This window comes from Chelonia mydas, chromosome 5 (genome assembly GCF_015237465.2).
Source record: "Chelonia mydas isolate rCheMyd1 chromosome 5, rCheMyd1.pri.v2, whole genome shotgun sequence".
NCBI classification, from domain to species: Eukaryota; Metazoa; Chordata; order Testudines; family Cheloniidae; genus Chelonia; species Chelonia mydas.
In genome coordinates, this window is record NC_051245.2 from 86,461,182 (window position 1) to 86,749,539 (window position 288,358).

At 39.9% G+C, this 288,358-nt stretch overlaps 1 protein-coding gene and 2 long non-coding RNA genes across 13 annotated transcripts; 1 reads left to right on the top strand and 2 right to left on the bottom strand.

Moving 5' to 3' along the window:
• Nucleotides 1-3,169: 3,169 nt before the first annotated feature.
• LOC119566542 lies at nucleotides 3,170-12,055 on the bottom strand. Its single transcript, XR_005225724.2, has 2 exons — nucleotides 10,655-12,055; nucleotides 3,170-4,096 (listed from the first exon to the last, which is right to left on the bottom strand). It is a non-coding gene; the product is annotated as an uncharacterized LOC119566542 (long non-coding RNA).
• A 30,660-nt stretch (nucleotides 12,056-42,715) lies between these two features.
• On the bottom strand, nucleotides 42,716-200,646 carry ERCC6L2 (ERCC excision repair 6 like 2). Of its 11 annotated transcripts, none has more exons than XM_043546390.1 (22): nucleotides 200,548-200,646; nucleotides 185,998-186,173; nucleotides 152,361-152,460; nucleotides 149,333-149,443; nucleotides 144,807-145,222; nucleotides 136,787-136,906; nucleotides 129,311-129,504; nucleotides 124,721-124,882; nucleotides 123,213-123,420; nucleotides 121,545-121,685; nucleotides 118,254-118,367; nucleotides 116,012-116,131; nucleotides 101,536-101,607; nucleotides 99,809-99,954; nucleotides 92,311-92,406; nucleotides 90,989-91,088; nucleotides 86,597-86,749; nucleotides 84,809-84,889; nucleotides 81,999-83,226; nucleotides 79,411-79,565; nucleotides 58,519-58,703; nucleotides 42,716-50,775 (listed from the first exon to the last, which is right to left on the bottom strand). In XM_043546390.1, the coding sequence occupies exons 4-22, from the start codon at nucleotides 149,346-149,348 to the stop codon at nucleotides 49,809-49,811; spliced, it is 4,674 nt and encodes a 1,557-aa protein (XP_043402325.1). In that variant the 5' UTR covers nucleotides 149,349-149,443; nucleotides 152,361-152,460; nucleotides 185,998-186,173; nucleotides 200,548-200,646; the 3' UTR covers nucleotides 42,716-49,808. The 11 variants fall into 11 exon arrangements, with proteins under 11 accessions (XP_043402325.1, XP_043402331.1, XP_043402326.1 ...); XM_043546396.1 differs by lacking the exon at nucleotides 200,548-200,646 and adding an exon at nucleotides 186,822-186,925 and having other exon boundaries at nucleotides 129,311-129,459; XM_043546391.1 differs by lacking the exons at nucleotides 152,361-152,460; nucleotides 185,998-186,173; nucleotides 200,548-200,646 and adding exons at nucleotides 150,310-150,385; nucleotides 151,199-151,295.
• LOC122465791 lies at nucleotides 199,451-218,780 on the top strand. The gene is made up of 3 exons (XR_006290841.1): nucleotides 199,451-199,551; nucleotides 200,910-201,019; nucleotides 218,145-218,780. It is a non-coding gene; the product is annotated as an uncharacterized LOC122465791 (long non-coding RNA).
• Nucleotides 218,781-288,358: the final 69,578 nt, after the last annotated feature.

Genomic DNA, 288,358 nt, shown 5'->3' on the forward strand with positions numbered 1-288,358 from the left:
GCCCTGATGGCTCAGCCAACTTGAGTAAAAAGCACCACCACTCTCAAGTTAAGGGGTTTTATGTGTGGATGGGAATTGAGTTAGGAGCTCCACTTGAGTTATAACTCTACTCTGTAGTGAAGACAAGCCCTAAGACAACCTGGAAGCAGCTTTCTGTAGTAGTAGTAGTTCAGAGTGAATTTGAATAAAAATGTGGATACAGATGAAATTTGGCAATTTTGGATTCAGACAAGCAATTATATATTTGAAAAGAAAAAATATTGCTCATCTAGCTGGATAATTAGCAGCAGTTTATTCATCAAAGGCACAAAGCCAGATCTTGGGTGCAGCAAAGAGGGGAATAGCTGGCTCCCTGACTCCCTTCCTTAGATCTGGCACAGAATAGAACAGCTTGGGGGCTACTCTAATTTATTCAGCCGGCTATGGTCTTCTGCTTTACTCTAGCAGCAGGAAACATTCTTCTGAGGACTTTTATCCACTACTCTTTCTCCCCGCCCCCATCTCGTGAATGTGTGAAAAAATTGGGAGGTTGTTCTAAATTCCTGTTCTGTCCTCCTTCAAAAGTCTCCGCAAACCCACCTAAATTGTGGAAATGCTGCAGCTACAGTGACAACACAATGATCTCTGTTTGTCTACATGATACCAGGCCATATTGTTGTGTGCCCTGGTCCCACTAGTGCCTTTAAAGTGTAAACTCTTTGGGCAGGCATTGTGTCCTTTACTTCTCAAAGGAATGGGAGAATGATTTTTTGGTTAAGGCTACTGGCTTGGGACTCAGGAGATATGGGTTCCATCCTGACTTTTGCTATGACCCAGGGCAAGTCACAAAGGGCTAGATTATGCACCCCTTCTTCACATTCACATTGGGTGACTTCATTAGGACACTGTATGTAAATGCTCACCAATGTGAGAAATTGATACACAATCTAATCTTTAATCTTTCTGAGCCTCAGTTCCTGATACGTAAAATGGGGATAGTATGTCCCTACCACACAGAAGTCTTGGGAGGGTAAATTAATAATATTTGTGAAGGAACCATACATACTTAGACATATTACTTATTGTGACATGCCTCATACATTTACAGTGCTATATAAATAATGAATAATACTATCAGCAAGTTGATAATAAATTAAGCAAACTATATAAAATAGACTTCATATTACAGGGAAAAAAAGGTAAATTATTAGGTGTTAGAGTTGCAAACATTTTGTTTTATATGCTACTTCCAAGAACAAAAATATTATGGCCAAAAGAAAAAAAGGTGTCAGCCAATTGGCTCTCTGGATGGCTGTCCCTTCTTTTAGTAGTAATAGTACTGTCATGCTGTTTTACAAGGCAGTAATCCAGTCACCAAATGGAGAAACTATGAGACCAAAGCTCTCATGGGTTATGCCAACAAGGGGACTGAATTATGGCCTTGTAAAACAGCATGGCAGTACTATTGCTGCTCTTCTGCTATAGTTGTTTTAAAAATAGAATTTTAAATAATTTTAAAAAATATTCTCAGTAATTTGTCAAGTAAAAGAACCATCTAAACCAGTAGTATGGAGCAAAATAGGGCAGAATTTCTCCAGAATAACATAGTACAACCAGGAACAGGTTCCAATAAAATGACTCTCCACTCATCTGACTCCTGAGACAAACCCTAGCTCGTTAGATTTTTTCATTATATTTTCAGCCTTACTCATATCTGTAACTCATGGTTGCAGGCAAAACAGGAAACACAAGCTACTACGCTACTTTCATAATGTTTCAACCCCTGTTTTGAAGGACAAAATGGTTTGGATAGATTAGGGAAGGCTTAAAATAACCATCTTCAAGTCCTGTTTCAAACTAAAACGTATACTACCCAGCTTTTTGAAGTCTGCCCATCCTTCAATACAACAAATATGAAGAGGAGTCATTTTGTTTGAATTTGAAATACATGAAGATAATAACAAGGGCTTGAGTTGCAGAGCTCAGATCTGAACTTACCCTAAGTTCATGGTTTCTCAGATCAAATGATGTTAGTCATGGCTCTAATGTTTATTAGGAGAGAGAGAGAGACAATGTTTTTGGGTAGCGCTGATTGAAAATTTTCTGTTGAAACTGTTTTTGGATAAAAAATTGGGTTTTTGACCAAACAACCTTTTGTCACAGAAAGTGTCCTGCTTTCCATGGAAACCTGACTTTTCATTAAAAAGCTGAACACCTAAAAAACCAAAGCATTTAAGTCGAAAACTAAAATATTTCAATTTGGAAATGCTGCTCTGGTGCTATATGGGAGTTGTTATTTTGCTGCCTCATGCCTCCATTCTCCTCTATGGGCTAGGTTCCCCAGCCAGACTACATCTCCCACAATGCACTGCAGCTAGCGATTCTGATGAAGCACTGTTCTATGCTCAGCAAGAGGAGAAACTCTAATGTATCAGGGAAGATATAGCTCATCCAGGGAGCCTGGCCCATAGAGGAGAATGAGAGTATGAGACACCTGAACTACAACGTCCATGAGGCTCAGTGAAGTATTTTCAATTTTAACCTAAAGATTGTGGCCAAATTTCCCCCGGTCCTCCCTGACCACCACCATTTTTTTTTTACAAGAGAAAAGTAAAAAATTTATGCAGGAAGAAAAGTATTTTCCACTCAGCTCAGTTTTGGGGAAACTGTTAATATATCATAACTATTTAATTTGTAAGGACAGATCATGTTCAGCAACATGTCATTAACCAAAATTGAGCCCTCCTGGGACCAGGTCTTAAACTGAATAGCAGACAGATTTCACCTCTCAGTGGTGGCACTGTGCCAGTGAGAGCTGCTGTAGCTAGTGTGTCTACCCATCCATCTACCATCCATTTATATCACACCCATCATGGTGGTATCTGACTGCATCAGACAGTAATGCTCTGGGTGTACCAGGCAGAGTGGTCCTGTCACACCTTTGAAAAGTGGTGCATGCACTTCCTTCTTTGCTGGCCCCCTTCTGTTGACTTGATAGAGTTGGAGGATTGGACTCTTAACTTGCAAACCATTTAAAGTTCAACCACCATTAACCTGTGGATTTATTTCTGTCCATCACTAGACACTACGGATTCTTTTCAATAAGAGGTACTGATTACCAGTGCATCAGTTTACACTATGAAGACTGCTTCAGAGATTCAGAAGAACTAAGAAACTAACTGAAACTGTATAGGGTATAAGTCAGCACAGAATTTATTCATTAACCATTTAAAAAAAAAAACCTGAATGCTTCAGTTCTGAGAAAAGCAACAATAACTGCAAAATCCACATTTCAGTCACACCCATGATTTTCTGCTCTTCTAAGCAATGAGAAACAAACTGGCAAAAGGCTGACATTGAAGGGGATTGGAAGGCAGATTTAACATCTAAAATTTGTAAATATTCAGGAGAGGAAATCTAATCACATTTAATTCTGGGTTCATCTTGTTTGCTGCATCCGCTAAATTGAATTTCCAAATAAAATTACCAATATGCTTATGTGAGATCTTTTAAATACATCATTAGGTAAGGAACTTGGCAGGGTTTCAACTAAAATAAACAATATGCAGTGAATTGTGTTCATTTTAATAGCTTGAACATATCCATAGATGATGATAGGGAAAGCAAAGTCCAGATGTACAGGCCCTCAGCAATTCTCTTTAAAAACAAGGCATAATTAAGGTTTACTCACACTGTCCAAAAAAAGGGTAAGAGTGAACTAAGAACCAGGATTTTGTTCAAGGCCTCAGAGTAATTATATATTTTACATCTCTTTCAACGCAATGCTTTGCTTAAGCATGGGAATGCTCTAGCAGACTTGTAACAACATTTCCATACTGTACATTTATTGCAGCTACTCATTAAGTCAAATTGCTAGCACATGAAGTCATGTGGAAAAAGAAGTATTTAAGACATAACATTTGCAGGATGCAAACATGAGAAGTGAAGATTTTTTCATCAACTTTTGGTTCCCAGTCAAAGCAAAATTCCAGGGAACACGCAAAAGGGAGCGAGAGGGGGAAGATTAATATTAATTTGAAAATGATTTTGAATTCAATTTCTCAGCAAATTGCAGTTCTCCACTATGCCATTGTTCATCCAGGGACAGATACAGTTGCTTCAAAGCACATGAAATGAAAATGATAAAGGCCCATTAGTAACCAAAGCTGTGTTTTTTTTTAAAAAAGAAACAAATACGACTACAATCAATCTTTTACACTCACTGTAAAACTATAATTTGTTACCTCAGTAATGATATTTTTAGAGATTCAATATCATAATTTGACATAGTTTGCTACAAACTTATATTTTATAAGTATTTACAGATAATTTATTTTATCTGATGTGTAAAGAAAAAAAAAAACCTTACTAATGCTTTTTCCCTTCTAAGCTAGGCTTGCTTTTACAACAGCAAACAATTAAACTTTCTGCACCGTTAGACCTTTTTTACAGCAGCATATGTCCACTGATACCAATGGAGTTACACATATAACCAGAGAAACACCATGGCGAATCAGACCCTTTATCTGGAAAAAGTCACATGCAAGAAATATCACAAAAATAATTTACAGCCTGTAGAGAAAAAGTCAGATAAAGGGCTATTAAAATTACTGGTGCCTTAAATGACAAAAATAATAGAACCATCCAAACACACACACACACACATTATATATATACACACCCATATTGAGTAACTGTTTTGGCATAAGTTGGTTCCTTTATTACTTTAATTAATTTTGGAAGAGAAGTTAGATGACTGGGGAAATATTAGGAGACAGAATACAGAAGAGAAGAAAATGAAAGAAATGATCAGGGTGGAGAAGTTTGGGGAGTATCTGGAGATTGCTAAGGTGACCATGAGATCCTTGTTAATAGAACCGGTCCCTGGGCCCTGTAAAGGAGAATCTCAGCTTTTTGGGTTATTTTTAAATAAAGTACCTCTCCAGACCATTTTCTTGAGGAGATGGCAATCAGTTTACATGTTCAAGGCTAAGACTGAAAGGAATATGCAGCTGAGCTCCACTTCTGTTCTGCAGCAGGAAGCAGGGAGGCCCTTACATTTCCTACCTGCCTCTGTACAAACATACCCACACAATCGCTAAGTAAAATGAATCAGTAAAATTTTGGGTGTATCTCAAAGTATCATGGTGTTTGCGATCCCTGAATCCTTAGGCTGGGTCTATTCATGGTTGTGTGATCATGACAGTTTGGAATCTCTTACATTCAGGATGGAGATGGCAAAAACTGTTTGGCAACCTACTCCAAAATGACTATGGCCAGCTCTGCCTATTAAAAATGTTAATCCTCTCTGCTTGCATCTTTCACCAGTGCCTCCCGGTGTGCCTGGGGAAGCAACCAAGTAGTTCCAGAAGCCCCCCATCCCTCTCCAGTACTATCTGAGGAAAGAAGGGGCCAAGCTACTGCTGAGAAAAACAGGTGGACCTTGCAGCATGTCCTGAAGGTCAACAGATTCAAGACATTTTGGACCATCTTTGTTATTCACGGACTGCAATCCCAATGAATGCCCCATCAGCCCATTCGCAATCCAAAATACCTGCACAAAATCCGTTTGCCTGCCTTCCTCCCCTGCCCCCTTTAATTTATATGCTTTTCTTTCCAAGGACTTTTTTCATGTGAGCACCAAATTTCCTTATGCTGTTTTGAGCCTGTCTCTTTTCCTATCCACAACTTTCATGGCATCTCAGTGTGGTTTCTCTGTGCTAGGGCATATAAAAGCTTGAGATGTCTATTAGTCACATCTTCATTTTTGATTTCTTTTATTCCCCACTTCCAGACAGATAAGCATGATGCAGCCCGGCTGTCTTTCGGCCAGTGCCTCTCTTCCCAGCCTCAGCTTGGAATTTGAAGAAACGGTACTAGGAGGGCGCTTGAGACACAGTTGCCTCACCAACGACCAGCTAGTGGAGATCTACCTCACCACTCCGGGGTGATGTGCTCCATCTTTCCTTTCCAGAGCAATTGAGAGAGACCTTAAACAGTCAGGGGATACTTGTGTACTTCAGGAACCAAACAAAATCCCTTCCTCAACTGACTACATAAGCCCATCGCCAGAGGTGACCTGCTTCACAACCAAGCAAGCAGCCAGCCAGAAACCTGCCTACCAACACCACTGCTGCTGCTGTGAGGAACACCTGACACCTAGAACAGCCTTAATGAGATAATGAAAAGAGGGGAAATAGGTGGGTGAAGAGGTAACGGCGAGGTGTGGGAGTGGTGGCTGAATTGATGGAGTTGGGGGGATGGAGGGAGGGAAGGAAGAGTATGGAAACAACAGATTTTTTGCAGAGGACAGAGAAGCGTGGAACTGATGGAGTTAAAATGTTGGCAGCATAACACTAGTGGGGAACAACAGCTATTGCAGCACCGAAAGGAACAACCATCACCCATATGACTGGCACCTGAGGAGGGTGTTCAAATGTCTCCCTGTTCATCACATAGCAATCTGACTAAAACAGAGACCTGAAAGAAAGAGCTCTCACGCTTCCTAATGGATATTATTTAGTGTGTAGTACCACCACGGGGTGGGGGAGGGGAGGAGGGAAAGGCAACAGCAGCTGCAGTAGCATCTGAAGTAACAGTAAAGTGGGAGGGTGAACCACAGACCCTGGGATGATGAGTGCCCCTCTCCTGTATTTTATGAAGTCCCTTCTGAAGGGGCAAAGAAGAGACTGCACACAGAGAAGAAACCATCGTACTATGAGGACAGAAGTTAACAAGAAAAAAGCAGCCATTGGCCTAAGAGTCAGGACAGGATCTAGTGCATTGAATCAGTGACAACAGCTGGAAAACTACGTACAGTACAACAAAGAAGAAATAGCAATGTACAGTAAAATAAGGTTGTTCTCTACATCCATCTGAACCAAATGGAAGCAAAATAAACTGGCATCTGACATTTTAGGCAGCTCAGAGCTTTCAGATGGAGGTGGGAGGAGACACAAAATTAATCTACATTTTCAGAAAGTCCCATAATGCAGGGAAAGACAGAGTGATATTCTGCTTTCATTTAATTTTAATATGCGACTCCCCACTCCTCCCTCATCACTCAGAGCTCTACAGTCACTTCAGTAAAGTCACACACACTAAAAGATTTATGACTCAAAAAAGTTAAAATATTATTTTCCACACACATGCAGTTCCCCTCATCTTGAAAATCAAATGTCTATTTTTATTTAATTCAGCAGCTTATCACAACAGTGTGGGAATCAATGCGGCCTAGTGGACTGGGACTCAGGAGACCTGAGTTATAGTCCCAGCTGTGTCCCTGGCAGTTGGGTGACCATAAGCAAGTCACGTCACTGCCCTGTGGCTCAGTTTCCCCACCTGTAAAATGGGGATAATGACACTGACCTCCTTTGTAAATCAGTAGAGAACTACTGATAAAAAGCTCTATATAAAAGCTAGATATTATCATGGCTAATTATTTTTCAGGAGTAAATACTCCATGTTAGACAGCATTGCTACAAAGCAGCTATGTATCTATTATCCCTGTAATTCACAAGCACTGTGGATTTCAAATAAAAATTATTCTACAGTACTTTTTACTAGCTATTGAAGTGCATTAGTGTTCCTGCATCTTTGAACTATGTATAAGATTACAGCTATTCCTGTGAATTACTGGACGTCTTTATCTAAAGTGAGTTTTGATAACCTTTGAATTTTTTTAGCTTTAGGATTTAGTGATGGCCCAGAATAGCTCTTTCAGTGTCTCTGTCCCACCTCATTATTTGTGGGAAAGGACAATACATGTGTCCCACTTTCTGATCTGAGCAGCTTCATAAATCAGATCCCATATTAGATGGTGATGGTAAGCCAAATGGCAGCTGTTGTTGGAGGAGCTCAATAAGAATGAAAGCCTGTGATCTTTCCTGTCACTTAACAAGCCTAATTTTTATGGCTGTCATCATACTTGGAATGTCCGAGAGGAGATGCTATGAGACACTAAGAAATGAGGATCACAACAGGGAGAGGGAGCACAAGTGACTTTGTGAGCTTTTCTTGCTCCTGCAAAGACACTCTCTCTCTCTTCCCCGCCACCCCCCCCCCACCTCCCAAGGAAATTAGGTCTAGTGTTCTAATATGACATTTATGAAGAGCAAATTGATTTCCAAGTGCTTCATGATTAAACCACTCTAGGCTTGATCCTATAAGATGATGAATGCCCTCAATGTCTATGGACTTCACTGTGAATTGAAGTCACTCAGTGCCTCTGAGGAGTAAGTTTCTCATCAGGCAAACACCATAGAGTTATGTATAAACTCTCACTCTTCAGGAAAAAAGCCACCCATAGTGCCTATGGCTAGGAAGAAACATCTGCTATAAGCAAGAAGTTCCATAAATACCCACTGTGACCCTGGCAGACCAGGTGCCAGTTCATGCCAAGGCCCAGGGACTCACTGAACACTGACAAGTGCACAGCTGGAAACCAGTCTGTCGTGCCTGTGTGTTGATACAGTTAAAATAGACATTGCTATAAGAATATATTTAGACTTTATGGAATGCTTTTAGGATGCTACGTGTATTAGTCTTACTTATAATATCTGTATCGCATGGTATAAAGTTAGATTGAGTGTTTGCATTGTAAACTGCTGTGATTGTATAACTCACCAAACACGAAAAGAAACATTAGTTAAGGTAAAGTGCTCGTCCTGCACACAAGATGGCCCATTGAAGGTAAATGAGACGTTGTGTAGCATCAAAAGGACAGAGATCTTATTGACTGTGTTCCTCACTCCCCCCAGGAAGGGGAGGCCTTCCCAGGAACTTATCACTTCATCTTGGATTCTGGGGTGAAGGGGATAAAAATACCTGACCAGAAGGAATTGAGATCTCTTCATGCTGTCTGGATTCTGAGGGGCAAAGATTCCTAAACATAAGCAAGAGATCCCCATGCTGCTTGGCATGGCTCAGCCCTAAAGGGCACATAAAGCTGCTTTTATTAGAAGCTAATGTTACCTTTCGTAAATCTAAGCCTGTAACTTGTGCATATGTGTGTGTTTCCTGTTTTAATAACTCATTTATTTTCTTAGTAATTAAATCTTTAATTAGATTATTACAGGATTGGCTACAGGTGTTGTCTTGGTTTGAGATTAGAGTACAAATGACCAGGGTAAGTGACTGGTCCTTTGGGACAGGGAGTAACCTGAGTATTGTTGTGATTTTTAGTGTAAAGTGACCATCTATCACGTAGTCCAGCTTGCTTGGGCAGCAAAGATAGACTGGATTGCCCAAGGGAACTGTCTGTGACCCCATGGTAAGACTGTTGCAATACTTTAGGAGTTCACAGTTGTTACTGGTTTGATGAAATCGAATTATAAAACATACAACCAGTCTGGGGTTTCTGCCTTGCTTTTTGACAGTCTGCCCTGAAGGTCCTGAGCCACTCCAGACAGCATGAAACCCACTACAGTGTTTATTGTACTTTCCTCTGAAGTAACTGTTATTGGCTGCTATCTGAGACAGGATACCAGGACTAGGTGGACCAATAGCCTGATATAGTATGGAAATTCCTATGTACTATAAGGGGAATAGATAAATAATATATTTAAACAACACAATTAAAATGTAGCAACTAGAATGTGTTCAACTAAAAGCAATATTAAGAAAAGTTGTCTGAATTTTACTTTTTAACAGATTTAGTGTCAAATCATGGAGAGTTTACTCAGTTCTTAGGCAAAACTCTCACTGACTGTAACAAGAGTTTTGGACTAAATAAGGACAAAGGATCTCTGTAAGGGAATCTGACCTGAATTTGAAGAGTAGAAACTAGGCTTACACACAGAAGGGATAGATTTGCAAAATGTTCATTAGCTGAACAAAAGCTGCACTTGGAAACAGAGAACTGCCAGTCTTATGCTGAAGAACTTCAGAATCCTCACAAATGTAGAGAGGCAAGAGGGAATAAAGCAGCACAAAACCCCATGGAGGGTGTAAAAGTAACTTGGACCCAAGGATAAATAATTTATTAATAGTCCTAAGTAGTCACTGAGGAACTGGAGACATGTTGAATCTCACTCAGCATCCCCAGGAAAACAGAGTGTGCTGGAGGGCAAAGGATAGGGCTATATGACTGACCAATGCACAAGAGCCCAGGAGAAAGTCATACTTAGCATCTCATTTAGGAGTTTCATAAGGTGGTGCATGCTCATTTTTAGTACACTCCTCTTTTGGAGACACTCTGTATGACTGTCTCCTGCACTCTAGGATTGAGGTTAGCCATACGCCCCTGGTCTTTCACTGTGCAGTATTCCCAGAGACCCAAAGAAGACAGTCATATGATCTAAGCTACTATACTGTAAATGATACTTTATAGGAAGGTACCACAAGAAGCAAAATATTTAAAAATAAATAAATCAAGAGCTAATGTAAAACTTGAAATAAGAATGAAGCTTGCTTGTAATTAATGAAAAGATAAGGGTCCTGGAACTGGCCAATAATTATATTCTCTGTTATTGATTACTGGCTGAGAAATTATAAGAATGATAATGAGCATCAGATTAACTTTTGCCTTCGGGGTGAGACTGAAGAACTGCTCTCTCCTCCAATTACAAAATTAGTGTGAAAAATAACTTTTACAGAGAAGCGGGGAACAATTCTCTCTCTAGTTTTAGCTAGTGAGCACAATAAACAAAATAAAAACAAAAACCAGGCCCCATACCTCTTTGCATTACATCATTTGAGTACCAGATGTGGTTTAGTCTCTACTGGTGTGGTAGAAATGGAGACTGCAGAGGCACATTCCTCCAACTAGAATATCATAATCTGAAAAGCAGAACACAAAATATTGCAATCACCCTATCTCATCCCATCTCTTGACCTTCTTGCAATAGAAGAAGTCTTGCAATAGAATTCTGATGGTATATGAAGTCGACCTATTTCTTTGACTCCAAAGTAACCTGGTTCCAAGGTCGTGGTGTGGTGCTGGTGGTAGTGGTGGGCTGATCTCCTGGTTGGGGAGGAAAGTGAACGCTTTATTCTTTTAGAGTTATCAGGTGCCTCTTGATATATTTGCTCTCAAATGGCTCCTCTCCTTTCTCTGTGAGAAATCCCAGCAAGTGCTCTTCCACACCCAAAGGCTTGTAGGATGTCATGGATATGTATTCACTCCTCTGGGTGCAGTGAGAAGTTGTGTCACTGCCTGGCCTGTAATCTTGCATGCCTTAAATGCTCTGCTGCTATGGCTCACAGCCTGGGCACCAACACTCAGCAGCCAAGCATACAGTTCCTGGAGTATCTGTGTGCTGTGCAGCCTGGATTCAGCACTCTGTCCCCAGCAGCCTGCCTACTACACCACAACCCCTCCTTGGTCTCCACAAGCCTGGGTTACTACTTGCAGGGTGACTCGAACACACTCCCAACCCCAAATTTCCTCACAGGCATCTGCCATGAAGTGTCCAGCCCTCTACCAGAACATGAAGAGAAGTCAATAAGGTTTGTTGTGCCTTTGAAGAGATAAAAGCTCAGCTTATTACTTTAACTAGTGTTCATCACTTCAATTCAAACACAGCACTGGGTTGGTTTAGATTAAAAGTAAAACAAAATTTATTTATTCAAAAAGAGGTAGGTTAAAATTATTTCAAGTACAAACGATAAAGACAGCGAATGAAAGTAAAATATGCCTTCTAGTGGCTAAGGCTTAACAAGCTACTGTCTTTGTTCAATCTTTCTTCTTTATAGCCATGGCTGACCTTATTTCAGTCAAGAAGTTAGAAGGTCAAAGTATTGGCTTTCCTTGTCTTCCTAGGTGAAAGATCTCTGTCTAAGCAGGTTTTTCACCTATATTCAGTTCCCAGAGACTTTCTCAGCTTGCAAAAGCTCTGGCCCCTTTTGTCTGTTCAGTGATGGATGCCATGACGGCTTCTTCTCTCCCCTTATATCTTTCCAAACTGACTATTTTGTCCCCAGACTCAGATGACTTCATGCTGTTCTTCCCTGCCAGTGGGCGTCTGATCCCTCTGCTGATATGTACTGTGACAAAGTTCCTCCTCTACCTTGGTGGGTCTTGCGCTTATTGGCGGATTTGCTCACCTTGGAGCTTCACGGCAGCCCTCAGTTTGGCCATTTTTCTGAACCCACAGTCCAGGTCGACTCCTCCTGTGTCTGACCAGGAGTTGGGAGGATTTGGGGGGAACCCGGGCCTGCCCTCTACTCCAGGTTCCAGCCCAGGGCCCTGTGGAATGCAGCTGTCTAGAGTGCCTCCTGGAACAGCTGTGCGACAGCTACAACTCCCTGGGCTACTTCCCCATGGCCTCCTCCCAACACCTTCTTTATCTTCACCATAGGACCTTCCTCCTGGTGTCTGATAATGCTTGTACACCTCAGTCCTCCAACAGTCCGCGTTCTCACTCTCAGCTCCTAGTGCCTCTTGCTCCCAGCTCCTCACACGCACACCACAGACTGAAGTGAGCTCCTTTTTAAAACCCAGGTGCCCTGATTAGCCTGCCTTAATTGATTCTAGCAGCTTCTTGATTGGCTGCAGGTGTTCTAATCAGCCTGTCCTAATTGTGTCCAGAAGGTTCCTGATTGTTCTGGAACCTTCCCTGTTACTTTACCCAGGGAAAAGGGACCTACTTAGCCTGGGGCTAATATATCTGCCTTCTATTATTCTCCGGTAGGGCTTATTTATTTATTTATTTTATTTATTTATTTGGTGTCCAGGTCCTGTGGATCCCCCTCTTAGGCTGGGGGGAGGGAATCATTTAGCAGTGGGTGGGCTTTGCCCACCCACTTCCCAGATCCCAGTAGGGATTACTCTCCTGTAGCCATCTGGCCCGACCCTGTCACAGCATGTAAATGGGGTTTCCATTGTTTTAGGCCACACTTTGCTTAATTTCATTGGTGGCTTTTGCTAATGATAGTTGAGTCATTACCTCCTCCCCTTGTTAGCTTGAAGGCTTTGTTTATCTCTCATGTAAATGCACCATCATTGTCTCTGCCTGATGACCAGACTGGTCAGCCATGGAAGTACACATTCCATTGTCTAGGGCCGCCAGGGCTTATGCATTGCTTGCTTTTAAGAGCATAATTCTAGCACATCTATAACTCTTTGCACTCACATCGTACATACATCACAGGAATATTAATGATTAGTGAGTTATTAGTTTTCCAATAATATATATACACATACTCAAAGGTGGTATGTAAGTTGGGTATAGTGAGAACATCAGGCCTAACAAGAGCTGCTGACAAAGTAGTGGACCACCCATGGAACTCTGTGTTGCACATATGCAAAGCTGTTAGGATGGTTAGTGAGGAGACATGGATTATGGTACCTTCAGTAGTCAGATCATATTCTCTGTCTCCTTCTCCCATGGCTGGCTGCTGCAGCTGAGAGCTGAATGCGACTGGGTCTTCAATGTTGATTAACTGATTGAGGCCCATTCCAGACAAGACTGATAATAGTTGTTTGAGGAAGCACCTGGCAGAGTTGCCTATCCCTTTCTAAGGGAGTGTGCCTGCCATCTGTTAAACCTGTCTGCAATATGAGGATGCTCCTGCTAGATCCTTCAGTGATCCATGACACTCAGGTTGTAGCTGTGGTATACAGTGCTTTTCCAAGGGGAACACACAGTGTAACTGAGAATTCAACTATAAAATTCGTAATTCATGCTGTATTGGTTAGGGTGAATTTTGAAATGCAAATTTTGCAAACAATTTTTTTCCAGTGAATATTCAAACATTGAATAAAAGTTTTCCCTAAGGATTTGCTCTAGCTAAGCTTGAGCAGTCAATGTTTGCAGAAAGCAAATGCAAAACGATCATAAGACACTCTCAAACAGAAACTCAACTGGAATCTGAACAGATAGTAAGGGGGAAAAAATCTATCCCCTATTCTATCAGTTCTAATTAGTATATGTTCAAATTTTAAAATAAGGAAGTCCAGACATAGTTATACATGTATGCATATATTTTTATGTTTATACATGCAGTTACCACAGCTGAAAGTGCAAACTGGTCTCTATCTGGCACCTAAATATTATTTTTACATGCAGCTGCCTAATTTGCTAGGTAATTGCTGTAATTGTACATGCAAAAAATGCAGAAAGAAAGGAGAAAGAGAGACATACAAAGGATACAAGAATATAAGATTTTGTTAATATCCACTAATACTGAATGTTGAAATCAGCCAGGACAGGTGTGAGGAAAGTGATCGATAGCTGCAAGTTAGATCACAATGCAGAGTTCACAGGACATGCTGAAAAATAAATTCTCTTTGAGATCTGTTCAGCACAACTACTGTATCTAGAAAGTTGACAGAATTGATTACAGACACTAAAACCATGGTTAACTGAACCTCTCTGTAATTCAAAGGTTGATTATATCCTCAGTGGTTTACTGAGATCTGGGTTCGTGGAATTCAGAATGCACTCAAAATAAAGACAGACTGCTTCGCAAACCCAGCCAGCTAGAGAGGAGCTGACTAGCGCTGCCCATTAGTTTGGCTTCCTCAAGGCCATGTGGAGAAAGAAAAGAGCACAATCAAGTGGGGTTGTAGGCATCTGGTTTCTCCGGGCTAGAAGCTGCTAGTGTGCCTAACTGTGGTAGTATTTGTGATGTACACCAAATATTAGGGTGTGATGTAAGATTAACCTCTTTTTACTTGAACTCAGGAATCCAGAATTGGAAAGCCTCATGTGCCTTCACCCTACTTTTTTTTTTTTTTTTAAATAGTCCAGGATATATATTACTGAATTCTCTCTGTAAATCCTCATTCAAGGCCTGATCTGAAGCCAGTGCAGTCATTCCATTGTTTTTCCACAGGCTTTGGAACATGCATAAAGTGGCAGGATCAGAGGCCACAGAACTGGCCAGTTCATATCAATGGAGATTTTGAAGCATTTTTAGGTATTTTAAGAGGCTGCTTTGTAATTTCAGTGTTGCCATTCTCATGATTTTATTGAGAGTTTCATGATATTTGGTGTCTTTGTTGAGGCAGTAGTTCCTGGAATCATGACATTTCATGAGAATCTCAACTTTCATTAAAAAGCTCTACATGATTGTGGAGAAAAGCTTAAAAATGGGACCTGAAAGGCTCACATAGTGACACCAGAAGTCACATAGAAAGAACCCAACATTTATGATGTGTTTTTGAAAAAAAAAAAACCCTGCTTTTAAGACACTCCCATGCTTTTTTGAAGCTTGACCCATGATTTCTTAATGCCTGTGGCTGGCAGTACTATAATTTCCCCTTTTAATTTACATTCTCTGTAGTCATCTATAGTAATAGTAACAATTACTGCAGTTTTTCATTTAATTCTGAGTGTATTGGGCCTAAACTTGGATGACACTTATTGCCTTCTGTGATGTGATGTGCAGCCTCAACTCTTGTCGATGTCTTCTCAGGGTTAAATCTGCTCAGTATCTCACAGGAAGCACTTGTTACTCTAGGGCCCATTACTGCGACCTGTATTTGCTGTATAGGGGACACAAAGTATAGGAATCAAAAAGTTGTGAAAAATGGTGTCTCAAAGTGCATCTGTTTCAGTAACAGATTTCAAATTGATATAGTGCAAAAAGAAAAGAAAACTAGAAAATGGTTTGGAAATGTAATAAACTCCAGTAGCTGCCTTACAGCTGGATAATTTTGTTTAAAATACTTTAGATTTGTAAAAGACAAAAGTTATTTTAAGTGTCTTTGTGTGTTGTCAGACTCTCAGTGGAGTATAGGGTATCTAAAGATTAGGAGCAGCTGATAGTACTGCTGTTACTTGGGTGTATTATATTGTCACGGAAGATCTATAAAAGGTGCACAGGAAAAAGCAAAGTCTATTCTCTAGTTCAGTGGGTAGATCACAAGGGGGATGAAGAATTCAGGTCTTGTGCTTATTTCATTAATTGTGTGTCAGTATATGTTCAGAGTTCTTTATTCCCCAGCAACATAATGGGCCCAGTTCTGATCTTAGTTACACTGATATAAAGTCAGAGTAGCTTCTCTTAAAGTCCCCTAGTGTAAATCAAATAAAAATGAGGCCTTCTCTCTGACAATAATAGGGCCAATGTGGAAAAACAAGCTTATATTTATTCATAAAAACATCATCAAAATATGTAGGATTGCTCTGTGGTCATTTAATAAATGACATTTGATTTTGGTGCATTGTTGGGGTGCACTAGTCTTCTTAAGAAGGCACAATGCAATTTTCACTTCTACCTGAACAGTTGTTGGAAAGGACATCTGTTTCATGTTCCACCCTAGGATGTCACCTTGAAAGGAAAAATACTGTATGCAACTGCACTTCAATGTCAGTATAGGTAGATCTCAAGTCCTAATGTGGAATTTGAACCCAATAACCAGGTGTCCCAGAAATGAGAATGTTACCACCTGAACATACTCTCATGTTTAATGGGGTATTTCCTTTTTTTTTGCTGCGTAAGTGATACATTAACTAATCATCTGGCCATTTTGATCTATGGGTTTAGAACAGCCTTGCAGGGACAAACATAGCAGGAAGCTCTTTCAGTGAGTACATTAAAAATATGGGGATGTGTCTGAGTATGTAATGAAGAGACAGCACATCTGGCATGTGACATGTTACACACTGTCATAACAATGTAAGTTAAGATTCTCTGGAACAAAACAAGGTAACCTAACCTTTCCACACTCTTGCACCAGTTAAGAGGATTTCAGAGCTGTGGAGTATAAAATGTGCATACAACGGAGCAAGGAGACAAGGGAACTATGTTTCAAGATATTAATTAATTAGAAAAATATCAGAAGTGAAGACACACACATGAATATTATTATTGAAAAGAGGATTTTGCTAAAGAATTTTTATAAATGGAAAATGCATCAAGTTTAAGCCATGCTTAAAAACAACCATATGGGACAAGAGAGCAACAGCTGTGCTCAAATATTTTCTTGAGATGAACATTCATACTCATTCATTGCTGTATCAAAATAATATCTACATATATCAGTTTAGTTCACAACTGCTTTTGAAAGGGTCATTATTAACCCATTCTGAAGCCATTGTTAGTTGCAATTGTCATTGTTCGCTCTTCCATGGTGGCACAGAATACGGTATATCCCACTGAGTATGGTAAAATATACCTTTTCTGCCAGTAGAGAGGACATTGGTCCCTCAATACTGCCTAAAGAAGCAAAAAGAGGGGATTTGGGGTTTCCCAAAATTGTTCCAATATTTTTTCCACCTTGGAAAAAAGAAACATTTGAGAAAAAATGTTAAAATGAAATGTTCAAGCACATGGTCATAAGTACTGTATTTATGACTTGGAAAGACAATCTGAAATATGTCCTTGTGACAGGGCTCCACTCACCATGCTAGCACCTCCTGCTGGTCATCTTGGGGATCAACTCTGTAGGTCAGTACGCCCTCTCCAGGTGGTGTCTTGCCTGCTATCACTTCTTCTCCCACATCACTCCAAGGATGACAGTGTTCTCTTTGTGACACAGTCCTCCATCCATGCTACACTCTGCGCTCCCCCCTTCCGGGGAACAGTACTGCAGTCCAAATGTCCAACCACTTCCTCAGTGGCGAATGGCTGGAGGGAACCCAGGCCCGCCCTATTTCGGGTCCTGGCCCAGGGACCTTGTACATGGCACCCACATGCTGCGTTCCCTCCAACTTCTCAGTACATTTCCTGGGCCACTTCCCCACAGCCCCAGCACCTTCTTCATCCTTACCTCAGGGCCTCAGCAAGCCAATCTTGGCAGCCAGCCAGGAGCTCTTTCTCTCACTCCCCTGTTCCTGCCCAGCACCGCTCTGTCCAGGGTGCTAGCTTTCTACCACCTGCAAGGCAGCCAGTCCTCCCTCCTTGAGCTGCAGGGAGCAACTGACCCTGCTCAGCCCTGCAGCTCTTCTTATATGGGCCTGCCAGGGCCTGATTGGCTGCTCCTCACAGCCCCCATCTTAGTCACGCAGCCTCCATAGGGCTCCATTAATGCCCCATCACAGTCCTGCACTTACAATAATAAATTATACAGCACTATACATTGACATGGCATTTATAAACAAAGATATTTTCCCTGTCTTGAAGTCTAAATAAAACATACTAAACAGACGATGTGATGCAGGACCACAGTTCAGGAGAGGAATGGTGTTAAGAGGAATGATTATTAATGATAAGAAGGGAGTGAGCATTGCTTGAAGTGATGGATTTTAAGGAGGCATATAAAAGGGGAGGAAAAGGGTCTCTCTGTAGGTGAAGACAGGAGGATCATTCCAAATATAAGCCCCAAGGCCAGGAGACTTACAGCTGGAATTCTTTGCTCAAATTGTAGAGAAGAAGGTGAAAAGCCAGCTTTGGCCAGCTTTATTTACATGAATTATGTTGTTGCTTACCCATAATTCCACCTACTAAGCTTTGTTGCTTTTGTTGGAACTTGTTTATGTTTTGATTATTAATAAATTATTATTAAGGCTCCGTGTTTGTCATGGAAGTCACGGAAGTCACAGATTCTGTGACTTTCCATGACCTCCATGACTTCTGCAGCAACCTGTGTAGCTGGCCTGGGAGCCGACTGAGCAGCTCCGGCAGCCCCTGGGCCAGTCCCACCGGCTGCTGCTGGGGCAGTCTTGGGCTCCCCCACCCCACAGCAGCAGGTATAGGGACTGAGGTGCGGGTCAGTGCTTACCTTTGGGGGGAGCTCCCCAGAAGGGCGACAGGAACTCCTCTCCCTCAGCTCCTAGCTCCACATGCTGCCTCCGCCCGCAGGCACTGCCCCCACAGTTCCCACTGGATGCAGCTCCCAGCAAATGGGAGTTACAGAACCGGGGCTTGGGGCGGAGCAGAGGCAGCATGTGGAGCGAGGAGCTGGAGGTCACTGCTTCCCAGGAGCCAGGTAAAGACAGGGAACCTGCCCCATCCCCGCCAACCCTCCCCCCCAGCACCCATGGTGCCCCCAAGGCTGCAATCCCCCCCCGCACCGAGCACCTGCAGCGCCTACAGAACCACCCCCCTGAGCCACCCCACCCCCCTAAGTTTTAGTCAGGGGTATATAGTAAAAGTCATGGACAGGTCTCAGGCCATAAACTTTTGTTTACTGCCTGTGACCTGTTCATGGCTTTTACTAAAAATACCCATGACTAAAATGTAGCCTTAATTATTATTATACTTGTACTCATAAAAAGACACAGGAATTGTGTCCTCATACCCTAGAGTAAATGGGTCACCCTGAGTGTATGAGTTCACAAAAATCTCATTTAATTGAAAATCCAATTTTTTGTTGAAAAAAAGTTTCAGTAGAAACCTTTCCAGCAGCCCTACTGGGAGGACTGTAGGGAGCATATCAAATATAGGACTGTGACTGACACTGGAACTGATGAAGAATTGCCAATATCTCTTCACACTTCTATTTAGCTTTGATTGCACAGTAAATGTTTCTGTTAATATCTATATTAACTAGGGGTCACCAAATGAAATTAATAGGCAACAGGTTTAAAACAAATAAAAGGAAGTATTTCTTTACACAATGCACAGTAAACCTGTTGAACTCCTTGCCAGAGGATGTTGTGAAGGCCAAGACCATAACAGGGTTCAAAAAAGAATTAGATAAATTCATGGAAGATAGGTCCATCAATGGCTATTAGCCAGGATGCACAGGAATGGTGTCCCCAGCCTCTGTTTGCCAGAAGCTGGGAATGAGTGACAGCGGATGGATCACTTGATGATTACCTGTTCTGTTCATTCCCTCTGGGGCACCTGGCACTGGCCACTGTCAGAAGACAGGATACTGGGCTAGATGGACCTTTGGTCTGACAGTAGGGCCATTCTTATATTCTTATGTTATATGTCTAGGTTCTTTTCTCCAGCTTATCACCATAGTATCCAGCCACCTACTAAAACTAAATAAACCAAGAACCTTGCTACATTTTCCCCTTGTACCAAGAAAATTGCTGGAATGTGTGTGAGAGAGCTTCTCTTCCTCCATTTGTCTGCTTTTCTTTACTTGAAAGTCCAGTTGTCATAGAAAGGCTAAAGAACTGAGTTTTGCACTTTGTTCTGAAGGTGGTGAGGTCTGTGGTCATCCTCACCTCTTACAAGATCTTGGCAGCTAGCCCAAGACTGAGAAAGTGCTGTTCCCAAGTCTCACAAACTTGATCCTTGAGTCTGACAATACCATTGCTCCTGTGGAATGTAATAATTGAGAGAGGTCCAAGGGAAAGAGTCTTAATCCAATGCCATGGACAGCTCTAAAGATGAGGATGAGTACCTTGAAAACTTACCCAGTGGTTTTTTTTGTTAGTTTTTTTTGCAGGAAACCACCATAGCATGTGGAGCACTGGGATGCTGAGGCTGTCAAGCAGCCGATGTTGCTCTGGAGGAAGGCTGCTGCACGTTGGACCAGCTAGCGATTTTTGGAACAATCTTTCTGAAGTATTTTGACTCACAGCAATCCAGCCTAGAAGTCAATAAGACATGGTCCACTGTGACTAGGGCATCATGGAAGTAAAAGGGGGTAGGCAAAGATTTCTTTCCCAGCCAAAAGGTGGAAGGCAGTTTTTTTCCCCCTCAGTCACTGCTATTTGGCTATCAAGAAATAGTGACAATTCCAACAGAATTCCAAGGCTATGAAACGAGTTGACTATTTGCTGCTGAACTCCTTCAGTAGCTGTTCAAAATGCCTCCCTCTTCCCACCAACTTTGCTTCTGGACTTTCTCAGAGTTATTTTCAGCCAGCTGCCTTATATCCAACTTGCTGACCTCAGAACTCTGCATGCTCATTGGAGGCTTACCTCAAACCTCCAAGATTGTGAGTATGCAGACATGAGATGGAAATTTTAAGAGAATAGCTCACTCACTAGAATTCTATTTAAGCCAGAAATGTCATGGAAACAGCATTTCTTGTGGCGTTTCAGCATTCTACTACCAAAGCTGGAACTGCGAATGTAATGTAGAAATATGCTAAATCCTGATCCCAAGCTGAGTAACTGGGCTTGGTGCAGCAGTGTTTTATGGGGCTGTGGGAAAGGAATACTCCTCTCAGGCTGTGCCACAGTGGCAGCATTGATGCTCTGGGGCCATGGCTGTAACAAAGAGATTGCTATAGTCCTCATTCAGAACTGGTCAACAAATACAGTTTTGTTGAAATTATAACCTTTATGGGAATGTGTAAATTTCAACAATGTTTTCTTTGGCATAAAGTACAAAACTTATTTCGACTATCATTTCGAGTAATTTGCTTTTGACCTTTATATTACATAAAATGTTTATTATTACATTAATATATTATATTTTATGTATACATAATACAATATATTTGCTATATAAATATAACATACAAATTGAAATGAAATGAAGCAGTACAAAAATGGAAACTAAACATTTCAGCACTATCAAAACAATGGCTCCAATCCAAAGTTTTTCTGAACTGTTTCCTGGAAAATTTTGAAATGGTCTTTTTGTTCCAATTAAAAATGAAACGTTGGAAATTCCTGTGGAATGGAAATTCTGATTCCTGACCAGCCTGATCTTCTTTGCGCCTGTACCTTAGCTCCAGGGATCCCAAGAAAGTAGCTTCATGTGCCATCCAAGCTCCTATCCCACTGCACGTCTCTGTTCCACCTCTATGAGCCCTTCTGGGTGGGTTTGCATAGGAAACTGTTGTAGAGCAGCAGGCCATGTGCTCAGAAGATACAAAGCCTGACTTCCATGCATAGCAGAACTGCACTGCACTAGATTCACTGTGCCTGGAGCTCACTACAGCAGGATCTGCCCTATTTCTGATTAAGTTAGTGGAGATTATTAGTGGAGATTAGTGGAGATTACTATTTCTGATGAAGTTAGTGGAGATTATATATGCACATGGCAAAGAATAGGGTCAAAAGTGCAATGTGGACAAGACAAAAACTATGGTGTGATGCAAGGATCCTGGGAAAACGTGCAAGATTCCACTGAATGACATAGTTGTACAGCATGTGAGAAATTACTACTACTTAGGAAGCATCATTACAGAAGATAGAAGATCAGATACTGAAGTCAGCACCAGCATAGCAAGACTGAAAGACATTCCAGAAGTATAAACATCTGATGAGAAGAGACATAAATCTGAAGACTGAATTCTGACTCTTAAAAATTTATGTTTGGTCTGTGTGAAATTACAGTTGTGAAACACAGACATTGAAACAATTGATAATAAAGTAACTACAATCCTTTGAATGACGGTGTTATAGAAGACATGGCTTGACCAAGTAACCAATGACAAAGTATTGGACATGATTGGAACCCAGCTAACACTAGTCAGAGATCTTATGAAAAGAATCAATTTCCAGGGCACACTTTAAGAGTTTCAGCAAGCAATGGATATTTATGAGCATTGGAAGAGAAAGTTGATGGCAGAAGAACTCAAGGCAGAAAAAGAAGATCTTCGATGGATAATGTGGTATCCTGGGTGGATCAAAAGGACTATTCATCCACAGAGAAGTTAGCCAAGGATTGTACAGAATGGGATGCCGTGGTTGTAAACCTCCAGAAATGGAGATGCCAGATAAGAAGGAGGTGGTCTGTTGGATTACACTAACCACAATCTTTAACAGGAAATTGGGTGTATGTCTGGTGAGTGGAAAATAAAACATACCTGATCATTATCAATACACCCTGAAGCCTCAGTCTTTCCTTACAAAAAAGCTAGAGTCCCATGTATACATAGTGTATCACAATAGGGGTATGCAAAAAAGAAATAACTAAAAATAGATTAGGTTCAGATTTGTCTGACTTCTGAATGAAAATTCAGGTTGGTTTTTCTTTGTTCTGACCAGCTTGCCCAGTAATTACTGACAAGCACTTGTTTTTGCTGCCTCTATTTTTTTTTAAAAAAAATCCATACTTGGTGTAAAAAATTAAACAAATAAATAATGTAAATAAAATACACAAAAAAGATCAAATGGAAGATTGTGTAAAAGATAGTGGGACACAGTGGTTAAACACAGACAAGCCTCCAGATTCTGTAGTTAAACGCCCTTAGCAATTTCATAACAGCGCAGTGAGAGAAGCACCAAACTATGCAGCTATAACTGGAGCAGGTGACAGTGAACTGTCTTGATTACAGTACCCACACTTCAGACATTTGTGCCCTCTGCTCAGGGTCCTTAAGATCAGAGAGCTGCTGCTATCAACACTGACAGGAGGCATCCCGTTTCAGAGATGGATAGCTATGTTAAAAAAAAGGTTCTTTAAAGTTTATGATGGTGAGTATGTCACATAACATTTGGCTTTTGATGTGATCCAATGTAAATGCAGTGATCGTATTTACAAGATGTAATGGATAACATATTGCCTGTCATGAACTTCTCCTTTAAACTTTTCCTTAAAATGTATTCTTTCCCCCTTTCCTGATACCAGGCTGAAATGAATCCATGTCAACAATCTTCAATAGGTCTGACGTAGGCAGGGATTTTTTTTTTTAAATGCTAACTGTTTAGTAAAGTTCAGCTCTAAATTAGAGTTGATTGAAACTCAACACTTTTGCTTGGCTAGAGTTTGTGCAAATAATTTGTTTCCATTTCAGTCAAAGGTTCATACCATATGACTCACCTCTTAAATATAACATTTGAGAGTAATCAAAATCAAATTATGAACCTCATACCCATCACATTTACACCCGCTTTTCAATGATATAATTCCAACGACTTCTGTTGAGATAATCCTGATTTACACCAACTTGAGATCAAAGTCAAGTCCCACGTCAGAAGTGAGGAATTTAATTTAGGTCCTGAATACATAGACAAAAAAGGTGCATTTTGCAATTGATTTAGCACCACCGAGTTAAATTGACTGAAAACCCCCTCTAACATCAGCGTAGATACAATTTGGTACCTTTTAGATGAGTATGGGTAGGGCTACAACAAAACAAGTTCAAATGCTTAAAAAGCATTGATTGTGATTAAATTATTAAACTACTTATACTACATAATATGCAAGTAAACCACAAAGAAAAGCAGAGAGAGAGATGGTTCTGAGACTCTCAGATTGTGGAGGGAGGAAAATAAATTAGGCTGATTGGGATGGAAAACCCTTATAGATACATGCCCTATATACCACTTTTAAATGGCTCTGGAACTTACAGTGCTGAGGCACATTCTGACACGGATCTACAGAAACAGTATATTCAGAACTCCAGTGTTATGGCTGAATCACGTTCCTTTTTCGTGTCACACATACAGAAATACATGACTTTGTTACAGCTTACTCGAATCTTGAACTGGTGCTCATTCAGCCAAGAGGAAATAAAATTAGAGTTTGAAAGAAAAGCCTTGCCCAAGTGAGTTTTGCATGTGGCGGGGTTTTGTTGCAATTGTTTTGCACAAAGGCTTAACATGAAGGATTAATGTATCAAGTGCAGTAGTGGGAAGGATTCTGGAAGGTGGATGGGCACCAAGGTCTGCAGATGTTCAGATAATGAATGTTTGCAAAGCACTTTGAAGATGAAGCAGTGCATATAAATAGTAAGTTTCATTATTAGACATCAAGAGTAATAAAAAATAGATATTCTCTTTAGCGTGATGACATTTAAGAGCCCCTTTGCAATGGACCATGTCAACCTCTGAATTGATCTTTTCAAAGGAAGTATTTACCTGCACACTACTCATTTTAGTTAAAGTACAGACATTCGCTCAATAATTTCAGTTTCAAGCATTTCCAATGTGTTTGCCGAAGAAAGAAATGATTACATAGAAGATACAAGGAAGTTTGTAAAAAGCTACTATAAAGAGACTTACGTTCAATTGTGAGCACCACTGATTAGATCCATAAAAATGAATATGCAGTATTAGTCCTTACCTTAAACCATCTCAAACACAGCACGAAGGCAAGGGGAGTGGTACTTGAGCAGGGACGGGAAGGCAAAATAAAAGGAATTAAACAAACACTGCAGTTTTGAACAGCTAGATAAAAACCTCTGGAGGTTGCAAATCCCAAAGAACCCAATAGAAGCCATAGCCTCTTGTTTCACCACAGAATGCCATATTTGGTTTCGATGTCCTAGAAATCGGGGGCAAATAGAGGCAAAACACATGGAAAAAAGGAGCATGCACTAGAGAGCTAAGTTGTTTTTGTTATAAATAAATACATTTCTGTCTGATGAGTGAAAGGAGTACTGAGAGACTCTACCAATGAGAATGAAATGACATACAGACTGCAAAACTGCTTTTGTTACATGAAATAGTGACTAAAGGGGAAGTGCATGAGACTTATGGCCTTAAATGTGAACTTTTGTCCATTTCCTCATGGATCTTTTAGAGGCATACTGCATCTGAGTGGTCTTCCGCTCTTCCAGTGATGATGATGCATAATGACAATTTTGATGGAGAGCCCAGCCAATTAGGGATGGGAAAAACTTGTAGAACTTGAGGTTCTATGAACCCCTTGAATTGCTCTTAGAAGGCATACAGATTGATCACGACCTTTTCCTGTAACTTAAATATATAAGGGTGATACAATTTAAAAAACCCATAAAGAAAATATCACCCCCATTGGTCTAGTTAAAGGGAAGCTTGTGCTATTGATTAGGAATATAAGGTCTCCCCCAAAAGCTGGGCTCTAGGAATGGCAACCTTTCCACACTTTTACAAACAAACAAGCCACAAATGTAAAAAAGAAATTATTAAAGTTGCAAAGTCAAGCGGTCAGAAGTTAGGAAATGCCGGAATTAAGATTGCCTGCACAATCTTAATTCAGCCTCTTTGTGTATATATGTATTATAGTAAATTCTTTAATTACATGATCAAATACTATTTTTTCAATGGGACCTCTGCCTTATTCAGTGCACAAAATGGTTGGTGCTCAGTTAGTGATGTAACAATATTTTGTTTTCTCCTCATTGTTCAACATGCGGCCCCATGCCTTCTTTACTGTACACTATTGAAACCCTGGTACAGAAACAGAATTATTAATTTCCTCATCATGGGTGGTGGGTATCGTAGGCAGGGGTAGGCGGTACCTTCCCAAACAGCTTAGCATAGCCCCACCCATACTCTGCCCCCAGGCCAGGCCCCCTCCTGCGGTTCCCACAGCGCTCTGCCTTAGACGGCTCAGGCTAGCTGGCCTGCCTCCTGCTGAATGCACTGGGGCTGGCTGCACTGCCCGCTGGATGCACAGAGCACCAGGGCCAGAAGCGCTGCCACCCGGCGCACCAGGGCTGACCGCAGCGCCTGGCTACCTGCAGCACCAGAACTGGGGCCCCGCCCCCCTGGCCGCCCAGTGCTGGGACCAGAGGCTGAGGTGGGGGTGCTCTGGGCTCTGGTGGGAGGGGGAGGGCAGATGGGGAGGGGCTGGGCCTTGGGCATAAGGATAGGGGCCAGGGGGCTAGCCTCCCCCAATGGCCAGGTCACTAGCTGTCCATGTTCCTCATGATCTTTTCTATGGCGCTCATCACTATAGTCTCTGAGTACCTCACCCATATTAATTAATATATTTTGGCAACACCCTCGTGAGTTGAGGGGGTGGTATTATCCCCATTTTACATATCGGGAACTGAGCCACAGCTAGATAATGGCAATAAAAGCATCCGCTAATTTTGGGTGCCAATTTGAAGCAGCTAGGACCTGATTTTTCAGAGTACTTAGCATTATGTAGCACTTAATATGCTCAAAGCACTTCTCCCACTGACTTCAGTTACACCTATGAGGGCTCAGCACTTCTACAGATCAGACCCCAGGGTCTTTAGTCAGACACAGACACACAATCAGTGACCACTGGTGAAAAGTTTGGTTTAAGTGACTTGCATTTGTAACTTTTTTTTAAATGTCATTTTCATAGATTCATAGATTTTTAAAGCCAGAAGGGACGATTACACCAGATTGTCTGATCTCTTGTGTAACACAGGCTAGAGAATTTCACCAGTTACCCCGTACTGCATTTTACATTAGAGGGGTGTGATTTTTTTAGAAAGAATTCGGAAAAAGAAAGAAATCCACTGAAATGGTCTGGTGAAGAATTGATCAAAGAGTAGAAGAACACAGCCTCATTCAGTGCACATAATGAAGGAGGCTGTTGTCTGTAGGACCCCTGCCTCATTTGTTGCAGTAGTTGGAAGGTGTGTAATGAATGAGGCAGGAGATTGCAGGTAAGAAAAGGATGGTCTTATGGTTAGAGCAACTGGATGCTGTCTGTAAGAACTGGATTCTATCCCTTCTGGAGTGGGGAGCCACGTCCAGGGAGTTCCAGCACTTCCAAAATTTGGGTGCAAATTGGTTAAAAAACAAATAATGACTTTTGTAAAACCTTGGAACTTCTCTGTTGAAATTTTTTTTGGTAAAAACTGAAAACACAGGGCCTTAGAGATCTAGAAGCAAAGGCAATAGGCCTTTCAAAATGATCTTCCATCAGATTGCTCCTATTCTATATCAGGAAATGTCACAAGCTAACTTTTCAGGCAGAGATACATTGTAGTGTTCAGATGCTAGAAGCTTCTTGGGCTCATCAAATGTCTTGATCCAATGTGGGGACCAATACCCTATCTGTCCATTAAGTATCACTTTGTTTAGATGATGTTACATTGTCATGTCCAAAAGGGCAAATTTTTTTTTAGGCCAGAGTTTATAATTTTTTAAAATCTGCAGACACTTCATACTTTGCTAGTCTCGCTGAATCTCTCATAGCCACTCTCTATCAAATAATGCAGGACCCTCTTACTTCACAACATAAGAGATTTAACATATGCAGTTTAGAGTTATATATGTTACCTCCATTGTAACAACACTGAGGGGAACAAGAATTTCCCCTGTATATATATATTTTTAGTAGCACTGAGGTTTTCTGCATCTTCACTTCTTTAAGTGGTCTTTGATAAGGCTGCTGTGAAAGTGCAGAAACAGCAGCACCTTTATCAAGCTTCATTTAAGTGCTACGTCTTCCACTTGTAAAGAAATCTAAACAACACTGCAGTCATTGTTTTGCAAATTAAACAGTTGTAGAGATGCTATAACGTTCTCAGTGGACACCATGTTGTCACCTGCATGCTGATGAATCGGAAATTCTCTGGTTTTGCCCTCAGTAAGTAGTTCTACTGACTTAGATATTTTTTGCGTGCCCCAGTTTCTTGCTGTTTCTACAGGATTTGTCCTTGAACCAATAATCATTTGCATTGTGAGATGGTTTCCCACAATGAAAGCACCGAGCCTTTGAGCATTGCACTCGCTGTACTTTCTGTTTGACCCCAGTTTATTTGTTGCACAGATTACATGATGCAGTTGCAGCTCCCTGGCATCTTTGCTGCTGCCTCCATTAACAGAGCAATTTCTCGGGCACTTTTAAGGACCAAATCAGCCTCAGTCAATAGATGATTTTGAATTGCTTCATTTTGCATACCAATCCCTTAAGGTACGAACCAGTCCCTTAACGTACAATTTAAACTCCCCAGACTGGCAATGCTCTGTAAATTTTCTTAATTCAGCCACATATTCAGAAATTCCTCTATTTTCTTTTAAATTCTGTTTATAAAAGCAGAAATACTCTGCAATCACTGGTGAGGATAGGCAATTTTGTAGGATTTCCACAATTTGCACAACGTTTTGTCCACTAGTTTAATGGGAGCTGTTAGACTATGCAGCAGGTTATAAATTTTAGCTCCCATTTCACATAGTAAAACCATCACCCTTTTCTCATCAGTTATACTAGGAGTAGTTATATACCGTTCCAATCTGTTGATATAGGCAGGCCAGTCATCTACTGAGCTATCAAACAAGTTCATTTTCCCCAGACAGACATTTTTAACCCTTTTCCCCTTAAATGAGTAGTTTAGTCACAGTCCCAGCTAGTCCCCGAATCATTCTCTATTTCATTGTGTTCCTGGATTAGGATTTCATCCTTGTCACCAACTGTTGTCTTTTCCTCTCAACACAACAAAACGATGTGTTTACTAAATATACACAAACACACAAAGCTTAGCTACCTCTATATATGCTGCTCTGAGTGGTTTCTAAAACAGAAAACACACTGAGCACAACTAGAGGGCTCACAAACTATTTAAAGGGATACTACCCAATTCCTTTATACTGCAGTTTACGTTGTATCTCCCTCCGCCATACACACACCTGGAATTTCTTCTATGTACTCAGGAGTACCAATAAGTTTTCTCACACTAACAAAGTATATCATTATATTAAGATTCAGTATTCATTTGTTTTTAACATTTTGATAAAATATTTGCCAACAATACTTCCCAACATTTCAGTTGGCTAAAGTGAGGTGCAGTGTCTCTCAGGTTTGGCCCATCCACCTCTCCATAGATGGAGATGGAGGGTTGGATGGGCCTGTATACAGATTGAGGGGAAGATGGGTCAGACTTGAGCAATGATGTGACCCCGTGTGCCACGATTTAGTTTGGAGGTCTTCTCAAACTGGGGGCCCAGAGCAAACTGATCTTCCTCCGGAGTAAGAGATTATTGGGGTCAAAGCAAGACAGCCCCATGAAACCTGGGACTGTGGGGAGGAATGGCAGAATAATGGTACAAAAGTGTAATGAGAGGAAAATCCTTCCCTAAGAGACAGGGCAAGGGAACAGTGCTGGATTGTCTGGTTTTCCATGCAAGATTGGGATCTTAATCCCAATCCTGTTGAAGTCAATATGAGTTTTGACATTAACTTCAAATAGAACCTTAGATTATTATAGTGATTGTCTTAAATTGGAGTTCTGCTTGAGGAAGGATTGCAGGTTTGGGTTCAGAGGCCTACCCCAAGCTTTCTTGCACCATGTAATCCTTGCCATAAGAGTTTAAGTACTGCATAGGGCCTTGTGTGAGTCTTTTGCACATTGGTGACTATTGCCCTATGAGATGGGAGAGGTATTAGCAGGGATTCTCTCTAACATAATGAAAGCTTTTGACAATTGCTTCACTTCAAAGGAAAAAAGAGAGGCCAATACAAGCATACCCTGTGTTTATCATATCAGTAGGCAGAGGAATTACTAATTAGTTTTGGTTTGGGGCCAAATAAATGGGAACATGGGACCTTGCTTGAAGTGGAAGGGAACTGGCAAGTAGGAACAGAGTGTGAATGAAGATATCATCAGGAGATATGAACACTTCATTTGGGAGGGAATTGGCAGGAGAGAGTGGAGACAAGGGGGAAGGGAAGGAAAGGAGCTGGGGAACTGGAGGATGTGTACTGTTGGTTTTGGAAGAGGAATAACTAGGGCCTTTAAAAAATGTGCCAAGACACATGGCTATGTCATGAAATTTCAGAAAGGTACATTGACATTTTACGAATATGTACATTTAATATTAAACAAACCCATGAAGTTCCCAGGGCCCCACTACTCAGGGCGTTATTCTCTGCTACGTGCAGCAAATTTAAAACATGTAGTTAAGGTTTTTCTGGGGAAAAGCAGAAAGTGGGAGCCAAGGAGCGGGGTGAGGGAATGCAGCAAACTAGTTCAGCAAGCAGTGAGGCAGAGTAGGAAGAGAAAGGGGAGGCATACTGCTTGCTGAGAGATTTAAAACCACTGCTCCTTTTCACAGTGTAGTAATGCTTTCTACTGAGAATGAGAGTATTCAATAATGGTGTTCTAAGCATTAAAAGTTAATAAACATTACACATAAAATACATTGTTCTCTTTTCTGCACTTCTATTCATAGGGGATCTCCTGCCTCCCTGTAGGAACCTAGAGAATCTCCCTCCGTCTCACACACACTTCTTTGCCACTGCTGTGTCAGCAGAACTTCTCCCCTTTTCTGACTAAGGGGTGGCACTGATGGGATCCCAAGGAACTCCTATCCAGTCCTCCTCAGCCAGAAGGATGGTGTCCTCAAGATAAGGCCAACACAGAAAGGGAGTTACACAAATAAAGAAAATTATTCTCAAGGATTTACAAAGCATCCTTCTTTCAAAGAATTCACTAGGATTATAGGTAGAAAAGAGAAGCCTGGGGAGAGGGATATAAGAACAGAATGTTGTGCTTAAAGTTTATTTCCAGTTTGTACTCCAGAGTATTTACAGCTTGTCCCTCTAGAGGCCAGCAAAGCATCAGAAAACAGCTACAGTGAAATAGGACCTGATGCTGCCATAGGACCAACTCTTACAGAACTATTATGATTAAAGTTTGCTTCCAGCTTTCCAACGGCTGCCATACTATTATATTCAGGTTGACTTGTATTGCAATTAGAGTGGAAATAAACTAACAAAAAAACACCCCATGCCACAATGTTACCCTTATCAGAGGTCTACATTCCTTGAGTAGGTAGGATCAGATGTTAGAAGTAGACAGTACTAATTAAATCAGATATATTACTTCTTTCCTGTAGGAGGGATCTGCTGGTTTATGGTTAAGATTAGTATATATTTAGGAGAGACAGTGTTGTCTAGTGATTACAGCAGGAGACTACATTTCTGGGTTGTATTCCTGTGGCATTAATTTGTTGTCAATATACTTCTCTGTGCCTCAATTTTGCCATCTGCAAAATAGACATTATACTTACTTGCTTCACAAAAGGGATGGGAAGCTTAGCTAATAGAATTAATAGGTTTAGAACCTTAAATAAAGGATGTTATAAAAGTACAAAGTAATTAGTGATTTGGCACACAGTACATACATATATATACACACACATGTAACTGATCAATTAATTTTTAGGGAGATACATTTTCTATTCCTTTCTATCTTGTAATGCACTGGACTTAATTTTTTAATAGGTTTTACTGTATGGGTCAAATCCTCAGAAGTATGCCTGAATAAAGATCTCAGGACTTGCTCCTGTGTGTTTTGATTTGGTGCCAGGAAATATTATCCTTTTAATTAGCAGGTCTATTTCTTTGATAGTGTCCACGTGCCTCCATTGTAATTTCATTTATTCAATTTTTAGTACAGTACCACAGAATCAAGGATAAAGTGAACACACACAGAAGTAGAATTTTCCACAGTTTCTAAGGAGGAATATTTCTGAGACACTGTAGTCGTGTGGGTGGGCAGATAGATGGATAGACAGACAGACGGAAAAGGGAGTTTACTTCATGGGATTCCAATAATTGGTATGTGGTTTACATTCCATTCATCTGAAGGACTCTGAAGTTAATCAGAAACATGCTTGGGTTACTAAACTACCACTAATGTTCGAAAACATGCTCTACCTTCAGCCAATGCATTTTTCTCTCATGCATCTTTCCTCTGACACCCACAGCCTCCAAGGAGCACTGTGGTCATTTACCACCCTTAGCTCAGCTGCAGCTTTTATAATAGGAATTGCTTCAGAGACCTTTTCCAGGGAAAGGTTTTATAATTGCTAGTTTCAGAAGGTGAACCATCTTATATTGTGGTATTTGAAACTGGCTTTGATTTTATTAAGATAATTTATTTGGGGCCATACAACTCTGGAAAAGCCTTGTCTGGACAGAGTCATGGCGGTCTGGCAGTTGAGTCTGGCTCCTAGTGGCCAGACATTAAAGCAGACACCCAAAGAGTGAGGTCCCATATTCGGCCTCTGGACTTGCTGTGTGTTGAGTGTGTGCACAACTGAACCTGGAGAAAACACCTCATGCAGAGCCCATGACAGAGACAAATAACCCTTCAGCCTCACTCCGAGTGAGAGCGTGGACCACTCGGCAATCAATTCCGATGGTCCATTGGATGGGGAACCAGATAATGAGGAATGCATAGCATGGATATTGTACTAATTGGAATTCTGTTCTGGAACATCAATATCAGATACATTTGGGTTCTGTTTATTTTGCCTACCCCTGTAAACCCTATATGCCCCTATTAGTCCCCCAACTCTGCAACTCGCTTCCCATTTCCAGAGTTCTTTACACTTAACATGACTGAATTGCATGACCCACTATGACTTATCTTTTCTGGGCCTGAGCTCACTAATCTGTCCAAGCTCCACTTTCTGTGCTCCCCCATCACATGCAGAGTGCAAGACATTCCTGATTACAGGAGGCCCACAAGTGCTCACCATTTGAACTCCTCCATCAACCAGGCCCAACAGAGAGGAGGAGAGTTGTTAGGAGCCATACCAGAATTCCAGGGGCTCCCCAGAAAGGAAGGCTGGTCATGTGGTTAAAGTACAAGATTAGGACTCAGGAGAGCTGAGTTCAAGTCGAGGCTGTGCCAAGGACTTCCTGTGTGATCTGGGACACACCATTTAATCTCTCTGAATCTCAGTCCCTGTCTATAAAATGAGGGAAATAATATCTCCTTTCTCTCATTATTTGTCTGTGTATCTGGTCTATTTAGACTGTAAGATCATTGGGGGAGGAATTATTTCCTTGTATAGAAAACAGTATTATTTCCTTGGCTCAGCATCCAGAACAATGGGGCTCCGATTTTGGAGGTGTCCTTTAGCAGTTACTGTACTACAAATAATAAAGGTAAGAATATAGCAGTGTGGGAGCTGGGCAGGGTCCAAGTTTATTGTAAAGGGTTGGGGTGGTGGTTGAACTTACCCCTCCCCTGAAAAGCAATTTTTTTCTCCTATGTACCTCTATGGGACCACGTCCAAGACTCAAACAAAAGCTTTTTGTGGTCTAGAGCTATCAGGTCTAAATGGAGTCTTCCTTCTGGTCAAGTCCATCAGAACTGTACTAAGGCAAAACATAACATTCTCCAAGATTACCACTCTTATACTGTCCAGCTCAAGGAGAGACTGACCACACACAGAATGCCTTGTTCATGTGTATATTAATGAACTTTGTACTGGACTACCTTGCACAGGGAAATTCAGTTCTGATCTGTCAAACTCTGATCACCTCGAATGAGCTTTTTGCAAGTCTCATTCACTTGAATTAGCTTTTTTGCAAGTCTTATCATCTCAGGGAGATAATGGAGCTAGTCTGCTTCACTTATGTGTATTTTCAGCTCATACCATACGGGCCAAATTCTGTTCAGTTAAACCACCTCAAACCCTATTCTATTGAGTTCAATGATATTATGCTGGATTTACACCCATGCTATTGAAAGCAGAATTTGGTCTACATGACTTTATTGTGGGCTAAACCCATTTCCAGCTGGTTTCATGCAAACCTTGTTCAAAGCTTTCCTGTGCCATCCTGTCCATTGAGGTTTCTACCCCCACACAGCAGCTGGTTTGGTCTATTAGCATCCTGACTGAATTCTGGCTTTTGCTTCCATTAAGTATGCCATGATTTATTTTCAGTGCTGGGATTTAGCACACAGCCAGTATTTACTATACCTGCTCTTTGCCATTGGACACCCACAGCTTTTCAGGACAGCTCCATTTAATTATATTGAACATCAAAACATTTTTGATACAAGGAGTGCTTGGATATATCTTTTTTTGGACTGTAATTGCTTTCCACCACATCTGATTAAAGGATGGTGAATTCCTGAATAAACTACAGCTAGAGCACCACAGGGGACTCCTAACGGTACAGTCAGTTCATTTAATCATTCCCCGCGTTTTTTTCCTCTCAGCTATGATCAGACAGCACCTTTATATAGCAAGAACTATAAATGTAGCCTTTAAAGTTTAAGCAGTCAGACCTTAATTAACATTAGGGTTTTCCCCCTCTTCTTTCCCAGCCAGCCAAACTGTTCTAGTGTCAGTGAAGGTTATTATGTTTAAGCATTAAAAAATGCCTAGCTAAATAAGTTGGCTTATTTGCTTTTGCTGATAGTAGCAGTCCACCCACAGAGCCCTTTCAAATCTCTTCAGTGTTTTGGAAAGTGGATAAGGGACTTATTCAGTGACGCACAAGTTTTGCTTGAGCCAGGAATGAAGCGTGCATTTCATGAAATGAGAAATAACCTCAGACCACACACAGTGAAATAGCTGAACTCCAACTCTCTCTCTCTCTCGCTCTCGGACATACACACACACACATCCTCCTCCTAAAAAACAAGATGAAGACTGACATCTTTAAATCCTTTAAGCATTCTTCTATAACTAACAGCAGAGGGAGGTTTTCAGAGCTTAGGTGGCTCATTGTTAGCAACAAGATGATGAAAAAATGGATTACTACAGTATGTACATACCATGCTGAAGAGAAATCACAAAAGGCCTTCACCATCTAAACACAGCTTTTAAGAGGAGAAACTGCTAGTCCAAATGTAATTGTTAAAGCTACCTTTAGTGTGTGGGACAATGAGGGGAAGACAAAAATTTTTTCCCTCTGACAATCGTGTTGGTTCTATTGCAACCTGTTTAGTTAAAATAAAATCAATGAATACTTCAAAAATTATTTCCCAGAGTAATACAGTAAAATAAAACAGAACGATCGTACGTATATTACACACACAAAACTCACATCCCTTTCTCTTCAACGCATGGGACCTATGTGTTGTGTTTGGTGAAGATAGATTACACACACACACACACATACCAACCTTTTCCATAGCTGCTACTCCATATCTATAATTCCAGCTCCAGCGTTTAACAGTGGCCAATGTATGCCACTTATTTGTTGAGCAGGTCAAGTCCTGCTCCTGTCTTAGCTTACCCCCAACATATTCTTTGTGCTGGCCTATGCAAAGTGCTAGCTTCATAGTGTTCAGCAGGAGAGGAAGTCTCATGCATCAGAATTGTTTGCTTTGTCAGAGATCAGTAATAAGACCATCCCAAACTCAGCAAATGATATGTACGCTACCACATGGCACCATATATAATTATGCAAACATATAGAAGTGTATATAAATATATATACACACAAACCCAGATAATAAGTGCCAGGACCTCCATCTATAGTTAAGGTTGCTTAACACTTTCCATTATAAGATCCAGTTTTCTGTTGCTTATAACTTTGACAAACTCCAATCATTAACACAGAAATTTTCCATGGTTGGTTGAATTTTTCTGGGAAATTTCAGTGAAAACAGGTCAGCTGTTGCCAAATATGAAGTTAAAATAGAGCTACCTTGTTCTTGGCTTGATAAAATTTCATTCAACCATTTCACTGAGGACCTATAGTGCCTTGTAGGGAGGTGGTGTGGTTCCCCAGTGCCCCGGAGAGGGACGAGCTCCGCCAGACACCAGAGTGGGCAGAGCCAGAGCACTCCAAGCCCGCCCTCGAGAGAGTCAGAGGCCGGACAGGAAGTATAAGAGCCCAACCCCAGAGCTCACTCAGGAGGCAGCTGCTGGAGAGATCAGACGCCTCTGGCCCAACTTCCGCTGGGGAGACTCCAGCAACCAGTGGCAGACCTGGAGACTGGCCTGACCAGCCGACACTTGACACGGATCAGCTTGTGGGAGAGTTGCTGAGCTTACCGCTTGCCAGCTACCTTGAGGACCCAATGGTGATTGACCCCCCTGAGGACACCGCCTTAACCCAGGTACCTCTAGAGGGGGAGTTGGGAAGTAGCCCCGGGGCAGCCGACCCGAGTCTGGCTGCAGTACTGCCAGAACCCATGTCAGTGTGTTGCGGCCAGGATCCCCACTGACACAGCAGCGGGCCTTTGGGACACAGTGGAGTGGGTGGGCCTGCGTTTCCCCCCCGCACCAAACGCATTGGTGGCAGTCTCCCCCTCTCCCAGGCTGCTCTAAGCCTGAAGCCTGGGCTTGTTAACTGTTACTTGTGTTTGCTCTGCGCTGCCGGATGACTTGAGCCTGGACACCTGTGGCCCAACTGATTCCCCAGAGGCCAGTGCAAGGACTGAGGGAGGCGGTGTGAAAAGTTGCCCAAATTTGGCTAAGTTATAAGCCTCTAATAATTTCAGGCTGCACATGCTCAGTAGAAGGTTGTTAGAGGCTGGCAGCTAAATTCTCTGAAAATTCCATCTGTACTGATTGTTGTCTATCCCCACACAAATCTGCCATGCTGACCAGACTGCGCATAAACCATTCTCACAGAGCAAATGAGCATGCTCCTCCAATCCAGGGGCCGTGCAGGACTTTTCCAGAAACTTCTCCTCTTGGCAGCCAAGAGTTGCTGTGACACCAGAATTGAAAGCAGGGAAACACTCTGTTCCATGTCCCCAGTGCCCAGAGGTCTTTAGGTAACACAGAAAGAAGGCAGAAGAAATGGAAAAAGCCACCTGCCTAGCTTGAATACAAAAGGGTGAGACAGAGGCAGGATAGAGGGTACAGTCTGGGGCCAGGAGGAGCAAAGGAAGAGTGGGACAGGCTGGGGGTTAAGAGCAGAGGGGGACAAACAGGCTGGCAGAAACCAGGCAAAATGGTCTGTAGCCACTGGAGCACATACTTCTAGAACTTCGACTAGAACTCAGGATTCCTACATCTCAAATCTCAGGATCCCAGGTCTTCATCCAACCTTGATTTAAAAATATCCAGTGATGGAGAATCCACAACAGTCCATGGGTAAATTGGTCCAATGGGTAATTACCCTTCAGTTAAAAAGGTGCTTATTTCTAGCTTGACTTCTGCTTCCAGCCATTGGATCTTGTTATATCTCTGTCCGCCAGACTGACAAACCCACCATTATCGGTTTTCTGTAGGGATTCCATTATGCATTATAAACGTAAGTCCTCCATTATTCTTCTTTTTGATAAGCTAAATAGATCGAGCTCCTTGAATCTTTGACTGTACAGCACATTTTCCAATCCTTCAATCATTTTCATGACCCTTTTCTGAAACCTCTCAAATATCTGAACATCTTTCTTGAATTGTGTACATCAGTACACCGCAACTGGTTACAGTTTTCCACAGTAGCAGTGGCAGCAGTGCTAATACAGAGGTAATATAGCCTCTGCTAGTATTTGATAGTCCTTTGTATATACATCCAAGGATTGCATTTAGACCCTTTGGCCACAGTGTTGCACTGGAAACTAAAGTTCAACTGATTATCCACCATGACCCTCAGCTCCTTTTTAAAGTCACTGTTTCCTAGGGTACAGTCCCCCACTGTGTAAGTATGACCCACATTCTTGGTTCCTAGATTGACTCTACATTTGGCCTTATTGAAACACATGTTGTTTGCTTATGTCCAGCTTTCCAAGTAATCTACATTGCTCAGGAGCAGTGATCTGTCCTCTTCATTATTTACCATTCCCCAGTCTCCTAGTTATTTGCAAACTTTGTCAGTAATGATTTTGTGTTTTCTTCCAAGTCACTGATAAAAATGTTAAATGGTGTAGGGCCAAGAACTGATTCCTGCGCTTCCCCCACTAGAAATGGGGGATGATTCTCGATGATTCTCTGTTTATAATTACACTTTGAAACTTATCAATAGTTTTTAATCTATTTAATTTATGCTGAATAGATTTTGTATCATTGTAGTTTCTCAATCAAGATATCATGTGGCATCAAATCAAATGCCTTACAGAAGTTTATTAAACACTAATGCTTTTATCAAATTTGTAATCTCATCAAAAACACATTAAGTTAGTTTTACAGGATCTACTTTTCATAAACCCATGCTGATTGGCATTAATCAGATTATCCTCTAATTCTTTGAGTTCTACATCAGCTCTTCTATTATTTTGCCTGGGATCAATATCAGGTCAAGCCTCTATCTACCCAAGTCATCTAATTTACCCTTTTAAAATATTAACACAACATTCACTTTCTTGCGGTCCTCGGGAACTTGCCCAGCGTTCCAAGATTTATCAACACTAATAGTACAAAGAGCTCCTCAGCCTGTTCTTTTAAAACTCTTTGCTACAAGTTATCCGGATCTGCAGGTTTAAAAATGTCTGTAGCTGCTGTTTAACATTCTGCCGAGTGACTGCTGGAATGGAAAATATTTCATCATCACTTGGCATTTACCTAAATACAGAACAAAAATATTTCTTGAACACTTCTGCCTTTTCTGCATTACTACTGACAATTCTATCATTTCCAACCACCAGGAGTAACAGAAAGCACAAGTCCTCTCTGCAGTAACGCTTCCCTATGGTTTTTTCCCTTTCCCTTTCTTTTAAACACATATGAATACTCAAAGAATCTGCTTACAACATGGTTGCTCCCAAATCTGTTTACAAGAACGGGTTCAGTTTGCAAATGTCAAAGTCAGATTCAAGACTCACTGAATTTGTCAGACCACTCTGTTTATTAGCAAAGCGCTTTGCCAATGCACCCAGATATATGTGAGCCCCCTGCAAAAGCTCAAGCTAACTTATTTATACAGATAAGCCAAAGCCAATTTAACATAGGAGACAAAAGGAAGCAGAAACTGACAAATATACATACATATCTTATTTGCATACTAATGTTTACCAATCTCCTAGCTCAGTAGGAGCTCTAAGTTAATTAGTTTGAGGACCCATTGTGTCACACTCCTTAACGTTTCTCTTCCTGACAACTATATTTCAACAAACCTTTCAAGCAGCATTTCTTTAATGAATTATAATTTCAATATAATTCATTCTACTTTCACACAAATCATGGTTAAGATCCAGTCTACACTACAAATCAAGCTTAGAACATCATCACATTTCCCCCTCTTACATTCCTAACAGGGGTCAGTAACGACATTGTTGTAAACAGGCTCCCAGCACAACTGTACTTGTAGTGTAGGCAGGGTCAGATTTCTTATTAGTTCACCAGAGTCCTATTCTTCCCAATCAGGATACAAGTAACTATAAATCAATGAGGATTATTGGTATCTTTTGAAGGGGGAAGGGGAGAGAACCTGCATACCCCTGGTGAGCAAAGACAATTAGTTGAGAAATAAGTAACTGAAAACTTTTTACCTGAAAGCAATGATGAAAAGAGCCCTCCTCCTCGCAGTTGATTTCTATCAAGGGGATGAGGTGATAACCATATGAAACCATTCCTTTTACTGTGAAGCTATTACAGATTCCACATAATCAATACCTCAATTGCAATCATGCAGGAACGTACCAGTGGAAGCTGCCCACATTCCATTCTGCCATAATCCTGTAACACTAAACACTAAATCCCCAAATTGCTCTTTACTTCCAAACCTACCCAGAAGATAATCACAGATTTCCAAGAAGACAAAGGGTACCTAAAAGTAATAGTTTCGGTGAAGGTCAAGCGCTTCCTTTCCAGCCAGTTTAGATTCCAGCTTTTATATATACAAATCTTATTCATGACAAAAAAGGGCATATACATATCCTCAGTGCACTGGAACTAATATTATTTACAGCTTTATATAATGCCCGTAGGTATAATATGTCATAATCTAAGAGGAAAATACATACAGAGATAATCTTAGTTTAAGACATTTTCTTGTGGAGTAGGTTAATAGACAACTAATGCACTTCTACATATAAATGAGAGTTGGTGAATCAATGAATAAATTATTTGTATACAATCTATGAAAGTTTGGATTTATTTATGCATATGCCTACTTACAGAAACAAATGGGTCTGCATCCTCATTCCTTGATTGCTTCAGATAGCTCTGCTCATTAAAACAAGAGCTGGTTTGTGCCAATGAACTCTCCTGTTTGGGCCCTGATTGTGTAATTGACTGCATGCAGATACTCCCTTACACCCACATGGAGTGATAAGAATAATCTAAAAGGAATAAGGTGAGCTACCATGAACCAAATCTATCCACTCCTACCAGCAAGTACCTTATGTTTAATGGTATCGGTCTCTGTTAAACCTAATGGTGTTTATGTGGACGTCTGATCTCAATTGTTTTGATGCTATCAGAAACCAATGAGACCAACACCATCTCCACACCACATCCTGGTCTGATGTCCAACTGATTTATGTCTGAGCAATGAAGAATGTCAAATGGTACTTCAGTTGGCTTGCTACCATTTTATCGAACTCCCTACCTCCAGAAAGGGCTATAAGTAACAAGGTTGTTAAAGTCAAACACTTTTTTGAGTGGTTTCAGAGTAACAGCCGTGTTAGTCTGTATTCGCAAAAAGAAAAGGAGTACTTGTGGCACCTTAGAGACTAACCAATTTATTTGAGCATGAGCTTTCGTGAGCTACAGCTCACTTCTCTAAGGTGCCACAAGTACTCCTTTACTTTTTTGAGTAAGGACCACATCATTTTTAAGGTTTGCCAGCAGCTTGCTGGCCATTAGGGAAACTAGAACAATCAATAAAGGACCCACGCACTATGGATGTGGGGTGGAAGAAAAAAATCATCACTGATGAGCCACAAACTGGGGGAGTGGTAAATAATGAAGAGGACAGTATTGCATCCAGTTTTGGGCTCCCCACTACAGAAAGGATGTGGACAAACTGGAGAGAGTCCAGCGGAGGACAACAAAAATGATTAGGGGGCTGGGGCACATGACTTATGAGGAGAGGTTGAGGGAACTGGGCTTATTTAGATTGCAGAAGAGAAGAGTGAGGGAGGATTTGATAGCAGCCTTCAACTACCTGAAGGGGGGTTCCAAAGAAGATGGACCTAGGCTGTTCTCAGTGGTGGCAGATGACAAAACAAGGAGAAACGGTCTAGGTTGGATATTAGGAAAAACTATTTCACTAGGTGGGTGGTGAAGCACTGGAATGGGTTACCTAGGGAAGTGGTGAAATCTCCATCCTTAGAGGTTTTTAAGGCCCGCCTTGACAAAGCCCTGGCTGGGATGATTTAGTTGGGGCTGGTCCTGCTTAGAGCAGGGAGTTGGATTAGATCACTTCCTGAGGTCTCTTCCTACCCTAATCTTCTATGATTCTATGACAGGTCACTGATTCAGAGTGATCTGGATCACTTGGTAAGCTAGGTGCAAACAAACAATATGTGTTTTAGTATGGCGAAAAGTAAATGTATTTATCTTGAAGCAAAGAATGTAGACCACACTTACAGGATGCAGACTCTACCCAAGGAAGCAGTGACTGAAATAGATTCGGGGATCATAGTGGATAATCAGCTGACCACAAACGCCCAATGTGATGCTGTAGCCAAAAGAACCAACACGGCTGCTACTCTGAAACCTTCTGGCATTGGAATCTATGACTATGAGAGGAGAAATGCGGGGCCTGGGTCTGGGTCTGGGTCCATCTCACAGATTAATATTGCTTTCCATAAAGCCTGCATAAGTCAAAATCACAGGATATTCAAGTTTTCTTCTATTCCTCTGTTGAGGCTACTTTTGTTGTCCTGTGTAAGGGAAACCTCCTTCTTCAAGTGTCCCAATTGGTTATCATAATTCTAAGTGATTCAAAGCCTTCAAGATTGCATCTAAAACACCAGGGGATATAATAAAAATGGTAACAGAATGCAGTTTCAGAAAGGTGATGGAAATACATCAGACGCTTATGCCAATTTCTTGTAAAGCCTAAACATGGTACTATTTCATCATATTTGTTAAGTACAGCAGCTTCCTTGCTCCAGGTACTTAAGTCAGATTTCCCATTTTAGTTTTCAGATGGCATCCAGTTACAATAAGTGTATAATGGCTAACACAGAGACAAAGTGAAGCCTATAACAGCTTCCCATGACCTAAAGTGGAATCTGCTCCAGATCAAATTTAAGCTTATTTTCCAGTGGGCACTCATCCAGACCACAAAAACCACTACAGTTCACAGACTGCTGCTGTGTAGTGTCAGTGTCCAAGGTTTTAAAATTCATAACATTTACCCTTCACATAAAACAATTTATACACTATATTCAAAGCAAAATCCTGGTATTATTAAAACAGTGTTAATTTTGAGATTTCAAAACCTACAAGCATCAGAAAATTCAGGGTTAAGGTTCCCTTCGTAGCCCTATACCTGGGCCTCTTGTAGCTACACATTATGCTAAAGTCCTACATTACACGACCCCATAGCACTGAGCTGCATGACACACGCTTCAGCATAGAAGGCATTAGGATTGCTTATCATTCAGCAATTTTTCTACTCCTGGAGAAATAATTTTTCACTAGATTTAATTTCAGTCAGTATGTTTCGGAGTGTAAGATGATTAATTGTGGGTAAGAAAGAATTCCCTCACCCCATACATAGTGTATGCAACACTAGTAGGGGACGACACATGGACCAATGGTCAGATCCAGTATTTATTTATTACACACAAAGACATGGAATGCATACAGACATAGGCATACATGCATATTTGTTTTACATGCAAAAAAACCCAGCAAGAATCTTATACCATGTTTTCCATCTCCAATTTATGTAGTCCTATTAGGTTATATTAGCTTAGGTGCAGAGGCTCTAATACAGAATAGCATGGCAGGGTACTTACAATATGTATTTCAGATATGAATAAATAAGAAATTACAGTTTATATGACCTCTCATGGCATTTAACAATATAAGTGATCTAAAACATAGTCTATGTGCGTGACACATGTACAAAGGTGCAGGGTTATGGTTAAACACTATCTTAATTATGCATTCCTTGATTTTGAGAGCTTTATTTGCAGCCTTAGTATAGCATTAATGTAGAAAGCCATAGCTACCTGTTGTGGGTCATTTATATTCAGATCCTGTACTTGCTACTTCTTTTGGCTGAAACACCTGTGGGGCAGATTCTCATGAGCATACAGCCATCCTTACTGGCATAAAGGTCGGGGGAGCACACCAGTACCCTCCATCCCAGCACAGTGTCAGAATGCAGGTTGGGGACTGCAGGGACTTGTCTCAATGCACTCCTGGCAGTTCACATGGCCCCAAACTCCCTCCTCACTGGCCCACATAGTGGGACAAACAAGCAATAGGGCTTACACTAGGAATATGGTGTCCTCATGTGCATTAGAGAGCTCCAGAAGGCATTCTACATCTGTATACTAGTAGCTATTAAGGCAAAATGCTTGCCAGAGTTCCTTCAGGGCTGGTCCTGCTGTACACTGCCCCCCTTAATGCAGGCCAGTGTGCAGTAGGCATGATAGATACCTTTATATTTTACCTAGAACCTAATGAATGTGCCTTCTGGGTAATGGAACCATTAGTGCAAAGATTCACATATCTTCTTTGGGAAATAACAGGAATATAAATGAAAGAATAATTTTTCATTTTCTGTTTCTCATGATTTTAAGCGTACACCTGAATACATGTACATTAGTAACATTTCTAAATGTTCTTATATTAACACTACTGGCCGATCAAAAAGTTCATCTACAAGCATTTCAATACTTTAGATGTGATTTGTTTATTTCAAGAACTATGTTACTAGCATTCAGAAGATATTTAAAGCCTACATTTTGAGTGTTTACTTTAAATAAAAACAATATTTGGGGTACCACTATGTCCCTAGTGTGGTATAATATATACATGAAAGATGGTCATATACATTTGTCTTTAGATTATGAAGCATCACAGTCTGACATTTAATCATAATCCCCTGCAGTCATCTGCTCTGAATCATTTGAGCACAAATTATTAAAAAGGTAATTTGGGTGTTAGAGATTTGAAGCTATTTTGCATGTAAAGTAGTCGTCATTGAAGTCACAGAAACTGAATGTAATGATTTTATAAAAAGTTGTCAGGAAATGTATAGGGCTTTGTTCTGACTAGATCTATTTAAATACATAGCCCTCTAAGATGGATCTGAACTGTGCATAATATTTGGCCTACGGCATGTCAGACAGGCATACGGGCACATACTGCCATAAACAAGAATCTAGACAGGCTCAGGTTGCAAGAGGCAAGCTGCATACCCCGCCCCAATGCGGGCAGTTGCCCCAGATAGAGAGGATTTATTCTTAGGCAGCAGGTGGCAGTACCACATTACGCTCCCCCACAGCTATTCCACTCTATCCAGAGCTACACAGAAACCCCGCTGATGGAGACTAATGTGGTATGTATTGAATAAGTTTGTTTCACCACTGTCTTGACTCAACCCACTTTCTGGGCAGTGCCAGCTGGCGACAGCCCATCTAGCTGAGCTGGAGTTGTAGGTGGCTTGTGCACTGTACTTTCCCACCAAACAGATTTTCCACTGGCACAGCTTGATCTTGCTGGTTTATGCCATACTTAACATTAGTACCATATTATAACACCTCACAATGTGTTATGGGACTCACCAGTTGAGAAGTTCCTGAGGTGAAGGACAAAAACCCTTACTGCTAACATTTAACAAACTTCTGAAGTAAAACAGAACCCTGAAGTAGTTACAACACAGCTAAGTGCCAGGAAACTAGAACAGCAATATCCCAAACCAAAACAGAATTCCAAACAGAAAAAGGCTGGCAATATGCCACAGTAACAGCTATACCATTCTCACCAAGGTCACGTGTCATAACTGTCACAGTTCAGGGCAATTGCACTTGTATTCCCTCTCTGTAGTCCCTCAAGGACAGACACTCTTGGTTCCTGGCTCCTAAGCCATCACCTCTTTTGGGTGGAGATCCGTCTCTCCCCCTCCTGTCTGGGGATTTTCCAGGCTGTACAGTTTCCTGCCTACACTTTGTTATCCCCAGCAAACCACGCTGCCTAAACAGGCCAGTGTGTGTGCTTTGCTTTCTCTGTAAAGGCTATGAACAGCATAATTGCCAGCAGTTATGAGCTACCTCACAGCTCTTTATAAGCAAGAACATTTATTCTGAAGATGAAAGTATTACAGAGAAAACATATAAAAATAAAGTTTCCTATACTCGTGCTAAAGTTTCCTATACACATTTCCTACAAGATTACCAGAGGTCACTCATCAGTCTTACGGCGATTCAGTGGGACAAAGTGCTTCCAACCCTTCCCAGGAAAGACTGGGGACTCCCTTGTATAGAGGGTCCTGTCCACTTACTGGATCAGACAGAAGGCCCTGAGTCCTTAAACACAGGTGATCTACCCAAAAGTCCTTTGTCTGCTGTCTCTAGAGAATCCAGTTTGAACCAGCACATGAGAGCCTCTCCAGGTGGCAGCCCTTCTTTGGATGTGTTACAGCCTGAGTGAATTTTCCCAGTCACCCCACACTGTTCTTAGTTCCTGGAGGAGCTATCGTCACCCTCCCGCATGGAATTACATATCATCCCTGTCCCACAATGATATACACACTTAATATAGGAAGATCTCCCAAAGATATTGCAGAAAATTGCTCTGTCTAGCCATATCTGGGGATCAATCCAACACACGGAACAGAGAGAGCCAAACAAAATAATACCACCATCTAGCTCTTACATAGCACTTTTCATAAGTAGATCACAAAGGAGAACACTGGCTCAGTTTCTTGAGAACATCCAGAATTCTGTTGACAGTGCTTGTGCACAGAAGAAACACAAGTCTGCTTTGTGAACTATAATGACAACTATGAGGAGCAGCAAACATGCCACTGTATAAGTAGCTGTTTCCAGAAGAAGTAGCGGCTGTACAATCAGAAAGCCACAGTGGTTCAGAAATAATGGCTATCAATAGATATTAGGGCTGTTGATTAATCGCAGTTAACTCACACGATTAACTAAAAAAAAATAATCAAAATTAGATTAATTGCACTGTTAAACAATAGAATACCAACTGAAATTTATTAAATATTTTGGATGTTTTCTACATTTTCAAATATATATATTTCAATTACAACACAGAATACAAAGTGTATAGTGCTCACTTTATATTATTTTTTATTACAAATACCTGCACTGTAAAAATGATAAACAAAAGAAATAGTATTTTTCAATTCACCTCATACAAGTACTGTAGTGCAATCTCTTTATCATGAAAGTGCAACTTACAAATGTAGGTTTTTTGCTACATAGCTGCACTCAAAAACAAAACAATGTAAAACTTCAGCGCCTACAAGTCCACTCAGTCTACTTCTTGCTCAGCCAATTGCTAAGAGAAATAAGTTTGTTTACATTTACGGGAGATAATGCTGCCCACTTCTTCATTACAATGTCACCTGAAAGTGAGAACAGGCATTCACATGGAACTGTTGTAGCTGATGTTGCAAGATATTTATGTGCCAGATGCGCTAAAGATTCATACGCCTCTTCATGCTTTGGCCATCGTTCCAGAGGACATGCTTCTATGCTGATGACGCTTGTTAGAAGAATAATGCGTTAACTAAATTTGTGACTGAACTCCTTGGGAGAGACTTGTATGTCTCCTGCTCTGTTTTACCCACATTCTGGCCATATATTTCATGTTATAGCAGTCTCGGATGATGACCCAGCACATGTTCATTTTAAGAACACTTTCACTGCAAATTTAACAAAATGCAAAGAAGATACTTATGTGAAATTTCTAGAATAGCTACAGCACTCAACTCAAGATTTAAGAATCTGAAGTGCCTTCCAAGATCTGAGAAGGGTGAGGTGTGGAGCATGCTTTCAGAAGTCTTCAAAGAGCAACACTCTGATGCGGAAACTACAGAACCCAAACCACCAAAAAGTAAATCAACCTTCTGCTGGTGGCATCTGACTTATGATGATGAAAATGAACATTTTTCGGTCTACACTGCTTTGAATGGTTATCAAGCAGAATCTGTCATCAGCATGGACACATGTCCCCTGGAATGGTGGTTGAAGTATGAAGGGAATATGAATCTTTAGTGTACCTGGCATGTAAACATCTTGCGACCCCAGGTACAACAATGCCATGCAAACACCTGTTCTCACTTTAAGGTGACATTGTAAACAAGAAGCAGGCAGAATTATTTTCTGTAAATGTAAATAAACTTGTTTGTCTGAGTGATTGGCTGAACAAGTAGGACTGATTGGACTTGTAGACTCTAAAGTTTTACATTGTTTTATTTTTGAATGAAGGTTTTTTTTGTATATAATTCTAAATTTGTAAGTTCAACTTTCATGTAAGGAGATTTTACTACAGTACTTGTATTTGGTGAATTGAAAAATAATTATTTTGTTTTTTACAGTGCAAATATTTGTAATAAAAAAATAAAGTGAGCACTGTACATTTTGTATTGTGTTGTAATTGAAAGCAATATATTTGAAAATCTAGAAAACGTCAAAATATTTAAATAAATGTTATTCTATTATTAACATTGCAATTAAATGCGATTCATTTTTTTAATTGCTTGACAGCCCTAATAGATATCGCTAAAAGGCAAAATAATTCCAATTTTTGTCATCTACCTTAATCTCAATAGAAGACATTGTTTTCTTTTTCTTATAATTGGTTGTATTAGTTGATAGTTTTTTTTCTAGGTGGTATTATGTTTTGTTAGCATTTGATTTTCAAAATAAGCGAAGGTATAACAGCAGCAACTCCAATCCATATTACTGACCCATGTGACAGAGATAGTAAGCTTTTGTCATTCTTATCCGCGTGAGGTGGTTGAGTCAGGAAACAAAAACCTGCATGCCCATGTAATACAATTTATTACACAGGTAGATCTCTGTTTTAGAGATGGGAAAACTGAAGCGCAGAGATTCAGTGACTTGCCCAAGTTGTTACAGAATGTGTGGCAGAAACGAAAACAGAAATCACATCTGAATCCCACTTCTGTGTCTCTACTACAATATCATAATTCTTTCCAGGAGCCTCTGGACTATGTAATTCTTCAGCTCACCTGTTTATGCTTGAGTGCAATTAAACTGCTTTGTTAACAGCCATTTTGGATCAAGCTACTATACTATAGGCAGTGACTTCATTTCAACAGCCGAATTACTTCAACAGAAATGTAATTGTTCTACAGTAAAAGTAACCACAGCTGTGTTTTAAGCGTGAATATTAATACCAGTTTTTAGGGCCACATTTTTATAAATAGGTACAGGCAATTGCACATGCTGCAATATGCATACACAAATACAGTGATTATGAGTGCAATCACAGTAACTGCACATGCAAGTAACAAAGTACACATCTAACAAGTCATCTGCACATATAATTGCATGTCCCCTTTTCTAAATATCTTGTTCATGTTATACATAAATGTGTATAACTCAGTATTGTATATAAAACATTTATTCTTTTCAGACCACATTTCTTACAAAAATGTAAACCAAATTATTTTTTGGGTGGAAAGAACTATCTCCCCCGCCCCCCCTCTTATAAAATACCCATATTTGATCTAAGTTATTTTCCCATCAATTTATTTTCATATTAGATACTCAAATGTTAAAATAAACTAAGAGAAAACACTAAACCTGAGATATTGAAGATAACTGGATTTATCTTGAACTTCATTATGAAATGGGCTGAAAAAAACCCGAGTGAAGAGAAAGCATCCCTGCCTGTGGTATTAACTGAATATCTTAACTACCTGGAGACCATGGTGGCAATGAATATTTTTGTAATATGGGTACTTGCCCACCAGAGAAATACGAGGAATCATAAGCGAGGCCTCCAACTTATTATGCACAAGCCAATGACTAGTTTCAATAAATGACATGCAGGAGTGAAAGTCTCCAAATTCCATTATCTGAGTTATTCAGTCCTCAAAAATTCTCTAGTTATAATTTAAAACTTATATGCAAAGCTCTGATTAGAAATTATTATTATTATATTATTATTAATTATATCAGATTAATTATATCAAATTATTCTCTGATTTAAAAACAATCTTGTTTAACAGCAGTCTTATTTGAGATTGCTGGGATCCACCCAAGCAGCATCAGAGGGGCTGCTGGCAGAGTGACAGCCTGAGCCACCCATATTTCAACAAGAGGAAAAAATACCCAGAGCTCCATTTAACTTTAGGCACATCAGCATCCAAAAGAAAACAACTCAAGCGATTAAAAAGAGTGTAATTTAAAATTAGCGTGAGTTAAATCACAGTAGGATGTGATAGAGCTAATGTGTACCTATACTCATGGATTGCAATAGCTGTGAAGACAGCATGGATTAGTAAACCATAACTCATGCCCTGCGGTGTTGTACTATTGAAGTAACACCTATCTTGTTGTGTTTTATGCCTCCATGATCACAGCAGAATCCCTAGTATGAGTCCACTGAAGTCAAAACAAATATGGGCCCCCTTATGATTACAAACAAATTACAAGGCCAGGGTTTAAATGACACTAAGATCCTACATTTACATCACCAGTATTTCCGCCTTGCTTATTGCAGAGAAACATAGGGTAGAATATCTTACAGTATGCCCCAAGGCCAATGGTCACAGTAAGATATAATGGAATGCTGTCCCATAATGTATGCTACTAACACCAGTAAGTTTTCTTAAGCTGTATTTGTGTGACTGATGAATTTATTACCTGAGCTTTAAGATCAGTCTTTCATATTTAGACATCAAAAGGTGTGTGTGCCAGATGTAGACTCATCTGAATCACTTAGATTATATTTTTTCCATAAAAAATTATCATTTTGTTTCCAAAGAGAACTTTCATGAACCTCCTTCTTTTTTGTCAAAGCAATAGGAGGTGCTCTTTCACACAACTCCTCTATGACGGCCATGTCTGTGAGCTTTCTGAGACTCTCATCATTCTGCTCATTCAACACATCCCAGAAGTCTTTTGGTCGTTCTTTTGCTTTTTCTGCAGGCCTTGAAAGAGATGTTCTTGGCAGCTCCGTAGGCCTGTTTCCATTACTTTTGAAGAGGTCATTGAGAACAGAGGTGTCTCCTAGTAAGTCTACAAAAGAGTTTTTCTTGTAAGTCTGAGTTTCTCTTTCTCTGTTTTCTGACTGAGACAGGGATCTTTTTCTTGGAGATTCCATCCCCTCTGAGTCCTGCTGTCCTTTAGTGATATTTACAGAGAGCACATCTATTATTTCTGATTTACTGCTTACTGAGTCAGTTGCCATAAAATCTTTGAATGGTTGACTGTTTCTCCCACTGATGCTATTTTGGGTATTGACAGTGGACAATTGTTTATCTTTTGAATTAAGACACACAGCATCTTGTATGCAGAAATCATTGTGAAACTCTTTTGCTTCTCCTTTGTGTCTTTTTTGGCTACATATTCCTGCAGTCACACAGGGAGGATCTTCAGCTGAAGGACCAGACCTTGACTGTCCACATTTTACAATGGCCCTTCTCTTTCTACAATGACTTGTATACACCTCTTCTTCCTCACACCCATCTGAAACGTGTACTGGAACTTTGACTGGAAATAAGTCCTCTAACTCTGGACATTTTCCAGCATAAAAATCTCTCAACATTTTCTGTCGTACTCCTGATGTGGCTTTTGCAATACATTCTGCAAGTTCTTCAACTGAAGCCATGTTAAAGTGGGATACCATTTCTTCAAACTGTTTCCTATCACCATCAATAAAGAAAAACAAGATTATCTTGTCTTAATTTTTTTTTAAAAGACACAGAGTATAAAATAAAGATACAATCAATTCATTCAGTTTAATTAACTTATATAACACAAACCTAGACGAGAACTGAAAGTCATATCCTTATTGGTAACAGTACTAGTTCTGACTTCAATTGCAAGGAAAAGACCAAGAGCAAAATATTCAAAGTTGCCAAAGTGACACAGGGCTTGTCTACATCATGGTGGGGTAATGTGCTCTACATGGGCGTGCTTTCCAAAGGGCACTAACGTGTTGCTGATTAATAGGTCCCTGTAGACCCTGCTGATGTGCTTTAACATAGCACTGTTTGAAACAGCTGTAGGTGAAACTGCACTATGGAAACTTTAGCATGCACCAGCATGCTACAGGGTCTACAGGGACCAATTAATGCACAACCAATTAATGCACTTTAGAAATCACAAAATTGGAGAGCATATTTCCCCCACGTGCAGACAAGCCCTTAGGAGTCCAATTTTCAAAAGTGACTTAGGTACTCAGGAGCCTAAGCTTTATTGAAAGGCAATGGGACTGAGGCCCGGTCCTACATCTAAAATGTAGGTCGACCTAACTATATCATTCAGGGATATGAAAAATGCACACCCCTGAGAGATGTTGTTAAGACAGCCTAAGACCCAGTGTACACATCACGAGCTTGACGGAAGAATTCTTCTGAGAACTAGCTACTGTCTCTCAAGGGGGTGGATTTAGTACAGTGCTGGAAAAACTCCTGCCACTGTAGCAAGTGTCCACACCACACTGCTGCAGCTATGCCACTGTAGTGCTTGTCGTATAGACTTACTTTTAGGTGCCTAAGGGCCAGATTTTTAAAGGTATTTAGACATCAAAGATTCATATACGCACCTAGTGGCATTTTCAAAAGTGCCGAGCATCCACTGAACCAAAATCACTTAAAAAAAAAATTCACTTGAAAAGTTGAAGGCATAATTTATGGCATACCACCACGTGTCACATTAAACGTGGGAGTAAAATGTTCCTGGCAGGGTCTGAACATGTACAGATGAGAGTTCTAATACTACACAGCCACTGGTTCAGATATCAAGTGCTACAATAACACACTGCTTGGTCTTCCACCCAATTCCAGAACACAGAGTAATTTAAAATCTCAAATATTAAAAAGGTCTCTGACTAAACTGGACACATGCAATACATTTTCTATAGATCTGATCCTTGGAACTAAAGCTTGAAATTAGCTCAACTCCTTTGGGTGCAGATGGTAAGCAGCCATTTTTGCAGGCTTCTGAGAGAATGCAGCTCTGGGAACAGAGAGCAAGCTCAGATATAGAGGCCCATTAGGAACTTCTCACAACTCTTAAAATGATCAGCTGCAGCTCATGGGGAACCATTAGGCTACCCAGAAATTACTGAAATGTTCCTTTAGCAATGAGTTCCTTTCAATGCAAGTGTTTTGGGTTTTAACATTCACAGTTAATTTGAGAGAGGAAGTGGGATAAAATTTTGCTGGATACTGGTAAGGGTATAAATAGTTTATGGTTTGACATCTGCCTTACTTAAATTCCTCCTCTCATGAGAGGAAAGGAGCGAGAACTAAAACTAAATTATAATTTGATAAAATATACTGTATGGTGATAAAGCAAAACACTATGTCCAATGTTTGGGCAATTCATTAACAGAGACCTAAAAGTGAAAAGTATCCTAAATTGGATATTGATTTTTACTCATTTTAAGAACAACAGAAGGAGATAAACCCATTCATCCACTCAATAATTCATACTGAAATGCTATCTGGTCTGATGGAGGGGAGCTTGGGTGAAAGATCTTACCAAATTAGAACAAAAAACATCCATGCTATTAAAAGTATGTATTGAGAATATAAGACACAATCTTTATACTGAATTTTAAGACATAAAAATTGGTGTTATAAACAAAATCTTTTTTTCAAAATTAACTTATCTCAGAACATTGTGAACCTCTAAGGCCAGCCTATGTTTGTTTTGGATACAATACTTTAAACAACTTGATTTAAATGAACCCATAAGTACCAAAGGCCATGGAAACCTAAATCATGGTAATAATGGACACATTGCAAAGAATTAATCTAATATTTATGGACTGCTGAACTCTGAGCTTTCCTGGCTTCAGTAACAACTTGGTTATTAATGTCTTGTAAACAAGAAGTAATTTTTTTTTGGTAAGGAACTTCATATTCTCACCAACACTTGTCCATACCTTCACTCACACAGTTTTACCACCTTAGACAGTGGAGGAATACAGAAACTTTAAAATCTTGTATTTACAGAAATCATAAGGAAAAGTCATGGGATTCAATCTCCTCTGCAATCTAAGTGGCTGCTGATGACCAAGTTGTGTGCATCAGAATCATTAAAATAAAAAAAATATAACTTTTCAAGACAACAAGCTATTTTGGAACGAAAGCTACATGTGAAATATTTTAAGCTAAAATATCCTGCAGTAAAGTTAAAACATGTTATGAATTCAACAGAAAACTTCAGGCGAGCAGGTATTGACATGCCTTACGTAATTTGTGAGGCACAACAAAAAGCTGGGCGCATTCTATCTAGCAAGTTATATCTGCCGTGACTTATTGTTCTTATATGCTTTTTTTATTTCTAAAACAACAGTAGGGATTCTGAAGTAGGAAACTGTTACTGATAAAACAGTTCTCCTGATGTACTATAGTGCAAAATAGCAACAAGGATTTTTCTAAGCTTATCTAGTAATCTGTCTTGCTGATACCTATGAAAGATTCACAGGCATAATTTTCTTCCTTCCATCCCTCTACTGTTAGACAATAGACAGCTCAGGCTTGAGTGGTGGGAACAGTGAAAATGGTTTGAGTGGTAGCACACACACACAAAGTAGAGAGAGTTTACATGTCCTTTCTAAGGTTTATACTTAGCCTGGTTGAACACGTAATATTTTCCACAGACAGCAACACTGCATGCTTTTCACACGCTGCTCAAACAATGTGTATCAACCCTAAACTGGAAGGACCATCTTATGAATGACAAATAGTACAGTGCCCATACCCACCATTCAGTCTTCAGCCAATCTACTGAGACTGCCCACAAAGGTGCCAATCAGAGTATTTTTGGGATGTGAATACTTGTCTCCTTTGGCACTGCAAGGAGCTCAATGGGAGCTGTGGAGCTGGTGCTCGGGCCGGGGGCAGTGCGCGGAGATTCTCCTCCCAAGGGGCTGCAGGTACTTGCCGCCGGCTGCTTCCAGGAGTGGTGCGGAGCGAGGGTGGGCAGGAAGCCTGCCGTAGCCCTGCTGCACTGCAGGCGGTGGCTGGGGCATCCAGGGCCTTTTAAACCACCCGGGCCCCTGGGCAATTGCTCCCTTTACACCCCACGTTGGCAGGCCAGAGTGTGGTTCTAGCAAAGTGCAGAACTATCAAGAATGCCATCCTTCAGAATACATACTAAAACTAAGCTCCCTTTGCCCAGTCTTTGATGGCTATTCATGTTGAAGTTAGGGGTCCTGTGGGCAATTTTAAAAGAAAAATAGCACTTAACCCTGGCTTCTCAGCCAAATTTATCTCAACAACAAAAAACATCACACAGAATAGGTTCTTATGTCCTAGATTGTGAGGGAGTCATGAATGAGCATGTGGCCACTGCATTACCTATACCTAACTCATTGGTAAGTCAGTCACTTTGGTATACCTTTAGAAAGTTGAAATCTACAGCCATTTAAAACTGAAAACAATCTTCAAGAATATGATTGTACCAGACTAGGCCTTGAGTCTCAAACATATTGCTGTTGGTTCTTTTAAACTAGACACTTTCTATAAAAAGCAGCAGGTTTGTAAAGAGGTCATCTTTTCTCCTAGTTGAGTACTAAATGCAGCCAACACTCCCGTTTTCCCTTCCCCATCCCCACAGTTGGGCCTCTTTTCAATAAAAGCGTGAGAGTTTCCAGCATTTAGTGGCAGCATCTCACACAAGTCTGTTTGCAAACAGCTACTGTTTTCCCCAAGATTATTTCCAGCCATTCTCAGCTTTGGTAGAATATTTGGTTGCAAAATTTCATATTTTCATATTTCTGTCCAAAGATATTGGCACCATTCTAAATGGAAGGTTAAAACACAGGATTCAACAAGCCCTAAGAGGCCCCTGCTCTAATTTTATATGAAATAAGACTGTTTTGCTTATTAATCGTTTCTAAATCCATTTTCAAGGCTTTTAAAAATCTGAAGATTTATTATCACTATCAAGCTGGACTACATAAGCTTGACACTTCGCTTTAACTCTTTAAAAAAATACAGAGCTTTTCCAATCTAAATAGTTTATCCAAATATTCATCTGCTCCACTTTTTCCTCTCCCCTCTCACACCCATAAAACAATCAATTTTTAGAAGTACAAAACTAATACAAAGAGATTTAGTGAAAAAAATCTGTATTAAAAATATTCCTAAAAGTTATATACAAAATGTGCAGTGTATGTAAGTGCAAAGAATCCCACGGGTAGGGTGTATTTAAAAATTCACTATAAACTTATCAAATATATTTTAAAAATGTCAATCCACTTAGGCTCATTTTCAAATTATTGGGAAAGACCTTTAAACAATTCAGACCAAGCTTCCAATTTCAGATCAGGAGGGTGTTTTTGTTTTGTTTTAACTATGATGTAGATAATCTGCTATTTAGTTTGGACAGTGAACCAGTCTGTTTCTGTTAAAAAAAAGAAATTCATAGTTAACATATTTTGAACATCTACAACAGCATCTCTGTTTTAATATTACTAGTTATATGCCTCTTGGGCAGCTATCCCAGTAGCAGCTATCCAGACTCCAACATTTACAGATGAATGCTGCATACCTTCTTCAATGGAGAAAGCAGCTTGATTACAAGTACATCCTCAAACAATTTTACTGGCTCCCCACTTATTTCAGGATCCAATCTGATATTGACCTCCTTGTTTCTAAAATGCACTTGCTTCAGCTGATTTCATAAATTCTCTCTCTCAACTCCTTGCTTAGTTAGCAATGGCCTATACCTTTCTATTTCTGCATGCTCTTTGACCATTGTTACTATGAGAACTTTCTCCTTTGCAGTTCTTGACATCTGCTACAATGTTTCTCTTTCTCTGCATGATTATAATTTAAATGTTGCTAATTAGTATTAAATAGTGAGGAGGGACAGGGTGGAGTGGAGTGGGGGATGGACTGGAGGAGGGGTGGGGGAGAGAGAGAATGAACTAGAATGAGTCTTTTTCCAAACTGGGGGTTTGCAGGGGGAGAGCGATGTGGGAGGGTGGGGAAGCAGCAGCACAGAAAAATACCCTGTTTTGGAAAACTTGAATCTGTGTTTAAGAAAAACCCAACTTTTTAGTCCTTGTACCCTTCAGCTGAAAGAGACTAGATCTGGATAATACCAGTAGCCAGTCTCCAATCCACGCTATAAAATCTCATTTTATACAATTTAATAAATTAAGCTGCAGTATTGCACAGTGCACATACCATGAATCCTGCTAGGATGACATCTGCACAGATATGTAATGCATGACATGTTGATTCAACATGTTGAAATGGTTTGTGGGTGGTTCCATTTGAGCTCAGCCTCAAGACTGCTGGCTGTAAATTCCCATTTAAGTTTCAACAAGAATTGGAATATCAGATTTGTTTAAGAATCCAAAATTATGATTTTCAACAAGTCATTTATTTTATACATCCTGACTGGCAGTGAAATATCAGACTACTGTCAGGGTACATTTTCAAATTAGCAGGAAAAGAGAAATTCAAAGCCTTACCCCCTCAAGGAGAAGACTACACCTTCCTTCCCTCCCACACACTGGCACTTGCTGTTAAACACATTATAGATTCATCACTTGCCAAAATTCCATTTGTAAAATAAACACTGTTCAGATTTAAATTAAAAATTAAAAAAGAACTTCCTGTAGATGATAAAAAATCCTGAATGTATTTTCCCTTAAGTATGTTTTCAGAGCCAAGTCATAAACTACACCTGACAGACAGCAAATCACAACACCTTGCACATTCTTGAATGGTTTTAAATATTCACTTCCCTAGAACAGGTAATATGCATTTTCCAAAAATCAGAACATCAATCTCTTGTCAACACGACTGTTTGTTCCATAATGAATTTTTTTTAAAGAACTGTTTACCGTAGAGTTATAGTCCTAGTTAATAAGTAAAACCCTTAAACAGTTCATCTCTATTCTGGAAAAAGTGAAATTTAGGCTTTTCAGAGTTAAAGGACTGGTAAAACAATCATTTCAAAACAATTTTTGCTAGTAAAGACCATCTTTTCACATATCAACAAGTTACTACCCTCTTTCTGTCAATTTAAAAGCAGAGGCAAACCGTGTGTACTTTAAGTAAACAACTTGTATAAAATCTACGACCTAAGATTTCAAACCACTTCACAAATTCTGGATGCACTGCGAGTGTTTCCACAGGTAAGGAAGAGGAGAGCTTTGCACTTAAAGCAGGGATTCAGCTTTTTTGTAATGTATGAAGAATATATTGCATCCTCCTGAAGCACTTAGCCTGAGTTAAAAACTTCAAAGAAATCTAAATGCGTAGAAGTGCCCAAACAATCTTAACTCTACCTAGTAGTGACAGCATTAAAAATATGAAAAAAACCAAATACATTTTAAAAGTCAGTTTCTTCTAATCTGAGATACCAAGCACAAAATATGTATCAATCATAATTGCATAGCTGTTGCTTTCCCACTCTTTAACAGTGTTTGGATTACTTTTAAATTTAACCTTAACTCTTAATTTCATGGATTTATAATGCTTGTTTTGAGATTAATTACATCCAGGTATTTTTTTTAAATTTTAAATTTCCTGATAAGCACTTTCATCCTCAACTCACATTAATAGTTTTTATCTGAGAATATTCACTGAATCTCAGCACCTTTGTGAGAAAGGTAGGAGGGTATTGATCTGCTTTTTTCAGATTAAGGAAAATAATACAGTTGTGTATGGCAGACGCACTTGAGGGGCCACATCTGCAATCCTTAGTCAGAACACTCAGCAATTTAAATTTAAAAGTTTTGCCTAACAACTGGACCCATAAAAAACAAGATTCTAATTGGACGTACTGCACAGTCTCTAAACCAGTGGTTCTCAGCCTATTTACCACGGTGGGCCACCTATGCTGCTCACTACTTGTTATGTGGGCCACATCCACACAATATATATAATACCTGTATGGCCCTGAGGATGTCACATGGGCTGCAACTGTGTGCTGATTGGGCTTGGCTGCAGATTGAGAACCACTGCTCTAAACCAAAGCAAAATGGACCAAAATCCTTTCCGGGTGTAAATCTATTGACTTTACACAGTTACACTGGAATTATTTTGGCCCTCTAAATACAGTTGGAAGTCCTCAAATTACCTCAATTTGAAAATTATCAAAATTGTCAACTTTCACAATATTAATTGAAAACACAAAAACAACATGTGTGCCATTTTAAATAATTCATGTCTATATTTTAATTCAGCCAGTATGGCAAAAGTGTGCTGTATAAGCTACAGTATAAAGGCAAAGTTTCTAATTACTTCTGCTCTTGTAACAGAAAGTTATCAATAACCCAGCCCTGCCTTTTGCCCACCCATGTCTGACTAAAGTTTATTTGACAAAATGAAAAAAATTACACAACTTCCTAAAGTAAAGTTCTCTGTAATCTCTACTTCTTCCTCATCGTCCCACCTTACGAGTCTCACCTGCGAATGCTTTTGGGTGTCTCTCCAATCAAGAAGGTAGTTGGACCTACTCTGTGTACCTTTTTCTTCTTCTGGATTGCAGGATGTGCAATACAAAGGTGAGACTGCTTACTGTTGTCACTTATTTGCTGTTCTCTCTTAATATTCTTTTTTGCTGATATGGCTTCTTGGGTTTCCTTCTCTCTCTAACAAAAAGAGAAACAGAAAACATTATTTGTCCATATTTCATAGAAGAGGTTTTTTTTTAAATATGTAGCAGTTCTGTTCTGATCACTCTAATTTCACAATTAGCCATGGTCTAGCAGTTAGTATGCTAGCCTGGGACTCAGGAGACCCAACATCAATTCCCTGATGTGTCACAAACTTCCTGTGTGACTTTGAGCAAGTCACTGTATCTCAGTTCCCCACCTGTAAAACTGGGATAATAGCACTTCCCTACCTCACAAGAGTGTAGTGAGGATAAATACACTTTATCTTTCACTAAATGCTAGTACAATGCCTGGCACAATGGGGCCCCAATCTCAGTTGGAACCTGCATCAGAATACAAAGAACCTATTCACACATTAAAATTATTGTATTGACTCAAATACATCCTCATTTCTGTCTTGCTTCATTTCGCAAGATTACATGGGCCATCTGAATTTCCACTTAGTTTCTGTTTATTAATGTTTTTGTTACATGTATACTTGCCCTGTGCAGAATTTTCAGTTACTTAATACCCAAGTTTGATTTTCAATCTATGATATTTTCCTCAATCAATTTTTATTTGATGCGTGCCCATTTCCTAACTTCCATGGGACTGTTTACAGTGTTCTTAGACCCTAGGATCTCACATCTGTTCTCATTATATTACTTTGGCAAAATACAGACCCAATTTGCATGGACGGGGAGGCTTTGACAATGAAGATAAACAAATTAAGAGACCAAAGATTTAAACTTTTACTTTGGCAAGGTAAGTGCACAACTCCAATCATCATCAATGCTGCAGTGAACTCTTACATAGACTACCAAAACTGAAGTCAAGGCTCTAACTATGTTAAAAAAACAAGGTCTTCAGTTCTCAAAAGGAATTGTATAATATTACTCAGCAAACAGACAAATTATAAACAACATCTAATAAATTACAAATATTTTTAAAATCTTACTCTGTGTATATTTTAAAATATTTACATATTGTATAATTATTGTTTGAATACATATGGCTATAGAATTTTAATTTAAAATTTGTAATACATTTTAATAGAAAGCCTAAAGGTTAGCTTCAAAATAAATTATTTTGATGGGTCAGATATTTAAATGCAAAATATTTACAGTAGAAAGAATGCTCTCAGAAAATGTCTAGTATTCATCTTTCTTCCTCAGGGAATCAGGAGTTATATTAAAATTATATAATTTAAAATAATGCAAACAAACATAGCTGGTGTACAGTACTAGTCTAGTCATGTCAATGTCTTCCTTAAAAGTATTTTATAACTCCCTAATTTTTCATCCATTTATTTCCTTTCATTAGAGAACATGGAATAGATGAGGCAGCAATGCTTTGGTTTACACATCTGTTCAAACACAAAAGATTAAAAATCTCTCTCTTTGGGAAAAAGCCAAATCCTGTAAACACACTAAAAGTCATAAACTTGCTAGTCTTTGCAAAGACCCAGAATTACTGTAAAAACATACTGCTTACTGTAAATAAACTCTCACAAATGGCATCTGTAATTCTAAAAGGACAAAAACTTTTAAGTGTGTTTACAAAAGTTTGTGAAACTCTTATCCTGCCCAAATTAACTGGTCACGGTTTCTGCATGGAGGTAAAAAAAGTTACTGTAAACACCGTTTCCCAAGAGCTAATGCTAGTGGAAGCCTAAAGCAACTATGAATTACATTTGAATGTCTTAATTCAGTCTTCTGGACAAAAGCCAACTGGTGAAATGGACCCACCACCAACTTATGTTGATGCAGAACTACTGGCATTATTTGAATTTATGAAAATGTTCATGATTTTATTAAATTCAAACCCAAGTCTAAACCCGAATAACACTTTTCAAAAATGACAAACATGAACTTTTAGGCAAGAACAGAGGGTTATAGTGTAGCTTTTCTTAAGAAATCTTCAAACTCTCTCAGGGCCTTATCCAAAGACCATGGACTTCAATTATAGCTGAGATAAGGCCTAAATGCAGCAGTATGTTTTGCACGTAGGTAAGTGAAAATATTTCATGAATCATTTGACATAATTTGAAAAATTCTTTTGTTGTTTGTTTACTTTCAAATATCAATTTTTCATATTGTAATTACTGTTAAAATAGTCAAAAACTTCACAGGAACATTTTGGCTGCTCCTTTCTTCTTTTGTTTGTGCTTTGAATTGGATTTCTATGTATTACTCTCATCAAGCCTACTCTCATTTCCTCCTTTTTCACTCTCACATTGCTGATGTTCTTTCCAGTCCCCTCTCTTAATGGCTGTTTGGCTCCTTCTCTTACCCTCTGCTTCAAGCCTATTTCATGCCAGCAACTTCCTTTCAACAGCTGCCCTCTTCTTGTTCCTCAAGGGCCTTTCCGCTCCACCTTCAAACCCACATCATTTGTTATAAGTCCTTCTAGGCCAAATTCCATGCTGACATTACACCATTGGCCTCTTTCATTTGCATTATCTCATATATTGTATATATCTGAATTACACACCATTCCTGCAAAGACTGATTGAACTGCATGGGACTTGATACAATCATATCCTTTTATAGGATTGGACTTTCAGATTGCAAACTCCTTGGTACAGAGACCATCATGTTTGTAAAATGCCATGCTCACTTACAATACTCTATAGAATATTCTGACTTTGGAATAAGACATGTCTAAAAAACAGAAAAAAAAAAAAATCAGTGAGATGACCGAAAAATGCTACCACGGCTAAAACAGAATAAAAGAGGCAGTTAGAGACAAAAAGACATCAATTTAAAAACTGGAAGTCAAATCATAGTGAGGAAAACAGAAAGGAGCATAAACTCTGGCAAGACAAGTGTCAAAGTATAATTAGGCAGGCCAAAACATTTGAAGAGCAAGTAGCAAAATAAAAAACTAAGTAATTTTTTCGAAGCAGGAAGCCTGACAAATGATCTGCGGAGCCACTGGATGATCAAGGTGCTAAAGGAGCACTTATGGAAGACAAGGCTGTTGCAGAGAAGCAAAATGAATTTGTTGCATCTGTCTTCACTGCAGGGGATAAGAAGGAGATTCCCACACCTAAGCCATTCTTTTTAGAAGATGCATCCGAGGAACTGTCCCAGAATGAGGTGTCAATTGAAGAAGTTTTGGAACAAATTTATAAATTAAACAGTAATAAGTCACCAGGACCAGATGTTCTGAAGGAACTTAAATATGAAATTACAGAACTACTAACTGTGGCATGTAATCTATCACTTAAATCAGCCTCTGTACCAGCTGACTGGAGGATAGCTAATGCAATGATCATTTTAAAAAAAGGTTCCAGAGGCAAGCCTGTCAATTACAGGCCAGTATCAAGGAAATTGGTTGAAACTATAATAAAGAACAGAATGACCAGATACCTAGATGAATACAAGATGTGGGGGAAGAGTCAACATGGCTTTTGTAAAGGGAAATCATTCTTCACCAAATCTACTAGAATTCTTTGAGAGGGTCAACAAGCAAGTGGACCAAGGTGATCCAGTTGATATAGTGTACTTGGACTTTCAGAAAACCTTTGACAAGATCCCTCACCAAAGGCTCTTATAAGCAAAGTAAGCAGTCATGGGATAAAGAGGTTATATAATAAGAGGGAAGGTCCTCACATGGATCAGTAACTGGTTAAAAGATAGGAAACAAAAGGTAGAAATAAACAGTCAGTTTTCACACTGGAGAGAGGTAAATAGTGTCATCCCCTAAGGATCTGTACTGGGACTAGTGCTGTTCAACATATTCATAAATGATCTGGAAAAGGGGGTGGCAAAGTTTGCACACGACACAAAATTATTCAAGACAGTTAAGCCCAAAGCTGACTGAGAAGAATTATAAAGGGATCTCACAAAAATGGGCCACAAAATAGCAGATGAAATTCAATGATATGATAAATGCAAAATAACGCACATTGGAAAACATCATCCCATAGATACAAAATGATGGGGTCTAAATTAGCTGTCACCACTCAAGAATGAGATCTTGGAGTCATCGTGGACAGTTCTCTGAAGATATCTGCTCAATGTTCACCAGAAGTCAAAAAAACCTAATAATGTTAGGAACCATTAGGAAAAAGTGACAGATGCTAAGACAGAAAATATCATAATGCCATATAGAAGTCCATGGTTCACCCACATCTTGAATATTGCATGCAATTCTATTCGCCCCATCTCAAAAGCAGAGAGATTGGAATTGAAAAAGTACAGAGAAAGGCAACAAAAATGCATATGGAAGTTTCCATATGAGGAGAGATTAAAAAGACTGAGACAGTTCAGCTTGGAAAAGAGACAAAAAAGGAGGGATATGATAGAGGTCTATAAAATCATGAATGGTGTGGAGAAAGTGAACAGGGAAATGTTATTTATTTCACTTAACAGAAGAATCATGGGTCACCCAGTGAAATTAATAAGCAGCAGGTTTAAAACGAACATGAGGAAGTACTTCTCCAAACAATGCACAGTCGAGCTGTGGAACTTATTGCCAGGGGATGTTGTGAAGGACAAAAGTATAACGGGGTTCAAAAAAGGATTACATAAGTTCCTATTAGCTAAAATAGTCAGGGATGCAACTCCATGCTCTGGGTGTCCCCTAAAACCTCTGACTGCTAGAAGCTAGGAGTGGATGACAGGGGATGGATCACTTGATAAATTGCCTTGTTCTGTTCACTCCCCCTGAAGCATATGGCACCGGCCACTGTCAGTAGACAGGATACTGGGCTAGATGGACCACTAGTTTGTTCCAGTACGGCCATTCTTATGTAAGCCCATAGGAGAAAAATCTTTTAAATGGGCTAGCAAATTCTTATCTAGGCAAGCATATTTTATATCACTATATTAAAACCTTATAAAAACCAGTAGAACCATACCAATTCACATTAGTAAATGGGAGACACATTATGCATTACTTAATTCTGTGACCAAGTGAAGAAATGAACAAAACAATAAAAAAGGCAGAATCCTGTATCACAAGTCATATTTTGTGCATGTAGTTTAGTTCTGATTTTTTTAATACTACTGTATAATAAAACTAGTAAATATGCTGCTGGATATTTTGAAAGAGTAACAAAACTTTAGTGATAAGTCCTCACTTCCCAATCTTTTAGATCTTTGCTGAAAAGTGGGAAGACTACTGCTGACTTGTGCATGTGAATTTTGGGTAGTGTGGTGTAATGAAATGTGAAGTAGCATTCTATTGCATTAAACCAGAGAACCAGAAGCAAGAGTTAATAAGTATCTACAAACTTTCAAATGTTTTGCCATACTCAGCCTGGGTTCTTTTCCCCAGGATTAGGATTCCAGACAACACCTGGATATGAAGTAATGTGTTCAACCATTTTTTCCCAATTTATTTGAAAGAAAATGCATATGCTTAAAAATTCCAAATACATGATGATGTGCAAAATATTTTGAAACACATCTGAAGACAGAATGTGGAAACCCATGAGGATTTTGGTCAATCAATACACTATCATTCAGAGATATGATACTTCTATGTTAAAAAGTTTTCCTATGTACAGTTTACCACATTTTCTAATTAGTCTGCTTAAATGTATTTACTTTGTCTTTTGCTCTCAATCCAATACATACTTTTGAAAAAGAAAGCAACCAGCAGAATGGCAAATTGACACTCTTCTGATGAGGTCAATCAGTTCGGTGTTGCTGCAACATGTATTTGCAGGGCATGTAACTACATTACCAACCAAAAGGTTAAAGCTTCCCTTAAATAACTGATCATAGGCTTATTTGTCCTCCAACAAATTAATTGCACCTGTGCTAAATTATTTGAAACCCTCTCTTTTTTTATTACACTTCTCACATTTTCCTTCCTCTCAAACCAATATATTAGGGGATAGGTCCAGTGCCATGGCAAAGTAATGTTGCCTCTGTAGCACCGAAAGCAAGAAATTATTTACTTGCAATTGACTAGATTCAGTCTAGTCCATCACAGTTGTCCACGCTCTGTCAGAGGAAAATCTGCCAAATGTAATCTAAATTGAATCACTAAAGATTGACAATATATTTTCAAACAAAACCCTACAGAGTAAAGTCCAGTGTCAGAGATGAAAGCCCTTTATCTACCAATTCAAGTATCAGCCAATATTTTTGCATCCTATAAAGTTAACTTGACGAAATAAACCTTAAGGAACTGGAAAGTATCAGCCATGTGCTGAAAAAATGTGAGGGTTAAGGATAAGAAACTGAGTTTAGACAGACATCTCAAACTGAGAGCTGCTGTATGCACAATTAAATGCGATTGTGAGGCCCCAGTTAAATGTGGGGAAAGGTGCATATGGCAACTCAGTCATTCCTCCCTTCTCACCTTCCTCTTGTTTCACTATCTCTTCCATGACTGTGCAACAGTACCTGCTGTAAAGAGACTTCCCTGTGCTGCACCAGCAAAGAAAGACTGGGGAAGGTCAGGGAGAATTATTTTAAGTGCTCTACAACCTTTAGACTATGTCATTGATTAAAAATACTTCCTGAGAAAGCAGTTATTTTGACCTCTTCATATTCCACTTCTTCTGCACAGAGTATTCAAAACATAACATACATCAATTTTCCAAAGACCAAAACCTTGCTTATAAGTTTGAGAAGAAGACACATACATAGAAAATGAAGAATGAATAGAGAAAATTGTCTTTTGCAATAGGAAGATATAAGTGGATGTGTGTATGTGTTTTGAAAACTGTCAAAGGTCCAGCAAAAACGGCAACATCTGCATATTTCAAGTCCCACAGCCCTCACTCAATCCTTACGTTCACATGTATTTTCAGAAGGGAAGGGACAAATGTAAGAATGAGTGAAACTGGGGCATTAAATACAAAGATACAAAGGGGGTGACTTCATAGTCATTGCTTCCAGCTTGACATTCTATCTTCAATCCTCAACCAAACAGACATATTTTAGCAATGTGTGATAATCTAAATACCAAAGTCAATTTTAAAATATATAACAGGCCTATAGTAAACAATTATTTTCTGCGATCATATCCATGTTCTCTTTTGAAGGCATACAACTTTCATATACTTGCTTCCTGCAAGGGGCACGCTATTGTACACCAAGCAGGGCTGGCCCTACATCTTATGGAACCTCAGGCAAATAAGTGTGGGGCCAATTCAGCTCCCTCCTCACCTATGACTGAGTCAATCTGGCTGCAAAATGAATTGCTGCTATAGATTGCTAGTGCTGGAGTCAGAACAGACTACAAATGGGGGCATCAGGGATGGTACTCTACATGAACATGTGCTGTAGGGCCACATTAAGCTAAATGGGTGATTGTGCAATCGGAATTATTTCTAGATAGTTCCGAACCCTGTGGCAATTCCTCATTTCTCTAGGCTGCTTCAATGACAATGAATATCCTTCAAAAACGTGGGACTTCACGTTAAAGTACTTCAGCATAAATATACTATGTCTGAGGCTCTTTCTCTCTCTAAACACCTAAACGATCACCCTGCAGCAGTTTTCTTGCAACATACAGGCTTCCAGCCATCATTTCCACTGTGCTTTTTTCCCCCTTCATAGCCAGAGCAGTGTTATCTAGTTTCTTCCTTAAAGGATACATGAAATCACTGCCCCCAGATACGCAGGATGCATATCTTGTACAGTTTCATTATCTAATTATTTTCATTTCTAAAAACAAACAAAACTGTAACTATTCAAACTTCTAGGTGCACTGCCATCAGTCATACAAAATTATGAAATATAGTAGAGAAATCCAGTCGGACTGTCTCTTAACATCTACTCACAATAAAACAACAAGCAAATACCCATTCTGCCTCATGCCTAACCCCAATCCCTTCAAAAACTGACAGAACAGATGGAGCCTGCACCATGTCCTGAAGGTCCACAGACTTTGGACCACTGAATTTTCCAATGGGACTCATTCACAGTCCCAAATAGTCTGTTTACTTCCTTTTTTTCCTCTCCTTAAAAATTTCCTCTGCTTTTCTTTCCAATGGCTTTTCTCACATTACATATGAGTTGTTGCCACCTTTCATTATACTTTTTAAGAAACTTTCTTATCCACAGTTTTCACTGTATCTGGATATGTTTTCTGTATTTGCTAGAACATATGAAATCTGCAACTTTAGATTACTCTTGTTCACTTCATTTTTGGTTTCTTCTACCACCCACTTCCAGACAGATAAGCATGAAGAAAGGCTTTCTCTCTAAGAAACTCCACTACTCTGCAAGCAAGAAGCTGCTCAAAGAATAATGTAGTCAGCATCACTTTTTCTTATGGATCATATGTATTATCTAGTCCCTCTTCAACAAGATACCCATACAGCCAAGATCACAATATAGGTAGCTTCACCAAGAACCATGGAACAGCTACTGTTATACCATAATACACTTGCCTCACATCTGGTAGTCTGAAAGCAGAATTGTTCTTTTATCTACAGTTCATCAAATATGAAGATAATACTGTAATTACAAGTGTTAGTGTCTATCTAATCTAAGGTGTCTGTCACCACAATATTCAAGATACAAACGGTAAGGATTATGTTTAAAATGACTCCTGAAGTTATCATTGTCTTTAAGTAAGGGGGACTAAAATTACATGTTAAAAAAAAAGCTGCTAAAATTGTTTTCATCTGTTGTACTTGTAATACAGAATATTAGGAAGGTTCTTAATGTAATTACAAACCCCAATATTCGATTCCTCAACTTAATTTCTTCCAAAAGGAAACCAACTCCCTGCAATTTCACATCTATTATCAGACCTAATTCTGTGATAGACTTTTTGAAGTCAGTTAGAGCACTTGCTCACTAGTGTGAGCAAGGGGTTCTGAGTCTGTCCCCATATAATTAATATTTCATAATACCACAGAGTTCAATCAGCGGAATTCTTTTAATAGAAGTATATTCTTCACACTATGAAGAAGCCAACAGAACTCTAAATTACAATGTACTGAGGGACTAAATTACTTCCAAGACTTCCTTAAAGATTTAATGATAAAAAATAATAATAAAAAAAACCCAACAACAGTAAGGACCAGACCCCGGCCTTATTTCAGTCCCTCTGTGGTGCAAAGCAGTCAGAAAGCTGCCCTTACTGAGCTGATAAGGATTCCTTAGATGTCAAAGAGCTAGTATAACCAGCTTTGTGTCACCACCATTTGCCCCACACTGTAGAAGACATTTCAGGAAAATGGCTGAGGGTATGGATGGGGCTGGAATGCTTTGTTGCTCAAGTGATCCCCCAGCTAGTGTAACAGCCCCTTGGGAGCAATTATCAAATGGCACATATTGCAGCATCGCTGAGGCTATTCTAACTTTTGCTGGAACTTGAGCCAGCCTCTAGTTGCTGCAGGGACCAGTGAGGCACAAAGGTGATAAACTGTCACCTTTGCCCCCTTCTAACTGAGTGGGGAGATAGTGAGTGATGAAGAAATTTTGGTTGTTAACTGAGACATTCATATTTTTAACTCTTTGTTTGGGAACCGCGCTGAGAAAAACCAATGAAAGCAAGTGGCTCTCTGTGAAGGGACTGTGTTTGATTCCATGTCCCATAATATTAGCCCCAGTTCCTTTTTATATGGCTATGGTCCAGATATCAACAGATTCTGCCAACATCCAAGACAGGCATCACAATATCAGTCTATATACAGCCATACTCTCCATTTACACTAGACTAGTTTATACAGGGGCCAGCATTCCACTACTTTGTATTTTCATCAGTTAAAAAAATCACTACTCCTCAATTAGACTTACCTGTAACTGTCCAACAAGAATGCTCCCATCAACTACAGAGATGAAACATTCTTTAGTCCGGACAGGAACAGCCCAAACTAGTCCAGATGAGGCAGAAGTCCTCAGAGCAATACACAGCTTTTCTACTTCCTCGCCTTCCATGCAACACTCAACGCTCTGCCTTTCTGACATGTTCAACTTCAGATCAGCCATAGATTGAGACACCATTCCTGAAGTTGTGATCTCAAGCTTGGAACTGGGAAGTGCTGATAATAGGGTACCAGGTCAACCAAGGACAGATGTCTCTCTGCTCTGCACAATTTTCACTGCCTCTTCTCCAGTCAGATGGAGAGAACATATTTTCAGGGGCAGCAGCAATTTCTTTCCCCTGTTTAGCTGGTTAACAGGATTAATTCATTCAAGTGACATATCGCCTTAGTACATCAGAAAACCTAACCACAAATCAATCATCATAATCATTGTTGTTGTTGAAAAAGGGGAAGAACCACTAGCTTGTCTCAGAACTCAAGACCAGTTGGTAATTGCTTATTCTATTAGAAGCCAGAAGACCTCAAAACAACATTTCCTGATTATTGCAGATAGCCCAGAACAACATCTGCCCAACAGCTATAAGCTTTACAAAATTGTGTGTATAGGACATTAAAAACTATACTGAAAGGGTTAATTCCATAATACGTTGAAATAGTAACCTTAACGAAACAACATTACAGGTCAATCATTTGGGAACAATTATTTTAAAGCAGAATAGCCTTCCCTATCCTGAAAGAGCAGGATAATGGAATGTTATCTCCCCAATGTCTACTCACTGTAAACAACTTATCTTTCCTGGATGAATGAAAAAGCTGTATAAACATACTGCAATCAAATCTACTACAGCTGATGGAAATCCTTTGTTTAAGCAATCTAAAAAATGCCAATATACTACAAATACGATAAAGAGGAGTTCTTAATAACACAACTTTTGTATTTACCGTATTCTGAGCAGCACATAAACCTGCATTGGGTATACAAAGGGCACATTTTTTTCTAGACTGACAGCATGCTTAGTTCTCTCATTTACACCACACTGCAATAACATAAAGAGGGGTTTACCATTAATCCAGGTTTTACTACAAAGCATCCAGTTATTTCTCTGTCAAACACTGGCAAGAGTGCCAAGTGTCTGTCATCCAATTCAGGGGATTAAGTCTTCTTTTATAGTGTGATACTTGTACCAATTTATAAAAATACAGATATAGTTTCTTAGAGCTGGTCACACTCTATATTTTGGCCAGGATTCACGCCGCAGAGGTTGAATATGACAGCTGGCAGGAAGTTGAGGGGAGAATACATCCTCCCCCTTTTCAGTCACCACATTTCAGTTGCCATAGTAATTAATCCTCAATTGAATGGCTGTCTTTGTACATTTCTTTTCAGTAAAACTTTAAGTAAACTTAAGTTGAAAACATGCAGTTGACTGGAAGAAAAAAAAAAAAACAAAAAAACCCCCCACAACCCCAAAGCTCCATATAACCCACAGGTACAGTACAAGTTTTGTGACTAAAGCATTTCCATTTATTGAGAGCAAATTAGCTCTAATGTAGGATATTATCAGTTTTTCAAAATACTTAAATATGCCGTGCCCCTGTTTTTATAATTGTTTTGTGAAGTAAATTTTCCCCCTTCTTCAAATTCTTCTTCCCCCGCTTAAAAAAAAAATCCCTTCAGAAAAATAAAAGTAAAAATCAGCTTTAAAAGAGCTAAAGAAAGGCCATCCCAGACCCCTCTACTTTTGAATTTTCATGTAGACTGTTTTTGCCAATTAACACTGAAATTAATTAGGGAATTAATTATGGAATCCAGACATTCAATTCAGAATAGACTGGAAACAGTAGAAGAGGACATTTCATCTTGGCTCTGGGAGGCTTTTATTTCTTTTATGTTTAACTAAAAAAAAAAAAAGTTCACTAATAAGAGTCCAAAAAAGCAAAAGAATATTAAGGGAAATAAATCAAACATCCACCACTGAAAATCTGCTAGGCTGCTACAGTCTTTAGTCACCCTGTGCATAAGAGGAATGGAAATGCAAACTGTGCAAATATTTAGTGGGCATGTCAGCTCTGAAGAAATATGTGAACACCTATATTTTCTCCCTACTGTTTACCTCACTCCTGGAGGAATGTGTAAAAGCTTGGTTTTGTTATTTGCATAGCTGTCATGACTTTTGGTCCTTGTCTTTAGTAAGGCTGAAATCAGTGAGGCAAGGACTGACCTGGGTTCTTCATCTTTTCTAAAATGATGGCTACAGAAGAACACACTATCCAATCCACTGCTTCCTTTGCACTGAATATTTTTCCCCCTTCAGAAACTTTTTCCATTTGAATATGCTTCCTTTCCACCTGATATCACCCCCTGGCAGAGAATACAAGCACAGGTTTTCTTTGTAACATATGGTGACACATTGTTAATGTAGGTAAACTCCCCTTGTAATAATGTCAATATTTTAAGCAAGTCTGTGGTTGTTCATGCACTGACAACAGAAGTATGAATCATTTTTATGGAAACAAATGCTGAAGATGATGGGCCCTCTGGATCCTATTAAATTAGTTGAGGATGGGCAAAGCACAGTAAGGTGTGGAAAAATTAACAGGAAAACTATTTACTTCAAGAGGAACCTTCTTCATTCAGACCAGTTCTTTGGATGGGGAAACCTGCCTATCTTAAATTGCATCTATTGTTAAATAAATGACAGCTTATTTTGTGAAGATGCGAACATTGGAGCAAGGGGCAGCTGTGGATTTTTCTTTTGCTAGATGACCTTTGAACCCAGGAGACTGTGGATCAAGTCGTTAGAATCCTGAAGCCTGGTGAGATTTTCCCATCTATGCCTTGCATCATTGTGCTCTCAGGGAGCTGGGCACATTTTTGTCTCCACTATTGGGAGGAGAGGAGCAAAGCCAAAGCCTTTCCATAAACCTTAGTGATCTCTGTATTTTTAAAGCGCTTTGCTCAGGGGTATGGAACACTGAAGTTTTTGGGAAGTACACAGAATAACTGTGTACTTGAGATCTGTGGAAGTGGTTTTTAACATAAAGTTATCTTTTTGAAAGATGTAAGAGGTAAAGTTTTCTACTGATAGAGCATCAGATTCTACTGTTTGTTAATATGGCCAATCAAAAGACAACCTGGTAGGACATGAAAGAGAACCTACTAAGTTGAGTTTCCATATGGACAACTTCAGATATAAGGTATTTTTATTAGTATGTGTGTGACAGAAAATGATTTGTTTGTCCAATGAGTCCAATATGCTGGCTACAAACACACAATGAGATTTCAGGATATTTAATCACAGCCCCTGAACAGCAACATCCCAACCACGTCACACCTTAACCTTTAGGACACCCAGGCTTGCCTGTAATAAGGGGAAGCTTGATTCATCTCTTCAAGTGAGCTACTGTGGTGGAAGGTGTTTAGAGGTAAGGATCGTTGAGGTGACTGTCATAGTAATACCTTTTCCTTCAACTTCATCCTTCAAATACTTATGCTTTTAAGTTAAACAGGCTGGCCTGACATGCATCACTAGTCCATATTATACCATCAACAGTATCTTTTGATCTCCAGCAAGATCCGCTGCTCCACCACCATCTCCACTTAGGAGAATTATGTCTTCCTTTGCTAATTTGGAGTTATTAATGCCTAAATTGAAATTTCCCCTTGATCAAGGTCATCCAGATGAGCTGTATCCATAGGAACAGTTAACATAACATTTGCCCAGTTTATGAGAAGGCACCTCTGCTGTCCTTAAGTCTTTTCTCTTTGAGATGTACATCCTTCTTTTGACATTCTGGTTTGCTATTAATATATACATCGTAGATTATCTCAGGCTGCTGAGTCTCCTCTGTTATACAGAGGGATGCATTTTAATTGCCAAAATTCTTAAGTAAATACTTTTATTTCCGTATGTGTTTTATACTAGGTACTACTTGTAGCAGATATAGAGCAGTTTAAGCAAAACTATAAATATTGACATAACCACATTATTTAAAGCAAAACTGCAGTTTTTAAGGGAGACCACTGTACTCCTTGATTATGTTTCAAGGGTGAGCTGCTGTATGCTGAGGAACTTTGTTTATGATGGTTCCCTTGGTGTACAAAAATCACAGGTAACAGAAAAACAGTCTATCTATTGGAAACACCACACAACCTCCCTGTCTAGCTGTAGATTTCGGGTCCAATCTTGTTTGTTTGTGTAAGTTGCTGTTACTGCAGCTGAGATAGCTGGAAGATATTTTCAGATGGTATCATGCTAGTATAGATCCTCGTCGCTCTGAGCTTCAATGTGTGTTTATACTAAGTTCCTTTTCCTGTCTTGACAGGTCCCCATAACTACTGTGAGATGATGTGTACTTCTCCCAATCTTCTCAGACTTGCATCAGTGTGAGGGATGGTAAAAGGTGGTTAACAGAATCTTTAGTAGTGCCTAAGGTGTAATCCAACTACGATCAAAGAAACATTTACTGTTGTTTTCTTGCAGTAATCCAGAAATTAACATAATTTTCTACCACATCAAGGAGCACTGAGGGAGTCAAGTTCATTTCTAAGGATTGGAGGATTGACAATTACCATCTTGCCTCCTGCTTCTTCTACCTATTTTGGCTCATGCTCAGACTCTAGAGTACCTGCTGTCTTCTATGCTTTCAATTTTGGAATGGTCAATAAGAGATCCACTGTGTGTTATAGAGTCCAAAGTCCTTCCTGCCTCTATCTGATTACTAATTACTTGTTGGACTTGACCATTGCTCTGTCCAAAAGACATTCAAAATAGTTTGCCTTCTAAGACCTTAGTGTCCAAGAAACAGGATTTAGTTTGGCTTTAAAGATTTATATTTATACCAAGAAACATTGGATGAAGTATAGTCATTGCAAATCTGGATAAAGTTTATTCTCTATTTCTTTTTTAGGACAGGTAGTATATATTTAATTGTATTAGTTTTATTACTTTTAAAATTGGGAAAGAAGACTCAAATCTTCAAGCTGTTTTTTTTTTAATTTCAGATTTTAGTCTTTATATTAAGAATGTTATGACAGATTCTACATTTCAATAGTTTGATATGTTTTAGCCATTCATTATTGTAAATGTTGAGTACAGTTGCTCACTTTAAAAGGCTAAATCAAGCCTTCACGTTAAGTGTAGGTTAGAAAAAACAAGACAAAACAAAGAACAGCTTGGTGTATCTCAAACAAATAATAAGACTCAAGCTTGCTACAACCAAGCCCTTTCAAGTCTATTTACTATTCAGGAACTCATCTTCCTGAGCAGGTGGGATAACCCATAACCCCATCCGGCTGCTCAGGGCACAGCTCCTTCTCCCAAGCCACCCATCTCTCCACTAAGGGAACAGCCTTCATGGTTTCTGTAATTCACTCCAGCTGTAATCCAATCCACTTTCTGCTTTTTAATGTATGCATTAATCCCTTCTTTACTTCTCAGGTACGCAGGATTGATAAGCCCATTCACATTCAGAATATTTCTGATTATACAGTACATGAATGAAAAGTGTCTGTGTATACTCAGGTTTCAGAGTAGCAGCCGTGTTAGTCTGTATCTGCAAAAAGAAAAGGAGTACTTGTGGCACCTTAGAGACTAACAAATTTATTTGAGCATAAGCTTTCGTGAGCTACAGCTCACTTCATCAGATGCATTCAGTGGAATGCATCCACTGAATGTTTCCACTGAATGCATCTGATGAAGTGAGCTGTAGCTCACGAAAGCTTATGTTCAAATAAATTTGTTAGTCTCTAAGGTGCCACAAGTACTCCTTTTCTTTTTGTGTATACTAAGCTTTTCTTATTTCCTCTGTTGATTGATTTTTGCTGCAGTCATGTTTATCCAGTTACCATATTATTAGCTATAGTTTTTCCAGTTTGCATTTGGCTGAATTCTTGCTACAGAGCATTCATATAATAATTCATGTTTTGGGTTAATCAAAGAATGATATAATATAATCTGAAGAAAATTCCCAGCATAAATATTTTTTATTTTTTTTAATTTTTTTATATTTTTATTTAATATGTAAATATTTTTACAGCATATTGTCTTGACTCATAATTAGGGCTGTCAATTAATCTCAGTTAACTCACACAATTAACAAAAAAATTAATTGCAATTAAAAAAATTAATCACGATTAATCACAGTTTTAATCGCATTGTTAAACAATAGAATACCATTGAAATTTATTAAATATTTTTGGAGGTTTTTCTACATTTTCAAATATATTGATTTCAGTTACAACACAGAATACAAAATGTACAGTGCTAACTTTATATTAGTATTTTGATTACAAATATTTTCACTGTAAAAATGATAAACAAAAGAAACAGTATTTTTCAATTCACCTTATACAAATACTGTAGTATACTTTATCGGGAAAGTATAACTTAACAATGTAGATTTTTTTTGTTACATAACTGCATTCAAAAACAAAACAATGCAAAACTTTAGCGCCTACAAGTCCACTCCATCCTACTTCTCATTCAGCCAATCACTAAGGCAAACAAGTTTTTTTACATTTACGGAAGATAATGCTGCCATCTTCTTATTTACAGTGTCACCTGAAAGCGAGAACAGGTGTTAGCATGGCACTTTTGTATCCAGCACTGCAAGGCATTTATATGCCAGATATGCTAAACATTCATATGCCCCTTCATGCTTCGGCCACCATTCCAGAGGACATGCTTCCATGCTGATGACGCTCATTAGAAAAATAATCTGTTAATTAAATTTGTGACTGAACTCCTGGGGGGAGAACTGTATGTCCCCTGATCTATTTTACTTGCCTTCTGCCATATATTTCATGTTATAGTAGTCTCGGATGATGACCCAGCACGTTATTCATTTTAAGAACACTTTTGCTGCAGATTTGACAAAATGCAAAGAAGGTACCAATGTGAGATTTCTAAAGATAGCTACAGCACCCGACCCAAGCTTTAAGAATCTGAAGTGCCTTCCAAAATCTGAGAGGGACGAAGTGTGGAGCATGCTTTCAGAAGTCTTAAAAGAGCAACACTCCGATGCTGAAACTACAGAACCCGAACCACCAAAAAAGAAAATCAACCTTCTGCTGGCGGCATCTTACTCTAACGATGAAAACGAACATGCTTCGGTCTGCACTGCTTTGGACTGTTATCAAGCAGAACCTGTCATCAGCATGGACGCCTGTCCTCTGGAATGGTGGTTGAAGCATGAATCTTTAGCGGGCAGCATTATCTCCTGCAAATGTAAACAAACTTGTTCATCTGAGCAATTGGCTGAACAAGAAATAGGATTGAGTGGACTTATAGGCTCTCAAGTTTTACATTGTTTTATTTTTGAATGCAGGGTTTTTTGTACATAATTCTACATTTGTAAGTTCAACTTTCATGATAAAGAGATTGCACTACAGTACTTGCATTAGGTGAATTTAAAAATACTATTTCTTTTTACAGTGCAAATATTTGTAATCAAAATATATATAAAATGAGCACTGTACACTTTGTATTCTGTGTTATAATTGAAATCAATACATTTGAAAATATAGAAAACCTCCAAAAATATTTAAATAAATGGTACTCTATTATTGTTTAACAGTGCGATTAATCGCACAATTAATTGCGATTCATTTTTTTAATCACTTGACAGCCCTACTCATAAGGTATACTATTCTCCACCTTCAATTTAATTTTCTCAAGGGTGTCAGAAATAAAGAAATATCTCCAATCAAGCCTAGTTTTCCGCAAGCATTTTATTTCTTGCTCTAAAATTCAGCTACTTCAGTTGGCCATTCCCTTAGTGTGTCAGACATCTTTTAATATTTTTGTATCCCTTTCTTTCAGAGATATAACTCTATTTTCTATCATCTCTGAAATGTGTTTATAAATTTCAGCTTTACAAAGTTGGAAGTGTAACATTACACACATATTATAAAAAACATTAATTTAACATGAAGAAGTTGGCACGGAAAAGGGAATAGGAAGGGATATTTTGTTAATGCCCAGGAGAAGAGACTGATCCACTACAGGAAAGAAAATGAGATTATTCTGATGCTCAATCCTTCTCCAGAGATGCTTAGGGAAAAAAAATAAGATGAAACTGTAAAAATAAAACAAAAAAACCCTACCCCCCCAAAAAACAATAAAACCGGATCAGATATTTAAAAGGCCAGAGGTAAAATGTAACACACTGCAGATATTTTCATGCTATGTTGTATATGAGGGAGGCATCAGCTGAGAGGACTAAGACCTACAGGAGATCACAAAAATTCCCTATATTTAAAAAAAAACAGATTAAGGAGTGTGAACATAGAAATCGAAGAGAACATTAATGCATATGGAAACTTCTCGTAAACAGATGCCAAGACAGTTCTTCTGAAGAGCAGAGTCAAAGCTTTCATGAGGGCATTCAGTTGTTCTGTCAAAATCTTCTAACGGCAGGTCTTCACTACCCGCTGGATCGGCGCGTAGTGATCCATCTATCGGGGATCGATTTATCGCGTCTCATCTAGTCACGGTAAATCGATCCCCGAACGCACTCCCCGTCGACTCCGGAACTCCAGCTTGCGAAAGGCGGAAGCGGAGTTGACAGGGGAGCAACAGCTGTCGACCTGCCACCGTCCTCACGGCCAGGTAAGTCGACCTAAGATACGTCGACTTCAGTTACGCTATTTGTGTAGCTGAAGTTGTGTATCTTAGGTCGACCCCCCCCGCACCCAGTGTAGACCAGGGCTAACCTTGTTTTGAGAACTATGAGAATAAAATGAGCATACCAAAAACTCTACCAGGATTATACTTGAAACTCCCCATGACTCCACAAGATTTTTTCATTAAGAATTTTGTTTGGCTGATAGTACTTAAACCTGTTTTTAAGAACACCAGAGTAATTTGCATGTTTCTTTTCTTGACTATTCCTCATTTGATTCCTCACAATTTTCTTTGCAGTATTTGCCACGGCACCTTACAGTGTCCTAAACTGACTGAATACGTGAAAAATAAATGGCAAAAAGAGATGAACACCAGAGCAACCATAATTTGCTTTTCATACAAAGTCCTTGTATTAAAAATAAAGAAACAAGGAAAGGAGAAAACAGAAAAAATAGCAGCAGAGTTGTTCCTAAAAGTGGATCATTTTTCAAAGTTTTCTACAAGGCATCAGCAGCTCTTTAAGAAGAGCACGAGAAATTCAGAGCTCTGTATTTTAGAAGAGACAGACATCTAGCGATTACTGCTAAATTAATGCCTTTATGTCAGAGTAAAAACAGGAAATGAAGTCAACTGGCAGTTTTTCCCACCATTATTGATGTTTTCCTTCCTTTTTCGATCTCTTCAAGTTAATTGATGTTACTGTTGCTTCTGGTTTAAGAAACCAAATACCCTTGAAACGTATCGATTGACAGCTAATCAGAGAAATTAATTTGTTAACACCTGTGGGCATGAAAATTCTGAATTTGGGTGTAATGAGAAACAAATCATTTGAACAACAGAAAAGCCTTTAAAATCCCATAGCCTAATATCAGAGACACAGCAGGCGTTAGAGTCATTAAGCCCCAGTACTCTCCTCAAATTTTTCTTTCATTTGTCCTGCATTCTAGTGATGTTGTCAATCCTGGCTATTAGGGGCTGGGATCTTTCTGTGGTATTCTTGAGCATTTTTACCTGATGGTCTATTTAGGGGAGAGATTCAAATACAAATACTTTTACTATAGAAAAGATCTCACTTATTGCTCATTGGCTTATTTGATCTTCCCAGCATAATATTGCTTCAACACCCCTTGCTAATAGAACAATTATTTACACTACATCAATAGTGCTGGAAGCACACCTGTTAATGAGGAAATGCATGGGCATGACCTAATATATGTAGATCCAGACTAGAGTTTTTATCTTGAGTTAAATGATTGTTAGTTTATTCATGGTAGCTAAACACATCTGTGAAGACTAAACTGAATGTACCCCAAACATTTGCTTTAGGCTACAAACATTTGTGGTTCATCCTGGGGATCAGCCTAGGGGAACTACAAATGTTTGTAGTATGGAAAAAAATGACTGGGGAATGGTTAGATTCATCTTTACAAATAGATAAATTGATGGTGTCCATCTAAGTCCAAATTAAACATGAACCCCCAAACCAAAAACCTGGATGTGAACATTCCCACTTAAGTGTCTGAAATCTGGATCCAAATCAGAATGCCCCAGGCATTCAGGAATGCAGATTAAAACCAACAAACAATAGGTTTGAAACATAAACTTGAAGCTCTATCTGAGTTTAGACTCAGGCTTATCTCTATTCCAAATGTAATTTAACATGAAACGTAATGGCTGTAAAGCATAAAAACATACTCATCACTACAAATTAAGCAAATGTTAGAAATGCTCCCAACAGGCTTGCGTTCAATTTTCAACTTCAGACTTACATTAACAAAGACTACACTGACCCATAAAGTTGAATTAATCATAGTAGACGTTTTGACATAAACTCTTTCTGCAAACTTGTATTTGACTTTAAGTGATTCTAACTAAAACACTTTCCAGCCCTAGTGAGGGAGTCCTTTGGAATACCACGAAGGTTCAACCTTCTTTTCTGATTACTTGCTACTTTATTAATTAGACCAAAGAAACTGAAGATTCCAGGCCTCAAATCAAGTCCTATTACCAGAGAAAATGTGGCACAGGATTAGATTTCAGGTACCCAATCTCTGTTCTAAAACAGATAAGCATATTACTTCTGAGACAGTCTTACAGAAACCAGCAGAGGGTGCTATTCAACTCAGTTCCCAACACTTTCAAAGCTGACCAATACAGAAGTAGCCGCAGTATTTTATTTTATTAGGCCTCCACTTGAAACTCCTCCTCCTCTTCCCATCAGTGGCTTTGATCATTCATGGTGGCCATTAACAAAAAAACAAGTTTGAAGAAAGAGAATAAGGAGGATAAAAATAGAACAAAACAACATTTCCCAAATCCTCCTCTTTACCTTGGCACTGTAGACTGCTATATTAGCAGGGAGCTGGGAAAACTGCTTCAACTCAAACACATCTCGCACTGCCCAGTTACTCATCTGATTCTCAGCCTTGCTTGATCCAACCACATTCTGGTTTGAATGAATATAAGCCACTTCTTGAACACCATCTAATACATGAGAAGAAAGGTATAATCAAACACTTTTGGCCATTCCAAAATACTGCCTGGATATATCAGCTCTATTATAGAGATCTATTGAAATTTTAAAAGAAAAAATTAAAATAAAGTTAACGTGGAAATCCTACATTTTGTTAGCCTGCAACTTAGGCCTAGATTTTTAAAGGTATTTAGGCATTGTTGCACTCAGCGTTGCAATGGCTAACTGCTTTAGGAGCTTAAGTCTCATGTTCAAAAGGGATTTAGGAACCTAAATACCTTCAAAAATCTAGGGCTTTGTCCTTAAATCCTTCAGTTGTGCTAATATCCATTTAAATGTTGCAACCATTTTAGTAAATTCCCTTTTGCATACCGAGAAATGGCAAACTTTGCTCCATGGCACCCAAAGTTTTTAAAAGATGAATGCAATAATAACGCTCAAAGTTAAGGACTAATTGCCCCAACTACTCCATATTATACATACTACCAATATCACAGTACATATTTCAAATAATATTCAGTGATAAAATTACCAGTTACTGATAACAGGAAAACAATTAACATTATGGTGAGAACTCATTTACTCATTCCCAAATTAGAAAATGTTTCAGAGTAACAGCCGTGTTAGTCTGTATTCGCAAAAAGAAAAGGAGTACTTGTGGCACCTTAGAGACTAACCAATTTATTTGAGCATAAGCTTTCGTGAGCTACAGCTCACTTCATCGGATGCATACTGTGGAAAGTGTAGAAGATCTTTTTATATACACACAAAGCATGAAAAAATACCTCCTCCCACCCCACTCTTCTGCTGGTAAAAGCTTATCTAAAGTGACCACACTCCTTACAATGTGTATGATAATCAAGGTGGGCCATTTCCAGCACAAATCCAGGGTTTAACAAGAACGTCCCCTTGTTTTTTCCTACCCCCCGCCCCCTAAACGTTCTCATTAAACCCTGGATTTGTGCTGGAAATGGCCCACCTTGATTATCATACACATTGTAAGGAGAGTGATCACTTTAGATAAGCTATTACCAGCAGGAGAGTGGGGTGGAAGGAGGTATTTTTTTATGCTTTGTGTGTATATAAAAAGATCTTCTGCACTTTCCACAGTATGCATCCGATGAAGTGAGCTGTAGCTTACGAAAGCTTATGCTCAAATAAATTGGTTAGTCTCTAAGGTGCCACAAGTACTCCTTTTCAAATTAGAAAATGTAATTGTATCATACGTTAATGCTTCTTTTTGTAGTGATTGCAAATGTTTAGCAAAAATAGAATCACATGTAAACAGTCAATTCTGCTTATTAGCAACCCTTGGATTGCCAACAAAAAACTGCCATTATCTGGCAGTTGCCAATAAGAAGGGCACTTTTGTGGGGCTGCAGCCAGAGAGGGCGAGGAAGGATAGCTCAGTGGTTTGAGCATTGGCCTGCTAAACCCAGGGTTCTGAGTTCAATCCTTGAGGGGGCAATTTAGGGATCAGGGCAAAAATTGGGGATTGGTCCTGCTTTGAGCAGGGGGTTGGACGAGATGACCTCTTGAGGTCCCTTCCAACCCTGATATTCTATGATTATAAGGAAGTGTTGGGATGAGCTTTCTCTGGCTTTACCTCCCCAAACCTGCCAGGGGATAGGCAGCAATGGAGAGGGTGGCTGCAGCTTGGATGCTGGGGCTTTCCGAGGGGAGGGGAAGCTGCGGATAGGGCAGCATCAGGCGAACAGGGGTGCAGAGCTGCATAGTACCTCTCCTTGTGGGTTGGACTGGGAGGCTGCAGGGAGGGGAACAGCAGTGAGAGGTACCTTGCTGCTCCATGAGACCTCAGCACCCTCAACTCCCTGTGGAAAGCCTTGGCATCCAGGCTGCAGCCCCCAACTCCATACTGCTGCCCTGCCCACAGCCTCCCCTCCCAGCTTGCAGTGCCAGGACTCCAGCAGGGGTCCCCCATTGGGCAGGGCTGCAGGTGCAAGCAGGTTTGCAGGGCTGCAGCAAGGGAAGGCATCTCCCTGCATTTTCTTCCCATGCTGCAGCCGTACAAACCTGCCTGCCTACAGCTGGAGTCTTTATTCCAGAAAAACTCAATAAAGCATCATGCCGTTGCCAATCCTATTAACAATCTGAATCCCATTAACATTAATGTCAATGGCATGGAATTCGTTCCGAGCAAAATGTTGCTATTAATCGGAAGTTGTTAATATCCAGGTTGATATTAAGCAGCATCCACTGTATTGCAGAGTGGCCCTCAAAATCAGAAGAGACAAGGATAAAAATAATCAGTGAAATCAACAAGGCCTATAAAAAGGGAAGGACAATATTAAAGATCTCTTAATAAATCAGATATAAAGAAGGACAGAGTGACACCTTTAATATATCTGCAAAAAACTTCTCCATATTAAATTTGTACTACTACATTGTGCTGGACAAAAACTCATAATAAATTTTACAATCACCTAAAAAATTGTCCATTGATCCCACATTTTCTTCTTGATTGACACATGCTCTCTTACTGATAGAGGTCTTGTGCACATGAGAGTGACTGGGTGTCGAAACTGTAACTGAGGCACCTCTAACACGACAGGGTGATTTGGGGTCAAACTGAATTCTGCGTCTCTGTTTTTTGTGCCTGTGGTTTTGCTTACTTAACTGAATTTTCTTGACTGGTAAACCATCTTCAGAGGACGAAAATTCACCTATATTCTGTGAATCGGTTTCCTTTTCTCCATTGTTTGGCTTGTTTGCCTGCAGCACAGTTCTGGAAGAATTACAGAACTTCTTATTTCGATCACATTTTTGTTTCAACCTAAGAGCAGTGAAGGCTTTCTGGTTTCTTGATTTGGACCATAGGGGTATTTCAAGATCATCAGACTCATCACTTATGTCACTAGTGCCTCTCACATATGTTGTGGACTTTTGGGCATTTTTCCAAGTCTTTGTTTTGGTGAAGACTGACCCAGTATTATGGAACAGAGATTGTTTACAGGCCAAAGTGTCTCCTTTAGGTGTACGTTTAGTGGTCTTTTCTGTACCTGACCCTTCCAATTTTTCTGATACAGCCTTGTCTCTTTTAACACTTTTAGCAGGAGCAGTTTCTTGGGGAGTTGGAATTTGTGAAGGAAAGATGACATCATCACTCTCTTCTGAGCTGCCTTCAGTCTCCATGACTATGCCAATTTCCTTTGAAATGCACTGATCTATATTTTTATTTTCAATGTCCTTTTCTTCCTCAGATTCAGATGAAACAGGCCAATCTGGGGCTACAATCGCACAACGCATATCTTGTTTTTCACTTCTATTTGGTGACTCAGTGGTTCTCCGACGTCTCAAAATACTATTATGGCTTCTACTTTTCTGCAGACCAATGCACTTGACATCTACATTTGCTCTTTGGCCCACAGACCTGGCGTCTGAGCTTTCATGATCAGATGCACCATTACTATCAGTGACCTCAGTAGCTTTAGTTTCTCTCTCTAGCAGTTTAAGAAAACCACACTGCATTAAGGTAAGTTGTTTCTGTGAAACTAGCATGTCATTTGCACTGCAAAATCTACTTCTTTTTGTTCTTGAGCTTCCCACAAGTTCATCATCACTAAAGTCACTGTAAAAATCAAATTCCTCTTTCTCCAGTTGTTCCCTAGATTTGAGAGGAGCTTTATCGTCTTCACAACCTGGCTCTGCATGCTAAAAAAAAAAAAATACTGAAAATCATTGTCACAGAAGTTAACATTACAACAAAACAAAAAAGCTATTTAAAACAGATATACACTTGGAACAACAACTTCTAACTTTGACTCTCTAATACAGATAATGGGTTTTTACTAAATTATAAAACCCAATCTATACAAAAATAAGTACATATTCAATACACAGATATTAAGCAAGTAGGAAGCTTTGGTATGCAATACAATATTTAACCAAATAGCAGCACGTGTATGATGATTAAAAAACCCCCGCAATATTAGTAAACTGTGTTAAATGTTTGGGACAATAACACATGCTATCTACTGTTTGCTTGTTTGGGAACAACCTGCATTTATCCAGTAAACATACCATTACATTTACAGTTTGAACTCATTTTGGTGCGGCTTTCAAGTTGTTTAGGTTAAAAAGCAACTCAACAGTGCAAACCAAAACACTACATAATCAAATCATTTATAAGGAAAACACATAACAGGGTGGCCAACCTTTTAGGATTTGAGGTCCAACACTCCCATTTATAATGGTTTGAAGAACTGTGCGCACATAACCTTCTACTTTAGAATCACTTAAGGACTATTGTAGCCAAGCACAAAACTAAAGAAGTTCAGAAAACAGGAACAAGCCATTAAGATGGCCTGTAGGGGGGTTTATTGGATCTGCAATTATATGGAGCAAGCAGCCCAAACCCCTTGCACAGGGGATCTGACCACTATACCAGTTACTAGGCTACAGAATACTGACTATAGTTAATAGTTAGGGGTCTGATTGGCCAAACTGCCCAACCGGTTGGAAAAGTCAGCAGACTGGCTCTTAAGCCCAGCAGCAGCGTTCAGGGGCTATGCAAAGCATTTGCCCACAGTTGTGATAGCTCCTGTTTCAGCCCTGCTCCTGCCTTGGCCCCAGCCTTGCCTCTTTTCAGGTAACCCTGTCCTGACTTCAGTTCTAATTACGAGGCCAGTCTAACCACAGAGCACAACCAGTCTCTGACACACAAACACACGAACCAACTATTTGGGCTTTGTGCAAAGGAGTGAATTTTACTTCAAATTCTCTGTTCAAAGTACAGTGGGGGCAGCTCCTCAGCTGGTGTGAACAAACACTGAAATCACTGGGGCTAGGCTTACTTACATCAATTGAGGTTTGGGTCCAACAAATCATCTGTCAAATCAGTCATTCAGAATACAGTATTTCAACAACAGCTCAGTGAGCAACTGTCCCTCTACATCAACAGTATCCATTAACAAAATATACACACGCACAGCAGTCTGATGGTATTTAAGAAATACTGTAGAGGCATTATGATGGGATATTACCACAGACTAAACATAGTAACAGAAGTTTGCCTGATATTCATTATCTTCTTGAAAATTCTAATCGAAGGCAGCAAGAGACCATCATCCTGCAGCAATGTTCTCTTTCTGATATTATCCCTTACATACTGTATCTTTTAAAAATTTTTGTGTCTAATTTTTGTCAAAGATGTTTGCTCAACACACTAACTGGACCGAGAAGAAAAAATAGCACCCACATTCGATGATGTATGACATGCACAAAGACAACTCACCATTTCTAACCTGCATGATGATGGCTCCTCCTTTAGCCATGTAGTGGCTGTCATGACTCCTGCTTCCACTTGACCCTCCCTCTAAACAAGAAAAGATGCAAGACAGGAAAACTTTATAATAAAAATTACCAACACAATAAGGCAGCATGTGTGGTCTTCAAGATAAGGTGGGCAGACAGGGCAAAGCTTAATTTTTCCATATTTATCTGGAAGTGCACATGTTCAAAAGTAAAATGGCTACTCACACTTAAGGCCCAAATAAACTGCCACACTTTAGTTGATGGAAACACTCAATGGCAGTTAGATCAAGCCTCTAATGAGTAAGAAAACTGACATATTATACATGTTGAGTGGATCCTACACACATCCAAAATTTTACTATTTTTAAACATTTTTTTCAGAAAGACAGTATTTTCATCACTGAAGACTATTTAAAGCAAATACCAAGACATAATTGTTTTCCTGGCTGGGATGATTTGATTGGGGATTGGTCCTGCTTTGAGCAGGGGGTTGGACTAGATGACCCTTCCAACCTTGATATTCTATGATTCTATGATTCCTCCTAGTAAAAGAGATTTGAGCTGAAGTATCCCAAAGTGAAAAACAGGTATCTTTTCCAAAATATGGCTAGACGCATTTTGTTTATAAACTTTCTAGAAACATTCATCTTTGGCTGAGACTATGACTAAGAAGCTTTATCTCCAAAGTTCAATTACTAAGAATGATTGTGATGGGGTCATGGCTTTCGCAGTTTAAAAGAGTTCTTAACACAATGGGCCAACTTCAGAGGCAATGCATCCCATATTATAAAATTAGACTCCTTTATCCACACATAAGGGTAAAGAATTTTAAATCGGGGTATCTTACTCATCAAGAAGCCAAAGCAGGTATATGTGTGAAAGTGCACAGTGGCTTACATTACCTTACATAATCTTCTTACATCTTCATATGAAAGATTTTGGTTTTTTGCTACACTAACTTTTTAGTCCATAGCATGTGATTTATACCAGCTTAGCTCCTAACCTCCTTCTCAGACTCCACAAACCAGATTGCGGAGTGATATATAAGGGGTGGAGGTGTCAGATATGAGAAAGAAAAGTAGTTTCAGGGAATCTTATTTGGTAAAACATACATACTGGGGACATAAAGAGGTGCATGTTATGCATCCTTTACCTCACTCTACACCACCCTCTGAATCTGGCTCAATACACTGTTTGAGAACAACCAAATTTTAGATTTTAGAATGGTATGCCCCACTCAACCTTTTCAATGCTGCATTTTTAAAAAAATGTATGCATATGATACATAAATGCAATAATTCTATGATATGAAAAATGTCTATCCACCCGAACTAATAACCATTAAACAGAAGGTTAGCAAGATCAGAACACCTTCTTCATAGTAAAAAAGTATTTTAAATTTGATTTAAAGGACAAATACTGTATCTGATAAATGAAATACATCTGTGAACACAGATGAATAAATGCAGAAGTGTCCCAAAATCAATTGTGGTATTTTTATTAGGAACAGAAATGAATTTCATTGAGCTCTTGGCAAGTTTTAATAAGACTACATTTTCCATATTTTTGTTTATTTTAGAGGAATTATTTTGGTGTGGCTGAAAGTGAGAAAGTAACAGCCCTATATTAAGGCACAGTGTAGGCATTTGCTGTTTCAACTTTCACCATACTGCTTTGCATGGCACTACATTCATATTTATGGTAAAATGCTTCCAGAGGAAAAAATATGTAAAGCAAATATCCAAAAGTCATAAGGAAAGCTTCACACCTCCAGGATGTCTTTTGTAAGGCAGGACCCCTGGGTTCGAAGCTTGAAGAGGTTATGGATCCCAAAAAGCTCTCCTTGATGTTCCTTTGATCCTTGCACTGCCTCAAAATATCGCTTGGCATTTTCACTTCCAACTACCGCACAGTGAAGTTGCTAAAACAGAATAATGCAAGAGATTTCAGAAATGTTTGCTCCAATCATGTCAGAATTTCCTGGCATTCACAATATATATGCAGCTTTAGTTAAAGCAGGCAGAAATTCCTAAGGAAGGATATTTTCTTTTTATTTACCTGGCAGATGTTGCCATTGTGGTATAATATTAATCTGACTAGTTTTATTGAATAGGAAAGAAAAAAAAATGTTCTAAGCCTCCTACTTCATTGTTCTATGCCTAACACTGGAAACTTGCTAACTTATTCTTGAGTATCAGTACTTCACTGCATCATGACTGTTTACAAATAATTTATAACAAATATTTAAATTATTGTTATTCAGCCTTTAAAGTACACCAAGAGTGAAAAAGAATATGGTCACTGAATCATGAATATTGATCTGGAAAAATTTAAATTCTGATCCACTCTGATTAAGTGGAATGTACAAATGAATAATAAGAGCCACCACTGTGCTGGAAAAAGTTAAGTAAATAGTGCATCAGATAAAATTTAAATGTTCTTTAAATCAGGCAGGTTGAGCTGTTCTTCAACCGACGTCAAGTGTTCAGTACAAATATAGCAGACATCCTTTGCACGAACAGCAGGAAGAAATGATGGCTTTACTCGACCTGAAAAATTTTCCTGTAGCTCTGTCCCTAGGATGTTAGTAGCCTTTGAGGGCTACTTAATGGTAATTCTAGGATTATGCAGCTGCTTTCAAGGGAGAAGTATCCCTCTGAAATAGTCATCAGTCACAAAGGCAAACTATAGCTGGATGGAGCCCTAATTTTGCTAGGTGCAATGTACATTTTTCTCTAAAAATGTAGTAGCAATCATGATCATAGTTAAGGTTGCACCACAGATTTCAGATTAACTAGTTTATATTGTTTACTTAATTTTATATTTTTGTTCTACTTGTTTTATATTCTGAATCACTAATGGTTGTACATGGATCCCCTCTCCCCCAACTATTCCACTAATAAAAAACAATAAAAAAATGTGAAAGTAATTTCAAAATCAAACACATCCTTCAATAATTTCATCTTTAGACAACACAACACAAAGCATTACAAACAGACTGCTTTTCAAAAAATCAATTACTTACACATATTAAAATATTGACTAAATACAGAGTAGACAACTCAGTTTATATGTCTATTTGAAGATGCACTCGCACATATACAGAAAGCCACATGTTCAGGTGCTGTCATGTTTCTGTGTTCTCATTAATGGTCACAATATGTTTTTATACTCTTCATCAACACTTGCTGAAAATCTCAGGGAAATTGTGTGCCCAGTTAGGTACTCAACTGTCAATGCAATTCAAATCTAGATGTAAAAACCAGTCTTGGATTTCCAATATTTTGTCTGTAGACTAATTCTATGTAAAATATACTTGGCCAATTAGACAAAAAAATTTCAGCAAGTTCTGGATAACAGGTCAAAAATTTGAGCAGGTTTCTATCAATGCAGACATAAGATTTGTAGGTTCCTCACTTCCACATGCAAAAGCCTACACATGGGCAGACAAATCAGGTAACTGCACATGCAATTCACAGTTATGTACCAGTTTACCTGTTCATACAGATACACAGGTGTTTGCAGACCAATGTGTCTGCTGATTTTAAGCATGCATTAGTGGAGACCTAATGAAAATCTGAGCCTCAGATTTGCAAATTTTAACTGACCATTCTTATAGTTAAGAGACAGATGTTCAGTTATATGCATACAGCTGTATGCATACATATAAGCTCAGCTACATTAATAGGTACCTGATTGGTCAGAGTAGTGTATGGTCAGAGTAGTGTATGCAGCCTGTCCCCTCCAGTTATATAATCTATCTAATATATCAGTTTTTTGCATTCAGTAGTAACATGTATATATATGTACACAATTTCATGCACAGACCTGTGCAAGTCTGGCCCTAAACATTCCTGCTAAAATTAAATCGTTATGCTTTGTGAGAACTTTACAAAGCTGGTAGAAAGAATGCCTTATACTGTACTAATGTCTTTGTAAAGTCATCTCAAAATTTTGTACATAAACAGCACATAATTTTCTTCATGGTGCTTTCGATTAAAGTTTCCTAAACATGTATTTAATTAGGATGTGTGACAAAGTTCCTGCTCTACCTTGGTGGGTCTTGCGCTTACTGGCGGATTTGCTCGCCTTGGAGCTTCACGGAAGCCCTCAGCTTGGCCATTTTTCTGAACCCACAGTCCAGGTGGACTCCTCCTGTGTCTGACCAGGAGTTGGGAGGATTTGGGGAGAACCCGGGTCCGCCCTCTACTCCGGCTTCCAGCCCAGGGCCCTGTGGAACACAGTTGTCTTGAGTGCCTCCTGGAACAGCTGTGCGACAGCTACAACTTCCCTGGGCTACTTCCTCATGGCCTCCTCCCAACACCTTCTTTATCCTCACCACAGGACCTTCCTCCTGGTGTCTGATAATGCTTGTACACCTCAGTCCTCCAACAGTCCGCGTTCTCACTCTCAGCTCCTAGTGCCTCTTGCTCCCAGCTCCTCACACACACACCACAAACTGAAGTGAGCTCCTTTTTAAAACCCAGGTGCCCTGATTAGCCTGCCTTAATTGATTTTAGCAGCTTCTTGATTGGCTGCAGGTGTTCTAATCAGCCTGTCTTAATTGTCTCCAGAAGGTTCCTGATTGTTCTGGAACCTTCCCTGTTACCTTACCCAGGGAAAAGGGACCTACTTAGCCTGGGGCTAATATATCTGCCTTCTATTACTCTCCTATAGCCATCTGGCCCGACCCTGTCACAGATGTCAGATAATTACTGAAATGGAGAAAGGAATACATGATGTTTAAAAACATGTTTACTGATGTTTAAAAGGTTGTCAAAGTTGGTAGGTCTAAAAATTGACCTATTTTGACAGTGTTCTCCACTGAAAGGTCTTAGCTTCCAGATCTTTTCATCTGTTTATTTTTCAAATTGATCACCGTTGCCAGTAAGACGAAAACCCCTATACACAATAAAGCAATATGACATTGTGAAAGTCACAGTCAAGAAAATAGCATACACACATACTGATATTAACAGGGAATATAAAAGTTTTTCAGAAAGTTGTGTACGTTTGAGAAAAAAAACATGTTAAGACTTTCCAGAATAGAGCACAAAAAGCAGCAGATGTTAGTCCTTAAATAAATGTTAATTAATTATTGACGCTTTAAAAATACAGTGATTTCCTTTTAAAAATTAGATTACCGGTATATAGCAGAACTCTGCTAGTTCAGTCACAGTACATTTACCAGAACATTTTCAATTAAGTAAAAGTAAACACTGGGAAAAAAATGAAGTGAGGAACTAGTGACTTTCTGCTGCTGTCCTAGGGATGGACACAATCCACACATGTGACTTCATTCCTCAGACTTTCTATTCAGAAAGTGTCACATGATAGGCACAACCCCTACTCTTGCCCCGATGATCTCAATAAACTGTCCTGAAACAAGACTGGGACAAGCTGAACTAGGAGAAGGGAAAACCTTTCTTACAAATTCTCATGGCCCTGCCAGTCATCACAATCCATAGGAGGGAAGAGGAAGTCAGTGGGCTTCCTCAGAAGTATGATGTTATCAAGCAGCTATTACTGTCCAAGTTACTATACTGGCAATGGGGATTGCCCCACTTCAGCTTTCCTCCTCCTCCTCCCTCACTCAAAATGAGGAGCTGGAGAATCAAGGAGTTAACAGAAGAGCCTGGCTCTCACAAATAAGGTAGTGTTCAGAGTAATGGACACTTCTTAAGTCCATTTAGCCCAGCATTTCCCAAACTTTTGAAAAATAAGCCCCACCCTTCTGGAAAATGAAAATCAATCGCGCGCACCTTCAATCCCATCATGTGTTTAAATTTCAGTTTAATTTCTCGTACAGGCCCACCAATATTTAACTGAAATTTAAAACTTGCTCTTACATTTTTATTTTAAGGAATGACATTCAATATTGGCTGTCTCAGACCTTCATAAGAGATACTTAAATCTCCTTTCTCACATGCTTTGAGTGCTGAAATAAGTAACAACATTGGCATTTAAAGTACCATCACTGGCCTGAGTTAGCACCCACTGAAATAAATGGGGTAGTTCTTCCTTGTCAAGTGCATAAATTAACACTGCAAGTCATAAATCCAACATAGAGTCAACCTTGCTATAGGTCAGCTTTCACTCATTCAGACAGCTGGCTGAAAATAGTTGTTTTACATGTACCATGATACTGTGTGAACTTTACCTGTTTGTAAACCTGCCGTAAGTACATCATCTCCTCCACTGTCCCCAACGAGATCAATCTAAACACTTTCACATCTCTGCACTGGCCAATCCTATAGGCTCTGCAAAGACAGAGTAATTTTGAAGAATGCTAGGTTATTAGCCAACGAGTTCCTTTGGGGATAAGTAAAATCCTAATTCCAATAAAAGGGAAATATTGTAAATTTAAAATAGAACTTCCCTAAAAGACAAGTTTAGAAATTAAATATTTTTACTCAGCTCACATTTTCTCTCTCTAGGGCCCTCACTTCTCTTCTCCATAAATCTCTAAAACTACCAACAGATTATTTTCAGAAACCACAGAAGAGATTTACTGAATGTCAAGACATCAGAGAAATGTGACCTTCACAGAGGTGGTACCGTGAAAGTCTACTCTTGCAAGGACACACATTTCTGCAACATCATAACATTTTTCCATTTGTGGAGTGTGAAGGGGAGAAAGAGATGTCTTCCTGGAGGTATCTAAAAATAGACTCTCTATATTGTTAGAAATTACAAAATAATGGAGGAGCTTAAAAGCTAAAATATAAAATAGAATGGAACAAAGAATGTATTTTTACTCATCAAAACTCAATTGCTTTATACATTTTAAAGACTCCTTGGGGTGTTTCCTTAGTTATCTAAAAGTATTTTCATGAGCTGTATGTGAAATGCTATCCTACGTTCAGAATGTCTAGGAGAAAACACTTATAAAATAAGAATCCTGCACATGTCACCACAGCAAGCTATCAGACATTAAACTGAATGCTGAAATGGGACATCTCTACATTACAGAGGTTTCAAAATAAGAACACAACTATTTTTCTTCAGGGATTCTCTGTTTCTCAACATCACTCTTGAGCTGGATCACTAACTGTGTATTTTTTGTTTATATTCTCTACTTTTAAACAGGCTAGCAGTGATTGTTCCAGGTTCAGGAAAAATGCCATCAGGCTATATGTCCACTTATTTTTTTTAAACGAAACTATCATAACAGCAGCTTTGTCCTATGCCTCTCTCTTCCAATGATGTCACAACTTGAAAAGTAGCAAATAAAAAAAGTTACAATTCAGAGGTAAAGGAGCTGTGGAAATTCTCACTGACTTTTTAAACAGTATGCAGAGTACATTAATGCTAAAAAAAATTATTAACAGGCATTTCTAAATCTAGTCTGATGCGGCCAAAATCAGAGTGTGTCTAAGAATATCCTATTCTCTAGGAAAATTTGCATGAGAAAATCTATTTCCAAAATGAAAAAACAAAAAGAGCACTATGTCTACCTAAATTTTAAAATTGAGATTATACCTGTCAATGGCTTGAAGATCATTTGCTGGATTCCATGTTGGATCAAACAACAGAACGACATTGGCTCCAACAAAATTGAGACCCAATCCACCAGCCCTTTAACAAAAATGAGTTAGTTCTTAGACTGCAAGAAAAGGAGTTAGGTACCACCATTTTTTAACTCAAATTAAAAGATTTCTAACTCTGGATCTATTTAACCAAAATTAGGCTTACTAGTGGTAGGCTCACATTTTTTCTCATTCCAAACATAATTAAACAGCATTATACCAACGCTGGTAGCAATGGGCTGGCGCTTTATTTACAAAACACAATAATAGCATAATAAACTAACAATCATGATTATTGTAGAAAATCACAATACCTTAAATTGCAGGCAGACTCTATAACCTGCCCAACTACAAACAGCTGCTTTCACCTTGATAATAGAAGTGCTGCCCAACTACCTGCTGCATCCCCTTAACACTCAAAGTGAACAATATGAATCAAATCCTCAGCTGGTGTAAATCTACATAGCTCCATTTACTTCAGCAGATCTATGTCAATTCTAGCCATATGAGACAGCCAGAAGAGACTTTATGTAAAGAGAGACTTACTACAGAGTTTGCACCAGTTTTGTTTCTTGAATCACAGGGAGATGGATTTTGGCAGTACTTGCTACATGACTTACACCAAAACAAGGTATAGTTTGTAATGCCTCTCCCAGCTATTCTTTAGTGCAGCAGTCCTGGCAGGATAAACAAGTACTAGAGTGCAGTGGTGCCTGTTTCTGAATCAAACTATTGAGAGGGCTAAGTAAGAGCACAGAAAAGTGAATGATAAGAGAAAACATCACTCATTTGTGATGCAGTCCTTCTAGTTTCAGAGTAGTAGCTGTGTTAGTCTATATCCGCAAAAAGAAAAGGAGTACTTGTGGCACCTTAGAGACTAACAAATTTATTTGAGCATAAGCTTTCGTGAGCTACAGCTCACTTCATCGGATGCACAATATTTGTGAGGGTCATTATAAGAAAGTCCTATTACATATGTATATACTGGACTTTTGGGGAACAGTTAGGCTCAATGTGTTGGTTGCATCTTCCAGAACACCTTAACTACTCCAAAATGCTGTTCAGACAACAAAGGCCCCAATACAGCAAACCCATTAAGCACGTGCTTAATTTTAAGCAATTGAACAATTCCCCTACTGAAGCTAAAAGGATTACTCACTTTCTTAAAGTTGGACATATGCTTAAGCGGTTTACTGGAGTGGGGCCAAAGAGGGGAGTAGTCAAGTTGCAGGACTGGTTCTTGGAAATATCTTTAGTACCTGTTTAGCCACATTCCTCCTAATCCCCCCCAAAAAAGAGATGAAAATTTCTGGAAAAGTGTCTGGAAGCAAAATGCTTGTATCCAATGCGCTAGTATCCGAGAGATTGTTTGAGGTGGGCTTTAATTTCAAACATGCCATGTTTGATTTGGGGTTGTTTTTTTTTTCAGATCCAGAAAGCAAATTTGGCACATCCTGTGTATGATGTGAACAGACAGCTGGTAGTCAATAAGACTGGATGCAGCGGAAATGCTAAGGGGTTTCAAGAATCTCTCTCTAACAGTATCCCTTGCTGGGGATATAGATGGTAGATATAGAGTTTAAATAATTAGAAGTAGCACCAGTTAATCAAGTGAGAGTGAGGTAACATATGTATGTATGGCAGACTGGTCATCACAATTTGAGTGGATACCATTCTTAACTGATGAGTGTTTTTCTTGACGAGATCTATCCCCTCCATAAGGTTTATAGTGGTATCTTATGGTCAATGATGGTTTCTCCAAAGAATTTAGAAGAAAATGGCAGCAAGCCACTACATGTTCTCAATGAGACACTCCCAAAATATGGAAAAAGTTTATCCAAGTTTTTTTTAAAAGTGTATATTTTAAATAGTTTATTTTGGATTCCATTAAGCTAGTTTACGGTGGTTGGAAAGGGTTGAGTTACCCCCATTAATTCATTTCCTTATTAAGAAAAAAGAAATTGGTGGGAACCACCACCTTATGGTCTTAGTGAAATCCTTGTTAATATAAATAAAGTTGTGGCCTTTTCCTTCCAAATTTGGTGTAGTGCTCGGTTAATTAAATTTAGAAAAGGAGAGGATGTGGGAACTTGCCAACGTTAACGGAGGTTTCCGGAAGATGAGCATTCTCAAAGTTTGAAATACTGAATAAAAATCTGTTTGTTTGTTTTTTGTTTTGTTTTTTTTTGTTTTTTACAATCCTCCACTGTATTTTGGAATATTTCTTATTAGAGGGGATGGAATTCAGCTGCTCTTACCAAACCCTGCAGTCAGACCAAAATATAAGTCAACATGTTTTTCCAATTGGTTTCTAATAAAAAATCCAAATATTTGAAACCTGAAATATGAAGTATATTTCAGATTTCATTAGTGGAAATAACAGACTGAGTATGAGGAAAGACAAGACCAAACAGGAGGTTTAAAAAAAATTAAAGGGCCAAAAGTTTTATAAAATTATTAGGTATGCTACAATGTTTCAGAAGACAAGGCCTCCTATGACTCCTTCATAAACAGAATGTACCTAGAAATGAGTTGGTGCATTATAAATAAATAATTAAAAACGGGTAATATTCTAAGTGTCATTTAAGCAGGTAATGTTTAAATCACACTGAATTATAAGAGAACTCATGGCTCAGATGGTTCAGCCTGCTACATCACTTCTGTTAAGGAGTTTGCAACATTGCCTTATAATAAACCATTATTTTTCAAGAGTTCATGGTATTGTAGGACTGCACATTGGATCTGACTAATGGTCTATTTACTTTTGTATCCTGTCTCTGTGCTCAGTACCATAATCTTCAGAAGTTAGAAAACAACATGCCAGAGGGAAGTTTCTATGGAGGCAGTTAGTAATTAGTTCTATTCACAGAATTGTGTGATCCTAAACTTCATGTCTCAAAATCACTTTGTGGCTGGGAGTTCCACAAACAAGATTACATAGTACATAAAAAATTCTTTTGTAATTTTAAAATTTGTCATTGGATTTTAAATTTTAATTGGATGCTTCTTTTTACTTGAAAGGGCAAATACTGTAAGAGCACCTGACCAACCGAATAATTTTACACACTTCTATCTTGTGCGCTCTTATTTGTCTAATATCAAAAGTTTAATAGGAGAGATTTAAATATTAGAACTATTTACATCTTTAATGATTAGCCATCTCATTGCCTCTCTCTGGATTTTTTTCTTTCCCTCTTGCTACTTCCTTTTTGAGATGAGTGACCAGAATTGTACACAACCAGAACTGTACACACTACTGAAGGTAAGGACAAACCAACAATATATAATATAACATTATAATAGTTTCATTATTCTTCTCTGTCCCTTCCTTTATACAACCTAACATCTTTTTTTGCTTTTGAACTGCTGATGCACACTTTACAATATTTTCTTAAGTTTATATACACTTAATTTAGAAGCCACTAATGCGTGAGATTAGTTAAAATTCTTTCTAGTGCATATTACATTACAATTTATCTCATCTCCCATCATTGCCTAATTTTCTGGCTTCACATCTGGATTAATACTCCACTTAAATAAAGGGAATCTCATGGCTCTAATAGCTACTGTTTCAGGTCTGTGTGCAGACTCAGGAAGACATCATTGCACTGGTTCACATTAGAAAAGGTTATTTTCATTACCAAAAGGATAAGAAAATTGCATTTTAAAAGAAATTTTATTCTGAAAAAAATATTAGAAATACCAAAAATCTACAGAGAAGCCCAAAGTCTGCACTGGAACGCATACATTTGCATGTTGTGCGTTTCCAGTTGATCTACTGAACCTTTTCAGGCTTTGTAGGGATGCAAACAGAAGTTACAACCTTCTTGAGACATTGCTTTCAGATCTCATGGCACTTGCAAGCAGCACTGCTAAGACCACTGATAGACAAATCCTTCACTTCTATCTCCTTGGAATTTTCAACCTCTGCAGGAGGAAATTGATGGAGCAAGCATCACATATGCAGGACTCAAAGAGATAAAAAACCTGAAGATCATGACTGTTATATGATCCACTAGCCAATCATGTGTGAATTACATGAGGCTCTGTCCAATTCACAGCACTGCTTGCTAAATATGTGAGCTCTAAAATGTAGGTCTAAAGATTATCATGTCAACTTTACTTCAAAAGTTTATAAGATCTGAGAGTCTTCAAAAGAATGACTCAGGATGTTTTAGTTCAACCAGCCTGGCTGCAAACATGCTAAATTAAAATGCGGCCTTGCAGAATTTAAAGTAATGAGGCATGTCTGTAAGAACATGCAGAATACTGGAATTTATATTAACTATTTTTGGTATGTTTATATATCTAGGTATTTTACACGGCCCTCATTACTCTAGTATCTGAGGGCCTCCCATTACTAAAAAAATGACAATGGTCTCTCTCTTCCTTAGCTGTCATCAAGAAGCAGATTTAGGATTTTTTTTAAATGAATGGATTTCTGAGCACACGGAGATTAGCGTGGGAAAGACAAGGTAGAGCACTGGATTTAATATTTGGCTCTGAAGGAGGGGATATTAGCAGTTTTTATTTCTTGCAGCATGATATATTGGAACTTTGGAACAGCGCTGCCCAATGTCCAAGTGCTGTAGTTCCCTCCCCTTAAACGAAGTTGCATCACAGATATTACAAGCTCTGAAAGCTCTACCAGCTGAGTTTGTAACTCCTGCAAATCATAGCACTACTTCTCATGAGATTTACAACTTGAACTTGTTTGCTTCCAGAACCAGCAATAACTCTAAGCATTATGGACCATATTTATTCTTCTTCCAGGACAGATTCTTCTGCCAGCACAGGCTTAATGAAAGAGATATTTCTGTCATGGAGCTTTAAAAGTGACAACAGATAGGACATGGGAATATGTGCCATAAACCTTTTTCTTCCACAGAACGTGCAAGTGTCTGTCCTTGTAATCTTTAACAATCTATAGCTACTGGTCTCCAGAAATGTATAAGATCAGTAGGAATCATCCATATTACTTATAACTTGTCCAATAGATTTTTGAAAGTTAGAATATCCACAAGATTATGTTCAATACTAGTATCTAAAACAAATGTGAGGATTTAAGATCAAGTTGTTCTGGAGATATGCCTTTACAAATAAAGTTATATTTACTGAAAAGCTGTTTTTGAAAGCCCCTTTTCTCAAAACCGTATTATTCCATTAAAGTTTACGTTTCTAAAGGTACTTTTTGGCTAAAGGCTATGCAGGAGAAATTTCAGGCAGAATGGATTTATTTCTCCAGAACATAAGGTAGAATACAAATTTGGTAACTGTCACTGTTTTAAGAATGAAGTCATTATTACTGCTTCATCATTTAGTAATTGTATAGGCTGGTGCTTCTTCTTGAAGTTGTATATTGATTGTGCCACTGGAATAAAATGACAAAAAATAAAGCTACTGTATTGAGATGTCACCCTTTGTTAGATGCATTTTTTCAGCCAAAATAAAGCGTAAGTGGATTTGTCAGAAATTAACATTTGGCTCTTTGAAAGATGAGACTTTCAGAACATACAAGTTGACTGCACAGAGCAGTCAGCCAAAAACTTTGCAAGAAACTATGGACAGAAAAGTATGTCACAATTCTGTCAATTTATGATGTGTTTAGAAATAAATAAGATACTGAAAAGTTCCATCAACCAGATGACTGCACAAAAGATCTTGGTTTGGTGTGCCTAAACTCTGATTTAGAGGAGACCAGAAACCCTCGTGGAGTGCTACTAGGATATAGCACCTTCAGATTTCCAGAGAGTTACAAAAGACTCTTGTAGTCTCTTTGATTACTTTATCTCAGGAAAGAAGAAACACATTCATTTTTGTTGTACAATGTGTGTGTGTTGAACTACACTTTAAGAAATACAGAGAATACCATTTTGTTTCTCTTGGAACTTACACTATGCTGCATATTGTTCTAGGCATGTTTTTCACTAATTTACTCAGTGAAATGTAAGACATTGTATTCAGCTCTGTATAGATAGGATCATCATAAGTTAAGGTGGCTGGCATGAAGCAACACTGGCGGGCATGGCCTGCCTTACCACCTTTACTACTCAAAAGGGCAAGGGAGAAGAAACTACTAATGAAGCAAGACTCCATTTCCATTTAATTGAATTCTCTATGTCATAACACCGAATTTATGAGATTGTGGGGATGAAGCTAATCCTAAAGTGTTTAAAACAAATAAGGTTGACAGAACATTCACTATAAGTAGAAAGCCTTTCAGAACAGTACAGATACAGTAACTCCCAGAAGGGGTAGCTCCTGTAATAGATTGTTTTCATTTTAATTTTCTGTTCACCTAGAAGGACCAAAAACTGCTTATCATTTCTTATTCAAGAAGTCCCCTGAAATCACTGGCCAGATATTCTGATTCACTGAGGTTATGCTCAGCAAAGCAAGAGTACATCACTAGAGCCATGATTCTCTGCTTATATACCAGACCTGTGCAAGTTAGAGAAGCCTGAGGGCTGTCCTAATGAGTGCCAGCTGACAGTGGTCTTAAACGAGCTATGATGGTTGAGCACAGCCAGAATGTATCGTGCTCTGGCCTCTCCACATCTCTGCTCCCAACATGCACCCTGTGCTGGGACTGTGGAAGGAACAGCAAAGGAGACAGTTATACTGGCTCTATACCCACTGGAGTCTCCCAACAGCCAGGGATAAATAGGCAGTATCTGCTCCCTTTGCACTACTGCCTGGGAGTAGTAATCAGCTTAGCTAAAAGATAAAGGATTATGTAACTAAATCAGAAAGCCATGAATGGGTTGATATACTATTTTCATAATTTTTGGCTGAACACGTACATCTCATTGGCCTATTCCAGTAGAATTCACTATTCATCATAAACTGATGAAAAGATCCCTTTCAGGCATATAGAATGTGTAAGATTTTATTGCTTGTTTGAGATAAGTGCTTTAAGGGACAAGTGTTAGGAAACTGGGCTCAAACTGCACATATAAAAAGCATTCATAGATGTAAAATTTTACTGATAAAAATATGGCTTTCCGTATGGGTTCACTATGCACACATAAAATAACTCACATGCTATTGTTTTGCACACACAACTTAAGAGCCTAGTTTTTGAAAGTTTGTCTCTTAATGTGCACAGTAGAACAGAAATAAAGAATGCAGTGGTGCACTAGACTGTTAGGAACAATTTGTGGTTGCCCACTGCCCTTGGCTAGCCTGGGGATTTAAAACTATCACTCGCCAGGTTCAAATCTCAACAATCCCAGAAACGACAGGAGAGAGTGAAGAACAAAAATTAAGTGTTATGACCCATTTCTACTGTAGTAATCTTAACCCATAATGGATGCAGCTGACACCACAGTTTTGTAACAGCTGACAGTAACACCAGGCAAGATCAATCAAGTTAACGCACAGTAACTTTACTACAAGCCTCTAAATACGTAGCTGAAGGCAGACACACAGTACAAATTAAATTCTCTTACATTGTAGAAACAAGGCAAATGTTAACATCTTGCATGCTATTGAACTCTCTCACTATCCTGACCCGGTCCTCTGACTTTGTATTTCCATCAAGTCTTTGGTAATCTAGCCCAGATGCCATACAGTATTGTTCCAGCACATCTAGCAACTGATAAAAAAAGATGGGGAGATAAGGCATTATTAGTATCTTTTAAAATAAGCACCATAACAACCACAAAGATTAGGTACCCTGAATATCATTTCTAATAGCCCACAGACCATCTGAGAATATAAATGTCTCTCTCTATTGGTATTTAACATCCTTATCCGCTTATTCTCTATGACACAATTGGTTTTGTACTGTGGCATTTAAAACCTTAATCTTTCACAGGTTTTTTAATTGAAAGCAACAAAAGATATAAAATTAAAGCAGAGATCTTGAACTGTCATTTACAGTAATCATCTATGTTGGCATGCCAAGTATTTAGTTAGATAATCCTGAGTTATAGTTTGCATCATTTCAGAAACCACATTAGTCACTAACAAGAATACCACATTTAAGGCTTTGGCTTCACTGCATTGTTAGCTTGATGGATACTTGAGTATTGCTACTAACACATCTCCCAAAGCGTCTAGCTCAAGTTAAGTTGTGCGTTACTCTCAAGCTAGCTGGCCCATTGGAGGCTGTGGTTGATGCTTCAGTGATGCTGATGCTTGATGCCAACGCAGTGGGGACTCCACTACTCTGTGCTGCTAATACAAATATTCTGTGTAGCTCACAAGTTATGTTGCACGCGAGCTAGGCTAGTGAGTAGGGCCCTACCAAATTCACAGCCATGAAAAACGCATCATGGACTGTGAAATCTTGTCTTTTGTGTGCTTTTATCCTCTGCTATACAGATTTCACGGGGGGTGGGGGCCAGCGTTTCTCAAATTGGGAGTCCTGAGCCAAAAGGGAGTTGCTGGGGGATTGCAAGGTTATTTTGGGGGTGGGGTGGGGTGGGGTGGTATTGCCAACCTTACTTCTGCACTGCCTTCAGAGCTGGGTGGCCAGAGAGCAGCAGCTGGTGACTAGGTGTCCAGCTCTGAAGGAAAGTAAGGGTGGCAAAACCATACCATGCCACCCTTACTTTTGCGCTGTTGCCTTCAGAGCTGGGTTGCCAGAGAGTGGGAGCTACTGACTCGGGGTCCAGCTCTGCCTTCAGAGTTGGGCTCCTGGCCAGCAGCTGCCACTCTCCAGCTGCCCAGCTCTGAAGGCAGCACCGCCACCAGCAGCAGTGCATAAGTAAGGGTAGCAGTACTGCAAGCCCCCCTATAATAACGGTGCGAAGGCCCCCCCACCATTTTTGGGTCAGGACCCCTACAATTACAACACTGTGAAATTTCAGATTTAAACAGCTGAAATCATGAAAATTACTATTTTAAAAATCCTCTGACCATGAAATTGACCAAAATGGACCGTGAATTTGGTAAGGCCCTATTAATGAGTGGAGACAACTTCAGCTAAGACTCCAGTGAAGACAAGCCCAAAGAAGAAAGGCGATTACTACATTTGTCCTTGCCACTGTCCTTGAGATAACATAAGGTTTCAAGATGTTTTCTTTAGTACTGCACATTGTCCATATCAACACTATTTCCCATAGTGCATGTGAGAAAGAAAATGTGGTTGAAAGCTGCTGCTGTCCCCTGTGCTTTATGCCTCAGGACTTATTGCTGAGGTCAGTCATAATGCAAGTCATATAGAGCTCACCTTGGTGGAAAAGGAGAAGAGAAGAACTTTATCTTTGTTTTTTCTGAAGTGATTTAAAAGCTGTTGAAGGACCTGGAAATGAACCACAGAGCAGCAATTAACTGACTTCATCCCAAGTACACCTTATATATACACACACTTACATTTTCTAACTTTAAAAAGAGTAAGCTGTAGTTTTGGTCTGTATTTCATACTATTTTCTAAGGAAAACGGGCACTAATGAGAGGCTTTGCAAGCCTAATACAGTTTCCTAGTATCATAAATGTCACTACAATAAAAGGAGATTCTAAATAAACACATACACACATGCACACACACTGTTAATAAACTCCTTCTCTGAACACATTCTGAAAGGGCAGTTTTAAAGTATCACACTAACAGAAGTTAAGTTCTAAAGGAGCTATTTGTATCTTTCAAGTTGCCTTTTAACAGAAGTTAGTCTACAAAGCTGTAACAAATACTACCTATCTACTGTTCTACCCTGGGTTTGGGTTTTTTGTTTTTAATTAATGAATCCATACATTCACTCTGAACAGAGCTAACCTTATTTAGTTTGCTGCACTACCTCTGAGTTCAAAACTTTTTGGAACTTGTCTTCTTAAAATAATCAGTCAGATGTATGCCCCTCCCTACTCCCCCTCTTTTCTGTTGCTTTGTTTACTGTAGGCCTCAGCTTCCCAGACTCTGCACAGACCTTGAAATGCCAATAATCCGCCCACACACAATGTTCTTCTGGTAGGGAAGCAAATAATCCAGAGTCTTGCGTATAATAGTGATACAGTTATTTTCAAAAGAAGCATGTCCACATCTGGCAATGGCAGTTCAAGAGTACCATGCAGAAGCAATACACAAAGGGGAAAAGGAATTTTCTGCACCATGTCTGGAGCCTTCTCCCACAGGGCAATAAATATTTAAATTATTTTATTTATTCGGTGATAACTACTTAAACTGTTACATCTACACAAATTTCACTAAAAGTGTAACCGCTCAAATAATAGAGGAATGCTTGTATTAATTTTACAGTTCTGGATAAAATCTTGAACACAAAATACTAATATCACAGTCATAACATTTTCTGTATTGTAGTATCATTCAATTACTGGGTAAATAAGAGGCACAAATCATATAAAGTTGCATGTTTTCCATCTGTAACTATAATTTGTAAGTTGAACAATGGACAAAATGAGCTTTATTTTACTCAAAAAGTGTAAAATATACTGTGTTAAACGTTCTACATTTGTATTTCATGTAATTGCATTAAGAAAGGACAGAAAAATTAGCAGCATGTTTAAGCTGTAGGAGTTTGTCTCCTGTAATATTATTATTAGAGTAATAAATATGGTCACGTAATTAATTCCCTATAGGAGATAGTGCAAACAAATACACCCAGTTTGTTTAAATAAAGTGAATCAATGTCATGTCTGCTTGGATTTTACGTATTCTGGAATATAATAGCACTAACTCTGACAAACAAAGAAAATTAAATGGTTTTGTGCTGAAGAGAAACAAAGTATATGTTCCCACACTGGAATACTATCCTAAAAGGTAGGTGTTTTGCAAAACACAAACTGGGTGAGCATACTCAAGCAAAAACATAATGTTACAATTAAAATATGGTTTTTCAATATGGTGAGCATGGATTTAACTCCGACCAGGATTATTAGAAGTCCTGAAGTGAAATCACTTTACACCATATTGATATTTACCTCTTAGATTTCAACTACAATTTATATTGTGTACAGCCGTCAATGCCGCTTTTGATGTTTTAAAGATAGAATCACAGGATCATAGGACTGGAAGGGACCTCAAGAAGTCATCTAGTCCAGTCCCCTGCATTCATGGCAGGAATAAGTAAAATACCGGCTTTTATAATTCATCCCTCACCCTAAACTAGGCCTAATTTTTTGTTTATGTTTACATGGTACTCCCGCAGAGATACTTGCATTTTCCTACTTAAATAATGAAGAAAATAAGAAGCCAGTAAAATCAATCTCTTAATCAGACGTGTATACTCCCAGGAGACATATACTTACTAAACAGAAGCTTTCAAAACGTTGCAATTAATAAAAGTATTATAAAAGAAGTTCTAAAACTACATTTTATTTCTAACAGCCAGATATTTAATATAATTTTTTATTTAAAAGTCATATACACAGTGAATATTGGTAGACTACTGTTACCCAAAATTTGAGGAAAACTGAAGGAGTAATCGGACAAGTGAAGGTTTTGGCCCATGTGATTATGGGACAACTATTGCGTGACTCAGAGAGCTGTGTAACCATTTGGTTTCACCACTCCTGCTCCCCCTCCAAAAAGTCAATGATATTGTAGAATAATGCTCAAGAGCATGCAGTCTACAAGCACTGTACTTCAAAAGTGATGAGTCATTTGTCTTTTCATTACACAATTCTCACTTCACAACTGAGGTGTACTGGATTCTCACAACCATGCATATTGTCAAGCATTATTTCTTGCATGTTCAACTACACCAAATCTAAACAAATGCTTTTGTATTACATTTATTGACAAAACAGTCTGAAGTGAAAACAGAATGCTATTAAAAAGGGGAGGGGGAGGGAGACTATTAAACAACCACACATGCAAGCAAATACCTTCCACCTCTTGTTATTCTACTACAAGAAAATCTTTAATAGCTACATTTCTGCAAGTTTTATAACATTTGGTCAAATTTATTTCCCCACTGATATGTTAATTTTTGTTTCATTACTGAGTTTAAAAAAGTGTTTATAAAATATCTTCCAATTCTTAATTAATGGTGACCTCTCTCTGTGCATTTTTTAGGCTTCCCAAGAGACCAGAGATCCCCTGGATACCTTTTCTCTCATAATAAAAGCCCATCAGTATAGAAGATTTATAGTTCTTTTCAGAATGTAACACATAGGGGACAATCAGACAATAATCTGATCAAGAAGAAAGTTCACATTATTATTTGAAGCAGCCTTGTCAAAACAATTTATCTCAAAATACTGTACATTTGAGGTCTAGAAGAACAGGAAGTATAGGTCTAATTTGTTATGATTATTCAGTTCACAGACAAAAGCTATCACCCAGGATCACATATTCAGAAAATTTCTTGAACCTATTCAGAATAGAAAACAGGTTAGCTAATCTGTTCTCAAAAAGATTAACCTTCAATGAAGTCTCCACTATTTTAAAAATATAGTACACCAGACATTAAAAAGGCATCTTGGCATTAAAAAATTACTGTCAAACATTTTTAACTTAATGAACTTAACACGAATGTTATTTTTCAGTTATGCCAATCTGACCCACTACAGCAATGAAGTCAGATACAGTATTGATGCATTTGAAAGTGTTTTTTATTTTTAGAACTAAAATAGCAACATTTAAAATATTAAACTTGCAACGATAATAAAGTGAATTTCTATAATCCAGGTCAATTAAATTTTGTCATCTTCTACAGCAGAATTTCCAAGTTTGAAAGCTGAACCCTCACTTCTTGAAAATAAAACCAATCGCACAAGACCAACATATGCTATTAAAGGCCCACCCATCTTCATTTTTTATCCTCTATATATAGTCCCATCTCCCTCTTCCATTGGGATATGGATGGCATTACACCTTTTGGAAATGTTGTTCTACACTGAGATGCATTTCCTGAAGTGATATAAAATCTGAGGTCTCTTTAAGATAGGAAGTCGTTATTTTCCATTTAATCAGGTGTTTCATTCCACTGACCCTCAGATATACTTTTTTAAGCTTAGATATTGCATCCATGCGCTTAAGTGGTTTAAAATGAAAACAGTCATTAAGCAGGTTTCTGCAGTGACGTCAGATCATTACCATCAGAAACAACCAGGCATGATGGAGGACTGAATAACAGTAATCTACTGGGATCTCTTCAAAGCATGTTTTAGCAAAACCGCCCAATACAGTAGCAGTAAAACAAAACAAAGGAAAAATTCTATGAAGCAGTCAAGCAAAGGAAAAACTAACACAAGATCACTGTTTTTCCTATTTTCCCTCTAATGGCCAGAGGGGAAGAAAACTACTAGGTTTCAAGTGAATACTGCCAAAACGTGCTTGTACCCTATAGATCCAACTCCCCAGCTTGCCTTATGACACACTTTAAGAAAAGGGCACACTAAATATGCTTTATTTTACTAAGAAAAATTGAAGCCAAAAATGTAAGTTAAAACAGACAAAAATCACTCAAACTTTCTGACTGAGAGAACCAGTCAAAGTGAAGGGCAGATTTCCCACTCGGCAAAGGAATTATTTTCCAAGGGTAATCATAAAAAAAAAAAAAAAAAAAGAACTTTAAATGTAAGGATCCAAAGGAGCTTTTCAAGCTGATTATATCTTAAAGTAATGAATTCATGACTTTTATCTGTGAAAGTAATCTTAAAATTAGGATTTCTTCAGTCAGGTTCTAAAGAAGGAATATTTGATCCACATCTCTCAGAGATGTGTCATTTTTTTCAACATAAATGGAAGTTTCACCAGGTGCCAGACAGATAAGTGGATCATTCTTGTTATTAGTCATAAAATATATTCCACTCTCTTCTTTTAATGAGGTTCTTCACATTCAAGTGAGTTTACAAGAATATCTGCTTGTTTTGGAAGTCTGATTTCTGTAGTTACCTACTTTCTGAATAGAAAGATTCCTTCTTAAATTTCTTTTAAATTTTCACAGTAAATATTCTGGTTATTTGTTTTGCTCTGATGATATTGGAAACACCAGCTGCCTATCACCAACTCAAACCCAACATCACTATCACATCTCTGGAATAAATGATAAGGTCAAAAACTCCTGTATACTAGTGTTGTCTTTTGAGATTCTAATTATATGAATATTAGATCGTCTATTAATATTTGAAATCTTCAGTTCTGTTTACTCAAAAAGAAACAATGGCTTTTCAAACTAGCTACTTCTCTTTCAAATCAGTGTTGTGGTCCTCGGTTTCACAAATTCCTCATGGAACATTATACATTTTATTAAATGTATTTTATTTCATATTCATTACAATATTAGTAATTTAAGATCTTTAATGTAAAAGAATACTATGAGAACTTTTAATATCTGTAAGAATCATAGTTTTAATGGAACTGCCCTTCTCCTTAGCTTGAAGGGGATTAGAAAGCAAATCTAACTTTCATCGAAGGCTTGAAGTTTCTTAGTAGCCAAAATAAAAATCTTTCAAGTCCTTTCCAACCTATAAATCTTTAATTAGCCATCTTGTCCCGATCTCAGTCTTTTATGTTATGCAGTGTTCTTGGTACTTTGAAAAAAAGTAGTTTTCCTGCTGAAATGAAAGAGGGGCAGAGCATGTCACGATTCCAATATATTTTTAAAAATTAATTCTCCTTTCTTTACATTTTTACTCACATTAATGAAATCAAGTGTACACACAATGTTGAAGGCTACATTAATTGAAACCTAAATTTCTCATACTGTATGGACTCCAAACTGAAGACTAACATAGGATGTGCTAAAAGTTCATTTATGATTTGATCTTCACTTTTATTTTATTAAACTCAGTTTCTAAATAAATAAATGCCTTGTGGTCCAACCAAGATACAATTCACAGATAAATAAGCAATAAGACTCTCACTGAAATGGGTTTTCTACTGTTATGATGCATTAGTGGAGAAAAACAGGAATGAGAAAGTCAAGTAAACTAAGGATCATTCCATAAAAACAGTATTTTCAATAAATAATCTTTCCCTTTTACTATGTGTGCATGTGGATTTGTTACTCAAGAAAGTAAGGGACTTTCAGGAATGGACCACCTAGAAAGATGGCTTATGTAAACTTACACGCACAAACACACACACACTTATCACAATGCAACTCAATTCCACTTGGTGTGATAAATGGGAGGTTTCACAATGTTACAATGTGGTCAGATTGAAATATCAGTGATTAGAATGAGAACAGAATAATTTTTTATTTGCATCTTAAGTGAGTGTGAATTAAATTCCACACTTGAAAGCTAATACACAAATCCACTGCATAATCTAACCACCTATATTTAATTGGCTATTATATTACTACTTTCTTTTCAAGTATTGCCCAAAATTTATAATGACAAAATATTCATCCACAATATAAAGCTATTTTAGGGAAAAGGTTAGCAATCATTTGAGATGCTCAGATTATCATGTTAAAAACGGGAATTAGGGGGCTTGAAAACACAATGTGGTTATGCTCTAGGCTCTTCCTTCTGTAAACCTGGCTTCAAATCCTGAATTTGTTCATAAGTGAAAATAAATTCCATGACATCACCCCCATCCCCAGATTTTGGCACAACTAGGAGTCTCTGCTAAATAGAGGTTCAGGACTAAGAAATGTTACAAAACAGGTGTGAAGAATTGTGAGGGGAATATTATACAGGATCTACTTGCAGCATGTTCTGTTCCCTGCTATTAATCATTCTCTTCCAGAATTAGCATTCCAGACTATTGTCATTGCATTGTTTTATCATTAATATCATTTATCATTAATATTGCTAGGAGCACTAAAGTGTGACATACTTCCCTCATTCCCTCTAATATACAGTAATATACAGTACTATCCTATCTTGAAAGCATTGAGACTAGGCACTTCTCTTGCCATGCCAAACTGACATTCTAGAAACATGACAGGAGAAAAACCTGCTTTAAAAAGAGCAAAAAAGATTTAGACAGCTCAGCAACAGCAAAAATTACCTCATCTTATTTTGACACTCTTAAAAGCAAACATTTATAGTAGATCAAATTGGTTCACAGCCATACTTGAGAAAAGCAGCTACACCCACTACACATCTACTTCCATAGATAACAGAAAAGCCCAATATTTATTAAAACCAGAGTTCATGACTCCCAGGATTCTGAATGCTACCTAATTCACTAGGATCTATTCTTCCATTAACACTCAGCGCAAGAAAAGACCTCCTTAATATTTATGCCAAGGAGTGAATTAGTTTTTGCCCAGCACCTTTACTGAATACCTCAAACAAATCTACATAAATCCTATGTACAGTATTCAAAATATAATAATGATCTCTTTCAAGCTACTTTCCATTTCATCTGAACATTTAAACCTAAAGTTTTAGAATGAATGCTGTTCAGGACATACTGTTCTACTATGCTACTGCATATCTATATAGGCAAACTAATGTGAATTGAAAATTAGCTAAAAGATTGTAAAAGGAGAGGTTACTCATCCTGTGAAGTAACTAGTTTTTCGGGATGTGTCTTGCTACGGATGCTCCACTTGAAGTACACATGCACCACATGTGCCTTTGATCGGAGATCTTAGTTAACAGTGCCCATTCAGCTGCACACACACTCTACTCTGCCTCATGCTCTGCTCTGGCCACACAGAACTACACGGGCAAACCACCCTCAGTTTCTTCTCCATCACAAAGCTCCATAGCAGAGAACTCTGAAGCAAAAAGGAAAATGATGGAGCATCCATCAGGACACACATCTCAAAGAACTACAGTTAATGTACAGGCAGAATAACCTCTCCTTCTTTGAGTACTATTCCTATGGGTGCTCCACTTCAGCTAGAACTGAGCAGCACACTCTAAGGAGTGGGGGGGCTGCTGAATTGGATCCAAGATCAAAGACAGTAGAGTAGAGCCAAACACAGCATCAGAAGCTGAGTCATGAATTACTGCATAATGTTCAGAAAAGGAGGCCCAAGCTGAAGCTCCACAGATCTCAGCAATGGAAACATTCTTAAGAAAGGTTTCAGAGTAGGAGTACTTGTGGCACCTTAGAGACTAACCAATTTATTTGAAAGGCTACTGAAGCAGAAAGAGATCTTATTGAATGGATCAGTACTCTAGAAGGAGGTTTGAGACCATGAGACTGATAACAAAAAGGTAATGCAGCCTGAAATCCATCTAGAGAATCTTTGTTTGGAAACTGGATATCCCTTAGATCTGTCCGCAGTAGACACAAACAACCTGGAAGATTTTCTAACTGGCTTAGTCCTGTCCAAGTAAAAGGCTAATGCCCACCTGAGTGTATGTATTACCATATCCTTATTATTCAGGTGTGGTTTAGGGGAAAAAACTACAAGAGGAACAGACTGGCTGATGTGGAAGTCAAACAACACCTTCAGTAAGAATTTAGGATGTGGTCACAATATGGCCTTGTCCCCGAAGAATAACGTGAAGGGAGGATATGCCATCAGAGCCCCTATCTCCCCAGGTCTTCAAAATAACTAATGGCTACGATGAAGCCGTTTTCATAGATATGTCAAGTAGAGAAGAGGTCACTGTTGGCTCAAAGGGATGTCCCATAAGGCAGCTAAGCACCAAGTTGAGGTCCCAAACCAGAGCAGGATTTTTGACTTGTATAAAGAGATTCCCCAACCCCTTGAGAAACCTCACCATCATCAGATGTGCAAACACCGAAAAGCCCTCCACTGGGAAATGGAAAGCCATAATGGCTGCCAAATGTATCCTAATGGAACTCAAAGACAAACCTATTTTCTTCAGTTCCAGGATACAAACTAGTATATCAGCCTGAAAATGACACAGGTGAAAGGTCACACCACTGGCTGAATCTCATCCTCTTCTGTCGGTAAGCATTATGGGTACAGGTTTCAGAGTAACAGCCGTGTTAGTCTGTATTCGCAAAAAGAAAAGGAGGACTTGTGGCACCTTAGAGACTAACCAATTTATTTGAGCATGAGCTTTCGTGAGCTACAGCTCACTTCATCGGATGCATACTGTGGAAATTGCAGAAGACATTATATACACAGACACCATGAAACAATACCTCCTCCCACCCCACTCTCCTGCTGGTAATAGCTTATCTAAAGTGATCATCAAGTTGGGCCATTTCCAGCACAGTGTACCTTATTATGGGTACACTGCTTTCTACTACATAACAAATAAATACTCTTCTTATGTCCTCAGAACAAGCTGTTTCTAGTCCCGTTAACCATCAATCAGCCATGGTTTGAGCTGAAGAACCCTAAGGTTGGGGTGAAGAACTTGACCAGCAACCTCAGACAGAAGATGAGGGATGGTCTGGAGAGTGATTGGTTGACAAGCAGCCATTGGATGAGGTAAGGAAACGATGTCTGTCTTGGTCAGAACCACTACAATAACTCTGGCCTTGTCCTTCCTTATCTTGATCAACACCTTGGATATTAGAGGAGTTGGAGGAAATACATACAAATCCAACATCCAATGAAGGAAAAAGGCATTTCCCAAGAAATTGCGGCCCAGTCCTCCTCTCAAGCAGAACTGGAAGCACTTCCTGTTTCTGGACATGATGAACAGATCTATCCGCGAGATGCCCCAACACTTAAATATGTGATGGCTTACAATGGGATCTACCTCCCATTTGTGATTCTGAGAGAGTTCTCCAAGGAGGGCATCTGCCGTGATGTTCCGAATGCCTGGTAAGTAAGCTGCTGAGATTTTATATGCACCAATTCCAGGGTCTTGACTGCTTCAGCACAGAGGAAGGGTGATCTCACTCCCCTTTGACTGTCGATATAAAACATGCATGATATATTGTTGGTCACTATTTTCATATGTTTGCTCCGATCAATGGCATAAAATGGAGACTGGCATTCCTGACTGCTCTGAGTTCCAGGAAGTTGATGTGTAGAGTAGTCTTCCGAGATGACCACCTGTCCTGAGTTGCGTGAGTGTTGAGATGTGCCCCCACCCCAACTGGGATGCATCTGTTATTATCACCATTAAAGACATTGAGCAAAGGGGACTTCTGTTCAAATACTTTTCACCACTTGATGGACTTCTTCATGACAGAAGGAACCGAGAGTAGTTTGTTCAAGCTGTGTTTGCTTGGTGAATAAACAAGCCACCCCTAAAGGCAGTGCAGGTGCAACCTCATGTGGCTTATTACAAAAGTAACACCTGCCATATGTCCTAATAATTGGAGACAGTTTTTGACTGATGTCTGGGAATTGATTTGGACAGTAGTGACTAAATTCGATAGGGTTGTAAACCTGTGAGTAGGAAGGTAGGGTTTGGCCGCTACCGTATCAAGATAAGCTTCTATAAACTCCAATCTTTGCACCAGGGTCAAGGGGGACATCGAAATAACAATGGCCACTCAGAAGGTCAGAACGAGGTCTCACTTTAGGAGCATCCCTTTTACTGCCAATTGTCGAGATATGGGAACATAAGGATTTCTTTTCTGAGAAGGTAAGCTGCTATGACTGACAGAACCATCAAAAACACTATGTGAGCAAAAGACAGACCAAACAGAAGCAGTCTGTGTTGAAAGTAGTTTTGACACAGAGTAAAACATAGGAAATTTCTGTGGGAAGGATGAACTGCTAGATGGAAATATGCATCTTGTAGGTCAAGAGCAGAGAACCAATTCGCTGGGTCCAGTGATGTTATTATTGCTGCAAGTGTTACCATTTTGAATTGCTGTATCTTCATGAGCCAGTTTAGGAGCCTTAGATCTAGAACGGGTCTCTACCCACTGTTCTTTTCTGAAACCAGTAAGTACCTGGAATAAAACACCTTCCTGTGTGTTGTACAAGAACTAGTTCAATAGTACCTACGTTCAGGAAGAAGTCTATTTCCTGTTCTAGAAGATGCTTGTGAGAGGGAAAATGCCTGAAGAGGGACAGAGGGAATTGGAGGGAGGAGGGAGAGAAGTAAAGCAGATGGAGTATCCTGCTGATATGATCTCCAAAACCCATTTGTCCATAGCAATATGCTCAAAAGCTTGTCTGGAGTGAGGAAGGCAGTTCTCAAAGCAGCAAAGGCACATGAACCTTTGAATCTGGTAAGGAGTAAGGGAGAGAACTCAGAACATTGACTACTCCATCAAAATTTGTGTTTCGATGAAGGTTGAGAGATCGATGCCTGTACAGCAGACAGACTCTTCTTCTGGAACATCTGCCTCACTCGTTGGAGTTCATAAGGGCTCTAGAAGCAGGAGACAGGACAAGATTTCTGCATTGTCTGAGACTTACTAACTGTCCGTTTATGAGCAGCTGTGTAAATTCCTAGAGAAAGTAGAGTGGCCCTGGAATCTTTTAAAGTATGTACAGACTCAACGGTATTCTTCACAAACAATTTTAATCTGTTGAAGGGAAGGTCCTCAACTGTATTCTGGACCTCTCTTGGAAATCTTGAGAGTTGAAGCCAGGAGGCCTTTCTCATGACACCCACTGTAGAAACAGAGCGAGCAGCTGTTTCAGGGGCATCCAGAGAGGCCTTCAGAGATATTCTGGCAAGAAGGTGACCCTTTGTAATGGACTGCCTGAAACTGGTCCCTCTGCCCTGGTGGTAAATGCTCAACAAATGAATTGAGTAGTAGCTGTGATTATATTTCAATAGTTGGTGATCCTAAACTGCAGAGTCACAGATGAATATGATCTGCAACAAAATAAAACAAGACACTTCTGATCTTTGCCGTATGGCATTGATTTAACACAGTGCTGCCTTCTACGTTCATTTATAGCCTCGATAACTAGGGAGGAGTTGGGAGAGAGATGAGGAAATAGAAATTCCGAGTCTTTAGATTGGACATAAAATGTCTTATTTCAGCCCTTTTACAGGTGGGTAGAATTGTCACTGGGTTATACCAGATTACTTCTTGCAGGATCCAGCAAAGCCTCATTAATAGGTAGTAAAATTTGGGTAGATGACATTGTATGCACAATATCTAGCAGTTTATGTCGTGACGCCTTAATCTCCTCAAGTGGTATTTGTAATGGGTCTGCTATGCTTTTAACAAGGTCCTGGAACTGTCTGAAAATCATCAGCCAGGGATGGTGGAGGAGGCATGACTGCTTCATCTGGGGATGAAGAAGAGATATTGGTTAGCAGGGTGATCTCTGTCTGTTCTCACCTCCTGCTCCTCCAAAGTCTCTTCTTGTGGGTCAGGCCTTCCAGAGGAAGAGCAATGCGGGGATGGAGAGGAATTTTCTACTTCTGTGAGCAATGAGTGATACTAAGAGTCCTAGAGAATTGTTGGCGGTATGCTGCTCATGGATTCAGTACAGCCATTGAGGGGGTCAATATGGAATAGGTGGGGGCACCCATGAGTGCCATCAGACCATCAGGATGGAGCTTGAGGGTGTCTTTCTCAAATAGGTTCCATCTTCCTAGAAGTCTCCAGAAAAATATTTGTCTGATAGTGAGGAGTGGAGCCCTGAAGCAACATTTGAGAAGTCAATGAAAAATCCCCATTATCATCATCTTCAACATGACTTTGTAGAAATGGAGCACTGGTAGAAAAAGATGGTGATGCCATCAGTACTAGGTGAATATCTGGACACGTAGAGGTCTCTATCAAAGGGGTGTCAGGCATCTCACACTGTGACATCTCATGAAAATTTAACTCCTGTGGTACTGACCGAGGTGGCAGCCATGACTGTGGCAGAGGAACTGGACAGTACTGCAGGCTTTATGTGCTCCAAGGCGTGAGTCCACAAAATGACACTCTGATCTTCTGCAGTGCTGCAATGGTAGGTACCGAGAGCCTGGCTTATTCTATTGGTACTGATTTAGAAGAGGTAGTCTTCTTCTCCTTGTTGCCTCGATCCCCTGACAATGTTAATGAACTTCTGGAGCTGGAATCCTTACATTCTTTGGGGTTAGTGCTGCTTACAGTACCTGAGGACCCGCAGCGTTGTGGGTACTGAGTCAGGAACTGGAGGAGTGGCGGGGGGTAGAGGGGAGATACCAAAGTAGCAGCCTCAATCTGCGACCACAGTTTCTTTGACAGTTTCCCTACCTGGGAACCAAGCTCTGTTCTCTAATGACTTTTTGAGAGTATTCGAGTTTTCCTCTTAGAAGCACTAAGGGAAAGTTTTGTGGAAATGGTTTAAGAGCTCTATTTGCTCAGAGACAGGTGTATGGCAGGGCAGGGGTGTCTCCGTGGCTTGGGTCAGAAGCCAAATGGAGGGAGCTGTTCATCATGAGGAGATGCAATTTAATCTCCGAGTTCTTTCTGGTTCCTGATTTTAACGCCAGACAAAAATTACACTTCCCCCAAAAGTGAGACTCCCCAAAGCATGCAAATGGATGCACTGGGAGTGGCCCCTGGCACGAAGGATAGACTCCTGGCACGAAAGGCAACATTTAAAACTGAGAGAGACAGGCATACCCTTCTAGAAATCTAAAGTTCCCCACATGAGAAAAAACCTGAAAGGACAACGGTCCTTACTACTTTTAACTATTATTAACCAACACTACTACAACTAACTAAGCTAAGTGAAACCATGGGGGGAGAGAAACTACAGTGGAGGAAAGCTCAACTCAGACACACCTGAGGCTCCATCTCAGGCAAAATCATTGAGAAGGAACTGAGGGCAGTTCGCCCACACAGATGTGCTTTACCCATGGTAAAGAGCACAAGGCTGAGCAGAGCATATGCGCAGGTCGAACAGGCACTGCTACCTAAAATCTCCAATGCACAGGGCACCCCCACCCCTCTCCCGAAACGGAGCACCCGTAGTGACACTACCTGAAGAAAAACAAAAGGTAATAGATTACAATTATCAAGTCAGGAAGATATACCTAGAGGGGTACCCTCAGGATCAGTGTTAGAATTGATTTAAACATCTGAAAGAGGTATTAATCAGCATGCTAAAGAACTCCAGAGTTGATATTAAAATGAAAGGAGATGGGAACCCCAACAAGCCCAGAGAAATTAGAAACATATAGAAAACAAAATGAGATTCAACTTAGAAAAATTTAAGCAATCTGGAAAAAAAATAATCTGAAAACAATGATGCTCAAACAAAAGGAGAACCCTGGGAAGCAGTAATGCTGAAGAGAACTAAGGATGATAGTTAAAACAAATTTAATATGACTTTGCAGTATATATAGCTGCAAAAAGGCCAATGCATTTATGGATTGCACAGGCAAGTACATCAAGGGGAGGGTGGTAGTGGTCCTTCTCTATGTGACTCTAGTTAGATAAGACATCAGTCCAATTCTGGGCAATACATTTTCAGAAAGATTCCAAAAAAGAGTAACTCAAGCAACCAGGAGACTAAAAAAACTGACTGATGAGGAAAGGTCTTAAGAGCTAAATATATATAGCTAGGGTAAGAGAAGGCAATAGGCAGGAGACCTAAATGGATGTAAATCCATTATATTTAAAGACTGTACACTAGAAGTGGTGACATTATTTATGAAGATATAACTAGCAACTATAGTTATGAATAATGGAATGAAAAGTAAAAATTTAGACTCCTATTGGGGTGCAGGGAAGCTTCCTGACTACAGAGTCTCCCAAGAGAAGTACTGGATACACCATTGCAAAGAACCAGAATGGACAAAGCACTAGAAAATGTTTTAATCAGGAATAACCCTTCATTGCCAGGGAATAGTATGGTGATCTAGGTCTTTTAAATCTGTAACTTTCATGATCCAGGTACAAGGATTAGTTATAAAGTGGTTAGATAAATGGTAGATGCAGATTTTCTAACACATCTATACTACAATCTCCAAAATTATGTAACACTGTTTTTTCCAAATATGTTTACCTTCATTTTCCCACTGTACTTTGGATCAGAAATTGTTTCAAAGGCTGCATCTTTGCTCAGCTGTACAAAATCTGGAAACTCGGAAAATACCTGGTTGCATACCCTTTTGATATGTTCTTCCTGTAAAAAAAAAAAAAAAAGGGGTGGGGGGGGGGCAGAAAATGTGATCACCACAAACGAAAAATGGAGTTCAGTATTAGAGATAATTTGGTCCAGCATTAATCTGTGAAAGAGTGAAATAGGCTAAAAGAGCACATTCTTGATGATGCTGGAATTAGTAGTAAATTTATAAAAGTGCTCAGTACAAAAGCATCTGACAACAATAAGAAAAAAATTGAGGTTTTAGCTTAAAGGATAAGAGGCTACATGGTTAAATATGAGAATTCTAGTAACTAGAGTCTGCCCAAAACACAAAATAGTCCTCTCTCCCATATTAAGGAAAATAAAAGTGCATTGCCTCACTTGGAAAAATACCAATGGTGGACTTCGGCATATATTAAAGAGAGCATTGCAAAATTTTCATTCCCTAATGGAGAAGTTCCCAAACCTCTCAAGATTATGAGGATCATCAATTTTCTGATCTCAAGTACCACAATGGAAGATATGGCAGCAGACTGGCTCGCAAACCCTCTCCCCCCCCTTTCTTTTTAGACTTTATTATTTGTTTAGTACAAACAAAGCTGGAGCTGGTCAAAACACAAATATCCTGTCCCACAGAATTTACAATCTAAAGGACAGACAAGAAGACACTGAGAAATACAGAGGGAAGATTAAGAAAGGTTTTTAAATCAGTATTACTACAAGTATAACTTCACTTCTTGCTGGCTCCAAAGAAGAGTTGATTCCTTAGGAACAATATCAGTAAGGAGAGGGCAAACAGATTGGGAGGTCGATTTCATGGCGGGGGGGAGCAATGGGCAGGAATGGGAGGAGATGACAACAGAGCATTAAGACTGATCCTGAGATACTGAGTTCAATGAGAGTGAGGGTGCTAGGTAGCTTGCAGGGCCAGGCTCAAAAATACTGACTGATGGAACTAGAGCCCAAGTATCTTCGATTTTCTGGTTTGCTTACTGGCACTAATTGTCAACATTTTAAATCAGTCTTTTGTGTACAGATGTAATCAGACAGGTATCAACTGGTACACATACAGTAAATAATCATGGGAAATGAATTCACCATTAAATAATACAGCAATTCTAGCCTACTATATCATACCTGTAACTATTTCAAGCACTACAGCATACTGTAATTTCCATAAACCATTTGAACTCTTAATTTTTTGTCGTAACAAAGAACACTATTCTTCCAAAGCACGCCAGACAGAAACAATATTTGAAGTGACATTTAGGCACTTACTATGGTGATAGGTATAAGTATAAAGTCCTGGACAGCGAGGTGTAAAACTTTTCAAAGAGGGACCGCCTTCTTGAGGGGCCAGGATTAAGCCAGGAATTCTGCACTTTTATCCCCTTGAGGCCTCCAAATGAAGGTGATAACATCCCTTTCTTTTTTACTCATTTGTGGTCTTAGAGGTATATTGCAACACTTAAAAAAAAAAGTTTCTATGCTGCCTCTGTCTTCACTTGAGGAAAGAAGTAAAGTGAATTCCAAGAAAATATCTGTGTGCCAACATCAGTTTAGATTCACAAATTCCCCCTTGGCATTCTAACAATTCCAGCTGACATTGTGTTCTCCTTGCCCCTACTTTGATAAAAGTATTTCTTCTTGTGCTGTTCAAAGCAATTCAGCTCTCTCAAAAGAACAATTCTTTTGGGAAGCAAATGCCCTAAAACATTTTCTATTTTTACAAAGAAGCCAACCCTGGAGAAATTCTTTTGATAAAACAAATATGTTACAAGTAGTTGCCTCTGCCATTATTTGAACACTAAAATGTCTACTTATCTACTGTTCCCCCAACATCACCAGAATTTAATTTTTAAAAAATTACTTGTGACTAAATGAAAAATACTGCTACTGTTGAAAACTACTGAATAAGGGTTGTTCCTGCACTATAAAAGTCAATGGGAGTTTTGCCATTCGATTTTATGGGAGCAGGATCAGACACCAAGCACTAACCAAAATACTTCAATTCCTGCTAGCTAGACAAAAAGATGAGAGTAAATAAAGTTGAAAAGAAGTGGCCGTCACAATTATAGCTAGCTGCTACAATAAGACCTTTTCACTAAAAAGTTTCTCCCTTTGTTTCACGACTTTACTCTTCAGGCGGACCCAAACCAACCTGATGTTTGCTGGTGTTCTCTGTCTGTAGTAGAGCAGCATGATTAGCAACCTTCCGAAGGATTGTCAGGTAACTGAAATACAGTGCCCTCATTGTTTCACCATGGGCATTTGTCTGTAGAAACAAAACAAAAAAAGCAATAATGCTTCCTAAAAGTACAAACAACCTAGAAAAATGTGAATATCCTACAATTATAGATATTCTAACCACATTTATTGGCAACTGGCAGAATCAGCGTTCTAGATGAGAACTACCATTTTCAGCAGAAAGTGTATTTGCGATTTCCAAGTATTTTTTAAAACCTCTTCTACATAGATTAATATGGGAACCTTATTGATTTTGTTAAAAATGCAGCATGACAGAGAATACTTACAATTTTCCTGCATTTTGTAACAAATAGTATTAACAGAAAAGATTTCTTCAGAGCCGATGCCAGGCATAGGCAAACTAAGCAATTGCTTAGGGCCCTGAGCAGCTCAAGGGGGCCCCTTACTAATTATTGGTATGTGTTGTGTGTGTGGGGTTCCAAAAATACTCCTGCTAGCACCGCCTCTGCTTCAAGACAACAATGTTGTTTATATTTGTTCTTACATATTACAGAACATGTAATTTATAGAAAGTTAGGGTAACCAAGATGCCATGTAACATGTCATATGAAAAATAGAAATGGAAATGTTACAAACAATTTAAAATCAAATATAAATCACAGCTGTTTTAATGGCATCTTACCCAACAACAGCTAATAGTTTTCTTTCTGAAAAGAAACTCAACAATATTTTAAATAGATAAAATAATAATAAAATTATAAAAATATAATAATAAAAATATATAATTAAAATGACTAAATGTTTATGCAAGGTTTTCTACTGCATCAGCAATGACATCAGATAACTGTGTTTTCCTGGTTATGGCTGACTGACTTTAAACATGTGAATATGCCAAAAATAACAGTCAGTGCATATCACTGAAGTCATTAGTTGACAAATAATAAAAATGACAGCTTTAGCACTTGCACTCCATTTCCAATATTATTCTTAAATGCCTACCATAAAATTTTAACTAGTGCTCAATCATGTTTCCCCCTTCAACCTTTCAAATTGCTAGATTTCATGGGTAACTTCAGGAAGTTATTCTATAGCAATCTATTTTACACTTAAGCATCCAGGATGTGGCCAAGGGCTTCCAGTAATTTCAGGTGTCATTAGCGAACTGAATGAAATGGAGGGTCACTTCTCTCTACAAAACATCATGAGACATAGAAGCATGGAAACAGCTAATGTTAAAATTAGTGAAAAACCAGCAGCACACCTTCATAACGTAAAATCTATTAATAAAATAAACAATCCAAAAGCTGCCTTACTGTAAAAAGCATTTCAACAAGAGATAAAATAGATCGGGTTATCACACTGAAGCAAAGCTGAAAAACATTTATAATGTACATGAGGAATAAATACAGTATATAAAAGTGTGTCATTGGCCAGTATTATGTGCTCATTTTACTATTATTGTAAAGTGTGTATTTGAATAATGATTTTCCATTACAGGACAACTTCTGCAGAGTAAATACAAAGGTATGCTTATAATTTGAATTTATAGCTATTACTTAGAGCTGGAAGTGAGCTAATAGGTCCTTCAGTCCATCCCCCTGTCCATGTAGGTTGTTCCCGACTGTATCTTTTCTAATGTTTTACCACAGATCTAAGAAGGCTATTCCACAACCTAATACAGCTCAAGTAAAGAAGTTTTTCTTGATATCCAATCTAAATTTTTCCATTCTTAAAATTTGAATCAGTTGGTTGAGAGAAGCTGTCCATAACGCTCTCAATCCAGACTGTAACAGCTCTTAAAATATGGGTGTCAAGGGCAGAGCAAACTGAGCGACCTGGAGACACAGATATGCCTAGACAATAAAGGGTGATAGGGTACATGGAAGAAAACGTGAGAGACTGCAATAAGTTAAAAGTAACAGGGAAGTTGACAAAACAACAGAGTATTTAATGTAAAGATAGAATAGATGGAAATTTAGAAAAAAAATGCATTGCTTTAAATTGGAGAAGTAAAGACTGGGAAGAATACCAACCAGCCAAAAAGAGTGCAGTTTATTATTTTGAAAATTATAAAAAAGAATACATTCAAAGCAGACAAAAGACAAGAAGTCTTCAGTAATTGCTACTTCAGGGAACAGCAAGACCAGTGGAGCTTGAGGCAACTTCCATCACAGCACTTCCATCAATAGTTTACAGATGACCTGTGTCTCAATCAGTTTGATTTATTTTGTCTAGGTTTTTAAGTTAACAAGCTGCCTGAAGTAAAATGATTTTAAATGTAATCATCAGGACTCCCAGGACATTTTAAGGGACAAGGTTATGGGTTTGCTGAAGTAACCATCCAGGATGCAGTTCTTGAGTTTAAACTGACAAAAAGAATTCTTATCAAAGCCTCCTTCTGAATATTTTCTCCTTGCATGCAAAGTGCAATGGCTGTATTGAGTGGAAGATCACAAGGGGTCAGTAGGTACTGTTAAGTCCGAGTTAACTTGAAATTACACAGTTAAGTTAAACTATAACTAACTTTAGTTACTTCCCCATGACCTCCAATTAACTGACACTATATTTATAACTGGAGTTTAATTGCATTTTTTTCTTAAAGTTCAGTCTTTCAATAGTTTTCCTGTATGTACAGTATATTTTCCTTGTTTTGTTCTTTAAACTGATTTCCCTGTTTTTCAAAACAAATTTTTATTGTTTAATAGATTTTGTTGCCAGTGTATTTATATACATTTACCTTTTGTTCAACTTTCCCTTGTGAACTGTTACATACAGATTAAGACAGCCCCTTCTTAGCAGAAATAATCATTTGTGAATAGTGTCTACCGCTATCTCTTACCCTAATTAAAGACAGGGAATGTGAGAATCTCAGCCACCAACATGTCATAACTATCAGCAAATATTGGCTCTTTAATGGCAATGACCAAATAATGTACCTTTCATCCCCCACCTTGGATTATTAAACAAATATAAAAAGGGATCAAAGAATTTCTATTCTGCCCTCAACTGCTACAAAAGTTTTGAGAGCAAAGGTGAGAGACAGCCTGTGCGTCTAGAGGAACAGTGGTTTTGGGGAATGCTCCACTCTGCAACCCCTCTTTTGGTGATCTATTAGGAACAAGACCTGCAAAATAGGTAGGGCCAGTCATTCCCTGAAGCATATTCCTTCACATTGTCCAAACCAGCAGGGTGGAAAGATGCAAGTTACTGTACATCCTGAAATCTAGACTGTGAAAATACTTACTTTGTAACAACAATTCTTCCTTTTACGGCCACTGCTACAACTACAGGGCTCCCGTGCTCGCAATATTAAGCTTACATCTTCTGTTGCCAACACAGCCTGATATACTTGTTTCTGGAACTCTGTCAGGGAACAGTATACCGTCTGCCAAGATAGAACCCCAAAATACAATTGTATGCAGCGTACATGAAAAAACAACAAAGACCTCAATAAGAATATAACACAAAAATGCTAAAATACTAAAATTACAGGAAATGGAAAATAAACTGACAGATGTACAGGTAGTTAAAGGGTATTTTTCTGCTCCCAACAAAGAACTGGAGGCTGATGTGCTGGAAAAAAAGTGTGAAAATATGGTCAACAGGTAACTGTGGTAATTTTAATACAATTTTTTTTTTACCAATTCTATTAGCAGTATTAAAATCAAACTACATCAATCATTCTGCAGTTTTACTTCCACTTACATTTTCTTTAGGCTTTTTTTTTTTTTGGGGGGGGGGGGGGGGGGGAGGGGTATTGAGTGAGTGAGTGAACGGTTTAAAAGACCTAGCCATAAAGGTTCTTGCCCACTTAGTCAGAATGGTTTATTTGCCTTTTCCTTTCACCCCCCTTTGGTACTAACTATTGTAAAACACTTCTACAGTCAGGGAGATAAAAAACAGTCAAATCTAAGAGACCTATTGATACTGAGAGTCACAGGAATGGGGCGGGGGAGGGATCTGTACAGTGGTGTGTCCAAAACTCTTATCCCTCCTCCCAAAGACCACGGGTGGCATCTCCATGACATCTTTGGTCTTAACCAGCAGGAGACAGAAAATCCCAAGATCACTTCTGAACTCAGGCCACCCACATAGCAGCAGCACCATGCTGTGCTATAATAATACAACAGTAACTTGAACGTATACTCACATTAACAAGAGAATGAAAAGACATAAAACCTGCTAGATTTAGAAAAGCACCTGACTGACGTTTGTGTTAATCTTTTCTTTATAAGACACAGTTTGGATGACATTATTACAGGCTCTGTATGAAGGGCAAAACAAAATCTAGAAAAACAGCTGCAAGCTAATGTGTTTAATTTATTAAATGTATTTGTGCTTGCTGGCTAAATAAATTCTCATATTCATCAAAACGGCCTAGTCATGATGATTTAAAAAAGTATGAATTCTTAAATTATGTTTATGCCAGCACCAAAGAAACAGCCACAATTAGTCACAATTAACTTAAAAAAATAAAAACAATTTTAAAAATTATTAAAATGAATACCATAAAAGGGGAGGATTGAAAGTAATTGGCTTTTAACAAGTCTTAATTTATATATTATCAGACTCCACCTCCTGCGCACAGAAATGTGAAGCTGATATTAGCCATATAATTACAACTGTGCATATAAATTAAGCATCTGGATGTGTTAATGGTCAGTCAAATGTCTTGCTGGGCATTTCCATACCCAAATAACTCAATCTGAACATGCAATCATAGTAATTATGTGAACAAATGAAGTGTACTACTGCATGTGCATTTTTGCTCACAGCCCTGGACCTCTGAACTCTAGAAAAATCTGACCACAGAACCATGAACTACTAGATACACTATACAAAAAACACTACGATATATATAACAACCACCAAGATATATTTATTAGTATTTTGTAAAAATGGCCACTCTTACTCTGTCTTCCTTCTTTGGCAACTGATCACTAATAAAAGCCTTAGTACGTCGCAGGAAGAAGCCAGACATTTTTCTTGCTAGCTTCTGCATGGCCTTTCGACCTGTTGCTAGCTCTCTCTTAGTTGCGGTGTGCCTCTGGCCATGCTCCACTGGATCAGAAAATTCCTTCTTGAAATGTGTTCTGCTACCCAAAAGTCCAGGTACAGCCCTAAAAGAAATAAAAGAACAGCAGTCATTTGCTGAACGCGAACGCAGAATATCCTCTTCCATTGACTAAAAGCATGTGAAATACTCCTGACTAACAGTGACAGATCTTAAGTCAATCATCAGCAGTTAAATGAATAAATACGACTCATGTATATAATACAAATGTATCATTCTACTTCCAGACAGTCAGCCTTTCCATGTACTCACTGTCAGCCTAAGTTTAGGCACCTAAATCCCCATACAGGCTCTTCAGTAATAATGACACAATTTTCAGAGGAGTTCAGCATCTGCAGGTCCAATGGATGCTGACCAGTGTTATGAATCAGGTTACTATTATCTAGGAGCTTATTTTAAGGATTTATGCGCCTAAAGTTTAGGCACCCAGGTTTTAAAATGTTGACTTTGATTCTTTCTGCTTTAATTCCATCAGGTTATACAGATATCAAATAGTTTACTGAATCTGAATCTAAAGAAAACAACAAGAATTATTAAACCCATTAGGCATTTTCTGAGAAATACTCCCCATTGGGTAATCCATTCTAACACCATCTTAATGTTTTAGTTGCTTGGATTTTACATTAAGCTTTGCTACTAACTCATCCCCTTCCTGACATTTCACTTCAGCCCACAATTGCTCCGTATTTAAGATTTTTAAAATTGTAAGTAATAAAAGATTATTTTGTTTGCACTTTCTATTCCCTCATCTGGGGGTCTTTTTTCCTCTTTAAAGTTCTTTGGGGTAGGGACTGTCCCTTCCTATATATTTGCACAACACCTAGCACATTTTGGGCACTACTGAAATATTAATAGAAATCATCAGGAGGACACACAACACTCTTATCTACATCAATGTGAGTTGTGCATTTTAGACAAAGCAGGGAGCAGAGTGCCTGAGACTGGGAGCTAAATAATTATTCTTATCCTGTTACGTGTGGGGTGGAGTGGGGGCATCACAGGCCAGGGAAAGAAAGGAAGGACCACTGGAAAGAAGCTAGGAGGGGTAATAATAAGAGAAAAGAACTCCTCCCCTGCTTACCAGTACCCAAAAGAGTGAGGGGATGAGGACGCCCCCAAGTTTACCATATACAAGCTATCTAAGACTACTCTAAAAGATGGGTTATTCCAACAGCTTGGGGGCAGTGCCCTGGTGGGAAACCACATGTACTTCCAGCAGAAACAAGACAAAAGTGTGATGGAATTCCTACTATAGCACAGTTTCTGGACACTGCTGAGCCCCACACCATTACCACCCTGTCACTTCTCTGGATAAGTCTTAATTAAAATATTAACTTCTTACTTACCAGTCCATGACACACCACAATTCTTTCATGTTGTTCTGAAGAATGGTTCCAGTAAGACCTATACGAACACTGCATTTTAAAGCCTTCATAGTGTGGGTTATTTGAGCCTTTGGATTCTTGATTCTGTGTGCTTCATCTACAATGACAGCTGACCATTCTAGGCTGTGGATCAACAGGAAATACAGTTTCATGTAGCTGTCGCTTGCATTATCTCACAAACATGTACTTAGAATTAGCTGTGCTTCCTCACAATTGTTGACTAAAAGCAAGTGACTTAAAAGAAATGCCATCAACTTAAAAAAAATTCAAAGACAAGTCCAAACGTTACAAGTAACACTTAATATTATTGTAAGTGAAAAAAACATATCAGCTATTTTTTCAGCTAACTTTATGTATTTTACATCCTGTTGTGTGTACTCATTTCACTATAATCAATTTGTTCAGATCCCTCACACAGATAAATGCAAGAGAAATAATGTTTCAGGAAACAGAAAAATTTGGTTTGACTATCACATACAATGGGTCTTAGGTATAATATCTGAGATTTTTAAAATTCTCTTTAAAAAAATCCTCAGATTTCAAGATGGAAGTGTGCCTTAAACTGTAGTTTAAGAGGAATCTGGCTCCCTTTCTTGAGCATTAAATCAACTCTGCAATGAAAAATATGCATCAGAAAACTGTACTAATCAAGATTTTTAAGCTTGCATGAGGAGAATTTGATTACTTTCATCCATTATTCACCTGTAGTTTATATTTACTTTGTTATGACTAGAAATTAGGCTATTTCCAACCCGGCAGCTAGCTGAGCCACCCACTATAGCTAGAGCCCTATCAAATTCACAGCCATGAAAATCATGTTACGACTGTGAAATCTGGTCTCCCCCTGTGAAATCTGGTCTTTTGTTTGTTTTTACCCTATACTACACAGATTTCACAGGCATTTCTTAAACTGGGGGTCCTGACCCAAAAGGGTGTTGCGGGGGGGTCGCAAGGTTATTTTAGGGGGGTCGTGGTATTGTCACTCTTACTTCTGTGCTGCCTTCAGAGGCAACCTAGCCATGGGGCGCCCAGCTGCAGCAGTGCAGAAGTAAGGGTGGCAATACCATACCACTGCATCCTTACTTTTGTGCTGCTGCTGCTTCTGGCGGTGGCTCTGCCTTCAGAGCTGGGCTCCCAGCCAGCAGCCGCTGCTTTCCAGCTGCCCAGCCCTGAAGGCAGCGCTGCCGCCGGCAGCAGCACAGAAGTAAAGGTAGCAGTACCGCAACCCCCTCTACAATACCCTTGCAACGCCCCCCCCCCCTCCACACACAAAATTCCTTTTTCGGTCAGGACCCCTACAATTATAACAGCATGAACTTTCAGATTTAAATAGCTGAATCATGAAATTTATTACTTTTAAAATCCTATGTCCGTGAAATTGACCAAAATGGACCATGAATTTGGGAGGGACCCAACTATGGCATTGCTTTCGTAGGCTCCTGCCTTTCCTAAGGTTAGACTTATCTTAAAAAATTAATTTAGCGCACTGACAAGGCTTTGTGGCCAAAAATACGAACTATTGCCAGTCATGCTATACCTATTCTGTGAAAGAGAAAGACTGTCTGTCTCTAGGCTATTAATCCAGCAGCTTTTAATATCACTAACTCCACTTTTAAAAGATTTTTTTAAAAAGTTAATTAACAATTATAAAAAGGTAGCAGATTGAGAACCCTGCTTACTGAAATCTTCCATTTTCCCCACATAAGAGGTACAGCATGGGTAGCAGCAACAGGAAAAACATCCTTATCAATGAGTCTGAAATATGACTTGAAGGGATCAACTGTAGGGATGACACGATTGTTCATTCTTTTTGATATCTCTACTGCCAATGATATTGGGGGGTTGGAGGGATGTGGAAGGGAAAGCTGCATATCTAGCAGCAAGGGAATTATGGGCAACTGTTCCAAAAGGAATCTGAACAATATCAGCAGCCATTGCATGGTAACAACTTTTGGTCACTATCAGTCTGGAACACAATAAAACCCCATGACCTAAAGGTGAAATGATTCAGATCACATTGCTAATCCTGAGTCATCCAGCCCCCAGAGAGATTTATTTAAATTCAAATTTATAAAGCAGGTAGAAGATTAGTTCTGAAATAATGATATTTTGAGCAATTTCAAAATACATTAACTTCAAGTCTGATGTTCCTTTAATACAATCAAGCAGCTGCAAGTAGGAGCAGGCACATTTTAAAGTATCAAGGATTTTTTCCATTTTAAAAAAAAAATCTATTTTAGATTAACTTATTTTTAAGACTGAACCTTCATTCAGTACTATTGAAATACTCTAAATCAAGTAGCCCATGTCAGCCTCCTACATCTCAAAAATCTACTTTAAGAAAAGTCAGATACTCTCAAGAGAACATAAGAGATAAAACCATGGCTAGATGCAAAGTAGGAACAGGAATGAGCATATTTGAAAGTAACCAATTTCAACTAATCATTCCTTATGCTCACGCATGAAGAGATCTGAGTATAGGGATTACTCCTCCCTCTCACACAGATTCTCACATCTCTACTTCAAACCACAGTATTTTTAAACAAGACTAGGTTGACAGAGATAGATATAGGGATCTCTTCAGCTATGAGTCAATCTAAATTGTTATCAAGTCCTGAAGGTGAACCCAGCTGTTTAAACTACAAGACCATGTCAAGCTGTCAGCAAGTTTGTACTGTGAGTTCTCTAGTATTTAAACAGTCAATACTGACTTGCTCAATTGATTGTACTCAAGGTCATGAACTATAGCAGAGACAAATTGGAAAGCAGGAAGATCTCATATTCTATAAAGTCCTTCGGGGTATTAAGAAACATAAATATTACAATATCTCTCTTACTTAAAGTTTCCTGAATTAAAGGACCAACACAACCTGGCAAAAAAAAATGCACTGTGTCAACTATTTGCACTGTACACCAGAAGTTAATCTACTGTGAGGACTTGTTGGGGGATGTGTGTGTGTGGGGGGGAGGGGGATATGGAGCGTTCTATTCTAAACTAAATAAATACATATTAAATCATTTCCTATCATTACTTTTCCATGTAGGCAACTGCTGTATTGCCACAAAAATATTATATGATCATGAATGGGAGGTGAGGCTGTCTGTGGGATCACAGATGAGAGTAGGTTGTCCATGAGACAATTAAAGCATGGTCCACTAACAGTGGATACTGACCTCTGTCATGCAACAGGGATATGTAACCTAGATGCATACTCTACTACTAGTGATGACCCACAGCTTTGCCATTCCAGTTTATGGCAAGTATGGGGGGTGGGAGAGTATGTGCACTGTGCTGGGAAATCTTGTGTTGATTTATGAGAGAGGCGAATGAAGAGTGTTTGCTGCGGTGAGGAGCTATCTGTGTTTCGGGTTATTGTGTGTTCCGGGAGATTTGTGCTGAGTTGTGTCGAGGGGGTGTGCACTGGGAGACTGTGTTGAGCTGTATGGGTGGTGAATAACGGCTAGTTGAGTTCATTTGTGTGAGGGTATTGTGTTTGGGTGTTTTGCATTGTGCAATCTGTAAAGTTAAAATGGCTGACAACTTAAAAAATACATGTTCCCCAAAGTTTGTGCACAGAGCTGCTCCCTGTCGGGAGGGACCACCACCTCTTTGTTACCCCACACAGCTGTCACTCCCACCTCCTCTGATCAAGTGTCACATTCCAACCACCACAGAACCTTTGGACTCTAACATTCCACCTGGTTCTCATCAGGAATATGAGTGAGATTGGAGGAAATGTGTGTGTAGTGATGGGAGCTTTGTGCAGGTGGCAAGTGAGGGATGTGTCCGGCGGTGGGGGCTGTGTGTGTTTGGGGTTACTGTGTGGGCAGAGTTATGTTGGTGGTTTTGAAAAACTGCGGCAGTTGGGCCCAGTAATCAACCATCTGGACAGGCTCCCTCATACAACCAATAAAATTGTTGCATGCTAATTAGGTGTAGATATTAACTCTGATATGGCAATGGAATAGGACTCTCAGCCTGACTTTACATGGGTGTAATTCGTAAAGTCAAAATGGCTGAAAACTTAAAAACTGGACTGCAACAGACTGCAAATCACGCTCAAGATTCAACATTGTGATATTCTGAACAAAAAGAGCTCACAACCATACTTGAAGCTGTTTCCATCACTTCACATTGATTCTATACAAATCTTACACTTCAAAGTGACAATCCTGGAATCTTATTATACAAATGAAAAAATAAGTCTAGGGCAGGGATTCTCACGGTATCAAGCCTCTGCCATCCCATATATTTTAATGGTCATTTTGGGGGACAGAATGGGAGAGACAGAGACTAGTTTGCCTAACATTTCAACATTTAATACAGCTATCATTCAAATAACTACCTTCTTGGGGGTTACCCATTAGAAAGAGATTCTGTTTGGCAAGTTCACTGGATATAGATGTACTGTATCTCCTCATTCCACCTCCCAGTAAGGAGTTAGATTCACAGGATTTAAATAGTTGTCAAAAAAATTTAAAACCAAAACACTGTAGACTGTTACAAAAAACAGTGTTTGCACAAATGAACATTAGAAAATGTTACATTACCTGTTAAGTTCATCCAAACATAGGCGAAGTGTCTCATATGTTGTTAGAGCAATCTCACACTTTCCCTGCTTGATGCGACTCAGTTCATTGTCCTTTCTACTGCCATGTAAAATAGCGACTCTGAAATAGCCCCAAGTGTCCAACTCATCCTTCCAGTTATAAAGCACAGAAAGAGGGGCCACTATTAGGAAAGTCTAAAAACAAACAGCTGTCATTATACTGCTGCAGAATCCATGTCAAAAACATTTTATCAAGAGCTGTCATGCAAAAATCAAAATAATGAGCATTGTTTTAGTATTTAAAAGTTTGAATTTTATTTAATCATTTTCCATGAATGATATTTATTATTTGCTTAGCGTTATATGAACTGAACAGAGAAGAGAAGAATTAGAGGACAAACTCATAAAAGTAAATCAATCTAAGTTTATTTACAGTGTGTGGTCATCAGAGGAAACACACAGTAAAATGGTCCCCAGAAGGAGTACTGCTTCAAAGCAATAGTGGTACTTACTCAAGTTATACTGTAAAGCTTTACAAAAAAAAAAAAAATCTACTTCATATGGACAGAGAGAGTAAAACTGATGAAATGCAAGAACTGTAGAAAAATTATGACTGTAGATTGATAGAGAAAACACCAACCATCACTTTCTACTTCTATAGAATGTGCATCCACGGATCACAAAATGTTTTACAGATGGGAAAACAGAGACACAGGAGTTATTCAGTAACTTGTTTGATGTCACAAAGCTAGTTAATGGCATAGCCAAGAACAGAATACAGGTTTTTTCTCTTCCATCTACTTGCATATTCCATTAAACCACAGTCGTTCTTATGAATTGACACAAATGAAGAATCAAAAGACACCTGCAACTGAATTATGTAATTAGTCCATTAACTATATTTGCTACAACTAACCTCAAAAGGCCAATATTGATTCATATTTTATTTGTTTTTTAAAATGTATTTTAGGTATTAGAGATATTAACCTTTGCCGGAAAAATGCAGAACACTAAAATTGTTCGTGGTAGGTACAGTTAGCTGATTTCAACCTTTTTATAACATGTATTTTAGTTCAATGCATATATTCCCATACAGTAGATATTCTCTGGATTCAATTGTGAATTTTTGTTTAATAAAGTATTTCAAATTTACCTTTAAGACTCTGTGCTGTTTTGTATTTAGTAAGCGTTTGACTTAATTGAAGAATAAGAACATTGTATTAGCATGTGAACATGGCTTTTATAAAAAGAAACATATGATTTGTATATGCCATTGAATAGGACACAAGACTGGGAAACAAGAGACTAGGTTCTATTCCTGGCTGTGATACCTTGGAAAGTCACTTCACTTCTGTGCCTCAGTTTTCTCTCATCTGTACAATGGGAACAATACTAAATTAACCACAGTTGAGAACTGGTTTAAAATACACAGATAAAAAGCACTACATATAAATATTAAGTATTATTAATACCACCATAATCTTTTATAATCCTGGTCCCATTACAAATGCTCATTCAAAGGATTTTGGGACCAACTCATGCGCAAGATATTGAAAAGCTTCCATTTAGCACATTACTTTGGATAAGGGAACAAATCAGAACTTTACGAATAAAAGTATGTATCTTAGAATCCTATTTCAAGCAATAACACTTATTACTTGTTTACACCAACCAAAAGAGAAATAAGGATGACTTGCGTATTGTATACCATTGACACTTTTGTCATCATTTTTCTCTCTTTTTCTTTTCAGGGAACTGAACCACAAAGGAAACCACCTTTAGACAAGTTTCCACCTTGTCTAAACTACTGCATACAGTAGGTTTCCAAAACACTGATTCTTAAGCAATATACAAATTCATTGTGGCAAAAATTATCAAATAAGAAGTAACACTAAAAGAGGTAATTCAAAAATAACTTTACTTAGCCCTGGTCTACACTACAAGGTTAGGTCGAATTTAGCCATGTTAGGTCGATTTTATAAGCAATGCAGCTACACAACCAACCCTATTCTGTCGACCTAAAGGGTTCTTAAAATCGACTAATGTACTCCTCTCCGATGAGGGGAGTAGCGCTAAAATTGACCTTCTGGGGTCGAATTTGGAGTAGTGCAGATGCAGCATTGTGCACTTCTACAGCATTGGCCTCAGGGTGCTATCCCAGAGTGCTCCAATGTGACCGCTCTGAACAGTGCTTTCAGCTCCGATGCACTAGCCAGGTACACAGGAAAAGCCCTGGGAACTTTTGAATTTCATTTCCTGTTTGTTCAGTGTGGCAAGCTCAGCAGCACAAGGGACCATGCAGTCCCAGAATTGCAAACAAGTTCCAGCATGGAGTGAACGGGAGACACTGGATCTGATTGCTGTATGGGGAGAAGAATCTGTGCAGGCAGAACTCCAATCAGAAAGAAGAAATGCGAATATATATATGCCAAAATCGAACAGGGCATGGTGGAGAGAGGATACACCAGGGACACACAGCAGTGCCGCGTGAAAGTTAAGGAGCTCAGGCAAGCCTGCTACAAGATAAAGGAGGCAAAAAGGCGCTCTGGGTCAGAGCCCCATACATGCCACTTCTATGATCAGCTGCATGCCATTCTAGGGGGGACCCTACCAGTACCCCACGACTGTCTATGGACACCTGCAAGGGGGGAGTCTCACGCAACACGGAGGAGGATTTTGTGGATGAGGAAGAGGAGGAGGAGGAGGAGAATGCGCAGCAGGCAAGTGGAGAATCCGTTCTCCCCGGCAGCCAGGATCTTTTCATCACCCTGGAGCTAAGACCCTCCCAAGGCGGGTTCCCGGACACTGAAGGTGGAGACGGCATCTCTGGTGAGTGCACACTTGTAACTACAGCACAGGGGTTAAAAGCAATTGTGTTTAATATTTGATTTGCCCTGAAGAATTGGGATGAATTCGCGGCCAGTACAGCTACTGGAAAAGTCTGTTAACATGTCTGGGGATGGAGTGGGAATCCTCCAGGGGCATCTCTATGAAGCTCTCCTGGAGGTACTCTGAAAGCTTTTGCAGAAGGTTTCTGTGCGGGGGCTGCCTTATTTCATCCTTCATTGTAGGACACTTTACCACGCCAAGCCAGTAGCAAGTAGTCTAGAATCACTGCAGCACAAAAGCATGGCAGCGAATGGTCCTGGATTTTGGTCGCATTCATGCAACATTCGGTCTTTATCTTTCTGTGTCAGCTTCAGGAGAGTGATATCATTCATGGTCACCTAGTTGAAATATAGGAATTTTTGTAAAGGAACAGTAAAAGGACCCCGTTCATGCTGGGCTGTTTGCACTTGGCTAAAAGAGATCATCCGGAGAATAGCCACACAGTGGGGACAGGGGTGTGCTGCACATCCACCCCAAAACCACAGCCACTCCTTTTAAACAGCAAACCCAACCGGCATTGCTTGCTATGGGAAAGGAGGGTGCTGGTTTGAAACCATTCCCACATGTTATGAAGGCGGAAAAAGCCAACCCCGCGTACTCTTTGGCTTACTATGGCTGCCTGGAAACCAAATTCTGTTGCCCAGCTGTGTGTGATGTGTCACCATACCGGCAGGCACTCAATATAAAAGGCAAAATGTGACCTTGTACCTAAAGCACAGGTGCTGTCTGCTGTCAATGGCTTGGTTCACTGTGAAAGAGACTCCCTTCTGTTCTCAGAAACATATCTTCTTAAATTTTACTCTCCCTTTTTATCCCCCTTGCAGGTGCAAATGTTTCTATGCTCCCCGTATCAACTCCCTCCATGAGGTTATCGCAGATTAGAAGGCAGAAAAAAAACACACTCGTGATGACGTCTTCCGAGCTCGTGCAGTCCTCCCGCACTAATAGGCACAGCTGAATGCATGGAGGCGTTCGGTGGCAGAGGCCAGGGAAGCATTCAGTGAGCGTGAGATCAGAACATGCAGGAGGCTATGCTGAGGCTAATGGGGGAGCAAATGGACATGATCAGGCATCTGGTGGAGCTGCAGGAAAGGCAACAAGAGCACAGACCGCCGCTGCATCCATTGTATAACCACCTGCCCTCCTCGCCAAGTTCCATATCTTCCTCATCCAGACGCCCACGAACACAGAGTGGGGAGGATCCGGGCATCCAGCCACTCCACTCCAAAGGATGGCCCAAGCAACAGAAGGCTGTCATTCAAACAGCTTTGATTTGTAGTGTGGCTACAATAAGCAATGTGGCCTTGTCTTTCCCTCCTCCCCCACCCCACCAGGACTACCTTGTCAGTGATCTCTCTCTCTCTTTTTTTTTTTTAAATAAATAAAGAATGCATGGATTCAAAACAATAGGGACTTTATTTCTTTTGCCAGTTGTGGTCGACGGGGGAAGGGGAATTGGCTTACAGGGAAGTAAATTCAACAAAGGGGGTGGTTTTGCAACAAGGAGAAACACACACAACTGTCACACCGTAGCCTGGGCAGTCATGAAACTGTTTTTCAAAGCCTCTCTGATGCGCAGTGCGCCTAGCTGTGCTCTTAGAATCGCCCTGATGTCTGGCTGTTCAAAACTGGCCGCGAGACAATTTGCCTCAACCTCCCACCCCGCCAAAAACATCTCCCCCTTACTGTCAGAGATATTACGGAGCACACAGCAATAACAATGGGAACATTGGTTGCACTGAGGTCTAACCTAGTCAGCAAACAGCACCAGTGAGCTTTTCAACGTCCAAAGGCACATTCTACCACCTTTCTGCACTTGCTCAGCCTATAGTTGAACTGCTCTTTACTACTGTCCAGGCTGCCTGTGTACGGCTTCATGAGGCATGGGAGCAAGGGGTAGGCTGGGTCTCCAAGGATAACTATTGGCATTTCAACATCCCCAACAGTAATTTTCTGGTCTGGGAAGTAAGTCCCTTCTTGCACCTGTTCAAAGAGCCTGGAGTTCCTAAAGATGAGAGCGTCATGCACCTTTCCCAGCCATTTCATGTTGATGTCGGTGAAATGTCCCTTGTGATCCACCAGTGCTTGCAGCACCATTGAGAAGTACCCCTTGCGGTTTATGTACTGGTTGGCAAGGTGGTCCGGTGCCAAGACAGGGATATGCGTTCCGTCTATCGCCCCACCATAGGTAGGGAACCCCATTGCAGCAAAGCCATCCACTATGACCTGCACATTTCCCAGAGTCACTACCCTTGCTAGCAGAAGGTCACTGACTGCCTTGGCTACTTGGGTCACAGCAGCCCCCACGGTAGATTTGCCCACACCGAATTGATTCTCAACTGACCGGTAGCAGTCAGGCTTTGCAAGCTTCCACAGAGCTATCGCCACTTGGTTCTTAACTGTCAGGGCAGGTCTCATTTTGATATTCCTGCGCTTCACAGCCGGGGGAAAACAACTCACAAAGTTCCATGAAGGTGGCCTTACTCGTGCGAAAGTTTTGCAGCCACTGGGAATCAACCCATACCTGCAATACTATGTGGTCCCACCAGTCTGTTCTTGTTTGCCAGGCCCAGAATCAGAGTTCTACTGTATCAACCTGCCCCACTGCTGCCATGATGTCCCAATTGCCACATCCCATGCTTTCAGGAACTTCTGTGTCCATGTCCTCCTCACAATCATCCTTGTGCTGGCGTTTCCCAGCCAGGTTCTGCACATACTGCAGGATAATATGTGAGGTGTTTACAATGCTCACAACAGCAGCGCTGAGCTGAGCAGGCTCCATGCCTGCCGTGCTATGGTGTCTGCACGCTAACCCAGGAAAAAAGGTGCGAAACGATTGTTTGCCGTTGCTTTCAAGAAGGGAAGGAGGGGAAACTGACGACGTACACAAAACCACCCGTGACAATGTTTTTGCCCCATCAGGCATTGGGAGCTTAACCCAGAATGCCAGTGGGCAGCGGGGACTGTGGGATAGCTACCCCACAGTGCACCACTCTGTGAGTCGATGCTAGCCACAGTATTCAGGATGCACTCTGCCGACCTACTGCGCTTAGTGGGGACATACACAATCGACCATATAAAATCGCTTTCTAAAGATCGACTTCTATAAAATCGACCTAATTTCGTAGTGTAGACATACCCTTAGTTGAACATCTCTTCAGCTATATCATGGACAGGTGTAACTTGTAATATTAGTTATGTGTCTTAGAAGTTCTCTTTCTACAGACTTATTCCACTCTCTCAACTCATGAACTGTGAAACTGAAATTATTATCCATATAATAATTTGGATTGGCTACTCATTATGTTGGTTCCGTACACATTGATACACACAAAATATCAAAAGACACCTGCTACAGAATAATATATAAATTAGCATTATAAGTGCCATTACTTTAAAACAGTGGCAAACTTTCTGGTGCAGTCTTACAACATGAGTCCCATAAAATCAACTATATTAAGTTGCAGCTTATTTAGTCCTGAAAAGAAGACGGATCCACAAACCAACCATTAAAAATATTTAAGTGATAAGTATTTAAATAAAAGGTTAATGGTTTAAGATGGTTCCTGCAACTCAATCACCTCAATCAAATGAAAATCAGCTAGGTCTTTCAATGTAGGCATATGAAGGTGTGTCTTACATTTAAAATAAACTTTTAGATAATTTATCCATTTGCTAGCATTATAACAGATTATACAGGAAATCATATAGCCTCACTTCTAAAATCATCATGTGTCTACCATTCAACATTTTATAGCTTATAGAAACTTCACAGATACAATGTAATTTTGAACGACCAAAAGACCTATAAACTTGTAACAGTCATTATAAAGGGAACCAATAGCTATCCCTATGTTTAGGTTGCCTAGCTCTTTCTGTTACAAAAGATCCTTCCAATCTTTCTTGAGACACGCTAAAACCTCCATCATTTGTAGCAGGATTTTGAAATTCATCAGAGGGAAAGCCCTTAGGCTGGAGAAATACTTTTTCTTTGTCTCATGAAATTACACTCGGTTCTCCAGATATAAACCATTTTCCTTTTCTTGCTTCCATTGTTCATTGGTCTTAATTACATGTAGTTTTCCATAGGACACCTGCCTCATTCAGTGCACAGAAAGGACATACATGGAAGAGTTAAGGTTAGACTAGCATTTCCTAACTTTCGAGTGCTTGACTTTGCAACTTAAATAATGTTTTTTTAAGTATGCAATATACGATGTATTAAAGCATAACATTTAATTTTCCTTTTACGGACAATTGCTTCGCTACCTACTTAGACCATTAGCTTCATCCTGCTGAATTTTCCTACTGAATTTTCACATTTTGTATAGTTAAATAAATGCTAGACCTACATATTGCATTGTCTCGGTTTTAAAAAAACCGGGAGGTTGACTTGCATTATCAAAAATCCATGAACATCTGTATTTACACATGCAAACTATATAACACCCAAAACCTGGTTTATGCAAACATATTTTTTGCAGTGCAAGTAAGCTTTTATAAAAAAAAACAGCATCAACTTTTATGTTATCAAAAATAAGTGTTTTATGTTATCAAAGAAAAAGTCTATATCAATTAAAATTTTTACCTTTTTGGGGATATATGTTGGTTCTTTTTTCATGGTCCTCAATAAAAACTCTGGCATATTGTTTTCAATATCTTCACGTGTTCCCTTTTTGTGTAGTACTGCAGCCAGAAACGAAATGACCTAGAGAAAGAATGCAATTTACAGTGAATATGCAGAAAATGCAACAAAATATGAATATGTCCTTCAGACAACAGACATTCAGGGCACGATCCTGGAAGTGCTAAGCATCCTCAGTGTTTGTTGACTTCATCCTTGAAATATGACCTCAACTCCCCTTTTTCTGGAGAATCATCTACCCTTGGCCAGATTGTAAAAAAGGGTTTACAGGGCTAGAATGTTTGCTAATGGATGAAGAAAAAAACAGATCCCTGAAAAACACAGAAGATGTAGTGCACGAGGATAGGGAGAAACGATGGAAGGGGCATGCCTGGGAGCTTTCCAAAGAAGGGAGGAAATAGGGTCCTTTAATGGGAAAACAGAAGCAGCAAAGATGTGGTTAGTCCACCTGAAACTTCAGTCCAAAGTTTCCTCTGGGGAAGGGAAAGGAAGGGTTTTAAACTGATGGTTGCCCAATCCTATTAATATGTATTTCTTATGTATTTCATAGATAAGGCCAGAAGAGACCTCTATGATCTGCTAGTCTGACCTCCTGTATACACAGGCCACAGGACTTTCCTGAATTAATTACCACTTAAACTAGAGCATGTCTTTCAGAAAAACATTCAATCTTGATTAAAAAATTGCCAGTGACAAAGAATCCATCACAACTTGATAAATTGTTCCAGTGGTTAATTACCCTCAATGTTCAAAATGTGCACCTTATTTCCAGCTTACTTTTATCTAGCTTCAACTTCCAGCCCTTTGATCTTGTTATACCTTTCTCTGCTAGAGTGAAGAACACAATATCAAATTTTGGGGCCCCAGGTAAGTACTTATACACTACAATCAAATCACGCCTTAACCTTCTCTTTGTTAAACTGAATAGACTGACACAAGGAGCTCAATCACTATAACGGCATATTTTCAAATCTTTTAATCTCGCAGTTTTCAACCTTTTTTTTCATTTGCAGATCTCTAAAAAATTTTGAATGGAGGTATGGACCCCTCTGGAAATCTTAGAGATAGTCTGCGGACCCCCAGGGGGCCATGGACCACAGGTTGAAAACCACTGTTTATGGTAACAACCACCTTTCGTGGACCGCTTAGGCATAGACCATTGACCCCCAGAGGTCCACAGACCACAGATTAGGAACCACTTTGATCATTCCTGTGGCTCTTCTCTGAGCCCTCTCCAATTTAGCATCATCCTTCTTGAACTGTGAACATCTGAATTGGACATAGCATTCCAGTAGCAGTTGCACTAGTGTCAAATACAACGGTAATATAACCTGCCTACACCTACTTGATATTTCCTTGTTCATGCATCCAACGATTATATTAGTCCTTTGGGCCAGCATTGCACTGGCAGCTCACATTCAACTGACTATCCAAAATGACCCCAAAGTCTTTTTCAGAGTCACTGCTTCCCACGATAGAGTCCTTGCTCCTCCGATTCTCTGAGGCTAGCAACAGGATTAGCTTTCTCCATTGGATTCAGGGCCTGAAGTACAGCAAGGTCACCTTGTTAAGCCCCAATTGCAAAGCATTCTCTGCTGACTTCAGCTTATCTGTCAGCTTGGAATGTGGGTGGCTTGAGGTAATATGGTATATACACTGCAACATTCTATAGTACGCTAGGGGCTCATAGTTTGAGCTACACTTCAGTGGTCATCCAGAACAAACAGAACGCAAAATGCACAGCTATTGACAGACACAGTTTGGCCACAAGAGTCACATTTTTAAAAAAAGAAAAGGAGTACTTGTGGCACCTTAGAGACTAACAAATTTCGTGAAAGCTTATGCTCAAATAAATTTGTTAGTCTCTAAGGTGCCACAAGTACTCCTTTTCTTTTTGCGAATACGGACTAACACGGCTGCTACTCTGAAACCTGACATTTTTAAAAACCACCCGGGTATGGTGTCCCAGGGACTATGCAGCAGCAAGAAGCAACTGTTCTGCCACTGCAGTGCTCATCTTTTAGAAGTTCAGCAGTTCCTCTATTGCTCACGGCAGCAGCCAGCTCCCATCCCTTCCCTCTGCAGCTGCCTCACAGCTGTTCATAGCTGGACAGAGCTAAAGCTGTCAGCACCACTGAGAGAAGGAGGTAGCCAACAGGGAATGGTGGAGGGAGACAGCCAGCAAGGAATTCTGAACTGCGAGGAAAAAAACCTGCAAAGGATAGAGATGGGTGGGGCAGAAGAGGGGGAAGCCACCATGTGGGGCAGGAGAATGGAAAGCTGCCATAGGGGCCAGAGGAGGCAATCGAATTTTAGGCACAATTCTTCATATCAGGGGTAAGGCAGTTCTGGAAGTTTGCATGCATATCAGTGAATTTTAATAAGAAGTTTTTGGTGGCTGTGGACTTTTTTTTTTTTATCCTTTCAAGCATAAACTGAAATTCCCCAGAAAATAACAACAACCTCTAGTGGCTTCCAGACTCTTCATTTATTTGAAGAATTATTCCCATCAAACTTTCACATTTTGGCAACTATGGCAAAGGCCTGAAAAAGAACAATCTGCCAGAGAAATCTGCTGCTCCTTCAACTGAAGCAGGAAGCAAACTGGAGAATAGACAGCATAAGGAGGGGGAACTGAAGCCAAAAACATTTCACTTTTGTCTGAGACACCTCATAACCGATAGATATGGGAGACACAACCTCGAGAAACAATATAGTTTGAACTCCGTAAAATAAACATATATAAATTATTTTGTAAATCCATCCTGCTACAACAGATATGGCCATTTCTCAGAACGGTCTGTAATAACTATTTTACAGCACAACTACTTAGGTGGTCACAAGTTTAAGGAAATAATTAGGAAAAAATAAAGACTTCAAACTTTATTCACTCTTCAGGCCTTTAACTTCATTTTTAGCCTCTTTTCAAGGTGTGCTGGAAAAGGAAGAGAGATCTTGCTACTCACCACTATCCACCAGCACCACCCCTGCTTCCCTAAAAAATAATCAGTAAGTAAAATTACTTCTTCATACCTGGGGACACCACTAAGATAAGTTAAAACTAGGGTTGTCGATTAATCACAGTTAACTCACGCGATTAATTTAAAAAATTGTGATTAATTGCAGTTTCAATCACACTGCTAAACAGAATACCAATTGAAATTTATTAAATATTTTGCATGTTTTTCTACATTTTCAAATATATGGATTTCAATTACAACACAGAATACAAAGTGTACAGTGCTCACTTTATATTATTTTTATTACAAATATTTGCACTGTAAAAATGATAAAAGAAATAGTATTTTTCAATTCACCTCATACAAGCACTGTAGCGCAATCATGAAAGTACAACTTACAATTGTAGATTTTTTTTTTGTTATATAAGTATACTTAAAAACAAAACAATTTAACTTTAGAGCCTGCAAGTCCACGCAATCCTATTTCTTGTTCAGCCTATCGCTCAGACAAACAAGTCTGTTTACATTTATGGGAGATAATTTCACCTGAAACTGAGAACTGGTGTTGCCAAACATGGCACTGTTGTAGCCGGTGATGCAAGGTATTTACGTGCCAGATTTGCTAAACATTCATATGCCCCTTCATGCTTCAGCCACCATTCCAGAAGACATGCTTTCATGCTGATGATGCTCATTAAAAAAATAATGCACTAATTAAATTCATTACTGAACTCCTTGGGGAGAAATTGTATGTCTCCTGCGCTGTTTTACCCATATTCTGCCATATATTTCATGTTATAGCAGTACTGCATGATGACACAGCACATGTCGTCCGTTTTAAGAACACATTCACTGCAGATTTGACAAAACATAAAGAAGGTACCAATGTGAGATTTCTAAAGATAGCTACTGCACTCAACCCAAGGTTTAAGAATCTTCCAAAATCTGATAGGGACAAAGCGTGAAGCATGCATTCAGAAGTCTTAAAAGAGCAACACTCTGATGCGGAAGCTACAGAACACAAACCACCAAAAAAAAAAATCAACCTTCTGCTGGTGGCATCGGACTCCGATGATGAAAATGAACATGCATCAGGCCGCACTGGTTTGGATCATTATCGAGCAGAACCTGTCATCAGCATGGACGCATGTCCTCTGGAATGGTGGTTGAAGCATAAAGGGACATGTGAATGTTTAGAGCATCTGGCACGCAAATATCTTGCGACGCCAGCTACAACAGTGCCCTGTGAATGCCTATTCTCACTTTCAGGTGACATTGTAAACAAGAAACGGGCAGCATTATCGCCTGCAAATGTAAACAAACTCGTTTGTCTGAGCAACTGGTTGAACAAGAAGTAGGACTGAGTAAACTTATAGGCTCAAGTTTTACATTGTTTTATTTTTGAGTGCAGTTCTTTTTGTCAATAAGTCTACATTTGTAAGTTCAGCTTTCACCATAAAGAGATTTCACCTCATACAAGTACTGTAGTGCACTGAAAAATACTATTTCTTGTGTTTTTTACAGTCAAATATTTGTAATAAAAATATAAAATTAGCACTGTACACTTTGTAATCTGTGTTGAAATTGAAATCAATATATTTGAAAATGTAGAAATCAAAAAAATATTTAAATAAACGGTATTCTATTATTAACAGCATGATTAACTTTTTTAATCTCTTGATAGCCCTAGTTAAAACAATGTTCTTTTAACATTAAATGGACAAATGTAAGGAAATTTAAAATTAAGCCTGCACTTTGCCCATAAGCCACCCCACTGTGACTATGGTGTAACAGAAGGTAATTCTGCATGCCACATGGATTGAGGAAGTGGCTGCCTGAAATATGAATTTTTTTTAAAGTTTACATCAAACACACCAGCCCCATGTAGGATAATATGTTTGGGGAAGGTGAAGGAGGAGTTTAAACAGTAATTCTGAAATTCAAGACTTCATCAGGTTTAAACATTACACTCCTAAAACCAAAACCTGCAAACTGCTGCACATGGGCAGACCTCCATTCCCATGGAGTCCCATTGACTTCAACAGGGATCCGCCTAGAGCCCCATTGACTTCTGTGAAGATCTACAGAAGAGCAGAGGTACATCTATTCTGAGTAGTTTGCAGGATTGGAGCTTTAATATGCTAATTTAACCTCATGCAGTGCCTCCTTCATGTTCTTGTGGTATTAAAAACCAACAGTATTTTCCTAGAGTTAATAAAATACTCCATATTCAGACTCTGACTTTGAAAATAAAACTGAGCCCAACTGATTTAAATGAAATTTAGTTGAGAAATGAATTGTCATCTTGAGAATTTGTATGCAATGTTACAACTGAAAATGAGATTTTAGGCTGAATTACACACTTTTTGAAAAGGGAAGTTTAGAAAATGTCAGGAGTTTCTAAGTTACAGCAGCACTATAGGGAGTTGCTAAAATGAATTGTATTGAATAGAAGTTTAACAAATCATTTACAGAAACCAAGTTATCCATTATGGAACAAAGTTTAAATTAAGCCTCAAAGAAATCCCAAAAGAATAAAATCAACCAGAATAAGTGTTCCAATCTACAATCTAATCTCTGAATCGGTCATAGGATAGAATGGTACTTCATCCCTGAAATGACAGACCAAATTATGATTCTGGGAAAGTGCTTTTTTTTACAGGCATCTTTCCCCATGCTGACAATGAAACATTTACAGGCTCTTTCCTTACACGCTGTCAGTTAGCTATAGATACTATATACCAGGGTCTGGGAAACAGTGCAATAACATTTCCCACTGGCCAATGTGAAGAGGAAAAGGGAAATCAGACTTGTTTATAAAACATTTGCACGAGTGTTTTTGAACATCTCCTCATTATAATAAAAAAAAGTCTTCAGAAGTGGAAAAAAATCTCTCACTGTGTGCATTAGTATTTCCTAAAGGCATCCCAGCCATTTTCCAGAATCACACTGTAATTTGAGACAGGGATGGGAAGTTCAGCATGTAAACAAGCATGAGGAGGAGGAGATTTTTACAGCACTGTAAATTAGGTTTTCTGATATGTGTTACGTGGTTAATTAAAGTGACTGAATATACATAATACTTGTTTCAAAACAGTAATGTCTTCTACACAAATAAGTGAGACTCCTGCCTCTTTTGTACTTTCATATGCACTGCATAGCCCTTCCTGCAGCTCAAAGTGCAGAGTACAAAGACTGACTTTTTGGGGAGGGGAATATATAAGATACTCTTTTAATGATGCATTCTTCTTCAAAGTTGGTGTATCAGTTAGAAAGTTTATCACATTCCAATTCCAAACAATTACATAAAAATCAGTTGTTGCAACATGCTAAGCTTGATTGTCTCCCATCTACCCCTTCATAATAATTAACTATTCCATACAGTTATACAGCACAGCAAGCACGCCACTCGCTATCACCCAGCATCATCTATGTGCTCCATTCTTTCAGGCAAACTGCTTGATATTCAAACTTCTAGGAATCCTGCTCTCTAAAATAGTCTATGTTTGTATATCCAAAGGGATATTCTAGCACTTTATATGCAGAGGTAAAATTTTAAATTCAGCTTGATGAAAGTACTTTTCATTATAATTATCAATGACATTGCACTTTTAGAATTAGTTTCATTGTTTGGATGGTATTATAGAGCATTAGCTAAACAGGTTGATCAAGGTTAAGAAAAAAGTTTAAGAACTTTTTAGTTTATATTTTAAAAGTAAACACAAATATTATAGTGAACATGTGTTATTACTTGTATTCCTTCTCCTTTGAGAAGGATTTGTAGAGTGGGCAGAATGTCAAAGAATGTTACCAACATAATGTTGACACAAGTCAACTGAAATATGATACATTGCAGAAACCCAAAATGGTTATTTAAATATTAGTGGTATTGAAATTGACTGCCAAATATCCTTGGATATATGTTTTTTATTAGATTGTATGAGATACTTGCAGTTTAGAATACAAAAATACTTCTACATCTACTGTATTTGAGTGCATCTGATTAGTTCCTTTTGCTCTCAACCTCATTCTAACAATAAACCCAGGCACAACCAGGTGCAGCATTATGCAAACACAAGCAGTTCAGTTTTATTCAAACTGAGAATGTTACAGCACCAAGAGGAAGACGCACATTGTGTGGTACACCTATAAATACTCCCCCTAGAGAGACACTTTGCCAAAAGTACACTTAGTTTATTCTCCCTTTTTAAAGAGAAAAGGGTTATGATGTTACAGTGTGAGACAATGCTAAAGTGAGTAAGGAAAATTCTCAGTTAACGTTCCCAGAAGTGGGGGTGGGGAGAATTTTACACTGGAGTAGATGGATCAGTGGGGCTCTGGAAGGAATTAGACAATGGAGCAGTCCGTTGGGGGGAAGGGGTGGAGAGAGAAGAGGGCATCATATATTAGATACTTTAGGAATCAACCCACTAACTAAATAAAAGGAGTGGAGGGGTAAGAACCTCCTTCCCGATTAAAAATGTCTTAATTTTGACTGAATCATTCAACCCTGATGATCCAAAACAGATAAGAAAAAATGCTACTATATACTGTATCTTTTGCATTAACATTAGCTGTCATCTTTACTTATAGGAATAGTAGCCTAAATAAAACACTTACATTTCTGACTGGAAGACAACAATGGAATGAAATATCTCGGACTTTACGATATAAATCTGGCTAGGGTCTCCAAAGTTTGGAGTATACTTGAAGTACTTTTCAAGAGCAGCACAAAACTGTTACTGTCTAGACAATAAATGAAAAACAACTTCATCCACTCTGTGCATGTTAAAAGTGTAAAGCCCCATTTATAATCACTGTTATGATGCACAGAGAGTAATTATCAAAATACCTGAAATACAAAGACAAACATTGGGTCTCTAGCTAGATATACAATTACAGCTTCTTAAATAGGTGCCTTTTAAAAATCATTAACCCTTAAATGTAATCTATTTCATAAAGCATACTCATATCTGAACCAATAGTTTAAGATGACAAAATACCTGTATTGTTTTTCCAAGTCCCATGTCATCTCCAAGAATACATCCTCTTTTACGAGCATAGTGTCCATAGAGAAACTGAACCCCGTCCCTTTGATAATCACGCAGATACCTATTAATTGTATAAGGGATACAGTCCCCATCTACAGATAACTCAAAAGCAACCGCAGGAGATGGAAGCCTTTGGTCAGGGAAATAAGGCTTTTCCAAATCTTCATCATCAAATATTAAGCTATTCCGTGGATCTCTGGCTTTACAGAGTTTCGTTATTAATATGTTCTTTTCTTCAGACCCCAAAAATGATACAATTGCAAATGATTTCCCATTCTCGTCTGTTTCAACTGACTTTATTGTGGCTTCACAAAGTTTCCCACTTTCAGGAGATGGGGCAAGACACTTCTCTCCAGCATGCCACCTGTCTAAAAACAAAAACACCCAAAAAAAGATGAGGTTGCAAACTATGTGAAAAAAGTGCTATACTTATTACGCTTTTGTTAACACTGTTCGGAGAAAATAAATATAAATAAGGCCCTTCATTTTTGGTTTTTATTTATATATGTTTCTTGGAAATTTATCCTGTTTTCTCTAAAAATTTTACAAATGGGAGAAAATCTTGAAAAAACAAAAACAAAGGGCAGCAAGTGCTAGAGAGGGATGCCCAGTACTCATGGGGACAGTACTCACCATGTACCGCTTGAGGAAACCTTCTAGGCCCTACAGTGCTCAGGAGGTCTTGGCTGCCAGGACCTTGCTCCCTACCCTCTCTTTCTGTGCCCCTGACATAGAGGCAGCCAAGGGAGTGCTGAAGAGGTGGTCAGCAGAAGAGCAAAAGGCTGCACTCCGTGAATACTGGCCTCCCTGCCAGACAGAGTGCCCTCCTGACCCCGCTGGCCCTTCGGCATGGCCCCTCTGCTTCCCTTGCACAGACTCTGTTTGGCAGGGGAAGTGGATGGGGCTCTGTGCCCTGCGGCTGGCTGCTACAGCTGCAAGGTGGGGGAGCAAGAAGGGCAGGAAGCCTGGCCCCAACAGCCAAGACTACCGATACAGAGTTTCCCCTGCTTCCGATGGCGGACACTGTCCCATTCTGATCCCAGCCCTTCAACATGGCCCCATCCACTCTCACACTGAAGGAGAGGGCTCTTTCTGGCAGGGGCCAGTATTCACGGGGTGCAGTGTTCTGCTCCCTGCAGGCCTGTAACTGCAGTGGTCGGGCAGTCTCAGTTGCTGGGAGCCAGCTCCCTGCTCATCTCACTCCCCCACAGCACAGAGGAGGCAGAATGGTGCCATGCTGAAGGACCAGATCAGGGGTGGAGCACAAGGCTACACCACATGAGTACTGACACCCTTGCAAAGAAAGCACCCTCCTGACCCCACCTGCCGTTCAGCGCAGCCTTGGCCACTTGCCCTGTGAAAAATTACCAAGTCCCAAAAAAGCCAAAATTCAGGTGAGAACATGAGAACCCCCCAACTCCTGTAAAATCCTATATACTGGCTTTTTTCAAAAACTTGTGAATTTTTCAGGGGAAAAAAAAAATCAGTAAATACCAATAACGAAGGGTCTTACATATAACATAAGGTAGGAGGTTAGGATGAAAGTCACACTAGAATTATGTTTTTACTGGCTATTTAGCACTAAATAATGTAAATAACAACGAAACGTATATGAAAAAATATAAAGACTAAAGCCTCAATCCCACAAGTTGTTCCATGACGACTTCAGTGGAACTCCAAGCAGGTACTGGAGGGCCACTGATGTATAACAATCAACAGGTTTGGGATCAGACAGGATGGCATGGTTAGAAAGACATTCTGCTGAATATAATTTAGTCTGATCTATTGATAACAAGGAATCTACTCTTTACATTACTACTGTAGATATAATTATTTATTTCATAAATGAAAGTGTGTAAATCATCTTGCCTCTCAACATGAACTGTAATTGTAGCCATGTCAGTCCCAGGGTATTAGAGACACAAGGTGGGTGAGGTAATATCTTATTAGAGAACTTCTGTTGGTGAGAGAGGAAGCCCATCTCTCTTGCCAACAGAAGTTGGTACAATAAGAGAAATTACCTCACCCACCTTGTTTCTCAACATGAAGACAAGAGAAAAAGCAGCTCTTGTTTAAAATCAACACAAATATGCCTCAGCGCATGAATTTAAAAACATATAGCAGAGTGGTGTTGCCGACAGCTTTCTTTTCCTAGTCACGTTCTCAATGAATTTACACAAGGCCCATTTATACAACTGCATCTGTTCCACTTTCTACATTCAACATACAAACTCAATGTCGACAGAGCTATTCGACTTAGTTGAAAATTAGTTATTTCATTGTGAAGGGGTGTATCAGCACTGCACTAGTGCAGCAGGGGTTAATCCTTCTCTCTGGGCCGAGGAGGCCACGCCCCCTCGGCTCTGCTGGGCATGCTCCAGCTGGAGATAGGATATAAAAGGCAGCAGAGCAGCCCACTCTGGGCTGACCGCCAGTGAGGAAGGAGGTGTACTGCCTGCACTTCAGGATGTGGAGGCCAGCCAGATGGAGATGGACCCCAAAACATAGGCTCGGGATGCTGCAGAGAGGGGAGAGACCGTGGAAACCTGGAAAAATTAAACTGCAGAGAATTGGGTAGGAAGAAACCTAAGGCAACTTTGTGGGAAAGAGGTTGTAGAATTGTAGACAGGCTAGGGATATTTTGGTAGGATCCCTGCTGAGCTGGTAGTGGACAACCCAGCCACCGACAGGGCCCTGAGTTGGGACCTGGTGTGGAGGGTGGGCCTGGGTCCCCTTATCCTGGCCACGGCCCATCCTGGGGTGGTGGCCCAGCTCAGCAGCATATTGACGCTGACCAGCTAGGTTGCACTGCCCAGCTAGCCAGGGCCAGGCTTCTGACTAAGGCCACAGGGCCACAAGCCCTGAGACCAGGGGCAGCCCTACAGACTCAACTGTGGGGCTGTAATGCATCTGTCCCCCTTCCCCCAAAGGGTGATGGGGTATATCAGCCCCATGACCCTCATTTTTAGATTGCACGTACAGAGGTAACTTTTAAAATGTCTCTACTGTTAATTGAGGGTGGAAAGAGCAGAAGGAAACAGTATAGCAGGGCTTGAAGAATCCACTTCCAGTTTGGTAAGAAGAAGGCCTAAACCCACCAATTTCCATAGAATTCAAGCTTTTTTTAAAAGAAATATTTATCAATCATGATTGTAAAGAAAGCCTTACAAATCTGAGTTTGTGGACAGTCAGTTTCATTGCCTCACAGTACTCCAAAACAGTAGCAGTGAAATTAAGACTGATTAGTTTCATTGCTACTATGTAGATTTAGACAACGATGTTAAATTTCACTCTACTACTGCTATGAGTAGCAACAGAGACAGGCACATGAACTATCTGTGGGGAAGGAGCACCCAAAAAGTAGAGACTGGCAGTGAGATACAGCAATGAGGAGTAGGAATGTATCTTCCTGGGCACTTGTCCTCCTCCTGACTCCAATGCAAAGGTTCCAGAGAAATGAAAATATCCATCCATTTGCTTCTGCGCTCTTTTAAATAGGACCAGGAAGGGGTCCTGAGGGAGGGGAGAAACCTGTCCACTGGTCCCCTCTTAGGTTTCAATGCAAGAATCCATGGGAGCGGTAGTACTCTCCTACCCACACACTCTTGCTCTCTTCCCTGGCACCTATGAGATCTATATATTTTCAGGACAGTTCTTTTAAATGTATTAATTAGAAATAGATTACAAGTTTACTTAATTAAATGAAAAATTAACATAGAAGAATATATCCAATCTCTGAAAGATTAGAATCTTTGTTTCATCGTTACTGTTGCATACATGTGTTTGGAGTACCTAAGGAAGAGCATACAGGTAAACCCCCCCATAAAAAAAAGTATGAATCTTCATGCTAGTATGCAAAATTAGAAGTGAATCTAACCAACAAAGAAGTGAAACTGACTATATACAACATGCTGTTAAAAAGCCACAAAAAGGGGGGGAAATCCTGTAATCTTTCAATTACAGTAATCTTAGGTGTACCATGTATCTGAAGTGGGGTTTTTACCCATGAAAGGTTACGCTCAAATCTGTTCGTCTTTAAGGTGCCACTGGACTCCTTGTTGTTTTCATGTAACAAAAATAAATCTAAAATTTGCAGTTAAAAATGTGATTTGAGATGACACATTGTAGATTCACTCAAATCTGGTCCACACACAGTTTATGTATCAGTATACCTATTTGTCAGGAGTGTGGGGTTTTTGTTGTTTTTTAAATCAAAAAGTTATATTGGTACTTTCCCTAGTGGGCACAGTTATACCAATATCAAAGTGCTTATATCCTTTCCTGTATGAGAATAAGCTAGACCAATATAAGCACTTTTATATTTGGGGAGTAGTATCACTTTACTATACGAACAGAGAATTTATGCAACCCCTTACAGTACCTGTCACTTAACAGTGTTACATTTTACATCTTCAAAGCATTGTACAGATATTTATTAATCCACACTACCCTTAAAAGGTAAATAAGTAATAACTTACCTCTACTGTCACACATTTCAATTTATAACCACACATGCACTTGTGACATCCATGAATTAGAACATCCAGACATTCACGATAACAAAAGAAGTCAGTGAGTCCATCCATATGCTAACAGAGATGGAAGAAAAAGGAGCCAGTCACTCAACTTTGAAGGTATAACACCAATCAAGATGAGACTCGAGAGCCTGTTGTGATGTTTACTCCCTACATGCTCAATGGCCTATGCTTTGGATCCTAGTAAGCTGTCCCTGTGAACAAAATACATGGGCTGAAATGGACTTATGACATCCACTGACCAGGCAAGCATTTTCACCATGCTACTTAAAGAGTTTAACATCAATAAGTTAAAAGAAAAGGAGTACTTGTGGCACCTTAGAGACAAATAAATTTATTTGAGCATAAGCATCCGATGAAGTGAGCTGTAGCTCACGAAAGCTTATGCTCAAATAAATTTGTTCGTCTCTGAGGTGCCACAAGTACTCCTTTTCTTTTTGCGAATACAGAGTAACACGGCTGCTACTCTGAAACCTATCAATAAGTTAAATAATCAATGAACAACAATGTGCATGTCAATCAGCTGTTTTATCACCTTTTCCTATATGATACCAAATACCAGGGCATATCATTTACTAAAAACCTGTACTCTTGTTTTTTTTCTTATGCAATATCTTTCAATCATCTTTTAATATATACTCAAGCTCCCACTTGTTAACAAACAGAGGAAATAACTCATGTTATCCAACAGAGTATATACACCTCTTCTGGACAGACTATCAGACAAACAGGCAAATCAAACTAGGAATTATACATATAAAAATTTTCCAATTCACCTCTAATTGTTCTTACAAACCATATACCAGGTTTTAACTAGATTTTAATATAAAGACTACAGGGAACAAATGGCAAATAGAGACATTGAAGAAAACCAAATAAAGAGCTGGACACATAATCTCTTCATATTAACCAATACTTACCTAGTCTTTGCCCTCCATTAAAATTTAATTGAGGTAGTGTGATCAGTTTCAAAATAAATGTTGACAGTATTAAAATCTGGTGAAAATAAATACAGCCTGTGTCAAAATGGTATTTAAAATTTGAAGGGAAATCAATATAAAAGATCTGGGAATATCTCCCTTAATATACACACATTCGGGGGTCAAGTCTTGCACTCCTTGTGCACTCACAACTCCAAGTGCACAAATAATGCAGGACGGGGACCTTTTATTAAATTATTTCAGTATTTCCCCCAGTTAAGAACCCAATCCCACGCTTCTTCCCACTCCTCCCCATGACGCTTTATCACAAAATGAGACGTGTTTAGGAATTAACAAAATGTTCATTGACAGCATAACACCTCCTCAGTCCTCACCCCAATCCTGTAAAGTACATCGTGATTTCATTTACAGCTAAGTGGAGAGGTTCTGCATAAATCCCAAATTTCTGTCACTTTCTTGCAAAAGGGGGAGGGGAAGATAACATATTCCCTGCTACGAGTTGTGTTTCAGAGAATATTACAACACCTCTGGAACTGGAGAATTTAAGGGGCAGTTTCCTGCGGCTCCTATGGAACCGGGGAGTGGTTGGAATGGGCTGATAAGGAGGGGATGGTTCAAGGGGCAGCGTTTGCAAACCCCCCCCCCGCCCGTGCGGGGGTATGGCTGGCGCTGGTCAGCTGCAGCCCCCCATTCCCTTGTCCCCGCAGCGGGATCCCCCTGGGGGTGGCGGATGGGAGGGGGCTGCATGAGGACGGGGAGGGAGACTGCTCCGGGCACGGTCGCTCCCTGCTATGGGCGGGGGGCTGGACCCAGGGCAGCTCCCCGCTCGTGGGGGCAGGGGACAGACACCCCCCTCCCTGCTCCTTGCCTGGGCTTCACCCGCCTCGCACCGACCGGGGGCTGCGGCTGCCCCACTCCAGCCGGTGCCTCCGGGGGCAGGCTCTACAGCCAAATATCGCGAGATGAGAAGGCGGCTCTACGGGATTTTCTCTTAAAGGCGCCGCAGCCCCGGTAGAAGGGCTGTTGGCTTCAGGCGCCGATAACGTGATGTTTTCAATTCTCGCGCTATGCGCCCGGCTCTCCCTGGAAAGGTGGGGCGCGTGGTACTTCCGACGTAGGGTCGGGCTCCCTCCAGTCCGTCCCTGCCCCCTGCAGCCGGCCCAGCGAGCCCCGTCCAGGGGCTGTTAGGGACCCGTTACTAAGCGGCTCCTGCCCTGAGCAGCCAGGCGGACTCGGGCAGGGAGTAGCCACAGGCACCGTCACAGCCACCGCTTTGCTGGAGCGGGCCTGCGTAAATGTTAGGGTAGAGGCTAAAACGATTGTGCTGTACAAATGTTTTAACTCAGGTATTCCCATTGGTTCTGCATCTATTCAGCACCTGCTCTAATGGGCTCCTAGGCACTATAGTAATGCAAATTAATAAGAAGTGACTTGCCTAATGACACAACGCGGGTAAGCAGCAGAGGCAGCAATAGAACAGAGGTGAAATCCTGCCTGCACTGAAGTCAGTGGGAAAAATCTCATTGACTTCAATGGGATCAGGATTTCACCCCAGGTCTCCTAACTCCTATTCCAGTGAGCTGACCACTGGATGATTCTTACTTCAATCTCCTTGGCGTGGAAATTACACCATTTTAGACTCTCTTACTATTGCTACAATACGTAAGAAAGTCTGAGTGTAGGGCGGGCTGATTTATACCATTTTACACATACCTCTGAATTTGGTCCTAAAAATCTTCAATAAAATCCTAAAAGATAACTCTGAAAAAAAAATCAATACCTCTTCCTCCAATTTTTACAGTGATAAATGAAAGTGACATAATGTAGAGTTCCACGCATCCAAAAATCTCCAAACCCTCAAAAAAAACCCCAAATCTCATACCCATATCCAGGGAACAGAGAATTAAGCAAATGACTATCTTTGTTCCATCCACAAAACAACGCTGAGTTTATTAACGAAAATAATCAGTAGTTTCTTTCAAGAAAACTTTATAATTACAAGATAATACAATAGATAGAATGTCCTTTACCTGCTTAAATTAGTAAACTACATATATTAGACTGTCTACATTTCCTCCTGCCACGTCCTGACCTGGTTATTGACTAATGTGATCCTGCTGGCTTCAGTTTCTGAAAAACAGAGAATGTTGTTATACGCTGCTTTCTGTGGACTGCAACTCTTTCATTGACATCTCTATGTGTCATACACTTCTGTAAGTTAGAATCAGTTTGAGAAATAACACTGTCAACCTACTTGATGTCTCTTTTCTCCTGCACATGAATAACTGAAACCAGCTAAGTATATACAATATTATTCCCTTGAAATAATGTCTATGGGCCCAAAATAAATTAACCTTGGTTCTGTATTTGGCAACAAGATCAGACTTCTCCCTTCTCCCCCACATACTTTTTAGAGATCCTAGTGATAAGTATCCACTTAAATGTTAGCGTTGACTCAGAAAATATGTCTTCCTTTTTAATTTATTGGGCAGTGTTGCTTGCCAGTTCTTTTGGCCCGTATTCTTTGTTAAGCTTCCAATTTACCCAATTATTCTTTTTTTCTTCTTCTTCTACATCAATCTGTACTCCAGCCTGAAATACAGGAGGTCATTTGGGAATGGGGCAGAAGATAGCTGGTATGGTAGCTGGCTGTATAGTAATTGCACTTCCTCCCAATGCAACTACCATTTATAGAAGAATCAATAGTGAAAAGGGGATTTAAAAGCATATTTTTTAAGAAAATATTATGGAACTAAACAAGCAATTAAAATAATTACTTCACGGAATTTGAAATGCAGGTCTACTGTACTGGGCTAGCGAGAGTGGCCTCATAGGATCATTATAGTATTATGCAGAGGAAAGGTGGCATTACTGTAAGTCTCATCCAATATTACATGGGAAAAAATCCAGCTTTGTGAAGCAAGTCTAGTGTAACACAGCCCATATTTCCAATAAGCTGCTGTTTATCCCCAGTTAGAAGACTTCAGTGAACACAGTAGCACATCACTAATTCTCAACTCAATAACTGGCACACTTGCTTGCTTTAAAAAAAAACAAAACAAAAACATCCAAACAGACACCTGAAACACTTGCCTCATTTCTCAGCAAAGACTCATGTTCCTAGAACTTTGTTACTTTGACTAAATATATTACAGCACTTTAGTAATATACTCATGTATTATAAATAATGAAAATCACACTTGTCAAAATGTTGGCAGCGATTGTTTAAAAATTACATGTACTATGGTACAAATAACTTTTATTGTTTTAAAATATACAATCAATCATACACTTAAATACATTCATTCAAAAGGAACATGACAGGAAACATACCCTTATAAAACCTGAGCTGAAAACAGGACAGCATTTCAGATACAAAATTGACAGAATAAAACACTCCAGTGCCTCAAACCTAGCCTTGGATAAATGAATATCCGTCACCCACATAGTATCTTAGAAAATCAGCTACAGTATAGGCAGTACTTCTTCCAAGGATGCTTTCACATTAGATCATACTTGAAAACAACATGCATTTATATCAAAAAGTTTACTTAACCAGGATTTTTCCAGGTTTGATTTTTATGGAGATATTTGTGTTTTAATAAGAACTCTATCACAGCACAGCTGCTCTTGTACTTGACACTGTGGTGAATTCACTTTCTGCATAGATCACACCATATCTCTGGGATGTCACAAATTCAGCCTGGTGACTTCGCTATAGAATCAAATAAGAGAAGGGCACTGTGCTAAAGCTATTGCTTAAACACACTAACTTTGTTAATAAGTAAACAGGGGCCCCAATCCTGTAAGTACTCCAAAGGCCTGAGCCTGCTTCCATTTAAGTCAATGAAAAAACTGTCATTGTCTTAAAGAGGAGCAGAATTAGGGCCCAAATACAGAACTCCCATTGAAATCATTGGGATCAATTCTCCTTTACATCCAACCCCTCTCTTTTTCCAGGGCCCCCTTGCATTATGGTGGACGGCACAGGAGCTGGCTCTGCCAGATTTATTTCATGCAGGCGTTCCTCTCTGCCAGAGAAATTCTCTGTTGGCCATTTACAACCATGACCTGTCCCCTGTACCACCTGAATGATGCAAAAGGGCTGGAGCACAATAGAGACTCTGGCCCACTGAGAATAGGAATTTGCAATGCAAACCCCTTTTAGGATCAGGCCCATAATGAAAATATTTTGAAAAGCCAATGAGTGGATTTCCATTTGTTTGTACCTTTAAGTTTTCCCTCTTTCAGGAAATCTGCTCTTTTCAGCTCAAGCTAGAAATTATTTGCTATGCTGCCTAAAGTATCTCATACAGTATTTGCTGCGTGGAAAATGTTGTAAAAGGACTTCCAGTTTTCAGTTAAATATTTGAGTGCTGAAGAACTATTATCCAAATTCTGTACCTAAATATGAACTCTATTCATATTTAATTTTATTTTGGTTTAGGTTTCTTAAGACAACAGTACAAGTGTTACAGCCAAAGGGAGGAGAAGGGTAAGATAAGTGCTCTTTTACAGATGCATTCTACCAACAGAGATCATTTCACGTGTAACACGATGGCACTTCATGTCAACTCTTCTGAGTCAGAGAGAGGAGATCAACAGGAGAGAAGATCATTGCCATAAGGTTGGGTCCCAATGGCTGAACAGCCTTCCTTTCTGGAGGCACCTTAGAACAACAGAGTAGCTGCAGCATAGCGGAAAACCAGTTTTACCCAGAGTGTCTATAGGAGCAGGGGTTGGAGCAGTTGAAAATGCCAAGCAGAAAAGAAGGAACAAAGAAACAAGGTGTTAGGACTGGCTTTTTAAAAAATGGACTCTGGGAGGTTCAGGGAACAAAACAAAAAATTCACATACCCCCTCTACTTCCCCTCCTTCCCCCTCTCCCCCATAGTTGTAGTTAAGCCAACTTAACTCCTGATGTGGACACAGAAGAATTATTTCATCAACCTAGCCATCGACCTAGCTACCATTGCTTCAGGAGGTGAATTACCTACATTGACCAAAAAAACCAAAAAACCCTTCCATTGCTGTAGGAAGCATCTCTGCTACGATGCACCAGCAGCATAGCTGCGCTGCTGTAGCTGTGTTGCTGGAGTGCTCATAGTGTGGACATGGCCTCAGGCAGGAGAAGGAATCTCAGACCGCTGAAGGCACAGACCAAAACCCAAAGAACACTCTCCAGTGCTGAGGAAATTATGTACAAGTGTTCTTATTTTGCCTAGATCGAAGTATCTCCTGTGCTTTGTCTATAAATAAAAGAATGATTGCTTTAGAAATTCCTCTTCAAAGTCTGCGTCTTCCTTGCTTCAGCTGGCAAGTGTCTCTGCAGGGTTACACTATGAACTGGAGCATCAATGAGGGTGGACTTCTGGGAAGGCTATGGTTGGCATGTCAATACCGTTCCTGGGGGCTCAGGGCATCTAGACTATAAGCCCAATTCCCTGAAAGTGGAATCAGACAGAGTCTGTGCCTGGGGAAGAGAGCCTGAGAGGCCAGATCCTGTGACTGGTGCCTGCCCAGAGCCAGAGGAGCTTAAAAATCTCACAGATCCAATGTGTAGGTCCAAATACAGCTGCCTGGTAAGTATCTAAAAAGGGAGCTAGTCAGGATTGTAACAACCTCTATTTCAGTTTGAAATAAAAGCAAAATGACTGTTTTTCAGAAGTGCTGACCACCCACAAGTCCCATTCCAGTCACTGGGAACTACAGTGAAAATTAGGCATGGGTTGGCGCCATGAAAAGTGTCACTAAACTGGACTCAGAATTTAGTTGTGGGATCTAAATTAAACAAAGTGAACACCTCATATATCAGAAAGTCCTTTTGCCTCTCAAGTATACAGTTTGTCACGTGGGCATATTGTCATACACTTTCATAAGTGGGGAATGTATGTCCCAACTCCCAGGAAGCCTGTGGTAGAAACTCAGCCCTGGTATAAACACACAACTATATTATCTATTCTTCAAAAATTCAGAGGTCTGGCTACACCAGTTAAATAATCTTTTAAAGCCAAGTTGGGTCTAATTCACCCATTTGGCCCAGCACAAAAAATATATGCACAATAAGTAATATTTTTATCAAATACACACTTCCAACCTCACATGCATAATAAATAGCCCTGACAATCCATCTATAAAATCTTATTCTGTACAATTCCACAGTCCACAGCACTGAAAATACAAGTCTGGACACACTAGCTAGGCACCTCATGGGAGCTGTTTGGACAAGACTTCCATATAGAAAATATAACATTTCAGAAGTTTAAATTAATATTAATAAATCAGATATAGCTATCCATCATATTGTGTCAACTCATGCTCTCTCAACAAGGGACTAACCCACTCCTGGAGTCCAAATATTCCTAACCACTCAGAAGTCAGGATGGTATTATTATAATTACCGGTTGCTAAATTGTCCTTTAAAGTTAGTCTTACAGATGATGGTGTTGCCTAGCCTGACTAATCTTGAGAGACTGATTCCACAAGTGTTATGAAGTAGATACATTTCCCCAATGTGTCTGGTTAAAGGACTTGAGGAAAATCTGAAGTTTCATCCTTAAATAAATATTGTTCATAAATGGATCATGTCAGCAACACTCTGCTTTCATGGTTGCTCAGAGTGGGGACTGGGTAATGAGGCTTGTTGCTTCTATTACATTTGTAACAGATACTTGTGTAGAATGGTTCTATATGTTTCAAAAAGGCACACGAATACTCTGAAGACTGGTTGACCAGTCACAGTCTTACTCTGGACTCGTTAAACTGAATCAACATAATTATTCTTCAGAGAATCTTTTATTATGTGTTACTCACTTTACCTTACAAAAACAAAATGGTTTCAGAAATGGAACAGAGCTTTCCATCAGGAATAGTAGTCTTAAAAATGGTTTATGGAGATTACAGACGAGTTTGTTTTTTTAAGGACAAAAAAGGATTCCAGGCAACCAAAGACAAAGTTTTTGCTCCCTCTATTCTCAGCTATCCAGTTATTTTTTTTTTTTTTTACTGACACCAACACACATGAAAGGAAATAAAAAATAAAGTCACTGCAAAAAGAAAAGAAGAAAAAGTACTATCTGAAGAATTTGTGGTTATGTTAATTCTTCCCCTTTAATTAATGTCAAGGTGCCTATATTAGCTGGTAGAAAACACTGTTCAAAAGCTATCCCAAGATCAGATGAGATGCAAACATGGTCTGATACGGGAGGAGGAGACATGTTTTGATTCTCCTAGATACCTTCTTCACTCAAAATCACACAATCTTGAACAGACAACTAATTTGGTAGTGGTACCAGGTTTTTTATTTTATTTATTTATATTATGGCTAGCCATTCAAATAGATTGTAAAGGAGAATTCCAGCCAGAGAGGCATCACTATAATTGGATAACCCCACCAAAAGCTGCATTGTTTCTATGCAGGTCTGTTGCTATTTGGATTTTGCTGTAGTGAACACATATGCCGCCAAAAAGAGAATCATCAACCTCAAGATATTTTTCATTGCGTTTTTGTTTCTTTTCAAAAGTTTGCCTTGTTAGCTGTGCCAGCCATAATGTGCTTGGTGTGTGTGATTTTAAAATAAATCAGGATGTAAATGCTTTTCTCTCTCCATCTCCCACATATACACACTCTAATATATAGCCTCCTCTGATTTGACTTAAGTTTCTGATTGTTTAAATGCAAAGTCTGACTCAAACATTCTGACTAAAAATGTTTTATACAACTTATGTCTCCACTGTATTTCTTCACAGCCATTATGCACACATGTAACAAAATTCACGTAGCTTGGTTAAGTGTCTGCTCAGGAGAGACATGCTAACGGTCTACAAATATATTAAGGGTGTAAACACTAGAACTAGTCAAACAGTGGCTAGTCAAATAAATAATTCATCAACTGGGACCTGAAAAACCACCCAGGATGACTATGTGTTTATGGAGGAAGGGGGATAATTTTGTTCTTGTAGGGTTTATTTTGTTTTGTTTTTAGCAGGCTGAACTTTATTACTAGAATGATCAGACTTCGATGGAGTCAGAAACCACAGACTTCTGGGACCAGGTCAGAGATTATTTCTGATTAATCAGGTTGTTAGGGTAATTAATGTATCAAAGCAGTAATACAAACACTACACACAGGGATATTTTCCAGAAAAATGTGAAATGCATTTGAAAATACAACTTTTGATTAAAACTTGAACTTCTAAGCCTACTACCAATTTATGAAATGTGACACCAGAAGTAGGTGGATCCAATGTAATACTAAACTTGCCAATTGCTTTGCTTTTAAAGTCCTCAGTATAGGATCAGAATGAAGAAAAAAGGAAAATAAGAGAAATAATAGGACATGGGAGAGGCTAATCTTCCAAATAATCAAAGGAATTATTAAACCAATTACAGTAAAGGGAAATTTAGTTCAAAAACATATCAGAGTGACATTCTATTAGTTTTAATAAAAAATAAGTTGCGGGTTTCTTTTATTAAAGTTGATATTCCATACACATTCTCTTCATCAATCCATGAAAAAAGAATAGAATTATGGGAAATACAGCTATTTTAGTTTTCATTCAAAAAAAGGTGTCATCTATATACAGTCACTCAAACAACAAACACCCTTTGTTAGTTGACATTAAGGCTGTTCAGATGCAAATACCATTACACAATCACTAAAAGTTAAGAAAATCATCAGGTAATACCATCTTCATTCATATGCCTCAATTCCCAAGTACACCTCTACCCCAATATAACACGACCTGATATAACACAAATTTGGATAGAACGTGGTAAAGCAGTGCTCTGGGGGGCGGGGCTGCGTGCTCCGGCGGATCAGCCAGACACGCTGCTCTGAACGGTGTGTTAAGGCTGCTGGGCCAGGGCTGAGGGGTTGGATAAGGGGCAAAGGGTCTTGGGGGGCGGTCAAGGGACAGAGAGCAGGGGGGGTTGGATGATTTTGAGGTTCTGGGGGCAAGGCGGTCAGGGGACGGGGAGCAGGGGCAGGGGTTGTATGGGTCGGGGGTTCTGAGGGGCCAGTCAGGGGGTGGGAAGGGACTATTAATAACGGAAATGCCTGAGGCCAAAGCAAGTTCAATATAATGCGGTTTCACCTATAAAGCGGTAAGATTTTTTGGCTCCCGAGGACCACGTTTTATCGAGGTAGAGGTGTATACTATCCAAGCCAAATACACTCTCAGATTCCTCAAGGCCACAACAACCTACTTTGCACTTCCAGCATATAACCAACCATAATGCACCCTACCCCCTTACTCTAAATCAGATGGGCATGTACACACATGCAAAATCTCAATTTAAAACATTTTCTCTGCCAAAATAATTCAGTACTTATTAATTATATTTTCTACAATTACTTAGGTTTATAGATTTTAAGACCAGAAGGGACCATTATGATCACCTAATCTGACCAGCATAACACAGGCCAGAGAATTTACTCTGCATTCAATCCATACCTTCTTCTTGAGCTATTGAATAAAATTTAGAAGACATCTAGTCTTGATTTAAATACTTCAAGTGATAGAGAACTCCCTACATTCATACGTAGTTTATTCCAATGATTAATTGCCCTCAATGTAAAAAATGTGCATTTTATTTCTAGTCTGAATTTGTCCATAAAAGAGATGAGCAGAAAACAAAACCAAGATTTAATAATTCCAAACTTCAAATCTGAATCTGAGTGCATATTTTTCAATTTTAAACTATTGCAATTTACTATATTTATTTCTGCACATTATATACCAAGACAATATGATCAAGTGTACACATTTCATTTAAATTCTACACTCCTCTTTCAGATGTATGAAAAGAACTACCAAATATGTATTTTCCAGTGTATGTAGGTAATTATGTATGAATATACATTGTATATATTGTGACGGGGCAAGGCCAGATGGTTATGGAAAAGTAGTGGGAGATAGATATATTAGCTCCAGGCTAAACAAATCCCTGGTATCAGGATAAGTGAAATGGCAGCTGCTCCAGGTCAATTAAAACACCTGGGGCCAATTAAGAACTTTTCAGAAGGCAGGGAGAAGGCTAGGTTGATTGGAACACCTGAAGCCAATCAGGGGCTGGCTGAAACTAGTTAAAAGCCTCCCAGTTAGTCAGGTGGGTGTGTATGTCAGGAGCTGTGGGAGGAAGTTGTGCTGTTGGAGAGGCTGAGTAGTACACACCATATCAGGCACAAGGAAGGAGGCCCTGAGGTAAGGGTGAAGTGGAGCTTGAGGAAGTAAAGGCTGCTGTGGGGGAAGTAGCCCAGGGAATTGTACATGTTATGTTTCTAAAAGGTCAGCTACCATAGCTGATACTATTAGGGTCCCTGGGCTGGAGCCCGGAGTAGAAGGTGGGCCCGGGCTCCCCCGCACCACCACCACCTTTGCCCCCTGATTAATCACTGAGACTGGGAGACAGAGACTTTGCAAGGAAGGATAATTTCTCCTCACCTCCCTTGCTGGCTTATGATGAAAATGGCTCAGTAGACTGTGATCCTTGTCTCTAGAGAGAGAAGGGTTACGTGGAGGGTCACAGTGAACCTCTGAGGCTAGCAAAATCCGCCAGGAAACGCGGGACCCACGGAGGCAAGGACAGAGCTTTGTCACAATATTTACACCGAGAGAACAAGATATATAATAGTGAATGGTGGAATAGTGTATATATCCTTAATGTTTATAAGTCTTGGTGGAAGTCTATACCTTATTTTCTAGCAATAATCTCATCTCTTCCCAAATCCATTGTCTCAAAAATGGCACTTCAATTTCAGTGCTCTAGTGCAGTAGTTTTGGAGTTTGCAACATTTTCCAGCAAAGAATCACAGCTTACAACTCTTCTCCATTACAATATGTGCTAAGTATTTACGCTAAACAATCTGTTCCACCTTGCATTTTGCTGTTGCGCTAGGAGTACCACAACACTGAATACAGCATTTCACCATGTCATAAACTATAGTTTTGTGAATTTCTGTGTAGAAATAGCACATGTAGAGGTTACTAAGTGAATTATATTCCTCTAAAAGTTCATCCAAGTCCACCACAGTCATTTCACAAATACTTCACTTCAGACAATAATTTAACCAATGTCCCAAGTCTGTTAAACCACCAAGCATTCCAGGATTATGATCTTGAATATATTTGCTGTGATAATGTCTTTTTACTGGTGGATGCAATCCGTAAATTCAGGGCTAATAAGAGCAACATTAACCTTGTGAGGGGATGGTTTTAATTTTAAGGAACTAAACAAAAGTAATCAATGGAAAGAAATGATTTAAGTTAGATGACATGGTTTCCAGCTGCAGTATCCCTGCCTGCAGCTCTTGTAAGTCACTGTAATCATTTTACAGAATGTAAAGCCCTATAAAATGCCAAGAATATCCATAGTTAATTGATTTCAAAAGGAGAAAAGTTCAAAATATATGCAGAGTGTGTTAAAAAGGAAATGAAAGGAGGCAAGGCTGATTTTAAACTCGAAAGACAAGCTGGGTGAGGTAATATCTTTTATTGGACCAACTTCTGTTGGTGAGAAAGACAAGCTTTTGAGCCACACAGAGCTCTTCTTCAAATCGGAGAAAGATCCTCCGAGCATCACAATATGTGCTAACTACTTGTGCTAAACAATTTGTTCCACCTTGCATTTTGCTATGATGCTGGGAGTACCTTTCCCAGACCTTTGGGCCTCGAAAGCTTGTCTCTCTCACCAACAGAAGTAGGTCTAATAACAGATATTACTTCACTCACCTTGTCTTTCTAATACCCTGGGACAGACACTGCTATAACTAGTTCAAAATTATGGAGTGTAGCCAGACTGTTTCCAGTAATAGCCATTATAAAAGATGCTGTACTCTTGAAATAGAGTTGATGGGCTTAGTTCTGCCCTTATTTACACTGATGAAACTCCACTGATGGGCAGAATGGAATGCTGTTTATAGTAAACTATTACTATTATTTATTACTTCATAGAGTTGACAAACATGCTAAGCAAGGAGAAAGGAAGAGAGATCGTTGTGACAACAGATGACAGAATTTGAGACTACCATGATTAGTGGAATGGAAAGGGCAAAGGAAACTAAAAAATAGACTGGTTCAGAGATGTACAGTGGGCAGGAGCTGTGTGGTATAGGATTTTGAATGTGAGGAGGAGAAAAAATAAACTTTATGGGAAACCAGTGAAGGGACTCATATTTGGGATAGATTGGAAAGTAAGGGGAGTAGGCAGGGTAGTAATATATAAAGACATGAGAAGAGGAGATTGCAGTAACTGAGTAAGGAGATGAGGAAATGCATAAGCAATTTGTCTTCAAAAAGAGGTACATTTTTGAAATGTTGTGGAGAAAGAAGCAACCAGACCTCATTAAAGCCTGAATTGAGGGAGGAGAGAGAGAAATATCAAAGATGATCCTCAGGTTATAGACCAGGAAGACTGATGCTGTGGTTAAAGTACTGGAAGTGGGACTCTGCCAGAGAATTCCTGTATGATCCTGTATGATCTTAGAGCTTGATTTTTCAAAGGTGCTGAGCACCCACTATACCAGCTGAAGTCAGTAGGAGCAATGAGTGCTCAACATCTCTGATAAATTAGGCCTTCAGTCTCTCTAGATCTGATACAAAAGCATTTGAAGTCAATGGAAAGACTTCCATTGACTTTAACAGATTTTTGATCAGATCATTTGCACTCAGGTCCCCATCTACAAAAGGAAGATATACTTCCATACCTTTACAAAGTTCTTGTGAGGATAAATATTTGTGTATGAGGCATTTCGATCCCAGTACAACAGCAATGGAAGCCATACAAATAAATGGATATTATCAACCTTAATGGAAAATGGAGGTACTAGAGAGGGTTTAGGAAGGAAGAGTATAAGCTTGGGCTTTAATGTCTTCTATATAGTATGAATAGTATTTAGAGTTTAAATTCATGTGATGTGTGATTATATACCCTTTAATTAAGGTATAAAACTCTAAAAAGTCTTAACTAGGTGACTACAATATGGTAGTATAGTGAGGAGTAGCTGCCTCCCTCTGAACTGGAGAGCGAGGGAACATTACACTCCCCCTAGTGGGCAGACTAGACTCCAAGTAGAGCTGTGCCCTGCAGTCAGAGGATATGGGCAAGCATCCTGAGGACCTGTCCAGACCGCCATCAAAAGAATGCCCCGAGGAGCTGTGGGGACTGCCAGTGGCCAAGTATCCTGAGGAGACAGAGGAGCTTTGGACTATGGAGCCCTATACCCAGACTGTGGTAGGAAGTAGCCCAGGGGAACCAGACTTTAGTCTGGTTCTGCTGCTGGAGAGATAGTTGGCTTGTTTTGGGAGGATCCCCACTGACCCAGTGGCGGACCCATCCACCATTAGGTCTGAGACCAGTCCCCTACCACTGACCCCGTCTTTGGGGTGGTGGCCAAACCCCCACTTTTTGGCAGAAGGCCTGAGCTGTGTTGTGGGCTCACCCCAAGTCAGAAGGCTGTGGAGTCATACACTGCTCTGCCCTGCCCAGAGGGCCGGAGTGTCTCCTATAGACTGTTACTTGCTGTCTGCCTATAATGAGGTGGAGTGGCTTCCCTCCTCACTCGAGAGCAAGGGACCACTACAGGTGGCCTGATGGCATGCCTAGAAATGTCCGTTTTCTACTGAATCTGGGGCGTTCGTTGTGAAGTGCTTTACTATACAAATATGTCACTTCAAAACTAAGACTTTAGTTTTAAGTGTTTTGCAAAACTAAGCAGAATTTTAAGTACATGAGTAATCCCATCCTTATAAAGCAAGACACCTAAACACAGGCTTACGTTCTATTAGCTTCAATGAGATGTAGCACTGCTTTGCTGAATTAGGGCCTGAATTACTAAATCATACCAGAAAGCCCAAAGGAAGGCAGAGAGAATTCCACCTTCTTCCTAAAATGCTTTTATATTATATAGTCTTAATTCTTTGTATTAAAATAATGGAAGGAGGGCCAGTATTGGCTCTTATTCAATAATTGCTTGTTCTTACCACGTTATTATCCTGGTTTATGAATGTACCTATCATTTTCAATCAAGATCTAATTCTCCTCAATCACTGAGAAAGTTTGGAATCCCCCAGGGATTACCCCTCATCCTCAAAGACACAAGAGCAATTCCAAATTAACTTCCAAATACATTCATGTAAACTGTGTATCCTCTCTCAGAAATAATCATCCACTACATTCACATATAAACAGAACCTTTAAATATGCAACAGATGTTCCTTTTTTTGAAAGGCTCTTGAATTCATTGACAGACCTTTGGCTAAACTGATGAATTAATTTGTTCAGGGCAGATTTCATAAATCCTCTAATAATTCTTACCCTCACACATCTTGACTTGATTTTTGAGATCTACAGCATGTGTTTTAAATGTTTTAACCTTTACTACTTTAATCAGGTAACATTTATTTCAAGGTTGGATGATGATCGGTCTTTGAAAGATGGAGTTAACTAGGAAATAAAATCCAATTTGTCAGTTAAATAAACTCCCAAACCTGAATAATAATAATAAATGAATCTATATTATTGAATCTTTGAAATAGTTTGCAGCTTTGATGTCGCTCTCCCTCTCAAGAATTTACACTGAAATGTGTAAATTCTTGAGGGAGATAGATTGCTTAGTATTACTGAACCACATATGGATATGCAGATAGCATAGTTGCCACACTTATGTCTGACTGATTTAGCCTAGTGGTTCAAATCTAAGCCTTTAACTGTACAAATAGATTTATTTATGGTGTGTTAGACTTTTGTTTTATGTTAATAGGCTTACAAGCGATTTAATATGGTTGAAATCAAGCTGTAAAACAAGTTATATCTAATCCCCTTGCTTTTTTCTCAAGCATTTATTTTAACTCTATTAATGCATCAAATGTGAGTAGAAGACTACATTCACTAATTTAGGCTCTTGATGATTTGCACTATATCAAAGACTTTTATCAATCATAGAAACATAGGTTTGGAAGGGACCACAAGAGGTCAAGTCCAACCCCCTGCACTGAGGCAGGACCAAGTAAACCTAGATCACCCCTGACAGGAGTTTGTCCAACCTGTTCTTAAAAACCTCCAATGATGGGGATTCTACAACTTCCCTTGGAAGCCTGCTCCAGAGTTTAATGAGTATTTTCTTCTCAAGACTAAACATGCCAAGTTGTTTCAATCTTTCCTCGGGGGTCAGATTTTCTACACCTTTCACCCTTTGTTACTCTCCTCTGGACTCTCTCCAATTTATCCACATCTTTCCCAAAGTGTGGCTCCAGAATCGGACGTAGTAGTCCAGCTGAGGACTCACTGGTGCCAAATAGAGCGAGACAATTACCTCCCATGTCTTGCATACAAAACTTCCATTAATATACCCCAGAATAGTATTGGCCTTTTTTTCCCAACTATGAGTTGACTCATATTGAATTTGTGATCTGCTATAATCCCCAGATCATTTTTAGCAATACCGTCACCCAGTCCCATTTTGTTGTTGTGCATTTGATTTTTCCTTCCTAAGTGAAGAGCTTTGGCATGATTTGTTCTTGACAAATCCATGCTGGCTATTCCACGCAACCCTAATATGCTTTACGTGCTTACAAATTGAGTAATAATTTGTTCCAGTATCTTTCCAGGTATCAAAGTTAAGCTAACTGATCTATAATTCCCCACATCTTCATTATTCTCCTTTTTAAAGATAGGTATTATGTTTTCCCTTCTCCAGTCCTCTGGAACCTTACTCATTCTCCAGGAGTTCTTGAAGATAATAGCGAACAGTTCCGAGATTGCTTCAGCTACTTCCTTAAGTATCCCTAGGATGAACTGCATCAGGCCCTGCCAACTTGAATACATCTAACTTACCTAAATATTCTTTAACCTGTTCTTTCCCTATTTTAGCTTGTGTTCCTTGGCTCTTGTTAATATTAACTGTGTTGCGTATCTGATCACCATTAACATTTTTAGTGAAGGCTGAAGTAAAATAGGCATTAAACACCTTAACCTTCTTGATGTAATCAGTTATTATTTTACCTTTCCCCATTAATATATGCACATGAAATGGTTTCAAAATTGTTTTTGTTTTCCTGTACTAAACAACTGGCTTCCAGCACATTAAAGCTTTATATATTTTCTTGCCATAATGAGACACTCTGAGAGGTCTACAAGTTTACAGTCTTTAAACTGTAAAGAATGGATTACATTTATGCCATTTTTTATTCACCCTAAAATCATTGACTTGAGGAGAGATTAATTTTTCTGCCTTTTTTAAAATGTTTGTCAGTTGATGGAAGGGTTAAACTCAAAATGATCTATGTAAATTTCAGTGTCAACATTAACTATTTCCCTGCTACTCATTTTAATACCCACCAAAATGTGGGTCTCTCACATCTTCTCAGGTGCCAAAAGCCCCAACTGTATCCCTAGCTGTCAATAGCTCCAGCTTCTCCCTTGCAATGCTATGTAATACAATTGTCCATTTCCATATAAAATTATGCAGTATATGAACAATTCAAGGTGTAAGGGCAGTGTAAAACTGAATATAGTATTAAATTAAATAAGAAAAGATACTGTTCTCATATTCCGTTAATTTTAAAAAAATTCTTTGAAGCGGTCATAGCTTGTGTGCTATGGAATACAGAGTCTTACTACAGAATTTAGATCAGCTTTTCATGGAGTACATGGCACTCCATGGGGTCTTGAATAGAAGAGTTTCCTCAGGCCACACTGTAGCTCTCCAAGGACTGAATCCAACTTGTATTACCACTGAAGAGAGCCATTGTAACTCACTGGTGAGCAGTGGCTCTGGAACAATTTTTATAATGGAGATGCTGAACAAAACTGTAAATCCTGTATATGATGGAAGCCATGTATTTGTTTGCCATTATTACTTCACACCAGGAAGTGCTGCTACAATCCCAGCCTCCCTAGTTCCAGTGCCCCTGCTGGTGAGTAAATGCTACAGGTCCTCTGTGCCAATCCACACAGAATATGAGTGTTACAGCCTCAGTTATGCAGCTTTAGCTCAAGCTGTAACAGCTCATACCTTATCTCTGAAGGTCCACAGTTTATTCTATGGTATGTCACCCAAGATGGTGGCCATCATGTAAGGACTACTTATGTGAATTAGGATTGCAGGAGCCAGTCCCAAATTCATGGAAAATGCATGCATGAAAATCTGAGGTAAAAACTGGCTTTAGAATTAACCTGAAGTTTAGTCTAAATAAAATGTAACACTTTACAAGTTAATATATAGTTTGATATTGATAATAGTTATGCTATTAAAAAGATCTTTAGTATGAGCTAGCTGTGCGCATGTTTCTTGGATTATATCTGTCTGTTGAAGCTGCTCTTTATTAAATAAAACTCCATTCCTTGAGTGAGAAAAATAAAATTGCAAATTCAAGTCTCATTTAACTTTGAGTTGCTGAAGTTTATCACTACTGCATTTGCAAAAGATACTTGACTCTGGTCAATTTGCAAGGTAACATGGAAAACTAATTTGGGATGAATGAAAGGATACCCAGTGCATAATACATGCAATATAAAAATAAAGGAAAGGTCAGCACAGTTCAATGAATGTCACTAGTCTTTCAGCTATGAACTATCATTTAGCTCTCACCACAACAAATACAGTTAGTTGTGATCAGAGGTCTTTTAAAGGTTCTAAGCAAAATCAATCAGCCAAGTCCCTCTTGGACTGTAATCTGTATCATCTATCATATTTGGCATATTGGTCTTACTTTTTAAAAGGTCAAGAATTAAGGTTCTTAAGAAATGAAATGCTTTCACCTTATTCACCAGAGGGCAATTCCTGCACGTTAGGTCTAAAATTACAGTACACTGAAGGATCAGAGTGCATGACAATGTGCTGCCAAATTGCACTGGCAAAGCAAAAGATCTCACTACTTTGAATTCCTTCCCAATAGCTGAAATAAAAAAAGCTGCTCTAAAGGAAATGACAAAGGAATTCTAAAGACAAAAATAAACTCAAATTGGGTGGTTTTCATGACATTTTATCAACGATTTCCTTCCTTCTAGCTTGAGGAAGAAGATTTAGAGCTACAGGGGAACTGGAGGGCTCAGGCATGGACTCCAAGCTTCCAAAAAAGAGGAGGCAAAATAGATTGAAGCTGGGAATGTAGCCTTGTATTCATCTGCTGACTTGCAAAATAGTGTGTGTCCTTGCTTCCTATAGATGGAGCTAGAACGCAGTTTGTTCGGATTGGCTTTGTTTCACAGCAAAGGAAGAGAAGCCATCCAACAAAGGGCTTTCTTGTTAAAATACCTTACCTTGTGTTCTTAAATCTAGTTCAATTTTATTTTAATAAATACTTTCTATGGAAGTTTTATAATAAAAAGGTACAAGTGCTGCCAGTTCAAATTTTATTTTATACAGAAAAATGGCTTTTGGTGTTTGAGTTGCATTCTCTTCCCATTTAGCATTAACTCCTTTAGCCTAATCCTTCCCTCAGATATGTGATAACTAATCTGCAAAGAGGAGAAAACAGAGAATAAAGATCTATCAGACTCATAGGCTGAACAAGACATGTTCTGTTTCACTACTTACTCATTTTGTTTTTGTTGCATCCCTTCCCCCATCTTTGCTCTGCAGATTGTGTATTTAGATTATATGGTTTTCGGTCCAAGGCCCTTCTCTGCACATGTGGCTTTAGACAAATAGTGAGTAAATAATTTTAAGATGTCTTTGTTTCACTGGAGAAATAGCTAGCTGTAACTTGATTATCAGATTATTCACTTCTATTTTCTGAGAAAAATCAGTTAACTGTAACTGTTGAATTCTTCAAGTGCCTTACCTAAAAGTATTCAACATTTCTAGTCCTGTGTTCCGTCACCTACCCAACACTCATAGACAGTGGATAAGAGAAGACTACATCAGTTGGCACCATGGACAGAGACCACACAAAGACAACAGAAATCAAGAACCCAGTCCTGCAAAACTTTATTCTGATGAACAATACCAATGGCCTAAATTACTTAACTAGCTTAATTGAACTAGTTCAGGGTTCTAGCCAACGAAAGCTTATGCCCAAATAAATTTGTTAGTCTCCAAAGTGCCACAAGGCCTCCTTGTTGTTTTTGCTGATTCAGACTAATTCAGACTAACACAGCTACCACTCTGAAACCTAGTTCAGTGTGGTTACTTCTCCTCTAGAAAGTGACCCGAAGTCACCATCTCATTTCCACAGGATATTTATCAGCTTTTAGATGGTAATAACTTTTGTCACTACCAACTTGTGCCAGACAAATTGACCACTGAGCAGCGAAAGGCTCCTAATCATATTCCCACAATCATGAATGATCCAGCACCTCCAGACTGAGTCTACAACAGAGCACTGAAACAACAGCCAGCAGAAAAAGGACGCCATTGTCCAACAGACTGCAGCCTTATATGGCCCAATTTTACTTTTTTGTTCAAACTCCCCCTGCACTCTAAAAAGTGCTTTTATCTCCCTGCAGTGTCATGCTATGACCACACCCAAATAAATACATACAGCTTCCTCTCTCTGGATCCATAAGAATGGCCATACTGGGTCACACCAAAGGTCCATCCAGCCCAGTATCCTGTCGACCAACAGTGGCCAATGCCAGGTTCCCCAGAGGGAGTGCACTTAACAGGTAATGATCTAGTGATCTCTCTCCTGCCATCCATCTCCACCCTCTGACAAGTGAATGGTTTCCCTAGCCTCTTATCCATCCTGGATAATAGCCATTAATGGACTTAACCTCCATGAATTTATCCAGTTCTCTTTTAAACTCTGTTGTTGTCCTAGCCTTCAAAACCTCCTTGGGCAAGGAGTTCCACAGGTTGACTGTGCAGAGAACAAAATCCAAAAACATACTTTGTATGGAATTTGGGGGCTTGAATTTTAGATTTCCTACTCCAAAATGGAATGGACCTGGAATACATTTGCTGTCCCAAGAGCACATTATAATTCAAATGCAAGTTTCTGTGATTTCTGCACTGCACTTAATGATTTCCTACTGACCTTCTCTTGGTTTCTTTTCAAATCTTATATATATATATATATATATACACATACACATACACACACACACATTCTCATCTATTTTACACCAAAGCAACATTATTGATTTCAAGGGGTTTGAAACCATTGTAGTTGAAGGGCAGAATTTGGCCCATTCTTTCTGATGTTTAACTAGCAGATTTTTATTTTAATGCAGATCAAATTACAAACTGCCACCTTTGGCAGCTAAGCAATTTGCTTGACAGGTTGCCACACCGTCATTTACACCAGAACGTCTCTCTTTCTGGGCGCATTTCTTAGCGAGGCCAATGAAAAACAGGGAGAAGGGGTGATGGGCTGCAGGCCCTGAAGTGCTGAGCCTACAATCCACCCTGAGAGTAGGCAGCTGAAAAGATTCATACCGTCTCAAGACTCCTTTCCTGAGAATACAGACTACAGTGGGGAAAGAGGCAGCAGCCAAGTGAAGAACCTGCATTGGATGTCCCATCCAATCCCAGAGCATGGGTTTCAGAAGGAGGTGACTGATGGCAATGTAGTTTAGCAGCATCTCTTTCCATCAGTGGAACATCCCATCTATCAGATTTTATTATTTATTTAGTTTTATTAGGTGTTCCCAGTGAGAGAATGTCCCTAGCCTCTGTTTGCCAGAAGCTGGGAATGGGCAACAATGGGCGATCAAGATCACTTGATGATTATCTGTTCTATTCATTCCCTCTGAAGCACCTGGTGTTGGCCACTGTTGGAAGACAGGATACTGGGCTAGACGGACTTTTGATCTGACCCAGTATGGCCATTCTTATGTTCCTTAATGTTTACAGGAACATCAGTTACTCACACCATAAAACAGAGCTATTAACAAAAGGCAAAAGCAAAAGGCAGGAAGGAAAGTCTAGCAACATGTACTATATTTTTAATGTACAAAATCTGAATCCTCTCTTGCTACAGGTTGAATGGAAAATACCACCATGATAGAGGATAATAAAATGGATGCAAATGCAGTAACTATGAAATGCAGTCTTCTACATTTTGCAGTGTCACTCAGTTTATTAAAGACATGCTAGCCTGAGAAGTGCAGCTAATCATTGGAAACCATCTGATCCAATGTCAAGTTAGTGTCAGATGGGCTCCATCTGCCCTTAGCTTCCGCAATAGCCAAAAAGAGTAGACTCTAGGGGTCTGATGCATAGGTCATTGAAATCATTGGGCAGATTCCCATTGACTTCAAAGGACTTTGGATCAGGCCCTAGATCTCTTGGTACATCATCAAGAATCTCATCAGGATCTAGAACGGAGCTTCCCAGGGACACCCTACATGTTAGGTCAGAATCAAGATGGCTGCATAAACTTATAATTATGAAAAACAACTGGAGTATTTCAGATAATTATTGTTATGTTTTTGGATTTGGAACTTTACAGCCAGACAGTTTTATTTCTACACAGAAAGATTCTTGTAGATCCCAAGCTACACAGCCTCCAGAAGAATCCCAGTCACCAGCCAAAAGAAATCACTCTGTGCTTGCCAGACATATAACACCAATAACTGGGCTGACAACTTAGGTGGCGAGTGAGAGGGAACAGCAGCTCCCCATTTAGCTCGAGCCACCAGAGAGAATATGCACATCTGATCCTGTGTCCCTTTCTGTTTTTTGTCAAGCAACTGCTTAACTTCAGTTTGAGATGTCTGCTCCTTCTAGTCAGTCAATTTTCCTCCACCCCTTCAGAAGAACAGCCATCTCAAGCACAAGCTCTGGATAAAAAAGGAAGCATCCTAGTCCCAGTGAATTTGCATAGGAACATAAATTAATTATCAAGAGAATTAAGTCTTGTAAATCTCCAATAGAACTTTAGTCAATCTGCTCTATTCCATGCCCCTTTAATTCTGTAAAACACTTTGGGACTTGTGAAAGGTACATATAAATAATAAAATTATCAGAAGAGCAAAGTGCCAGAAAAGGTAGATGAAAACAGGGATAAATCGGAAGAGGGAATAGCTGAAATGGAAGCTGTGTACTGCAGCAGAGGAAGATGATGTTAGATCCTTTGCTCACGAATATATTTTCCATGGGTTTACCTTTGTCTTACCAAATTAAAAAAATGAGAGAGGGAAATCCCATATGGTTTATATTTTAAAATATGGTTAATCACAGTATGAAGGAGAAATACAAATAGAAAATTCAACCACTTATTATTCAGCTTCTATTTTCCTTTTTGGCTCCCTCCGGAAATCAGAGAAAAATTCTACCTATGCTACTGTACAGAATTTCCATTTCAGCCACTGATTCTGCTGATTTTTTCTTTACATCTACTTTTTCAAGAAGAGTTTGCTCTCATAATGTTATTTATATATTGCCTTTCCTGAGCTTCAAAGTGCTTTACAGAATTAAAATACAAGAATTACTTTGCCCACCACTGAAATCCAGCCACTACTGGAATTGGATGTGGCAAATATTATAATTGCACCATTAATCCCATTCAATAGCTTAGAGAAAGGGGTCCAGATTGCTGAGTGCAATGCAGTTGCTTTGAGAGCACTGCTGGCAGATTTTGGCTATAAATCCAGCATAGCTGGCCACAGAAAGATTGCCACAAAGTACATGGGCTACTTAAGTCACTCCTTTCCTTATTTCCAGGATGGGTGCATGGCTGGAAAAAGGGGACACAGACAGGTTTCCTTAATCTCTGCGGATTCCCAGTTACCGTACTGGCCCCTTGAGGCCACTGGTAAGTGACATAACACAGCTGTTTTCAGGGAACGAGACCAGGATCAGCGGAGAGCAAAGGCCACATTTACACATTCTCCTCTGAAGCTGTATATGGTGTACGCCCTGAATATCTAGGACAGGAAATAAAGAATACTTTTTTCATTGTAAGAACTATAAAATGCAAGTAGATGCAACATAATTAAATACTTTTTATTGGATTTTGGCCAGAAGACAAGGGCAGTCACCCTAACTCTTGCAAAAAGTGCAATGGGATCTTTAATTACCATAAGTGGTCATTTTGCAGGTTTTTGTCTCACATGAAAAATGGAATCTCCAGCAACTCACTTTTACAATATACATGTGTCAGATTTTGTACAAATGATTTGCAGCAGGGCTTTCTATGAGGAGAGCTGGAGCATACCTCCTGAGCTCCGCCGGAATGAACTCTTATTTTAAGGAGTCCAAAGACCTTTTATTCAATGAACATGTTTGTTCATAATTTTCAGTGCATCTTGTGCTGTATGTTGTAGCTTAGTCAAATTATTCAAAAAAATGCTGTTAATATAAATAAACCATTATAAATTAATCCCATATTTACATCATATATAGCAAGCAGTCAATCAGAAGTGGATGGCCATGACTTAAACATCTGATTGTGTGCTGATATCTAAACTGTGTGTGTGTGTGTGTCACGCACAGAACCAGGATAACTTGGCAAAAACTTCAGTAACAAGGTTCCTGGCTTCTCAGAATTGTTCATACTGTAGCAATGCTTCCTGCTCCAATACATCTCAGTATTGGTGGATAACTCAATGGGAACAAACATGTACAGTAGTCAGTTACTCCCAGAATATTTAAGAATCAACTGTGACATACTCCTATGATATGTAATGCAGCTAGTAAAGCCAATCTATAGTAACTGTGCTAGTAACCAGCAAAAAAAAAAAAAAAAAAAAAAAAAGTCCACTCAACAATAGAGATTGGGGAGATTTTTTGTTGTGAAACGTCATAAGAAGCTGGAGCTCCAGTGACTTGAGATATGGAACGCACTGAAAGCTTGAAGCAATGTTTTATACAGGTAAAAACATTGACTTCAATCTTTGGCTGAACTCTGAGCATTTTGTGCCACACCCCAGGCAAAATGTGGCCCTAAAGGAATCTTAACCAGCTATGGAGCAGGTATCTCAGAGTAGGTGGATCTTATGGTGCGACAGAGCTAATCTAGAGAGTTTTATGCTACCACAACCCCAGGATAGGATTGTAGTCAGGGTTTCCCCACATTTCTGAAATAGTTTAACATTAAAATCTGTGATGTAAACAAAATGCATGATAGTGTAGTATAAAGTTTTCATTCTTTTGTTGTGGTTTTTATAAAACACTCCACTTTTATTTCTCATACATCCCAAATTCATACTACTAAAAGCTTTGCACCACACCTTAATGTTATTTGTGGGTGTTATAGGCATATGCATTCCAACTGAATGCACAACACGATTGTTAGGTTAAATGTGGACTTCCATTTTCATTGTCACTTCTTTTCTCTTCTTTAAATGGCCCAATTTGGCAAACATTGAAGGCTTCTGAACTTCTGGGTGCAGGACAACTGTAGGATGAATGAAAATGTTTGTCCACTGTACATGTGTATATTGGAATACCCAATTTTTGAATTCTTTACAATATAATTAAAAGCCCTGTGTTTATATGGTCATCTAGAAAGACCAGAATAGTTACTTTTCTATGGCTCATATATTGCACTAAAAATTGTTCTATTGCAAACCACTATAACAATTTAAAAAAAAAGTGTGTCATGATCAATAAACTGCCAACAGTAGATTTATTCTTTGCACTGAACGAAGATCAGAGTTTTTCTCCAGAACTTGCAAGTTTAAAGTAAAAAGATATTCTCAAATGAACAATAGTATGTTCTAGAATCAATAGTATACTATTCTGTTCTCATTCTGTGTTCCAATCCCCCACGGAAGTCAATAGTAGACTGGCACAAAAGAACCTATAGGATTGAAAACATACATAAAATCTGCTTTCAGTTACACTAGAGTAATTCTCATTGAGTTCACTGAACATAACACTAGTGTAACAGAGGACTGAATTTGGCCCAATAGGCATAAAATAACAGGGTGATCATTCTTAATACAAGAACTGAAGTTGAAAGGAAGATTATAGTGCATTACAAACAAAAATCATGATCCACTGTGGGTGGCAATTTTGAATCCCACCATCATGTGTTATGGTTGTATTAACTTGTTTAATTTTATGCACAACTACAGCCAGTCATTCTGAGCAAGTCTCAACATTGCCAACAGTATAACATCATAAACAAGATTTACTAATCTAAGAAAATTTAAATTATATATTTTATACAAAGCCTCTTGTGTGTGTGTGTGAGTGTGAGAGAGTGTGTGTATATATATATATGGATACACACAGATAAATATACAAGGTAAAAATACTTGCGTACATGTAAATTATGCTGGCACATTATTCTACTAAAGCTAGGATTACACTGCCTTTTGTATGACTAGTATCTACTCTTGCAGTGAGTGAATTTGAAGTGTAAAGGCAGAAGAGAAAAGAGAAGAAATTCCCACTAGGATTAGGCTATGAATATAGTCTAAAAAGTAGCAGCAGACTGACTGTACATTCAAACTGTGCAGATGAAATAAGTATGCACCTGTTCTCTATGGACTTGATTCTGCACCATTCAAGTGAAGGAGTTTTTCCATTGGATCAAGCCCCCCTTTTACATTCCATTTCTCTATACAACAGCAAGAAGAGTTACTATATCGGCCATCTTCTCAGGCTACCAAAAGACAGTGGTAAAATGAATGACCGCATGGTTGGTATCATTTCCAGTAGAATTATTGTAATGTTATTTGGTTTGTAAATCACATCTCTCTGCATTCCTATGTCACAAAAAGCAAATGTATTGAAATCTCTTGAAGGCAAAATTATGATTTTTATAAAAAAATCATAGCTTAGCCCTATAAGGGAGTCAAGAGATTGCTGTTTCTGGCTCTGTCACAGACTCGCTGCGTGACAAGTCATTTAGACCAACATTTCAAAATGACTGATTGAGCATTTTAAGGGTTACCAATTTAAGATACCTTTAATTTCTTTTTCAGAAGAGCTGAGCATTCACAGCTCCAAATTAAGTAAAAAACCAAACAAAACAAAAACAGAGGCATCTAACCCTAGGGGCCACTTTGGAAAATAAGGATCACAACCTCCCTCTGAATAAATTTCTCCATCTCAGGGGGAAAGAATAATATTTCTCCACCTCATACAGTGTTGTGAAGCTTCATTCATTACTTTTTTCTAAAGTGCTTTGCAAGCCTTGACATAAGGCACAATAGAACTATAAGGTATTATTATTATTATATTAGAATCCTATTTACAGCCATTTACAAGACCAAAATTCCATGGAGTAGAAGCCAATTTTTGACTTGTTGCTTCCATTAAATGCACGGTTTTCATATTGGAAAGAACTCTCCCCCCCGCCCCCTCCCTGCCCCGGTGGTTGCAGCTAGGAAGAACCTACCATATCAATCCAACATTTATGGGTTTAAATGAATCCTAACATCATTCTTTGTACATTATACAAAGTATCAAAGCATAGTTTTTCCATGTACATTTTCATTAGCAAAAAATTCAGTCTAGGAGATACAGACTGGCCAAAATGTTCAAAAAGAGGAGCCTTAACTCCATATTTAGGTGCTTTGACATCAATTGGGCTTATGTTCCTAAATCATTTAGGTTCTTTTGGAAATCTAACCGTTGGCCCCTAATTATTTTTGAAAAACTTTTGCCGTTGTTACTGAGATTGACTTACCTCCAGCATAACTGTGTCTTCATGTGCTAAAAGTATTGTGAATTGTGACACACAGCATCAATGGTGTTCCCATGTATTTAAGTGAGAGAGATGCATAAGTCAATGTGAGTTTTGCCTGATTAAATATTTCAAGATAGGGTCTTAAATCAGATCACTTGCTTGAAATAATAAATAAAACAAGTGATTAATTTTATCAAGAGGGTTATGTATGAGGACTGGCAACAGGGAAATGGGAACAAGTTAAAATGTGGTGGATGTAAGGGAAAGAAAGAAAATACATTCAAAAACAGGTTAAAAGGCCAAAATGGGCATTAACAACATGTTACCTTAAAATACATTAAAATAAATGCCTATAACCATATACATGTACCCTTCAATTTTCTTTCTAATTCTTATTTCTCTCTTCAGACTGTCCCAATAATTAATTCTTGCAATTTCTTTTTGGGGTGCTGTGCACATTTCTTGTGCTATATAAATAATAAGCAGCAGCTCATATTCATACCAGAGCCTATGCCAGTTTATGCTGTGGGAGGGCAGTAAAGGAGCAGAGCATCCTCAAGAGAGGATAGCATTATCCAGAAGGGGGCACAGCTAGAGAGGACTGATTTTCTGCCTCCTACCAGCACAGCTCCTATGCAACAACATATGACCTTCTATTCTGATTAATTGCCCCCTCTGGCATGGGAGGCTGATGCAGGCGAATGTAAATTACATCTCCCTGTGTCAGCTTGTCTGAATCTGAATCTTTAATTGTACTTATGAGATGAATATAGTTTCTTCATTTTTGTTTTACTGATAAAATTAACAGATTAACTGTACCGGAGGATGAAAGTGCTAGAGCTGGCCAAAAAATGGTGTGAAAATATTTCATTAACATTTTTCAAAAAGGTTTTCATGACTTTTTGTTGAAATTTCAAAAAACAGATTTTCAACTATCTCTAAAAATCACAGAAGAGACATCCGGACAAGAGGCAGCACAGGAAGCCTTTCCCACCAACCCCCACCAATGTACCTCAACCACAAACCGGAGTGCTATTTGCGGCAGTGGTGGATTTAGAGTTAGTGGGGCCCTATGCTTTGGCCCCCACCCAAGAAAAAGAACATTCTCTTATCTCCCCTGCCCCTGGTTTTTCATTTTTTTCCCCTTCATCCTCCTCCTATATTATAAATAGAAAGTAAATGAAAATAAAGTGAGGTACCTTGATTTTTTTTGTAATCTAACTTTTTTTCCCCCCCACAGACCACTTGAAAAGTGCTGAGGGGCTTGGCGAACCACTTAATAATCTTTCCAAACATTATTTGTACTGTAAGCTAACTATTGTAAAGTTTTTTGGATAAGAGCGCTTTATTAAAGAAACCCAAAACCCAAAACATAACAATCTTTCCTCGGTCCACCTGAATGGAATCATCGGACTACAGTTTGAGAACTTCTGGTCTAGATGGAAGCCTGTATTTATTTGTATTACACTAACGTGAAAAATGTGTAAATATAAAAAGTATAGATACATGAATGGAAAAATAAAAGTTAACTTCCTTTGAAGAAACTTTTACTCAATTTGAAAAAAATTTTTTATTCATTTTGATTTTGTAAAGAAAAAAAGTGTAGAAAAAAGCTATTAATTCATAAGTAATATTTTTCAAAGAGGCACTTTCAATTGTCAATATTGCAGAACTTGTCAAGTGTTCCTGACTCGTATTTCACAAATAATTTTTAACTCGTTTCAATACAGAAGAAGAAAACTCACCACAAGCATTTGTGACAGGTATTGTTAAAAATATTTTCAGAATCATTTCTACAGTTGGAAAGGTTGCCTGCAAACCATTATGTACAAGTCTATACAAATAACTGGTGATCTCGAAGCACAGACCTCATCATTTTTGATAAAATGAACGAAATGTTTCACTTCATCTTCAAAAACATTTGTGTCTATGTCCTCTCAGTAGAATTCACTTAATTTCTTACTGTAGTTGCTTTTAGCATTTTCGTCCATACTTCTGTCAAAAAACACACAAAATGAATCAATTTTCTTTAGAGTCACCTCTACTCTGCAATTGCACTATTACTGTATCACAAACATTGATTGTCTCAACAATGATCTTCTCTTTCCCTTTTACATGGATTTCATAGTCTCCAGTTTCATCGAAAAATAACTTCCTGGTTTTTTTTACGCTTCTCATCGGATATATCAGAGGAACCTATATATTCTGTTAATCATAGTGCCTCTGCTTCCACCGAGCTATAGTAATTTCGGACTTCCATGACAAAGATTGTAACTGAGGCTAACAATTGTGCAGCATTCAATGAATTTGTATCAACCTTTTGCAGTGATTTGCTGATGGTATTAATTCTATGAAGTAAACGGTTCCACAAAAGAGCAAAAACAGCAATATCATACTTCTCAAACTCTTCTGCTAAAGATTTTGCTTCGGTTTTCACACATGGTTTTTCAGAATGTGATGTGGCCAGGAGAAGCAGGCAGAGACCTGCATGGGCTGAACACCCACCCACAGGTGGGGGGAAGGGCGCACCATGGTTCCATCAGCGGCCCCTTGAGTGCCCTGCTGCCTCCGCGCACCCATCTCTGCTCACCTCCCCTCCCCTCGCTAGCCCCCTACCCCACCTGCAGGCTCTGCACCGGCTCCTGCAGCCAGCCCCATCCCCCAGCTGCCCCCCACCCCGTGGGCTGCAGCCAGCCCGGCGAGAATGCAGGAGGGAGGACGCAGGGGGCAGCCACGCAGCCGGCGGATGGAGAGAAGCGGCGGTTTCCCCTTCAAAGCGCCGCTTCTCTCAGGCCGGCTGCCCCGTGCTCCTCCTGCAACCTCCTGCCCGCATTTGCAGCGCCCGCCACCACCCGCACCTCCCGCCTGCTCCCCTGAGGCTGCAGGTGAGCCTCCCTCCCTGCTCTCCTGCCCCCCACCGCTTCTGCCCCTGCAGTCTCCCCCACCACGGAGCGGGCTGCCCAAGTACCTGGCCCTGGGTCCTCCCGTCATTGGGGGGGGGGGGGGGAGAGGGTGGTCCTGTGCCAGGACATGGTATGTTTCGTGGTAAATCTGCCCCTGATTTACAGTGTGTGACTGGTCACTCAAGTCACAAAGTACTGTCATCCAATCAGAAAGCACAAACAACTTTTGTCAACAGGAGAGCGACTATCAAAAAGATTTCAAGATGGGGGCCACGCAAACATTCACGTGGAAACTCATTCCCCACAAGTATTCACAAGATTTTCCCTTTCTTGCAATTAAAAAAAATAAATAAATCACTATGAGTGCTTGCAGAAATCAGATCAGAAGTGTTGATAATATCAAAGCAAGTTTCTGGGTTTTAGCTGAAAAAATATTAGTAAATGCTATTTGGCCATGAGCACTCAGCACCAGTCTGCAATAACTTACATTGCTTTAACCTCAGGGCTCGGGTGCAGGAGAATCTAACAGATCTGCTAGCCACACAGCCCTCTTCAAAAGACTTTGTGGGGGTGAAAAGGAAGCAAATCACAGAAGCAGTATTTCCCTCTTCCTCACACCTCAGCTGGAACCTGCAGGCTCCCCCTCTGCTTGCAGGTATATAGGAGGCCATACTGGACCCTCAACAATGACCTCCAACAGAAAAACTGCCATGTCCTTGTCACCTGACTTTCATCCGCCATTGTCACTACTTTGGGCTTCTGTGCTGCTAACACTAAGCAGGAAAAAGTAGGTACAGAAAATTTAACAAATAAAACCCCACGTATCCAGAGTTTGTCTGCGTCTTAGTACTATGCTGCAGAGACAGTAGTTTTCTAGTAGCATTAGAACACTTTAACAGAATCCTTTGGGGAAGTATACTAGAGCTGACACTATTAGAGCTGATAGCAGCATATACAGGTTCAGTGTACTCTGGGTATCCAATCTGGAGAGGCAAACAGACAAAATATGGTGATTTTTTACAAGAAATAGTTTTCCCCTTCAGAAGTCAGCAATATGATACATAACACAGATTTCTAGTTCAGCACGTAGTTCAAATGAGTGACAAAGGATCAAATCTTTTATGACCAACCATTTCTGCTAAATATATATTTTGTTTTATCTGCTCACATCTCCTTTTTATGCAAGTTTGTTTTTATTGGACCATGGGCAGCAAATTCCTACAATTTTATAGCCATGTGACATTGTTGCCATTGCTTTTAGCACAGGAAATGGTACATCTGTTAATAAAGAGACTGAAGGAACTCTCCCATGAGTCACTAAAAAGCATTTGCCAAAACTAATTAAACTAATGCCAAATGTGACAAGTCAGTTTAAGGCCCATAGCAATTTACAGTACATTGGGATTTTTGGGTGGGGGTTGGGTGGTGGGGTTAGTGGAAGATTGGGTTAAGAAAAGGAGAGATGCATGTGTAAAATGGCATATCACTTAAAGCTTCTCTGTTTCTCTAAGTCTCCTTCCATTTAGGAACCAGTTTTATAATCAGTTTTTAAGACGATGTTCTTTAATTTTAGTCATAAATAGCTCTTACATCATTTATCAGGAAATTGGAATTTAAATTGGAAAAATCATGATATTGCACAAACTAGCGATTGTGCTAGAGTTTACATTTTAATCTTTCCTTTACAAGCATAAACTTTTTTTATATTAATCTAAAAGCAAAACTATTTAAGGCAAAACTGAGATCATGGTTGACTTGTGGATGCTGTTATACTTGAATAAAACCTGCAGCAAAATGGACTGCCAGAATTACACTTCTAAAGAGACTGTCAGACTTTGATTTCCCTAGAGGAATACATGAGAATACAAAGATTACATTTGCAGTACTGAACTGTTCAAATGACACTAGAAATCTCTATGCGCCAATTTTCCAGATCAGTCCTATGACTACTGGCATAGTGTGTGATTGACAACCAGTTCATCAATATTTGTTCTTCCCTAAACTATCAAAATACTCCATGGGAGTAAGCCAAGAAAAACAGCATAGGTTTTGATAATACAACTGTAAAAGTAATTCTTCCCTTTTTCTATCACACTGACACAGCCAAATTATTACATTAGAAGTCAGCAATCTGACTAAGCCCAATTTGACTAGATTTAACATCAGCAAAGTGTTAACTAAAAACAAGCTGAATGTCAAAGATATTGATTGCAATAAAGTTGAAAGAAAACTACCAGTTAACCGGTTTCTGACAAGCAAAGAGATATATACAGAACTTGTGATGACAAATGTTGAACTAAGTACTCCATTTACTGCCTTAGAGACACCTTTCTGAAACAGGAATCTTCTTCTTGGGGCACTAATACTTTATATTGTAATATTTTACATCAATGAAAATAAAACCAGTGATACTGGATAAAATCCGTAAGTGCAATAATCAGAATTTGCCCATGTGTACATACTAGAAAAACTGGGCAGCAGCGGCAGGAAAGTGTGGAAACTGGCTGCCTGGATTTTACCTCCTACAAAAAGTTCAGGAACAAACCACGTTGCATATCTTCTGCGCTGTATTTTGCTGAGGCAAATGGCAAACAATACATGTATGGCTTCCCTGGGCAGCAAGTGGCCCCTCAATGCAGACTTTTTACTCTGTTGCACTATAATTAGTATAGGACAGATTTTGCCACCTGTACTCACCTGGAGTAGTTCAAGAGCCTCCATACAGTATGTTGCCTGTGGTTAGTACTGCTATCTGCTGCATACTATACTGCTGCAAAAATTACACGGGCTTCATATTCACTTCAAGATGAAAATCATGGTATTGGTTTTGAGAAGACTTAGAATCATAGGACGGGAAGGGACCTTGAGAGGTCATCTAGTCAGTCCTGCCATGAGTATAGGGAGTATTATCTAGACCAGGGGTAGGCAACCTGTGACACACGAACTGATTTTCAGTGGCACTCACACTGCCCGAGTCCTGGCCACCGGTCCGGGGGGCTCTGCATTTTTAATTTAATATGAAGCTTCTTAAACATTTTAAAAACCTTATTTACTTTACATACAACAATAGTTTAGTTATATATTATAGACTTATAGAAAGAGACATTCTAAAAACATTAAAATGTATTACTGGCATGCAAAACCTTAAATTAGAATGAATAAATGAAGACTCGGCACACCACTTCTGAAAGGTTGCTGACCCCTGATCTAGACCATCCCTGATAGGTGTTTGTCTAACCTGCTCTTAAAAATCTCCAAGGATGGAGATTCCACATCTCCCCTAGGCAATTTATTCTGGTGCTTAACCATCCTGACAGTTAGGAACTTTTTCCTAATGTCCCCTAAACCTCCCTTGCTGCAGTTTAAGCTCATGGCTTCTTGTCCTCTCCTCAGAGGTGAAGACCACCAATTTTTCTCCCTCCTCCTTGTAACATTTTTTATGTACTTGAAAATTGTTATGTCCCCTCTTCCTCAGTCCCTAGATCTGAAAACAGAGTCCATGTTTTTTTATTTTTAAAGGCACAGTGTAAAACTCATCCATTGGCCAGTTTCCTGAAGTGCTAATAAATTAACTGTATTTTTGTTTATAGCCAACTGTGGCTTTTAAAAAATTTTTAGTTGACATCGGTCAAGCAAATTAGATTTTTTATTGTGTGTTTAAATAGGTAGAGACAATCCAATGGATTCATATAAAAAATAAATACTAGTTAGTCATAGAAAGAGAAAGGTCTGCTTTATGAACAAATCCACAATTTATTTTGCTTCTTAATTATTAGTGCAAAAATATATTTCTCCAGTTACAGGTAAATAAGAATGGAAAGAGTGATTTAAATGCTCATCCATATTCTTCATTAGTTGTAACATTCTGTACAGAGATAGGTTCTCTTGTTTTAAGCACAAATTGAGATAAAAACTGTTCCTTAGATATAATGAATTTTTGGTTTATGGTGTGTTGGGAAACCATACGGAGCACTGCAAGAGGATTTCACTTGGATTCAGTTTAGACTTTACCTTAGAAGTTGTATGGCAAATTCATTTCAGAAGACAGTCTATCCAATCAATCACACCACATTTAAAGCCTTTTCAAAGTAAACAGATGTGTAACATAATATAGCAGATGTTTCCCCATGTAAGTGTTAAGGCCCCAGTTAAGAAATGATTAATGCCTTGCTACTAACTTTATGCAATATTAGACAGAAATCCATTGATAATCCAAGTTTCAGCGTACTGTTTGATATATGACGACAGTTAGCACCAGGATTTTTACAGGGTAGGGGAAAACAAACAGTCACATGTGGAATGAAGAACAGGTTGGATGATTTTTGAAAAATATATGTGAAGAGTTAAAAAAAAAAAAAAAAAAAGAGCTTTAGCAGAAAGATAAGACCCCCTCAGCACAAAGACAAAAAGCCTCAACAAATACTACTAAGAGGGAATCTCACAAATTGCCTTGCTCAGTATAAAGTAAGGGCTAAAATAAGAGAAAAAGAATAAGCATAGAGCTGTTCAGAGGGGATGTGGTATTTTTTCTTTACTTGTTGATAATTTATAAATGTCAGTAACAGACATATACAAATTACATTTGAAGGGACAAAGCTGATCGTACAAAAGTGTTCAGTAGTATTGAAAAACTTCAAATATAACTTGCAAACACACTTGTAAATCTGTAGGAAACTCTTTGACTTCAATGGAATTAATCCATTTTACCCAGTTATATCCAAGAGCAGTATTTGGCTCAATATATTTTAAGACAATCTTAAAGTGATAAATAAATACCATCAAATGGCTATACCAGTTCATGAAATTATCCTCACCCTCTCTCATGCATACTTCCTCCAAGTACAAAACACACATTCAAATGTAAAGTTCTAGAAAAGCAAATACAGAGTTGCAACAAAAATTAAATTACAAGAAAGCATAAAGGACATTTTTCTTACCCTCAGCTTCCCCCAAAAAAGCTATCCTAAAGGTTAACGTCTTAAGTTCTTAAGGGTAAGATGAATCAAGCCTGCACTAAATGCTTTACTTGGTTTTCTTATTTAAAAAACAAATTCTAAACAATTTTTCAATATAACATGCATACACAAGCACATACAAAATAAACAGGTTGTGATTTAATGGAAAGCAGAGCTTTTGGTATTGATTTTCTTTGTTTGCTTTGGAACTAGGACAGCTTTTTGGTTGTACCTCAAATACCATGTTTGGCCCATTTGAATATTTCTTTCCAGTTAATTCAGATCTGTAAACTAGGAAATCTCTTGAAAATGAGGCTTGGAGAAACATTAACAAACATAACTGGCAAATGCACAGTTCTCTACAAACAAATATTAGCCTAATGTACTTTCACTCCAATATTGTGTACGAAAGGACAAATATAGAGATGCAAAGAGAAAGTTGGGATTTTATTTCCCTCTCTCATTCTTATTCTCTCTTCCACCCAGCTTTATTTCAATTGTCTTGTAAAGATGGTTTATTATGGAGCCAGCACCACTAAGTGGAAATAAGGGTGTGGACCTCTTCGACACAGTGGCCTCCTGAGGCCAAAAAGAGACCTGCAGAATTCTACGTTAGATTTCTTTGTCACTCATAAGATTGAGGAAACTTGCACAAGCCCCACACTGACAGCCCCAGTTTTTGGGCCCAGATAAGCAATTTAGAAACAATTTAAGCTTATATATTTTTAAATATCAAGACTAGTATTTTTCATTGCAGGGATAACTTTGAAAACTAAGTGTCAGACCGATTGCGAAAATGAAAAGGAATATGCATCTGGGTTCTATTTCTGCAACAGAGACTAAAGACCGCCCCTATATTTTCAAAAAGGCAAGACAGTTAAGCTTAGGGGTATATCCAAACAATCATTTTGCTAACCCTCCTCCCCAAAATCCTCAGGCCAGCCTTGTGTCTAGTTCTGTGATAAACATGAGGGGAATTAGTTACATTTAGGGAGGAATACAATGAATAAAAATGCTTCATAACTAGCCAAAAATGCTCAGTACAGCTCTGACTGTTCTAAACAATCCTTTGAGGAAAGGGCTTTAAAGATGTGGGTGTGGAGTTTGCTTCCCCCCTTTACTGATGAAGCAGCTTACATGGGTGTGTTCAGAGAGGGCTGAAAATATTAACAATCTCACACACAAACCAAAATAAAGCCAAATCAATTGAAAAAAAAAAACCCCACAAGTCAGAACACTCAGAACCCCGCCTCAACCAATCCTGAGGAAAGAGGACACACCTTTTCCCGAACCCTGTTTCCTCCTCCTTGTATATCCCATCCAGCCATGTGATAGATAGGGATCTCAAACCTTTCCGGGCTGCTGCTTTTACTTTGTCACAGGCCACGACTGCTGCTGCAAAGAACTTCTCAAGCTCAACTTCTTTGCAAACCTCCACTAGTCATTCCAGAAGTACCTGAAGGAGAAAAGAGAAGCCATGGGTCAACCTGCTGCTGCTGCATTAAGTGGGAGTCCTGTAGTAATCAACATAAACCAGAAACTAGAAATTGTAGAAAACTGATAAGTGAAAATTGATATGTTGTTGTTACTGGGAAGACATCAGCAACTCTGTTCATACCCTATTCTTTCTGGCAGCCTGGGGAACCCTACTCTTCACACTACCCCCCACATTAATCTTGTGAGACCTACTCTGCTGGCTTCCTGACACTGTAGCTAGGAAAGACAGCCACAGTTAAAGATCTCCCACCTCAAAAACTAAAGGATACCCTTTCTCCAAATGACCACCCAGCTCTTCACCTACAGGGTCTCACTCCCACCCGGTCAACCATTAGGGGAAGCATGGAGGGTTGAAAGACACTGGGCCAGAGAATGGAAGGATTCATGGATTGTGTGGTGGGGAATGCCTGGAGCTGATGGATTGGAGGTTGGGCAGGGGTGAAGCGAAAGACAGTATTTTACCCAGGTAATAGTATACATGTCACTAAGTGAGGCAGAACATTGAGGGAATCCCTTGTTAGAATTTTGGAAGTGTATCACTGCTCAGGTCAACACAGTGAATTACGGGCTGCAAGTCTGTTTTAAAATGAAGGCAAATGCAACTTACTCCATCTCACGTAAATCAGCTGTGGCCATCAGAGCTGTAGGAAGTTGTCAATTGGGCAAAAATTTTGGACCCTCATAGTTTACTGGAAGTGGGCAGAAGCAGACAGACATTCTCCAGAAGTCCAAACCCCAGGAGTAGAGAGAGAAAGTAGGCAAAAACAAAATAGTCTCAGAATGGAGAAAGTGTAAGGGTTATACTGAAAGTAGTGGTGTTCCTAAAACAAAATATTTGAAACCATAACCTGGCCCTATATTTATATAAAGGACCTTGTTAACGCGCTGTTACGTTAGTGTTGGAATCTACCAAGAAAATTTATGTCTGCGTGTTTCTTTACATAGGAACCCAAAGGGGTGTTTTTCTAAGGGTCTTATTTTAGTCACGTAGGTGCAAAGACTTACCAGATATTGGAAATGTGACAGCTGAAAATAGTTCACGTCTATCACTAGCTAAGAACTGTGTAACGAAAACTAAGTTGTAGGCACTTTCAGGAGAATGATATTTGGTTTCTTTCTTAAATTCTGCTATTGAAAGTACCTAGAGCAGAGGTTCTGAAACTGTGGTTTGCGGACCACTAGTGGTCCATGAGCTCCATTCAGGTGGTCTGCAGATAGTTCCCTCTAAGGTGTGCACCTGGGCAGCCGCACACAAGAAAATGAAGGGCCACCCACCTAATCAGTGGAGCCATGCAGGCTCCACTAATTATGTGCCTGGACCATGGAGAAGTGCTTCAAAAGAGATACTATAAAGTGTTTGGATTACATTCACACACTATTTTAATACTGTATATTTAGTATATTGAGCAAAAGTTATCATAGCTCAAATCCAGCTGAACCTGAAAATCATCCTAGAAAATAAAACACATAATACAGGACTTTGGGCTACCTCCAAAATTTATCATCAAGATAGCATTAGTGAAAATGTACCATCTTAAGAGGCTGCAGAACTGGAACAGTTAAAAGTTCCTGGACCCTATACAGGTAGGGTCTGAAATTCTGTATATTGATTAACACAGAAAGCCATCTTTTTGTTCCTAAGCCAGGGAAACTTTGTTGATGTTTAGCATCTCAAATTTTCTTTCCATCAAGCAAGGCAAACAAATCCCTAAAAACAAAGAACTAGATTGGCCTTTAAAAAAAATAAAACAAAAAAACAAAAAAAAAAAAAACCAACAAAGAACACCCACCACCAAAGGAAGACAAAACAGAATTGATTCACATATATTGAGCGTGCAGAAATGCAACAAGGCTTAAAGCAGAGATCCCCAATTAAGATTAAAGAGGGCAGTGACAGCCATTTGACATCAGAGCCAGTGTCAAATGTATCAGGAAGCCTGCTTCCCATGAAACAAGGATGCTTAGGCAACTGATGACAAAAATTATTTTTCTCATCAAAATGATGATGTTGCAAAGTGTTGACCTGAATTGGGACACTTCTTTGTTCTGCACTGGGACGGAAACATTGAAAATGTATTTACAGCTGAACTGTGGCTCATTATACAGTGACCTAGTACAGAGACCTTTTGTTTAGCAGCAGAGACAAAGTGAGCATGCCAGCCAGAGAGTATAACTGTCTGTTTCATCTGTCTCTTCATGAAAGGCTTTTGAATCTCTTTTGGCTGCAGCTAAGCTACAGTAGCAGTTGAAACTGGATAGAATTCTATACATATGAATTAATATCCTTCACAAGGATCCAGACTGGGACACGCTATGTTCAGTTTATTCCAGAGGTGATGCTAATATAAAACTGCTCATGAAATGTGTATTTCAAAATGTTTTGCTCCCCTTCTCCTTTCCCACCCCTAATTTTTGGCACTGGGTAATGGAAGGGGGCAGAAAGAATGTACAGTGAACCCGATACCTGGTTTATTTCCACAGGAACATTTTTGAAAAGTCCAACTCTTTATTATGTTACTCCATAGCTGACAGTAGCAGATGAAGACATTTTAGAGTTGTAAGTAGTAATAAGGCATTTAAAATTTCCTGGAATATAAACTAACTATAGCTATGCCAGCCACTGACAGATACAGGAGGACCGGAAACCTTATTCTACTTTCTCTGATGCTCAAAGGCTCCGATTCTGCAAGTACTTATACTACTCTTCTTCTGTTAAGGATGGGCCTAACTACAAGGGGACTACTGGTGCGTGTGCACGTGCGCAAGATCAAGGCTGAAGTGCCTCTGGATGTGTTGGAGATGCATGGTTGAAGCTGCTGGAATTTGCAGACATTGAGCTAGACTCTGCTCTGACCCACACTGGTATAAATCAGGAGTAAGACTCTACTAAAGTAAATGGAGCTGCATCAGTTTAATATGGGTGAGAACAGACAGTTTTACCCCTCAAAACTAGGGATAGGCCTAAGACAAGAGGCTTCAGTGTTAATATCTGTTGAGAAGAACAGAGGCAGTTCACAGCATAAGGCAAAATCCTGTCCCCCATCTCTGCAGCCATTGGTCATTTTCTAGCAGAACTGGTGCTAATGTGAGGTCTGTGTTCAGGGGGGTACGCTCCCTTTCATGACATAGCCCATCTCTTCAGGATTGTCTCTCGGAGAGCCACTGCACATCTATGATTTGATCACTGGGCAGGGGGATCCCCTGGACAATATCTCCAGGTAGTAAGTGCACAAGGGTCTAATCAAGCCTAATCAAATTCTGAGACTAGAGGAACAGCTATAGTGCTGCTCTGCCGATACAAGGAAGCAGTGGGAAGGAAGAATTCCTTCCTCCAGCCCCAGCAGAATGCCTCAGCGTCTAGCATGGCTGCCCAGTGTATGCATTAGGGCATTTGAGGCCATAAGCAAGTCCCACACTCATTGATTCAGGCTGTCTGTAAGCATATTCAATAAGACAAGTTAGGAAGGATGGGCACTGGGTGGGAGTCAGGAGAGCTGGGTTCAATTTCCTATGTAACTTTGGCCAAAATTACTTAATCTGCCACAGTTGACCATCTGTAAAATTGTGGATGATGCCTACCTAGTATTGGGAGGCTAAAATCCGTTAATGATTTAGAACCTCAGATGTAATGGTAACAAAGGCCAAATAAATACCGATAGATAACAATGCATTGTTTACATTTGGGACTGCACATTCAGGAGGTTATCTTTGCAAGTGCTCAGAATTTGCTTTCAATAATAGTTTGAATTCTGCAGAAACTGACACATAAGCCTTCACACACCTGGGCAGGCTTCCTGTTTCCTGCTGGCAAATGTATTGACCTAGTTAGACTGCACCACTGTGAGCAGGATGCCTGCAAGCATCAGTAGCTCATGTTTAGCATCTAACCTGGTGACAGCCTCTGAAAGCTCAAATCCAGTTGAGCTGAAATCCTTCCTTTCATCCCTGTTTGCTCTCACAGGGTCAGGGCTGGATTACCCAATAGGAAGACTAAGCATGTGCTTTGGGCACCAGCAAAGCAGGGGGCACAAAAAAAAAGGGGGGGGGTGTAAAAAAAATTGATTTGTTATTTCAAAAAATAAGACAAAAAAAAAACATTGAAGTAGTCATCATGGGAAAAATCAGAACTTTGTTAGACTTCCTTACACTCCACAACACACTTTTCCCCCCCATTTTTCTGTTCTCTTTTTATTACTTATCTCCACCTAAACCAGGGGGGCATCCTACTAACATAGATCGAAATAATGCAAGGAAATCAGATCCTGTCATGTGTTGCAATACATTTATGTTTTATTATTGATATATTCTTCTGTGTTATATGTACTTGATTCATTTGTTTTGTTGTATACACACACAAGAATAGTGTAAGTTGCGTAATTTTTTTTCTTCAATTCAGATAACTGAGATAAGGGGAAGGATGAAATGTAACCAACTGAGTAGAGCACAGAAATATAAACTGTCAGAAGAAAAAAAAAAAAGCTACTTTTTTTTCCAAAATCTTCCAAAGCTGACATTTTTCAAAGAAAATCCATCAGAAGCAACATCTTCTCTCAGTAGCACAGACATCATTCCAAAACCTGTAGGTGTTTCAGAGATTGACCCTTCTTCTATTGGTGAAACAAAGAGCATTCCAGAACATGTGGATGTGTCAGAGACTGTAACTGATCATCCTACTCCTGGTGGTAAAACAGACATTGTTCTAGAAGGTGTGGATGTGTCAGAGACTGAACCTGATCATGCTGTAAATAATAGGAGAAAAGATCCTGGTATGTGGGTTGATTTCAGTACCGATGATGTAGCTTACTGGATAGATCGTGGACCAAATAGCTGTCAACACCACACTGGGCCATTTGAGAAATCACTTCAGACTTTTACCAATGGCAAACAAAGAAGATATTGTCCACAAAAAAATATTTTTCGGCATGAAAGTGAATAGTGAGAAATACACTCAAAAATGGCTACTGTATTCACCATCAGCAGGGTCTGTGTACTGTTTTGTTTGCAAACTTTTTGCATATAAACCTTCAACAGCCTGGTTTGCTACAGATGGATTTAGTGACTGGCAGAATACTGTTTTAATTGAACAACATGAAAATAGCACTACTCACAGAGATTCAATGTTGACATATTTAAACCAAAGACAGGGCTTTGGATTGACACAAAAATTGGAACAAAAAATTAAAGGGCAACATGTCTTGCAGCATGTTATAGATGTTATTCAAACATTAGCTGAATATGGTCTGCCTTTCTGGGGAATCAAATGACATTTGGATCATTGAAGAATGGAAATTTCTTGGGATTGTTGGAGCTTGTGGCTCAGTTTGACCCATTTTTAGCAGGCCGTATCTCAAAATATGGGAATGCTAGCAAAGGTAACCCATCATACTTATCCAAGACAATATGGTTTCATGGTCTCATGAGTGACAGTTTGTTCAGCTATTGTGGATGAAATAAGTACTGCTGGGTACTTCAGTTTCTCTCGACTCTACACCTGATCTTTCACATATTGATCAATTGAGTATTGTACTAAGATGAGTCTCCCACAGATGGAAAACCAGTTGAACTATTTAGAACATTCCTCAATTTGAAAAGCCACACTGGTGAAGAAATGGCAAATCAAGGACTGCATTATCTGTGCCAAGTTTGCAAAATAGACTTAAAGTGCAGAGGTCAGTCTTATGACGACGCTGCCAACATGTCAGGGCATTCTCAAGGAATGCAGAAGGTTTTAGAACAGAACAAATATGCCATATTCATACCATGTGCTGCACACTCTCCCAATCTTGTTGGCCACAGTGTGTTGATTGTTGTCTGGTGGCAGTAAGTTTTTTCTCAACAATCCAGTTACTTTATACATTTTTGTCTGCCTCAACACACCGATGGGTAGTTCTTAAAACATATTTGGGCAATGATAGTGTGTTAAAATCTCTTTCTAATACTCACTGGGAGGCACATGCAGTGGCAAAAAGTGCAATTCTGGAGTCCTACTCAAAGATTGTGGATGCATTAGAAAGTATAGCTGAAGACCAAATCACAAAAGGGGAGAAAACTATGAGAGGCAGAAAACATTGCAAACAAGATGCAAGAACTAGAGTTTGTATTCATGTTGCCCGTGTGGAATGCAATTTTACAACACAAATCAAGCTCTCCAAGAAAAAGAATTGGATTTGAAAATATGTGCAGACCTCTGTCAATCATTAGCAGACCACTTTAAGCTCATATGAAGAGGAGAGGTGAAGTGTACAAAGTAGTATCAAGTAGATTTTTTTTTCCTAAATGATATGGACTTATCTGACGAACAATATTCACAAGGTTCCCAAAAGCTAGTTGACTCATCCCCTGTTGACTTGAACATGAATCTCTGTGGAGAAGTATGGCAGTTCCACTATTATATGCACGCAAAGTTTAATGAAACAGGAAAAATGAAATTCAGTCACATTGATTTTCATGACACAATATTGAAAGACTGAATACAATGTGTATTTCCAAATGTAGAGATCGCACTATGTATTTTTCTAACATTGATGATTACTATCTATCTGCTCTGCAAAATGCTCTTTTTCTCAGCTGAAAAGAATAAAAAACCCTCCAAGAACAACAATGTGTCAGGACAGACTTGATTCACTTTCCCTATTGTGTATGGAAGCAGATATGCTTCGTCGAGTCAGCTTCGATGAACTTACCCAGAATTTTGCAATCAGAAAATCTAGAAAGAAGCCATTTTAATTTCAGCATACATGTAAGTTGTCATTTTGAAAAATAAAATTTTATGGTATAGTATTGTTTTTATTTTCAATTACATATGGGGCACACCATAATCTTTTCAGTGCTTAGGACCTCTAAAGGTCTTAATCCAGCCCTGCACAGGGTATTCTGCTGCATCAGTGCACACTTTCTAAACACTTTTCAGGTTGTGCTTCTTCAGGGTTTTAGCTATACTTTGTATAAGTCTAAATGTGTAGTCTGTAAAAGAAAGATATGCCCTTTAATACTGAAAAGTGTAGGCATTTCTTATGTAATCACATTTTCGAGTTTCTCCTAAGAAAATGGCTTCCATATAGAAACTGTTAGTTCAAAGTAAAATTAAGAATCAACACATTGTCATGTGATACTTTAGTATAATGGTTACCATTAAGTCAGCATTTACCAACTGTTCTCAGACATACAACATCTCTTTTCCTACACTTTTACACTTGTTGCTAAAATGTTGACTTTTAATCAGAGGCCACTCAGTCTTCCATTTTAAAGGATTCAGAGGGGTAGGAGGCATTGAACTTCACTATACAGAAATCACTTCATCCATCAGTGAAGTGTAACCCTTCCAGGCCAAAATACAGCAATCAACCTATCAAAGGGGGCACCTACAGTAGCCCCTTCTAGTAGAATGTTTCAGTACTGAGCTAGAGAGAATAGTGGCATTGACTGAATCACCAGCGGTACTTCCTGCAGTAACTTTGATCTCCATTCTACATACTGATGTAGTCCACCCCTGCTTAATTTGTGCAATCTGATTGGTTCATTGCTCAAGACATTATGGCTGCAAGCCAAACTCTTATTCCGGTTTTCATTGATTGTGCAACAGAAAGCTGGGCTGTAAGCACAGGTGCAGCCAGCATGTCAGTTACGGGGTCCAGTGACCACTGGGAGTTGTAATCTCCAGACAGAGGCACAGAATGGAGGGGTCTGCTAACTAAGCATCATGTGACTGCCTACTGGAGGCTTTTTAAAGTCCTCCCGCTTCAGTCTGAGGAAGTGGAGGGTTGGGATGAGTTCCTTCTTGGTGGGAGGCCTTGGAGAACTAAGTGCAAGGGCGTATTCTTTCCTCTTGGCTGGCTAAAGTGAGGAAAGCTTCTGGGAATTACTGCCCAGTGTTTTAAGTCTTCTGTGACCATTTTGTGGATAATGAAATAAGTCCTGAGGAACAGGCTTTAAAAGGAGTAAAAGATGGAGCTTTGCTTTGATTTCTTGGCTGGAAAAAAAAACACCAATGAACCTGTATAGCACTAATTGCAAATTTTCCAAAGTACCTTGCTGCAGCAAAGAGTTGCGTTTCCCATAGTAGGGGTTCCCTTGACTTTCAGTATAATCTGAACATCTGACATCCATCTGAATGGAATAAGGCAATTTCCTATTTAGTTTAAAGCAGAGTTTACAGCCTCTTGTTGACCCCCTCAGAAATTAAATTTGAAAGAAGGATTGGTTCCTATTCGATTAGGCAAACTTCAATGTAAGGTAAAGCTGATTGAAATCTTTTGGGTAGTTAATACTGTTGCAAATGCATTTCAGGAGAACTCTGCTGTTTTAACTGACTGGCTGGCTTGTGTGGTTCTTTAAAAATGAATTTAATATTCATGAGTGAAAGAGACCATCTTGAGAGCACTGGAGACTGACAGTGTCCATATGCAGAGCAGGTACAAGCAGGGGCGGAACAAGAGCAAGCTTCCTCTGCACCCCCACCACGGTGCCTCAACTCTGGCCTGCAGTATCCAAACCTACTGGCAAGAGGAGAGGTCAGTCTCATCCATGCTATTCTTGGCCTCTGCTCACATTGCCACCAGGAGTGCCAGTAGCAGTGGTGGTTTTTCTAACCTGGACAACTGTTCATGAGGAATTGGGCTGCAAACACTCCTACGGTCCACCATGCAGCCTTCACATAGTCACTCCTTTTGGTCTCTACATTAAATGGGGTTTGATTTTACTTGAAATTATAGCATCTCTTTCTTGACTGTAAAACTCACCATCCATTTTTTTTTAAATGGACAGATGTGTCCCACCCAGGTTAAAAATTCCAATACCTTGAAGCTGTGGAGTAAAATAAAATTCTTCTTGGTATTATTAAAATGGACTTTGCAGCTTTTGTTGCAATTTTTTCTGGCTCCTCTGTCCTCATATGCCTTTTTCTGTAGCATGCTTTTTCCAAGCAGAGACACTATATTCTCCCCCTTTCCCAGGGAAAGCCCATGAGAGAAGGAAAAACAAACTAAAACCCCTCCCCCGCCCCTCCCCCCACACTGGGAAGGGAGAGGATTTTGCAGCCATTATGAGGAGCAGAAAATTGCACAAAGCTTCAAGATTTGAGAGGTTCTCTCAGGGAATTTGGCGCGTGTGCAGACAGGTAACCCCGCCCTGGTGCTCACTGGGTCTGCCTTCCCCCTCAGTATTGCAGAAGCACAATGGAAAGGGCAGATGTGAAAAATGAGTTCTCTAGTCACAATCCACCACCTCCCCCTAGTTAATGTTTAAATGAAAGCAATCAAACTAATTCAATAATTTTTATATGGCATTTCAGAGATACATAAAACACTACTTGCCCCAAAGTAGCTCTCCATCTAAAGACACACATGTAACACGATGAGTGTTAAACAGAGGCAGGAAGAGTTAAACTAATTAAACCATGTGGTTGCTTTAGTTACTTGCATATCTTTATGGTTTTGCTTTTATATATAAAGTTTATATTTTAACTAAGATTGTAGCAATCAATAATAAATGCAGTACAATTGTAATTTGCACATGTTGAGAGAAAAATGGCCCTGTGTTTATAGGCAAATAATTCATTTTATGATCAGGGAAAAGAAAAGAGAAAAGAGCTATTCATTTGCAGTGAACCAATGGAATGGAGAATTTCATGTGGAAATTACTGTATGGAGAAAGCAAATTTGACATATGTATACACATACCACTTTCAAAGCGCATGATTTTACAGTAATACGATCAGTCTCAGTGCTGATGAGAATGCTCAGTTTGTACTGTTACAATTAGGTACTTACTGGTATCTAATGGACAAGCTCTCAGATAAAATTGATTTTTTCTTTATATGAAATAGGGGCCCCACTCTCCTTGCATCATTAGCAATGGAAGTTTTGCCATGGACTTAAATGGCACCAGGGCCTTTATGATTAAGCAAGAAGTCTCATTTAATAAAACTGCAAAGCAATTTGATGCCAAAGGCAACTCTGGGTAAGAGCTCACCCGTTTCATCCTCTTATCAGGGACACGTGTGTTCTGTATACTTCTAGCATATAAAGTGAGAAAATACCTGCTTACTAAAAGTATCATTCTTTAAATCCTTCCCCTTCCAAAAAGTACAAGTTAGAGGGTTTGAACTCATAGGAGTTAAATTATGACTCCTCACAAGACCCAAATCTGGGGGAGTCATTTATTTATACTTTATTTTGATAACTGTAGATGCATCAAAACCCAAACCTTTATTCCAACTCTACTAATTTCAAGAGAGATTTGGATTTGAATAGTTAGGTCTATAGCTATGCCCAAGATTTTGCCTTATTTAGGTCACAATAGAGATTTAGAAGGCTTAAAATAAGCACACATTTTTAAAAACTTTCGGTAAAATTTTCCGAAGCACCTAAGACCCAGATCTCAAAGGTTTTTAGGTGCCTAACTCCCATTGAATTCAATGGAGCTACCTTTGAGGATTTCAGCTTAAGTGACTTAGGAGCCAACATCCAGTTTTCAAAAGTAAAACTCCTAAATCAATGACAAATGAAAATGGGACTTCTTAAAGACCCACTGCATTACAGAATTTGCACTTTTGTTCCCTTACTATTTTTTTATACAAACCATTCGATATGATCCTGATAATATAATTAAACAACATCACTCTGAAGAATTATTGTTCTCAGATTCCGTTCTTACTCAAGAACATTAACCGAGGCTTCTATTCAAGTAATATAAAAGTAACTTAAGTACTACTTTTTAAAGTAAAGCCATGTTATTGTATGAATCCTACAAAGTGTGATAATGTGTGCTGTACTTGGCACCCTCCTTTCTGCATCATGTTTTCAATGTACCCAGCCTCTGCTAGCAATGGCCCTGGAAACCAACAAGGGTTGCCAATTTTCTCCATGTTTTATGGTAAAATCAGCATAATTTTAGTGTAGATTCCATCAAAGTTTGCACATGCACCATTTAGCGCACTGATTTCTCTTTCTTTGCCTTTGCTGCGTTACTATTGTTGGTCAGTGAATAAGCAATCAAGAGTTTCAGCACAAGAATTTAGTTCCCATAAACTTATATTCAAACTGACAGCAAAGCAAACCAAGGGTGGGTTCCTAATTTGTGTTTAACACAACTAGATTGTTGACAACACTATAAACGATCCTCAATACGCCAATGATTTGCCTACATTTTTCAAACAGGAAAAAAAGCAAGAGAGAACTTGGGAACACAAGTTCCAATTCAGTTGGGTAGAACAGGGTCACAGGAAGATCAGAGCTCTAATGTTCATTCCTGGCTCAGGAATTCAAAGCTATCAATAAATATGCTATGCAAGTGACTGATAGGCTCTGAGATGTCTCAGGACCTGGCACTGTCAACTTGGGGGAGCTGGCAAGGAAGGGATGGGAAATGTGATAAAAGAGCAAACTGAAAAAGTTTTTAAAGTAGGTATATTGATTTTTATGCTTCAGTTGCCAGTACTTGCTTAGATGATAATGTCTTGCATTCGTATAGCCCTGTTATTCAAAAAAGCTCAAAGCACTTTTCAAACCAACTGGAGAGAAAAGAGATCATTTCACCCACTTATCCAACAAAAGACGTGCAACTATGTCTGGGATGCAATGCAACACCTGCTTAACAGTGCCTCCTACTGAACGACCAACCCTCACTTTCTCCACCATCTGAATTTTTTTTTGTAATCCTCCATCTCTTTATAGATTTAGCTGAATCCTGATCAGTTAGTGATAAGTACAATTCATATGGTTGTAGGCAAATCATTTGATAAAAAACAAGAAATTATATCCTGCATAGCTTTTTTTTTGCGCTCAAAATTAGCAATGCTCTCTAACTTTAGATCTTTTTGGTGCTACATCACACATACAGTGGTGATTCATGGCAACTTTCACATTTTCATACAATACCACCCTCTCACTTCTGTAATTAAAACAAAGTTATCCTTTTCAGGAGCAGTATGACATCTGAAACTACATGGTGAAGGAGAATCAGGTTTCATTCCTCTAGAGCATGAAGCTTATTTATAATCCCAATGAAATAACTTAACAGGACAATCACCTTAAATGTAATAAAGGGATTAAGAAAAGCATTCAGTGCAATTATACTCTGGAAAAATAACACTAAAATTGGCATTTGAGGGTTCTGTGTTCATTGCCCATCAATGACTTCATATCAAATCTACCCAGCTGACAAGGAAAGGGAAGCTGGTAACTGCCAGGTCTGTAAGTCAGCCTGGGATCAGATAGTCAAGATGGGTTCTTTATGGATTTAACATCACCACTAATAAAGATTCTGCAACTGGAACTTCGTTAACAAGTTTGTTAGTGATGCACTACCCAGAAAGAGAATACAGCCTGACTCACATCAGTAGCCGTAGTGGCACTGCAAGACTAACTGGAGTAAAAATTAGTTTTATTTGTTACTAGATGGGACTCTAAATACACAAAGGTTTTATCTACAGTAGATTGTTTACTTTAAGTGAACTGATTGCATTAGCCTGAATTATGGTATAGCCTTGGGATAACATTTCAACCTTAAAGGGCATCACACGGAATAATAATAAAAAAACCACACACACACACTCAATAGGATCCTTCTTATAGAATTTGAATGCAGAATCAGATGCTGCACAGTGTAAGAGTAGAATTTGGATCAAGGTGTTAACTCATTATTAATTTGTTCCTTAATAACCAAGCCTATTTCACTAACTTTCTCATGAGGAAGAGGTCTTATTTTGGGGAGAAGAATGCGCTAGAATTCTAAGTTGACTTCTCAGTTATTCAATTGCTGCAGCAATGTGGTGAGTATGATGAGGTGTATAATTCCATGCTGGTTAACCTTGGGTTCACAGGAACCTGAGCCTGTTTTGTATTGTATTGAAACCTGTGTTAAAATTACAAGATGTCACTTGTTTGCTAGCTAGGGGGTTCTGTGGGGAAGTGTGTGATTTGGGGTCTTCAACAGTCAGTCTGAAAAAGAGCCAAACTGGAGTAAGGTGGGTTGAGTTGTGCCTCTCCTGCTTAGGGAGCAGCCTGCCTTCTCTCCCCCTGAATTTGGTTATTGTGTGTTAGAGTTCTGGATTGTTAGAAATAACGTAGTGTTACATTACAATCATTCAGTAAGAGGTTTTTATGTCTAATTGTCTGTATGCCATGAACATAACTGAGCCCAATTAGGCCACTGGCTTGCACCTGGAGTGGTGTTAGCATAATTGGTTATCAAACCCAGGTAGGGACAAGTTAAGTCTTCCTAAAGGAAGAAGCACAGGAAAGAGCTGGGAATTTCCTCTTAGGTTAAATACATAGAGAAGCCTGAAGCTAGAATCAGAAGGTCCTTAGCCAGGAGGAAGCTTGAGAGGCTAGGGGCAGGTAAGCCTTGGACCAGAGACCTCAACCAGGGGCAAACTGAAGGCAGTGAAGCCCAAGAACCAGTTATGTTAAAGCCTAAGGGAAATCTAAACTGAAGTTTGAGGGGCCGCAGGGTGAAAGGGAAGAACTCTGCAGTCACTCTTTTGCTAGTAGAGAGTGGCAAGACCTGTGAGTAACAGGAAGGCTCCTGCAGGGCAAGGCTGAAGCCCATGGGGGACGGAAGACTCTTGGAAGACACAGGATTGGAGTAAGCTCCTGTGGAGGACTGACAAGCACAGGGACTTGATGCCTAGGGAGAAGCCCTGGAAGGTATTGCTCATTACAAAGCACTTAGGAAGGGGCTGGGGGAAAGGCCTGTAGATTCAAGGTAAGAAAGAGACCAGGGAGGCCGTGGCAAGGTCCTGGCTCCTTGTCTTAGGGTCCCTGGATTAGAAGTGGAGAAAGAGAGTGTAGATCCTCCTACCAGCCACTGAGAGGATGTCAGAGAGTCTTCTGACATGAGGGAATGTAACAGGGTCACACTCACCTCTCACAAGCACCCCCTGGCCAAGTCCATGTGCCTGCACACTCTCTCTGTGGTGGGTCTTTGGTGACTCAGCCCTCCAGCCAAGTCATACACAATCTCAGAGATAAAAGCAACACAAACTCCTTTCAGGGGCAACAGGGCCTCTCTTAGTGCTCTCTGTGATGCTTCTCTCATCAGTTTGTCCCTGCTCAGGAATAGAGCAGTGCCCCAGGGCTCCTCCCTGGAGGCAGTATCTTTACTCTCTCAGGGCCTTTCTAGCCCTAGCTCTTCAGCTAGGCCACTATAGTTCAGTTCCCATTCTGGGGTGCCCTAAAGGCCACTTTTCCAATGGCTGGGGATGGGAGGAAGGCCCAGGGATCCTATAGATAGCAGCCATCCATAATGTCCCTTTAAAGAAACAGGACTATAATTCTGCTGCTATAATTCCTTGGGCCACTTCCCCATGGCTCCCACACATTCTTCACCCTTACCTCAGGGCCTTGTCCTTGTAGAGTCCAAGCAGCTAACCTGTATCACTCTCCTCCAGCTCTAGCTTTGGCCCTGCAGCTCTTCTTATACTGACCTGCTGGGCCCTGATTGGCTGCTTCCCACACAGCTGCTCTAGGCAGCTTGGAGGGACCTCTCTACTGCCCTTTTCTTGGGCAGGGTATGGCAGGGCCATAAGGCCTCCAGCAGGGGGCCTCGGGGCCTAGTCCACCCTGTAACAGGGGATAAGGACAATTTAAAACCCTGAGAAAAGGGAGTTAAGACCACTGGGCCCAGAGCCGGAGACCTGCCATGGTGTTGAAATCATTTGCTGAACTTTTGTTTGGAATTTCTGTTACCCCAAAAGGGGTGAAACTAAAACATGATCTGGCCAAAAGGATGAGTCACAGGAATAAGCAGACCACTGCAGGACTAGAGTGACTACTGGCACTAGACAGGAAAGAGGATGCTCCAATGGTGAGTTTACTCTTCGACAGTGAGCTTCAAAATTAAAAGTCCTGACAAACTCGGTCAAGAAAATGTTTTCTTTCAAAAAGGGTTAGATGAAATTAACATATGTGACAGACATATTTTGGCAGCTCACATTCAAGAATGGGATTGTTCACTATTAGAATGCACCATCTGTTAGCATAGATATAGATGCATTTATTTTCAAAACACTGCTTTGAAGCGGGGAAGTTTTATTATTCTATATTCCAGCTAGAGAAATGAATAAGCCATTTAATTTGTGCTTCAATGTCATACAGAAATTCTAAGGCAAAGCAAGTATTCCTCAGTCCCAGTTTGCTACCTTACTCACAGGCCTCTCCTTTTCATGGCTCTCTCACCTTGCATCTTTCCTTCATCTGTAAAAATGGAGGCAACGCTCCTTAACACAAAGTCTGAAAACCTAAGTAAGGACTTACTTACCAACGTACATATTATTACTCCCATTTTAGAGATGCAGAAATTAAAACAGCAGGTAAAATCCTGGCCCTGTTGAAGTCAACGGCAGACTCTCATTGACTTCAGTTGGGACAGGATTTCACCCAAAGAGTTAAAGCAATTTGACCAACAGTCATAGTGGTCTGGAGAACGAGGTATCACCAGAAGCTACAGGTTGTATTACTGACTTCCTAGGCAACCTTAGTGTTCATTTACTTGCCCCACCCCAAAAAGTAATGATGCATACCATCAAAGTACTGTTTGTAAAATGGTGTTAAAATGGCAATTATTATTACATTCACTCAGTTTCAGAGGTGGCAAAATAACTCATTCCCACACTCTTTGATGTGGCTTTTGGGTGGGCAACATTACTCCTGCATTCCCAAGAACTGATTAACAAAACTGGGAGTAGCATAGGCCAGGGAATAGGGCACCAAACAGAATCATGAGATTAACATTGTAATCCTGGTTCTGCCAGTCACTTATTGTTACATCTGAGAAAGTCACTTACCCTCTGTGCTTCTGTTTCTCTAACTGTGAAATGGGGATAAAAATGCTTACCCATTTGTGAACTACTGAGCTCTGTGGATGAAAAGTACTGTCTAAATGCCAAGTATTATAATTTTAGCACAAAAATAGCTTTGAGCTTTGCATACTTTACTGAAAATTTTCAAATATCAGAAATTTCAGGTGAAAAATTGTTAATGAGTTTTCAGCTTTCAAAATAGTGTTTTGAGGGCTTCTCATTTTTCCGTCTTATATGCAGAGAACATTTTGATTTGAATAAAATAAAATTAAAAAAAACATTAAAACACTGGAGTTTTAAGAATAGCTGAACAACTACTAGAGACCCCCAGGTTTACACTGCAGTACAAAACTGCTTGCACTAATTAAATCCGAGGGCTAGATTGCTAGCAGCCAATGTTCATGATAAAGAAAGAGAAATTAAACCACTCAATTCAGTAGTCTGATAGCAAGAGGCAGGTTCTGTGAGATGCTATTAGCTAGCTCTTATCATCCATACATCATAGTGCTTTACAAAGGAAGTCATTATCATTATGTCCATTTGGCAGCTGTGGAAACTGAGGCACAGGGAGTTGAAATGACTTGCCCAAGGTCACCCAGCATGTCAGTGGGAGAACCAGGAATATAATCCACGTCTCTTAAATCCCAACCTGTTGCTCCATCCAGTAAACCACACTGCCCCCATGTGATGGTTTTATTTAAAGTCTTTAAGAAAGAACAGCTTGATAGGATGTAGCAACAATGTTGCCTGGGCCCAAAGCTGCAATGCCCATTTATGCTGAGCTCCCATTCAATTCTGTGAAAGGTTCACACACACACACAGAGCTTGAGGGAGCCTTTACAAAAGCACTGAAAAGTCACAGGTAAAAAGCACCACAGCTGGCAGACACAATAATATACAGCGGAGGGGAAGATGCAAGAAAGAATAGCAGCCAAGTAGTAAATACAGCTACAGCAAGTGTCTGTTACACAACCAAGCCCATCTGCGGATAAAATGGGAGAAAAGGAAAAAGGTCTTTGAAGGGACATCATGAGATGGGGGTGAAAACCGATAAGAAAGAATGTCCTCCCTTTGCATACACCATGGCATTAGGAGCCTTTGGGGCACTGCTGTGAGAAATATACACTGATACTGGAAAGGATGTTTACAAAGTCTCAGGAATGGAAGTAAGTATACAGAAGAAGAAAAAAGACAACTATTTTGCCTGTCCTATATCTCCTTAGTTACAATACAGCGAGTTTTTTTTTTTTTTTAAACACAGACTGAGGGTGGTTTGGAAAGCATTCAGGGTAAATGGCACTTATATTCACACAGTGAGGCCACACACAGATATCATGCATGCAGACACACAAATAGTGGCAAAAACAAATCCTTTGCACAGCCTGTCTTTCAGCAAACATCTCATATCTCAGCTTTACTCACAGTGCCAGAGGATTCTTTAGAACCTTTCCCATTATTTATTCAGACAACACCATAGATGTCCAAAAAGCAGAGTATATAACACAAAGAACAAGATCTTTTAAATCTAAAAGCACAAACAGGAAAAGTGTTATGAACAGCAAGCATATCCTAGATTATGTTTGTACTGGAAATGCTTTGTGAAATAGGTGGGCTTTCAGATGTTTTGGAAAGAAGAGAGGGAAGTGGTCTGGCATACTTTAATCAGATCTATAAGAAAAGAATGTATAATAATTTTTTGTTGGCTGTCTGGTTTACACAGCAAACCCTATTGTATATGGCAAAAAGAATACCTTTGCTGGGACGCATTTGGTAACTCCACAATGAAATATAGCGGAAACATCTGCTCTCTAGACTGAATACAAGGGTTGAAGTACATATAGGGCCCTACCAAATTCACAGTCCAGTTTGGTCAATTTCACGGTCATAAGATTTTAAAAATCATAAATTTCATAATTTCAGCTATTTAAATCTGAAATTTCATGATATTGTAATTGTAGGGGTCCTGACCCAAAAAGGAATTGTGGGGGGTGGCAGTCGCAAGGTTCTTGTGTGTGGGGTTGGGGTACTGCTGCCTTTCTTCTACGCTGCTGCTGGTGAGGGTGTTGCCTTCAGAGCTGAGCAGCTGGGGAGCAGCGGCTGCTGGCCAGGAACCCAGCTCTGAAGGCAGAGCCACCGCCAGCAGCAGAAGCAAGGATGGCATGGTGTGGTATTGCCATCCTTACTTCTGTGCTGCTGCCTGCAGAGCTGGGCCCTCAGTCAGCAGCCGCCGCTCTTAATCATAGAATCTCAGGGTTGGAAGGGACCTCAGGAGGTCATCTAGTCCAACCCCCTGCTCAAAGCAGGACCAATCCCCCAATTTTTGTCCCCAGATCCCTAAATGGGCCCCTCAAGGATTGAACTCAAACCCTGGGTTTAGCAGGCCAATACTCAAACCACGGAGCTATCCCTCCCCACCCAGCTCTGAAGGCAGCGCAGAAGTAAGGGTGGCAATAGCATGACTGCCCTAAAATAACCTTGCGACCCCCCAGCAACTCCCTTTTGGGTCAGGACCCCCAATTTGAGAAACTCTGGTCTCCCCGTGAAATCTGTATAGTATCGGGTAAAAGCCCACAAAAGACCAGATTTCACTGGGAGGGGGGACGGGGGGCCACCAGATTTCATGGCCCGTGACACATTTTTCATGGCCGTGAATTTTGTAGGGCCCTACGTATATACCAGAAGCTGCACATAGGAAGATCCCATAGCACCTGCTTGCACTGAGCCTATCAAGCTTTTCTTTGGAAGCTTCATCAGTTTTATTTGCAAGTCAGATTTCTTTCTTCAAAAATTCTTCATAAAAGTCATCTGCATGTCTGATTACAGTTATACAGGACTGACATGGTAGACTCCTGAATAACCCAGCTCCACATTGGTCCATTCAATCTTGAAAACAATAATTCTGTGCAGAAGGGGACATAGGGCCTTGAGGTCAGTGGCATGTATCAATCCCTGCATAGATCCTATTCCTCTGTCTTCTCTGGAGTTACAGGTCAAATCCATGAGAATGTAGGTATTTCAAACCCAGGGTTTAGGCTACTATGTCATTTCTATCCCCTTTCAATCTGAGTTCCTTCTCAGCTCCACAAATTACATTTATCATCATCATCATCAGGGGTTATCCATAAATTACATATTGCATTAGCAGTTGCATGGGTGGGTCACTGATTTTGAGTGTTTCCTTCAGTGTTACAAGGGGTGGGTGAATCTTGAAGAAAAAAAAAATCAAAAAATGTGTTATGTAATGTATGGATAGCCTTACATCTGCTATTGGAAATTCAATAAAAAATGGATGCCTAAGTTAGCCATATTGTAGATTTTCTGTGTCTTTTGGAGAACAAATGACTTGATTTTCTTCCCAAAAAAATTGAAGAGGTTATGGCATTAAAAATTTCAGTAGGAGTGCTTAGGGAGTCTGTTGGCATTACATGGAGATGGCTTAGCATAGTTACTCTGCAGAAAGGCAGCTACCATACAGCCAGTGTGTAGTATTTGAGTTTTACTGGCTTTAGAAAGCCGCAAAGGAAAGGAAAGGATGGACTCAGGACACACTAACGTTGCTCAATAAAAAAGGGAAAACTATCCTAGAACAGTTTTTATTTGGGGTTTAACTGCTTCTTTTAGTCAACAAGAACTCGGTCATAGGGGCTGTGCTGAAGTAATTCATTTCTGGTGCAAAGTGCTTGGCTGAAGAGAAGGTTACTGCAGTTACTGTACAGGGTGAGTTACGGAGGTTCTTTGAGATGGTTGTCCCTGTGGGTGCTCCACTTTAGGGGAATCTGTGCCCCCGTGTTTGTAATCAGTGAAATTCAGTAGCAGTCCGTGTTGGGTCGCATGTGCTCTGTCCCTGTCTCATGCCACTTCTGGTGCTTACATAGCACTGTGTGACCAATCCCGCCTTGGTTTCTTCTCTACCACAGAGTCTCTGGTGCGAGAACTCCAAAGTAGAGGGGAGAGAGGAAGGGAAAGAGGGAGGGGAGTGGAGCTCCCACAGGGACAACCATCTCGAAGAACTTCAGTTACTGCACAGGGTGCGTAACCTTTTCTTCAACAAGGAGTGTCCCAGTGTGTGCTCCACTTTAGGTGATTGTAGAGCAGTGCCCCCACCCCAGTAGAAGGGAGGGGCTTCAGAGTTGCAGTCATGGCAGATGATAAAACCGTAAGTTCAAACAGAGCATCTGATGATGAGTGCTGCTCTATGGCAGAATGCTGGGTGAATGCATGGGCTGACACCCAGGTTGTTGCTTTGCAGATTTCCATAATGGGCACATTGTTGTGGAAGGCTATCAAGGCAGAGAGTGCTCTGGTGGAGTGTGTGCATGTCCCCAGTGGGGATTGCAGCTGTTGATGGCGATAACATAGGTCAATACAGCCGGAGATCCATTAGACAGTCTTTGTTTGGATATGGATCACTGGGCCCTTATTTCTTTCCATCACGGAATGATCTAATTCTGGTGATTTTCTGAAAGATTTTGTCCACTCATTACAATGTCTAGACTGAACAAGAGGGTATGGCAAAACAACAAATTGACAGAACACACAAAGATCTGTGTGTAGCCCGCATGTGTTATCAGCACACTTTTGTATGAGAATGAGACGTGGACCTTCTACTCAGGAAAAGAGGCTCAACAGCTTTCATATGCGTTGCCTTTGTTGAATCTCTGGAATCTCCTGAAGGGACAGAGTCACCAACAGTGAGGTGCTCAAATGGGCGAGCATGAAAACCCTCCTCAAACAGAGAGGCCTCTGCTGGCTTGGGCATGTGTGCTGAATGAATGATGGGTGCATCCCAAAGGACATCCTTTACAGTGAACTGGCATCTGAAAAAAGACTCAAAGGACACCCACAGTTGCGTTTCAAGGATGTGTGCAAGCAAGACCTCAAAGAAATGGACATGGATGTGGATAACTGGGAAGATCACACTCAGGACTGCAGCCTTTGGAAACAAGAGTTTAACAAAGGTCTCCGGAGTCCGAAGAGAAAGCTGTCTAGCTTAGCAGAGGAGAAAAGAGCTCACAGAAGGCAGAGCCCAAAGGGTTGAAGCATCACCTTTAAATGTGACAGATGCGGCAGAGATGGTCTCTCTTGAGTGGGTCTCTTCAGCCATATTCGCGGCTGCCATAAAACCAACTGAGTAAATTTATCCATTTGAGTATCATCGATGGAGGAGTCTGTAGGAAGTTGTGTGGTGAAGTCCACCAGTGTAGATGATTTTTTACTTTGCTTGGCATCATAAGGCGCATGCTTATACTCTGCCTGTGTGGGATATACACTATCCTGAGCCAGCCAGGCAAATGTCGTTGCTGACATATAGCTTAACAGTTGGAGGCAGGTCCTGGCCAATGTCAGTGGCCTGGCTTGCATTATAGCTATTAGATTGATTAGAGAGGTAAATCTCTGAGCAGGCAGAGAGGCTGTAGCTTCCAGAGACTCAAAGTAGGCCCTGACGAACTCCAATCTCTGCACAGGTGTGAATGTTGATTTTTGTTCATTTATTTGTAGACCCAGCTGTGTGAAGAGAGCTACTGTCTTTTGGGTAGCTTCTAGTGCCTCTTCTCGAGCCAAAGCTTTGAGTAAGCAATTGTCCAGATAAGGGGTCATAATACTCTCCTTGTCTGCAGAGGTGAGCCACTACCATGGAGAGGACTTTTGAGAATACCCGTGGAGCTATAGACAAGCTGAAAGGGAGTACTTTGTGCTGGAAATGATCTGTTCCCAGAACAAAATCTGAGAAACCGCCTGTGTGAGGGATTAATCATTATGTGGAAATATGCATCCTGGAGATGGAGGGCCGAGAAAAAGGCCCCTCATTCTAGTGCTGGAATTATCATTGCATCATTATCATCAGCATGACCATCCTGAATCATTGGGTCTTCGTGAATTCATTGAGTCTTCTTAGGTTAAGAATGGGCATCCATGCTCCAGTTTTTTTCTGCGTTAAAAAATAAAGAGAGTAGAAAACCTTCCCTCTGTGTTGTGTTGGTACTGGTTCCACTGCACTGAGGCATATAATATAGTTTACCTCCTGGTGCAATAGGTGTTCATGAGTGGGGTCCTTGAAGAGGGACAGAGAAGGAGGGTGGATAGCAGGGACGGAGGTAAATTGGTTGGTATAGCCAGTCATGATGATTTCTAGTACCTATCTGTCTGATGTGATGTTTTACCATGCTGGATGGAATGTAGTCAGATGGTCTCCAAATGGATGGATGGTGTCAGATGGGTCCAGCAACAGAAAGTGTGGGAAGTCTCTCTTGTCCTCAACCAAACCCTCAAAATTGTTGTTTAGAGGGAGGTTGTTGGGACATCGAGGGCTGAGAAGGGAGTGGTCTCTGTCTTGTGGGTCTCTGACTCCACCTTTGCAGGTCATATTGCCTCTGAGGCTGGGTGTAGCGTGCGGATCTTGTTCTTTGTGCTGAGTAATACTTCCCGTTTCTTCTTTTGTGCAGGCATTGTGGCAGAGCTCTGACCTTGTCCCCCTGGGTCCCGCGCTTCTAGGTGGTTTATGCTAGCCTCAGTGGCTCACTGCAACCCTCCACGTAGCCCTTCTCTCTCTAGGGCCAGGGTTGCAGTCTACTGAGCCGTTTTCATCATAAGCCAGCAAGGAGGTTGGTGAGAGAACTCCCACAGTCTCTGTTGTCCCTACGGGCTTATTTCAAAACAGTTTAGCCTCCTGTCCTGACAGGGGCCTGTCTTCCCCTCCCAGGTGGTGTTTCTGTAGTGGCAGGTTGGGGGGAACCCGGGCCCGCCCTCTACCCCAGGTTCCGGCCCAGGGACCCTAATGGTAGCAGCTGTTGGCAGCCGACCTTTCACTACCAGAGTTGCTACATTTCCCTGAGCTACTTCCCCACAGCTCTCCTACTTCTCTCTTCTTCACCCTTACCTTAGGGCTCCCTTACCGATGGCTTGAGGGTGTCTTCATTAACCAGCCCTTCAGCCGCACTTCCTCTCCTCTGGCTCCCGGGCTCTCCTCAGCCTGACTGGAGTGAGCCCTTTTATAGTATCAGAAGGGCCTTAATTAGAGTCAGGTGTTCACATTACTTTAATGACCTAACCTGACTCTTTGCAAGTTAATTGGAATCAGGTGTTCTCGTTAGCCTGGAGCAGCCCCTGCTCTGGTCAGTCAGGGAACAGAAAACTGATAATCCAGTGGCCAGTATATCTGCCTTCTACTACTTTGTTGTAGGCCCTGGCTAAAGTGGCCATCTATAAAACCAGGGTGAGGAGGTTGGCCGATGGAGCCTCCTGTAACTGTGGGGCCGTTTTCCGATCCTCTGTCCGTTCACATATCCGGGCAGAGTTCCTCTGGGCGGCGTCCACTGACTCCCTTGACGCCTTTGAGGAGCGGTGGGCGCTGTCTGGGGTTCTCTGCTCGGTGTCCCCGTCCGGTTCCCTTCTTTTGACCCTTTGACCGCACTCCCGTCCCTGTTTTTCATTAGTTGTCCCCCGTAATTTTTTGGCCTCCAGGTCCTGTGGATCTCCCCCTTAGGCTGGGGGGGGATCCTTTAGCGGTGGGCGAGCTTTGCCCGCCCACTTCCTGGATCCCAATAGGACTACTTTGTTGTAGGCCCTGGCTAAAGTGGCCATCTATAAAACCAGGGTGAGGAGGTTGGCCGATGGAGCCTCCTGTAACTGTGGGGCCGTTTTCCGATCCTCTGTCCGTTCACATATCCGGGCAGAGTTCCTCTGGGCGGCGTCCACTGACTCCCTTGACGCCTTTGAGGAGCGGTGGGCGCTGTCCGGGGTTCTCTGCTCGGTGTCCCCGTCCGGTTCCCTTCTTTTGACCCTTTGACCGCACTCCTGTACCTGTTTTTCATTAGTTGTCCCCCGTAATTTTTTGGCCTCCAGGTCCTGTGGATCTCCCCCTTAGGCTGGGGCGGGATCCTTTAGCGGTGGGCGAGCTTTGCCCGCCCACTTCCTGGATCCCAATAGGACTACTTTGTTGTACCCAACTGGCCTGGGTCTATCACAGCGTGTATATGCTCAAGGATCTCAAAGTCACCATGGAGTCCTTCAGTGTGTGAAGGGACTCATCCATTTTGGTTGCGAAAAGCTTGGGGCCTTTGAACGGGAGATCCTCGCAGGAGATTGTACCTCTTTGAGAGATGGAGCCAGGAAGCTTGTGGCATAACTACGGCCAGGGCAATGGAATGTGCCACCATGTCTGTGGAGTCCGATGAGGCTTGTAATACTGTGTGGGCTAGGAGCTGACTCTCAGATGTAATGGCTTAAAAATGTTCCTTTTTTGTCCTCTGGTATATGTTCAATAAATCAGACATTTTTGAATAGTTGAATTGATTGTGTTTGGCCATTAATGCTTCATAGTTTGTGATCCTGAACTGTAAGGTCACTGAGGAGTGAGCTCAAAAAGATCCAGTCTCTTTCAGTCCCTGTTATATGAGGTAGATCTGGAGTGGTGTTGTCTGCCCCACTTATTCACAGTATCTACCACCAAAGAGTTTGGCATAGGCTGTGAAAATAAAAATGCCATTCCCTTGGAAGGGACATAGTATTTTTTTACCTGCTCTTTTGCAAGAGGGTGGAATTGTTGCTGGGGTCTGCCAGATGGCGTTGGCTGGGTCCATGAGAGCCTCATTTACTGGGAGGGCAATCTTGGAAGAGGCTGAAGTCTGGAGGATGTCCAACAACTTATGTTGGGACTCCACAACTTCTTCCAGTGGTATCGTCAATGAGTCTGCAATCCTCTTTAAAAGCTCCTGGACCTGTTTAAAGTCATCCCCCATCGTGGGTGGTGCGTACATGACAGCTTCATCTAGAGAGATCAAAAATTGGCAGCTGGGGAGACTTTCTGATCTCCTCCAGTTCCTCGATTGCCTCTTCTGGGGATTAAGAAGGTCCAGGTACTGAGGGTGATAGAGTGTGCCTCTACCTCTCCTTGTGTGGACTGGGAGACTTAGGGTAGTTTGACAGTGTGCTGCCCGTGGGTCCCAGTAGGGCCACTGTGGTGGGAATGGCATTGGGGGCAGCATCCATGGGTCTGTACCATGCTTGAGTTTCGGGTCTGGGGTAGTACCAATGTGGTTCTAGTGGACTCAGTCTGGTGGCTGCCTGTATAGGCAAGAAGTGATAGGAGGAGTGGATTTCCACTTCGTCATCATCATCCTCGACACTGGATAAAGGAGGAGCTGATCTGGTTGGCATTGTGAGTTGTGCTGGAGTGATGTCGGTACCGAGGAGTGGAGATGCCAGTGCCAATAAGACTAAAAGGTCTTTATGCCAGAGAAACTGATGCAGTACGGAGAGCATCCGTGTTGAAAAAGGTGTTGGTGGTGGTACCGATGCCTTAACCGCAATTGTTGGTGCCAAGGGTCATGCTCTGTGGAGGCAGGAGATGGTGCCATAGATTGTAGCGCTGCTGAGCTGCTCGGTGCTGCATGTTTGAGTAGCTCCAGTAGTACCAAGACAGGGATTGTAGGTTTCCCTTTGGTGCCTTTGTCTGACTCCACCCACTTACGGTCTTTGGCTCACACGGTACCTAGGGTACCCAATGTCCCACTACCTCAGAGGTGGACGGTCTTGGTGCAGTTGGTACCAAAGGGGTCTGACAGGTTGGGGAATGCTTCTTTTTGGCAGGTTCCCAAGAAGGGGAGGTTGGAGCCCGTTTTTTTTTTTGTTTTGTTTTGTTTCCTTTTTGGAGAAGTGCTCCTTCCTCTGACAGGATAGTGGGGAACCTCTGTCAGATGCCGCCATTGGAGACTGGTGCCTAGGAGGAGTCAGTGATCCTGGATTGGATGCCAGGCGCAGAAACTTCTCCATAATGAGGAGTTATAGCTGTAAATCCCTCGCTATCCTGGCACGAGCTTCAGATTATAGCAGTGGGAGCACTTTTGTGGGGTGTATGTCTCGCCAAGGCAGAAGACACACTGCAAATGTATGTCAGAAATCGGGATTGACAACCAGCCAGTGAGAAAACATTTAAAACCTGAGGAGCTGGGCATGCCCCTTAGAACAGGGTTTCTTCCGCGAGGGAGGGTAATTATACTACATTAAGGGGTATACTAATAACTGAAACTTAAATTCCTAAGAGGAGAAAAAAGGGTTTGAGGTGGGGTTTTTTTTGTTTTGGGGGGGAGGGTTAGAAACAGAAAATAAATGGGGAAGAGGTAGTGTAGTTAACTAATAACTAACTAACTGGGTTTTAAATCTAGTATTCTAAAGTTAAAGCTTGGCAGCGCCTCTGAGTTTAATCTTTAGCCTGATTGCTCTGTCTCAAGCCCAGGACTGTAGAGAAGGAACTGAGTGGGGGGTTGATGGAGCGCATGTGTGACCCAACCACTGAAATTCTCCTACTACAAGTGCAGGGGAGCAGATTTACCTAAAGCAGGCTACGCACAGGCACAGTCCTTGAAGAAGATAGAGTTTTGGTTGCTAGACGTTGCTGTTTTGCCATTGTGGGTGCTGCAGCATGAACCAAGAGCTAGGTAACAACTGGCATGATAGTAATTAGAGCTGGCCAACATTTTTCAAATGAAAGCTCTTTTTGTCAAGGAATGACACTTTTTCAAAACTGAAAATTTCTACCAAAAGTATGTTAAATTTTCTTTCATTTTTTTAAACAAAACCCAAACCTGAGCAATCCTTTTGGTTTTTTTTCATTTTCCCCCTCTCCCATTTCCCTTTACAGAAGCAAAATGAAAAAAAGAAAAAAAAAGAGGCAGCAAACAAAACAATCCTACCTCCCACACTACCTGTTATTTGGCCTTCCCTCCACTGCCAACTACCAGCCTGCAGATCCTGCTGTCACATTCTTTGCATACTGGTCCCATCCCTTTCCTGTAGCTTATGGAGTCCCCTGCTGGCTGGATGTTGAACAGGAAGTTAACACAGTGCCTAGTCATGAGCCGTCAAGTTCATTTTGCGCGTGCACGTGGGTGCGTGTGAGAGAATCAAAAATTCCTTTGCTCTGCTGTAACTACACATAATCTTGCAAACATTCATCCTATGATGCTTTCTGAAGAGAATAGTACAACCCACTTCATAGTCCATGAAATGCATTTAGAAAACAAATGTAATACTAAAAATTAAGATCTAGACATGTACACAGGTCACGATTCCCAAAAGTAGCTAATGACTGGGGGGGACACCTCAATTTTGGGGTATCCAGCTTGACACACCTTAAAGGGCCCTGATTCTCAGAAAGCAGGTGCTCAGCACTTTGAGAATCTAGCCTACTTTAAGGTGTCTCAATTAAAGTTGTGTACTCAAAAGAATGGGTGCACAGAAAAATCACTAGTTACTTGAAAATCTTGGTCACAGCGTATCACCAACAGACAAATTACAAACAAATGAATAGGTTTATATTTTTTGCTTATTTAATCATGTGGACAGGATAACTTTATGCATCTCACTGACTATAAGCTAAGAGGAAGCACATCTTGAAACAAGAAAAGACTTCACAGTGGCACTGGTACTGTGGGTTAAGGCATTGATGTTCACAGTATCTGTGGAACTTCCTAATCCAGTATTTTTCCTGTGCCATGTTTGTTTTATTGAGAATAACCGATGTTCCCTTAAAATAATTGTGTGGGCATACCCACTTGAGCTGAATGGCTGATCCATTTCTTAATGCTCCACTCGCTCACCTCGCCCAAAATAATATTTGTATTACCATAGCACATGGGGCTCCTACTCATGAACCGTGGCCCGATTATGCTACGTGCTGTACAAACACAGAACAAAAATACCTAGCTTTTTTCATCCATGACTCTCAAAGCACTTTAAAAAAGGAGACCAGTGTTCTTATCCCCCTTTTACAGATGGGGAAACTGAGGCACAGAGTGGTGACGTGATTTGCCCTTGGTCAACCTGCTGGTCAGTGGTGGAGCCAGGGAATAAAATCCAGGTCTCCATTTTATGGAGATGATCCCTGCCACAAACAGCTTACCATCTAACTTTAACACGAGACAACACATGATACAATACAGACCAATGGGAGCATACAAGGCAACGAGTCAATACTGATCAGCACAATAGGCAGTGGTGTTGGCACACCAGTAGCCTAACCATTGTCAAGTCACCACAGAAATTCCTTCCAGACCCTAAATGCAGACATTGGTTCAGGCAAGTGTATGTGAAGAAGAAACACTCTTAACATGCAAATCTAGGATTAATGTATTGATAATCCAAAAATTGGTCAGGTCATTTCCCACACTGAAATCCATGTTAGAAAGATTCTAACAATACAGTGGGGGAAAGTCAATCCCAAGCACTTCTTACCTAGGAAAATCCTCTCATATGCATTTAACCTACATTTTGCCTATTTGTTAATAATTTCCAGTAGCGTCACCTGTTTTCCTTTAAATGGTAGTTCAGATAGATTTTTTTTTCTCTCCACATAAGGCTGGCCTTACAGCTATACAAAAAATGTTTCCCTCGTGCATATTTCTCCAGACTCACTGTTCTACATTAACAATTTTCTACGTCAATGGGACCACTCATGTGCAGAACTGTTTGGAGAAGCAGGGCCTTAATTTGAATGTGTCCTGGTCCTTTAGCTTGTGGAAATCTAAACAAATGGGGCTAATTTTATTAAGAGTTCATTGACTTACAACTGCAATGAAGGCTGAGGTGTCAGTATTTCAAGATTAAATGAAGACTTTTGAAGTCTGTGAAAATTGTTCAACAGGGTGGGCTCCACTGAACTTTTCTAAACTAAAGGGAAGCTTTCACATTATTCAGCCAGCTGATTGTGGTACAGGTGAAGCAGAAAGTGCAAGGAACAGATATCATTATCTCTGACAGAATCAGTTAAACCAGAAATATTACCTAAATGCATTCTACACACACACACACACACACACACACACACACACACCCCCAAACAGTAATTTTGACATCCTGTAACTTGAAACCAGTACTTTAAAGCATTGAGTGTAGTGTAAATTACAGAGTCTGCTGCACAAATAATTTGCACCGAACTGTTTATCAGCTCCCTGACATAGCTACTTCCATTTATAGCTTATAAACTGTTCATTACTGGTTCTTTCACATCTGATAACATGGCTTTAGAACAGGTGGTGAAAATGCTGGGCAATTATGGGAGCCTCTGTTTGTGCATGTGTGGTCTCCTTGTTCTTAAGGCCTGTGCCCACATACGAAGATATCGTAAAAGTCTCCAATTTAGATTATCGGCCTGTGTTGTCTGTTTGTGTAAAAGTACTACCCCAGTTACAGCTGGAGTGTCTTTCTGGACTGCTAACAGCCTTTGGAAGGGTTAAAAGTTCAGAATGATCAAAACCCATATTTTAAAAAAATTGAACAGTTTACTCAAAGAGATTCATGGAGTATTTTTAAACATAAAATGTTTAAATACATGGGCATTCCAGAATTTTCCAAAATTCAAACATACCATTAGGTTTTAATAATATATACAGAGGGAATGATAGGGTGGCATAGGCAGAAGTGGCTAGTTCATTGCTTTTGCCTTTCCTCTTCAGAGGTTCAATGTCGTTTAGCTCACAAGTGAAATGAGTTAGCTGGTTGCAGGAAGGGATCTAAACTCTTGTGCTTCAGGTATAATCCAGCCTCTAACTAATGGGGTTTAGGAAGAAACTTTCTCTATATGTAGAGAACTGTCTCCTGCATTAGCTATGGCCATTGACAAGAAGCCCTTTGCCAAGGGTGTTTCTACCTGGTCACAGCACCACAGTCAGACTCGGGTGTAAGGCAAGCAATATGTTCAACGTGAGAGTACCAAAAAGGACCACATACACCAAGAAATAGCAGATGAGCTGGTAGTCTTAGGGATTCAATGGACTGGTGACAAGTGCAGGAAGTGGATTAAGCAGCTCTGGAGTGACTATTTGAAAGCTAGGGATGAGAACCACACCTCTGATGAGGTTCAACAAGGACAAGTGCAGAGTCCTGCACTTAGGACGGAAGAATCCAATGCACCGCCACAGACTAGGGACCGAATGGCTGGGCAGCAGTTCTGCAGAAAAGGACCTACGGGTTACAGTGGACGAGAAGCTGGATATGAGTCAACAGTGTGCCCTTGTTGCCAAGAAGGCCAATGGCATTTTGGGATGTATAAGTAGGGGCATTGCCAGCAGATGGAGGGACGTGATCGTTCCCCTCTATTCGACATTGGTGAGGCCTCATCTGGAGTACTGTGTCCAGTTTTGGGCCCCACACTACAAGAAGGATGTAGAAAAATTGGAAAGAGTCCAGCGGAGGGCAACAAAAATGATTAGGGGACTGGAGCACATGTCTTATGAGGAGAGGCTGAGGGAACTGGGATTGTTTAGTCTGCAGAAGAGAAGAATGAGGGGGGATTTGATAGCTGCTTTCAACTACCTGAAAGGGGGTTCCAGAGATGATGGCTCTAGACTGTTCTCAGTGGTAGCTGATGACAGAACGAGGAGTAATGGTCTCAAGTTGCAGTGGGGGAGGTTTAGGTTGGATATTAGGAAAAACTTTTTCACTAGGAGGGTGGTGAAACACTGGAATGCGTTACCTAGGGAGGTGGTGGAATCTCCTTCCTTAGAAGTTTTTAAGGTCAGGCTTGACAAAGCCCTGGCTGGGATGATTTAGTTGGGAATCGGTCCTGCTTTGAGCAGGGGGTTGGACTAGATGACCTCCTGAGGTCCCTTCCAACCCTGATATTCTATGATTCTATGATTCTCTGGGAACTCCCCGTCAACCTGCCTCTTTTATGAAGACTTTGACCAGGTGCTGGGTGCTGCGCAGAGCACTGAGGCCCCAGTGGTTAACGATAGCCTAGTCAGACAGAAGAGCCATCTTCTGACACCTATGTCAGTGTAGGACTGGAAGGGAGCCAGCAGGTTCCAGATCAGGCTAGCAAAATGACTATGGTGTGGACACTGGTCCCCAGGAAGGCTTTGCTGCCAAAGCAACTGCAGCACATCCTGGTCCATGCTCAAAGGAGCTATTTGACCCCCCCACCCCGAGCCTGCAGAACTGGCAACAGAAACAGAAGAAGCAGAAGTTTCCGTGGGATCCTGTTAAGTGTTTGGGTCCACGTTTATTGCTGTTAATATACAAAAGGGGAGGGATTTTTGATGTATGGCCCAGTGCAATTTTGATTACAAGCCACAGATAGCAGCATGCATCCACTAATGGTGGAATGCACACTAGTGCCTTGGTGTCACACCACCCCCGTATGGAATTCAAAATGGAGACCAGGAGGCACAAACAACAGTTAAACAAGCACTTAACATTTTTTTTACTAGATACTTACACATTCTCACAAAGATGTTCTGGGGTGTCACTAGTAAGAACCATATATTGCCTTCCCTTTTTTAGTATGCTGCACCGGAAAAATCTGTCATGCCACAGCATTACGAGCCACCTGTAAACCGTAAACTGTACCAGATGGGCAGAGGAATGTAGTTCATGGGTGATACAATCCATGTCCAAAATATGGCTGGGGAGGTTTGTAGACAGCCCAGAAATGTGCCCGGGGAAGGGGGTCTGGCTGTGCAGTTCTTTGAGAGTCTATATTATTGTTTGTGTTTGCATGTAGTCCATAGATACAGTCAGAGCAGGCTCTACCCTATCTAAATTGTAGGGAGACAGTAATTCATGTGGACACTAATGCAGAATCCTGTTGATTCCACCATGAATTTTGGTCCAATCTCAGGTGCTGATAGCTGCAGACTTTTCCCATACTTGGAACTCCAGATAAGCGATAAGTATTTTCTGAGCCCACCACTATCGGAGAGACAGCACTTGTAGATGTGTTGCTCAGTCACCATATGCTTGAAAATCTTTGTGGCATACATGGCTGGCTTGCCACCAGTAGCTTGGAATAGAATGTCCCTTTGCCATTCAGAAACCTCAAGGATTGTTATGTGCTCCATAAATATGGAATGCCTGAAAGGACTGACCATCCTTAGGTAGGAAATCACACACCTCTTCCCTGCCCCCAGACACAGTAGTCTACAAATGCTGTATGTTTAAAAATTGAAAACTTCAATTTACCACTCACTGTGCACTCTGCTTAACTCATTTGTGTACACAGAGCTTCTGGGAACCAAAGCATTCCTCCAAGACTATGCTGAAGCTGAATGAGGTGGTTTTTGGCCTTGAGATTCCAGATACTTTTTCTTTTTTTTGAAGTACAGAGACAATGTACTGTTGTTTGTCTATTTTCAGTCCCTTCCAACTCTGCAGACCCATCTGCTTCAGCAGCCCAGCCACTCTCCAGCAGGAGTCTGGGATTTTGAACTGTCACAGACTGGTGAAAAGAGGAAGCATTTCTGCAATGAACTTATGGTGGATATCCTGGACAGGGCCAGCAAATAGGGACAATACCAAAAGGAAAAAGAATTCACAGCAAGTGGACAGAGACAGACAGGCAGCAAAACTCAAGGAGAGAATTGCAGCACACAAAGAAAGACTTACAGCGCAGTTGCAGACACTAATGGCTGCTACACTTCAGAGCTCCTGCTACACACACACCATGTCCTGAGTCCTCTCCACAGAACCATGTCCTACAGACCAGGAACACATTGGACAATACCATGGTGGCCCATGTGACTGGGACTGAACGCTAGCTGGACAAGACAAATCTACCCCACCAACTGTGCACTAAACTTGCTAAAAGGGAAAGGAGAATGGGAGGCCAGGGAACACTCAAAGTAGGGAATTTGTTTACACTGGTTTCACTGTTTTGCATATAATGTTTCTCTTATGCACTTTATTGAAATTACTAGTGTTAGTTTATGACTGGTATTTTGGTGTTGAATGGCAGCTGGCCTGCCTGGCAATACTTTAATTTTGTTTGTTTGTGATACAGCCATGTTTACAAATCAAGGCTTTTATTTTATTAAACACATTTCTAACCATCACTGCAAATACATCATATAATGTGTATTTTGAAGAATAAAGATAGACCCAAGGCACAAGTGGGAAGTTGTATCTATTCAGATCAATCCATACTGAAAATGCACAATTCATGTCACACAAACCACTGTTGTGCTCCCACCCCACTGTAGAATAGTCATTGCAACAGTTGTCATGAATTGTTAATCACGCACACAGCATACAGCAAGAGTACTTCATTTACTGTAAGAAGTGCTATACAAGTGCATCCACAATTGTACTATTCTTCCTCTTCCATTGGTCCAGACAAGTCCATAATGTGGGTGCCCAAAACATCCCTGATTTCTGTGGTACGTGTGCACCCTTCTCCAGCTGTGAGAAGTGCACTTGCTGGCTGAGCGTACTGGCTCAGCAATCCATCACTGTCATAGGGGCAAATGGGTCACCTTTGGATTCACAAAGATTGTGAAGAGCTCAGCAGGCCATAAGAATGTGGACATCATTGGTGATGCTGGAATCCAAACAGTTCTGTAAGCAGCCCAGCGGGATATCAGTCTGCTAAATGCACATTCAACTACCGTTCCACACCTACTGAGTATAATTAAAAACACTCTTTTGCCAGGGCCTCTGAGATCAGGAAATATTTCACAAGATAAGGCAAAGGGGATGGTTAATGCAGGATCCCCTAGAACAACAGTGGGGACAATTACTCCATTTATGATTGTGTTATTTGCCAGTAATTGTGTCATGGCTTATCCCTGAAGGTAAAGGCAAAAAACCTTGGCAACATGAACTTTTCCATTACAGCACATGTTGGCATCCATAAATTGATCTCTGTGGTCCACAATTGCCTGCATACAGAAGTACTCTTTGCAGTTAATGTACCCATGAGCTCCTTGAGGAGGGCAAACTATGGGCACAAATCCCTCAATGGCACAATATAGTTTGGAAACCCCATTTTCTCAAAACCAGCAATTAATTTAGGGATATTGTTTATGCCCACCACCTTTGGCTAAATCACACACTTGATTGCCTCAGAAACCTCTGCCACCACTTTACGCACAGTTGACTTCCTGACACCAAACTGGTTAGCAACACACCTGTAGAAGTCTGGGGTAGCCAGCTTCCAGACTGCTATCGCAGACCTGCTTCTCGACTGGTGTTGCTGCCTGCATGCATACATCATGATGCTGGAGGATCGGGGTAAGCTGCCTACAAAGCTCCAGAAATGTAGCTTTCTTCATGTGAAAGTTCTGGAGCCACTGCTGGTCATCCCAGATCTTCAGGATGATGGGATCCCACCAGTCTGGGCTTGTGGCCTTGCTCCAGAAATGCTGGTCTACGTAGGGGCCATCAGCTGCTATACCAAGTGTACTGAGCAGCAGCAGCCAATTTGAGTCTGCCACGTCTGTATCATCCTCATCCTCCTCTGATGGTGCCTTTGATAGGTCAGAAAATGTTCCCAAAATGTCACCAGTGTCTCATGGATGCTCTGTCAGTTTCCTGAAACTGGAGTGAAAGCCCATGCAGGACAAATTCTTCAAATGGTGACTTCTCCATGTTGCTTGCTCCAGTTGCTGGGAATATGCAGACTCAAAAGACAGGTTGGCAGGATGTGACAACTTCCTGTAAAGTGCCATGGGATTGGCAGTCAAGTTTTCCCATAGTACACCATGAACAAATGGCTAGAGTGGCGACAGCTGGGAAGAGCACTAGGAAGCCTGGGATAGGCTGGCTTGATTTGGTCTCCCTAGTGCAGTGTAGGCACTTGAACTAGGGAGTGAGACCCAGATCCAGAAATTCTAAACCTAGGGTCAATGTTCAGTGAAGACGCTCAAGCCCTGCTTACAAACACCAAGTTTGGGGGCTTGAGTCCCACAGACCCTGGGCTTATAGTGCAGTGTAGACAAAGCCTAATAGTCCAATCTTGCAAATGACTGCTCAGAGGAGAAAACCCTGTATAGTGTCTGTGGCACTCTGACCTCATTTGGTTTCATAGCTGCCAGGAATTAACTTGCCTTAAAAGAGGAGCACTGATGGCAAGAGTTCCTGGATAGAGGATTATCTGTCCCAGGACATTTTTGGAGTTGTCAGAAAGACTTGCATCCCAATTCAGGACAAAAAGCAAAACCTCAAATTTTTGCAGAACTGAAATTCTCACAGTACGTCTTGGAAACACTGAAACATAGTGTTTCCAAAATGCAATATTCTCCCTGGCAGTGGCAAACTTCATATTCCCCAAATAAAACTCCATTCACCTAACTACTCTACTGCTCCTGACAGTTGCTGTAAATTGACATGTTCTTGTCCATTTCATTGCAGCCTACCACTGAACAGTGGCAAAGAACTTGGAAATCCTGAGCCCCCCAGCCTCAACTCAAAGGTGGTCAGCATGGCACGACTGCCCTGGAGTGTCAGACCCCAGAAATCTGGGCTCGCCCGCAGACTCCCAGGTGAACTGGCAAGAACTTGCCAGAACCCTGCCTGTGATTTATCAGGAAGTTCACTGAAGCAGATACATTTTCATGAAACATTCGGGTTTTGACAAATTGACAGTTTCCAGTGAAAACCTGTTTTGTCAGAAAATTTCTAACCAGTGTAAGGATCATTTTTAAAAATAGAAATGAACAGTGAAGTGATAGAGGATTTTACAGACTGTAAAATCTGTGATAAGCAGTGGTTCTCAACTTTTTCCATAGCAGCACCCTCTCCCATCTTGCCAGGTTCTAGGCAGGACACCCTTCCCATTCAGAAACATGGGAAAGGAGTGGTCATGACCCCATGACACCTGTTCACAACTCCCAGGATGAGAGCCCATGTTCTAGGCCTAGATTTTAAGTAGAATGAGTCTGACTGACTGACTGTCTACGTGCCTGGACATCTAGGTATGAAAAAGGACTTCAGTAAATTCCACAAGTCCAAGTGTTTTTTTGGAAATGTTTTAGCCATACGTGCCATTTGACTGAGCTAGAAATAAGCCTCTCTGTAAGCAAATGCGAACCTTCTTTATTTTGAAAGCAGCATGGAGAAAAAGGGTTAATGTATAGAGTAAAGCAGACCTTCCTGTAATCAGAACAATTTATTTGGGATCCCCTAATGCACTCTTGTAACTTGAAATAATTACATTAATCTGTTTAAATATTATGTTACTATTTTATGTCCATTGAAAACTTTCAAACTGCATTTCCAAATTTGGCCTTTTGTATTTTCCACTCTTCCACTTTTGGTTGCAACCAGCCCCATGAGTGGAGGAATAAATGACAGTAAACATTGTTCAGTGTTCCTGCCTGTGTACGTTTCTAAAATTGCAGACAAGAAAAGCATGCCAGAAGAAATCTTTTAGCCACAGAAACCACATAAGAGCTGGATTCCACTGTGCACACTTGAATATTTTATACTTACTGTAAACGTCAATAGACAGCTGTTTGGGTAGTTTTCCCACAAACTAGAACCTATTTGTAGATTCCATATAGGTTATGCCTCAGTCCCAGTATTACCCTTATGCATTCTGGTCTCCCATTTTATTTATTAAAACACACAGGCTTGGAATGTAATTTACAAGGTTACTAAGGCTGAATACTCGCCAAGAATGTCTTCAGAATATACTCTAGTAACATCTTCATCAACATCTTTTAGTTTCATGCGACACATTTACAATAAAATACAATTTTTAAATTTCATCTTACACATATACTCTGTGTCAGTAGTAACATTTTATGCAATATTCCATCATATTTTAACACAGATATTTTTGTTACGGTTGCAGAGTCAGAGGCTCAAATTAGTAAATGCCAGAATTAAAGCCTGTAAAATCTTAGTTCTAGCCTCTTGTGTCTTAGTATTAATGATACATTCTTTAATGATATGATCACATGCTATTTTTTCCACTGGATCCCTGCCTCATTCAGTGCACAGGATGGACAGTGCTGGATGGACAGGATGGACAGTGAAATACCACCTGTCAGTATTTCTTTTTAGCCTCATCAAAATAGCCCTTTCCTGTATGGCATCCAAATCCTGCACTGAATAAGGAATTTTTGTGTTTCTTCATGGACTTTTCTAGGGTGCTCGACATCACAGTAGCTAAGTGCCTCACATACATTAGGCCTTGATTCAGGAAAGTATCTCTATCTGGGCCAGCAGTTAAGCACTGCCCACCTCCAGCATAGCAGAACCACCATATTGTATTGGTGTTCTTCAATTGGCCCAATACCCTGCAAGACTCCGACCCCTTGTGAATCTGCAATTATAGTTGGAACAACAGCACCTCCTAATCACAAGCCTTTAGGAGCAGGAACTGTAAGGGGGAAAAAAAATCAATAAATATCATGAGATTCACAATGCAATCATGAGAGTTAGCAACAGTGCACTTGTTCTCTAAACATCTCATTAAAAAAAAAAGAAAGTAAGTTTCTATCTGTTAAGATTGCTTAGAAAACATAAAATGAATGGAACAATTGAAAGACAACTGCTGGAGTTTGAAGAGAACCTTAAACAATCTCTCTGAGGAGTCTGCACTGCCCCCATTCATTTCAATGGATGATAACTCAGAAGCCAATTTTGGTATTTTTTAAATGTAAGCATTAACTATTTCACAGCACAGGGCACATCTGAAAGGATTAAATGAAGTATCATCATGAAGAATTACACCAGAATCTCCCTCTGCCTGGGAGAGGAAGGGGCTCAAAGGACTAGCAGGTGGGCATAGAAGATGTATAAAATAAGATGTGTAGGTGCAGTGATGACCCAGGCTAGGTTAGGCTATACTAACTGTGAGGAGAGGCAGAGGCAAACCAAAACAAAAAGGATCATTTAAAACTTTTAAATTAAGTACTTACTACTAATAATGATAAACTATAAGTTACCAACACATTAACCTTGGTGAGCTTGTCCACACAACTGCACAAAGCAAGGAACAGTAAACACCAAATGCATCGTTATTAACAAGAATAAAAGAAGTTACTCAAGAGTATACCATGTCATTTCAGAGGAGGATCAACCTTTCCTCTGCTTGGTTGTCAGCCCAACTCCACTCTTGCTGGCCTATCCTTTGCCTCTCCTGAGACTGTAGTCTGCCCTAGATGTAATGTTCTTGTGACTGTATTTCTTGTTACCGTGTTTATTCACAAGGAGGGTTTCTTCGTCTAATGGCCCTCATTTGTCTGTTAGGTGCCTTTGAACTGTATTCCATCAATAGCTGTTCAAATAGTCATTCTCTCTGTTCATTTACTTTAGGTCCTTGGTGGTTCAGCTTCTTGTTTACTGTTTTAAGGGCCTATTTTCATCTAACAGCCTTTCAATCAATTCCTTTTCACCAGTTATATTTCCTTTCAGATTTTCCCCTTGATACTGTCTCTCCAGTATGTCTCTAGATTTTATTTCCCTCTACTTCCCTTCTCCAGTAACATCTGCTCACATACCCAGTTCAATTTCTTTGCTTCTTCTGATTTCCTTCTTTCTTCTCATTTTCCAGTCCCCTACTTTCATTCTCCTATTCTTTTATTTTATCACCTCACCTCCTATCCTGGGTTGGGTTCATCCCCTACCTCAGCATCTAGAGCCTTCTCCTTCTTGCCTCCCCCTAACCCCCCCCCCACACCTGCCTTCCCTTCCATCATCATCCGAACCCCGCCCTGGCTCAAGCTATTCTTCCATTGGCTGTTCCCTTCCCAGAACAGCATTCCATACTGCTACATCACAGCGCTGATAGCAATTCAGGAACTCACAACTGCAGCAGGTGCTAGTACTGGGACCAGGGATACTACACTCATCCTCCTTTAATGATACGTATACCCATGTATGCCCCATAAATATATACAATGGTTAAGAAGGTAACTATTTTCATTATTCTATAATAATATATGTTTAACTGATTCCACCACTCCTATGGCTCCAGCATTTCTATCCCAATCACCTCTTGAACCAATCTTTTGGGAGGGATACTGCAATTTGACTTCATAGATCACCTGGGGTCTCCATGTCTGATACCACCCTATTTTTGCTTCTGGGTGTCTCCCTTGGTATCAAAACCCATTGTTCTAGAGGAACCCTATATAATCTTTCTTCTTCAGGAGTATGAACCTACCTCTGACTCACAATATCAGGATTGTGACTCGCAGTATTCACTGGCATATTTGCTTTGGACCTGCAAGGTATCAACAGATTCCTGTATATGACTTTAGTCACTTGCTCATTAGATTCCATTTGAATCTTGCACACAGATAAATTTGCAGAGGCTCAGGAATCCATGTTTTATCTAATTTCCCACCCTTTGTGCATTCCAACAAGATACTTCCCCCAACTATCAAAGGTTCTGCACCAGCTGTTTTATTATAGCACGCCTTTTGTTAGGTCTTAGCTTTTCCCGTGTTGCATTGCACTTTGATTCTTGCCACATTCATTTGTTTATGATGTTCAATAGCCTTAATTTACTAGGTAAAATATCATCATATAACCCCTCAATGAATTTGTCTTTCTGCATTTTATCAGTATCTCGGGCATCGTGCAGTTCTAACTTTTCTATTGCTCCTAAACCTCATGTTGTCCCCATGTGTTTTCCCTTGGTCTTGCTGTTGGACTTTGTACCCTGGAGAAAAACTTCTGTTTTAGTTCCGACAAGGAATGAGTGTCAAACATACAACCTAAGGTTTTGAATATCTGTTCTATGTCCCTTTTTCATTTTCCAGCCGTGTACTCACTTCTCTTTAACTGCACCCTCTCATTGCCCAGTAAGGATCTCTATTTTCTGCCTTTCTGGCAATTCAAGAGATCTGAACACTGACTAAAGCATTGTTTAAATTCTCCAAATGAAACAGCATTACTCATAATTTTCTCCAGAAAATTTAGACAAACAATGTGCTCTAAAGAAATATGATGTGGTTGTTGGTGTTAGTGCGAGAGGTTATTGGGCCACACCTCCAGTCGACCTTTCTCCTGCGTTGTCCCCAGACTGACTCATGTTGTTTTAAGATGGTAATCCTATATACAGGAGATGTGATGAGGTGGGACACATAGAAAGGAGGTGCATTACACAAGGAAGCATGGTTGGTTTCATTTTCTTGAAAGGATGTTTGACTTTCAAATTACACAAAACATAACAATAAAGAATCCATGCTTTGCTGGGATATCTATTAGATGCCACTAATGGGAAAGCCAGGAGGGTGTTTGGAGCACAACCCATAATGCATAGTAAAATCTGTGGCTTAAAGAGGAGTTGGGCCAGGAGACCATGAAGGGTTTGGTGACAGGGAGGTTGTTTTCTGTGGAGAGCCTGGATTGTATTAAGTGTAGTATAAATACTTTATGGTATTCAGGAAATCACAAGAGAGATCTGTACCAGTTGGGTGGATTTTGGGGGAGGGGGGGGCAGTTTTATCATCTGCATCAGAACATCTACTTATGAAATGAAGCCTGGACATAGTTTATATAACTATATAAATAATGCCATCTGGGGAAGAGTTTACACAACATTGACAAGTAAAGGATAAAAATACATGACAACTCCATTACTCAAACATTGCCTTTTAAGTACAAAAAATTAATAAGCACAAATTCTCTGAAACACCAACTGAGCTGAAAAAGAAATGTTTATAAAACCCATTAGATTGCCTAACAGGCTCTGGTAAAATTAGGGTTAAGGACGGCTTGACAAATTGTTTGTGTATGAAGCTTAAAGCCAACACTTTCCGAAGTGGCCACTGATTCTGGATCCCTCAATCCACAGCTCCAAGTGAGCTCAATGAGAGCTTTGAGTGCTCAGCAATTCCGAGATTCAGATTCACATGTCATAAATTTGGTACCTAAAATCAACAGCCACTTTTAAAAGTTTGGCTATAACCTATTGTTAACACCACATGGTTCAATAGTCTTAATTTTCCATCCTTGGATTGTTAATATGAAAGGAAAATAGAGAGAAGTATCATATGAACTTCACACTTTGTGCGTTGGGTGGGCAGATATTGCTGGAAAATTTACATTGTGGTAGGTATTTATCTTATTACTTTTACTGCTATATACTACTATGACAAAATAACAACAAAAAGACAAAATACCCTCATTATTTGTTCTCTTTTTCCTCCACTCCCATTCTCCTGTAATCTAACAGCCTCACTGAGATCTTAAAGCCCATTAAATTCCCATTTTACAACATGCAACTCACTAAAGTCTCAGTTGTAGTACAGCCATTGACAACACTTCAATACACATAACCTGGCTCCAAGGAATAAATTGGGAAGCTCTCTGTATTACTAATCTTGTCATTGCGGAGAAGGTGAATATTGTCAACAGGGCAGTAAGCCACAAGAGACAGCTGAAGGAGGGGGTGGAAATAGAATTTGCAAGTGAAGAGTTCTAGCCTCATCTATCTCATGCCCAAGTATATTGCAACCTATTCCTTTGGCATTTCCACAGTTTTTGTGTTTTTAGCCAAGATTAAATTGTACTCAGCTGCAAGAACAATTAAACATTTAAGGATTTGTATGAAGTTAACTCAATAGCTTTACAAAATATCAAGAGGGACAAATGATCAATGTTTAGCAACATCTTGTACAATTAGTGTCTCAGATAAATACAAATTATCACATTGTTTGAGACAGACTTCATTTTTGCCTCTCAATTGTGTCAGCTTGTTTATAAGAACCTTTCTTTTGTCACTATAAAATTACCCTGAATTTTGAATGAATTATAGAATTGCAGTTCTCTATTGATAAGCTTTTTTTCGCCTTGACATTAATTTCTTTCCTTCTCAGATGAGTTGCTGGACTGAAGTCCAGGAAAAGCAAAATCCATCTTTATTCCAAACTAAAAACAAAACCCATTTTTTGTCCTGAGTTCCTAAGATAGCGTCAACATTAGGTTGCTTATGGCTTCTTCTAAATGAGATGCAATATTATCTCACTTTAGAGTATACTTTACCTGGTGGCATTCCCAATAGTCTTACTATTTCTGCCTATAACCCGTCTCCACATTCTCCAGCCTTTGATTGGTTCTCTGGTATTGTGTCCTCAGTACTTTCTCCAGTTCCACAAAACTGACTTTAATTTCAGTCTTAGGACTCTTCTTTCTTTTCCACTTGCTTCAGCCCCTTATCCATGGCCACCATTTTTCCCATCTAAACTATTTTGCTAGAAGTGAGTAAACCAATTTTTGTTTCTAATCCTGGACATTCTTCATTTAGATTATTTTGTATTTTTCTGATTAAGTTCCTGTGGTAGATTTTTCAGTGCTTGGTCATGCCAAGAGATTATACATGGAGACTAAGGCGATTGCCTCTTCTTTGTTGTCTGGCTGACTACCTAGCGTACTACATGCCTGTAAGAAGTTCACTTTGTCCAGCTTCTTCATCTTTCTTTTGGCCTTATTGATAAGTATATAGCCCACACCTTTAAGTGTTAAGACATTGCAAAAGTGCTAAGACTTTTGAATAAATACTCCACAAAAGGATATTCATTGGCTGGTGCACAGGAACTCAGCAAAAACTATGTCTGCTTCCAGTCCCTGACCAGCCCGTTCCATTGCATAGTTTAATGCATTCATACATTTCAAGGCCTGAGGGGATTTTTATGATCATCCAGTCTGTGCTCCTGCATAACACAGGACATAGGATTTCAAGTCTGTACCTTCTGAACAATCTGATAGAGTTGTATGTAGCCTGGAGACAGACTTTTTTTGGACGTGAAAACTTCCCTGAAATGTGAAATGGCAGGATTGTCAATGGTAGATTATATTTTCTGATATTTTGAAATTCAAGTTTGAATGATTTTAGAATTTCTTTCAAAAAAAGATAGGCAAGTAAGGAGGATGAAATGGCTAACTGAGGATTGGCAATAGGTTACAGAGCAATCCCAAGTTCAAATTCCAATTGCGTTGAGCAACTGAATGTTCTTACTACTGTGTGTATATATGGGTAGTGAGTTGCTGGACTTTTTCTAGTTTCTATCAGACAAGTGTTATAAAAATCAACTGGCACCCTTGTTGGGAGTCTCAGCAAGAAGCCAAGGAATGCCTGAGAAACTGACCTACTGTGCTCTGTCTCTAGGTGGCCCATATAGAAACAGACTTGCAATCTGATGAGACAGCATGGAGAAGTTTGCACTCAGACCTACTTTATCTTTGCTCTGTGGATAAACAGATGACAGCCTTAAGGGTGAAATGCTTTCTCAAGCATTATATTCACATGAAAAATTAAAAATGAAAATAAAATACACTGAGTATGTTACTGAAGTTTGTTTTAGCAAAAACACCCTCAGTTTACATTCTTGCTTCAGTTCTCAAATCTTTATTACAGCAGGTGCCAAATCAAATATTGGGAGTGAAGAGGTTATGATTGCTAAGCCTCACTCAAGAGCTTTCAGCAACAAGGAAAAACAAAATCACTAATTCACTTATACAAATCAAATAGCATCTCCTGAGCAGCAACCCACTGAATTGATATACCATATAGATTGTGAAGGGTTTTATCTAGTACCTTTTAGTATTAATTAGAAACCTGTTGAAGGACTGGAAACATTAATGCTCCTTTGTTAGGCATCTTATTAATACTAACGGGCATAGTAGATCAATTGCAAAAGCTTTATTTACCCCATCCCCAAAGCCCCATATACAATTGGCCTTTAATCAAATTAAATCCAGTTTTAAGCCATTATTAAATTTGGTTTATCTAATTTGGCCAAAGGCTCCATGTAGACAGGGCATCTTATTAAATGCAGATCTGTAGTGTTTCAGCAATCTTTTATTTTGGACTAAAATCTAAAATTGAATTTTAATGTATCTTCTCTTCAGATCTGTAGAACTACTGCAGAGCCATTAGGCATTCGGATTGTGGTGGTGTATAGAGAGGCCTCATCATTCAATTCTTAACTTCAGGAGAAAGACTATCTTTTCTGTTTATATGAAGGGAACTGAATGTCAAAGACTGCCATGTGTGTGGTGTAAATAAGAAAGGCCACCAATGGAGATCTTCCTTTTTTGTGTTGAGAACATAAAAGTCAGTTGCTTCTGTTCCAGAGGTGATATTTTACTTAGACGTCTTTCTGTTTGCGAAAAGGAGGTAAAATGTCTTTTGTGTGTGATTTGCAGGCTGAGAGTTTTTGGACATCAATTAAGTTTAAGCCTTTTCAAAGTTCTTCTGTAAACCTTCATGTTTTAATGATAGACTGAATAGTCCTTAGTGAAAATACAATTTAGATGAGAGACAGAAGGAACAAAGCAAACAGAGGGTGTGGGTTATCATGAGAATAAATTATACTCCATCCCTGGAGCATTGAGCTGCTTGTCATTAATTCTCTGAGACTGTAGTTTTATTATGATAACTTTGCTGTGGGGAATTATATCATGCTATTATAAAGTCTTAATCATAGAAGAATGCAATTTTTGTGTATGTTTAGTGGAAGAAAGAATATAAATCTGGCTGTTTAGAATGGCCAAAGGTGACAGGATTATAAAGACATTAAATCAAGGCCTTTCACATTCTCCATTATCTATCTACATCTTCAAGCCAGGGTCCTTATTCTTTGCAATAACCCTTGGCTATACAAAAACAAAGACTATGATGATTATTAGGATTTTTATTTTATGTTAATACAGCTTTGAGGATTAAAAGAAACTGCATTGCATTTATTGTTCATCCCACACGATTGTTGCCCAAATAGTTTATAGCAAAAAAAGAAATATTTCTGTAGTATATGTTGTAATCTCTGAACTCAGGCTTAGTTGCGTAAGTGTTGTTTGATTTATAAGGAAATGATAGATGTTGGCTTGTTTTTATCCATGCATATACTATTCAGCAAAGTCCAGCAGTGACCAGTCACCCAAGATATAGAAGAGGTAGTTATTAAAAATACTTGGAGTTCAAACCTTGATTGTATTACATTACAAGAAACGTTTAACCACAGAAGTTTTTTTTCTAATGCTATCAGAATACTCTTCATGAGCCCTATCTAACTCTAACTGAAGTCAGTGGAAAGACTATCATTGACTTTAATAGGAGCTGGTTAATCAAGACTTGTTTTCTAAACCCATGTAATGAAACTCAGAGTTAAGACTCAGTTGGGCTTCAGTTTCTACTGCCTTGCATCCTGTGTAGTCACTTAAACCTGCGCAGAGTGGTTGTAATTCATATTGTAAAAAGAAAAGGAGTACTTGTGGCACCTTAGAGACTAAGCAATTTATTTGAGCATAAGCTTTCGTGAGCTACAGCTCACTTCATCGGATGCATACTGTGGAAAGTGTAGAAGATCTTTTTATACACACAAAGCATGAAAAAATACCTCCCCCCACCCCACTCTCCTGCTGGTAATAGCTTATCTAAAGTGACCACTCTCCTTACAATGTGTATGATAATCAAGGTGGGCCATTTCCAGCACAAATCCAGGGTTTAACAAGAACGTCTGGGGGGGGTGGGGTGGGTAGGAAAAAACAAGGGGAAATAGGTTACCTTGCATAATGACTTAGCCACTCCCAGTCTCTATTCAAGCCTAAGTTAATTGTATCCAATTTGCAAATGAATTCCAATTCAACAGTTTCTCGCTGGAGTCTGGATTTGAAGTTTTTTTGTTGTAATATCGCAACTTTCATGTCTGTAATCGCGTGACCAGAGAGATTGAAGTGTTCTCCGACTGGTTTATGAATGTTATAATTCTTGACATCTGATTTGTGTCCATTTATTCTTTTACGTAGAGACTGTCCAGTTTGCCCAATGTACATGGCAGAGGGGCATTGCTGGCACATGATGGCATATATCACATGGGTGGATGTGCAGATGAACGAGCCTCTGATAGTGTGGCTGATGTTATTAGGCCCTGTGATGGTGTCCCCTGAATAGATATGTGGGCACAGTTGTCAACGGGCTTTGTTGCAAGGATAGGTTCCTGGGTTAGTGGTTCTGTTGTGTGGTATGTGGTTGCTGGTGAGTATTTGCTTCAGGTTGGGGGGCTGTCTGTAGGCAAGGACTGGCCTGTCTCCCAAGATTTGTGAGAGTGTTGGGTCATGCTTCAGGATAGGTTGTAGATCCTTAATAATGCGTTGGAGGGGTTTTAGTTGGGGGCTGAAGGTGACGGCTAATGGCGTTCTGTTATTTTCTTTGTTAGGCCTGTCCTGTAGTAGATGACTTCTGGGAACTCTTCTGGCTCTATCAATCGGTTTCTTCACTTCCGCAGGTGGGTATTGTAGTTATAAGAATGCTTGATAGAGATGTTGTAGGTGTTTGTCTCTGTCTGAGGGGTTGGAGCAAATGCGGTTGTATCGCAGAGCTTGGCTGTAGACGATGGATCGTGTGGTGTGGTCAGGGTGAAAACTGGAGGCATGTAGGTAGGAATAGCGGTCAGTATGTTTCCGGTATAGGGTGGTGTTTATGTGACCATCGTTTATTAGCACTGTAGTGTCCAGGAAGTGGATCTCTTGTGTGGACTGGACCAGGCTGAGGTTGATGGTGGGATGGAAATTGTTGAAATCATGGTGGAATTCCTCAAGGGCTTCTTTTCCATGGGTCCAGATGATGAAGATGTCATCAATATAGCGCAAGTAGAGTAGGGGCGTTAGGGGACGAGAGCTGAGGAAGCGTTGTTCTAAGTCAGCCATAAAAATGTTGGCATACTGTGGGGCCTTAATAATGTGTAGGGACCCCTCCAACGCATTATTAAGGATCTACAACCTATCCTGAAGGATGACCCAACACTCTCACAAATCTTGGGAGACAGGCCAGTCGTTGCCTACAGACAGCCCCCCAACCTGAAGCAAATACTCACCAGTAACCACATACCACACAACAGAACCACTAACCCAGGAACCTATCCTTGCAACAAAGCCCATTGCCAACTGTGCCCACACATCTATTCAGGGGACACCATCACAGGGCCTAATAACATCAGCCACACTATCAGAGGCTCGTTCACCTGCACATCCACCAATGTGATATATGCCATCATGTGCCAGCAATGCCCCTCTGCCATGTACATTGGGCAAACTGGACAGTCTCTACGTAAAAGAATAAATGGACACAAATCAGATGTCAAGAATTATAACATTCATAAACCAGTCGGAGAACACTTCAATCTCTCTGGTCACGCGATTACAGACATGAAAGTTGCGATATTACAACAAAAAAACTTCAAATCCAGACTCCAGCGAGAAACTGTTGAATTGGAATTCATTTGCAAATTGGATACAATTAACTTAGGCTTGAATAGAGACTAAGTCATTATGCAAGGTAACCTATTTCCCCTTGTTTTTTCCTACCCGCCCCCCCCCCCCCCCCGACGTTCTTGTTAAACCCTGGATTTGTGCTGGAAATGGCCCACCTTGATTATCATACACATTGTAAGGAGAGTGGTCACTTTAGATAAGCTATTACCAGCAGGAGAGTGGGGTGGGAGGAGGTATTTTTTCCATGCTTTGTGTGTATAAAAAGATCTTCTACACTTTCCACAGTATGCCTCTGATGAAGTGAGCTGTAGCTCACGAAAGCTTATGCTCAAATAAATTGGTTAGTCTCTAAGGTGCCACAAGTACTTCTTTTCTTTTTGTGAATACAGACTAACACAGCTGTTACTCTGAAAATTCAAATTGTATAAGTGTAAATGACAAAGTACAAGGTAATGGAGAATCAGGCCTCTCTTGTGCATGTATATCATCTTCTTGTGATCACGATAATGAACAACCTATCATACTGTAGATCATGTTAACAGATGACCCTATTTGAAAATTACTCACTAATTACCCAGGTATGATATCCTGCCCACATCTCCTTATGTCAACATTAAACATCAGAAGAACATCATAAAATAGTGAGAGAGCATCCACTGAAACATATACTGTAGAAGAGCTGCCAATGGACTAAGAATGTGTGTGACATTAAAGTAATAGAAATCAGGGCCCTGAAATTATGATTTTCAGTTTCTTACTGATAATTTTGCATATCTGAAAATATGGCATTGGCCACACACAAAAAATGTAATGCAGTTAAATAGAAAACTGCAATTTGTGTGTATTTCTGTGATAAACCCATTGTTTATATTACCAGTGATCTCCAAAAAACTGGTCTACTACAACATTCTCTGCCTCAACAAAGACAAGCCAAATCAATTGTTGGTTTGCTGTAGGAAACTTACCACCATGTGCTTAAAAGGAATGGCTCTTGTCTGACAGATTTAAAAGGGATGAATTAGACTTAAAAAAAAAGGAACCCAGAATTTCATAGCAGATAAGCCTAAAGACGACTTCTTTGAATCTTCTTGTGGAGTTTTTTTAGAAAAATGATCTTCAAAGATAGACATTAGCAAAGAGAAAATTTAATTTTCTTCATTGCATGGGAAATACTTTGGCTAGATCATTAGTGGTTTTAACTATATACATGTCAACATAGAAAGGCTTTACTAAATTACTAAGAACCAGATTCTACCCTCAGTTACAAGATACTTTGATGTATAACTTGCAATTTGTGAAAGATTTTATTTTTTCCCCCATGATGTGCACGTACTTTAATTGACCATTCTGAAAGTAAACATGACAGGCAGCTCATAACATGAAGTTTCACTTAGTCCTAACACTTTGGAGAAATCCTAAATGTTTTACAATCCTTAATTTATCTGAGAGAGGAGTGACCAGATAACTAGGTGTGAAAAATTAGGACAGGGGGTGTGGGATAATAAGCGCTTATATAAGACAAAGCCCCAAATATCAGGATTGTCCCTATAAAATTGGGACATCTGGTCACCCTGTGACTGAAGTTATAAATGACACCAACCAGTACAAAACAAACACCTTTGACTTTGCCATTTATCATCTCTCAAGAGCTCTCTATAACCTTGAGAATCTTCACTTACAGTGAACTGTGATGTGCATGGTGATGTCTAACTACATGAAACTATTTCAATGACATTACAACCATTTTATGACAAATTTCAACATAGGAAAATGTAAAAAGATTTCACCTGGGTATCTGATTCCTAGACATGTAAAATGGCTTCCACTTAATGGGTTTACATCAGTAATACAAGTTTAGATCTTATTTTCCTAACTTCAGACATAGAAATAATACATGCAAACAAATAGGATGAACACACTCAGTAGATCATAAGCTTTGTAATGATACCTTACAAGAGACCTTTTGCATGAAGCATATTCCAGTTATATTATATTCACACTCATAAGCATATTTCCATAAACATTATGGAGTGCAACATCACAGTACTGATCTTTGAATGTTTCACTTCATTCTACTGAAATGAATGGAGTTGCATCTGGCTAACCCAGGTCTGAATTTTCGATTGTAATTCCAACCTCTCTAGATCAGATGGAGTAGACAGTTCCAAACCAGGATGCATCCTGTCTATAGTTACTGAAAAGACTGTGGTGCCGATAATATGTATTATTTCATAGCGGTCTACAACTTTCAGCTGCATGTTATACATTAAACCACTATTTTTCATGGATTATTTGTGGGTAATCAGCAATTTTGGGGGGAGAATTTGTAAATTTGCCACAAAGAGAAGATTATCCATTTTGAAGTTTAACATTTTTCTCTCTCTCTCTCTCTCTCACACACACACACACACACTAGCAGTTTCACCTGTGAAAAAATGCTTCTGAATTCAGAAGAGCCATTGAAAATTTCAGTACAAACCCACACTCTATTTTGTGGTTTTGTATAACAGTGACACTGAGTTTACCTTAGATTTTATCTAAGGTGAGAAATGTTTTCAAACAATTCTACCTAACATGTGATTTTTATATACTTAAACTCATCATATTCTGCTATGTTTGGGTAAACATGTATTCAATCTGTATTCAGTGTGATAGTTAAAACTCTAATGAACATGATGGCGTGTGCTCTTAACAAACCAGACACTGTTGTGCTCTAGTCTCCCTCTTTCTGAATTCATTTCTCATGTGTCACAAACATATCACAGTCACTTGTTGAAATTTATCATATAATTCTCTACACATTAGTGACAATGTTTTAGAAAGTACATTAATCAAGAGTGTGGCTATCAAGATGAATATTTCTAAGCAAATAATCTAGAAACAGAAACATATGGACAGTTAAAATTAACTTTTGTTTACACAAGAAAAATATTGTATATTCAATCCCTACAAAACAAGTTATAAATTATCATTACCTCCTCCTTAGTCAGTTATTCAGATTTCAGCATTCCTCAACGTTCTCTTATTCTGCTAAGACTGTCATTTTATCTAGTTCTCAATATAGGGAAATTTGTTTTCAGCTTGATGGGACATTTTGCTATCAAAATGTCACTATCCCACCACTAAAAAACAAAAACAAAAAACACCCTTGAAATCTTATGAGGGAGAAGGGGGGAATAAATAACTTAGAAGTTGTTGTGGCTTGCCTTCAAAGTTTTTGTAATCTGACGTGTTACTATCGGTCAAAGGTATTTCTATGGTACCTATCATCTTTATAGCTAGATGCCATATAGAATTAAGTATCAGAGTTCATAACAAAAACTGTGTTATTTCTCTCTGTTCCAAGGAGCAGGGACACATGAATTTAAGTTCACTCTTGGGGGGGTTGTGTGTGCATGTTTTGGGGGTTTGGTGTTGATTCCTTAGGAAGAGTTTTGAAAAGGTAGATCTAAATACAGTCAAGTTTGGGTTCAACGATTTATAGCTGGACCCTTGCCACTTAGAACTCTACCAGTGGAAGAAGGGATGCAGAGCTGGCTGTCATTGGCAAAATGGTGAACCAAGAGCTATGATGTCTCACAATCTCCTGATGCAGTCTCATGTACATACTAAGAGAAGAGTGTTAAGTCTTGTGAGACTCCACAAAATAGAGGTTTCAGTGATAAAGAGCAAGTGAACCTCCATGTCTGTCTGTCAGGAATGAAAGGACCTAGCAGATGGATACCCCGTGCACTCCCATAATATCGCCTATGTATACTATCAACACCATATGATCAATGGTGTAAAAGGCCAAAGAGAAATCTAGTGATCTCAGCATGGAGGTTTTGTCCAGTCCAAGGCCAGAAGAAGGTTGTGCATCATCTCCAGAAAGGTTGCGTCTGTGCCATGTCCTGCTACAAACCCAGAAGACCTACCATGTGACCAAATGTCACAAAAATGTTGTTATGAAACCAAAGAAAAACTCAAAAAACTCATTCTCAAAAAATGTATATGCCTATTCAGAAGATCTATTTCAAGACTCAACACAAGTTTTGGGATGGAAGTGGGAGTTGGAGCAGGTTTAGGCAAACCTGGACTAATTTAACTACTCGGCTCAAACCTTAAGCCAGCTGAGCTGATTGTTTTTTGCTGAAGCTTTTGAACAGCACTATTTATAACACCCATTTATAGAAGTCAATAGAGCCTATATTCAGGGCTAATTATTTTCACACTCATTTTTAAAAATTATTTTAAGTGCATTATTTTCCTGCTCCGAAGCCCACGAAGGGAATGGAAAGACTAATTGGCTGCACTGAGCCATGAATCTCTCCTTATATCAATGGTTTCAGTTTATTACAAAGAAATACAGTAAGGTGCTGAGAGCCATGGAGGCAGCATCAGCATTGTACTGAAGTTCAGTGGGGTTGTAATCGGGGCTGAATAAGGTCAGCCTGGGTTTAAGTTACTTTTGTTATGAATATTCATAGAAACAAATATCCGTCTGGATATAAAAGACATCACGTGGGTGTCTGATGCCTCTAAAATAAAATTATTTATTTTTTGTGCAAGACTGTGGTTAGCTACAAATATTGGAGCAGACCAAGGAATATAAAAATTAAGAGGAATACGTTTCCAGTGCACCCTTAAGCTACATGCAGTATATAATTCAAAAGCATATGATGTATTTGTGCCATAACCTACTGGAAATTTGTCTGACCCTCTACTATATAAGTGAGATGATTCAGAGATAATTTCAATTATCTGGTCTCTCTTTCTGCCCACAAATCTGACATCACCCACAAACACAGACCATTTAATCTGTTTGCCTCCCTCCCAGTCCACATTTTATGTTCTGGCTCCTGACAGAGGACTCCTTAATAAAAGGGAAAATTTCCTTTCCATGTCAACTCCACACAATGCCCACTGACATGGTCTGATTTCTCAAGATTGACATTCTTGTTTATTGGTGCACAGCAGCTAAAACTACTCAAAAGCCAAGCAGTGAACAAGACTTTACAGTACGGGAAAGTACTATTTACTGTCAGTGAAAGCCCGTAACGGCTGTTCGCCCATGAGATTGGCAGAAAGAGCCACCACAAGCAGAAGATTAATTTTTTTAAGGGTCACAGTCCTGCATCCAGAGACCCAGAGGAAAATTTCCCAAAGTTGGGGTGGGTTTTTTTTTCTTCATTATTTATGAATAGATTTGGCTTCTTTGGGGATCTGGTTAGGTATTGGGTTTTCTTTTGTTGTTTTTTAAACTTTGCTTTTATTGGATTTTATAAGCCTACAAAATATTAATCATGCATATCCAAACCCTCAAAAAAGAAAATGTCTTGTAATAATATTTTCAGACAGAAACTTCAACAGTATACCAAAAACACAGAATTTTTTCCTTACTATGTACATATAAAGAACATAACGGAAACCACAAATGGACACTATTCAGCACTCCTAGCAAATGCCTTAGTCAGGCAAATCTCCCACCAAAGTCACAGAGATACTTTTCTGAGGTTTGCTTTGGGCTAAACTGATAGTCAGAGTTTGAGGCATAAGGGATCACTAGATCATCTGGTAGGATGTCCTGTACATCACAAGCCACCAATACAACCCAGCACCCACACACTAAACTCCACAACTGAAATGTGACTAAAGTAAATATGACCCACGGGAGACTATTCTATGTGCCACAGACAATAAGAGAAATTGAGGTGCACCAGTGTTCAAGCCCCATACAATGGCAGGAAAATTATTAAGAGAGATATGCCGAGATAATCCTGGCAAGAGACTTCTACCCACATGCTTCAGAGGAAGGCAAAATCCCCATGAGGTCACCGCCAATCTGACCTGGGAGAAAATTCTTTCCCAACCCCATGTATGGCAATCAGCTAGACCCTGAGCATGTGAGCAAGAACCCGCCAGCCAACCACATGACAAAGAGAATGCTCGTACCACCTCAGAGTACTGGCCAATACCCCATCTCCAACTGTGGCCATCCCTGCTGCTTCAGAGGAAGGAGATAAAAATCTCACAGAACACAATGGGGGAAATGTCCCTTCCTGACCCCTGCTGATGGCCAGCTAAAACCCTGAAACATGAGCTTTAGGAACATAAAAGATATACGAGCTCTGCCCTCTACCATCACAAGCAACCCCATCATACAATTCCACTCATACATTTGTCCAGCTCTGTCTCAAAAGTAATTAAGTCGTTTGCTCCCACAACTCCTACTGGGAAGTTTTGTTCCAGAACCTCAACCCTCTGATGGTTAGAAGCCTTCTTTTAGTGTTCAGCCTGAATTTGTTCATGACTAGTTTACACCCATTTGTTCTTGTGCCAACCTTGTCCTTTCGCTTAAATAGCTCTTCACCCTCCTGGGTATTTACCCTCTTCATGTCACCACCCTAAGACATAGCTATCGTTGGGAGGTAGTGCAGAAGAATATCATCCCAGTGGGAGCGGCAGCAGGCATTATGCCTTAGGCAATCACAATGCCTCCAGAAGTCCTGAGTGTACATGGTATAGCATGAATTACTCTCATGCCAACCCAGTGTTGCCAACCTGTGCAGAAGAACAGGTGAAGCTGTGGTCCTTCCCTATCCCAAGAGGATTTCTAACAGTGCCAGAGATACCTGGTTCTTTGCACTTAGCTAATACAAGACCAAGTTTATACCTGCACTCTGTGCAGGCAGAATGGAAGATTTTTGCACCCTCTTCCCTCTACTTGCCTTGTCCTGCATGAGCGTACAATCCAGCACTTTCTATCTCAGGTGAATTAACATGCTATAATTCCTGTGTTGTCTTGATCTAGAAACACAATGTTTTTCTGCCTCAATAATCCTGCAAAAACTTATCCTTTCTTGTTAATATGCTAGCAATGTTCTCCCACTTGCATTGTGATAGTCCATTTGTTCTGTAGCTACTCCAGTTTGTAGTCCCCATATTACATCTTCTGGGTTTGCAGATTGTCCGTAACAAAACATTGACAGGATAATGATAGAAGTGGGCTGGGTCTCTACCTCCCTTAACTAAGATCACAACACACATCCTCAACTCCTGTGCATAATGCTTAGCTGGTAGGCACACTTAGAAGACAGCCCACTTCTGACATGAAATCAGATCTACTTTAATGATCAAGCACATCTCTGCTGTTGTCCACAGAGGATTAGTATACCCACCTGTGAATCATATTGACCCAGTGGATATTTTGCATGGAGGTAAGCAGCTAAGTAGTGTATACTTGTGGTGCAATGCCAGAGCTTCAACAGGCTTTCAGAATTTTGCACTTTGTATGAACCTGCCTGTAAAATGCTCATTGATTTCACCGGGACCAGGATTTGGCACTGCCAGTCATTAAGGCAAGGACTCCAGCTCCATACTGTTTGATCTGATAATTAAGGTGCAGCCTTGTCCTAGAATAACCTGTTCCTTTTTAAACTAATCATTATTCTATATAATAAATGAAACTATAAACAATAACTAAGTCTCTGCATTGCTTTCCAGGAGCGTATGAGAGTGGCTTAATCTCTATTGCAGTAATGCTGGCAGTGGTCAGCTAGAATTATAGGTTCTCCCTAAACCAACAGGTGGTAGTGTCAGGACTCCCATCCAACCTCCATAGGAGTACTCATGTGAATAACATTACTCAAAGGTGTAAATGTTTGTAGGATCCAATCCATATGTAGTACAATGGATTGTACTACTTATGGATTTACATCAACATTTAATTTTGATGTTATTCTTCCCTCCATACTGACAAACCTCATGAATAAACAGACCAACTACTTGCCCATTGTCCTTAATCAGCCACAAGGGAAGTGAGTCCAGTGCACACATTATAGCCTGAAGTTCTTCACACCAGCAGTACCTCAGTTTGAGGTCTGCTCTGCTAGCTGATCACAAATCTTTGTGGTAGGGTGGAACACAGACTGTTCATTTCAGATGATTCCTGAAGGAATCTGGGAGAATAGAAATATTAAGCTAAGCAGGAAACAATTATAAAACAGAAAAAGTAACTTAAGGCTGCATGAGGTATCTGCGGCCTCAGATAGCATAAAAAAGTCATTTTTCCTCACCCTTAAACTTTTAGACTTTTAAACTTTATAGAACAAGTTAGTAGATTTAATATAAGTCCTGAGGAACTGGAAATGTTAGCATCTTTTAAATTTATTTTGTAACCAAGAGCACTGCAGTCAGTGGAAACTCCTCTTTTGTCACCAGTTATAACCCAAGGAATAACCACTACTCCTCAAAAAAATTGGAATCCTTGGCAATAAAATAAATTCAGTATTTCATTGTACTACTTATGGATTGGATCCTACAAACATTTACACATGTGAGTAATGTTATTCACATGAGTACTTCCATGGAGGTTGGGCGGGACTCCTGACACTACCACCTGTTGGTTTAGGGAGTAGCTATCCCTATAATTCTAAAGTTCTGGGAATTCCTACCAATCACATGCTGGGAACACATACCAAATAAACATCATAAGGATTTTCTGCCAAAAGTACCTAGCTAAATATTTATGCCACACTTGTCGTGTATCTGAGCACTTAACACAATCACATTAATCCACATGGGTGTCCTATCTGTAGACCTGAACTCTTTTTTCTTCCTCTTCCCCTTTGCAGAACCTTCTGCAATGCCTCTAATCTTTCATCTTTTCTCAAGAGCATTTTGAATAGAGCCAGAGGAGGTGAGAGTTGAGTATGATTTTTGTTTTAAGTTATCATTCATACCATGGGAAGGCTGTGGCAAAGAGATGGGCCTTACACTTTTCCCCTAAAAGCAGTCAACTTTTTAGTCATCCTCAGCTTTTGTGAAACAGAGGGAGTTTCACAGTGGTGGGCTTGCTACTGCTAAGTCTACCTTCAGCTCCTGTTAGTTTCATTAGCAAAGATGAGGCTTAAGAGATCTTGGTCACAAGGGAGCAGTTGGCTCAAAGATGGCTCAGGCCTAACCATTAAGATATTTGAGAGTAAAGACCCGCAAATACTTGATCTAATATTCAATGGATGGTGAGTGCAATGTGCACCAGTATACTGCAAGCAGAGTCCTGTGTAGTGTGCTTACATCAACCTGTTCTTGCCAACAACCCTCGCTACTGAGTTCAGCTTCTGACAATAGTTTTCTCCCCAAGTACAAGTGTGCTGTAGTAGTCCAAATATCTATCTACTGGTAGATGTTTATTTGAAAACAGAAATAATGATCTCTCTCTCTCTCCTCCTTGTGAACCACCAGGAGGAAGGATTGGTTGGTTCCTGGGTTCTTTACTGTTATTGCTTTATATGTTTGAGTGTAAGTGGGTGTGGCTTGTGTGTACCATTAACCTACTTAAAGAAAACCAAGTTGAAGAATTGAGTTTTACCTTTAGTTCTGAATGTGGTGAAATCTGTTGTCATACCTCTCTCATGTGGGAATGAGTTCCGTAATCTGGGGCCAATTTCTGTGACAGGTCTGTCTCCTGCATGCAAACCTCCCCCTGCAGGTGTGTTGTATCAACCAGGCAAGGTACTAACAAGCTTCAACAGGACTTTATTTTCAAAGTGGAAACCCCTTTACCAAGCGGCTGCTGCACCCTCTGTAGCTTTCTCCTAGCCTTTCAACTCCTCCCCCTCCTTCCTGTTTCCTGTGCTTTCAGACTTCCAACAGCCAGTGCTCCCAATTCTAATAATTACAAGCAACATCTAAACACCACAAGGTGTTCAACTGACACCACTGCAGAATTTCACTCTGACTGCTGTGACACAGCCCCCTCTGATGTCTAGTAGTCTGCTCTGTATACCATAAACTTGGATGCAAGTGTTGTAGGATCTGCAAGCACTAGGATCTAGGGTCTAACCCTCAGTGGGTTCCCATAAACTGTCACATTTTTGTAGCAGAATGCAAATTTAGATTGCATTCTTAGGGTTGTCAAAAGTAAAAGGTTCCTAGAGTCATATTATTGTTAATTATTTGTATTGTGGTAGCACGTAGGAGTCCCAGCAACAAACCCATAGATATTAAGGCCCTACTTCATCTCCATTCTTTGTCTGATAGAGCCCAGATGTTTGGGCCTTCAGGGCATGTAACAAGACTTGTCATTAAGTTTGTCATGAAGAGGGGTGGAGAGTGGATACAGGATACAGGGGTAGGCTGTTACGTTGAACTGAATGAATGGCTAAGATGGATAAGTTTGAGGACAGACAGATTAGTTCTGTTGCGGATATTGATCCTTAGTACAGTACTCTTATAGTGTAAATAATAGTGCTTGTAAATAAAATCACACTGCAAGCCCTTGCTATTATATATATTTATGCATAGGGTTACACATGTAGGCCAATCATTTTGGGGGAGGAGAGGGAATGTGGGATTTAGTTGATCGATGGCAGTGGTTCTCAAACTGGGGGTTGGGACCCCTCAGGGGGTCACGAGGTTATTACATGCGGGGTCGCGAGCTGTCAGCCTCCATCGCAAGCCCCGCTTTGCCTCCAGCATTTATAATGGTGTTAAATATATTAAAAAGTGTTTTTAATTTATAAGAGGGGTTGCACTCAGAGGCTTGCTATGTGAAAGGGGTCTCCAGTACAAAAGTTTGAGAAGCACAGATCTATGGTCTCCTTGGCCTCTTCTGAAGGGCTACAAGTTTTTCCTTCACAATCTTGGAAGCGAAGTAACTAGATATGGTTTTAGGCTCATGTAATGCAGGCAGTCATACAAGACACTCACCTCATGCCTCATTCTTGCCATAAATTTTAATGGGCTCATTTGCCAACAAATTGGCACAATCCTTAGGGCACGGTCACACATCTCTGGAAAAGTTGAAAGAACAGCTGCAAGAACTAGATTGGAAGGCATCCCTTGAAGAACATGCATTTTAACTGGCGGAAAATTAAATGCTGTACTCCAGGCACAAATACTTATTGTCTCATGATTCATCATCAATATGATGCGTGTACAGTACATGTCCTCTCTATCCATTCCATGCACTTATAAGGGATGTCATCTTTTTCCCCCACAATATTTCTGGTTTCCACTGGCCACTGGCGACAGAAAAAATAGTTGTTTTATTGTCCCTTGAAGTCTCTGTATATGGTTTCTGTGCTGTTGGGGAGGTGGGTGGGGGGAAATGCCTTTGTCTATGCATAGGCTCCAAGATTTGGGACATGCCCACTCTCACTGGAGTTCTTCCATAAAGGTTGAATGTGTTAATATACTGTACTTGTGTCGACATTTAATGACTGTCAGATGTTTTTTTTTTCTTGAAGTAACTATACTAAACACACTGTTGCTGTGTTCATACATTTTAAAAAGAGAGAGAACAGTGGTTTACTGTTACTTAATTCACTGATTTCAGCCTTCCTTCCTTAGGCTGTAATGTCCAGCTTCTGCTACTAAATTCATGTTGTCAGTTATATATCTTTCCCACACTGTTGAACCAGTTTTTAACAAGGGTGTGGCAAAAAGCATAAAATGGCACTTTACCGTATAAAAGAAAAACCAAATGCTTTCTGCTGTTTTTATTCTATTCCCTTTTTCTCATTCTTACCCAGCTCCTCTAGTCTCTCATTATATACAGTATATTATGCTACAAAACCTCCCCATAATAGTGATATACCACATCCTCAGTCAGTTCCTGTCGTGTCCGTTTTCATGGCGATAGGAAACAGGACAGCCAATGTAGCGCTGATCTTTTATAGTCCTGCTGTTAGAGTACAGAATGTCTTCATGTCTCCATCATATGCCAAACATGAAATAGCAATAAGACTCACTACTTGCAAGCAGCGCTTAATTAAATCAGTATTTGCACCATTATGCCATTTAAGACTTTAAGTATGGTGAACTTTTAGACCATTGAAAACAGCTTTGTATAAAAATAAATCCTCAGAGACTATGCCTAGCCCTCTGCCCTAGAGAACAGAGGGAAGAAATCAATATTTAAATTAAAAGGATTGGACTGACTTTTTTTCAAACATTCTCAACAAAGGGGGATAAGGTATCACATTCACACTAAAAAATTCAAGCCAAAATAAGAAAGAAAGAAAGAAAGAAAGAAAGAAAGAAAGAAAGAAAGAAAGAAAGAAAAGTCAAAAATAAATCTTAGCATGGGAATGTTCTTGAAACATTAACTATAGATGTTTTTGCTATAAACATTACAAAATGTGTTGGCACTGAGGCTTTTTATGTGCTGCATTTTGCCTGTGAATGAAGTATAGCAAGGCTCCTACAGACAAAACTTGTAGAACTGATATCAGTCAATAGAAATGCAAGAGATGACACTCAGCAAGTGCTGAATGTGGAATACTGGGGTCCCAAGTCAGAAGCAAATAGGGAAATGGCTGAATCAGAGCCAGGGATGTTTATGTACACAGATTTTTCTCAAGACTTAGCAGAATAGTTGCATTTTCGTGACTTAATATAGTTTCTGGAGACAAAAGACATGTAGCTGACACCCAAATTATCATTGCCCTTGAAAGCATTAGCAGGCATAATATCTCAATATAGATGAACAATTCCTCTTACACTTTTGGAACAATTTTTCATTTACCTTATACAAGCATATCTTCTTCCATTTTTCTTTAAAAAGAAACCAACCAACCATCCAAAAAACCAAAAATGCACCTGAGTGTGGCCCCTAATTGGACAATTCTATAAACTTTGATGAATGTTTAAGTTCCCCTGTTAGATATGTTTTTCTCTCATTATGGAAGCTACACAATTTGTTTATGTATCCATCTCATTAGCTTCTGAACTCCTGATTTCAGCCATACCATCCGCCTGAAGATCATATGTTATAACCACACCTGAGGGTGAGTCCTACAGGAGAAAGAGAAGGCATCTAAAGAAACCTAAGGAAGACGTACTGGCTTGCTGTTTGTGAGCATCCAGAATACTACTAACAGTGCATGGAAAAACAGAAGGAACAGTGAATTCATGTTCTAGGGAATAAAGTCGCAGTACCTGGTACATATAGTTAAGTGACAAGGACACAGTGCCCGACAGTCAGTTTTTATAGGATTGTAAAAGAACATCTTCACCACATATACCTTGCCCATAGCCATTCAAACAGTTGATTGGCCATACCAAGCATAGACACCAGGTGCTGTCATGTGATATGAATGTTCTTTTAGTATGCTATTTGACCACTCACCAACCCAGCCGGAGTCCGACCTCAATGTATAAAATAAAAAAGCCAAAGCTGAGGCTATAAACAACTGTGTTTTTTATTTTAGCTAATTTAATTAAATGAACTTAAAACAGACCAACTGTGTGCAAACAGCTACATTCTTCCATAATGTGATACATTTTAAATACTTGGAGAATTTTGGGGGTGGTGAGGAGAGGGTGGAGAAAGAGCGTCACACTGTGAGCCCTCCTGAAAGCAATTAAATACTAACACTGAATGACATCATGCTGGATGACTTCTTCAATTAGAGAACCAAGTCATTTCTGTCTTAATCATTTCCACTTGCCAATTTGTTCTCTAGAAGTTTTAGCAGACTTGAACAACTTTCTTGCCCATGTTTCAGAAAGGATTTCTGACTGATACCTTTTTTTAAACAGAATTCCACTGAGATGTGGCCTTATGTTAAACAGGAATCAGTATTTTTCTATAGAGGAAGAAGACATCAATAAGAGCAAATGAAAAACTGATAAAAAAATTGAACCAAAATGGTGGTTTTCTTTAGCCAAGAAGGGAAACTGTGGCTCAAATCTTTTTCCCACTGATGTTAAAAGGAAGTTTGGTCAGTGATTTGAATGGGGCCCTATCTGAGTATATTTATACTACTGTAATTCATTGGTGCTTATCTTGTAGTTTATAATAAAATTAATCTCCTTCTCCACTACATGTCTACTCTTGGGCTCAAGGCATTTTGAGTTGGAGGAGTAGTATACAGTGTTAAAAAGGGCTGGGTGGTATAGCACTAATCAGGAATATTCAGATTGATTTGGAAGTAGTAAGGACATGATCTGAATGTTGACTTAGATAACTTTCATATATTTCTGCACTCTTTGCAGCTGAGAAAGGGTATTTCCAAGGAACTACTGGATATCTTGTATGAAATCCTGATTAATACATAACATTTTCCATTCTCATTCATGTATACCAGGATGCTGTTGTAATTTTCAATCTTTAGTGCCACTTCACCTATTTTTTCATAAGATACTGCAGACACTGCACATAGAAATCGCAGATATGTAGGGCTGGAAGGGACCTCAAGATGTCATCTAGTTTCTAGTCCATCTCCCAACTGCGGCACAATTAAGTATACCTATGAAACTCCCACTGAATTCAGTCAAAGTCAAATTCATGGAGCAACTGCACCATCAGATCACTAGAACCTTCCTGACAAGCTGAGATAGATGAACGTATTTTCCTAAACCAGCACAAGAACAAGCCTCAGTCCTATCCTCAAATCAAAGTTGACTTTTTTAAAGTTCATGTTGATTAAAGTAATTACCCCATACACACACACCAATTTTAAAGCCTGTCTTCTAAAATCCTCTGTCTCTTCTGATTGCCTGTGAAATCGAGGCGATCTGGCAGCTTTTGCAAGGGCAATTGCTGTCTGTGGGATCATCAGAGCTTCCCCAGAATCAGGGCTGCACAATGCATTTGGGCCACTTCTGACCTGAAATCACATCCACACTGAGTGAAGTATAAAGTACCAAACCTGCTAAGATTTGGCAATGGAAATATCACCAGAGATGAAGAGGGTGCCTGTTGAAGGAGAAAGAGGGAGTCAGGGAATAAAAGTGTTTATAGGGGTTGAATAAAGAACAAATGGCCCCAGACCAGAAAGCAGGGATCAGTGTCCGTATCCAGTTTGGAAGAAAGAGAAGAAATGGAAGCAAGAGAAAGCAGATGTAATTGTACTGGGAAGGAGACGGGCCAGGGTTGGAAGAGGGATTTAATAAGATTGAGGTAAATTTAGATAAAGTATCAGAATTTTGAGGGCTTACTTGAACTGAAACAAACATCCAATTTTTTTTAAAGTAATACTTAGCACTTCACCTTCCAAGCACTTTTAAACCATTAACTAATTAATCCTTCCATATCCCTGTAAAATAAGTATTATCCCCATTTTAAAAGTGAAGCAGAGAGATTAAATAACTTGGTCTAGACCACAAGGAACCTCTGTGTCAGAGCTAGAATTAGAATTCAGAAATTCCTGGTTTCCAGTCGGGTGTTCCAACTTCACCTCTCCATTCAGCCATCCTTATTTATAAATCTTCTTTAAAATAAAGAATAAAACATGATTTTGCAGACCTTCCACATCGTCCCCTTGTCCCCTCTTCCTTTTTCACTAAAGTCATTTTTTCTATCAAACATTGAAACACTGAGTCATATTCTGTGCATGATGTCAAGGTCTAAAAGCCCCCGTGCAACAAAAAGGATCCAGACCTTTCTGCAGAGCACAAAGTCGTGCATCTGGCATTTGCACATGGTCAAAAACTGTTCAACAGAAAACAGTAGAGTTATTTTTAGATGGTTACAAATATACCTCCCACAGAGAGCTGCTGTCAGTGAGGGTGGAGGTGAGGACTTGGTTACATTTCATATATTTTTGAAAGAGAAACTTCTAAAATGGCTCGTCATTTCTAACCATTCTAACTTTGGACTCAATCTAATTTAAATTGGTGTTCCCAATTCACCATAGGAAAAAACCTTCATGGTCTTCTTCAGTATTATTTAGTGACTTTTACAACTGCATTTGGGAAACAAAGAAATGTTCCAGATAGTTAAGTAACAACCCCGTATTGCTCTGGACGCTTTTACATTTTTGTTTCAAATCAACAGCCCTTGAAGTTTTCATTAACTTCCTGTCTTTCAAATATGGGTTTCTCATTTTAGTCTTCTGCTCCTTTTTATCATTTAAGTGCTGAATATGAATTATATTTTTGAGATGTGAATAGTATGGGTGAAATCCTGTCCCCACTGCAGTCAATTGCAAAGCTCCCATTGACTGCAGTGGAGCCAGGATTTCACCCTGTGTGCACAGCACGCTGTACAAAGAGCTTCTTGTTATTCTCTGGTATTGGAAAACACCCTGGCATTTCTGCCTGTCTTCCTAATTGTCCATCAGACATGTGTTTGAGGTACACTTTGCAGGAGCAATGTTCAAATATACAGGCCCAAACTGATCCCTAGTGCAACTCCATTGAAGTCGGTGGAGTCATACTGAAGTTGAATTTGACCCACAGCAACTAGTTCAGGAGTTAAGACCCACCCTTACAAGACTTAAGGACATAAAGAATTTACCACTTTTAATTCTTTTCCACGGTTGCCTTTTTCCACAAGGAATATTATAATTGGGTCACAATTAAATATAGAAAAGAGAATATTCTCACTGATGGCAATGTAAAGAAATTGGGGGAAAAGGTATGACTCCTGCCCACAAGAGCTCATAATCTGAAGACAGAATGTAAAGGAGAAGGGCCAACGTCTATAGTTATGTTAATAAAATACCTGTGTGCTATACCCATTTTGTTCCCCAGAATACAGAATGCCCACCCTGCAAGCTGTAGGGCTGCTTTAGCGGAGGCAGGAGAAGTGGAGACACCCTTAGGTGGGACTCAGCTATGTCCCCTCTCCTTTCTTTCCTTACCTCGCTTCCTTCCCCATGCTCTGCTCTATGAGGAAGGGTCACATGCTGCCTCTAAGCCTGGGCTCTGGGGGTCTCTCCCACCCACCACTGCTGTCATGTGCTTCTGTACCAGATATGAACTGACTGCAGAGCTTGCTTACACACCAGATGCCTTTCTCATAAGATCCTGTAATGCTCTGCCAGGTATGGCTGACGTTCGTTTAAATAAGGTATTTTACACACGGTGCTGTCTCATGGCTGAACAGCATAATAAAATTTAGCATTCCATTACAATTGCTGCTATTGGGTGATGCTGAGGCTGGGTGATTGGCTCCCATTGTGAGCATGAGGGGGATTGATATAATTTTCTGCCTAGGCAGGGTAGCCATTGTGGGCTCCCTGTTTCAGTCTTACCTTTTCTACCCCAATCTAGTGGCTAGATCTCTGGCAGTGCCAGGGACTAGGTTGAAAACAAGTTTTGGTTTCTGGAAGGGATTCCTTCCATACAGCAAACTTAGTCAGCTGCTTTGTGGGGGGTTTTAACCATCTACCCAGCATCCAGGAGGTCTGGTTTTCAGAGAATAAATTACAACTGCTGCAATTTTTGTGGGCTCCAGTGCAGTTGGAGGGCTAGAAAGAGACCAAAGTTTGTTACTCAGCAGGCTGCTTGGGAATTGGTCCTGCACAGGGCAATGCATGGTGAGGAGGGGTTACCTCTATGTCTCACACCACTTGTGGCTCCACCCATCTTATCTCTCCTACCTCCAGCATGGAAGGGAATGGGTGAAGACTCTTGTTTCCAGTCAGGGTCCCTGGGCAGGCCTGAAGGCATAGAGGGAGAATGGCTTTCACAACCACCTTCAGGTTAATAGTCCACCCAGGTCATTTGTGTTACTTGAGGTTCACACTGGAACAACCCTGACAGGTAGTTTGGGGTGGCTGGTTATCCTCGCTAGGTAATCATTTTAAACAAAGTTGCAGCTTCCACAATTAACTGTATTGTGATGTCTGTCTCTCCTTGTTTCCATGTTCACACCAAAGATGTTGCACATATCTAAGCAAATTGGTTCCAAGCACTCCACTACAGATGCTGCTCACAGAATCACCAGGACCGAAATATTCTAAGATCAACAAAGAACCTAAGATTTCGATCAAAACAAGCTCATGGGACTGGCCTACAAACAATCACATCATAGTATGTGCTTCCAGAGCACTGACTATCTCCAAGGGAATCGTGCCCAGATTGAGAGAGAAATTCTTCCAATTGTTCTTGGTTGTGAATGGTTTCATGAATATGTTTATGGACCAAAATGACTGTAAATCTCTATTGCAGAACCATTGTGCAAACTTTGCATAAACTGTAGAAAATGATCATGAAATTTCAAAAGTTCTCATAAATATGAAATTTAACCCTTGTCTGAAGGTTCCAATAGGGGACGCTATAAATCTCTTATAGTGCTGTTGTTACTGTTATTTACATTATTAGAGTAATTTTCTAGTGTCACACTTGAAGTACGTATAAAATTCAGCTCAAAAAGTTTCCCCATGAAACTCAGCAACATTAGACACTGTAACTATTTGATTTTTCTTATGAAAATGAGAAGAACAAATTATTGGACCAAATTTGTCCCTAGAATAAACTCACACAATTTCCACTCAAATCAATGGGCCTCCTGCCCACTTGCACCAGTGCTCAATTTGGCCTAATTGTTTGCAGATCTCCAAAGACATGGCAGCTACTGTACTCCAAATGAACCATTTAGAATATTATTATTGATTATTTGTATTATGCTAGCTCCGAGAGGATCCATTTGAGTTTGGGGCCCATTGTAGGCGGCACTATACATATTCTTAGTAAGAGGAAGTCCCTGCCCTGAAGAGCATTATAAACAGACAAGAGAGACAAAGAGTGGGAGGGAAAACAAAAGTGATGCAACTTGCTCAAGATTACACTGCAGGTCAATTAACTTTGCCATAGTTATTTGTGTCTTTGTCACCTCAAAGCTAGACTGCTACAGGATGTTTTTCCTTAGTTCACACTTAAAGGCCACACTCCAAAGCTTCAGCTAGTGTAGTATGCATCTAACCGTTATTTCAGTAGGAAAGATCAACAAGAGCACATTACAACTGTGCTCCTCACTGTTTGCCAATTCCCCTCCAAGAGAAATTCAGGGAACTGGTTATCAATTAGAAAATCCCAGTTTGGTTTCAGGCTCCCCCCTCATGTCTAGTTATACTGCTTGCATTCAGAAAGAACACACTAGCCGCTTGTCCCCAGCATGATAGGCAGGGTGAGGCATTTTCAGCAGCAGGCCTTCAACGCTGGAATTCAGCCGCAGCTGAATTCTGTCAGATGCTGAACCTAGTCACATTCTGGTCCAAGTGAAATCAGTGGGAGTTTTACTGTTGACATCAGTGGGATCAGGATTTGGCTCAGAGCACAATGTAAAATATTTACCTTTGTTCAGGTTGCCCATAAATTAGAGTTCTAGGAATCCTCTTGGAAATTAGCTAGGTCTCGCTGATCTGTTATTCTCTTAGAGTAGTTGGCCATTCACAGCAGTAGGACCCAGGCAGAGCTACAATTTGTGTCAAAGTGTTTGCCTTTTTAATTTAAATTATACATAGGGTATCTGGGTACAACAACTATATGGGTCTGCAAACACCTTAGAAATGTGTAATACAATAAAAATAATAAGTGATCTTTCCTTGTCACTCTTCAGACTGAGTGAAGAGTAACTCCCCTTTCTTCAAAGAAGCATATTTACCACAGCCTACAACTCATTTGGGTTTTTTGCAATAAGTCAGAAAAATGGATTCTCGGGTCATTGTAAACACACTTCCCACATGCAGTTGGGATTTATACAAATGGCCTTTCAGACTAAATGGACCCCAGTAATCTGTGGTTCAAAGCTGTCTCTATTGCACTTTCTGTGTTTGTTACCACAAGCAGCAGGATGACAGTTTGATTACATTTATGACATTCTGGGAGCCAGAGTACTCCCAGAGGAACCAGGGAAATCACTTGTTTTGAAAAAAAAAAAGAGCCCCAAAAGTTCATCTTTACTTTGAAGCCTAATCAATAGTCCCTCATTAACCTTTTATTTTAGAGATTAGAGGAAATTAGCTCAGTCTAAAAATATGCAGTTGTGTGTAACCATGGAAAAAAAACTTGGTATGCCAAGCTAAGATGTCATGCAAAAAATTCAGTCAAATGTAAATAGAATAAATGTCACTAAGTCATCATTTCTGTTCAGGACTATAGACTGCAGTTGAAATGCATAACCTTCCTGCACTACAAATAATAAGCAGCCTTTCTTAGCAGAGACAGCAAATCTAATGAGTGAGATACACATAATATATGGTGAAATAAGAAGAAACATACACTTGCAAACATGGGAGAATGTCATTCAAATAATGGTTGCTCAAAGGCAGTGTGTTTAGGATCAAATTCTGCCCTTAGATGCGGGCTTATAGCTCTCACTGAAGTCAGTAAAGTGGGCTGCAGAAATACTGGGCTTGATCTTGATGTCCTTACCTGCGGAAAACCCCCATTGAATTCAAAGGCAATCTCTCTTCAATTAGATTTTTGCCAGAACAAGGCTGCAGATCATGCCCATTTTTAAAGCAATAGGGCAATCATGTCATACCACCCATTCATGCCTATCATAAATTAACCCTATCCTAGGCAAGCTCCTGCTTCCAATGAAGTCAACAGCAAAATTCTCATCAGCTTCCACAGGACTAGGATTGGGCCCTTTGCTAATGCTGTATACAGAGATTGCTACCCACTTTGCTACTGGGGCTGTTGCCTCTACCTGGCCTGGGGTGTGGGGGAGAGAGACTAGTAAGACCAGGGACTGGTTGAAGGGGAAGTCTGATGGTGATGTGGTTTCAGGGGGTTATTAAATCATTTTTGACATTTCTGGTACAGCTGTGGCAGTGTTATCTGTGGTAATTGTTAGAATCCTTTTATTCTATGCACTTTATAGAATTTGCCAAGGGACCCTACTGCTTTTGTTTAGCATAATACAAATATGAATGAATAAAACTTGAATATGTTAAGATCTCTATTTCCTTTTAAAAGAAATAGCAAATAGAGGCTTGTGCTAGACAACATTAAACAAAAAAGTTAAAATATTTAATAAATAGGGGTCTCCTGAACATTTCAACTTAGAACTACTGCTAGTGATTGTTAGAGCCAAGTCAATAGTTTATCATGAATACTTATCTGATTAATTTAGTCTCTCTTTGGCATATCTGTACCAGATAGTTATATTTATTTGTTGTATTTCCTCAGTTTTTTTTAATTTCAAAGTATTTCAGTTCTCTCTGCAATTTTTTTCCAAGTATGGATTCCTTGCGAACCATGCTGACTGAGTATATTAAACATTCGCTGACGTGACATGTCCTTAGAGTTGTGCTATTACCGCTATGTTGGTTAGTTGAGACCAGTCAGCTAATTCCTGTACTATTGTTTCTGTTTCCCTCATTTGATGAGTGTGCAACAATACCTTTGGCAAGAACCCTCATAAATCCTAATTTCAAGACTTAGTTTCTATGAATGCTGAAGTATGAGGCTTTAAAATTCACTCACTTGGGCCAGTGTAACCGAATGGCATGAACGGTCACAGAAAGCAAAAAGAAAAGGGAGTGAGTATGGTAGAATGAATTAATCTAAACATATGTGGAAATATTTTTGGACTATTTACTCATCTCTATTAACTACTCTGTAAAAATAAGTGGATAAGTAGGACATATTGTCACTGACATCTGAGTCAAAACTTGGTTATTTTCTTTATTTCCTTCAGTATTTTACTCCATATTTTCTCAGCAATATACTCAAATAAAGCAACACAAATGTCTACCCCAACCATTAACTGGGTTAAGAAGGGAAAATTTATCAGTGAAACCTTGTTTTGTCCAAAAACACTCTTACCCACACAGTGAGATGATGTTCATTGAAAAGTGCAATGTATATTTTAAAAAATCCTGCTTATCCAAACATCTGTCTATCTGCACTGTTTTCACAACCTTCATTCCTTCTGGATAATCTGAGTGCAGAAATAAACTTCCCAAAAGCACACATTTCACCCCACCCCACCTCAGAAATCTAACTCTCCACCCACCAACTGCTCTAATTTGCGCATACAGGAACAGATATAGGAAATCACTTCAATACGTGCTTGTGATGCTGTCTCGGGGCTCCCAGGACTGTGCGTCCCTTTGTTACCCCCTGCCTCCAGCATGAGGGAGTCGATCTTGTTGAACTTCAGTGTCAGCTCCTGAACACCACCACCCTTTCAACAACTCTAACACTCTCCTCAAGACTCTTCCAATCCTATTTTGCTTTGTTGGTTAACGTGAGGTGCATCCCAAACTCTGAACCCCCTTTGAAGAGGGTCTTCCAGTAGCATCCAGCCCCTTTCATTGGACACTCAGAGAAATGACCAGATAAACTGCCTCCCAAAGAGACAGTATACACGCAACTGAGGTTTCATACTTTGCTCAGTACCAAATACTGAGATGTATTTGTCATGAAATGAGAATAAGTTTATTAGTAAAGATAGAGATTTAAGTGATACTAAGTAAGGATAATAGAAACAAAACTGGTTACAAGTAAAACAAAAGTATAACATGTTTTTCTAGAGATTTAACAAGCTACAATCCCTGTCTAAAGCAGTTTCTCACCCTCAAAGTCTGTCTGCAGAGCTTGCTGGTTTTTAGTCAATCCAGGAACCATTCATTCCCAAATCACACCCCCTCCACCAAAGATGCTCCTCAGTGAGATGGACAGCACCATCTGTTTTAGTTCAAGAAACCTTTTAAATGCATGCCTGTTATTTGTTCTCCAGTGTGCTGATGCCATGTTGCTTTCACATCTGCATGTTAACTTGTTTTTCCTGTTTACTTCACCTGCAAATGTAGCTTCCATTGTTTTTGGCTCATGATGCTTAATTTATATATGACAGAGAGATAACTGCCTTCCCTCCAGTCTGGAAGAAACCCATTTATCCCTTTGTTTGGTTACAGAGTTTAAAGCACAATATCAGTAAGTATACATAATTCCTCATATAGTGTTAATACATCCGTAGGAAAGATATGAAGTATGGCAAGAGACCACCCTGGCTTAAACAGGAGATCTTCAATGAGCTGAAACTCAAAAAAGAGTCCTACAAAAACTGGAAACTAGGTCAAATTACCTAGGATGAAAGGATGAATATAAACAAATAATGATGAAATGCATCCTAAAATACTCAAGGAGCTGACTGAGGAGATATCTGAGCCATTAGCGATTATCTTTGAAAAGTCATGGGGGAGATTCCAGAGGACTGGAAAAGGGAAAATATAGTGCCAATCTATAAAAGGGAAATAAGGACAGTCCGGGAAATTACAGATTAGTCAGCTTAACTTCAGTACCCAGAAAGATAATGGAGCAAATAATTAAGCAATCAATTTGCAGACACCTAGATGACAAGGTGATAAGTAACAGTCAACATGTATTTGTCAAGAACAAATTGTATCAAACCAACCTAGTAGCTTTCTTTGACAGGGTAACAAGCCTTGTGGCTAGCGGGATAAGAAGTAGATGTGGTATATTTTGACTTTAGTAAGGCTTCTGATACTGTCTCACATTACCTTCTCATAAACAAACTAGGGGAATACAATCTGGGTGGAGCTACTACAACATGGATACATAACTGGTTGGAAAACCATTCCCAGAGAATACTTATCAGTGGTTTACAGTCAAGCTGGAAGGGCATAACAAGGGGGGTCCAGCAGGGATCAGCTCTGGTTCTGGTTCTGTTCAATATCTTCATCAGTTATTTAGATAATGACATAGAGAGTATACATAAAGTTTGCAGACAATACCTAGCTGGGAGGGATTGCAAGTGTTTGGAGGATAGCATTAAAACTCAAAAGGATCTGGACAAACAAGAGAAATGGTCTGAAGTAAATAGGATGAAATTCAGTATGGACAAATGCAAAGTACTTCCACTTAGGAAGCAACAATCAGTTGCACACATACAAAATGGGAAATGACTGCCTCTGAAGGAGTACTGCAGAAAGAGATCTGGAGGGTCATAATGGACCACAAGCTAAATATGAGTCAACGGTGTAACACTATTGCAAAAAAAGCAAACATAATTCTGGGGTGTATTAGCAGGAGAGTTGTAAGCAAGACATAAGATGTAATTCTTCCGCTCTACTCTCCGCAGATTAAGCCTCAACTGGAATACCGTGTCCAGTTCTGGTGCCATGTTTCAGGAAAGATGTGTACAAATTGAAGAAAGACCAGAGAAAGAGCAACAAAAATTATTACAGGTCTAAAAAACATGACCTATGAGGGAAGACTGAAAAAATTGGGTTTGTTTAGTCTGGAGAAGAGAAGGCTGAGTGGGGGTATGATAACAGTTTTCAAGTACATAAAGAGTTGTTACAAAGAGAAGGGAGAAAAATTGTTCTTCTTAACCTCTGAGGATAGGACAAGAAGCAATGGGCTTAAATTGCAGCAAGGGCTGTTTAGGTTGGACATTAGGAAAAACTTCCTTACTATCAGGGCTGTTAAGCACCGGAATAAATTGCCTAGGGAGGTTGTGAAATCTCCATCACTGGAAATTTTTAAGAGCAGGTCAGACAAACACCTGTCAGGGATGGTCTAGATAATACTTAGTTCTGCCATGAGTGCAGGGGAATGGACTAGATGAGCTGACCTCTGGAGGTCCCTTCCCGTCCTATGATTCTATACATTTCACAGTGATATTAGTGAGCAGTGTGCCACTGGCTTTCATGTGATGCCAGTACTTATAAGACACCTTTTGGATACACACACCATTTCCATAATATTTTATGTATAGTGAGTTTGTCAGGCCTGTTAGAAGTTGCTAAAAGAACAATGAACCTTTGCCAGTTGGCACTGAGGGGTTCTTAGAGTCCCAGTGCTTAACTTTAAACATGTGAACAGTCAATGGGCCTATTTGAGTGCTTATACATAAGCATGTACTTAAGTGCTTTACTTGGATTGGGGTCATAAAAAGCAATGAAAGATAGTATGAATGTTCCACCTTATACCATTGAGGAATCACAAAGAGAGGAATTAGAGCATTTTTGTATTTGTGTAGTCTAACTGCTGAAAGCGAGATAGTCATAAATTGGAAATGAAATCTAGAGAAAGTTCTGTGTAGTTTCCACAAGGTTATCCAATTAAGATATGGTTCATAGCCACCAAAAGCTATGGGCCTGCCAAACCACAGAGAAATTTTAGATGTAGAAACAAACTCAATGTCTTGTTGGATATCCCAAGTAGAAAGAAAATGTGTACTTAGACTTTAAATTCCTGATAGGACATTGTTAAACTGTTGTTGATCATATCCTTGCGCCAAAAATAACCCAGGACAGAGGAAAATAATGAAGACTTAACTAAATCAAGGCAAGGAAATATTATCTTTCAATGAAACCTTCATTGCAATGCAAATTGACCAAAGCCTATGATCCACCCTAAATAGGATTTTAATCAAGTACATAAGTAACCAAATAACAGATTTTTCTGTAGTAACACTAAAACTTATTAGCAAGTGTATTTGATGTATAGGCTAATATTTTGGGAACTTGACTATGCAAGAAAAAGTGTTGAAATTCTAACTTGACCAGTTTACAATACCCCCACATCTGAGATGCCTACCGAAACTAAGGAAAAGCTGTCATTTATACATATGATCACAGGGCCAAATCCTCAGCTTGTGTAAAATTGACGTCAGTGGAGCTACAATAATTTAAACCAGCTGAAGATCTGGCCGATAGTCAAAGCCACATCATAAATAATATATTTATGATAAAAATTAAAAAATCATTTTATCATTGAACTTATTCTAGCAGACATGCACTTAGCTATAATGGTCAGGATCAACTTGATTAGAAGGTAAGTCAAGGGTAACCCCTGTGAGGCGTTTTTAAAATCATACATGTGCCCTCTTGAGAAGGATGAGGAGTAAGACAATGGGTCCTGCTGCTACTGAAGTCAAGATCTAATCCAAAGTTGTCCTAATTATGTGTGCCTTCTGACTGGTCTAACTGGTAGCAATGGCTGATTTGGCCCCTCAGCTGACTAATGATCAGGGTTTAGGAACTTTGCTTCGCCCAACCTCAGATGCATCCAGTTCATGCCCAATGCACCTGAGTACTATTCCCTGTACCACAGTAGGTCTGAATAAGGGGGCAAAGCTAAGTTTTCATGTTCTCATTTTATGTCCCTTTTTTATTTATACACTTCCTTAATAAAGTTGCTTTTATATAATTTGAGGCATTTTCTACATGAAAAAAATAATGAAAAAAGGTAGTACCAATTTGCAAAAGACCCACTTGGCAAAGGTCAGCTGGTATCTATTAATGTCATCAGACTTCACAACTGTAGATTTAAAAGTTGAGCTGTGAGGGAATCAGAATTTTTGTTTTTCAGGAAATTCTGTGATTATGAAATTTGTTTTCATTCCAAATTGAAATGAAATATTGAATATTGAAATGTCCCATGAAATGAATGAATCAATTGAAATGCTTTGTTTAGATAAAATGTATTTTGATTTTTACTTTAAAGTATATTTTGTAATGGAAAATTGTAATGTTCTGTTCTAACAAAATGTTTTATTTTGACTTTACCGAAATGCTTCACTTCAATATTTTTCTAAATGAAATTTCATCAAAATAGATACATTTCAATGAATTGCCATTTTCCAAAGGAAAAATACTCCATGGCAAAGTTCTCAACCAGCTCTACTTAAATGACCAGTTGACCAGAGGATGACAAGTGACTTTATTCCATTCCCATTCAGATCAATGGAAAGACTTGCACTGGCCGTAATGGAAGTTGAAACAGGCCCTAGGGACTGCTAGTATTGCAGATTTAGTATGCATTGCTATACCTACAAATGTATCTACTCTTGTTAGTGCAGAGTTTAAAAAACCCCTAAGGTGGCATAAGCACAGAAGCCTTAGAAAGACAAAATTCTGCTCAAGCATGTGAAGCTGTATAGGCAATGGTAGAAAGAGTTAAAATTTGCACATTTGGTATGCAAAACAGGTCGTGGTCTGTAACCTAAAGAAGGTGCAGTGGGGAACCTAAAATCACTCAAACTCCTTTAAAAAATGTGTTACACTCATTAAATAGTTGCTGTGTAGTCAACACAGTTCTTCCAGCTTTAAGTGCTACTTGCTGTCCAACCAAGTCTACTGTGTTTGATCAGAACACACACATTTCAAATATTCCTTGTTAAGGGAAACCAAAACAACTTTTGTTTTCCTTCCTTGAATCTAGCAAAGCATGCCACTCCTCAATAAGCCTAATGCCCATGCTAAGTGTCAAGAGTCGAACCTCAGCCCTTTTGGTATAATGAAGGCATGTTCCAAAAAATGTGGTTAGAATTTTTTTTTTAAGATGGGAGGGGACAGGGATGTATTATTGAATTCAAAACAGCTTTTGTTCAAACTTTCCTAAAAATTCATCTTTTACTGGAGAAAAAGCATGGAAGATTTCCCAAAAAGTGACTTTATTGAAAGTTAGGCATATGTAAAAGAAAATACACAGTTATAATAGAACCTATTTTGCACCTTTCGCCTTGATGGAAATGACCAGGCAGCTACTACAATATGCCTGCAAAACACACATTACACGTAATGTATGGCAATGAGATAGTAACGTTATGGTTGCTGTTTTACAAATATGGGAAGAAAAAGTAATGGGAGGTAAATTTCTTTCACTCATGAAAGTTATGAGCAGAGTTTTTTTAGCAGGATATGCCATTTGTGCCTGTGCTGCATACCGAAAATAGGAAATAAATAACATTTATGGTTGTCCTATTTGAAATCTACAACTGAGAGCATCAGAATAAAGTTATACTTTTTAAACGTTTTATAGGAAACGTAGTAGATAGTAGTAGTTTATTTTAACTGGAGTGGGAAAATAATTCCAACTACCAGGATAGATTCTAAAGTAGAAATTAGGAAGAAAGTACTGGAATGAAGTTATGAATGCCAACATTGCTGCAAAATGCAGTAACATTTACAGTAGGCCATTGAAGTTATTTCCGTCTACTGTTGTCTGTGCGTATAGGCACACTCTAATATATAGGGCTAGATTTTCAAAAGAGCTCAGAACCCAAAATTGGAGCTATATTTTCAAAAGAACCTGGCTTTCATTTAGCCAACGCAGTGCGGAGCTCTTTTGGAAATCTGTCTAAACAGGAGTTGAGTTCTTTCCAAAATCTGGCCCCAACTGTGGGTGCTGAGTATTTGAAAATCTGGCTCCACAGTGTGTACCTATGTACATATGCCCACTGTACACATTGTTGTGTTTATAATTATATACTATGAACAGATTAATAGATTTTAAGGCATTTTATTATGATTCTGCAGATCAGACTCATTTAAAGCAAACGTTAACAAAACTACTAAGAAAATCCAGCTGAGTGCTAGCAAATGGCTAAAACCTGTGTTCATAGTAAATGTGGGTGGGCAGTCCTGAACTGTTTATGTATACTGGCCAGCAGACAACAACATAAGGAATTCCAACTGCTGGGAACCAGATGAGAAGGTAGTGCCTGTTACAACCAGTTCAGTGGACTAAAGAACAATCCTCTGGAACAAAGCAGTGTAAGGAAGAGCAGCTGGTCAAAGTAATGCAATATGAAAGTTTCAAGACCCAAAATAAGAGAGTTATAGACAGCCTTTCCTTTGCCATAATTTCACAAAAATGCTTTTCAAACACCCTAATTTGTTAAAAGTTGCAGGTACTACTATAAGGATTACTGTCCATCCCAAAAGAAAAAGAGGGATAAAATAATCCTTTCCCACTAGTTATAGTTACTTTTTTTAAAAGTTTTAGGTTAATTTAATGGTGGAGAGAAGTGCTAGAGCACTTCAGTTTCCAGGGATGTCAAACACATGCAATGTAGGCATCGCAGGTTTCACAACATATTCCCACCAGGGGGGAGGAAGACTGAGGGCAAATCTCACTGAAAATATATTCTTTGGCAGAAAAATGAACTCAGACAAAGTCAACACCAATCTGGTTTCTACAAATATTTGATTGTTGTCAGCCTAAGCATGGAGAAAGGGACTATAGTAGATATCTTCATGAGGTTAGGTTATCCTACAGGAGGATTTCTAGGTCACAAACCTAGTGTATGCAAGTACAATACCTATCTAAGGGGTGTGTATACATAAAGGATGATTCACAGAATTGGGCAGAGTTGGAACTTCTCTTGCAGTGGAGGCACTGTTAATAGGTGCTCTTCTAATGTGCTTCAGTGTTTTTAATATTGTAAACAATCCCCACCAGTCTTGCTAGGGGCCGCCGGGTGGTGGTGGGGAGTTGCAATAGTGGCAATACTGATGTTAAGAATCTGACAATGAGAAATGTTCATTTTACAGTGAATTTACTCTCTGGTGAATAGAGCTGACAAGGAAGATTGTTCTCCAGTCGATTAGCTCACTATGATCTATAGCAACTGTTCTCAACCAGAGGTCTGGGGCCCCCTGGGGGACCTTGAGGAGGTTTCAAGGTGTCCACCTAGCAGGGCCAGCATTAGACTCACTGGGGCCCAGAGCAGAAAGCTGAAGCCTCGCCGCACAGGGCTGAAGCCCAGGACCCCAAGCCCCACCACCCAAGACTGAAGCCAAAGCCTGATCAACTTAGCTTTGTAGGGCCCCATGTGGCATGGGGCCCCGGGCAACTGCCCTGCTTGCTACCCTCTAATGATGGCCCTGGCTTTTATATGCAGAAAAACAGTTGTGGCACAGGTGGGCTGTGGAGTTTTTATGGTGTGTTGGGGGGGGCCTCAAAAATAAAAAGGCGCAGAGCCCTGATCTATAGCCTAATTTGGCTGCCAATAGAGAATAGGAGGTTATAAGAATGGAGAATATCCATTGCTTTATTTTGCTGGCTTTCTTAACTTTCTAAAACTGGTTTGAAATTATTTCAGTAGTAGCTTCAGCTGCCTGAAAGTTGTAACTAATAAGACAAAGGAAAGTTTTGTTTTGGGGCCTGGTTGTTTGTATCTGAACCACTAAATGCTCCATTTTTGATGAAAGTGGACTGGCAAATTAGTTGGGGCGCAGAATAAGGGAAAGTAAGAAATTTGCATTCCTTCCCCATTTTTTAAATTAGTTCGTTTTGGGTTCAATTTTGAAAACTTATGGCACCAAGTGGTATGCAAGAGGCCACATACCTCTCACATTCTCTATCAATGCAAAGAACTATAATCTTTGATTTAGCTCACACAATAATAGATGTTAAGGATGGAAAATTCTATAGGTCATTTAGTCCATCTCCCTCCATATGCAGGGTTATTTTATACAGTACCTTTATCAGTACTCTATGCAGATTAATTTTAACTATACCATGTAAGAGATCTCCTACTGTTTCCCTAGAGATATTATTCCACAGCCTAATATCTCACTGGCAGGAAGGTTTCTTCCCCTAACATTCAACCTAATTTATCCTTTTCTTAATTTCCTCCCACTGCTCCCAGTTATATTCCATTGATTGCCCAAAATTGCTCCCTCTCCTTTTTTTCACTCAATTTCCACGCACCAAGACATAAAACTAACATGATTGTAGACTTCCTAGTCAAAATATAGACCTATGGTATAATGAAACTTACAATCTATAAGGAAAATATGATCTGTTCCAGTCTGTTGCAAATTAAAGCCCTGATCCTGCAAGCTGCTCCATGCGGTCTGACCCCTGTGCCTGTGCAGAGTCCTGATAAAATCAATAGAGTCCCAAACAGATGCAATGATTCACCCACATGTTGCCGCACGCAGGATCAGAGCTTAATGAAACAGGAATTCCAGATAAGCTGTTTTCTCCCATTCTATTCTCTGTCTAATCATTTACAGGGAGGAGAAAATTGTTTTCTGTTTTCTGTAATTGTTTTGCTGGAAACTGACTTTTTTTAAAAAATGTACAAGCTTTTAAAGATACTCAATTATTGGAACAGAAGTATGAACTGAAAAACTACAGGCAAATGCATTTTGAACCAAACACATTATACTCTTACAGTTTATGATTCTCTGTTTCCTCTTTCATCATTAGGGGTGTCATTAAGTGCTTCAGGGGAAGCTTGACATTCAAATAGTAGGCCTTGGAAAGTAAAGCAGTGAAATAAAGACTGTTCATCTTTAAGTGAGATGGCATTAACAAACAGCTTATATAAAATGGGAACTAAATTGAAAATACCACATTTTTGCTAAAGTATACACTGTACTACTACACTCTAGCATTGGGCTCATTGGTGTGTCCTGATGTGGACCAGTTAATGTTTAACTGGGAAAAATAAAATGGATGGGTAAGGACTTGCCAGCAGCAAAAACTTTCAAGGTGGCCTTTGTTAGGTCAATGTATAGGTATAAATTCAAGAGGCTTTTAGAACATTTTATAAATTGTGCAATTTGATAATTATGGAGTGCTGTTAAGAAGAGGTTTTACCTCATGATTAAAAAAAGAAAAACAAACAAACAAATCAAACCTATGCTGCCCCACTGCAACAAAATAGAAAACTGAGAAATATAACGAGAGGTGAATGAAAATTAAAATAAAACAAAGATGAAATAAATCTGTAGATAGTGGAAGGGGGAGATTAGTTGGAGCCCTAAAGGAAGAGGGACCTCCCAGAGTTGTCCTCTTTGGCACATTTACTCCTGAATGTCTGATTTACAATATACTAAACCCTCCCTTGGGCCAATGGAACATGATAAAAGCAAATAGAGGTGGTATAAAAGTCTTTTTAGGAAAAGACAAACTCCCTTTTGCTCTTAAGTCTGTCTTCTAGGATGTAAAGAAATTGATTATAAGAGGGACAAACATTGGAAAAGGAGTGGGGGTGGGTTCAGAAATTTCAGTACTCCACAGTTACCACATTATTTCAGTGCATGTATCCACCATACTTCTAGAAATAAAGAATTATTTAAGCAATGATAAGAGAAGACAGGCAACATTCTTCTGGAGAGGGAAATGCTATGTCTCAGGGATGTTTAGTGACTCAACAAGTTTGTGTTGGATCCAAACAACTTAAATGCACTTTAAAACTAGGGCCATGTTAAAACTAGGGCCATGACCAGCCTGAATGTGCTCTTAAGCGCTCTCTCTTCATGTTTTGCTGTTCTTTCTGACTCAAGCCCTGTTCACAAAGATTCCTTAAATGAAAGTTGGGCCCCTGTGCCGGCACAGATCTCACTGAAGGACTGAAAGGGTTAGTTAACAAATGTGTTGCTGACATTAGCCCAAAAAGAATCCAGCTCGCTTTCCTAGAGCTGTGTTAACTCCACCGTGCTACCTGGAGTAAAATACAGTCAAAACGTATTTTTGTCAGAAAAGAAAATATATTACCCAAAATATACACAGAAGACAGACCTGGGAAATAAAAAGTTTTAAAACATCACTGTTCTGATCACATTAAAGACATTGTAGCACTGTACTAACCTAGTGCAATTAAGCAATGCCATCTGGACTAGTTATTAATCATGGGTGCTGATTCCATCAATATCATAGAAGGCAGGCAACTGAAAATCAGTTTGAATTACAATAATAGTATTGGGATGTTCCAGGCTCTATAAAGTTGATGTAAAAGTTTTAAACAGAGATCAGAGTAGCAGCACATTACACTGTTAAAAGGCCTGGCAACAGTAACTTCAGAAAAGAAACAAGTAGGTCACCCCTTTAAAAGTAGTTCTGCCACCCATTGAGACAGGGAATTTTTAGTGCAGAGTTAAAACTAGTAACAGACTAAAGACCTACTTTCTAATAAAAGTATTTTTTTAAATTAATAAGCAGAGTAGACTTTTGTACAGCATGGGGTAGGGTGGAGGAAGAGGAGGGCTGCTGTGATATTGACTTTATAAGCACTTTATTGGTCTATTGTGATATCAGTTACACTCACAATCAGATTCCATAACACCCACCAAGTTTTTACACCAATGAAAAAAGAAGAAAAGTTTGCCAAATAGCTCAATAATGCAACCCGCTACTGAGTTAATAAAAAAAAGATATAAATGTTGGTAAAGATTAGAGGGACTGAAATATCCAATTTTACTACTTTAACTCTTGTGAAATTTCAATAAAATTTATCACAATAGGCAGCTGGCAGAGTCTGGACACACATTTTCTCCCCCTTTAAAAGGAAAGAATGAAATCATTTAACATTTGTTTCTATTTTCTCTTGTTGAACACATCTTTAAAGCAAATGTCAGAATAATTATAGAATAAACTAACAGTTCTTTCCCTCTAATTTTTAAAGTATTCTTTGCTGAGAAGGGAGCCTTGCTCTCCTTAGTTCATCAGTTCCTTGGGACAAGGACCCACTTTTTGTTCTGTGTTTGCACAGTGCCCAGCACAATGGGGTTGTTATCTATGACAGAGCTTCTAGATGCTATGGTAATACAAATAATATTAGTCCTGTACCTTATCAGACCACACTTGTTCCTTAGCTCCTGAAAAAGGGCCCTATTGAAGTAAATGGCAAAACCACCATTGACTTTAATTGGAATAGCCAGATTTTACTCAAAGTTCTAGGAAGAGGAGTCTCCATTTCTGGCATATTGATACAAGCAAGAACATAGAGCCACAGCATGCAGATGGATACTCCAAGCACAATAAACTACTGAGCTGAAGGCCAGCTAGTCAAGAAGTGCATGTGTCTTCAGTGCAGTGTTACCAGCACTCATAAGATTCACAATATTTGATTTTTTCCTTAAAGCTCCAGCTGCTGGAATCATGAGAATCTCAGCTGTCATTTGAAAAAAAATTTCTAGACCTCAGTTATAAAGAAAAATCTTGAAAATATGACCTGATTACATCCTAAAAGCTCAGAAACCAGAAGGCAAAGGAAGTGCCAAAGTTTTTGTTGTGTTTTAAACCTCATGATTCTGAAGGTCTGACTCATGATTTTTGAACACTTGGGATAGGCAATACTGTGAATGCATTTAGGCCTAAATCCAGAGCCTATTGGCTTTATTGGGAGTCCTTCCATTGACTTCAAGAAGTACTTAATCCAGTGCCCACTGAAGAGCGTGATTGTTTTAAAGAAATGTTTGTTACAAATCTAGAGCCAGAGTCAGGCCACTATTTCCACATATAAAGGAACAAGAAAAGTAAAGTTGTATGCAACTGTTATGCCCCAATCTAGGCTACCCCAGCACACTGAACAGGAGAATTGCAAATGCATTTTGAAGCATAAACTCCTTGACCTGATCAATTATTCCTGAATGTCTCAGCAATAATCTCCAGGGGGCATTTGTGGGAGACAAACAAAGGCTTACATTAACCACATAAGTGGATAAACGTCCCTTAGGTCCCCAGTGCCCTGACTCACCCTCAGTAAAGATTCGAGGATTAGGCCCATGCATTCCACATAGAGCAGAGGTCCGCAGACAGTCAGGCTGAGGACTCACAACTGTAGGTTTGTCAGATTGGAGACTACTCCTAAAAAGGGAGCTACTAAAATAGCTTTCAAGGCTAAAAATCCCCAAGATTTGACTACTAGTCATTACCGTCTGCGGAGAGATACTAAGAAGAAGGCAAGGAAGAGTTCCAGAGAGTCACCCATCTGATCTTCTAAAACTTAGGGATCTGAGTTTGTAGTTTATTATTTATATAGTGCCACTTTTTCACTATAACCTTTCATGAGAATTAAAAATAAATACAATAAGGTACTCTGACTTCCATCTGAGTGGAGGTGAGATGGGAGAAGAAGAAGAATTCCTCAGAGTTCTTCAGGTTTCAGAGTAGCAGCCGTGTTAGTCTGTATCCACAAAAAGAAAAGGAATACTTGTGGCACCTTAGAGACTAACAAATTTATTTGAGCATAAGCTTTCGTGAGCTACAGCTCACTTCATCGGATGAATTCAGTGGAAAATACAGTGGAGAGATTTATATACACAGAAAACATGAAACAATGGGTGTTACCATACACACTGTAACGAGAGTGATCAGGTAAGGTAAGCTATTACCAGCAGGAGAGCGGGGTGGGGCGGGGGGGGGGGGGAAGGCAAACTTTTGTAGTGATAATCAAGGTGGGCCATTTCCAGCAGCTGACAAGAACGTCTGAGGAACAGTTGGGGGGCGGGGGGGAGGATAAACATGGGGAAATAGTTTTACTTTGTGTAATGACCTATCCACTCCCAGTCTTTATTCAAGCCTAAGTTAATTGTATCCAGTTTGCAAATTAATTCTAATTCAGCAGTCTCTCGTTGGAGTCTGTTTTTGAAGTTTTTTTGTTGAAGAATTGCCACTTTTAGGTCTAAAGAAAAGGAGTACTTGTGGCACCTTAGAGACTAACCAATTTATTTGAGCATGAGCTTTCGTGAGCTACAGCTCACTTCATCGGATGCATACTTTTAGGTCTGTAATCAAGTGACCAAAGAGATTGAAGTGTTCTCCGACTGGTTTATGAATGTTATAATTCTTGATGTCTGATTTGTGTCCATTTATTCGTTTACATAGAGACTGTCCAGTTTGGCCAATGTACATGGCAGAGGGGCATTGCTGGCACATGATGGCATATATCACATTGGTAGATGTGCAGATGAACGAGCTCCTGATAGTGTGACTGATGTGATTAGGCCCTATGATGGTGTCCCCTGAATAGATATGTGGACACAGTTGTCAACGGGCTTTGTTGCAAGGATAGGTTCCTGGGTTAGTGGTTCTGTTGTGTGGTGTGTGGTTGCTGGTGAGTATTTTCTTCAGGTTGGGGGGCTGTCTGTAAGCAAGGTCTGGCCTGTCTCCCAAGATCTGTGAGAGTGATGGGTCGTCCTTCAGGATAGGTTGTAGATCCTTGATGATGCATTGGAGAGGTTTTAGTTGGTGGCTGAAGGTGATGGCTAGTGGCATTCTGTTATTTTCTTTGTTGGGCCTGTCCTGTAGTAGGTGACTTCTGGGTACTCTTCTGGCTCTGTCAGTCTCTTTCTTCACTTCAGCAGGTGGGTATTGTAGTTGTAAGAATGCTTGATAGAGATCTTGTAGGTATTTGTCTCTGTCTGAGGGGCTGGAGCAAATGCGGTTGTATCGTAGAACTTGGCTGTAGACAATGGATTGTGTGGTGTGGTCTGGATGAAGGCTGGAGGCATGTAGGTAGGCATGGTGGTCAGTAAGTTTCTGGTATAGGGTGGTGTTTATGTGAGTGTCTAAGGTGCCACAAGTACTCCTTTTCTTTTTTCAGAGTTCTTCCTGATTTTTCCTGCTAAATCAAAATTCAAGTCTACTTGTAGACCACTCATATGGATTAGCATAGTTTTCTCAGGTACTCAGATAATATGGGGAAGTGCACAGAAATACTCAGACACACAGATATGGCATTTACAAATATGTCGGAATAGGAGTCATTTCTGCTCCAAAAAGGTTACAATTTAAACTGCACAGATATGACACATATAAATATAAAGTTCAGGTATTTCAAAGATCTTATTTTGGTTTGTGATTTTCAGCAGTAGTTTGTTTTGCCTTTGAAAGAAAAGTGGGCTGGGGGGAGGGAATAGAAACTTGGAACTGTCAAAATAAAAGTACCAACAGTTTCAATGTAAAAATCAACTTTTACTTTTGGTGTTATGCTTATAACATCATTAACTCTTCATCTGAAATCAGGTCCCTTTAACTTTCATTTTTCAGTAAAGCACAGGGAGCAATAAATGCCACCCCCACCCCCCAAGTTAGCTTTTAAAAAAATTGCTTGGTAATCAGTCTCTGACATATCTGTGAGCAAAGCACTATTTAAAGCAATGGCCTGCCTGATGCTGGAGCAAGACAGTCAGAAGCATTAGGTTAGATCAGCACATCTGTAAGAAAGTTTTACATCTTTAATTATTCAGAATTCTGACAAGGGAATAATGCTGGTTATTTTTATATTTTGAAACTTTTTCTATACAAATATAATTTTATTACATAAATGTATTGCCTTTTTTAGATAACCATAAGACTGACACAAAAATAAAAACTTAGAAATAAGACATTTCATGGCAATTGGTAACAGATTTTTTACAAATAAACAGGATTAAGGAAAGCAGCTTATTGGCTGATGAAGATTCCAACGTGTGTGACTATGGGACAGCCACTGCTTCCATTCTGCTGTTTGGAATTATATCTGTGCATTGCTGGAAAAATTTAATTGAAGGCCAAGTTTCACTAGTTGGGTCTACTAGGAAGTAGACTGAGACCTCTTGTATCATTCACGTGGAGAGCCAAATAGGCCTCTGATCATCATCCTCACTCTGAGGATATCCCTCTAGGGGAGGGGACCCCAGTTATTAGGAAGAGACAGGTAATGGGTAGTGGGGGATTTGATTATTAGAAATATAGATAGTTGTGTTTGTGATAACCAGGAGGGCCTTATGGTGAGTCGCCTGAAGGATGCAAAGGTTGCAGACTTTTCAGTAGACTTATTTGCAGTGCTGGAGAGGAGCTGGTGGTTGTTGTACATGTAGGTACCGATAACACAGGGAAAGGTAAGAGAGAGGTCCTGCAGGCCAAATTTAGACTGCTAGATAAGAGATTAAAGTCCAGGACCTCCATGGTAGCAGTCTCAACTGCTTCCAGTTCCATGCTCAGGGCCAGTTAGACAGGCAGAACTACAGGGTCTCAATGATGGATGAGACAACGGTGTTCAAAGGAAGGATTTAGGTTTATTAGGAACTGGAGAACCTTTTGGGAAAGGAGGAGCCTAAACATAAACCCTCAAAATGGAACCAGATTTATGACATGTAAAATTAAAAAGGTGATAAAGGAGTTTTTAATCTCAGGGTTGGGGGAAAGCCAAGAGTTGCAGAAGAGCACATGATTCAGGCAGAAACTTCCCTTAGAAGAGGATTTATTAAAAAGGATTCTCTATATCCTACTAAATAGAATAGGATAGATGTTGATACAATAGAGGTAGGAACTGAAAAGAAACAATCAAATGAAAAAAAAGTCCCGTTCAATTACATCATATGAAGGCAATCACCTAATATTGACAAATTTTATAAGTGCTTGTTTACACATGCTAGAAGTCTAAATACTAAGATGGGTAAACTTGAGTGCTTGGTATTAAATGAGGATATTAATATAATAGGCATTGCAGAAACTTAATGGAACAATGATAATCAATGGGACACGGTAATACCAGGGTACAAAATTGTATAGGAATGACACAATAGCTCGTACTGTTGGGGGGAGTGACACTATATGTGAAAGAAAGCATGGAGTCAAATACAGTAAAACTCTTAAATGAATCCAACTGTACTATAGAATTTTTATGCATAGAAATTCCACGCTTGAGTAACGAGAGTATAGCAGTAGGACCACCTGACAACGATGGTGAGAGTGATTGTGAAATGCTCTTAAGATTAGAGATTATAGAGGCTACAAAAACAGAAAACTCAATAACGGGGGATTTCAACTATCCTCATATGTACCCAGTCAATGTCACTTCAGAATGGGATACAGAGATAAAATTTCTAGATACCATTAATGACTGCTCCTTGGACCAGCTAGTCCTGGAACACACAAGGGGAGAGGCAATTCATAAATGTATATCCCCAAATTAAAAAATGGTAGGAGGGACCAAAAAAATGCCATGGCTAAACAACAGAGTAAAAGCGGCAGTTAGAGCCAATAAGACATCCTTTAAAAATTGAAAGAAAATCCTGCTGAGGAAAAGAGAAAGGAGCATAAATTCTGGTGTGTTGTGATGACCTGAGTGTGTGGGTGTGTTGCCTTCCTGCTCCCTGTTAATGTTCGTTTCCTGCTCTCTGAACTCATTGTTCCAGTTCCTATTCCTGTGTGTGTGTGTGTGTGTGTGTGTGTGTGTGTGTGTGTGTGTGTACATAGCATGGGGTCTGTGCAATCACTCAGGGCCTGCTGCTACATACCTCTCATTTGGAACTGTTATGATTTGTTCAGATTGTTGCTGAATGAGCTGGTTCATGGTTATTGCATGTATGATTCTCCACCGACATGTGTGTCTTGCTTTGATTTCCCTGTGCTTTGGGATTGCAGTTCTGGGGCTCATAAAAGCATAACACAAGTCAAGTGTCAAAGTATAATTAGGCAGGACCAAAAATAATTTGAAGAGTGACTAGCAAAACGCACCAAAATTAAGAGAAAACTTTTCTTTTAAGTACATCAGAAACAGGAAGCCTGCCAAACAATATGTGGGGCCACTGGACAATCAAGGTGGTAAAGGAGCACTCAAGGAAGATAAGGCTGTTGCAGAGAAGCTAAATGAATTTTTTGCATTAGTCTTCATTGCAGAGAATGCAAGGGAGATTCCCACTCCTGAGACAGTCTTTTTTTTTTAGGTGACAAATCTAAGGAACTGTCCCAGATTAAGGTGTCAGTAGAGGAAGTTTTGGAACAAATTGATAAATAAAACAGTAATAAGTCACCAGGACCAGATGGTTTGGACCCAATAGTTCTGAAGGAAGTCAAATATGAAATTGCAGAACTCCGAACTGTGGCATGTAACCTATCACTGAAATCTATCTCTGTCCCAGATAACTGGCAGAAGCTAATATAATGCCTATTTTTTAAAAAGTCTCCATAGACGATCCTGGCAATTACAGGCCAGTAAACCTAACTTCAGTACCAGGCAAATTGGCGGAAACTATAGTAAAGAATTATCAGAAACATAGATGAACATGGTATGTTGGGGAAGAGTTAACACGGCTTTTGTAAAGGGAAATCATGTCTCACCAGTCTATTAGAATTCTTTCAGGATGTCAACAAATATGTGGGTAAGGGTGGTCCAGTGGATATAGCATACTTGGAATTCAGAAAGCCCCTGACAAGACCCCTCACCAAAGGCTCTTAAGAAAAGTAAGGAGTCATGGGATAAGTGGAAAGTCTTCTCATGGATCAGTAACTGGTTTGAAGATAAGAAACAAAGGGTAGGAATAAATGGTCAGTTTTTACAGGGGAGAGAGATAAATAGCTGGGTCCCTCAAGGATCTGTACAGGAAATTGTGCTGTTCAACATATTCATAAATGATCTGGAAAAAAAGGGTAAACAGTGAAGTGGCAAAGTTTATAGACAGTACAAAATTACTCAAGATAATTAAATCCAAAGCTGAGCGCAAAGAGTTCTAAAGGGATCTCACAAAACTGAGTGCCTGGGCAATAGATTTGAAGATGAAATTCAATGTTGATAAATGCAAAATAATGCACATTGGAAAACATAATCCCAATTATGTGCACAAGGTGATGGGGTCTAAATCAGCTGTTACCACTCAAGAAAGAGATCTTGGAGTCATCATGGATAGTTCTCTGAAAATATCTGCTCAATGTGCAATGGCAGTCCAAAAAGCTAAGAGAATGTTCGGAATCATTAGGAAAGAGAGAGATAATATAAACAGAAAAATATCATAATGCCACTATATAAATCTATTCATCCATCCCAGACCTTGAATACTGAATGCAGTTCTGGACACCCCATCTCAAAAAAGATATTAGAATTGGCAAAAATACAGAGAAGGGCAACAAAAATGATTAGGGGTCTGAAACAGCTTTCATGTGAGGAGAGATTATAAAGACTGGGACTGTTCTTCTTAGAAAAGAAACAACTAAAGGGAGAATATGATAGAAGTGATGATATGATATGATATGATATATGATATGATAGATTCTATAACATTAAGAATGGTTTGGACAAAGTGAATAAGGAAGTGTTATTTACCCCTTCATATAACACAAGAACCAGGGGTCACCCAATGAAATTAATAGGCAGCGCATTTAAAACAAACACAAGGAAGTACTTCTTCACACAATGCACAGTCAACCTGTGGAACTTATTGCTAGGGGATGTTGTAAAGGACAAAAACTATAACTGGTTTCAAAAAAGAACTAAATAGGTTCATGGGGGATAGGTCCATCAATGGCTAGGAGCCAAGATGGTCAGAGATACTCTAGGCTCTGGGTGTCCCTAAGCCTCTGACTGCCAGAAGCTGGAACCGGACAACAGGTGATGGAGCACTCAAAAATTGCCCTGTTCTGTTCATTCCCTTTGAAGCATCTGGCAGTGTCCACTGTCGGAAGACATGATACTGGGCTATATAGACCATTTGATCTCACCCAGCATGGTCATTTTTATGTTCTTATAATACTGTAGCCTGGATTGGGATTAGTAGTCTTGTGATGAAAGGCCCTGTTTACTATCAGTAATTCCCTGAGTCATCCTCTCCGCCCTCCTCTTTACTTCATATCATCTTTTGATGCATAAAGGTGTTCAACTATGCTGTTCAGAATATTTGCATTGTGTTGGAAGAATTTAATTCTGGACCAAGTTTCACACACAAGATAAGGCTACTGCACTGTAATCTATGGTATGATTAAAAAGGAGCATCTCGACAGGTCTCCATGCTGTGCAGCTCAGAGGGAGATACATGGCCCACCATGTTATTTGCTTTGGCAAGGAAACCACATGGTGTGTTCATCAGAAAAGATCTTTTAGTTACAGGGAGTAAGATACTAACAGAATTTAACTATACATAAGCACATACAGACCTATACTTCTCAAACATCTGAAGTCCTAACGTAGGTGCCAATTTTAAACTATAAAGCCCTAAAAGGTTTAGGTCCTACATGACTCAGAGATTACCTTTGCATGTGTGAGATACTGAGGCATTTGAGATCAGGTTTGTATGGAATTAAGGGAAACAATAAAATTAAAGACAGTTGAAGGTATGCATTGGCAATAGTCTCCTACATTCATCTAATCCCTGAAATAAATGTGTGGAGTTCTTGATATTGGAAATAAGGTTGGGTACTATTTTTGGTTAAAAACAACTTTGCACAAATCTAACGTTCCACCCCACACACCCCTTCTTTAGATCCTAATAATACAGAGTCTGATTCTGCAAGCTTTTCCACATGTGCAACTCCCACTGGCAATGGCAGTCCCATCAATCAAGAGTTTACAGGATTGTCAAAGGATGTGTTATTGTGTTGATTGTGTTGATGGGGAGCTTATTACAAACTGATTTGGAAATATGTTCTGTAAAAACATGGGTGTGATCTTAAAAGCTAGATTTCCATTTCTGAAGCCATTTATGCATCAGACATTTGATTTCCTTCTGTTCATGTAAACAGGATGGAGATGTGACCGTGGTCTGATTAAATATGTATGTTTGTAACAGACAAATTCTAATGGTTGTGAAGCAGTGATGTTATGAGAGAATATTAGGTGCTGCCTTATTAACCTCAAGACAGAACTGGGAATAGAAGCAAGAAGCAAGTCCACTTCAAAAGCACAGATACCTGCACAATAACACTCATGATATGCTGTAACCATTGAACAGCCTAAAGGCCTGATTTTCAGAGTTTATCACTGGGCAATTTTGTGTCCACCAATTATTGCACTAAAATTTGATTTTATAATTGCATAATATACATCATAGATTCCGGTAGATATGAATCATTAAAAGTGAGTCTGTCTTGCGGAACATCAGTTTAAAATGGTAACTCCTTTTGTTCATTAACCTGCAAAGGAATTTCAAAGCTTCATTTCCTGAATAATTCTAGATCACTCCACAACATTAAGTATGGTAAAGCAGACCAGATAATGAAAGAAGATAAAATACTAAAAGTGAGACAAAACAAAAACACCGAAGAAAAATTATCTTGATTCCTGGGATGAGAGATAGTTTTGAGTGTACAGTAGCTCACTTGTTAATGTATGCAGAAAGAGCCAGTAAATAAGAGACCTGCTTCATTATGGCTGTCCCACAGTTACTCTAAACCTTATTTTGCAACAGCATGGAGAGAATAAAAACTTCTTAAGCTAGTTGTCCTTCACTCTGAGACAGGATAATCTCAGAGAAACATTTTACGGTGCATCTTTTGAAGACAAATGCATTAGTCTTTACTGAAAAAACATTTGGTTGACCTTGAAAATAAAAGCATTCATGAGAAGTATGAGCAGAAGTTTTCATTATTCCTTAAGCCCTCCCGTCAGAGAGACAAAAAATTCCACCCTTCATTGCAACTCCACAATACCAAGTTGCCAGGCAACTGATCTTTTATGGTGGATCGCCATGGCGACTGATGTAAACAAAATCATAAATCCCATTACCTAGCTAAAGACTAAGGCTGTGTTATAAAAGGAGAAAGAGAGTCACTCTGAAGTTTAAAGAGATAATATAAAATAAAGAGTGACAAGATTTCAGAAAAAGTAAAATTGCTATGGATGATACTGTAGTTATAGGGTTCTATTTATTGACATTAATATCTTTTCCAATCCTGATCAGATTAGTCATAATTTTAAAAATGCATTTTCAGCAAAGTCAAGTTATCTGAGGAATCTGCCACAGTACATCCGGTAAGTCCTTGCCCCCATAAAGCCAACCTGTGCATAGGAGAGTAGTGTGAACATCAATATAGTGGACTGGAAAGCCATTCAGGAAGATTAATTACAGCTAAAAAGTTGCTGGTACAGTGTGCTTGCTACACAGCCATGTTCTGTGACTTTCTGTGGGAAGTCACAGAATAGGCTTTGAGTTTCCTTGCATGAGTCTTTTGCCTATTGGGTTCCTCTCTCTCAAACAGGGCAATCTATGGTCCAACTTTCCAAACACTTACGGCCTGATGTTAGAACTAAGACAGCAGTCTTCCAACAACTCAATAACAGTGAAGCTACACTTTTACTTACAGACTCTTGTGTGAGATCCAATAACCTCTGTATAATCATGTTTGGAGTTGTCTGTTCAGGTCAGGAACTATGACAATTTAAAATTAATTCCGTTCTCATAACTATCTCATCTTAATTTCTTTTTCTCCAGTACACACATAACAATGCCACTAAGTGACTACCCTGGCTATGCCAAACAGCCTCACATTGATCCAACAAATTACTCTAGAAAGTGATACCACCAAGAAGGGCATCACAGCTCCAGCCAGATTTGGCAAGTTTGCCATATGATTTCAGGGTTTGCCACCCATTTTCAGTTGAGTTATACAGTATAGCAACATATGCTCATAGAGCCAAATTCTACTGTAGGCTACTCTGGATTAACACCATTGTATCTTCAAGTTTCAGAGCTTCCTTACTGTACACAAGTGAGAATTTCATCATTGTTCCCGGCAGTACACCTAAGGACCAAACAGAGACATGGAATTACAGGATAATGTTCAATGCCTTTTGCGTCATAAGGTACTACTGATCTCAGCAGCAAATTCTCTTCTGACGCTTTAACTGTTTGGGTATGGAGGCACCAGTGGACCACACAAAAGGCCATGGATCTATAGGTTCATTCTATGCATTACCCCTGATATCAAGGCAACTTGAGAAATTGAGGCCATGCCCTGGCCCTCCAGTCCCAAAGGGAGAATATGACAAAGTGGTATCTCAAAAAGCTGCAACACTGGAGGGCATTATTCCTTTCTGTGCTGTTTTTCAGGGCAAAATGAGTCCATGGCTCCTAGAAATAAAGAGATAGAAAAGACTCCTATCCCACGACAATGGTGAAGAATTACCATTGGCCAGAGTCACTTTCTTCTAACACTGAGCAAGGAAAAATATTAGAATAAGAAAAGGAGCTTCTTTCTAGAACTTTCTGTGGCCCTCTCCTGTCTGCTGTCCAGCTAAAGATTTAAAGAAACAGTACATATATCCTCACAACCTTTTAGGCCTTTTTTCCCATCTCCCTGATAAATCAGGACTGTTCCCTACAATACAGGGTCAAGTGTTTTGCCTAGTCATAATTTAAGTGAATCAAGTGATGGGCCTCACATCACTTGCTATTGGAAAACAATATTACAGTCTAATGGACTTTACTATTTGGAAGTCTGTTAGACTTGGTTTCCAGTTAAGTTGAGTAACCTGAGACAAAATAGGTGTTTCTTAATCAGTTTCATCCCCTTCTTCCTGATTAATGAAGATTTTAAATAAAACTGGACCTTTCACAGATCCCTCTAGCCGCAAATTCTCCACTGTGGTATATTGAGGACTGCATTGGAATTGCAAGCTGTCACTTTAAGGGAGATGGGAGCGCATAGTTCCTAGTCATGTTTGCAGGCTAAGGGGCTTCGTAGGAAAATATGGGATCAGACGTAGCATGAAAAGAACCATTTTAAAGCTAAGTGAGGTGAGCTGAGTTGAGTTATCCCTTGCTGCCATAGGGAGCAGTCAGTTTTCTCTCTGTGTGTGTTTTTAGGTTCTTGTTCTGAATTTTAAGAAATAAAGTAGCGTTTCATTACAACCTTCCAGCAAGAGTATTTATGGTGTTATCCAACTTCTCTGAGTATATGCCATGAAGGTAACATATATGTCTCTGGTTCCCATTACATAGCAGTCCTTGAGTCAATTTTCAGTCAGGGCAACAATGCTCATATACAACCAATTTGAGTTTAATGTCAATGACACATTGTATTAAGTGTTTCACTAAAGCCTAGATATACTGAGTTACCATTATTGCATTCCTTTCACTCACGAATTTTATGATTAGATTAAAAGTCAGCTAATTTTTTCCAATCAAGATTATTTGTCCCTTAAAAGTCCCAGTATTATCTATTATAATTCCTTTTATTTTGTATTGTGCTTTTAATCTCTAAGATCTTTCTGTTTTCTTTTAATATTTATTACATTATTTCATTATGGATTGAAATTAGAAGCAGTTAATACCAGATAATTAGATTGATATTTAGACTGGCTTTCCCCACCATGCGCTCCATCACATGATATACTGTACTTAATAATCTCGTATTTTTGTGGTGTTCTGTCAGAAAGATGCCTCTGAAAGGAAAGCTATTAAATGTGTGTTGTACTGTCTCACATTCATTCTGAGATTTCCATACCCAGGTATCTTTGCATGTAACCCAAATGCAGTAAACTTGTTTGAATGTTGAAAATACAGCCAACATGATATATCAGAACATAGTCTTTTGAATGTATCGTGTACCTGCAGCTCCTTCCCATCTTTAACCATATCTGATCTCACTGAAGCCAAAAGACAACTAACATGAGTAAGGACTACTCAAGCAAAGAAAAACAGCAGGGTTGGGTCCTACCAGAGTAACAGAAGAAGAGGAGATTCCTGTGTTTACCCTCACAAAGTTCTAACCACACTGAAGTGCAGAACTAGATTCTTTTACAAATGAAAAACTAGGTATCCATGAAACTTGAAAATACTGGACTGAGATGAGCATAACAGAGAAACCACTCCAGATATTATTATTATTATTTTCATTTTCCCGCTCACGCAGACTTTAGAAAATTGGATTATAACCAAGTCTGTCTTGTAGATTTGCACCCAAAGTGCTTTGCTGAATCTAGCTGACCTCCTAACCACACCATTAAGGACTACAGTTTATTCTGGCATAATGCACAGATCCTCCCAGCTTTGTAAATCAGGCAGAGATGATAATAAATGGAGTGATGGGCTGTGTACGGGAAATACGAGCATGCAAGAAAAATAAGGGTAACCAAATACTTAAACTTCTTACATGCCTTAATGTTGTTTGGATAAGAAAAAAGGCCCATTGTGCTAACTAGCATTTGTCCACATCACAAAATCACCACAGAATTTGGCACAATTCTATACAGTTTCTGTTCATGAGAGGCCTAGGACTGGAAATACGTTGATGCTGCAGATCAGAAATGCATTAGCAGAGTTGTATAGGAAAGTTTATGCAGCATTTGTCTGGACATTAGCAGGCTGACACCGAAAGGAGGGATTACCTTTTTAAATGAATATCATGGTTTGCACTCATTAGATCTTTGAGGTTGTAGAAAAAAGATTCCTTGGGTAACTTGCTTGATATCAGTGAGGGATTCTTAGCCCACCCCTTGTTGGTTTTGCCTAGAAAACTGTGTGTAAAGCAGGCCACTTCCCTTCTCCTGACACTGAGATGTTTGATCAGGTGGTAAGTATGACTTGTGCTTAACTTTCCTTCTTTTTCTCTCTATTGCAATCTGCCTTTCTATCCCACCCACCTGAGTTTAAAATAAAAACAACTATCACTTCACCATAAGCTGAGAAGGGAAGCTAGTGTGCTAAATAAGAAAACGAGGGGAGGGATTTTTTCCTTCTATATCAAAATAACAGATATTTTATTTGAAAGCAATAGTAGTTTCCTATCCCCACTTGCATCCACAAAGAGTCCGGATGAGTGAAGCACTCACCCATTGGCTGACATGTGGTGCCATTAGGCACAGCCGAGGCCAGCAGAAGCTAATTTACAGAATTGGAGGTGTGGCAGTCAGCAGCGAACAGGAAATGAGGTGATAAGGGTATTGCTGCTGTATGAGAAACTTGAAGGAGTTCACAGGTAGGGGGACTTCGCTTTAGAGGTCTAAGCTGAAGAAGAGATATATTGTTTGGGATTGCATTTAGGGTCACAGTTTGAAGATCAGGAATGTCCCCATTGTTAGTACCTTGTGTGGTGTTCCAGTTAATTTTGCAGAGAGTGGTGTTTTGTCCTGATTCTTATAAGGTACTGCAATTAGGCCACATTAAGGAGACGACAGATATATTCACTTGTCTTGCAGTCATTATCCATCTTAAGGAGCACTCTTTGCAATCAAGCCTGTCATATTGGGAACCTCCCATTTCTCCCCATATCAAGGTTTTCTACTACACCTTCACACGCATTAAGGTTACACAAGCCATAAAGCCAGTCCTTCCTTCAATAGAAAGTTATATCAGTATATCTCCCTGACAAAATGATTTCTTGTCCTAATCTGCCACTTCAGCAACCAACTTTTCACTTTGAAAATCTAGTCACTATGAATGTGCTCAAGAGTTTGAAACCCCTCTGTTAGTTTTACACCTTCAGTTGAGTTTTCTGGGCTAAGTAATTTACCTTCCTGCCAGCCCCTTCCATAAGCTTGAAAATTTACTCCATTCTGTTAAATAGAAATCATTAATGTTATACACTTCTAGGGCTGATTGAATAATAATAATTTTAAAAACTAGCTTGCAGAGATATTTGCAAATAAACATCTCAAATGTGATTTGCTAATATTTATGGGATCATACAATTTGCTAGTCACAAATATTCCTCCATCTACCAGTGTTTCTTTAAATGTTGGCGAATGGTGGGAGTTTCACAAACGTATAGCCAATGAAGTGAGCTGTAGCTCACGAAAGCTTATGCTCAAATAAATTTGTTAGTCTCTAAGGTGCCACAAGTTCTCCTTTTCTTTTTGCGAATACAGACTAACACGGCTGCTACTCTGAAACCTGTCAATATAGCAGAAGTACTCTCTACATTATCTAAGGGCATGTCTACATTGGCAAAGTTACAGTGCTCGGAGTTACAGTGCTGCTCAGAGAACGCAGAAGGAAAACCACTGTTGTGTGTTCACACTGACAGCTGCCTACGCAATAGTGTGTTCACGCTTGCAGCACTTGCAGAGCTATTCAGAGCGGTGCACTCTGGGCAGCTATCCCACAGAGCACGTCTTTCCGTTTTGCTGCTAAGACTTGTGGGAAGGCAGAGGGAGTCATGGGGCATCCTGGTCCAGTCCCAATGCCCCATGATGCATTGCTTCGCATCCCAGCGATCCCTGTGCTTCCGTCCGGATTTGGCGCCATCTTTCAGCAGTTTGTGTACTGCGTGCCCTGTCTCTTTTGGGCTGCAGGAATGGATCCCGAACTGCTGACCAGTATGCTGCTCACTCTGACCAACATGTCACAAGTGGAAGTGGAGTTATTCCTTAAACTACAAAGGCAAGAGGAGTGCGGCATTGATCTCGCCACGCGTTGTAGCTATGACATGAGATTGCTTGTGGCATTCACAGAGGTGCTGACCACAGTGGAACACCACTTCTGGGCTCAGGAAACAAGCACTGAGTAGTGGGATCACATCGTGTTGCAAGTCTGGGATGACGAGCAGTGGCTGCAGAACTTTCAGATGAGGAAAGCCACATTCATGGGACTGTGTGATGAGCTCGCTCCAGCCCTGTGGCTCAAAGACACAAGAATGAGAGCTGCCCTGTCACTGGAGAAGCGTGTGGCGATTGCACTGTGGAAGCTGGCTACTCCAGACTGCTACCGATTGGTTGCTAAACAGTTCAGAGTGGGAAAGTTGTTGGACTCGTGTTGATGGAAGTGTGCATGGCCATTAATCGCATCCATAGAACAGAATACAACATCCTGCTCCAAAAGACAGGGCAACGTGCGTGACATTGTGGATGGCTTTGCACAAATGGGTTTCCCTAACTGCGGAGGGGCGATAGGTGGCACACACATTCCAATTCTGGCACCAGACCACCTAGCCAGAAAATACATTAATTGCAAGGGGTATTTCTTAATGGTTCTCTAGGATCACCGTGGTTGTTTCACAGACATTAACGCAGGCTGGTCCAGAAAGGTGCATGATGCATGCATCTTTCGGAACACTGGCCTGTTGAAGAAGCTGCATGCAGGGACTTTCTTTCTGGACCAGAAGATCACCGTAGAGGAAGTCGAAATGCCCACTGTGATCCTGGGAGACCCCGCCTACCCCTTAATGCTGTGGCTTATGAAGCCATACATGAGGCAACTTGACAGCAGCAAGGAGCGGTTCAACAACAGGCTGAGCAAGTGCAGAATGACTGTTGAGTGTGCATTTGGCCATTTCAAAGCCTGCTGGCGATGCCTGTATGGGAAGCTGGACCTGGCCGATGACAATAATCCTATGCTTATAGCCGCGTGCTGTCCACTCCATAATATTTGTGAAGGGAAGGGTGAAAGCTTCACTCAGGGCTGGACCACAGAGGCTCAGTGCCTGGAGGCTGAGTTTGAACAGCCAAGACCAGGGCTATTAGAGGGGCACAGCATGGGGCCATAAGGATCAGGGATGCCTTGAGACAACAATTTGAAGCTGAAAGCCACTAATATTTGTTGCTACGCTCAGGATTGCAGTGCTTGTAATGCTAGGAGGTAACTGGTGCACATGATGCAATAACGGGGTTTAACATAATTGTATGTTGCTTTGCAGGGCTCTTTTTGTTTTCACTTAATAGAATAAAGATTGCTTTCAAACCAACACAATTCTTTTATTAAAAGACAACAACCAGATGAGAGAGTTCAATGACAAAAATACATCAGCAGGGAGGGGGATGGGGGAAGGGAAGGTCTCCAGAGGAGGAGGGGTCCCAGGATGGCTACAGATTTGTGTATGTATGATACAGCAGGTGCTGTGTTCAGCAGGGCCAAACTGAAGATGGACGGGTGTGGAGTACAGTGGGTAGTGGGAGTCCACTGTGCTGGACTATGAGGAGGGAGGAGTGGAATGCTGTGGGTAGAGAGTGGAGCCAGGAGGTTGATAAGAATGTGTTGGCGGGGTATGGGGGAGGCGCAGGGGAAAGAATTTTGCGACAGTGGCTGCAGGGGAGGGCGGGCGCAGAGCTGCTCGGTTTGAAGAGCTTGTATCGCCTGGAGCATGTTCACTTGGCACTCCATAATGTTTAAGAGCCGCTCCATGACTTCTTTCTGGTGTGACACATTCTCCTTTCGGTCCCTCTTCTCGCAGTCCTGCCACTCCTTCAATTTGTGTTTCTTGACGGCAGAGTGCTTCATAACGTCACAGAGAAAGTCCTCCTTAGTTCTTCGTGGCCGCTTTCTAATTCTGCGCAGCCTTTCTGCCGCCGATAACAAAGACGGGGGCTGGGCTCCCAAGATCATCTCTGTGAAGTTTAAAGGCAACATTTTACAGAAGCAGTGTTGTTTGCAACACAGAGAACACTGATTCAGTGCTTTAAAACACAGCCAGTACTCACACACTTATCACTAACTGGCCGTCCCCAGGCAAGCACACATGAGCCACAAGACCCCCAGAATGATGCGTAGCCACAGGGGCAGGGTAAATCACTCTTCCCAGATCCTGCTGTACACTGGACACGTGGCTCTTGGGGAGAACCAGCACTGTAAGGGGAGCCTGATAATCATTCCTGTCCCCACACTTTCCACAGAATATGATCATTATGGAAGATATCTCGCTGCTGAGGGTGAGCAGGGAACCAAGAGAGGGTCTTCTGCAAGCTTGCGGCTTCCACCCTGGCCCCTATATGGCTCTTCCAGGAGGAGATTTCCTCTGAGGGAGATTCTTGTGAAGTGAGGGAGTCTATCAACAGCCTGTTCCACTGCTCAGACTAGGCATGCAGTGGGAGACAAGCCTGCTTTCTGCAACCCTCCTGCCCCCAACAAATCGTTTCAGCAATTCCCAAAATCAAATCCATTTACCAGGGGTCTCCTCTCCTGTTTGCGCTTCGCCAAGATCCGATTGCTATGACTGGCTAGGCTCCTCCAGGGTAGAAAAGAGCTCCTGACTGCATGCATCTCTGGCCTCCATGTCATCCTCTGCCTCTGGTTCCCCTCCCCTTCTTCGTCCAAGATTTCCTCCTTCTGGCTTGGTCCACTCTTGACTGGCACGTGAGCCAACAAAGTATCCACAGTGGCCTTCGCAGTGGAGGTGGGGTCGCCACCAAGTATCGAGTCAGCTCTTTGTAGAACCGGCAGCTCATGGGTGCAACACCGGAGCAGTGGTTTGCCTCTCGCGCCTTGTGATAGGTGTTCCGCAGCTCCTTCACTTTGACCCTGCACTGCAATGTGTCCCGATCATTGCCCCTTTCTGTCATGCATTGTGAAATCTGTCCATAGATATCATAATTCCAACAGCTGGAGCGTAGCTGGGACTGCACTGCCTCCTCTCCCCAAATGCCAATGAGGTCCAGCAGCTCAGCATTGCTCCAAGCGAGGAATCGCCTAGTGCGTGGAGCCGGCCTGGCCACCTGGAAAGATGCACTGAGACCACTGCACGCATCACCGAGCAAACAGGAAGGGGACTTTCAAATTTGAAAAGGAATGTATGCGGTGGAGCTGAAAGTTGGTCACCTGAGGGCAGGGCAGTAGAGTTCAAACCAATGACCAGAGAAGTGAGAACAGGCATTGTGGGACACCTCCCGGAGGCCAATCACAGCGCTGTAATTGCCACCGTGTCTACACTGGCACCGCGGTGCTGTAGCCCCGGCACAGAAAGCTCTACGCCTCTCGTCAGGGTGGTTTTTTTAGAGCGCTACAGCTGCACAGTTTCTACGCAGTAAGTGGCTTGGCAGTGTGTACACCTCGGGAGTTACAGCGCAGAAATCTGCTTAATTGCGCAGAAACTTGCCAGTGTAGACGGGGCCTAATATTCATCATTGTCCTATTCCAAAGCATCACTCATCCATTTAAAGACCAGAAGATATACCATGTGACCACTCATGCCCCTTGAAATAAGTATGGTCAAGTAGATAGGGGTAAGTGGGGTTCAATGCCTACCTCAGACATGGGTTTCCTATGCAACTTTGGGTTAAGCAACTCAGTTTACCTTCTTCCTCAGTTTCCCCCAACTGTAAATTAGTGATAGTTCCCTACATCACACAGGTGTTGCAAGGTTAAAATCCACTAATCATTGTGAGGTGCTCAAATACCACAGGGAAAAGGGCCATAAAAGTACCTTGTTCAAAAGAATGGAAAATAGTTGAAGCATGTTCATCAAAAGATAGAGGGGCTTGAAAGGCAAGACATCAATGCAAGGAAACTCAGATTCATCACATACGTCATAAATATGGCAGGTACCGGGTATTTCTGATCTGACTGGTTTCTGACAAGAGGCCTAGGCGCTGACTCCATGGGTGCTCTGGGGCTGGAGCAGCCATGGGGAAAAAGTAGTGGGTGCTGAGCACCCACCAGCAGTCCCCATATTAGCTCCCTCACCCCCCAGCACCTCCTGCCCACTGCTGGGCCCTGCCGAACAGCGCCTCCCCCTCCCTCCCATCCACCGTGATCACTTGTTTCTCTGCATGAAGGAGGCTTGGGGGATGGGGGAGGAGCGAGGATGCGGTGCACTTGGGAGAGGGGGAAGAATGAGGCTGGAAGATGTGGGACAGGGATGGGGCAGGAAGAGGCGGTGTGGGTGTGGGGACTTGGGGGAAGGGGTGGAGTGGGGGGTGGGGCCTGGGGCAGAGCCCGGGGTTGAACACCCCCCAGCACATCGGAAAGTTGGCACCTGTGACAAGAGGTCAATGTAAGATCCTGAGAGGTCCAGAAAACTGTACGTGAATAACCCATGGTCTCAAAATTATGAGTTTGAATTCTTCAGTCAATATTTTCCTTATGAGCCGAAACTCTTCAAAATTTAAGTTTAACCACCACTATTCATTAATTTGGCAGGTCATGTATATGAGTAACCTCTTCATTGTTATTAACATTCCATTCAAGGGTATTCTGAATTCTTGGCCTGCTCTTTGAAAGGAATGACCTTAAAATGTACTATTGTGAGCAATCCCAAGAATGTCATTTAACCATTTCCATTTTTAATTATTGCTATATGGAGAATAGAAAAAGAAAAGTGGCAGCTAGAACCTCAGAAATTACTATTTGTGGTACCATTGCTGTGCATGACATTTGCTGACAAATATTTAATAGTGCAAAGTCACATGGACCTGCTACACGAAATTGCAGAGCAATGAATATTAATGGCAAATAGTTTGCCTAACTCAATACATACCTATTGAGAAGCTAGTTTCCTTTCAATTACTCATCTTACATAAGAAGAGTATCTTTTTCTAGCCTTGTTTGCGTCTAGGAAATGCATGCACAAAGCAAGCTAAGCGTCTCGCTCATGGAACTTTCCTAATAGCACTTGAGGAACCAGCTGCAAGGCACAATGTCCCATTCATTTAGGTTCAAATTTACTGTACAGAAGCAAATGGAGGTATTTGTTTTGCAAATTGCTCTTTAATTTCCAAGGTAGCCATACTTGATATAGTGACTACAGATGGTATCACCTTGTTTTCAGTAAAGACTGGAGCAAAAAACCAACCAAACAAAAAAACACAGATGTGCAAGATGACTGTTTCCCCATTTGAAACTGGTTTGCCCATGAAGCCACTCAAATTCTCAGTACCTGGAGTGCTTAACCAGACACCCTTCCAAAAGGAAAATAAAAGGATAATCAGTTTTAAAACCCCAGCTATATACAGCAAATATAACCTGAATAAAAATCAGGTAAAATACTTAAGAAATTACTGGGCAAGACTCTTCAAGCTATGTAATTCAGGAGGTCAGACTACATGATCACAATGGTCCCTTACAGAAAAATGATCTATAGTAATGTTATTAAGCCACCAAACTCGAGACACTTTGAAAGTGTCTGTCAGGGCAGGAGAGTGAGGTTACAGTACATTTTACCCTTATCACCTGCCTGACACAGTCTGTTCTGTGGGATTAAGAGACTACAGGTAACCCAGATGATACAAAATGGTTGCCTGGAGCCTTTTGGCCTACATGTCCTACATAGTCTTAATGATGGAATGGGGATACTGTAAGTGGGTCCCCTTCATCTCATCCTCTCTTCAGTTTCTTTAGGGAAATAGAAAACAGGAAGTAACATCTCCCTGAAGTCTTTGGCATGCTTTTGCAGTCTTTTCAGTAGGAAGGTGAGACTTCTAAAGTACCCAACCAAAAAGCCACCATAGGAAGATCACTTAGAAATTATAAATCTGTAATGCTGTTACAAAAATTCATCAGGGGGGTCCTGAGGTCTTCTCTCCAGTTCTGATACACAGTCCACCCCTTCTTCATTATTGTCTTTTATGAGTGGGTGTGGGCTCTAGATGAGTCCTGGAAGTTGCACTATGATTTGGGCTCAATAAGCTGCTTCTCATGTTCTTTCGCTCTTTCTCTCTATTTTATATTATCTATGTATATACACACACACCCTTCTCCCCAGTCCCAAGATGTTGGCAGAATAGCACCCCATAGCAATGTTGCAATAATGAGGAAATGCTTATGTTTAATACAGATTTGCAGTCAAATTAGCAAATGGCTACATATTTTGTGTGCCATAAGTTTTGGGAGCAGAAGTTGAAACACCTGATTTTCAGAGATGCTGAGCACTCGGAAGTCCCATTGACTCAGGGGTGAAAGTAAGCCAGTACAGGCCAGTTCAGGTCCACCTACGTGGGGACACAAAAGGGACAGTAACGTTAAAGCTCTGCCATGGAAAAGCAACCTGTTTAAACGTTGTTGCCCCTTTTGCGCCCCCCCGGCTGCTGACGCGGGGTTGGGCAAAAGGAGCAGCTGCCCCAGGGCCAGCGATTTAAAAGGGCCTGGGACTCTGGCCGCCCTTTAAATCGCTGCTGGAGCCCTGGCGGTGGGGGCCAGGCAGCGCAGATGAGCTGGCTGGGGGACACTGACCCTCCCCCCCAGCCCTGCCCCTTCTGCCCAAGGCCTCATCCCTTCGGGGGGGCGAAGCCAGCCCCTGTACCAGTAAAAGATCAATTTTACTTTCACCCCGGCATTGACTTCACCTACAGTTGGGGTGTTCAGTTCTTTTGATGCTCCCATTCCAGTCTAACACTAGTTCAAACTCTCTTGAAAAATGTCTTGCTCTCCCTATTCCACTCTGAACAACAGAGTCACTCTAGCTCTGTTTACCACACAGTGTTTAGATTTTTTTTAATCAGGGAGGAGTGGGATTCTCAGGTGTCTGTGTACACAGCAATCAAAAGGTGATGCCTGAGTGGTTTAATCTGTCCCTGCTGGTTTAGTCATGCCCCTGACACACTAAACCTAGCTGTGCCTCTAAATACCTTGAAAAAGCCTAAATAAGCAGCCAGGCCCCTGATTCTCCCTCTGGGAACAGTCAACCCTGAAAATGTTCAAGGGACTTGGGGTAATTAATTCTACATAATGACCCAATATGTACCTCTTGAGCCTAAACAAGTTTTTTAAAACTACGGCATAAATGCAAAAGATTATCCAGCTCCTGTCTTGCTATAATATTGGTTTAACAATGAGAACTTCTAGGGCTTGTTTTGAAGTGCCTTACCCTTTTAGTGCCCTCAGTTTTACACCTGGAATTAATTGTAGGCA

Excerpts from the sequence above, each read along its gene's own strand:
- ERCC6L2 (XM_043546390.1), bottom strand. Across the intron at positions 123,421-124,720 it reads TTGTGGTGTGTCATGGACTG|GGCTGTACCTGGACTTTTGG; the intron begins GTAAGTAAGAAG and ends TATTTCTTTTAG. Across the intron at positions 84,890-86,596 it reads TTACAAAAGACATCCTGGAG|AGGGAGGGTCAAGTGGAAGC; the intron begins GTGTGAAGCTTT and ends TTTCTTGTTTAG.